Here is a 271,343-nt window from a genome sequence, read left to right as displayed (position 1 = left end):
ATTTATAAATTAAAAGAGAGAAGGGAAATATTCAAGTGCTCGCATTGCAGAGGGATGGCTTACCAATACTTTCATGGAAAACAAATGGAGCATTCTTTAAAGAGTAATGCCCGGACCTGCTTCAGATAAGAAAAAAATTCATCTTGAATGATTGTCAAAAAATTTGAAAGGAATTTAATAAATAGTTGGAATAAGAAAGGAAAACTACATCTACATATAAAGGAAAAGGGACAAAAGCAGAAATTGCTGGAACAGCTCAGCAGGTCTGGTCGCATCTGTCAAGAGTTAACATTTTGGATTCAATGACCCTTTCCCAAAACTGATCTGCTGAGCTGTTCCAGCAATTTCTGTTTTTGTTTCTGATTTCCAGCAGTCACAGTTCTTTCAGTTTCTGTCAAGGAGAAGGGGTTCCCTGAAACAAATACAATATCATACTAACACTAGATTTAATTGGTGATCAGAGGAACCAAGGAAACTGAAAAATGTACATCTACATCAACAAATGACAGCAATGAAATATCATTTCAATGTAATAGAGCAGTGGCCAGGAATGTACTTAGATGTTTAAAAGCTAACTGGGTTTGTAATTCATGGGTATGTAATAGTAAATTTCATTGCACCATCCCAAGAGAAAAATACAAGCAACGATGTAACAGCTGAAAAGTATCCAGTCAAGATATTGGACTTTGAGATGAATTAGATGGGAAAAATTTTAGAAATTTGATAGAGATTTCAAGAGACTAACAATCATTGGAAAATCAATGAATAGTGTACTTATTACTGCTTTGCAAAATGGCAGATGTATGAGTATTTGTTTCAAAAAGGGTGATAAACATGGCCATTTATAGCATCTCTTCAGATCTCTGTAACAATGCTATTGATTATCAGCACTTAACTTTAGCATTATCACATCAATAACAACCAAGGGCACAGAGTGATGCTTCTTTAGATGATATGCAAACTTGGGATGGAGTAAATCTTATAACCCCTAATTTGCCATTCAATAAATTCAAGACTGATCTGATTCTTACCTATCCCTGATAACCTAGATTGGATTAGATTCCCTACAGTGTGGAAACAGGCCCTTCGGCCCAACCAGTCCACACCCACCCTCAGAAGTGTAACCCACCCAGACCCATTTCCCTCTGACTAACACACCTAACACTATGGACAATTTAGCATGGCCAGTTCACCTGACCTGCACATCTTTGAGCTGTGGGAGGAAACTGGAACACCTAGAGGAAACCCACGCAGACATGTGGAGAATGTGCAAACTCCACACAGACAGTCACCCTAGGCTGGAATTGAACCTGGGATCCTGGTGCTGTGAGGCAGCAGTGCTAACCACTGTGCCACCCCTTTAACTCCCTTGGACTCCCTTGTTTGTCAAGAATATCTACCTCTGCCTTGAGAGCAAATTACATAATAATATTTTATTCCAAGGTATTTCACATGAAATCTATAAAATTAAGTAAGACATTTCAGCCAGACGGGGGAGATGGCCTTCTGAGGAAGGGTCGCTGGACCAAAATGTTAACTTTAATTTCTCTTCACATCTGCTACCAGACCTGCTGAGCTTTTCTGGCAACTTCTATTTTTGTTTCTGATTTACAGCATCCTCAGTACTTTTGTTTTCTTTTTGGGTAGTTATTAAATTGGGAAGGCTTGAGGGTCCAGAGTGGACAAGTGCAGATTTCTCCAATGATTGGAGGGGTTTACAGGGAGGGACAAAGCTGTAGACAAATCAAGATGTTCCCGTTTACTTTGTATGGTCAAATAAGTAATCATTTGTGATTTCAATGAGAAATATTTTGGTACTATGGCAGGACAGAAATCTCTCTGCAGATATTCAAATTTGGGAAGACAAGAATTTGTCCAGTTGAATTATGTTACAAGAGGAGATTGTTAGTGTGCTATGGTCAGCCAGTGACTCGAGCAATGTGGTGGTTTTGGATGCCAAAAAACAAGGATGATGTTCGAACATTGAAAGCTGATCCCTAGTTTGAGGGGTTTGAGTCTGACCTTTCAACCCAGAGAGATGATATCTTAGACTGTGTAAGATAGTAAATGATTTAGGAAACTTTAATCTGGAATAAAGTAAGAGTAGTACAAGGGCGCACAAATTCAAATTATAAAAGGTACCTAGTTGTATAAAGTTCATCCTATTGCAAGTAAATTGCTTTGACACCTGGTGAATGTTTATCTATTACACTTAACTCCCAGTCTAAATTTGGAAATTAGTTATATTAATTCAAAAAATTTCATCAGGAGATTAAATTAATCAAATCATGGACCCATTTTAATACATTCTTTAATACACTTTATTATCTTAAGTGCTGTGCCAAGTGATGGAAGTGACTATAGAATTCATAGCAACAACTGTTTAACCTGATTGGAATTCTGTTTAAGCCAGTCTCTAATGTTGTCCAGCTTCTTTCTTTGTTGCCAGCTATCTGTTCTTCTGTCAATCCTACTGGTAGTGATTAGGCACTCCAACTTTTCTGCTTAAGATCCATGGAACTTAATTTGTCTCCTTGTGGTTTTTTAAGTTTCCTCTTGTTCTTCTGGTCTCAATTAATACTATGTTAATTACTTACTCAACCCAATTCCCTCTTGGGTTCCTTCTTAATCACCAACGTTTTATACTATCGATTTTATTTTCTTTTTCCCAATCCCTGAACTCCATGTCTGTAATTCATTACTGACTAACGTCAAGATGATCTAAAGCACAAATTGTTGAATTTTGAATTCCATTGGATTATTTAATACTGGGGATTTTGATGGACTGAAACAGTTAAATGGACACAGGGCTTCACCTGACCCACACAAGATGGCACAAGTGAGGACTGCAGATGCTGGAAACCAGAGTTTAGATCAGCGTGGTGCTGGAAAAGCACAGCAGGTCAGGCAGCATCCGAGGAGCAGGAAAATCGATGTTTCAGGCAAAAGCCCTTCATCAGGAATAGAGGCAGGAAGCCTCCAGGGTAGAGAGATAAATGGGGTTGGGGGGGTGGCTGGGGAGAAGGTGGCAAAGAGTACAATGTGAATGGGGGTGGGGATGGAGGTGATAGGTCAGAGAGGGGGGTTGGGGTAAGGAAGCAAAGAGTACAATGCCACACAAGATGGCCAAGTTCATGAATCCAATTTGGATTAGTGAAAGATTAATCTGAGCTGCAATCGACATTTTACCTAAAAGAATTAGATGAATCAGCCCCATGAAAGGTACGGAAAAAGCTCTTCTCTCCAGTTTTGTTTTACACCACTGTTAGAAACTTCATATGTTGGAGATGAAACCTCATCTACAATTAAGCTTAAATTCATAACTGTTGTGGGGACAGAATATATAGCTCTCTTATATTTCTAGGAGCTTATTCAGCAAGGCAGGAGAGATGGATTATGGGCTGCAGAAATGATCAATGGATAGCAAAAGTGTTGTCTCTGCCGCTTGAGTCAAAATGTGCCTGATTACAGCACTGAGTGGAAGGGTACAACAAGAAATCAAAAGTTAAAAGATTACTGCAATATTTGCAACTGCTCATGGCTGCAAGAATCCAAATTGTGATCTTGGGTTAAAACCTTGCATCACATAAACACTCAAAGGAATGTACTTTGACACTTGACACTATCTTGCTTTATCTTGGCCGAAGTGACAGCACAAAAGGTGTATGCTGATGTTGCTTGGTGCTATCTTACTGTTCGGGTTAGTGGGTAATTGTTCTTTTTTAACTTGAGAAAGCTTTGTAATCGGCTCCTTATTGCTGTGGTAAAATTTAGGTAATGATGTTTTTAATTGGAGAAAGTTTAGTTTGACACTAGGAAGAACTTAAACCTTTGTTTTGACTGACCATAAAGGTTAGAAAGAGGAAAAACTGGTTCACCCCCTCTCACGTGGTTGTTTCAACATTGGGGGATTATTGTTCAGGATTCTATGTGCAGGCAAATGAAAGAATTAGAGTGGCAAAAAAAATTCCTTCAAAAGCCATGTTACTGCACACTGTAAAAAACCTTTTTTGGATCTGTAAAACTGTATTGCTAAGATGTCCACATTCACAGAACAGAATAACGTAGCTGACCAACAATTATTGGTACTGACCTTGGAAGACCTAAATGTTTCAAGGCACTTAGGGTTCAGTTGCACTGAATAGTCAGGAAAACAAATAATAAAATGAGTGTAAAACCATCTTAAATTGTAAGGTGAAGGTTCTGAGAAAAATTAAAATTGGAGCAGCAGAGTTAGAACTAGGTCATCAAACAAAAATTCCAGGAAAGAGGAAGGAAGCTTAAATTGAAACAGCTCAAGCTAGGAGGGGAAATCTTAATATGTTGATGGCAGCTCCAGTACGGGAGCCACTTAAGTCCAATTTAGACTTCATTAAGTTTGTTATTGTGACTTTACTAAGATAAATATTCTTTGCTTCTTTGTTCAAAGGAAAAGGAAGGCATGTGTAATTTGGACTCAATGATTCATATCTTGAATTTCTGTCTCAATCCTCACTTAAGTGATGAAATTCCCATTACCTCATATACTTATCACTACCAGTTTGTTTTTCCCTGGTTTAGTTCTACTTAGTTTAATGCTCGGAAACAGTTTATGCTACTTATATTGTTTTAATATGGAAGTTTATTGATAATTTCTACAAAATGAGTTAAATCTAGGATTATTCAATTACAAAATTGCTTTGTTATATGGCTAATGAATACAAAAGTTACATTTAGTTAATTGCTATATCTTTTAATATACTAATACAAGGACTTGACTGGGCCATGATAAGGGCTATCAAGCTTGGGTCTGCTATACCTCTCTCTTATTCAACCTTCAAAATCTGGATCTTAAACAAGAATGATGCTCGTCGACCTTACAACTGTAACTCTAAAACATTTAGGTTATGCTCTTCACCTTGTGCACAATCCCATGCTGTATTTCTGTCAAATAAACCTAAGTAAAGTCACATGATGCTAGAATGTCAATCTATATTGGCTATATTTAAGCACACTGTAATATCAGATTAATCAAATATATTAATTGTGATTATAACTGAACTAAATCAATCATAAAATGTTAGTTTCAAATATTAGTTTCCCTACTAGTCCTATATCTGCCAACAAAGTTGGTGATGTAGCATCATGAGGTTGAAACCTCAGTTTTAGTTATGAGTGTTGCGACTTCTGGCTTGCTTTTCTGCACTTTTTATTGATATGGCTTGATGGGTTAGAGATATGGATTGAGTTAATGTTTATGGGGATATGCTGGATCATGAGGTTGTAGATTGTGATTGAATATAATTCTGCTGCTACTGATGGTCTATGGTGCCTTATGGATGCATGGTTTTGACTTATTAGATCTGTTAATGTCTCTCCCATTTGGCAAGGTAATACTGCCAAACAACATGATTGAGAGAAGAAACAGAAATAACTATGAATGTTGTAAGTCCGAAACCAAAACAGAAGTTGCTGAAAAAGCTCAGCAGGTCTTTCAGCATCTGTGAAGAGAAATCAGAATTAATGTTTCAGGTCCAGTCACCCTTCCTCAGAACTGATGGTAGCTAGGAAAATGTTTTTTTTTAATGCAGAACATAATGTGGGCGGAGGGGGTAAGGAGTAAACCATAAGTGGGGATAGAGCCCAAGAGAGAGAAAAACAATTGGACAAAGGAGTGAGTAACGATCTGGTTAGGAGGATGAATAGCTGTTAATAGAGACTGTTCATGGCTAATGAAGTGTCCTGACAAAGGGTTTTGGCCCGAAATGCTCACTTTCCTGCTTAACAGATGCTGTCTGACCTCCTGTGCTTTTCCAGCTCCATATCTATTGACTGTATTAGAGGCTAACAATGAGTAGTGTGTAATAGCAGACTGTGAGATCACAAGGCCTGGTGTGTGGGGCAGGGTCGAGGACATAGGAGAGTTCAAGCCCTAAAGTTATTGAACTGTATATTAGTTCTAGAAACTGCAGGGTCCCCAAGCTTACGCTGAGCTTTGCTAGAGCACTGCAGCAAGCCTGAATCAGAGAGATTGGTCAGGGAACAGGGTGTGTTGAGGTAACAGGTAGCTGGAAGTTCAGGGTCATTTTTACAAGCGTAACATAGGTGTTCTGTGAAGCAGTCACCCAGTCTATATTTTGTTTCCCCAATGTAAAGGAGACCACATTGTGACAGCAAATGCAATAGATCAGATTATGTGAAGTGCAGGTAAAGTGCTGCTTCACTTAGAAGGTGTGTTTGTGCCTTTGAATACTGAGGAGGGAGGATGTAAATGGGCAAGTGTTACACATTCGGCAATTGAAGGGGAAGGTACCATGGGGATGTGGGGGATGTTGGGAGTGAAAGAAGAGTGGACTAAGGTGGCCTAGAGGGAACAGTCACTGCTGAAGGCGGACAAAGAAGGGAAGGGGAATATGTAGCTGGTAGTTGGCCAGTGACATCTCGCTGGAGATGGCAGAAGTGATGACTAATGAATTTCTGGATGTGGATGCTAGTGCAATAGTAGATCAGGGGAAACCCTATTGCTGTTGTGGGAGGGAAGAGAGTTGGTGAGGGTTGGTGCAGGGGATGGTTAAAATCCAGTTGAGGGCCCTGCTAACAACTGTGCTGGGGAATCCTCCGTTGAGGAAGAAGGTAGGCATTTTGGAGGCTCCCTTGTCAAAGTTGGCATCATCTGAACATATGCGATGGAGATGGAGGAAATTGGAGAATGGAATAGAGTCTCGAATTGGAAAGGTACGTTGATTTCCATCCCATCCTCGCTTTCATCTGATCCATCTCTGACTCTTCCCTTCCCTTCCTTGACATCTCTGTTTCATTTTCTGGGCATAGACCAGTCACTAATATCCACTATAAACCCACCGACTCCCATATTTACCTGGACGATACACTCTCGCACCCTATTTCCTGTAAAGACTCTATTTCTTTCGAAGTTTCTTTCCTTCTTAGTTCCTTCATCACCTGCCTAAGATCAAGTCTGTCAGACTGCTTAAGAGTTGTTAAGATTTGTCAAGCTCAGTCAGTAGTGGAGTAAGCCTCTCTCACTGATACCTATTGAAGTCCCCAATCAGAGTACATTTGGTGCTCTTAGTACTCTAAAGTGGTGTTCAGCATGGAGGAATGTTGATTCACCAGCTGTGGGGAAGGGGTGGAATTTTTAGTAGTTAGACTAGCAAGATGTTTCCTTGCCCACGACTTTTTAAAAAATTCATTCATGGGATAAGGGTGTTTAGACTAATATTTATTGCCCATCCCAGATAGCAGTTAAGAATCAACCACATTGCTGTTGGCCTGGAGTCACTTGTAGTCCAGACTAGATAAGGGTGGCAATTTCCTTCCAAAAAGGACACTATATTCTTATTCCAACCACAATTTCATTGTTGTCATTTTTATTGAATTTAAATTCCCCCATTTGCCATTGTGGGATTCAAACTTGGGTCCCCAGAACAATACACGGGCCTCTGGATTTACAGTCCAGTGATAACACCAAGGCCACTGCCTCGTCATGACCTCAGTTCATGAGATGCGGAGTCAATGTTGAGGACTTCACTGTAGATATATTTATATTCACATCCTCAATCCAACAATAGGGAAGCCCAGAACATCAGTGCAAATGACAAGGCTGAAGGATTTGCATCAACCTTTAGCTACACAAGCTGAGTGGATGATCTACCTCAACTTCCTCCTAAAGTTCCCACCCAGTCTTTAACCAACTCAATTCACTCCATGTGAGAGCAAGAAATGTTTTTTTTAGCAAGAAATGTTCAAGGCGGTAGATATTTAAAAGGCTATGATCTCGGATAATACTCTAGCAATAATACACTATTCCTTATACTGAAGACTGGAGCTCCATAACAAGCCACATCCTTAGCCAAGCTGTTCCAGTACATCTATCAATGTGGAAAATTGTATGTCCAGTACGTCCAGTACACAGAAGGTCAGACAAATCTCACAAAGCTGATTAACACCTGAATTAATCTACTCAATCATCAACAAAGTGATGGAAAGGATCATCAAGTGTTACTCGTAAAGTAATTACCTGCTCAATGACCTCACTACACCCCTTTTAGGGCAATGACCATTTTGGTTCCACAAGGGCCATGTGGCTTCTGACCTCATTACAGCCTCAGTCAAAATATGTACAAAAGAAATGATCAACAGACATGATGTGAGTGACTGCCCAAGGCAACATTTGACTAAGTACGACATCAAGAAATGAGAACAAAACTGGAGTCGATGGGATTCGGGGAGTACTCTCCACTGGTCATTGTCAAACCCACCATAATGGAAAGTGATTGTAATTGAGGCTTGTCCTACATCCAACCATTTTCATCAATGATTTTCTGTCCATCATAAGTCAGAAATTCGCTTCATTAATGATTATACAATATTCAGCACCAGTTGTGACAACTCCAATACTGAATCAGTCTGTACTATGTGCAATAAGACCTGGACAATACCGGGCTTGGGCTGATAACTGGCAAATAACGTTTGTGACACACGTCCCAGATAATGATGATTTCCAACAAGAGAGAATCCAACCACAGGCCCTTGACATTCAATGGCATTGCCATTGCTAAATTTCTCATTATAAATATACTGGCAGTTATCATTAATGAGAAACTGAACTGGACAAGCTATATAAATAATAGGTTATATAAATATTCACCATCATCTCAAGGGCAACTAGGCTAGCCAGGGACATCCATTTCCAAAGTGAACAAAAAGCTACGAGAGCAGGTCAGAGGCTAGTAATTTGGACACAAATAACTCATCTTTTGTCTGCACAATACTCTCCAACTGGCAGTTTGAGTTCAGGATCTAAAAAACTCAAGAAGTTTGACACCATTCAGCCCATTTGATTGGCATTGCATCCACAACCTTCAGCACTCTTGTCAACTTTTATAGGTGCGCCATCAAGAGCATTCTGTCTCGATGTATCACTACCTGGTATGGCAACTGTACCATTCAAGATTGGAGACGGTTACAGAGTGCGGTGAACTCGGCCCGGGTAATCACAAAAGTCAACCTCCCATCTATAGAATCCATCTACCAGGCCCGATGTCAAGCAAAGGCCGCCAGCATTCTTAAAGATCCATCCCACCCTGGCAATGTTTTTCTACAACTTCTACCTTTAGGGAGAAGGTACAGAAGCCTGAACACATGCACCAGCTGGTTTCACAACAGTCCCTGCCCTACTGTTGTTAGGATACTGAATGGACTCACAAATTCTTAACATTCGCTTGTACCTGTGTTTTTTGCCGCTGTTTACCTATTAATTACTTACTATCTATGCTACTTAACTATGTGATCTGCCTCGTAAGACAAAGCTTTTCACTGTGCCTCGGTACGTGACAATAAGTTCAGTTCAATTCAACTCACTTCACCCACCACCAAAACACCGTAGGAGCAGTACGTACACCTACAAGATGCACTGCAAAATTTCACCAAGGGTCCTTACCATCTAGAAGGATAAAGTCAACAGATGCATGGGATACCACCACCTGCAAGTTTTCCTCGAGCTACACATGAAATATATCACTGTTCTTTCACTGTCACTGAGTCGAAATCCTGGGGCTCCCTTCCTAACACCACTGTAGGTGACCCTATACCCTCAGAATTCAGTTGTTAAAGAAGATGGCTCACCACATCTCTGAGGGCAATTAAGGATGCTCATACCATTTCAGAAGGTCCAAAAAATTAAATCACATGGTATAGTGGGGTGATGGTAAGTTGGATACGAAATTGGCTCAGTCATAGAGGATAGAATAGAATATAAAACATGAAGTAAAAATATAAGCACTACCGCAGTTTGGCGGGGGAAGGGGAAAGAAAACAGGAGTGTCAGAGGTTCTGTTCACTCTGAGAGCTGGCTGTGAGGGAGCTGGATCAGTGTGAGTGAAGGACTCTGCTCTTCTTTTTCCCTGTATTAGATAGGAGAAAAATAATAAAAACAAGAAGTAGTTGTTTATAGTGTTTAAAGAATAAGTTAGAAATAAGACACAGCTAAAGATTTGACATTACAGTCAGACAAAACAGATTTCAAATAAGCGTTAAATTGCAGTTGCTGCTTACAGGGGTTACCACACATGGTCTGACCACCCACGCCAGGTCCAGTCCAACTGTCCCCACTCAGCTCCAAGCCTCCAGTCTGCTTTGCACTGGCTCTTAGCTGCTCCAAGGTAAGTTTTCTCCAAGACTACTTCCCTGGGCAGGCTGCTACTCCAGAACTACTTGCCCGGGTTGGCCACTGCTCTGAGACTACTTCTCTGTGCCGGCTGCTGTTGCTAAAGAACAAAGAAAGTTTACAGCTCCGGAACAGGCCCTTCGGCCCTCCAAGTCTGAGCCGATCCAAATCTACTGTCTAAACCTGTCGCCCAATTCCTAAGCATCTGTATCCCTCTGACCCCCACCTACCTCATCCATCTGTCCAGACACATCTTAAATGAATCTACCGTGCCTGCCTCTACTACCTCTGCTGGCAACACGTTCCAGGCACCTACCACCCTCTGTGTAAAGTACTTGCCACGTGTATCCCCTTTAAACTCTTCACCTCTCACCTTGAAATTGTAACTTCTTGTTATTGAATCCTTCACCCTGGGAAAAAGCTTATCTCTATCTACCCTGTCTTTATCCTTGATGATTTTGTAGACCTGAATCAGGTCGCCCCTCAATCTCCTTTTTTTCTAATGAAAACAAACCTAATGTACTCAACCCCTCTTCATAGCAGGCAACATCCTCGTAAACGTTCTCTGCACTCTCTCCAAAGCATCCACATCCTTTTGGTAATGTGGCCACTAAAACTGTATACAGCATTCTAAATGTGGCTGAACCAAGGTCTTGTACAATTTTAACATGACCTGCCAGCTCTTATACTCAATACCCCGTCGAATGAAGGCAAGCATACCATATGCCTTCTTGACCACTCTATCCACCTGTGCAGCAACCTTCAGGGTACAATGGACCTGAACGCCAGATCTCTGCTCATCAACCTTTCCCAAGGATCTTCCGTTTACTGTATAATTTGCTGCAGAATTAGACTTCCCAAAAATGCATCACCTCTCAATTACCTGGATTGAATTCCATCTGCCACATCTTCGCCCAACTCTCCAGTCTATCTATATTCTCCTGTATTCTTTGACAGTCCGCTGTACTTTCTGCTACTCCACCAATCACTACCTTTGAGGTTCTCCTTTTGAACTTCTCTCCGAGCTCCCTGAATTCTGCTTTCAGGACCTCATCTCATTTTTTACTTATATCGTTGGTGCCTATATGCACCAAGGCAACTGGCTTTTCACCCTCCCCTTTTAGAATACTCTCAGCTGATCGGTGACATCAATGACCCGAGCACCTGTGAGGCAACATACAACCCAGGAGACTCGTTTTCAGCCATAGAACCGCCAATCTACTCCCCTTACAATAGAATCCCCAATGACTATGGCCCTAAGAGTCTTTTTCCCGCCCTTCTGAACAGCAGTGCCCACCATGGTACCACAATCTTGGCAACTGCTGTCCTCCCCAGTGAGCCATCTCCCCCAACTGTATCCAAATCGGTATACCTGTTTTGGAGGGAGATGACCGCAGGGGACACCTGCACTGCCTTCCTACTCTTTTTCTGCCTTTGGGTCACCCATTCACTGTCTCCCTCAGCAATTCTAAACTGCAGTGTGACCAGTTCACTAAACGTGCTATGCACGACCTCCTCAGCATCGCGGATGCTCCACAGTGTGTCCATCCACAGCTCCAGAGCTCCATGCGGTCAAACAAGAGCTGCAGCTGGACACACTTCTTGCAAGTGTAAGAGTCAGGAATGTGGCTGAGCTCCCACATCAGGCAAGAAGCAGATGCCACAGGTCTGAGGTTCCATGCCATTGTAAACCTTAGCTTTATATCAACTAACTGAAACCAAATAATGCACTTAAATATATGAAAGAAAATAAAGAACATTACCATTACACAGTCTTCTTCTTTTGGTTAGAGAAGGCAGGGCGGGGGAGAAAATACACATGTAGTATCTCGGGATTAGCCGCTGCTCAAATATATACTAAGTCTTTACTTTCCCGGCAACCTTCTGGTCTCCACGTCACCTCCACTTTCTCTCCCACAGCTCCCAGACAGGAAAAAGGCTGCAGGCTTTGAAGGTAAGAGTTTAAACAGATTCCTTACCCTCCCGGCACCCTCCTGATCTGCTCATGACCTCCGTTCTGTCTCATAGAGTCATAGAGATGTACAGCATGGAAACAGACCCTTCGGTCCAACCCGTCCATGCTGACCAGATATCCCAACCCAATGTAGTCCCACCTGCCAGCACCCAGCCCATATCCCTCCAAACCCATCTATTCATATACCCATCCAAATGCCTCTTAAATGTTGCAATTGTACCAGCCTCCACCACTTCCTTGGACAGCTCATTCCATACATGTACTACCCTCTGCGTGATAAAGGTGCCCCGAAGGTCTCTTTTATATCTTTCCCCTCTCACCCTAAACCTACGCTCTCTAGTTCTGGACTCCACAACCCCAGGGAAAAGACTTTGTCTATTTATCCTATCCATGCCCCTCATAATTTTGTAAACCTCTATAAGGTCACCCCTCAGCCTCCGACGCTTCAGGGAAAACAGCCCCAGCCTGTTCAGCCTCTCCCCATAGCTCAAATCCTCCAATCCTGGCAACATCCTGGTAAATCTTTTCTGAACCCTATCAAGTTTCAAAACATCTTTCCGATAGGAAGGAGACCAGAATCACATGCAATATTCCAACAGCGGCCTAACCATTGTACAGCCGCATCATGACTTCCCAATTCCTGTACTCAATACTCTGACCAATAAAGGAAAGCATAACAAACGCCTTCTTCATTATCCTATCTACCTGCTGCTATCTCCCGCTGCTCCCGGACAGGAAAAAGCTCCAGAACTACTTCCCTGCACTGGCCGCTGCTGCTCCTGAACTACTTCCCTGTACCGGTCACTGCTCCGAGACTACTACCCCGTACCAGTCACTGCTCCGGAACTACTTCCCCGTACCGGTCACTGCTCCGAGACTACTTCCCCGTATCCTTTCCTATACCAGTTACTGCTCCAAGACTACTTCCCCGTATCCTTCGCCGTACCGGTCACTGCTCTGAGACTACTTCCCCGTATCCTTCCCCATAAAGGTCACTGCTCTGAGACTACTTACCCGTATCCTTCCCCGTACCGGTCACTGCTCCGGAACTACTTCACCGTACCGGTACTGATCCGAGACTACTTCCCCGTATCCTTTCCCATACCAGTTACTGCTCTGAGACTACTTCCCCGTATCCTTCCTCATACCGGTCACTTCTCCGAGACTACTTCCCCGTACCGGTCACTGCTCCCGAACTACTTGCCCGTACCGGTCACTGCTCCCGAACTACTTGCCCATACCGGTCACTGCTCCAGAACTACTTGCCCGTACCGGTCACTGCTCCGGAACTACTTCCCCTACCGGTCACTGCTCCGAGACTACTTCCCCGTATCCTTCCCCATACCGGTTACTGCTCTGAGACTACTTCCCCGTATCCTTCCCATACCGGTCACTGCTCTGAGACTATTTCCCCGTATCCTTCCCCATACCGGTCACGGCTCTGAGACTACTTCCCCGTATCCTTCCCCATACAGGTCACTGTTCCGGATCTACATCCCGTATCCTTCCCCATACCGGTCACTGCTCCGATACTACTTCCCCGTATCCTTCCCCATACCGGTCACTGCTCCGAGACTACTTCCCCGTATCCTTCCCTGTACCGGTCACTGCTTCGATACTACTTCCCGTATCAGTCACTGATTCGATATTACTTGCCCGTACCGGTCACTGCTCCGAGACTACTTGCCCGTACCAGCCACTGCTCCAGAACTACTTCCCCGTACCGGTCACTGCTCTGAGACTACTTCCCCGTACCGGTCACTGCTCCGAGACTACTTCCCCGTACCAGCCACTGCTCCAGAACTACTTCCCCGTACCGGTCACTGCTCTGAGACTACTTCCCCGTTCCGGTCACTGCTCCAGAACTACTTCCCCGTACCAGTCACTGCTCCAGAACTACTTCCCCATACCGGTCACTGCTCCTGAACTACTTCCCCGTACCGGTCACTGCTCCGAGACTACTTTCCCATACCGGTCACTGCTCCGGAACTACTTCCCCATACCGATCACTGCTCCGAGACTACTTCCCCATACCGGTCACTGCTCTGAGACGACTTCCCCGTATCCTTCCCCATACAGGTCACTGTTCCGGAACTACATCCCCGTATCCTTCCCCATACCAGTCACTGCTCCGAGACTACTTCCCCGTACCGGTCACTTCTCCAGAACTACTACCCCGTACCGGTCACTGCTCCAGAACTACTTGCTCATACCGGTCACTGCTCCGGAACTACTTCCCCGTACCAGTCACTGCTCCAGAACTACTTCCCCGTACCAGTCACTTCTCCGAGACTACTTCCTCATACCGGTCACTGCTCCGAGACTACTCCCCCTTATACTTTCCCGTACCGGTCACTGCTCCAGAACTACTTCCCCGTACCGGTCACTGCTCCGAGACTACTTCCCCGTACCGGTCACTGCTCCGAGACTACTTCCCCGTACCGGTCTCTGCTACAGAACTACTTCCCCGAATCCTGCCCCATACCGGTACCACTGCTCTGAGACTACTTCCCCGTATCCTTCCCCGTATCGGTCACTGCTCCGAGACTACCTCCCCGTACCGGTCACTGCTCCGAGACTACTTCCCCGTACCGGTCACTGCTACAGAACTACTTCCCCGAATCCTGCCCCATACCGGTACCACTGCTCTGAGACTACTTCCCCATATCCTTCCCCATACCGGTCACTGCTTCGATACTACTTCCCCGTACCAGTCACTGCTCTGAGACTACTTCCTCATACCGGTCACCGCTCCGAGACTACTTCCCCTTATACTTCCCCATACCGGTCACTGCTCCGAGACTACTTCCCCGTACCGGTCACTGCTCCGGAACTACTACCCCGTACCGGTCACTGCTGCAGAACTACTTGCCCGTACCGGTCACTGCTCCGGAACTACTTCCCCGTACCAGTCATTGCTCCGTGACTACGTCCCCGTATCCTTCCCCATACCAATCACTGCTCTGCGACTACTTCCCCGTATCCTTCCCCATACCGGTCACTGCTCTGAGACTACTTTCCCGTATCCTTCCCTATACCGGTCACTGCTCTGAGACTACTTCCCCGTATCCTTCCCCATACTGGTCAATGTTCCGGAACTACTTCCCCGTATCCTTCCCCATACCGGTCACTGCTCCGAGACTACTTCCCCGTATCGGTCACTGCTCAGAGACTACCTCCCCGTACCAGTCACTGCTCCGAGACTACTTCCCCGTACCGGTCACTGTTCCGGAACTACTTCCCCGTATGCTGCCCCATACCGGTACCACTGCTCTGAGACTACTTCCCTGTATCCTTCCCCGTACCGGCCACTGCTTCGATACTACTTCCCGTATCGGTCACTGCTTCGATATTACTTCCCCGTACCGGTCACTGCTTCGGTACTACTTCCCCGTACCAGTCACTGCTCCGAGACTACTTCCCCTTATACTACCCCGTACCGGTCACTGCTCCGAGACTACTTCCCCTTATACTACCCTGTACCGGTCACTGCTCCGAGACGACTTCCCCGTACCGGTCACTGCTCCGGAACTACTTCCCCATACCGGTCACTGCTGCAGAACTACTTCCCCATACCGGTCACTGCTGCAGAACTACTTCCCCGTACCGGTCACTGCTCCGAGACTACTTCCCCGTATCCTTCCCCGTACCGGTCACTGCTGCGACACTACTTCCCCGTACCGGTCATTGCTCTGGAACTACTTCCCTGTAACGGTCACTGCTCCGAGACTACTTCCCCGTACCGGTCACTGCTCCAGAACTACTTCCCCGTACCGGTCACTGCACCAGAACTACTTCCCCGTATCCTTTCCCGTACCGGTCACTGCTCCGACACTACTTCCCCATACCGGTCACTGCTCTGAGACTACTATCCCGTACCGGTCACTGCTCCAGAACTACTTCCCCGTAAGGGTCACTGCTCCAGAACTACTTCCCCGTACCAGTACTGCTCTGAGACTACATCCTCGGTCACTGCTTCGATACTACTACCCCGTACCGGTCACTGCTGCAGAACTATTTCCCCGTACCAGTCACTGCTCTGAGACTACTTCCCCATACCGGTCACTGCTCCGAGACTACATCCTCATACTGGCCACTGCTCCGAGACTACTTCCCCGTACCGGTCACTGCTCCGAGACTACTTCCCCGTACCGGTCACTGCTCCAGAACTACTTCCCCGTACCAGTCACTGCTCTGAGACTACTTCCCCGTACCGGTCACTGCTCCAGAACTACTTCCCCGTACCGGTCACTGCTCCGGAACTACTTCCCCGGACCAGTCACTGCTCCGGAACCACTTCCCCGTACCGGTCACTGCTCCAACACTACTACACCATACCGGTCACTGCTCCTGAATTACTTCCCCATACCGGTCACTGTTCCGAGACTACTTCCCCGTACCGGTCACTGCTCCGAGACTACTTCCCCGTACCGGTCACTGCTCCGAGACTACTTCCCCGTACCGGTCTCTGCTACAGAACTACTTCCCCGAATCCTGCCCCATACCGGTACCACTGCTCTGAGACTACTTCCCCGTATCCTTCCCCGTATCGGTCACTGCTCCGAGACTACCTCCCCGTACCGGTCACTGCTCCGAGACTACTTCCCCGTACCGGTCACTGCTACAGAACTACTTCCCCGAATCCTGCCCCATACCGGTACCACTGCTCTGAGACTACTTCCCCATATCCTTCCCCATACCGGTCACTGCTTCGATACTACTTCCCCGTACCAGTCACTGCTCTGAGACTACTTCCTCATACCGGTCACCGCTCCGAGACTACTTCCCCTTATACTTCCCCATACCGGTCACCGCTCCGAGACTACTTCCCCTTATACTTCCCCATACCGGTCACTGCTCCGGAACTACTTCCCCGTACCAGTCATTGCTCCGTGACTACGTCCCCGTATCCTTCCCCATACCAATCACTGCTCTGCGACTACTTCCCCGTATCCTTCCCCATACCGGTCACTGCTCTGAGACTACTTTCCCGTATCCTTCCCTATACCGGTCACTGCTCTGAGACTACTTCCCCGTATCCTTCCCCATACTGGTCAATGTTCCGGAACTACTTCCCCGTATCCTTCCCCATACCGGTCACTGCTCCGAGACTACTTCCCCGTATCGGTCACTGCTCAGAGACTACCTCCCCGTACCAGTCACTGCTCCGAGACTACTTCCCCGTACCGGTCACTGTTCCGGAACTACTTCCCCGTATGCTGCCCCATACCGGTACCACTGCTCTGAGACTACTTCCCTGTATCCTTCCCCGTACCGGCCACTGCTTCGATACTACTTCCCGTATCGGTCACTGCTTCGATATTACTTCCCCGTACCGGTCACTGCTTCGGTACTACTTCCCCGTACCAGTCACTGCTCCGAGACTACTTCCCCTTATACTACCCCGTACCGGTCACTGCTCCGAGACTACTTCCCCGTACCGGTCACTGCTCCGGAACTACTTCCCCATACCGGTCACTGCTGCAGAACTACTTCCCCATACCGGTCACTGCTGCAGAACTACTTCCCCGTACCGGTCACTGCTCCGAGACTACTTCCCCGTATCCTTCCCCGTACCGGTCACTGCTGCGACACTACTTCCCCGTACCGGTCATTGCTCCGGAACTACTTCCCTGTAACGGTCACTGCTCCGAGACTACTTCCCCGTACCGGTCACTGCTCCAGAACTACTTCCCCGTACCGGTCACTGCACCAGAACTACTTCCCCGTATCCTTTCCCGTACCGGTCACTGCTCCGACACTACTTCCCCATACCGGTCACTGCTCTGAGACTACTATCCCGTACCGGTCACTGCTCCAGAACTACTTCCCCGTAAGGGTCACTGCTCCAGAACTACTTCCCCGTACCAGTACTGCTCTGAGACTACATCCTCGGTCACTGCTTCGATACTACTACCCCGTACCGGTCACTGCTGCAGAACTATTTCCCCGTACCAGTCACTGCTCTGAGACTACTTCCCCATACCGGTCACTGCTCCGAGACTACATCCTCATACTGGCCACTGCTCCGAGACTACTTCCCCGTACCGGTCACTGCTCCGAGACTACTTCCCCGTACCGGTCACTGCTCCAGAACTACTTCCCCGTACCAGTCACTGCTCTGAGACTACTTCCCCGTACCGGTCACTGCTCCAGAACTACTTCCCCGTACCGGTCACTGCTCCGGAACTACTTCCCCGGACCAGTCACTGCTCCGGAACCACTTCCCCGTACCGGTCACTGCTCCAACACTACTACACCATACCGGTCACTGCTCCTGAATTACTTCCCCATACCGGTCACTGTTCCGAGACTACTTCCCCGTACCGGTCACTGCTCCTGAACTACTTCCCCGTACCGGTCACTGTTCCGGAACTACTTCCCCATATCCTTCTCCATACCGGTCACTGCTCTGAGACTACTTCCCCGTTTCCTTCCCCGTACCGGTCACTGTTCCGGAACTACTTCCCCATATCCTTCCCCATACCGGTCACTGCTCTGAGACTACTTCCCCGTATCCTTCCCCATACCGGTCACTGCTCCGAGACTACTTCCCCGTACCGGTTACTGCTCCGAGACTACTTCCCTGTGTCAGCCGCTGGACTGGTACTACATCCCTGGGCCGTCCGCTGCTCCAGAACCACTGCAACCAGTGACGTTTCTCAAGGATCAGTATTGGGACTGTTGTTTGTCATGTAAATTAGTTATTTAGATAAAAATGTAGGTGGTGTGATGTCTGGAGTTGTGGATAGTGTTGAATGTTGTGAAAGAATACAACAGGCTATAGATCAGTTGGAAAGTTGGGTGGAAAAATGGCAGATGGGGATTATTCCAGACAAGTGAGAGGTGATGCACTTTGGGCGATCAAATGCAAAAAGTAAATATACAGTAAATGGCAGGACACCTTAGGAGCATTGATATACAGACGGATCTTGGGGTGCAAGTCCACAATTCCCTGAAAGTGGCATACCAGTGTATAAGGTGGTAAAGAAGGCATAAGGTATGCTTGCCAGTCATGTTGCAATTGTATAAGAATTTTAATTTGGCCATATTTGGAGTATTGTGTTCTGATTGCCCTTCTGATTGCCACACTTTTGGAAGGACGTGGAGGCGTTAGAGAAGGTGCAGAAAGGATTTGCCAGTCTTGAAGAGTCACTGAACCTGAAATGTTAATTCTGATTCCTCTCCACAGATGCTGCCAGACCTGCTGAGCTTTTCCACCAACTTCTGTTTTTGTTACCAGGAGGTTGCCTGGACTAGAGTGTAGTAGCTATAAGGAGAGGTTGGACAAATGTGGATTTTTTTTTGCTAGATTGTCAAAGGCTGAGCGTTGAACTAATGTATAACTTTATGAGAAGCATGGATAGGGCAGATCGCCAGAGTCTTTCCTATGGTGGAAATATCAGATAGTAGGGGACATAAGTTTAAAGTGGGGAGAGGGGGAGTTTAAAGGAGGTGTGCAAGGCAACATTTTTACATGGAGGGTGGTAGATGCCTGGAACAGACTGTTAGGAGAGGTCATAGAAACAGATAGGATAGCAGTGTTTAAGAGGCATTTAGACAGACACATGAACTGGCGGAGAATAGAGGGATACAGACCATATGCAGACACATGGGATTCACTTAGAATGGCATCATGGTGGGTTGAAGGGCTTGTCCTGACCTGTTCTATGTTCACCATCTGTCATGGTAGGATTTAACCCAGTATCCTCAGATTATGAGCAATGAGTTCTGCATTATTAGTCCAGAAACTATGTAACTATTTTACAGCCTTCCTAGTTATTTCATTCTGACCCCTTCATTACAATATTGACTACATTCCATTTTCTCATATCAGGGAAGTCACACAATGTTATGAAACATGGGAACTACAGATCTTTAAATGCTGTTGTCCAAACGTTGTGGATTTTAAAAGGCAGTCAAAAATGTTTACTTAAATAACCACTGCCATCACTTGATTCCATCCCCAATGTTGGCCATAAACTGGTTATTCTTAGAGTAACCATAGCCGATCATAACACTAAGCACAACATTTTAGAACACAAATTCTCAATTCAAGACTCAAGCTGATGTTTTTTCTTCAATATTGTTTAGTTCTGTAAAAAAATCCTTCACAAAATCAACAAGTCACTCTGAGCTGATACTAACGTTTCTGCCAAAGGACAATGAAACCAGTGTACTCTCTCCACCCGCCCCATGAAATGCATGAAAAGGCTTTAATTTCTTATTTTAATCCCGCCACTGTAAGAAATGTCACATGTTGGACATGGAACCTTGTCTACAATTATGAAGCCTAAGAACATATCTTCCCCAGGCACAGAATATTACACAGATTATATTTTGAGGAGCTCCTTTTACAAAACAGGAGAGATTTAGAACTGGAAATGGCTCTCCCTTTCTCTCTCTCTCTGACTCTTGAGAAGAAAAAACACTTGTTACAGCACTGACTGTAAAGGACCATCAGAATGCCAAGGACTTAAAAGATAGCTGCAGGTATTTGCTTCTGGAGACAGTCCAAGAATCCAACAAATCAATTGTGAATTCAGGTTAAAACCAGACATTATGAGGTCACTCAAAGGACTTTAAACAATGTATTTTTTATCTTTGTAGTGGGCACCATCCTTTCGTACCTGTGTGTGGATGAAGGCTGAAGTGACTGCACAAAGGCTGTATCACATTTTTATTATTATTTTTAGGACTAGCAGCTACTAAACTTGTTTTTATTTTTATCTTAAGGCAATCTTGCAATTGGCTCCTTACTGCTGTGGTAAAAGTCAACCATTTTTTTTGTTGAGGAGAGGTGTGGCTCATGCTAAGAAGAACTTAAACCTTTGTTGTGACTCATTATGGAGACTGGAAAAATGGGAGCTGGTTCACCCTTACTCACTGTATCATCAAGGATTACATTTTTGTACATGTTTTCATGTTTCAAGACTCAAGCTGACATTTGTTTGACTATTGCTTAATTTAGTAAAAACATTTTTTGCCTTGTCTAATCCTTTTTTTTGTACCTCAATGCTGTGTTTAATATCAGAGGTTAGTGTTTCACAGACAGTTAAATTGACTTACACATTCTAACTTGCTTCTTTACTGTGCTATTTGCTTACTGGAATATCTTCTTTCTTTGTCATAACAACAGTTTTCTTGCATGAGTGTGAGCCTACATCTTCCGGTTTCTTTTACGACTGCATTGATTATTTTTTGAAGGTATGTATTGTAAAAATGGATGAAGACACCTGTGTAGGAATATACAAAATACAAACAGTAGTAGGCCAAAATCAATGAGGTAAAAACAATGACTGCAGATGCTGGAAAGCAAATACTGGATTAGTGGTGCTGGAAGAGCACAGCAGTTCAGGCAGCATCCAACGAGCAGCGAAATCGACGTTTCGGGCAAAAGCCCTTCATCAGGAATCCCGAAACGTCGATTTCGCTGCTCGTTGGATGCTGCCTGAACTGCTGTGCTCTTCCAGCACCACTAATCCAGTAGTAGGCCAGTCAGCCTATGGATTCCACTAAGCCTTCAATTGACCTTCTATCTCATTGCCATTTTACTGCACTACCGCATATTACTTAATAGTTTAACTTTAGGAAACAATCAATATCTACGTTAAATATACCCAATGACTTAGCCTGCAAAGCCCTCTGGCATACAGAGTTACAAAGAAGCACCACCTGAGAGATCTTTCCTCATCTCAGTTATAAATGGCTTATCTCTTATTCCTAAACTGTCCTTTCTAGTTCCAGACAGCACAGACAGGGGCACGTTCTTTACTGTGTTTACCCTGTCAAACGTTGTAGGACTTTTGTATAATTCAACCACCCCTCATTCTTCTGAACTCCTGAAAATACAGGCTCAATATCCTCAGCCAACCTTGGGAAAAGATACCAACCCTGCATGTAATTCTTAGTGTGTGGTCTTACAACAGCTATATTCAATATCAGCAAGAATCCTTCACTGCAGCTATCAAATCCTCTTATAATGAAGGCTGATGTGTCATTTCTTATGGACCAAGCCAGACCTCCTCAAAATATTTCAAGAAAGTAGCCTCGAGCCAAACTTTTTTCTTACTTTAAAAGGTAGATGTGAATTGTACTTTCCAGATGTGATGCTACTTGATGTTAAGCAAAACACAATTTCTTTTAAAATACAAATAGTTAAAATACAAATGAAAGAAAGAGGTATTTAAAATCATTTAATTATTGGAAAACTTAACTGAATAATAGATACAGTACCGATTACTAATTAACTGTTCTAATATAGAAACATCCCACAAACAGACCTCTTGGCAAAAAGGTAAATTCAGACACAGATTCTCATATGCTATTTTCCAATCCAGGAAGAAATAACAATAAGAGAGATTTCAGAGAAAGTAGCATCTACGAATCCTTTACTGAAGCTCCAACCCTTCTGAGACCCAAACAGCTTCTGACTGCTACAGCTAAAAAAAAGTAGAATACAATAGTTTTCTTGAACACTATGTAATGGAACCAACAAGAGAGCAACCTATCCTAGATCTGGTCCTGTGTAATGAGACAGGAATAATTAATGATCTCATCATTAGGAATCCTCTTTGTAAAGCGACCATAGTATGGCTGAATTTAGAATACAGATGGAGAATGTGAAGATAAAATCCAATACCACAGTCCTGTGCTTAAGCAATGGAGATTACAATAGGATGAGGGAGGACTTAGCTATAGTAGACTGGAAACAAAGATTTTATCGTGGGACAGTTGATGAGCAGTGAAGGACTTTCAAAGCAAGTTTTCAAAGTGCTCAGCAAAAGTATGTTTCAGTGAAAAGGAAGGACTGTAAGAGAAAGGGTGTCTAGGAAATAAGGGAGGACATCAAATTGAAAGAGAAGGCCAAGATCGGTGGTAATCTAGAAGATTGGGAAAACTTTAAGGTCAACAGAAAGCCATAAAAAGAACTATAAAGAAAAGTAAGATAGAACATGGTGTTATGGACTCGGCCAGACCATTCAAAACATTCTTAAGTAGGCAACCCAGACCGTAACTTTGCAATTTGCTTTGGTAAGTGTATGATGAAAATTACCTGGAGTAAGTTTTAAAACAGACAAGAATTTACTCACAACATTATTGAATGAAACACAAAGAACACCTACAGAACTCAGACTATCCGAACGAGACTTAATTATGCTGTTCCTGACATACACAACAGTCCCAATAAACAAACCCCTTAAACACAGAGCAAAAAATGAAACAACGGCTTACAGCTTGAAGTTAGAAGAGCAGAAGGAGAGAGAGTTTAGCAGCCTGTTTCCACACAGCCTACTGCTGAACTGACTCAACCAATACTCCAGTTTATTGGACTGACCACTCCCCTTTCATGATACAAGTTACTTCTAAATCGCAAGTTTGGCCTAAAGTCTCAACTGGTTACATATAAACAAAAATAAACATCTCTGTACCAAACCAGTCGATTCGGAGCCTGAGTGGTTTACGACCCCTCTGACAAAAAACAAGGACACAGGATCCTTGAGAAAAGGAACAGCTTTTAGAAAAAAAGACCAGCTTTGTGACACCCCCCCTTTAAAAATAAATGAACCATAATATCAAAAGATGGCTTCATTTTTAAAACACTTCAGAAAAACTGGTTAGTAGTCTAAAACACACATATACACTACACTAACTACACACATACAAACATGCACGACCACATTTGAGTTCAGGCCCATGGCACACCCACCGGTGAACACCTCTGTATTTCATTCGAGTCTTGACAACACATCAGCATTCACGTTTTTGCGACCTTCCACATGCACAACTGTCAAATTGAATGGCTGCAACAACAAGCTCCATCTAAACAGTCTGGCATGTTTGTCCTTGAATTTCTCCACAAATGTCAATGGGTTATTGAACATAGAACAATACAGCACAGAACAGGCCCTTCAGCCCTCAATGTTGCGCTGACCTGTGAACTATTCTCAGCTCATCTCCCTACACTACCCCAAAATCATTCATGCGTTTATCCAAGGATTGTTTAAATCTTCCTAATGTGGCTAAGATTGCTATGACCAGTGGATACAATTGTCTCAGATGTGTTGCTGGTAATGTGAACACTGAAATGTTGTAATGCCAACACCAAGTTCAAAGTCTCTTTCTGTCCCGTTGAATATTTCTGTTGGTGAACATTCAATTTCCTGAAAAAATACCCGATGGGTCTTTCTAGTCCCTGGTCACCCTCCTGTAGGAGCACCGCATCGACACCCACATCTCTGGCATTGATAGCCACCTTAAAAGGCTTCATGCACACAGGTGTGGCGAAAATTGGGGCAGCGGTTAACACAGTTTTTGGGCTATCAAATGCCTTTTGACAGTCTGCTGTCCACTTAAACTTCTTGCCCTTTTTTTAACAATTCGGTGAGTGGAGCAGTCACAATGCTAAAATTCGCCACAAACTTTCGGTAAAATCCACTCAATCCCAGGAACCAAAGTACTGCTTGTTTTGTCGACGGTGTGGGAAATTCCCCAATTACTTTCATTTTTGCATCCCATGGGGCCATTTGTCTGTGTCCAATAACATTGCCCAGGAAGATGACTAGGGCTTTGGCAAATTTACTTTTAGCTAGGTTTACCACTAAGCCTTCCGAAGTTGATCGAACAAGTCCAATAAATGCTGTAAGTGTTCCTTCCATGAGTGACTAGAAATCACCAGGTCATCAATGTAACCAACACAGTTGGGTAACCCGACAATGACCTTATTAGTCAGTCACTGAAATGTAGCCGGAGCATTTTTCATACTAAATGGCATAACTTTAAACTGATATAGCCCATTTGCTGTTACAAAGGTCGAAGTTGCCTTTGTGCTCTCTGACAGAGGGACCTGCCGGTAGCCTTTGTGCAAGTCCAACTTAGAAATGTAAGTTGTTTGCCCCGCTTTTCGACACAATCCTCCAACTGCAGAATTGGATATGCATCAGTCCTTGTAATGGCGTTGACTTTGTGATAGTCCACACGTGGCGGCAGGGTGGTACAGTGGTTAGCACTGTTGCCTCACAGCACCAGAGACCTGGGTTCAATTCCCGCCTCAGGCGACTATGTGGAGTTTGCACATTCTCCCCGTGTCTGCGTGGGTTTCTTCCGGGTGCTCTGGTTTCCTCCCACAATCCAAAAAATGTGCAGGTTAGGTGAGTTGGCCATGCTGAATTGCCCATAGTGTTAGGTATAGGGGAATAGGTCTGGGTGGGTTGCGGATCAGTGTGGACTTGTTGGGCCGAAGGGCCTATTTCCACACTGTAAGTAATCTAATCTAATCATAGCCGTTGGGTACCATCTGGCTTTGGCACCATGAATGTGGGTGAGCTCCAGTCACTAACTCACTTCGATTATGCCATCTTGGAGCATGCACTCTATCTCCTTCTGAACTTGTGTCAACTTTAGAGGGTTATACCTATAGGGATGTTGATTAGAAGCATTAGAAATAAGATGGACGAGCTCTTTTGGAAACTGGCAGATACGATATTGTGGGGATAACTGAGATGTGGCTTCAAGTGGACAGGGCCTGGGAAATGAATATTCAAGGCTACATGTGCTATCGTAAGGACAGACTGATGGGCAGAGGGGGTGGGGTGGCCATGTTGGTAAGGGATGATATTCAGTCCCTTGCGCAGGGGGACCTAGAATCAGGGGACGTAGAGTCAGTATGGATAGAGTTGAGAAATTCTAAGGGTAAAAAGACCCTCTTGGTAGTTATCTACAGGCCCCCTAAACGTTAATCTGGATGTTGGATGTAAGTTGAATCAGGAGCTTAAATTGGCCTGTCGCAAACATGTTACTACAGTTGTTATGGGGGATTTCAACATGCAGGTAGACTGGGAAAATCAGGATAGTATTGGACCTCAAGAAAGAGACTTTGTGGAGTGCCTCCGAGATGGATTCTTAGAACAGTTGGTGCTGGAGCCTACCAGGGAGAAGGCAATTCTGGATCTGGTATTGTGCAATGAACCAGAATTGATCAGGGACCTTGAAGTGAAGGAGCCATTGGGAAGTAGTGACCATAATACAATAAGCTTCAATCTGCAATTTGAGAGGGAGAGGGTACAATCAGAAGTGACAATATTTCTGTTGAATAAAGGGAACTACGGAGCTATGAGGGAGAAGCTGGCCAAAGTTCAATGGTGCAACACCTTAGCAGGGATGACAGTGGAGGAACATTGGCAGATATTTCTGTGTATAATGCAGAAGATGCAGGATCAGTTCATTCCAAAAAGGAAGAAAGATCCTAGGATGAGTCATGGGTGGCTGTGGCTGACGAGGGAAGTTAAGAAACATATAAAGTTAAAAGAGAAAAAGTATAACATAGCAAAGATAAGTGGCAAATGGAGGAATGGGAAGCTTTTAAAGAACAACAGAGGATTACTAAGAAGGAAATACGCAGAGAAAAAATGAGGTACGAAGGTAAACTGGCCAAAAATATAAAGGAGGATAGTAAAAGCTTGGTATTGAGGCAAAGTACTAACTTTGATTGAAAGTTGGTTGGCTGACAGGAAACAAAGAGTAGTGATAAACGGCTCCATTTCGGAATGGCAGGTAGTGACTCGTGGGGTACCGCAGGGATCAGTGCTGGGACCGCAGCTTTTTACAATATATATTAATGATATAGAAGATGGTATTAGTAATAACATTAGCAAATTTGCTGATGATACTAAGCTGGGTGGCAGGGTGAAATGTGAGGAGGATGTTCGGAGATTACAGGGTGACCTGAACAGGTTAGGTGAGTGGACAGATGCATGGCAGATGCAGTTTAATGTGGATAAATGTATGGTTATCCGGAGCAGCTTTTAGAAAAAGGACCAGCTTTGTGACAATGAGAGAAAACCAGCACAGACTATAAAGACAGATAGCAAAAGTTTCTTTAAATACAGAAAACAAAAAAAAAGAGTAGCTCAAGTAAATGTTGGTTGTTTAGAGAATGAGAAGGGGCATTTAGTTATGGGATATGATGAAATGGCCAAGGCATTAATAGGTGTTTTGTATCGGTCTTCACAGTGGCGGACACGAATAATATGCCAGTAATTGACAAAAAGACAAAGGTAGGTGCGGACCTGGAAAAAATTATTATTATTATGGAAGAGGTAGTCCTCCTCCTCCTCCTCCTCCCCCCCCCCCCCCCCCCCCGCCCCCGCCAACTATTAGCTTAAAGCTCTCTCTTCCACTCTAATTATCATGACTTGCAAGAACACTAGTCCTAGCATAGTTCAGATGAAGATTATGCCAATTGATCCCAGTGCTGGTGCGAGTGTTCCAGGATTCAAAACCCATTTCTCCCATACCATTCTTTAAGCCACACATTTAAGTCTCTAGTCTTTACCATTTGCCAATTTGTTTAGGGATCAGGAACTAATCCAGAGATTAAAGATTTTGAGGTTCTGATTTTTAATTTAGTTCCAAGTCCTCCTACTCTCCAAGCAGAATCTTGTTTTATTCCTGCCTATGTCATTTGGTACTATCTTTTAATAACAATGTTTGGATCCTTTTCCTTTGCAAATTCCTCTCTGGTGCAGAGCAGAAATCCTGACCCTAACACTGGACAGGCAACATAGCCATTGGGACTATTGCTCTCAGCTACAGGGAACTGTGTCCATCTGCCTGACTATTCAGCCCCCTACTACCGATACATTCCTATTAACTTGTCCTGTTTAAATGGTTTCCTGTACAATAGTTTGCTTGTCTGTTCTGCAGTTCCTGAAGAAGGGCTGATGCCCGAAACGTCGATTCTCCTGTTCCTTGGATGCTGCCTGACCTGCTGCGCTTTTCCAGCAACACATTTTCAGCTCTGTCCTGCAGTCCCTGCTTACATCTATACAGGTTGCAAAAACCTGGAACCTATTGGATATTTGAAAAAAGATGAGAATGTTCCACTTCCAACGTCTTGATACTCTTTATCTGCCTTGTTCCCAGTCACACTTTCGTGTGACTGACCATGGGCCAAATCAGACAAGCCTATCCTAGAAAGTGTGCTAACATCAGGGAACAAACCGTCCGATAACTCTCCCACTCACTGATGTGTCGTAGTGTCTACAACTCAGCCTCTAGCTCAATGACTCTGAGCTAATGCTCCTCTGACTGCAGAAATTTACTGCGGGTGTGCTTTGGAGAACACAAGTGTCCATAAGTACCCACATTCTGCAGCTACCAGACATCACATACCCAGCTGCTTTTGTAGCATTATATTAGAAAAAAATTTTTTTGATTAAATTTTAATCGATGCCTCTCATCCTGCTTGTTTGCACTTATGTTCTTATTTCAATAAGTATTCTACTTATACCAACTGAAATAATCTAATAAGCATTACCACTGTTAGTTCACTACTACCACTTAAACTGCAAACAGCTTACTCACTGATGCTCAGTTTCGGTCCTACCAAGGTCATTCAACATTAGAACTCATTGCTGCTTTGATTCATGTGGACAATGCAATTGAATTCCAAAATGAGGTAAGAGGGACCACCCTTGACATCAAAGCAACACTTCACCGAGCATTACATCAAGAAACCTTAGCAAATGTGAAGTCATTTGGAATCGGGGAGAATTCTCCACTGGTTGGAATCATAGCTGGCACAGTGGTTGTTGAAAGCCAGTCATCTCAGTTTTAAGATAATGCTGTAGGGGTTCCTCAGGGTAGTGTGCTGGGCCCAACCACCTTCAACAGCTTCATCAACGACTGTCCCTCCATCATGAGATCAGAAGTGGGGTGTTCACTGATTTCATCATATCTCGTGCAATTTGTCATTAAAACAGTGAATGTCCATGTGCAGTAAGACATACACAACATCCTGCTCGGGCTTAAAAGTGGCAAGTTAACATTCGTGCTATACAAGTTCACGCAATGACATCACCAACAAGTGAAAATCTAACTATTGCTCCTTGCATCTCCTCCTATCAACATCCTAGGGATCAATATTGGCCAAAAACTAAACTAGAAAGCCATACAAATACTCTGGTTACATCAGCAGGCCAGAGGTTAGGAATCCTGCAGCGAGTAACGCACCTCCTTCATCCCATTGCCTGTCCACCATCTCCAAGGTACAAATCAGAGGTGAATCTCAAGAAGACACCAACCAAGACAAAGCATTCCCCATGATCAAAAACCCTTCCCTCAACCTAAACATCTATTCTTGTAGTCTGTGTTTATGTGACAAGTCCAGTTGAGATTTTCGTCACAGTAATCCCAAGGATTTTGATTGTGCAGGAATTCAGTGATGGTAGCATCATTGAATGTCAAGGTCGGGAAGAAGATTGCAGGTCAAGAGGGCGGTGCTAAATCCGGGGGTTGGGACTGAGATAAGGTGGGGGAGGGGAAATGAGGAAGCTGGAGAAATCTACATTCATCCTGTGTGGTTGGAGGGTTCCTTGGCGGAAGATGAGGCGCTCTTCCTCCAGGTGTCGTGTGGCCAGGGTCTGGCGATGGAGGAGGCCAAGGACCTGCATGTCCTTGGCGGAGTGGGAGGGGGAAGTTAAAGTGTTCAGCCATGGGGCGGTTGCGTTGGTTGGTGCGGGTGTCCCAGAGGTGTTCCCTGAAATGTTCCGCAAGTAGGCAGCCTGTTTTCCCAATGTAGAGGAGACCACATCAGGTGCAGCGGATACAGTAAATGATGTGTGTGGAGGTGCAGGTGAACTTGCGACGGATATGGAATGGGGCCTTGGAGGGAGGTTAGGGGGGAGGTGTGGGCGCAAGTTTTGCACTTCTTGCGGTTGCCAGGGAAGGTGCCGGAAGTTGAGGTTGAGTTGGTGGGGAGTGTGGACCTGACGAGGGAGTCGTGGAGGGAGTGGTCTCTCAGGAACGCTGATAGGGGTGGGGAGGGAAATATATCCCTGGTGGTGGGGTCTGTCTGGAGGTGGCGGAAATGACGGAGGATGATCCGATGTATCCGGAGGTTGGTGGGGTGGAGGGTGAGGACCAGTGGGATTCTGTTCTGGTGGCAATTGGAGGGGCGGGGTTCAAGGGCAGAGGTGCGGAAACTGGAGGAGATGTGGTGGAGAGCGTCGTCGACCACGTCGGAGGGGAAATTGCAGTCCTTGAAGAAGGAGGCCATTTGAGCTGTTCGGTATTGGAATTGGTCCTCCTGGGAGCAGATGCGGCGGAGGCGAAGGAATTGGGAGTATGGGATGGCATCGATGATTGTATTGGCGCTACCTCGTGCTCCCACGAGGAGGTTGAACAGTTCATCCACTTTACTAACACCTACCACCCCGACCTCAAATTTACCTGGACCGTCTCAGACTCCTCCCTCCCCTTCCTAGACCTCTCCATTTATATCTCAGATGACTGACTCAACACAGACATTTACTACAAACCGACCGACTCCCACAGCTACCTAGATTACACCTCCTCCCACCCTGCCCCCTGTAAAAAAAGAGCGCCTCATCTTCTGCCTAGGAACCCTCCAATCACACCGGATGAATGTAGATTTTTCCAGCTTCCTCATTTCCCCTCCCCCCACCTTATCTCAGTCCCAACCCCCGGATTCAGCACCACCCTCTTGACCTGCAATCTTCTTCCCGACCTCTCCGCCCCCACCCCCTCCTCGGCCTATCACCCTCACCTCCTTCCACTTATGTATTCCCAGCGCGCCTCCCCAAATTCCTCCCCCCACCCCCCACTTTTTATCTCAGCCCACTTGGCACACCAGCCTCATTCCTGAAGAAGGGTTTATGCCTGAAACATCGATTCTCCTGCTCCTCGGATGCTGCCTGGCCTGCTGCACTTTTCCAGCACCACACTTTCCAACTCTGGTCTCCAGCATCTGCAGTCCTCACTTTCTCCGAGTTACTCACATCGACCAGATAGGATGAATGGCCTCCATGCTCTGCTGGTAAGGACCCTTCTTTTGCAATATCAAAAAAAAACAAAGAACAACAGATGCTGGAGATATGGACCAAAGGGTCCGTTTCCACGCTGTATAACAAGATAAGAAATATCTGGAGAAACACAACAGGACTGGCAGCATTGGCCATCTCTAACTCCATTGGTGAAGGTGATGATGGGCTAATTTCCTGAACTGCTGTAGACCATCATCTGTAGGTTGACCCACGATGTCATGAAGGAGGGAATTCCAGTGGGGAGAAAACAGAGTTAACATTTCGAGTGACTCTTGATCAGAGTTGAGAGTGTGTTTCTGGAAAAGCACAGCGGGTCAGGCAGCATCAGGAATGAGCTTCATCATGACTCTTCATCATGACCTACTCTTCCTCTGAAGGTCTGAACTCCTACGTGCTGTACTGTTATCGCCGACATAGAGGGCGCCTTGGTGCTCACCCATGTGCAGCACGGCACCTGCCATCTTGCCTGGTTGATGATCGTTGGTAGAAGGCGCGCGCAGCCCAACAGTTGTTTCCCGTCCCACGGCACGTGACAGCGCTGACGTCAGCGGCAGCAATATGGCGGCGGCGAAGGTAGAGTGTTTATGTTTCGCCGGTTTCTAGGTAGTTCCGAGGCCACTTGATTAAACCGCTTTATAACCGACAGCTCGCCTGGTTTTATTTTTGGGGGTGGGGGAAATTATCTCCGCAGTTTTTTTGGTTTGTGAAGGTTTATGTTTTTTTTAAAAGATTAACGTTTGGACTTTAACGATGACAGGAGGTTGGGCTGTGTTGACAACTTGTCAATTTGGGAAAATGCCACGAGTGCGGCACCTGCTGCTGACACTGACTCCAGCTTAAAGCTGGCTAGCTGGCACTCATCTCATTTATTACCATCGTCCTCAGTCATTCTCCTGCACCTAGACTGGGAACTCTTTGCAGGAGTGATGGTGGAATGAGGAACTTACAACTGTGATCATTAATTCCCTTGCCAGTGATCATTCACTTTCTAGAATATCTTATTGATATCTGTAGTCAAAAAATATTGAGGATTCAGTCTTCATATTAGCATGTTAACAAATTGCAAATTAATTGGGCGAGATCAAGTAGGGTGGGAACATAATTTTATGCATCATAAACATTGGCAGCAGCTTGCCTGGCTCAATAGATTGTGTCCTGTAATGTATATTTAATATTTTATTGTCAATTGCTTTGAAACTTAATATTCAAACATGACTGTGGGGAAAATGTGTTAACTAAAGAAGATCTGCATATTCAATTATGTATTAGTAGGCAATTAACAACAAGCTTTTTTTGTTTCAGATTGTTAATGGTCTCTATTTTAAATTGTCAATCCATATTTCATGGTCTCAACCCTACTCCAGTGTTATGAGACCTCTGTGCTCTTCCAGTTCTGATCTGTTGCATATCAGAATATCATTATACCACCAAAAGTGGCAGTGCCTACATCTCAACTTTCAAATTCCATCCCTGACCCCTCTGAGCTTCTTTAACTCTTTTTCCTTCTTTATATCATTTCTTAACATTTCCCATTTTTGACCAAGCTTTTAACTATCTGTTAAAATATTGTGTTTTGTGGTTTGTTTCCTAATGCTTCAGTGAAACCTCTTGTGACTTTCTGCATGTTGAAAAGACAAAAATACCAGAAGCCTTAAAGGAGATTAGATTAGGTTACTTACAGTGTGGAAACAGGCCCTTCGGCCCAACAAGTCCACACCGACCCGCCGAAGCGCAACCCACCCATTCCCCTACATTTACCCCTTTACCTAACACTACGGGCAATTTAGCATGGCCAATTCACCTGACCTGCACATCTTTGGACTGTGGGAGGAAACCGGAGCACCCGGAGGAAACCCACGCAGACACGGGGAGAACATGCAAACTCCACACAGTCAGTCGCCTGAGTCGGGAATTGAACCCGGGTCCCTGGCGCTGTGAGGCAGCAGTGCTAACCCCTGTGCCACCATGCTGCCCAAATGTGATATGAAAGCAAGTGGCTTCCATATATTATTATAAAATATTTCAAGCATTGATTGTGTATGTACTTTAAAAAATATAAGACTGTTGAGAGGATCTAAAGATCATGAGATGGTTCACTTCAAACCTTTTGAGCTGAAATAAATCCTTGTTTTATCACTACATACATTGCAGTTTGGCTGAAAGTCTTGTAACCTTTAGATGAATTGATAACTATTACTGCAAACAAATTGCATAATAAATGGTAGACAGTGTACAAAGTGAAAATTCTTACACCGGCAATTCTGAGATTGGATGAGGCAAATATTGTGACAATAGAATAGACTGATGCTAGCAAGTTAACACGGCACTGAAAAAATGAGTGGAAAGTTATTAAGTCAATTAAAACTTGGCCAAAATATTTATATGCTGATTTGCTTGCATAATTGACACAGAAATACGTAGTCTCAAAGGAAAGACAAAACCCACTGTCCTGTGAATGGGTTGAAACCATGGGAAGGCTAAGATATTCAGATGGGAGAAAGTGAGGACGGCAGATGCTGGAGATCAGAGCTGAAAATTGTGTTGCTGGAAAAGCGCAGCAGGTCAGGCAGCATCCAAGGAGCAGGAGAATCGATGTTTCGGGCATCAGCCCTTAACATCAATTCTCCTGCTCCTTGGATGCAGCCTGACCTGCTGCGCTTTTCCAGCAACACATTCTTCAGCTAAGATATTCCGATGGTAAGCTTCTCAGAAAGACAAGTTCTTAAAATCAGCTTTGAAAATTAGTAAGAACTTTTCATAAAAGCTGTAACCAGCAAAGCAGAATTGCTATAATTGTTTTACTATAGGATGACAGTTACAGGAAATTGTTTGGAAGAAAGTTGAGAAATGAGTTGATCTGTATATAAGTACGAGAGCAACTTGAAAGATGTGAAACAGGAAGCAATGTTGCTTTTTATGAAGTGATCTGCAGTCATGCAGCTATGGTATGATTCTATCAAACTGTTTTTAATAATATCTACATTACATAGATTTGGAGGATCCAAACTGTTATTTGTTGCGTGCAAGCAGCCCTGAAATCTGACAATCTTGGTGTATGAATATCACAATAATTTTCATTTACTAAGCTAGATTATCATGCTCACTTAACTGATGGATTGATGGAAAATTTTGCATATATTTCATGTTAGCAAATTTGTATTGTTTATACTTTGTGGACATGTCTGGTTTTAGACTGTTGCCTAATTGATTGACAAATCCTGAAAGAGAGCAGAAATATATGTTAACTTTAGAGATGTGCATATTATCGGATAGTTTATACATGCTGCCATACAGTTGATGGTATGCACCATGCAAACTAAACTACAACAAACTCGATCTCCCCTGAATTCTGCTGTCTGTGGCACTTTCCTCCCTTTCACTAATCAGTTTCACTAGATCTCCCCTAAGGTGCTCTTTCTCTACTGAGACGGCCCCTAGTCCGGACTTGCATCATTCTCTACTTTCTGTCCTTATGCCTTCTCAAAACACTGGTGTTCCTTTTAAATTTTGTTAGGTCACAGATTTTTTATTGTGCGTTTTCTTTAAAATTTTGGCAAAACAATGCACCATATTATTTATCACAGCTTATGGGTAGCTTAGGATTGGTCTCCTGTTGCCAGAATCGGTATTCTTGCTAACTTCTTAACCAGCATCCCGGTTCCTACCTTAGTTAATATTAACGGTTCTCTGTTTTCAGGTAATAATCTCCTTTCAGTCCTCTCCTCAAAACCCAACCCTTGACCTTTGTCCTTGTAAGCTACCATCTCATCCTCAACTTTTTTCTCTTTCCAAAACCCTTCAACATGTATGTAAAATTCTGGTCTATCATTCCCAGCGCTGTACTTTGAATCACTTCAGTTGGATTTTACCCTGTCATAGCCCTCAAGCAGCTCTTATCAAAGTCACAAATATTTCCTGATTAACTGAGACAAAGGTGAATTATCCCCCTGTAACCATCTTAACATGTGGGCAGCCTTTGACACAGTTGACCACACCCTGCTTCTCCAACATCTCTCCATTGCTATACAGTTGTGTGGAGCTGCAGTTACCTGCTCTCATTCATATATATAAGAGTAGCCAGAAGATAACTTGTTGTCACATTGGTTCCTCTGGTATTCTCCAAAGATCTCACCTTTGTTCCCTCCCCATTTCATATCTACATGCTGCATCTGGAAGACTGAATTATGTTCATTTCAGTTCGCAAATACACTGCTTCTTCACTAACTCTGGACCTGACAAGTGTCTGGTCCTGATGGAAATCATACTAGGGTCTTAAAAGAAGTGCAATATCTGATACATTGGATGTAATTTTATGAAACTCCTAGCTTTGTGGAAAGTACCACTAGACTGGAAGGTAGCGAACGTAACTTTAAAAAAAAGTCAGAAGTTGAAAACAGTGGGAGAGTTAACATTTGAGATTTGGAAATATTAAAAGCTATTATTAAAGAAGTTATAGCAGGGTACTTGAATAACTTCAGGCAGAGTCAGCTTTTGTGAAGCTAAGTCATATTTGAACTGTTGGAATTCTTGGAGGATGTACCACAGCTGTGAAGGAAGGGGAACTGATGGTTGTACTGTCCTTGGCTTTGCAGAAAGCATTTGATAAAGTGCCACATCAAAGGTTATTGTGGAAAATAAATGCTCGTGGTAGAGGAAGTAGCATATTGACATGAATAGAAGATTTGCTGGCTAACATGAAGCAGAGAGTAGGCATAAATGAGCCTTTTTGAGTTGGCAAAAAGTAATGAATGGTGTATCACAGGGATTGGTGCTAGGATCTTAACTGTTTGCAATTTATATAACAGAATGGATGAAGGGACAGAAAGTGTGATTGCAAAGTCTTGCTAATACTGCAAAGATAGGTGGAAAGTAAATAATGAAGAGACCATAAGGATGCTGCAAAAAGATATAGATAGGTTAAGTAAGTGGTAAAGATTTGGCAAATGGAATATAATGTGGTAAAATGTGAAATTGCCCATTTGACAAAAAGAAGTGTATTGTCTAAATGGTGAGAGATTGCAGAGCTCTGAGGTACGGACACATCTAGTGTCCTAGTGTATCAATCACAAAAGGTGAGTAGGCAGGTACAGCAAGTGATTAGGAAATAATCACTTAACATTCTAATAGAATATTATCATAAATTGCAAGGGGAATTGGATACAAAATTGGAGGTTATGCTTAAGTTGTAAAAGGCATTGGTGAGACCACATCTGGAGTACTGTGCACAGTATTGATTTCCTTATTTTGGGAAGGATGTAAATGTGTTGGAAGCAATTCAGATCAGGTTTATCAAATTGATACCTGGAATGAGTGGGTTATCCTGAGAGGGAACATTGGTCAGGCTGGGCTTTGCTGTAATTTGGAAGAGTAAGAGGTGATGACTGAAATGTGTGCAGTCCTGTGGGATCTTGACAGTAGATTTGGAGAGGTGTTTCCACTTATGGGACATGGTGGCAGGGGTGGCACAGTGGCTCAGTGGTTAGCCCTGCTGCCTCACAGCGCTAGGCACCTGGATTCAAATCCAGCCTTGGGTGGCGATCTGTGTGCAGTTTACACATTCCCCCGTTGTCTGCATGGGTTTCCTCCAGTTGTTCCGGTTCTCTACCACTGTCCAAAGATGTGCAGGATAGGTGGATTGGCAATGCTAAATTGCCCATAGTGTCTAGCAATGTGCAGGCTAGGTGGATTAGCTATGGGAAATTCAGGGAGGCTGGTGAGTCTGAGTAGGATGCTCTTCGATGAGTCACTGTGGACTCTATGTGCTGAATGGCCTGCATCCATACTGTAGGGATTCTAACAAGGGTTCTATGAAAAATTTAGAACTAGCGGTCACTAAAAATCAGGGGTCACCCATTTAATACTGAGATGAAGCAATTTTTTTTCCTGAGTGTCACAAGTCTTTGGTTCATTATTGGGAAAAGAGTTCCAATGTTATAACATTCCTGGTAGCATTCTGGGCTCAACTATTGTTTTCAAATTTGTCATATTTGACCTTAAGATGAATCATCTTTGCATGCCATCACTAAGATTGCTTAGTTCAACCAATATACCATTGTGACCGCAACACTGCCTCAGCTCATAGAGTTATACAGCCGGAAACAGAACCTTTGAACAAATGAATAATACTTTATTGTCACTTGTTCTCGACAACGAACAACACGATAAAACTGTGAAAAGCTTCAACTATTGCCACAATCTGGCACCATTCGAATATTTCAAGAATAAAAAGACAAAGCTGAAAGAAAGTCCATATTTGCTGCAGTAACTCTACCATGAGTCCTGAGCCGGCTGAGCAATGGCATCTGCGCTGCACCTACCAACGATGGAGTCAGCCCTCTTCAGGCACCATCTCTTCAATGCTGGGCCCACCCTGCCAACTCTGGGCCCTAAGATGGACCTACATTCACTCTGCAACCAGAAGAGGCCCCCCCTTCCCACCCCACAGCTCAGCTGTCGCCACTGTCTCGCCAACTCTGGGCCTACCACAACCAGGAGCTGCTGCCACTGCCATGCCACTAACCAGCAGCCCCACTATGGGCCTACTGCAACCAGGAATCCATGGCTCTGCTGCCTCTGCTGTCTCACCGATGCATGGAGTCCTCACTTTGGGCCCACCACAACCAGGAGTCCCTCACTCCACTGCCAGGCCAGGCTGCTGCTTCACCAAGAGTTCTGCTCTGGCCTCTCCCCTCCATGATGTCACCCCCTCTGCTGCTGCAACAGGAACAAGATGAAGAGAAAGAAGACAGAAATGGTAGGGAAAGAAAGGAGGAAGCAGCTGCCTGGAGTGGGTGGGCTCAGGAGCCCGAATACTGCCTACCTTGCTGGTGCTGCCAACTTGAGCATTCTCTCTGCACTGACATAATAGTCTAATCTGATCTAGTGCCATTTGGCGCGTCTCCCTCTAAACCCTTCCTATTCATATACCCATTCCCGATCCCTTTTAAATGTTGTAATTGCATCTGCCTCCTCCATCTCCTCTGGCACCACCCTTTGTGTGAAAAGGGTACCCCTTAGGTCCTTTTTAAATCTGTCTCCTTTCACTTTAAGCCGATGCTTTCTAGTTTTGGCCTCACCTGGCCTCACCTACCCTCATCTGCTACTGAAACCCATTGCTTACCCTATACTTGACTAACCTAATCACAGGCTTGTCTTTCCCATTGTACCCTTCATAAAGTTAAAGTTATCTAAAGCTGATTTACCAATATCTTGACTAATACAATTTCTGATAACTTGTCACCTCAGTGTTCGTTGGCTGACATTGTGTACTTGTTAAGGAATATTACAATCTTAAAATTCTCATACATGTTTTCAAAACTCTAGATTGCCTTGATCCCTTCTATCTCTGGAATCTCCCTTGCCTCCAAACTGTGAGAAACCTGTGCTTCTCTATTTCTGACTCATTTAGCATAATTGATTTTAATACCTTCACTATTGTTGAGTATTCTTTCAGCTGCCAAGAGCGAAAGCTTGAGAACTTCATTCCTAAAGCTCTTTGCTTCCCCACCTCTCAATATATTCCATAAAGCCTACCTTTTCATCCTCATCTACAGTAATATTTCCTTTGTGGCCAGTCAAATTTTGCTTTAGAGCCCCTGTGGGACACTTTACAATGTTAAAAGTGTAATGCAAATACAAGTTATTGTTAAATTGCACTATTTTTGTTATTTTAGTGGAGGAAGGTATCCTTTGCTGACTTTTGATAGTAGAAATTGTAAATCTCTGTTGTAGATAGTTCAAAATGTGATGAAGTTTGGGTTTTGAATTATTTGAAAAGTTAGTATTCTGCTGGATTTTTAGCAAAGAAGGACCGAACATTTAGATGCTAGAGAGCTATCTTTATACATGTAGCTATTGAGATAAATAAAACTGAATTCGCACATTTTAAAATCAGTTTTGGATGTGTAATGTAATTCAAAATAATATTTTAAGTTTCTTGTGAAATTGTTCGGTATACTTAGTGATTTGTAAGTGAATTCCTTAGTGTGCCAAATTTATATGGAGTCAATGTTTCTTATTTGAAAATTAGTTTGAGTGCTGTATTGTAAAGAGTTAGTAATTTGCTTTTAGTATTTAACCATTTTAATCTGTTTGTATAATAGTACTTAGTAAAATTATATATTGATTTATAATATGGTTGTAATTTGTAATGTCAACGTACCAACATATGAAATAAGTTTCACATGAACCAAATAAATTAGCATTTACAACGTGTGTGTGTGTGTGTGTGTGTGTGTGTGTGTGCGCGCGCGCTCAAGTAATTTCTGACATGCCTCTGGATGTCCTAAAATATTTCAAAGCAAATTAGTACAAGTTGTAGTGGCTGTTGTTATGTAGGCAAATTCAGTAGACAGTTTGCAACCAGCAAGGTTCCAGAAACAACAATAATCATTTAATTTGTTTTGTCTGATTTGATTGAGGGATACACTTTGGCCACAATGTTGGAAAATTATTGAATTCCTTTTTGAATATTGCTATGTCATCTTTTATGATTTTTCTGGACAGGCAGATAGTTTATTAATTTAATTTCCCACCAGTGATGCTGAAGATCTCATCAAACCCAGCTTGAGAAAACGATCGTTAAGCCAGCAGCCATGCAGAATGGTTTAGCCCAGTTTTACAATTGTTGAGCATTTGGCTTAATTCTGGATGAGCTTTTAAAGCAGCAAAGTTGAAGGACAGCCTTTCATTTGTATGCTATACATTCAACCAAATCCAAACTTTAAAATAAACTATGTTCCATCTTTGTTATTTCAGGTTGTATATGAACAAGATGGAGTATTTATTCATGCATGTTCTGAAAGAATTGGTGAACAAGATACACTTCCAGGAATACTGAGGTTGATTGATAAGGTACTTCAGCCAATGAATTTGGTTTTTTGGTTACTGCACATCCTTACAATAGAAGACAATTACAATAATTGGGTGAGATTGTGCAACTTTGCAAATGATGAATACATTTAGTTTCTTTCCACAATGTCAAATCTAGTGGTGCTGGTTGTAATAATTCCAAAATTTTCCATCTCTTTTTGCAATTTTTAGTCACAGAGTTTGTTGTTTTTACCAAGTAACCTGCATTCGGAAAAGAAAAATGTTGAAATCTGAGCCATGTAATGTGACATTACACCAGTGCATGTTTTGTTGCCACCTTGCAAGTCCTAGACTGTCACTGACTGACTGTTAATCTCCTGAAACATCAATATCCTTGGAAGTGGTTATGGCTCTCGACAGTCCAGATTTGTTTGTCATCGATTAATGATTGCTCATGAGTTCATCCATTTGAGATGTATTGCCGCTCCCAAGCTACAAATGATTCTTGACCAAATCAATCTTGGTATAGACATGATGTGGAAAAGTCACATGCTGTTTTTAATTAGAAGATCATGTCCATTTGAAACGTGCACTGGAGTTAAATTACATTCAGTTGTTTGCATTCTCTGGAAGAGTGTGGAGCTTTTATCTGAACATATTTTGTCTATTCTAAAAGATTACAATGAGAACTTGAAACTATATAAATGTTTAATCTAAGTGAGGCCCTGTGCATCTTAAGGTTTGATTCATCTTCAAGACTATTTCCAAACAATCCAAGGACAGTATTTAGTAAATACTGATTTCAACCTTAGTTTGTTCCCTTCCACCATTTTAGTCAAGTAGTAGCAGTAATTCTGCCAAATTCTGACGAGAAAACTGGCAAAGGATTTGGCTGTGGAAATAACATCCTGAGACTGAAGATAGAATTATTCATCTATTGAATAGGATCATAGCTACTCAATGGACCAACCCTGTACTTTCCTTTGGTCCAAAATCCTTGATGGCTTGACTAACCATAACTTAGCACAAGCTTTATCTTGCACCTTGTGATTACACTGAAATTTCAGATCTGCCAGCCTGTTTCTCAACTTCTGCCTTCACAGATGCTCTGCACTTATTGCTAATCTTTACTACTGTCTCCAATTCAATACAATCTGTCAGTGTTTTCTCGTCTAAATATTTAGATCCTTTTACTGTTGTATGTGATCTTTTGGATTGGTTATACACCTAGATAGCTTGAGGTAATCTGAAAGTCAGCAGGTGAATTTTCTTCACCATTGGATTATCCGTGATGTTGAAGACATGGAAGTACAGGATGCAGTTGAGTTTGAGGGTGTCGTGATGGTGGTGATAGCTGTAGGATCAATTTGGGGCTGTGGTCTATTCGAATACAACAGCTGTATCCAGAGAGATTAGGTAACTAGGACATTTCGTACAAGGATAACCTGAAGTGAGACTTTAGGAAACCTGTGTAGTTAATAATATAGCTTAATATTTAAATATGGTATAAATTTCCAAAGGTCATGTCTGGGGGGAACTGTAAGTAAATGCAGTTCAGATTTGCAATGAGTATGAGGTGGCACCAATAGGGAAGGGGCAGACGACAATAAGCCTGTGGCTTTCTTTTAGTATATTTGAAAAGTAGCAACCAGCATCTTGAAAACCCAGCTGGTTGATCTCTAAAGTTAGTTAATCTACCTTAGAGATTTCAGTCAGGAAGCAAATACAATTCATGGGTAAGTTCAACAGTTACAGAATTGAGGTGCAGTAAGAACTTGCAGAAGTTAAATGGTAAACAAGAGGAATCATTTGCAAACATTTCACATCTTCACTTCCTGTAATTTATATTTAACTTGGAAACTTCCTGTGTAGTCATTATATTAATTAGTGCAATTATATAAAGCTGTTTATGATGGAAAACCCTGTAAGATTTTGAATTGGCCAAAAGGTATTTTGTCTGCCTATTTCCACAGAATTGGAATTAAGTTTTTAAACAGATATGTTTGATTTTATTTATTGTCACTTATACCGATTTGAATGAAAAGCTTTGTTTAAGAGCAGTGCAGGTGGATCATAGTAAGCAAGAATGTATAGAACAAAAGATTTAGATAGAGGCATACAGGTATCATTGCACAGGTTGTGCAAGAGAGATCCACATTAGCAAGGTCAGCGTTATATGAGGCTAGAGAGTTGATTCAGAAGTCTCACAACGGCCTGAACAAGCTGTCCCTGAACCTACTGGTGCATGTGTTCAGGCTTCTGTATTTTCTGCCTGATGGAAGAAGTTGTAGGAGATCATTACTGGGGTGTGAAGAGTCTTTGATAATATTGGCAGCCTTTCTGCAGCAGCAAGCCATGCAAATTGAGTCCATGGATAGAAGGTTGGCTCCCATGATGGCCTAGACTGTGCACACCACCCTCTGTAGTTTGCTATGATCCTGGGCAGAGCAGTTGCATACCAGGCTGTTATGCACCCAGACAGTATGTTTTCAATTGTGCATCTGTAGAAGTTGATGAGTGTCCTTATGGACATGCCAAACTTCATGAGCCGCCTGAGGAAGGAGAGGTGTTGTGCCTTCTTGACCATAGTAACTACGTATTTTTAATTTGTCGCACCTTGCAAAATCTTTTTTTAAGAATTGAATTTGAAAGTCCTCAATCTAGGACTTGATATGTTTACCCAAAGGATGAAAAATGCCAAGATTTGGAGGACTGCAGAGATCTCAAAGTGTTGTGGGGCTGGCAGATATTGCAGAGTTGAGAAAGGTTAAGGCCTTGGAGGGATTTGAAAACCAGCATGTGAATTTTGAAATCAATTCATTGTTGGACTTAGAGCAAATCATAGAATCCTATAGTGTGGAAACAGGCCCTTCGGCCCAATAAGTCCATACTGACTCTCCGAAGAGTAACCCGTCCAGATCCCTATATTTACCCCTGACTATTGCACCTAATCTACACATCCCTGAACGCTATGGGCAATTTAGCATGGCCAAACCACCTAACCTGCACATCTTTTGATTGTCAGAGGAAACTGGAGCACCTGGAGGAAACCCACGCAGACACGGGGAGAATGTGCAAACTCCACACACGTTTGTCTGAAGGTGGAAACAAAACTGGGTCCCTGGTGTTGTGAGGCAGCAGTGCTAACCACTGAGCTACCGTGCCACCCCACGAAATGTAGGTCAACAAGCATGACTGATGGGTGGATTGATTTGCTAGACAGTTAAACTTGCTCCCCCTGCACAGTACTGATAGCTACCACCTAATAGATAATATTGATTACATTAGCTTGTTTTTTATCCTCTAAAACTGACAAGGTATAATTTTATGTGTCAAATGCCACTCTGTTGTTACACAATAATGGAGTGTTGTGGAAGTAATTTGCCAAAATGCTGACATTTTTAAAAACACATTACTCTTTAATAAAAATGTACTTGATGTATTCATCAGCAAATCCATGTCACTAAAGTTGTTTTCTATATAAACATTCCTATTGTTATAAAATAGTGTGCTCTCTGGTTCCCTGTGAACAATACTAATACAGGCTTGCTTGTGCAACTTTTGTGAACTAATTTGCTGGCTTTATTTAATAAGTGTCTAAATTGAGATGATTCCTTCATGATAGAACTGCTTTCCTAATACAATTTTGTATTAGACCGAATCTGCAATGTAATAAATTACTAAATGAATTGATAGTCATTTCTGCCATAAATGGGTTCATATATCTTTTTGCAAGGATGTTCTACATTTTTTCTTTATTCAAATTTAAAGTAGTTTGTTGTTGAAGTTTTCATACGGGTTAATTAGTTGATGGTGGCTGTAGTCTTTTATGTACTTTTTCTTTCAGGGTACTGGGGCTGTAGTGGATTGGTCACCAGTGGATGACTCTCTGGATTCTTCAAACATTTTTTGTGCAGGCAAGGTAACTTATCACATAATCAAATGGAATAATTAGATTTAAATACATTTTTGGTGATGTGAGCAGATTGACAGGAACTATGTAACTATACAGTGTTATTGTTTTATGTGTAATGACATGTTAGGTGGGGTACATTGTTACAATGTGATAGTGAGCCTAACCAACATTCACCCATTCACCTTCAGATGTTTGCAGTGGTTTAAAAAGTGATTTGCACCTTAATTATATGTTCTTTCTATGTTTGTGTTTCATGATATAGTTTGCTTGTACATCTTGTTTTGTCAAAACCTGGCATACCAAAATTCTAGTTTTAACAAAGGATCTCATTGCAATGAATTTAAACTTAAATGTATAATCAAAATGCTTAGAGCTCATCTTCTCGTCGACCAAATGGATTCTATTTAAATTTACTTTAGTCGAGAGATTTATATAAACGTTTTATGTAAACAATATAAACAAGAGGTGGTGGTGGAGGGATGCTTTTTGGACTGGAGATCTGTGACTAGTGGTGCTCCATTGGAATTGGTACTGTATCCATTCCTTTTTGTCACTTATTTAAATGATTTGAATAGGAGGTATGGTTAGTAAACTTGCAGATAACACCAAAATTGGTGGTGTAGTGAATAGTGAAGAAAGTTATCTCAGAGTACAATGGGATCTTGATCAGATTAACAAATGTGCCGAGGAGTGACAGATGGACTTCATTTGAGAGAAATGAGGTGCTGTGTTTTTGTAAGGCAAATCAGGGCAGGACTTATACACTTAGTTGTCAGGTCCTGGGGAGTGTTGCTGAATAAAGAGACCTTAGAATACAGATTCATAGTTCCTTAGATAGTGAAGAGGGCATTAGGTATGCTTGCCTTTATTAGTTAGTGCATTGAGTGTAGGAGTTGGGAGGTCTTGTTGCAGTTTACAGGACAGTGGTTTGGCCACTTTTGGAATACTGTGAGCAATTCTGAGAGATGTTGCAAACTTGAAATAGTTCAGAAAAGATTTACAAGGATGTTGCCAGGGTTGGAAGATTTGAGCTATAGGGAGCCACTAAATGGGCTGGGGCTGTTTTCCCTGGAGCATCGGAGGCTGAGGGGTTACCTTATAGAACCTAATAAAATGATGAGGATCATGGATAGGTTGAGTAGTCAAGGTCTTTTCCCCCGGGTATGGGAGTTCAAAATTAAAGGGCATAGGTTAAAGGTGCAAGAGGAAGGATTTAAAAGGGATCTAAAGGGCAAGATTTTCACATAGAGGGTGGTGCACGTATGGAATGAACTGCCAGAGGTGGTGGTGGAGGCTGTTACAATTACAACATTTAAAAGGCATCTACATGAGTACACAAATAGGAAGTGTTTAGAGAGATATGGGCCAAATGCTGGCAAATGGGTCTTGATTAATTTAGCTATCTGGTCAGCATGGATGAGTTAGATTAAACGGTTTGTTTCCATGATGTATATCTCTGTCTGTATGGCTCTAATTCTTCAAAGAAGCACTGGCTTAATTAGGTGATCATTTTGGGCATGATTTGGAGATGCCGGTGTTGGACTGGGGTGTACAAAGTTAAAAATCACACAACACCAGGTTATAGTCCAGCAGGTTTAATTGGAAGCACTAGCTTTCGGAGCGTCGCCCCTTCATCAGGTGGTAGAACCTAATAAAATGATGAGGGTCATGGATAGATTGAGTAGTCAAGGTCTTTTCCCCCGGGTATGGGAGTTAAAAACTAAAGGACATAGGTTAAAGGTGCGTGAGGAAGGATTTAAAAGGGATCTAAGGGGCAAGATTTTCACATAGAGGGTGGTGCATGTATGGAATGAACGGACGGAGGTGGTGGTGGCTACCACCTGATGAAGGAGCGACGCTCCGAAAGCTAGTGTGCTTCCAATTAAACCTGTTGGACTATAACCTGGTGTTGTGTGATTTTTAACCATTTTGGGGGTTCATTCATCTCTCACCTCTGAATGAATTGTTTGCTAGAGTAAATCTGCAAAATAAGCTCTTGTGGCATATTGGTAATGTGTCTGCCTCTGGATCAGAAGATCCAAGTTCAAGTCTCACCTACTATAGAGGTATGTCTTAACATGGCTGAATAGATTTTTAAAATATCGAGAACTGAATGAATTGACAATCACAGTGGCAAGAATATGCAGTTTGTGCTCAGACAGCAGCCACAGAAGATTACAACTATTTCAATACTATATGAAGTGTAGGAACGTATTTATTGACATTTAGATGTAGGAATATTGGCTGTGCGTGTGGTGGTCAACAGCCTATTGAAGGCATTTGGAGAGGAAATTCAAGGTGGAGTTTAATTTGCAAGTTTAGAGTGGTTGAGAATGCATATTTAGAGGGAGGGTGATTGGGGTGAGGGTACCTGAGGAGATAACACAATTTCCAATGTTAGCTAGAATGAGAACAAAATAAATATGCACTTTGAAAATATAGCTTAAATAGTAATGTATGTGTTTGAATAATCAAGAAAATGTATCATACAATTCACATTATTTCACTGTATAGTTTTTCACATTGAATATCCAATAAACATTACTTACAATGTTTTGAAATATTGTTTGACTGGCATATGTCTCATGGATTTATTAGGTGCTAGTTTCCTGTTGTTTAATGCTACAAGTGAATTTCAAATTAATATGCTTTTTATTGAAAACTTTTGTCTTAGGATTCTAGTTCAGTTGTCGAATGGAATCAATGTCCGAAAGAAAGATCTTCTAGGAGTACGATGCACCAAATCAGCTGTGAAGCTGAATGGGACATGGTTAATACCGTTACTTTCAAAAAGAAATCCTTTATAAATGGTGATGGTATGTAAAATACACTAAATGGAGTGTTTACAATGTAGTCATTACATTAAAGAGCACATGCTTTGAAACTAATAAATTATTTTACGCATTTAACAGCACCAAGTGCAATTTGAATTGGCAATATCTGGATTGGAATTTACAAAATTACTGCTTAAACTTAAGGCATGGCTGGTAGTACTTGATTAATGTTTTTCACTCTTTTTAAAATGAATATTCTTAGTAAATGTTTGATGCATTTGAACAAATTATTTATTTTAATGTTATATCATGAAGCACTACAAGAACCAAATCTTATAATTAGATCATTAATCACCCTAAATGAAATATAAAGTCGCATTCTGGTAATATAGCATTTTAGTATTTGTGTGTCATAAATATTTAAGATTTATTTATGCACATTCTTTGGACAATAAGGTGTGATCTTTGCTTTTAGTGTGGAATGGAATCCAGGCAGTTTTACAATAGTGAAGACAAAACTATTCTTTCTAATTTGGCACTAAGTTCAATAGTGAATTTAGTGGGTATGTGGGAAGAAACTAGGGAATGGTACTTGTTAGAGAGATTTGTCTTTCAAATCTGTCAGGCATGAAGAGAAAAAAGTAGGTGTTTGATGGTAGGTAATGACACCTTAAAAATGTTGGCTTTAAGAGATTTTTTAAATTATTTGACATTTGTTCTGTAGCGTCACTGGCCTTTAATGGATCCAATCATAATTTGTCTCAGTAATGTATTATAAGGCATTTAAACCTTGTATAGCGGTGAGCAATGGAAATACATTTGGTAAAGATAAAACTTCAAATGGGATGTTTAGAAATATTGGAATGAATAGGAAGGGAACTTAAGTGTCTGCTTGGGTATTTAAAGCCTTGCAATAAGATTGTAATATAACAGAAAGTTAGTTTCTCTGTGTCAGCAATACTTGGGTTAGATTTTCTTTTGAAGCCAGTTATGAAGTGTGTTGCTTGTTACCATGCAACTTTGCTAAGTAAGTGCTCCAAGTCCCAGAATTTTTTTTATCTAATTGTTAAAAGCAAGAAGGTACTCTGTCTCTATTTCGTAGTGTATGACCTGTGTTTGAGCCAACAACAAAGTTTTGATGGTAATTGCTGATCAAGACAAAAACTGCTTAAAGATCTGCAATCTCTAAGATCTGCAATCTCTGTGACATGGATTTCACCTTCACAAATATTAATTTGATTCTGGCACTAATGATAGGGATCTTTGGTCTCCAGCACTAGTAATGTCATCAAGCAGATCATACTAAAGAGTTCTCAGAACACAAAGTAAGATGAAATGGGGCTGAGAGATAAATAGGAGGGTGTGGGTAGGAAGGAGATAGGTAGGTGCAGGTGGGAGGTGATAGTGATAGGTCGGGGGGAGGGTGGAGCAGATAGCTGGGAAAGAAGATGGACAGGTAGGACAGTTCAAGAGGGCGGTGCCAAGTTGGAGGTTTGGATCTGGGATGGAGTGGGGGGAGGGGAGATGAGGAAACTGGTGAAGTCGATGTTGATGATGTGTGGTTGAAGGGCCCCAGGGCAGAAGATGAGGCACTCCTCTTCCAGTCTTTGGGTGGCTTGAATTTGGCAGTGGAGATGGCACGTGACTTGCATGTCCTTGGCAGAGTACCACTTCGACTCCCCCTTCCTACACACACAACACTCTATGAAAAAGTTGCCCCTTAGGTTCCGTTTAAATCTTTCCCCCCTCACCCTTAACTTATGCCCTCTAATTCTGGACTCCACCACCCCAGGGGAAATACCTTGTCTATTTACCCTATCCATGCCCCTAATGTTTTTATAAACCTCTATAAAGGTCACCTCTCAGCCTCATGACTCCAGAATTAGAGCGCATAGATTTAGGGTGAGCAGGGAAAGACTTAAAAGGAACTTAAGGGGCAACTTTTTGACAGTGTATTCTGCATCTATGGAATGAGCTGTCAGAGGAAGTGGTGGAGGCTGATACAATTACAGCATTTAAAAGGCATCTGGATGGGTATATGAATAGGAGGGGTTTAGAGGGAAATGGGTTGAGTGCTGGAAAATGGGACTAGACTAATTTGGGATGCCTGGTTGGCATGGACGAATTGGACTGAAGGATCTGTTTCTGTGCTGCATTTCTGTGACTCTATGACATGGATTCAGATCGATGGTGAAAGTTCAAGTCAGTATAAAATCTGGAATAAAAAGCTAGCCTAATAACAACCATGTAGCCATTGTCATTTGTGAGAAGAGCCTAACTGGTTCACTAATGTCATTTAGGGAGCAAATCTCGCATCCTTGACTGGTCTGCAAAACATGACTCCAGACCCACAGCAATATGATTAACTCAACTGCCTTCTAGGCAATTAGGGTGGGCAATTAATGCTGACCTAACCAGAATACTAACGTCCCATGATCAATAACAAAACAAAAATATAATGCTAACTGAACTGTGAACAAAATAGCTAGAAATAATTAGTTGACTGTTGCATTGATCTTTCTGTAATTGTTTTCAAGCAGTAATTACATTTTTTTCCAGGTTTAACATCACCTTGTGATGCTTGGATGATTGTTTTGTTGAGAACTAATTTTTTTTCTATTTAATTTTTACATTTTTAGATGATTCAACATATAATATGAATAAAAGAAGTAAATGGGCATTTTCCTTCAGTCTGACTGATCTGAAATCCATTAAAAAAAATTCAGAAGGGATGGGCTGGTCATACATGGTGTTTTGTCTTTGGGATGATACCTTTCTGCCAGCTCTTCATTTCCATCATGGAGGCAGCACAATTCTACTGCAGTGCCTTAAGCGATATGCTCTTCTTAGTGAGTGAGTAATTGAAGAATACTTGCATAAAATTCAGTTTTATTGCTATAACTTTTGTGATAGCACTTTAAATTCATCTTTCTGAACAATTTTAATTTCTTTCCCCATGTTTCACATTACTTCATATTCTTTCCTGCTAATATAACTCATAGTATCTTTTTCAAGAGAACATTTGGAATTTTGTAATTGTGTCATGCTAATTGTAGGTGCACGTAATGCCATTGGCCATTTCCATGGCAAGCTCTCCGTCCCCATCCTCACCCGCTATTCCAGTCCTTGCCCACAGACCAGATGTATTGTTTTGTGAGAGTGACAATCATACATTGCTTTCTCTTACTTCAGGTCAAGTCCCAACAATGACCATTCATGGTGACGCTGCCAAGACACTTAGAATAGGCAGCTGCCTGAGGATGGGATCATTTGAAGATGTGAATAAAATCAAGATTTAATTCACATTGTTAAAAATCACACAACACCAGGTTATAGTCCAACGGGTTTAATTGAAAGCATTAGACTTCGGAGTGCTGCTCCTTCATCAGGTGGAGTGGCGCTCCGAAAACTAGTGCTTCCAATTAAACCTGTTGTAATATAACCTGGTGTTATGATTTTTAACTTTGTACACCCCGGTCCAACACCGGCATCTCCAAATCATAATTCAGATTGAAATACTTAGTTGATATACAAAACAAATTTGATTTTTCTCCCAGTCTATACAGTTGGTGATTTTATAGTTTTTAGGCAATACATAATAATTCTGCATTTCTGCAGAAGGATCTTTTGTTAATGTTCCTATATCAAACTTATCATGACCAAAAGAGGTTTGAGAATTCTTAGTTTGTACAGTAAAGCTGTTATTAGTTCCAATACAGTCTTGCCAGGAGATCATTGTAATTGATTTTTAAAGTATTTATTATAATGCCAATACAAATAAAAACAAACTTAAAATTCTAGACTTCTAGCAAATTAGGAAATACTGGAACAGCAGTTAACTAGTAGTTGTGCATGTACTGCCACTAGATGGCATTTGCTTATAATTTAATCTCTTGACAGCTAACCAAAACCTGACCTCACTGGATGTTTAATACGACAATTTAGGTTGGAAGCTCAGTCGTCATCTTTCTCCAGTAATGAGCACAAAGCTAATAACATGTTGCAGTATAATATGTTGTTTTAAAAGGCTACCAATACCATTGTTATAGGCCGGATATCAAACAGTGATGAGACAGAATACAAGAAAGAGCTTGGTGGCATGATGTAAAGATAACAATCTCTTCCTCAACATCAGCAAAACTAAAGAGCTGATCATTGACTTCAGGAAACAAGGAGGAAGGCAAGATCCTATCTACATCAATGGAGCTGAGGTGGAGATGATAGTGTAAGTTCCTAGGAATGCTGATCACCAGCAATCTGTTCTGGACCACTCACGTTGATGTGACAGTCAAGAAGGCACAACTGTGCCTCCTCTTCCTCAGGAGAATAAGGAAATTCATTATGTCTAAAAGGACTGTTACCCACTTTTATAGAGGCACCATAGAAAGCATTCTATCTGGATGCATCACTGCTTGGTGTGGCAACTGCTCTGTCCAGGACCATAACAAACTACAGAAAGTTGTGAACACAGCCAAGTCCATCATGTAAGCCAGCATTCCATCTGTTGATTCTACACTTCTCGCTGCTTTGGAAAAGCAGCCAACGTCATCAAAGACCCCTCCCATCCTGGTTTTGATCTGAAATGATCTCATCTGTCAGGCAGAAGATAGAAACGTTTAAACACATACTAACAGGTTCAAGGCCAGCTGTTTTCAGACTTCTGAATGGGCCTGTCAAATTTCAAATCTCATGTTGAGCTTGCTTTTTATGCACCTTTGCAGCTGTAACTTGGTATTCCTCACTCAATTCAGTCACTGTGCATCTTTGTATTATTATCTGCATGTACTGCACGTAAAACTGTACCTAGATACATGTGACAATAATAAATCAAATCAAATCAAATGACTAGTCTTTGTTTGATGCACAACTTGGTCCCTTTTTTATCTTTCACATTTCTAAGTTGTTTGTTCATTATTCAGGTTTTCTTTATGAAATGCCTCAGTGTATCACAAAATGTTGATATGATTTAATGAACTGTGTGTACCTCACTCTCATGTCAGACTCTTTCTAACTTACTGTTAATATCATAAGTTGAATATACAATAATAATCAAGGCAATTTTTAAAATGATTGTTAATTATAAAGGTCAGTATGTTATATTGTAGATTACATTAAAATCAAAAATGAACTGTAAAAATATGGTGGACTCTTCAGATTATTTGTTTAGGCAGGAAAGCTAATACATTTCTTTTGCTAAATTATTGAAGCAGGATGGAATGTTCTGAAACAACAGGTTCAAATAAATAGAATCCCATATATGTACATATATTAATTATTTAAATATTATGACTGTGCTGTTTTTTGTGCTATTATTTCCTGCACAATTGTAGGGTATTTAAAAACAGGAGATAAGCACAAGTGTGGGCTATTTATATCATCAAGTATACTCCACATTTCAATTTGAACAAGACTGATCCCTGATCTAGTTTGTGAGGAAGCATCATCTGTTGTTGGAGAATTAGAGGATGGATTAAACTGTAAGACTGATATTAATTGTCATTTTGTTAAATTGCATTGTGGCTGCCATTAGTGAGTGACAAATATATCCTCTGAAGCTGATGCAAGACAAACCATTGCAATGTGTAAGGAAATCAACAATCAAACAATTGTATGTTAAGGAGATGGCTGAGAAATTACATTTTCCATTGAAGTATTTTTTAGATAGGCCAAATAGCATCTCTGTCTCTATTTTTATGAAATGTTTGCCATTTTCATATGAGAAATCACGGCTCATTATTTACTTCAGACCAATTGCGCAAACTAAAAACATTTGTAAAATAGCTAACAAATTGCCTTCCCATTCTCCATTTAGCTGGTGAGGAGGAGGGGGTGGTTTAGGAAATCCAATGCATTGTATAATTCAGTCCTGTGATTCTTTAGAGCCTGCTTACATTTTAGGAACTTTTCTTATTTTTCTGCACACTGTAATCAGTGGCCCCTGGAAGATCTCCAGGTTGGAGAGCGAGTTATTTCAGTTATCTGGACTGATGTTGGTTTGTACTGAAGATCTTCATTTTGGAAAGCCAGAAATATCATTGAATATGGTTAGATACTTCTCTTTACTACATTGCTCTAAAATGCTCTAATGTAAGACCATAAGACCATAAGACATAGCAGTGGAAGTAAGGCCATTCAGCCCATCGAGTCCACTCCGCCATTCAATCATGGCTGCTGGGCACTTCAACTCCACTTACCCACATTCTCCCCGTGGCCCTTAGTTCCCCGAGACAACAAGAATCTATCAATCTCTGCCTTGAAGACATTTAGCGTCCCGGCCTCCACTGCACTCTGCGGCAATGAATTCCACAGGCCCACCACTCTCTGGCTGAAGAAATGTCTCCGCATTTCTGTTCTGAATTTACCCCCTCTAATTCTAAGGCTGTGTCCACGGGTCCTAGTCTCCTCACCTAACGGAAACAATTTCCTAGCATCCACCCTTTCCAAGCCATGTATTATTTTGTACGTCTCTATTAAGTCTCACCTTAATCTTCTAAACTCCAATGAATACAATCCCAAGATCCTCAGCCGTTCCTCATATGTTAGGCCTACCATTCCAGGGATCATCCGTGTGAATCTCCGCTGGACACGTTCCAGTGCCAGTATGTCCTTCCTGAGGTGTGGGGACCAAAACTGGACACAGTACTCCAAATGGGGCCTAACCAGAGCTTTATAAAGTCTCAGTAGCACAATGGTGTTTTTATATTCCAACCCTCTTGAGATAAGTGACAACATCGCATTCGCTTTCTTAATCATAGACTCAACCTGCATGTTGACCTTTAGAGAATCCTCGACTAGCACTCCCAGATCCCTTTGTACTTTGGCTTTACGAATTTTCTCACCGTTTAGAAAGTAGTCTGTGCTTTTATTCTTTTTGCCAAAGTGCAAGACCTCGCATTTGTTCACGTTGAATTCCATCAGCCATTTCCTGGACCACTCTCCCAAACTGTCTAGATCCTTCTGCAGCCTCCCCACTTCCTCAGTACTACCTGTAAAGTTTGCACATAATGTTTGCTGAGAAATTTTTGTCTCAGTTGTTATACTCCCAGCTGATAGTAATAATGGTCAAGTCAGATTCCAAAGTGAGATTTGGCTTGATACACCATAAGTTTTATTTTTGCAGTTTGGTTATCATGGTAGTCAGTCACTGAACTATTCACAAGAGACTGTCAATGTACTTTTAACCAAATAGCATCAAAGGACCAAAACATGCATGCACAACACTGAAGAAACTGAGCAGGTCAGGCAGCATCTCTGGAAAGTGAAGCAGAGTTAACATTTCAAGTCCAGTATTATCACCCTTCAGAATTGGAGTTCTGTTGAAATTAAAATTGCTAGAGAAATTGTAATTACAGAATCTGAAGGATCTAACAGGTTGTTTCTTAAATTTAGCACAAATGACCTCTGACAGCAAATTGTGTTATGCCTCCAATGTTATATTGCTGTGTTTGTGCTAGTATAGTTCTGGAGTTGGTTTATGTTCAGATTCTGCCATGTGGAAAATAGTTTTCTGTCATAGGAACAGGACTGCAACTGGGGCTGCACAGTATAATTGTGTTGTCGTCACTCTTGAAAACTGGTTTTGTAGTATAACTATAATAAATCTAGAGTATATTTCTTGGATACTTTAAGTCTAACCATTGGTTTGAAAATTTACCTTGAGTATCTCCAAGGAGAGATTGCTGGTGTTAATTTTTTAATGTTCACAAATCCCTAGGCTACAATTTATAATTGCAATTGGATTTCTGGATTTAAAATTGGATTTTTAAAAAAATTCAATAACAAAATGTTAATTCAAATAAAATAAAACACGCCCATGTGCCAGAAGAATGATTCACTTTAACATCAATTAAAAGACAAAATGTGTGGCTACTAATATTTCATATGGAGTATTTTATTTTCTTTTATTGTTCTAATTTTAATAAATGCTTCCAGATGTGCTTATGCATGTATTTCATTGTCTATCTCCCCAGCATCAGCAATAGTTAATACATTTTGTTCTGAAAGGCACTTTTTCATAAAATGTAATCTCAAAATGAGATCAGCAATCTAACTATCTGTCAGAGAGACGTCTTCCAGCTTAAATTGATATTGCACATGTTTGTTTTGCTGTTGATAATGTCATGGTTGGCAGAAAGAGAGATGAGGGTCATGTCTGTCTCTCCCTCTCGCTCGCTTGTTCGCTCTCCCTCTCTCTCTCTTTCCCTCTCTCGCTGTCTCTCTCTCTCTTGTACGCTGTCTTGCTCTTGCTCTTGCTCTCTCTACTTTGTATGCTGGAAGGTCCACTTTCTTTTTACTGTTGATTCCCCCCCTTTGTGTGATTGCATGTCTACATAATACATAAATTTTTTGCCCATTTTTAAAACAAATCTTACGCTTATTACTATCCTCGCATAATTTAAAATTGTATATTATTATCGCTCACAAGCCGTCCATTCGCTTAGAATATTAGTTCTTTGCCTTCTGACTTGATGCTAAGATATTCACGGTTAACTGCTTCATTTCAGTTGTTTGATAATTTTCTTGTGACTGATGTTGGATAAAAGATGGGAAGTGATGATAATTTGGGTAAAATTTAAAGTGTCGATGCCACGTAAAATGTTCAATCACATTAAATGATCCATCACTTGTTAAAATCTTTGCCAGTAATAATTAACTTCAGCTTACAAATATACTAAATGATCCCCCATGTCTCAGAGTAAGGTTAAAAATATTTATGCGTCTTGTATGTTCTCCTTGTCATTTTTGCTTGCGCCTCGCTCATCCCTTGTGCTATGTTCTTTCTTGCACTTTCTGTAATTGAGATTATTTTTATTTACAGATCTCTCTGTGAGGCTTTCCGACTTTAAACTCTTTCTTTTCCTTTATACAGTATTTTCTTTGACTGCCACTCTGAGAGGCTTATGGTCTGATCATTGTTGATCTCTGTCATTTCCTCTATCTGTGTATCTAACTGTCAATCAGTTTATCTTACTTGTCGCACGATTTTAACGGTTTGAATTTTTTTATATTGTGTCCTTTATTTTCTTTCAATCTGCAGCGAGTTTGCATAGTCATTTCTTATGTTTCATTTCTTAGTTTTGAGTCAGATATAGTTCAGGAATTAACAAGCAACAAGTTGTATAGGTCCTGATTTCATGTTATAGTATCACTAAAGATGGGGAGAAAATTCATTAATGAAATGAACCATGCTGGATTTGTTCACTAGGTCAGAGAGAATCTATTAAGAGTAAAGTACTTCATATTTTAGGTGATGTTGGGAGCAGAAAGGAGCCTGACCGAGGAATTTAGTGTGTGGCAGTGCTTTGATGCCAGTGATCTAGGAATAAAAAGTAAAATAAATAACAAAAGAAATTGAGATTTTTAAAAAAAATTATTACTGAGTTTAACAAAATGAATTTTTGTAAAATTTATAATATAAATCAAGTTTTGTGCCCTTGAAGGTGATCTTAAAATGCATGCATAAATATTTTTAAAAATTCATTACTTTTTTTGTAGGAAATTGTATATTTGGCTCTTTGTGTCATTGTGTCTGGCAGTCTTTTGTTTGAATATTGTAATTATCTGAGGCTAGTGTTATACACAACTGTGACATGTTCGTGTAGATAATCTGGATCTGTATTAATTGTAATATATTAAAAATTTTACATCTCACTGTGATTTATTATTTCTTTGTTATCATGTTTTTCCATGCTTTCATATGTTCATATATATGATTGAAGCAGGCTGTGTAAACTATCATGCGGTTTTACAGCCTCTCATTTGTGATGACACAGTCGTGTCTGTTTCTCTGTCTCAGATTCAGTTTATAACGCATAGAAGCTCCAACTTTAATTGCTACTTTACAAGTAATGCACAGTTATTGTTCACATGCAAATAATATATCAAGATATACAAAGAAAAGTTGAAAAATATGACCTTAGATTGAGAATTGAAATGGTTATGGATGCTTTGCTCCAACTAATGCACATCCTCCAGTCAAGACTCTGATGTGACCAGGGGATTGACCCATTTCTTTACTTAAAACAAAAGACCCGTGCTTTTGTTTAAAGTATTGATTAATTCATCTTTATGGCTTTTCATTCACTCCTCACCTCCCCCCAAACCCCCCCCCCCACCCCCTCAAAACAGCAAAGTATCTGGAGGTTTATGTATACCTCCTTTTGAAAGAAGGAGAAGAGATGTTAATATCCTATGATTATAGAACTGGCCTAAGTTTTGATTACAGGTAGTCATTTACAAGTCTCATTTAATACCATTGTATTTAAATGTTTTATTTTTAGATCTTGTTTCTTCAAATTAGGTTGGCATTTCCAGTTTGATGTAATTTTGCTGAGCTACATGTCATTGCATATCAGAGTCATTTTGACATTGGGACCCATTGGCACTATGTTGTGGAACTCCAGACCTTTAGACAAGCATTTTCTTGTAGGAAAGGAAAAAGAGAAAGACAGGGCCGAGTTTCAGCAATGTTGTGTGGATGAGAGACGGAGGCCATTGATGCCTCTACCACTTGGAGCATACAATACTTTAAAAATCAGGCAGAAACATTCATTAAGTGATGTTAATGAGCCTGCTGCTATAAAGAGGGCAAGGAAGACTATCATCCTTGCAGTGAAGTTGGATGTATTAAAGTATTCTGACACTGTCAAATGACTGCTTGGATTACCCTCTAAGACACTGAAAAGAATTGGTGATGTTGTTGACAAAACCAAACAATTCTTGCACAAATTTTTCAAATAAATTCGGATATAGTATTACTGTTATATTCAGTGATATACTTAATTTTGGAAACTATTTCAAGTAGAATACAGAATGAGAATGTGTTTTAGCTTGTCATAGAGTTATACAGCACAGAAACAGATCCTTTGGTCCAACCAGTCCATGCTAAACATAATCCCAATCTAAACTAGTTGCACCTGCCTGCTCTGGCCCGTATCCCTCCAAACCTTTCCTATTCACGTGTCCATCCAAATGTCTTTTAGATGTTGTAATTGTACCTGCATCAAGCACTTCCTCAGGAAATTCATTCCATATGCAAACTACCCTCTGTGTAAAAAAAAACCCACCTCATGTCTTTTTTAAAAATGTTTCTCCTCCCACTTTAAAAATGTGCCCCCAGTATTGAAATTCTCCATTTTAGGGAAAAGACAACTACCATCAATCCTGTCTATACCTGTCATTATTTTATAAATTTCTATCAAGTCACCTCTCAACTTCCTGTGCTCTACTGAAAAATAGTCCTAGCTGTTTTTGAGAACTCAAACCTTTCATACCCAGCAACATTCTAGTAAATCTCTTCTGAACTTTCTCCAGCTTCATAATATCATTCCTTTTACTGGACAACCAGAACTGGACACAGTATTCCAGTTGAGGCCTCACCAATGTCCTGTACAACCTCAACATAATGTCCCAACTCCTTTACTCAAAGGAATGAGAAATGAAGGAAAGTGTGCCAAATGCCTTTTTGACCATCCTGTCTCTTTGTGATGCGAACTTTAAAGAAAAATGTCCCTGCGCCCTTGGGTCCCTCTGTTCTGCAACACTGTCTAAGAGCCTACTATTAATTGTAAAAGCCCCACCCTTGTTTGTTGTACCAAAATGAAATCCCTTGTATTTATCTAGACTGAACTCCATTTACCATTTTCTCAGCCCATTAACCTATTTGATCAAGATCCTTTTGTAATCTTAGGAAATTTCCATTGTCTACTATGCCGTCAATTTTGGTGTCCTCCATAAACTTACTAACCATGTCTCCTATTTTCTCATTCAAATCATTTATATAAATGACGAACAAAAAAGGACCCAAAACCAATCTCTATGGAATACCACTGGTCACAGGCCTCCAATTTGAAAAGCAGCCCTCTACCATTAGTCTGTCTCCTGCTGTTAAGCCTATTATGTATCCAATTGGCAAGCTCACCTTGAATCCATGTGACCTAACTTTACTAATTAGTCTACCGTGCGAAACCTTGTCAAAGGCTTCACTAAAATCTAATTAAACAATGTCTACTGCTCTGCCATCATCCTTTTTTGGTATTGTTTTTCTGAGCAAGAAAATGCCCTGAGGAACCAAACTCCATTTCTACTATTGATTCCAATGGAAATTCATGAATCACTTAAAGTTGTGGTTCTTTTCCTGAAAATCACAACTTTAATGAAGGGTGAACACAATTTGAGCTTGAATCGTCATTGGTAGTGTTGATTTTGTAAATATTCTTCAGTTTTTAGTGCATGACTAAAGCTGCTTAGTAGGCTTACTGCTAAATTTACTGACGTTTTAAAGCTTGCTTACAGATCATGAGCTTTTACTCAATAGCAGCACAGCAATTAAATGCGAATGTTTAGCAAAGTGTATTCATTTTTCCAACTTGTCTGGTCAGTTCTTCGACTCCAGCTGTCTGTTGTGAAATTAGTGTTTTGTTTGGAACTGCTACCCCTTCATAATATGCGCAGCAGTAGATTGGCTCTCACAAGTGAAATGCTTTGTCAGATTTTTCCTTTCAGGCTAGCACATCTTGTTAGCCAGCGGTTTTCAGTTATTAAAGTTGTTATCACTCTATTTTAATAATAGAAATGTGTGGATTAGGTATAACTGAGATGAGATAATCTAATTGATAACTGTTCAGCTACACTCAGTAAAACAAAAACAAATAAATTGAAACAGTGTGTAGATTAGCATAGTTAACACAAATAAGACATAAATTAATCAGTTTGGAATCTTCCTGTTAAACCTAATTATCAATAAACATTGATAGAGGATTTTTTTTTCCACTTGATTTCGAAGCATGGGTCTTTGAACCAAATGAACACTGACATCCTAACTAAGCTTAAAAAGAATTCAGAAAAATGTGATCATCCTTTTTGGTATTTTCCTATAGATCATCACATGATGACCAAGTATTCCATGTTGCATACAACAATAAGGCACTTTCTCAGTCTTTTGAGAACTTGTTCGAAGAGAATGCAGTTGGCTTAGTGCAAGTAAGTCCATGATATGCTTAAGATGTATACTTTAAAATAGTCTTTTTTTTTTGTCTTGAGTGTCTGAGACGTAAGAGTATGCTCATCTTTCCTAATACTTAATTGGACCAAAGAATACTCTTGACATGAGATGGTCGGTCACGTTTGACCAGAATTGATATCATGTCTGTCTTGTGCTTGATGTGTAGCTGTCCAATATTTACAAAATTGGTCGAAGTAGTACTTAGATGATATCACAAACTAATTGTTAGATTTGTATACGCAAATGACAAATGTACAGACTAACAGTTAAAGCTAGTTTTATTACTTCACTGATTTTCACTTTTCCCATTTTTAAGGAAAGAATGCATTACTTCTTGAACAACCTCCAACACTAAAAGCTGACATTCTGGAGTTTAAGTTCCAACTCTGGTCCTAAATCAAAAAAAAATCATTGACTCCTGAACACCCATGTTTTGTCCATTTGAATAGTATAACCTGAATGCAATGAATGAAATCATTTGCTGATTATCAGAGATGAGATCATGGATTAATCAGCAATGTGCAACTATACATACTTAAATAATTTCTGAATACTGATCAGGATAATAATGTGTGCTTTGTCTATGATTATCAAATTAAAACTCCAAAATATCACTAGGACTCCCAAAGTACACTATAGCAAGCAGTATATTGATTTTTTAATTCTTATCTTTGTTTTCTTATCTTTCCATGGTCTCTTCTGTGTTTCTCTATCTTTGTAAACTTGTGCAGCCATACAAGCTTCCACGATAGTAGCAGTCAGCTAATTCTGACTGTGAATACCCCTGATTTTAACTGCTCTACCATTGTTAGTTATGCCTTTTGGTCTTTAAACACTAAACTGTGCAATTCCCTCCCTACACCTCTCTGCCTGGCTTCGCTCACTTCAGGCACTGCTTAAACCTACTTGTTTGACTTTTCCTTCGGTCATCTGACCTAATAACCTCTTATGTGGCTTGACATCATATTTTGGTCTTATAATCCTTCTGAGATGCTTTATATTTTCAAAGACATGATACAAATATAAGTTGTCACTGTAACTAGCACAGACATGATCGTTAGAATCCCCTCTGTGTAACCTAAGTAACTGTGACTTATGGTTAAAAACAGTTTGTCTTATTTGGTGAGTGTGAATTAGAAATCTAGATATCACGTAAAAGCATAAAATTGTGAATCTTGGAGAGCTAAAGTAAAAACAAAGTGCTGGAGAAATCTAGCAGCTCTGGTAATATTTGCAGAGAAACTGAGTCAATGTTGAGTTCAGTATGACATTTATTTTCTTGGACTTATGAATGTTCTTCAATTTTCTTTAGTTCAAATTGTGCTGTAGTGTTGCCACTGTTAGTCAATATCTTGCTCAGATCACTACTTCAGCTAATACTGAAAAACATATTTGATATGACACTTTCGAACATGACCAAGTGAGACTTTTTGAGCCTAACAGGAGGATCCCACAATTTGAAAATTTTTCTCTGCATCGACTCTATCAAAGATTTCCATAATTTTAAAATGCCTCTAATTCTCTTTTCTAGAGTATGTTCAAAAATGAACATTCACTGATTGGATAATCCACCATCATGCATACACAAAATTTGTTTATTTAATATTCTGCAAAGGTAATTATTTTATGCAGTTGATCCCAATTTTTGAGTATCCTTGGACAGTTAAGCATCACTTTGTAACTATTGCCTAGGATACAATGAAAATTAAATTGATTTGATTTGTTGTGAATAGTAAGCAATGCATCTTTTCTGGAATGTTTATATAGCAGTATAGTATAGCTAATTATCTTGGGGTTTCTCTTTCAGAAATTCAAGAAGGATCCATATACAACAACATTAGGAGGTTTTTCAAAAGTTACAAACTACCTTATGTATGCATTTCGTGGTTATGATGTAACATCCCAACAAAGACCTGCATCTGAAATGGATCTTAATGAATCTATTTCAGGCTTGGAAATTAATCATCAGGAGGAGCCAGGTTTTGAAGTTATTACACGAGTGAGTTATCTTAATGCCATAAACTTGTGTTTGTTAAGGATACCTTAAAGAATTTTCAGCTTTTAATGTGTATTTTAGTAGTTCTGTTGTTTGTTTGTAAAGGTGGTGTGGAGTGGAATTAAATTAGCATCATTCATTTTAATTTCATCTATTTCAGATTGATCTTGGCATAAGACCTGAAATTCAAAGAGGAGAACCAGTTTCTATTGAGAGGTGGTCACAATGCATGGATGCAGAAGGAAAAGTCCTAGACCCAGAAAATGTGAAAAAATTGATATTCAGGGGGGTAAATGCATTCTTTTAAAATAGTTTTCACGTTGTGTTTTTGTTTCTGTCGTACTTTGCTTTCATTATAGTCAGCATGGACTTGCAAATAGAAAATTGTGTTTGATGAATTTATTGGAGTTTTTTTTATTGAAGATATTACTAGCAAAATTGATAATGGAAAGTGGTTGGGTGTAGTATACTTCAATTTTTAGAAGACCTTTGATAAAGTTCCCAACAGGGCGCTGGTCAGAAAAATTAAAACATGATGGATAGGACAGACAATAATTGATGAATGGCTAACTGCCAGTAAACAGAGTAAGAATAAATGGGTCATTCCTGTGTTGGCTCTGTGACTAATGGGCTATTGCACTGTTGAATATTTGGAGCCAAGCTATTCGCATATATATCAACGCTTTGGAGATGGGGACCAATTACCATCTAAATTTTCAGTTGATGTAAAGCTAAGTGGGAATGTATGTTGTGAAGAAGATGCAAAGCGGCTTTAGAAGAATTTGGATAAATGAATGGGCAAGAATGTGGGAGATGGAATATAATGTGGAAAAGTGTGAGGGGGTCCCCTTGGTAGAAACAGATGAGCAGAGTATTTCTTAGTTGGTAGGAGGTGGAAAATTGTAAATGTACAAAGAGACCTCTGTGTCCTGTCAGAAAGTCAGTGCAGGTTATTCTGTGGGGTAGCAAGCAATCAGGAAGGTCCATGGAATGTTAGCCTTTATTGCAGATGGATTTGAGTATGAGAGCCTTGCTTCATTAGATAGGAACTTGGTTTGACCACACCTGGAGTACTACGTGCCATTTTGGTCTCCTTATCTGAGGTTTTATTATTATAAATATTATTTCCATAGAGAGACGATGCAATAGAGATTCACCAGATGCATTCCTGGGATGGTGGGACTGTCCTGTGAAAAGAGATTGGGCAAACTGGGCTTGTATTCTCTAGAGTTTTGATGAACGAGAGGTGACCTCATTGAAAATTACTGAATACTTAAAGGGATAGACAGTGTAGATGCAGGTAAGATACTTTCTAGTTGTGGAGTGTGGAACTGGAGGCACAGTTCAAAATAAGGCTGATGTCTCTTTGGTCTGAGATGAAAGATTTGCTTACTGAGAGGACCCTTTAGAGCTGAGAAATCTCCAGTCTTTGGTTATGTTTAAAGTGGAGATTGATTTCTGCGAGGGTTATAGGAAAGTTTGGGTAAGAGACATTGAATTGTTTAATTAGCCATGATTGTATGAATAGTGGGGCAGGCTCAACAAGCTGAATGGCCTACTATTATTGTGTGAACAACACACCACTGGAAGGGGTTAGCAACTTCTACCATCTTAGGTCGATGGTGGCAGAAAATCTGTTTCTTGGCTTAGAGCACTCACACACAAAGAGCAGCTACTAAATATGGCTGCCTCAAAACAACAAAAGGACTTGAGACCCACTGGTTGCTTGATGGAGACCCATGTTCTTATCACCTTGTATGCTTGCTCAGCATGGGCAACTCACAGCTTTTAGGAAGGGAAGGGACAATTGTTATTCATGTCTGCAGTGATTTGTAGCTTTTCCAGGGAAAAGAAAATCACAAATGTACCAGTCCTGTCAGAGTCAAATCTTCCAAGTATGCTAGCACTCCTTGGCAGAGGCAACTTCGCTGGCATGAGCATGTTTACAGGATGAAGATTGATGGATTCTTAAGGATATGGGGAGAAAGGCAGAACTAAAAACTCAACAGGATGCAAAAAGCTCTGTAACAATTCTTGAAGTTATGAAATAAAACCCTAAACATTATTTTCCACACACAGGAAACATTAGTCAACAACAGAAGGAAAAGGCAACATTATCTATGGGCTATTGTGTGCCACCATGGCAATTCACTTCAATAACAGTCTGACAGCAGGCTCCTGTGCCAACAACCATGTCTCTCAATGACATCTTATAACCTTTTGTGCAGCACTTGTGATAGAACCTGTATCTCTCCGTTTAGTCACTTCAGCAACCATTGCAAAATGCACCTGGTAGAATTAGTCAATTGCCAGTGGATTTGCCGTGTGTCTATTATCACATGTAAATGGAAGGATGCTAGCAGAGGCTAATGCATAGAAGTACATGTTTAGAAAACAAATAATCAAATGGTGAAGAGTTTGACTTTTGGGGAAGGTTCTCAATAGAAATCTTCACTGCAAACCAATTTTAAAATGTTTTAGGAAACCTAAAAGATACATCGTGAATAGGAAAAGGGGCATGTATATGTGTAAAATTTAGCCTTGATTATTTTGTGCTGAATTATAAATCTAATAGAAAGGAATACTAAAGTTAGGTTGTCCCAAAGATTGATTTTTTTTTACAACTGCAGAATTTTATTAAAGTATTGAATATTTTCCTTTCTCAGGGTCTCTGTCATGCAGTAAGAAAATTGACTTGGAAATTTCTTTTAAATTACTTTCCGTGGGATAGTTCAAAAGAAGATAGAAGATTGTTAATCAAAAGAAAAACGTGAGTTCTTTTTGTTCTACAAGTATCATAGATTTGAGAAACCGGTTGCTAAGTGTATCTTTTCTAGACCTCTACTGGTCTTTTCTGAGAACTGTACAAAAAGATTTCTGTTTATATCCAGTACACTTCTTTGTTTTGATGTGATGAGCAGGGAAATGAATTCAATCCTAATACCCAGAGTTTGGCATATCTGTAGGAATTTGTGAAAATTTGTATGTTATCCCTGTTGTAGTTGATTTTATGCGATGTTTAAAATTACGTTTTTAATAAAGCATTTACCAGCTTAATGAGTTTAGTATTGATATTTTTGTGATGTTAAATAAACACAACATCTGGTTGCAGTAGCTAAGGCAGTAATCAATCAGTTTTAGACTTTGCTCATATTTCACTTATATAGAGATGAGTACTTCAGGATGAAGCTTCAGTGGAAGTCAGTCAGTGAAGAACAAGAAAAAAGAAATACAAGATTGAAAGATTACAAGAGTCTTATAGGTAAACAAGCTTAACTTTCTTAAATTTTGAGGGAAGTAAAAGCATATATTCAAACTGAAATGCTACTTGGTTTGTGAATACAAAATTTCATTTTGTCCAAAACAAGAATAATTGAATTTTTAAATTACTTCTGGTACTCTTTGCCTGTATAAGATCTGCATGGAGCGCATAGACTAAACTAGATGAGAAATTAACACTTCTGTGCTTTTCTCCAACACTACATTTTCATCTCAGCCCTAGAAAGATATTCTGTCTCTGTCACTCAAAGACACTATATATTCGTTTCCTGCCATCCAATTGGCCTCTGAGTAAGATTGTTAAATCTAGATGCAGAACTCTGAGTAGTTTTGTTCTGATCAACTTTGTCCAGAAGGGACTGAACTAAGACGTCCAAAACTGTTTCAGTTCAGAACTCGCCAACCATGAAAGAGGGAAAATATTCATCGGCTCTCAACCTTCTCATCATCTGAGATTGGATTCTAACCCAGGCCATTACCAGTTGATTAACAAATTATGTAAAGCTTGTATGACATTACCAATCTCTCATTGCTTACTTATAGTATTTATCATTACCTTATTGATTCTGTGCATATCAATTGTGTAGCACTCTCCAATCTTTACCCCTTATTTCTGAGCTGACTTGTAAACATCACATCAAGTCTACTAAACCTAAGGATTTGGCTCCCTTCATACTGTATCTTTAATCATTGTTGAATTGATCTTGTAGTCTTTTATCATAAGAATTGAATGCATGTTTTCTCACTGAATTCTATACTTGGTCAATGTCATCACAAAAACGTTCTTTTTTGCTGGTTGTTTATTCTTAAAGTGTTTAATTTTTTCAGTGATTATTGTGCTATCTAACTACATCTTTCGAATTTTAGTAAAAAAAAATCAGTTGTAAACATTCAGCTTCTTGGCTTGGTAATTGCTTATATTTTACATGGGCTCAAACAATTAAGGGTATTCAGAGAACTATTGTTTGGTCTAGGCTGTATAATGTCTTTGACTTGGCTGTTTTTTCCTTTGTGCAAGTTTTCCAAATCCTGCTGCTCCCAGCAGTACTAAATTCGAGAGACATGTTCTTATTTTCTTAGTTGCCCATGGAGAAATTATTATGCAGAAAAATATTGTAATTGTAACCATCTGGAAAACATTTCACTTTTAAAGAATTGTTTTATGCTTTTGGCCATTCTTGACATTTTTTCTACTTAAGGCTTTTTTTTGTGAAGCCTTTCAAGCTATTATTTGTGGGTTTGTCAGATCGAGACATGTTTTAAGGTATGCGTTAGTGGTAGAAAGCAGTAAAGCGGTTAACTATTAGGTCCAGAATTAATCATGTTCTTATTCATTTTGTAGTCCTAGATTTTCATTAAACCATTTTGGTTTTTTATGAAGAGCAGAAAAGGCTAAATTTGCTTTAACTTTTTGATGGCAACTGCTGACTCCTTTTTAAATGTAAATTATGGATTTTTCAAGGACTGCAATTATTATAATGGGTTCTAGTCTCACACCAGTAGCCATAACATGTATGCAACAGGCTCATCTTGTGTCACATTACCAATCTAACATTGCACTGACCACAGTGCTCTCATGTAATCTTAGTTGCCCATGTTTACATTCATATCTAACTTCTTGAGAGAGTGGATAGCTGTTCTGTCATAATATTAAACAATCACAAAGGAATTTTTCAAAATCTTAGGACAACTTAGCAATTTATAAGATGTAGTTTTGCAATATGCGGAGGTAATGCTCCTCATGAGTGAAAGATATGCTGTCCCAAATCTTGTGGTAAACTTAGAAGCTGGACTGTTAGCTTGAATCTTAAATTACACTGCTACTTTTATCATCATGTGCACCTCAAAGTTTTCATGTTAATACCTGAGCTACAGTGTCAAGCAGCTAAATTGCTCACAAATTACAAGGTATTAGTGAGATTACATCTGGAGTACTATATACAATTTTGGTACCCTCACTTGAGGAAGGATGTAATTAGATTGGAGGCAGTTCAAAGAAGTTTTTCTGGATTAATTCCAGCTAAGAAAGGTTTTTTTCTTATGAGGAATGATTCAGAAGTTTAGGCCTATACTTGCTAAAACTTAGAAGGATGTGAGGAGATCCAACTGAGATATACAAGATGCTAAAAGGGATTGAAAAAGTTGGTGTAGAATGGACATTTCACCTTGACAGGCAATTTATAACAAGATGTCATGTTTTTAGGCTAAGGGGTGGCAGACTTAAAAGGGAGTTGAAGAGGAACTACTTCTCTCAAAGTGTCGTGTACCTTTGGAATTCAATACTTCAGGGTTTAGTGGACCACTGAATAAATGTAAGGAGGAGATAGGCAGATTTTCAATTAGTAATGAGTTAAAGGATTGTAAGGAGCGAGCAGGAAAGTGGAATCGAGGCAGAGATGAGATCAGCTATGATCATATTGAATGCCAGAGAAGTCTCAAAGGGCTGAATTACCTACTCCTGCTCTTTGTTCTTGTGTTCTTAAATCAGTCTTTCTTTAAATGAGTCAGTCTTTTAACTGTTAAGACAATTGTTCATTTATTAAACTGCAGACATTTTGAAATTGTTTTGCTTACTATTTTTGTTCTTTGATGTTGCTTTATTTGATCGTCACTGAAATGTCAGTATATAAATTCTTCATTCTGATAAGGGCTTTTGGTGCAGTGCCTTGATAGTTTAAAGACCATGGTATTTCATTGTGGAATTAACGTGTTTCATCTTGGGAGGGGGAAGAATTAATCCATTAAAAACCAAGAGCAGTAAAAGAAAACCATGCATGAAGATACTGGTTAAAACTTAGTTCAAATACATAAATGTCATCTTTGAAAAGAACAAATGCTTTAATTCTTCTTTGATTTCAGAAAGTTGTTTGAACATTTTAATTTGTTTGGAAACAAATATTTCTTTTAGAGAAAGACGTCAACAGAACAGATAGAACAAATCCTTTTTATGAAGGGCATGAAAATCCTGGATTGATTTTATTGCATGATATATTAATGACCTACTGCATGTATGATTTTGATCTTGGTAAGTATTATGATCTGTGAAAACTATGTTCAGTTTTACTTATGCAAACATTTATTATTTTGTAAATCTCTAGCTTTAACTTTACTGATAAATTATGACAATATTTTCTATCAAATGTATTTTTGTAGCATTAATTTAAGCTTTAATAAAAACATTGCAAATATATGCCTATATAGATAGGGACAGCATGCAAATAAACATTTGCTATTAAGTTATTCATTTCATTTGAGTTTAATATGTATTGAAATTGCTTGCTATATATGTGGCTTTATTACTGATTAACGATAAAATGTTTAATTTTTAGGGTATGTTCAAGGAATGAGTGATTTGCTTTCTCCCATATTGTATGTAATGGAAAATGAAGTGGATGCCTTTTGGTGCTTTGTTGCTTTCATAGAACAAATGGTAAGAATTAAAATTAGCTAGAATTGAATTCCAAGTTTTGCCACCACCTTAAATGGATCTCCCAATCTTTTTAAAAAGTTACACATCCACAGAGTACTGAGTTCAGAACTTAGATCACATGGCAAAGGAACTGAGCTTGTCAAAGCACACTTACTTACAATGGGTACATTCCTTTTAGATTTAAATAGACACTGCATTTATACCATCTAATTGCCAGATGCTGTCTCATATTGCCAATATGATCTCGTAGTTTCATAATTTTAAGTGATGTAATGGTCATTTTTTAAGTACAGTTGTAACCCTAAGACAAGTTATTGGTGTGAGGGCATCCAAAATTCCAACGGTCATTTGAATTTAGGATAGTTTATTGTTAACAGTAATGTAGAAGTTACTGTTTTCTTTCTTCAACTAACCATAAAGCTAGGAATGTAAACTAGCCAACTTTGAAAACAAATGTGTCCTCATGCCATTATTCATAATTTATAGCAGCTGAGAGATTATCAATGGATAGCACTGTCTTAATACTTGGGTTGACTAGCCACATTCAAGTGTTAATGGTAACTCTCTTCATGTAACTGCAGGTATAACTGCATGCTGTTGAATAATCAAATGTCTAATTTTAAAAATGGTTATTAGTTGCATGTTTCATGAACGTATACATTTAAAGTCAGAATAAAAAAGTGAATTTATGCCTGATATAACCAAAAATATTTTTCCACTGCTTGAAATACTATCTTTTTATGAGGGAGTTCAATTTGGACTTTGATCTTTTAAATCCATCCACTTGCCTACGTACCTTCCTTGGCTTATTTGCAGCTGATATCTTATTTTTTCCCTATTTATTCATTGTATTCTTTTATTTGCCATAATTCTTCTATATCTACCTTCCTTTCCTGTTTTTTTTCATCTGTTGCCATTTTTTGGTATATTTCCTTCTACCTTCCCTTTCCTGGTCTATTTCTCATCTTGCATTTAATGTTTTTATTTTGCTGTATTTATCTCCCACAACTCAGAAGAGTTTGGAAGTGAATATGGGCATTCAGAACCTTCAATTGTCTAATGCTGATCAGTAGAAGGAAAATAGATCAATGATATTAATTGGTGGATTTTTGACATGGATTAGCTAGGTTGCAAGTTAGGTGCAACTTTTTTTCATAAATGAAAGGTGTCAAAATTATTAGTATTTTTACTGTTTGTAAAATTCTAATATGATACGTATGTTTAATATCTTTATTTTTATTGTAGCATTGCAACTTTGAGGAGCAAATGCAAGGCATGAAAACAGAATTATCCCAGCTGAGTACATTATTAAAATTGCTAGACTTGGGGTTCTGGAATTATCTTGGTAAGTTTATTTTTTTTAAGTGTCCATCTGAAAAGCTAGATTTTGCTCTATATTCATTTTCCTGTCGGTTGATTATTTTTATGATTGTGGCCACTATTAATAATTGTTGCCTGCTGATTGAATGCAGTAGCATTGAGACTCCTATAAACCAATGTGCAAATAGTTGGGTGTTGTATTTCCATACTGCTAAACACCAATTCCACAACTATCTCCATTCTGTTCAGCAAAGGACAATTGCAATGGGAAGTCAGCAGTCTTCTAAGGAGCTGATTTTTTTTGTTTTGCAGGATAAAAATAACATTTTGAATAGAGAACTACATTTAAATAAAATATAGAAGTAGTAATTGTATGATCTTAAAACAGATATTCAGTCAGGTTTTTCAATTAATAAATTTTATGTACCAATATTTTTATTTGTTATTAATTTCAATAGCTGTAAGAAGCGTGTATGGTATTCTGGTTGAGTCCCATTTAGAAATGAGTTTAAGATGTTCAGTTTCTAATTGTTCACAGTATGCTTTATTTTCACATCTGCTCTGTGAAAGCAATGCTAATTTGAAGCCCCAACTACCCGAAGTGAATGCAAAAGGTCTACAGCACTGTTTTAAAGAGGAGCAGTGAAGTTCTTCCAATGCCTTCATTAATGTCACTCAACCACCCAAAACAAACAAACTAATCATTTATTTTTTTCTGTTGATAGGTGGTGTTGGGCAAGTGTTAGTTGTTTCTTTACATTTCTTTACATAACCGTACAGCCTACATTTTTAAAGTACTTTAAAAACTGTAAAATGCCTTGTATCACCTCTGAATTTTATTACTGTTAAGTAAAAACAACTTTTTTCCTTCAAGTCAGTTCAGAAATCTAAGCTTTGATAATTGAATATAAACATGAACAAAATAACTATGCAGAGCACTTTAGATATCCCTGCTCAACTGGAAAAGAGAATTTTTAACAAGATGAGTTGTTTTCCTAGAATCTCAAGAATCTGGATATCTCTACTTCTGCTTCAGGTGGCTTTTGATACGGTTCAAAAGAGAGTTCAACTTTCAAGATACTCTTAGACTCTGGGAGGTTAGAATCATTTCATGCATATTGTACAGATGAATGTGATTTTGATTTTCAGTTCATCTTTAAAAAATGTCAGAATTACTTTGCAATAACTCTATTTATAAAGGAACGAAATATTGCTGAATAGGAAGACATGTTGCTGAAACTTTTCATCTTGTCCTCATCAGGGCAGATGCAAGAATGCCAAATTTTAACCATTAACGATTTATCCTATAGAAGAAAAATGGTGCTAACTCACTGGCAAGCTGACTGTTGAAGAGGGAATGCCAGGGAGAATACCGCAAAGGTATTCCTATAGGTTCATAGGTTCCCCATGTTTCTGGGATATTTGAAAATGACACAAGCCTTGATCGTGTTACTTTTGTTTGCAGAGAAGTGTCTGACGTAACTGCACAAAGGCTGGTATCCTGTCTTTTAAACATGTGCACTGTGGCTGTGACCAGCCAGCTCATGATGAAGGGCTTTTGCCCGAAACGTCGATTTTCCTGCTCCTCGGATGCTGCCTGATCGGCTGTGCTTTTCCAGCACCACTCTAATCTAGACTCTGATCTCCAGCATTTGCAGTCCTCACTTTTGCCTAGTTCAAAGCTAGTCCTAGTCTGAGGAGGCCTTCTGAATCTCCTGTTTATATCTGTCAGCCAGGGCTCCTTGATTGGCCCAGTTTAACTCCCCAAATCAAGAATCACATATTTAATGCCTGGGCAGCACAAAAGCTCAGTCGTTAGCATTGTTGCCTCACAGCATCAGAGATCTGGATTCAATTTCATTCTCGGGCAACTGCCAGTGTGGAGTTTGTACATTTTCCCCGTTTCTGCCGGATGCTCTGGTTTCCTCCCACAGTTCAACAATGTGCAAGTTAGGTGGATTGGGCCAGGCTAAATTACCCATTGTGTTTAGGAATGTGTAAGTTAAGTGTGTTAGCCATGGGAAATGCAGGGTTACAGAGATAGGGTAGGAGGATGGGGCTGGGGCTGGGGCTGGGGCTGGGGCTGGTTGATGTGCTCTGCGGAGGGTTGGTATGGACTGGTTGGGCCGAATGGCCTGTTTCCACACGAGGGATTCTATGGAGCATTCACTGGAATCTGTCTGGTCATGGTTCCAATTATTACAGTGACGAAATGTTATGAGCTCAACTGGTTATCTTAAATTGGTTGTTATTATTGCCAGCTGAAAATGTGTTGCTGGAAAAGCGCAGCAGGTCAGGCAGCATCCCAGGAGCAGGAGAATCGACGTTTCGGGATGAGCCCTTCTTCAGGAATGAGGAGAGTTGACTTTCCTCATTCCTGAAGAAGGGCTCGTGCCCGAAACGTCAATTCTCCTGCTCCTTGGATGCTGCCTGACCTGCGCTTTTCCAGCAACACATTTTCAGCTCTGATCTCCAGCATCTGCAGTCCTCACTTTCTCCTGTTATTATTGCCATTAGTATACTCTGGACTGATCAGCAAGTTCTGCTCAATTGCAGAATCACATTTACCCATGGACTTTTTGTTAGTTTCGCATTTTCGTTTAAATTTGATTTGTACTCTGCCTACTCCAAACAACTGGCAGAATATGTTAATTAACAAGGGATAAAAATACTGAATCTGAAGCTATAATTAAGGAATGTGGAATGCATAACCTGTTATAAAAAAGGGCAGAAGTCTTTTCCATTAGAACAATATGGAACAAATATTCCATTTTCCTATGGAAGGGTTGTCAATACCATCAGATCTAAATCTTAATCACAGTACTTGGAAAGTAGAAATTTCCTTTAAAATTATTCTTTGTTTCTGCATTCACCATCTTCATGGGGAAGGTACATTGGCTGGCTAAAAGTGTTCTTCACTTGCCGCTGCATGTCATGCCAAAATCTTGTGTCTGTGTTCCTTGACTACCTTATCTAAGCCTGTCACACTTGTTTATACCTCTATCAAATTTCTCTTCCATCTCCTTTCCTTAGAATTATTTTCACTTTCCATTATTTTCAGCACCCTTTCAAAGACCTTTACATTTTTCCTCAAGTGTGGTGATTTGCAGTCGACTCAGTATTCAGGTTAAGGTCTAACTAGAACCCCAAACAGGTTCAGAGCAACTCGCCTGCTTTTGTACTCAATACCTCTACTTATGCAGTCCAAGACCCCACACAATTTGCTAATCATTCCATATACACTAGTACCATTAAAGATTAATATGCATGTGTCCCCAGGACCCTCTGTTCCTGCACACATTTTAGAATTGGGCTGTCAGTCTAAACTGACTCTCTCTATCCCTTGTGACAAAATGCACTGCCTCACGTTTCACGATCTGTATTAAGTGCCTTCTGCTACATGTCTGCCTATTCCACTTGGGTACAGGTGTCCTGTGCAGGCAGTTTGTCACAATTTGTGTGCCACTCCTGTAAGTTTGGTATTGTCAGTTAATTTTGAAAGTTTACTTCTCATTCCAAGATCCAAACTTATAAATGCAAGCAAAAAAAATGATGAATAATCAATTAGTTCTATATATATTTGTTATATTTGTCTGCCATTGTGTGTGTGTGTGTTTGGGGTGGGGGTGGAGGATTTGGGGGTGAAAAAGCATGCTTGCATTAATGTACTCAAAACAAAGTCTTCGGGAACATACCGGTATCTAAACTTGATTTGTAGATCCCAAAAGGAACGGTAGAAATTTTCGCCTAGGTATGCATCATTTGGTTCTCTCTCATTTAGTATTTTTTGATTTTGTTTAACTGAGTAATTTAGAGAGAATGTAGTTCTAGTTTCCCTGACAATATTGAGAGAATATTGTTTTTTTTAAATGTGCCTTCAGCAAGATGTTCAGCTGAACATACTGCTAACAGAAATAAATGGAACAATTATTACATCAACCAGGTGGGAAGAAAACCACAAAAAATTAAATTGTGAAGATATTTGAAGATTATTTTTTTGAAAGTGCTGACACCCGAACTGTTATCAACAATATTCATATCTTCCTCCTGATTCTAGAAGGGATCACAGTAGTAATAATCAAATCATAAGAATGGAGGAAATTAAATTTTGACAAGCATTGGAGGAAAAAAAAATCTCTTTGTTTTCTAGGTTATGTGGACTGGATTGCCTTGCCAGAATTTTCATCTGTTGATATGCTGTGCTATACTGGACTCTGAAAAACAGAAGATAATGGAAAACCATTATGGCTTTAATGAAATTCTAAAGGTACTTAATTATTTATACATTAAAAGATCAGATGCAGAGTTGCATGCTTTACCAATATTTCAGATCAGAATCAAGCAGTTAGTTACAGCACAGGAGGGGCCATTCAGCCCATTACGTCAGTGCTGGGTCTCCAAAGGAGCAATTCACATTGTTGCTATTTCCTGTGTTAAGCCCATACTCCACCTTCTTCATTTTCACGTAATGATTGAATTTCCACTTGAATGCCTTGATAAAAGCTGTCAGGTTCTGTATTTCAGATCCTAACTATGCAGTCACTGAAAATATTTTTACTGATGTTGTTGTTGCTTCTTTTGCCAGTTACCTTAAATCTGTGCCATCTGGGGCTAGATTTTCTGGGAAGTGGCAATTTTCCATTGATTATTGCTCCACACTTTACAAAAGAAGAGGGCTCCTCAGTTTTGAATGGAGATTCTAATCAAGGCTTCTCCAGAAGTGCAGTCTCACTTCTATTCTGACAATTCTTTAATAATGTAGACCGGTTAGCAGAAGGCAAACGGTACCCCTATTTCACAGCAGTCAGCTGCTGTATACTGAAATTTAAAGGTTTAGAGAGCACATTAACAGCTGCTGTCAAAAGTTAAGTTCGTAGGGTAAGTGTGATTCTAGGCTGTTCGGAAGGTAAGGTGATCAGAAAGTAGGCTCCCAGCAGAATTAACTGTCAAGTGGGAGGGGACAGGGTGCTCAGTGGGTAGGGGCAAATTGGCAAGGAAACCAGGTAAGTAAAACTGTGTTTAGAATAGGTCAAGAAGGTGTTGGCTTGGGCAGTGGAGTGGGTGGGAGAGGAGTAGTTGAGGATGGGTCTTAGGTTACTATGGGGTCAGTTAAATAGTCTAACTTTTCTGCATTGGCTACTTATTTAATTTCATTAAAACCCCCTGAAGTATTGGATTTAAACTGAGCCGTTTGGAGATTTTTAAGTGTAGAGAAATTTGCCACTGAAGTCTATAATTTCCAGGCAGTTAATTTAGAATCTGCTATGATGGGGATTCCTCAGGGTCCCCATAAGCAATTCCCATCCACACTGGAATAATGAATGTCTGGTCAATGGAAAACCCAGGCTCTAATTCCTTCCACCAATGGTCACTTTTTTTCCTTATCTAGTATGTCCAGACTCTATGATTGTAATATCTCTATCAGATCTCTTCCCAACCTCCTTCAAGGAAAACATAATTCTTTCTTCATACCTAGTGATGAGAAATGTCATTCCCTTGCATCTTTTATGCACACAAGCAGGCTTAATCTTCCTTAAACTTTATATAATGCAGGATTTGGCTTTTTTCCTCCTTGAAATCCACATTGAGGACTTGTTACTTTTGTATTCTTAGCACATCAATGAACTTTCTTTGAAATTGGATGTAGAAGAAGTACTTTGTAAAGCAGAGGCAATTTACTGTCAAATGATGAAATGTAAGGTGAGTGACATGCAGTGAAGTGTTTAACCTCACAGTAATGAATTATGCATGACATTGTGTCAAGCCTTTTGGATCACACAAGTGCATTTTATACCAGCTATTAATTAAAATGTAAATGCTTTTATTGCATAGAGCAATACTGTTAATGCAGGTAATTAAATATTAAAATAAATTTGATAATCTTAAGTTATTCATTCATGTTCACAATTTTGTCCAATGAGGATTGTTAATTTCAAAGTAGCTGTAATATGTTGTAATAAATGATTCAAGCTATCAATACAGTTTAATTCGAGTGAAAATGTACATGAATAGCTTTGATTATAGACTGTGTGGTACATCTTGTTTAAACAAAACTTATTTAAAAACGTTTGTTTAATATTACTAGTGTTATGTTGTGTCTACACAGTCTATTTGAAATTGTATGTACAGATGCCTATTGTTCCGGTTTCAAATGCTCAAATCAGTTCTGAATACACACTTTAAAACTCCTTTGATCATCTCTGCTGTTGCATAGACTTATCAGTTAATATGGAGAAATTGCAAAGTAACAAAAGGTTTTCCATGGCAACCTTTGACAACCATATTTCAATTTCCTGTATCTTGTCATTGCCAAGGTTACAGTTTAAAATTACAATAGTATGGTGTATTTTAAGTAAAACAGAAAAAACTTGAAATTAAAATGTTTTTTTTATTTAAACTATTGTGTGTATTGTTTAGGATTTGCCACAGGCTGTTGGTGAAATTCTCGGCCTAAAGGATAGCACAACTATAACCCCTGATTTGGAAATCAATGCGTCTGAGTCAGGAGATACCAAAAATTCCTGGAGGGCAAGCCATTCTGTTTCGGCAGTGGCTTCCTTAACACAGACAAATGACGACTTAGCTGAACATACAAGCACTGTTCAGAATGGGCGCAAGGCAACGACTGTAGAATGAAGTTGAAATCTGAAATTTTGTGACCCTAGCCAAGTGAGATGCCACAATTTGTTTACTTTTTTTTGCAAAAGTCTTCATAGATAACATATCAGTATTTGGAATGATCTGTGGTTTTAGATATGTGCAGGATTGGTATGAGAAATGCCCTGTTGCAGTTCCAAATGTTTTTTTAAAAATGAATGCAAAGAAAATTTAATTTTTCTAATTACTTAAAACCATAAGGGCCTTCATATAGAAATGATTTTTCAGACTTCCTTGTGTCAAACATGAATATTGAATGGGAATGAGGTTTTGTTTCATAGAAAAAATAATTATTTTGTTAATTCATGAATGCTTATCTAATTAGTACCTATGATTTAATTGAAAGAGGGTTTTCTCTCAAAAATTCCTCCTGAAATCAAAGACATAATTTTTTTTGTAGTTCTTAAATAAGCTTTATAACTAGCTTGTCTGATCCACATTGGTGCTTAATGACTGTCTAAAATGAGCACTTGGGTGAGATATTTCATTCTTGATCAAGTTTTGTCTGAGTTGAAGATTTAGGAAAGCAAATATAGTGGATGGAGGATTTGCTCAGCTGTTGGTTAAGTCGTTAAAAAGTTCCACCGGACATATTTGTTCTTAAAAGAAACCTAGTACTTTAGAGCTACTCTACAGATTTTGAATTAGCTATCCTGATAGCTCTAACAAAATTGATTGCAAGTATTTGTAAAATAACCTGTGAACATTCAAATAAGACTTCAGCTTAATACTGCATTCTACAGTGCTTTGGAGGAAGAAATTGCTTACAAGTTTCTCTGCTGTGATACATTATATGCAGTATTAATTAAAGAATATTCACCACATTGTAACATTAAATCTGAGACTATAATACCTAAAATTAGTTGATAGCAGGAGAGTTCTCTTCAGGGATCCTGTAAGATATAGCACTGCTAGAGATTGTCAGAACTGCCAAGAAAGTTATTTTAAATTGCAATTAATGGAATGCTTAGCCTAATATTCCTTATCAAAATGCAAAACAAAATTTTATATATCTTCTAATCAACTGAGAATATATGTTGAAAAGCATATTTTTAAGCTACTGCATTTCCCATCCATACTCTAATGTATGGTTAACAATTAAAGCATGTTCAATAAATGTATAACTTGATTTACTTTGATTTTTACTATAATAAGAAATGTACAGTGGCACAATTTCTAACAGTTGTATAAAGCCTGAAATTTTGTATTCTGATTGTGTACAAAAGTAAATGTAATATATAACTCTCCTTTCTAACATATGTACTGTGTTCACAAGGGACTATTTTTTAGTACAAATATGTTTTGTTGAAAAGGAAATCCCTGTTTGCACTGCTTTTTATTATGGAAAACTTAAGATCATTTTACTTTACAAAGGCATTAAAGTCAAGTACATGGAAGAAAGGTGTAAAATTACATAAGTTTGTATGCTACCCATTAATATAAATGTAACAAAGAAACTTTTAAATTGAAATAAACATCCTTGAAGAGCTTCAGCTAATGTCTTTAGTGCAAAGAAAACTTCAGTTTTCAGTTTAATTCAAACTGAGTTTCTGGAGGATGTTAATATGATATCTCAAAAACTAAAACTCTGACTTAACATACAGTCAATAACAATGCCATTGACTGATCAGACAATACTTTGTGCTTCAGCTCTTACAGCTCTACTTATTTTGATTTAAACTTAAAGCATTGGTAACCATTTAAGGTCTACATATGAAAAAAACTTAATGTTTAAAGTATTTAAAATATTTTCTTTACTTAGAATATCATCAATGATATATATTTTTAGTGTGCAAAATGTCTTGTATAGTCATATAAAGTAAATTACCATGGAATCGGACAATACAAGAAGGCAGGCTGGAGAAGCCTGTACCACCTTTTCTTAGGGTATTTATCAGTTATGATCTTTACCTGCATTTGAGGAGCATAGGTGTTGGTGTTTTTTTATTTCCTACTGCTTCCACTGAAGAGGGATATCTTGGTATTGTGAAAGACGAGGTATTGTGCATCATCCAAAGTGATCAGACACAGTATATTTTCCAGGTGAAGGCCATACATAGAGTTGAACAGAATAGAATAGCAATTTATTGCCCGGTGTATTTTTACAAAAAATAGTGAAAAGTTTTATAAGTTGCCATGACGTGGTGTCTGTATCAATGACATAAGTCACAGATAAGAAGAAGAAAGTAAAAGTTATGGTCGAGTTCATCTCTGATCACTTTCAGTTCGGGGAAAGCCAATTAAAATGGTGAACGTTGGAATACCTATACGCTGTTGCTGAAGAAGACCTCCATGCTGGGACAAGACCACCAAACCAAGACTGCCTAACCGAGACCACCCCTCCAGCACGTGGTGACCACTATGCCAGAAAGACGCAGCCTGCCAGCCTATTGGAGTACCCATATAGTAGGCATTACCTGGTATATACTGGAAACATTATTTTCAGTTACTTCTCAATAGTTCCTTAAAGTATATCTTATCCCCTTCCAGCCTTTAAGCAATATTATCCCTGTACTTTACTTGTATGGAAAATTGCATGTTCTGTGGGATGAGTGATGACCTAATTGCTATAATCTGTTCGCTTGATCACATGTTATAAAATGCTAAAGGTAAAAACAATGACTGCAGATGCTGAAAACCAAATACTGGATTAGTGGTGCTGGAAGAGCACAGCAGTTCAGGCAGCATCCAACGAGCAGCGAAATCGAAGTTTCGGGCAAAAGCCCTTCATCAGGAATAAAGGCAGTGAGAAGGGCTTTTGCCCGAAACGTCGATTTCGCTGCTCGTTGGATGCTGCCTGAACTGCTGTGCTCTTCCAGCACCACTAATCCTGTTATAAAATGCTGTTAATTCTCTCTTTAGCTAAAATATTAAATATGGCTAAGGTTTGTACTGCCTCACTTAACTAATATGAATTTAATTGGAATGACATGGAAATGTGAAACAAAATATATATTTTAAAAAAGAAATAAAGTAGATATAGAAGAGGTTAAAGGAACTAAATGGATGACTGTCAGAGGTACAAGCACTAAAGACCAAATAGCTTCCTTCTACATGGAAAAAATAAGTGTCCGTTATTGATTTATAAGTTGTTAGTTTGTGAAACTAAACTTTTCCAAGATGGATTCCTCAACACTATTCTTAAAATTGCAATAAACAAAGTTATTACATTGAAAACTAGATCCATTTCTGTTTAGGTACATTGTTTAAAGCTTATTTTTGTGATGAAAATTTTTCTTGAGCTAAAGGGAAGTATTTACAAACTTCCAGGAACTTTTATTTAGGTTACACAATTCTAGGGAGTCCAAAAAGAGTACTAGCATCCACTAAGGCTTTAATTTCCTGTTGTCCAGGAAATTAGCACAGATCATCTTAATCTTTCATTCAGTTTATGCCTCACATTTGTTCTCCTGTTGGCAATATTTGCTTTCTCCAAATTTCTTATTGGTTTAAAAAGATTTATTGCGCAGTGTTTCAGTAGCTATGACATACATTCTCTGCCATTTATAAGGAAACTAGTTTTATTAAAAAAGTGCCATAAGATCTTGACGTGGAATATTTTGTTTCTGCAGGATGCTGTCTTTTTAGTTATGTGCATAAAATTACATTTATCTCATCACATTATTGTTTCATACATTGTAAAACGTGGATTGATAATATTGTAGATTAAAATAAATGCCAGTTACATTTATATCTGCCATTGCACAAAACATCAGAGTTTCACAATAACCTCATGCTGTTCAGTTGAAATCTGAAACTTTTACTTTGGAACTAATGAAGATACCGTTATTGTGGATTGGTTTTAGTTCCTGATTTATGAATACACATGGGAACTCCCACCTGGGAGGTGTTTCTTCATTTTATGACATAGTAAAAACTACATACAATGGAAACCTTTGCTGATATTTGTATGTACCTTGTTTTCTTTTGTAAGGGAGAGAAATAGATGCCTTCAAGAGAGTACATCTATTAATTTGTGGGATAAGGACACTTTAACTGTTTGAGCTTGATTCCATCCTTAGATTCTCATCCATTATCCATTATCAATTATGGATAATTCTGGGCAACATACCTGTACCACTTAATTTTATTTTGGTTATTAATACTGGAAGCTGACTGTGAATGTTGCCACTGTCAAATGTTAAGTGAGGGGGAAAAAGTTCAAAACATCTCTAATTATTTTTTCATTGTAGCAAATATTATGATTCCAGCTGATGCTGATTCTCAAGTCAGATTCCAAACTGCAATTTGCCTTGCTTGAATCAGTTTTCTTTGGTTTTGATGAGGTGGTCTCTTGCTGCAACACAAATATGCTTTGCTGCAGATTTGGTTTAACAATAAAACAAGTTTATTAGGCCAACAGACTTAAGAATAAAGTAGAATAAACCAAGCTATTTGCATATAACGTGTGTTTAAAGGTTTATAAACTGATCATAAAACATTTTGTTCCCAAAATTGTACCTTTATAGGACTTAGCAGAGAGAATCCTCTTCCCTTTTGTACCACAGGGCTTAATTTAACTATGGCTTCAACTCCTCACCTTGAGAACCAATAACCTCTTCTTGGAACCTTCATATAACTGAGCTTAGAATTTCTCAGATTCAAATTATTCCTTCAGATTGTAATGAAATAATTCTGGTCTGGAACTTTCAAATGGAACTGCTTACACTGAGGTAACATATTTATTAAGAAGTTAAAACCTCCATTAATCAGAAGCAACTGAATTGCAAATTCAGCTTCAACCCAGATTTCTGCAAAACAGCCAAATTGAAATCCAAAAGCTTATTCCTGATCTATGAGTGTTTCCCCTAATTAAAAGAAAAAAATCATAATCTTTGACCTTCTAAACTAAAATCCTGATGCACTTTTACTTCGTTCACACCTAGAATCTCCAAAGATTATCTCTGTCAGACAGTTTTAAATGAAAATGGCAAGAGAAATACCTGCAAGTTAATCATTGAATCTCTTCAAGACACACAAGCCAAAACCATATTGTAATAGCTCAAATATTAACTCTCAAATAAGTGATATTAAAATATAGATAAATCACATGCCTTATGTTGCATGAACTCCCTGGAAAGAATGAAAATGAATCTTTAAATAGCATTTTCATTACAAATCTAAAAATATCTTAACATTATTGCAACGTTCACATTAACAGGAATGACATTAAAATTAAATAATTGGTTACACAGTTACCATATTTTGCATTAGTCATAGCATTGTACAACATTGAAATGGACCATTTGGTCTAGCTCATCCGTGCCAATGAGATAGAAGCCACTCTAGTTGAATTGGCCCTTATCCCTCTAACCCCTTCCTATTCATGTACCCATCCAGATGCCTTTTAAATTTGGTAATTGTATATGCCACCACCACACCACCTTTGGCAGCTTGTTCCATATAAGCACTACACTCTGAAAAAGTTGCCCCTTTAGGTCCCTCTTATTATTTTGCCCCTCTCACCTTAAACCTATGCCCTCCAGTTCTGGACTCCTGTTTCTGGGGAAAAGACCATGGAAACCTCTTTAAAGGCCATCCCTCAGCCTCCAATGCTTCAGTGAAAAAAGTCCCAGCTTATTCAGTCTCTCACTATAGCTCAAACCTTCCAATCCTAACAACATCCTTCTAAATCTCTTCTGAACCACTTGGTGTTTAACAACATTCTTCCTATTGCAGGGAGACCAGAACTGAACACCGTATTCTAAAAATGGTCTCACCAATGTCCCACATTATGTCTTCATATGTGCTATTGATAAAGTGTCTGCTGTAATATTTTCTTTTCCAGGTAGATGAATGATTTTCAAACTATATTTAGATTAGATTCCCTACAGTGCGGAAACAGGCCCTACGGCCCAACCAGTCCACGTCGACCCTCCAAAGAGTAACCTACCCAGACCCATTTCCTTCTGACTAATGCGCCTAGCACTAAGGGCAATTTAGCATGGCCAATTCACCTAACCTGCACATCTGTGGGAGGAAATGGGAGCACCCGGAGGAACCCCACGCAGACACGGGGAGAACATGCAAATGCCACACAGACAGTCGCCTGTGGCTGGAATTGAACCTTGGACCCTGGTGCTGTGAGGCAGCAGTGCTAACCACTGAGCCACCGTGCCACCCTCATGGTTGAAGAATTAAGCTCCAATGAAATATTTAAGTTTTTGTACCAAGCTTCTTCAAAGAAAAGCAATAGATCGCGGTCTGCATAAATGACAATACCTTCTACGTTGTTCATGATGTAGCACCAACACACAACTGTTTCACTTTCAGTGATTGAATATTGCTGATATGTTTCTTTGGAAAATAATTGACAGACTTTACAATCCCATCAATTCATGTTGCAGTGAAATGGCCCCCACATGAGGCAAGACGATACTTGGGCCTTATTTCAGTGTGGTTGAAATAAATCACCTTTGCCTTGCCAAATGCACTCAGTCAAATTTATAAGCAAATTGGTTTTTTGTAACCAATCAAAAAATTTAGTCAAGTGGTACAGATATATCCAGTTTTGTCTAAAAAACAAAATAATTAATGTAAACAACAGATACATAGTCCTTCAATGACTTTGTAGGCTAATCTGTAGAATGTTGCCAATGCCTTTTTCATTCCATGGGGTATGACTTTGTATTGATGATGTTCATCTGGTATTCCTTCAATGCGCTTGTGAATTTGCATGGGCAGAGTCTTATAGGACTATGAGAAAGTGAGGATGTTTAGGGGTTTAGATAGGGTTGACCATGAGAACCTTTTTCCACGTATGAAGTCAGCTATTACGAGGGGGCATAGCTTTAAATTAAGGGTTGGTAGGTATAGGACAGATGTTAGGGGTAGATTCTTTACTCAGCGAGTTGTGAGTTCATGGAATGCCCTGCCACTGGCAGTGGTGGACTCTCCCTCTTTATGGGCATTTAAATGGGCATTGGATAGGCATATGGAGGATAGTGGGCTCGTGTAGGTTGGGTCTTGGATCGGTGCAACATCGATGGCCAAAGGGCCTGTACTGTGCTGTATTTTTCTATGTTCTATGTTCTATGGGGACTGCAGATGCTGGAGATCAGAGTCAAGAGTGTGGTGCTGGAAAAGCACAGCAAGTCAGGCAGCATCCAAGGAGCATGAGAATTGACGTTTCAGGCAAGAGCCCTTTATCAGGAATGAGGCTTGTGAACTGAAGGGGTGGAGAGATAAATGGGAGGGGGTGGGTCTGGGGGCAAAGTAGTTGAGAGTGTGATAGGTAGATAGAGGTGGGGGTACTGGTGATAGGTGAGAGAGGAGGGTGGAGCGGATAGGTGGGAAGGAAGATGGACAGGTCCTAAGGGCAGTGCCGAGCTGGAAAGTTGGAACTGGGATAAGATGGTGGGACGGTGGCTCAGTGGTTAGCACTGCTGCCTCACAAGCGCCAGGGACCCAGGTTCGATTCCAGCCTTGGCCGACTGTCTGTGTGGAGTTTGCACATTCTCCCCGTGTCTGTGTGGGTTTCCTCCCACAGTCCAAAGATGTGCAGGTCAGGTGAATTGGCCATGGTAAATTGTCCATAGTGTTAGGTGCATGAGTCAGAGGAAAATGGGTGGGTTACTCTTCGAAGGGTCAGTGTGGACTTGTTGGGCTGAAGGGCCTGTTTCCACACTGTATGGAATCTAATCTAAGGTGGGGGGAGGGGAAATGAGGAAACTGGTGAATTCCTTATGAAGGACTCTTGCCTGAAATGTCTATTCTCCTCCTCGGATGCTGCCTGACCTGCTGTGCTTTTCCAGCACCACATTCTCGATTCTTCAAAAGCAATGAAGTACTGTATAGTGGAATCAGGTGACATACATACAGCAGGCCTCATCTTGAAATTGGGATCAATTCACACTACCTATCTTTATTTTTGTGAGCGGCATGCAAGTTTCTTGTTTCGCAACTCACCTCATCAATATTTAGTCTCCCAGCTTACCAAACTTGAGAAAAAAAAGCTAGACTTTGGGAAAACTGAACAAGAAAAGCCAGTGTGAGTACTTGAATTCTGCTTGCTCCAAACAATGTCCATGTTGGAAATTGGACACCAACATTTTAAGGTGTGATCCGTGGGCGAATTTGGTTAGATAAGGTGAAAAAATGCACGAGGATTCATGGCAGAAAGCTTAACGTGCATCACGACTCAGACTTAACCAAAGAGCGACAGGTTTCAACTCCATTTGATGATCTCCGAATTGTAATTATGTGTGATGTATTATTGTCATCTGTCAGACTGTTGATTCTCTTATCCTTAATACTTGATGCTCATTTAAGTAAGGTTTTAAATTTACAGGAATGCTATTTTTGAATTCTTCCATGATAAAATTTTTCCTCATATTCTCAATTTTTCCCCTCTAGCTTTAGTGGTCTAAACCACTCATCCTCTAGCATTTCTTTTTCCTTGCAAATCCTACCAATGTCCGATGAGGTTTCTTTCTTGAGGTCCTAAATATTAATTGTTAAGCTTCAAGCACAAGCTGTTAAGCATTCAGTATTGCCTGATAGTTTTGCACACTGTAGATGATTCTTCAGCCAAACCAGTGTACTCAGCCGTAGCTGCACTTGTCAAAATGCTCTGTAACATTAAAATAATAATTGACCTCTTTATTTGTCCAGATTTCTTCTCAAATGAGATAAAATACCAAATGATTCAATTTTCAGTAAGTTTAGGCACTAAATGTAGATTTAGTACAGTTATAGTCCCACTTTAAAATCAGAAGTATCCTCCAAAGTATTATTTCTTCCTATGTCTTTAAGTTTTCCTTTGGCCAACTCATGTTCTCTCTTTGGTGTTTACGTTTTATTTCCAAATTCCTTTATTTGTCTTTTTCTTCCCTTTACACTTTAAATTGTTTTCACTCTAAATCTGTATTTCTGTCTCCAGTTCAAGTCTTTTTATCTCATTTTATGTTCAGTTTTTCAATTTCTAGTTATATTCCAGCTAATTCCATTCGTGATATCATATTTTCTGGTTCCTTCCTTCCAATTCTAAATGATGGTTAATCACTTGAAGCATAACATCCTTACAATTCATGCTTTTACTTCAACGTTCAATTAAGCCATTAACTCTCAGTTTAGCTTTAGTCAAAGATTTCAAATAATCCACTATTATAACTTGCACCATCCAAAAAAAAAGTTAAATTCAAAGCCATCTTCCAATAAAATTCACGACAACACATCTGCTTTATGTCCAGAACCACCACACAACTGTTGTTTTAAAAAGATAGAAAGACATGGACCCCTTTTAATTCCAGTGATTTCAACTCCTGCCAAGAGCTCCTAATTGTTATGATCCCAGTTGTGATCAGGAGCAACTGTTATACGCATTCAACTTCAGTCAAGACTTCTGCAAAATTGCCAAGCTAAAACCCAAAAGCTTCATCCAAAAAGGCCCTTCGTTGAAAAAAGTTGCTGGCTTTGAAGGGAATTTACAAGAGAAAGTCAGGAGCTCTTACAAGACCTTGTATTTTGTGAAACTGGATCTGATGCTGGTTTCATTTGCCTTGTTGCAATTGTTGCTGATCCCTACTGCTGCTGCTGCACTGGGGCCAATGTTAATACCAGGGCTGCCCAAAAAAATGCATTGCCTCAGACATAGCTTTTATGAAAACATATATGTTGGAAACCCTAAGGTTTCTATTTGGCCCATCAAATCCACACTAATCTTCTGAAGAGCATCCCACCCAGACCCACTCCCATACACTATCCTTGTAATCTTGCCTTTACCGTGGCTAATCCACCTAGCCTCTGAATTCTAGGCAATTTAGCATGGCTAGTCCACATAACCTGTGCATCTTTGCACTGTAGTAGGGAACCTTGCGCAGACCTGGGGAAAATGTGCAAACTCCATGTAAACAGTGCCTGGGCCTGGAATCGAACCTGGGTCCCTAGCACCTTGAGGTAGCAATACTAATCATGAGCCACCAAGCCACCCATGGCATATTTAGAAGGGCACAGTGTTTGATCCTGTTGAAGACATTGCATTATTCCAAAGTTTTCTTTGGAATTGGTAGCAAAGAACAAAATGTTTCATGTACAGTAAAACTATTATCCACCCTCTCTTGGATCTGAAATAGAAAAATCTGAGGTAGTAACTTGGATGAGAATGAAGATGATAAAAAAGAAATAATGAACAAAACAATCACTTGAAGTAAAGATAAATGATTTGGAGATGTGGGTGTTGGACTGGGGTGTACAAAGTTAAAAATCACACAACACCAGGTTATAGTCCAACAGGTATAATTGGAAGCACACTAGCTTTCGGAACGTCGCGCCACTACCACCTGATGAAGGAGTGACACTCCGAAAGCTAGTGTGCTTCCAAAGATAAATGATGGTTTTGATGTTGAACTTTTCTTTTACTTTCTGTCGAATTGCCAGAGAAGAATCATAGCAAGTTACAGCATGTAAGGAGATCATTCAGCTTATCTTGTCCATGCCAGTTCTCTATAAGCGCAACTCAGCCTGTGCCCTTTTTCCACAGCCTTGCAACTTATTTCTCCTCAGATAATTATCCAAGTATCTTTTGAGGGCCTCGATTCAGCCTGCCCCCTCCCAATATCAGACAACATGTTCAAAATCTTAATCGTTCACTTCCTAAAACGGTCTTTTTAATATGCTATTGCATTTCACATGTGTTGCAAAAGAAGTACCAGGTATTCAATGCAACTTTTTTCGAAGTTAGTTATCTAATTTTATTCAGAATCACATACAGCTATCACTTTGATACATAACTTCTGATAAGGGGGTTAGTATGGAATGTATGTAATTAAACATTTGCTCATCCAGAATTGGATTGAGAAGGTTATAATTTTTCCTTGTGCATTTTTGCAGCACTTACTCATTCTTTTTTTCTTGTACAAGGCAGACAGTATTTTGGTCTCAGGTATGACAGGAGTGAGTCATGCCTTCTCGTTTATTGCGCAATCAACGGGGTTGATATTGATGATCTGCATCTTGTAATTACCTCTGCAAAGTATTAAAATAAACCCTTATATTAAAATGTTATCAGTTGTTACATGGTATCAAATCCGTTCGTATGTCTAACAGAAATATTTATCTGCCACATTGGAATATGAGTCTTGCTAAAGTGTCCAGTATATGAGTTTGCATGTGAATATTCTACGGTCTAAAATAATCTATATAGTTGGCATTGGTGACCAGAAGTCAGTCAGTCTTTTATCAATTCAAGGGATTATAACTTCAGATCTGCCAAGCCCCAGAACATCACATGCTTCTCAATTCCAAGACACCCCTTCTTGTTGCTACAAACCACATAATTATTCACCACTTCCCTGCTGTTTCGCCACTTACTTTTCAATATGATCCCAATGTATCTCAAGCTACCTAGTTCAGTCACCAATTCCAGCCGAAGATCATTGGCCTAAAAAGATAACTCTCTTTCTTGCTGTGCACATTCTGCCTCTCACTCTCACCAACAACATTGAGACAACCACAGAGACTGGTAGGCTTGTCACTGCTATGGTCATGGGAGCCCTTTCCTGGAATGTGATCCAGTCATGACCAGTCATAAGCAGTCCAGTACTAATACCTTGTTTTGGACATCATTTTGTTGTCTGTCTTGTGAAAATTTGCTTGATGATGCTATGTTTTCCCTCATCATTCTTTCATGCCACCATAGAATCCCTACAGTGTGGAAACAGGTCCTTTGGCCCAACAAGTCTATAGCGACCCTCTGAAAAGCAACCCGCCCAGACTCATTCTCCTATCCCATATTTACCCCTGACTAATGCATCTAACCTACACATCCCTGAACACTATGGGCAATTTAGCATGGCCAGTTCACCTAACCTGCACATCTTTGGACTGTGGGTGGAAACCGGAACATCAGGAGGAAACCCACATAGACACAGGGAGAATGTGCACACTCCACACAGACTGTTGCCCGAGGCTGGAATCGAACCCAAGTTCCTGGAGTTATTAGATTAGATTACTTACAGTGGAAACAGGCCCTTCTGCCCAACAAGACCACACCGACCCGCTGAAGCGTAACCCACCCAGACTCATTCTCCTACATTTACCCCTTCACCTAACACTATGGGCAATTTAGCATGGTCAATTCACCTAACCTGCACATTTTTGGATTGTGGGAGAAAACTGGAGCACCCGGAGGAAACCCACACAGAAACAGGGAGAACGTGCAAACTCCCCACAGAGAGTCACCTGAGGCGGGAATTGAACCTGGGTCTCTGGTGCTGCGAGACAGCAGTGCTCACCACTGTGCCACCGTGCCACCCTGTGGGATTTAAGCAACCTTGGCAAGGCTAGCCATTGTTGCATATCTCTAACTGCTTTTGGTGATGAGTTAGCATCTTGAACTGTGTTCCATCTGGTTAAGTACACACTGCTGTTATCAAGAGACCTCTAGGTTTTAGTGAGTTTTGAGAAGATTTGTAGCTCAGGTTGAGGTTCTGGATGTAGGTTTGCTCGCTGAGCTGGAAGGTTCATTTCCAAACGTTTCGTTCCTCTACTAGGTAACATCTTCAGTGGGCCTCTGGCGAAGCAATGCTGAAAATTCTTGCTTTCTATTTATATGTTTGGGTTTCTTTGGGTTAGTGATGCCATTTCCTGTGGTGAAGTCACTTCCTGTTCCTTTTCTCAGGGGATGGTAGATGGAGTCTAACTCGATGTGTTTGTTGATAGAGTTTCAGTTGGAATGCCATGCTTCTAGGAATTCTTGTGCATGTCTTTGTTGGGCTTGTCCTAGGATGGATGTGTTGTACCATCAAAGTGGTGTCCTTCCTCATCCGTATGTAAGGATAATAGTGAGAGAGGGTGAGGAAGGACACCACTTTGACTGGGACAGTCTGCATTCTTGGAGAAAGTGAGGACTGCAGATGCTGGAGATCAGAGCTGAAAAATCAGAGCTGAAAACACATTTTTCAGTCTGCATTCTTGGTTTGGTGGAACTGTCTGCAGCTCCAGTAATGATCAACACTCCTGATTACTCGACAGGGAAAACACAACTGCCACTGATCCAATTGACCAGGAGTTGTCCAAGATGAGGTATCCTACTGAAAGTAGACCAAAAGTCCCACCTTAAAGCATTGAAGCTTCTCTCAGCTTCAAATTGTTGCAGGGCAACTGTCAAGATCTTGGATTGGTTGCCTCACACCCCAACATTTTAATCTGGGGTGGGAGGAATATGTGCTTGGAACATTACATCGCTAAACTATAGTCCATTGTACACTACTGTCAGAGACAGAAGTGATTTTTTTTCTAAGGGAAAAAGTGACGACTGCAGATGCTGGAGATCAAAGTGGAGAGTGTGTTGCTAGAAAAGCACAGGAGGTCAGACAGCATCCGAGGAGCAGGAGAATCAGGATTTCTGATGATGGGCTTACGCCCGAAACATCGATTCTCCTGCTCCTCGGATGCTGTCTGACCTGCTGTGCATTTCCAGCACTACACTCTTGACAGTGATTTTTCTAAGCTGACAGTGATGTGTCAAATGGGTAGCCTCTCTTAGGATGGCGCTGAGCTTCTCTATTGTTGTGCTGTTGTTAGATCTGCACTCATCCAACTGAGTGAAAAGTATTCCATTACACTCCTGTCTTGTAGATTGTGGACAGGATATGGGAAGTCAGGAGGTCTGTTATTTACCATGGACTTTCTAGATTCAGACCTGCTCTTGCAGCTACATTATTAAATGGCTATCTGGTTCCATTTCTCATCAAGGGAAATCCCTAAGGTATTGTTAATGGGAGATTCAGTGTTAGTAATGCCATTTAATTACAAGGTGAGATGATTAGAGTCTCTCTTGTTGGTAATTGCCTGGAACCTTTTATGGTGTGAATGTTACTTAACTTAGCCCACCACAGGATGTTGTCCAGATCTTGCTGCACATTAAATGGATTACTTTAAAGTAGAAAATGCCACTGATGAAACAACTGAAGATGTGGAGCCTAGGACAATGATGATACCCTAAGTTTTCTTACTTTGTTTTGTTGAGTAGAATTGTGCTATCATAATTGTTAGATCTTGAGAGTTGAAATGACATTTTGTGCATCATGTTTCTGCTACCTAGGGGATGGTGTCTTGAGGTAGGATCTGATTGTCTATGATGTAATGATTCATTCCCTTTGACAGAGTGGTCAACAAAGCAAATGGCACCTGATCTTCATCAGTAGCAGCATAGGCTACAAAGCAAGGAAGTTTGCTATCCTGACACAAAAGACTGATTTGATCTCAACTGCAGCATTTGCAGTATTTCTAGTCTTCACATTTTATATAGTATGTGAAAACATTAAAAACGGCACAGAAATTATTTTTAAGAATGGTTCCATGGATGAGGGTAAGGAAAAGCCAGGGAACTATAGACCGGTGAGCCTGATGTCAGTGGTGGGCAAGTTGTTGGAGGGAATCCTGAGGGACAGAATTTACATGTATTTGGAAAGACAAGGACTGATTAGGAATAGTCAACATGGCTTTGTGCATGGGAAGTCATGTCTCACAAACTTAATTGAGTTTTTTGAAGAAGTAACAAAGAGGATTGATGAGGGCAGAGCCATACACATGATCTATATGGACTTCAATAAGGTGTTCAACAAGGTTCCTCATGACAGACTGGTTAGCAAGGTAAGATTTCATGAAATACAGGGAGAACTACCAATTTGGATACAGAACTGGCTCAAAGGTAGAAGACAGAGGGTGGAGGTGAAGGGTTGCTTTTCAGACTGGAGGCCCAGAGGAGTGCCACAAGGATTGGTACTGGGTCCACTACTTTTCATCATTTATATAAATCTTTGGATGTGAGCATAGGAGGTATAGTTAGTAAGTTTGCAGATGACACCAAAATTGGTGTTGTAGTGGACAGTGAAGAAGGTTACCTCAGATTACAATGGGATCTAGATCAGATAAATGGGACCTCAGGGGCAACTTTTTCACACAGAGTGTGGTGCATGTATGGAATGAGCTGCCAGAGGAAGTGGTGGAATTACAGCATTAAAAAGACATCTGGATGGGTATATGAATAGGAAGGGTTGAGAGAGATATGGGCCAAGTGCTGGCAAATGAGACTACATTAGGTTGGGGTATCTGGTCAACATGGACGAGTTGGACCAAAGGTTTCAGTAAAGAAAGAGGTTATTCAGCCTATCATGTCTGTGCTCAACCCTTGAGGGAGAAATCTACCTCCTTCCACTCTCCTGCCTTTTCTCCAAATACTTGCAAGTTTTTATTCTTCAGATACTGATAAAATTCCCTTTTGAATGCTTCAGTTGATCCAGGTTTCATCATACTCTCAGACAATGCATTCCCAATCCTAACCACTCATTATACAACAAGAGTCAACTTCATATCTGTCATAGAAAAAAATGTTTAGAAACTATTATTAAAGATGTTATAGCAGGGTACTTAGAAAAAGTCAAGGTAACCAGGCAGAGTTTTGTGAAAAAGAGATTATGTTTAACCAATTATTAGAGTTCTTTGGATAAGTAAGTGCATACATTGAAGGGAACTGGACGGCATTTGATAAGATGCCACATCGAAGATTATTGCAGAAAATAAAAACTCATGGAATAGAAGGTGACACTAGTCTAGGCAGAAGATTGGCTAGCTGACAGGAAACTGTAGGCATACATTGCTCTTTCCGGTTAGCAAGATATAATGAGTGATGTGTGGGGGGATCAAATTTACAATTCATGCAAATGATTTGAACGAGGAGACAGAATGTATGGTTTCGGAACTTGCGGATGACTGAGTAGAAAATTAAGTTACCAAGAGGGTAGAGGTTCCAAAAGGGTTCTCTCTCGACCAGTGTTGCCAGATCGGCTGAGTTTCTTCAGCACTTTCTGGTTTTATTTCAGATCTCCAACATTTGCAGTATTTTATTTTTAATTAATGTATTTATATTCTCAGTATTAGCCGTCAGATGATATAAACTCATTACTTCCCCCCCCGGCTGATATTCTATGTTCAATCCTCTGATGGGAATTCCATCTTTGTCACAGAAGCTAGAAGATAATGGGCATGGAGAAAAAGTATTGGGGAAATCTTGGTATGAAGGGGAGCCAACCAGCAATGAAATCAATAAACCAGTTTATTTAAGACAAGTGCATATTGAATGAGAGGGAGAGAAAACAGGGGCCTCTCCCTGATAACACTTATTGTTGAGGACTTTCACAAGGAGATAGTGTTTTGTGCATTTAATTGACAGGTCTTAAATTTCACTCTGACTTTGGTGGCATTGAAAGTATTTTATTTCAAACATTCAAACTGCGATTCATCATCAAACCAGGGGATTTGGAAGCCACTTAAAAGCTGGGGAGAACCAGCGAAAGGAGAGAGATAACTGCCGAGCACATTACAAACATATAATGTTATTTGCTAAGGGTCAGAAACCCCCCTCTATATTGAAATCTTTGGCCACCAATAAGAAGAGCGATTTAGTATTTTAACTGTTTAAATGCAACTTGCATTTAACCACTCTCTGTACAAAGAAAATGATAAATGCATTTTTACTGTAACATTAATCCGATTTCATGAAATAATATCAGATCGGATGCATCAACGCGCGGATATTTCAATGCACCCTGCTCTAATCGGTTGTGTAAAAACCCTTTTGTTATCACCTGGCTCTCAACATTGCGATGTAAACCAGAGGCTGAAATGTAAATCAGTAATCTTACAGCTGGAGTTCCTTGCCATTGGTGAGGTGGAGAGGACTTTTCCGAAGTTCGCTCTGGACATTAAACAGTGCAGCCCAATGCCTGAAGGAGCCCAAGAGTGCGGTTTGGTAAATGAGCATGCTCCGCCCTACAGCTCGACAGGGTATTTAAAGATCCCTGAGCAGCCTCAAGCTATCACCCAGGCTGACTCGCAGCCCCAGTGAAGAACACGCTCCTACCTTTCCAGTCCTCCAAAACCTTGCCCTTAAAAACGTGCCAAGATGATGATGATGATTGGAAATAAATACCGGGCAAAACGAGGAATGTCGCTGGACTCAGGTTTGCCGAGGCAGCAACGTGTAAGCGACCAGGTGTGTTCACAGCTGCAGTGTGCTTTGGTCTTGAGAGAATTGATGGTGGGGGAGGAATAGATGCAGGATGTTTTTTTTTAAAACTTAGAACAGAAGACATGAGAGGCCATTTAACATGGATTTGACTTTCAGGGTGAAATCCACAATCAGGACTGGTGACTGAGGCACAAATGATATCAGTGATCAACATGAAATGGGATGGATGGATGAGGGAGAAAGGGTTTTGAAGGCAATTGAGCACAGAGTTGCTCAGTCTGATTTGCTGACAGAGGGTGAACAGCAACATGGACTTGTTGAGCCACTTTGGCCATTTGTAGATTAGATTAGATTACTTACAGTGTGGAAACAGGCCCTTCGGCCCAACAAGTCCACACCGCCCCGCCGAAGTGCAACCCACCCATACCCCTACATCGACATCTACCCTTTACCTAACACTATGGGCAATTTAGCATGGCCAATTCACCTGACCTGCACGTCTTTGGACTGTGGGAGGAAACCGGAGCACCTGGAGAAAACCCACGCAGACACTGGGAGAATGTGCAAACTCCACACAGAGAGTCGCCTGAGGCGGGAATTGAACCCAGGTCTCTGGCGCTGTGAGGCAGCAGTACTAACCACTGTGCCACTGTGCCGCCCCAACCTTATGTTGTAAGGTTCTTATAATGAGTTGAACACCAGGTATTTAATTTTAACTGCTTTTCATAACTGTTATTATATTTACACAGGAGTTCAGAAAGTCCCCTGATTTAGAGCAGATTGTTGCTATTAGTTGGTTTTGATTTCTTAGCCTTTTCTTACTTAACAATCCTTAAAAACTCTTCCAACAGCTATAGTTCAATAATCCACTTCAAGATAAATGTCAAAAAGCAGGGTTTTTTTAATTGTTCCAGAGATGCATGCATCTCTAGCATTTATTATACACCCCTTGCTATTCTTGATAATATTTGTATGAAGTTCCATAAAAAAGGCACCTAATTTACACTTGGCTACACTAGTAGTGGTAGATCTAGAGTTTTGTAGTATACTTGCTGGAACTAAGAAATATTCAGTCTTTTCTGGTTCCTAATGCTTCACTGGATCACAGAATTTGTGTGAATCAACCTGCTCTATGTACCAGGGTATACATATTTAGAATACAGTCTGTAAGTGTTTTTGCTGATGGAGAAATTCAGATAAACAACGGGGAAAGTGTATACTCAAGAAAGTTGATTTAATCTGGGATGCAATGAAGCTAATTGAGGAGTAATATTCAAGTGAATATAGGTAGCTCAAGTTCTAATATGGATTAAATACTTACTTGAAATTAACAAACACTTTAAGGTAGATTCCCTGGTATAGTTTGACAAAAGAGATGCTGAGGCTGAGGGAGGTCAGATTAGTCCATGGAAGATAATAGTGAGGAAGGGAGACCAGCAGTTTTTAACTAATCACAAGTTTCACATGGGTCAGTAATGCTCCATTATACATGTTACAGCTGATACAATTTTCATAGTTTTTTTGTCCCATTGAGAACTGTTGTATTGGGTAATAAATAAAGCACACATATTTACTTTGTAGATTTACTTTTGTTATATTGTTTCGAATACAAAATTCTTGAGCCAAACCTGTTTAAGGCTCTATTTGAAGATTGTGAGTTTATTGGGTTTGAATAATAGATATATCAAGTTGAAGTCATTATATCTGCCACACAGTAAAAGACTTACCTGTGAATTCCATAAATAAATGTATCTTAAGAGTTAGTGGCCACATGTTTTTATTGTGAAGTTTCATATACTTCCGATATTTCCTTTCCTTTTTTTATTATCCTCAGATTTGGCATCCCTCCAAAGCCAGCATGTGTTTCCCTGAGAAGGTGGTTGTTGGGCACCTGAGTAACTTACTAGGCTACTTAGCAGAGCAGTTGAGTCAACCATGTTTATGTGGGACTGGAGTCACATGTATACCAGACTGGGTAAGGAAAGCAGCCTTCTTTCCCTAAGGACATTAGTGAATCAACTGGGTTTTTAATTTCAATTTGATAGCTTCACACCTGATGATAACATTAGATATCCAAACTTTTAAAAAAAATCACATTCACAACACATTCTCTCTGAAATATTGACCAAACCTTTTCCAGTACAGCAGGTCTTTCAAGTATTATGCAGTTTACGAACTGATATAAGATTTTTAAAAACAAAAAGTTTTTATAAACAATAATCTAATATTGAGTAAAATTATTAATAATTAATCAGACTGTAGCAGGTAAAAATGTTCACCTCATGTTAAATTTTACTCTGACATCTCTGAGTTGCAGACAGAATGGATGATAATATTTGCTTATATTGAGGAATTTTAAAGATGGACAATACTTTGTGATCATATATGATACGGAGATGCTGGTGTTAGAACTGGGTGGACAAAAGCCAAAAGTCACACAACATCAGGTTATAGTCCTGATGAAGGAGCAGCACTCTGAAAGCTTTTGATTTTGAATACATCTGTTGGATGATAACCTGGTGCTGTGTGACTTCTGACTTTATGATTATATAGTTATTCCAATTGAAGACTCAGTTATGGCTTTTGTCACTGCAGTGAAATCACGTAGCAGGATAAATTTGTAAACTATACAAGAGAAACTTAATTAAAAACAATGTGTTCACCAGTTACAGTAGACTTCAATCGAATATTCTTTCAATTCTCATTGTCGTGTCCAGAATTAATTTGCTCTCTATATTGGTAATAAAATCATACAATACTGGTACTTTGAAATTTGAGTTGCTAGTGGAGTTTGAAGCCAATAATATGCACTTTCCTCAAATTCATGTTTATAAATATTTTACAAGAATTGTTATTCTGCTAATTTGGCAAAATATTTGTAGATTTGCTTTTATTTTAAACATTTTTTAAAAATTAAGAATATTTTCATTAGTCAGTGGTGTCTTCCTTATTTCAGTCTCTCATAACAATTTTGCTTGATATTTTCTCTACACTTACCTTGTGAAAATGTTGCAACGTAATTCCAATTTTATGTTAGATATGGATATAAAGCAACATACATTGATTTCACAATATAAATTAATCAACTGACTTCAGGTGGAGTGCCCAGTCATAAGCTGAATTTGCCTCAAGCTGTTTATATTTATCTGGCTATGAGTTTAGTTTCTCATTCCCGTATATGAGTAAAATTGCTGTACAGTGCTTAGGTCATTGTATATGCATAATATCATAATTACTACAGCTAAACTGACTGAAGGCACCTATTGAGGTCTCTCTGCTTTTCCCAGCACAATGCCAGTTGATCATCCTTTAATATTAAGTACTGTATTTCATTTGCGCTTTAGTTTTATCGCCAGGTGTCCATTCTACTGTTAACTCTTCCCATGTTTCTGGGTTGGGGATTGATACTGATGCACATTGGCTTTCCTGTACCAATTGCTGGAATTTTCTTTGGATGGCACGGTGTTTCAGTAGTTAGCACTGCTGTCTCATAGCACCAGGGGCCTAGGTGCAATTCCAGTCTCAGGCGACTGTCTGTGTGGAGTTTGCACATTCTCCCCATGTCTGCATGGGTTTCCTCCGGTGCTCTGGTTTCCTTCCACAATCCAATGATGTGCAGGTTAGGCAAATTGGTCATGCTAAACAGCTCATAGTGTTCAGAGATGTGTAAGTTAGGTGCACTGGTCAGTGGTAAATATAGGATAATGGGGTAGGGGAATAGGTCTCGGTGGGTTGGTTTTGGTCTTCGGAGGATTGGTTGGGCTGAAGGGCCTATTTCCACATAGAGATTCTATAATCTAGTAAGTCCTGAAATGGGAGTCGTACCTTGGGTCTTTTAGCTCAGTGGCACAGCACTACCAACTCCTACTCCTAAACTCCTAAAAAAAAGACTTGTCCTGTTGCACTGAATGCCCTGTCCAAAATAAAATAATTGCATCTAAAGCTCAAAGCCAGGATAACTCTGATCAAAACTGAAGGCAGACGTGTCAATCTTTGTTGGGATACTCAGTTTGCTGTAAACTGGAATACATTCAATGAACATCAGGATGAAAAAATTCAACTGTCAGCATTGTAAGGAATGTGCTTTGCATTACTCTTTATGCTACTTTAATAAGAGATTAAAAATTGCTCGACAGTGTCATATAGTATTCCTTAATTAAACACAAATTCATAATTTTATACAATGAAGATGAATTCAATTTGGTTAACTCTTTATTTTTCAGTGAAAGCTGTTATAGTATATAGGGCATGTAGACTTCTATAATGTAGTAATCATAGAATATGGAACAGCACAGCACAGTACAGACCCTTTGGCCCTCGATGTCATGCCAGCCTTTTATTCTACTGTAAGTTCAGACTAACTTACATATCCTTCATTGTGCTAACTTCCAAGAGTCGCTTAAATGTCCCTAATGTGTCTGACTCTACTGCCACTACTGGCAGTGCATTCCACGCACTCACCACTCTCTGTGTAAAGAACCTGCTTCTGACATATTGTCTAAACCTTTCTCCAATTACCTTAAAATTTTGCCCCTCGTGATAGACAATTCACCTTGGGAAAAACTTTTTGGCTATCCACTCTATCTAATTGTCTCAACATCTTGCACACCTCTATCAAGTCACCTCTCATCCTTCTTTGCTCCAATGAGAAAAGCCTAGCTCCCTCAACCTTTTTTTATAAGTCATGCCCTCCAGTCCAGGTAAATGTCCTTTGCACCCTCTCTAAAGCTTTGAAATCTTTCCTATAATGAGGCAACTAGAACTGAACACACAATATTCTAAGTGTGGTCTAACCAGGGCTCTATAGAGGTGCAGCATAACCTCACAGCTGTTGAACTCAATCCACCTGCTACTGATAGCCAACACACCATACGCCTTCTTAACAACCCTATCATCGTGGGTGGCAACTTTGAGGGATCTAACAATTTGGACCCCAGGATCCCTCGATTCCTCCACACTGCCAAGAATCCTGCCTTTAACCCTGGAAAATTATTAGCAATAAAAGCCTCACACAATTTAGAGAAAGAAGCCAATTAAAGTAATAATGATTAAATATTGCACAGTGTAATTCAGGTTGGGAAATGACTTAATAATCCAAAGTGATGGTAGATACATATGATTTTTCTTGTTTGGCCTTTTCAATTAGCAGAATAACTGAGTCTGGGAATTGATACTTTGTGATGTCAGTCGTGAATTGATCAACCATTTTATATTGTAAATTACAGTGATGGTAATTTTAATTAAAAAGAAGAATGTGCATTCACGTAAACCTTTTAGGAAGTCATTGTGTTACATGTTTTATGGGGTCAGTTTGGTCCATCAGTAAAAAAACATTGCTTTTGTCTGATCAACAAAGCAATTGTACTTCATCACACATGCTATTCAAACTGGCCCCATAAAACATATGTGACTTCCTAAAATATTAATTACCAAATAAATACTCTTTACGTTGGTAAATGTTATTTTACTAAGTGTCCTTAAGCATATATTACTGGATACTGTAAAGGGATATAAAGAAATGATGGTGGAAAAAAACTCGTAAGTGATTTTGTGACATGATAAAAATATTTTTTGAGAAATTTATAAAAGAATGCAAAAGGTAAGAATACAGTTTTACAGTATTTGCTACAGTACTGCAGGAACAATGCTTGCTTGAAGAAAAAAATCTCTGACCAGATTTGACAGTCAGCAAAGCTTCAGTATATTCTTGTCGTTACAATTGAGATGGTAGTCAAAAGCAGGAGAAATTGAAATCATTAAAAATGCAATAAGTTGTTTGAAACTAAACTGATGGGAAAGGAAATGTATATGGTGTAAAATACAGTAAAACACAGCTTACAGTTATACCCCACTCAAAAGCAAAGCCATAAGTAGGGACTTGACAGAAGTCTATAAAATTATGAAGTAAATAGATAGGGTTGATGGTCAGAATCTTTTTCCCAGAATTGAAATGTGCAGTAACAGGGGAATGCATTTAAAGCGAGAAGGGAAAAATTCAGAAGAGATGTGAGGGGATGGTTTTTTTTTACACAGAAAGTGGTAGGAGTCTGAAACAATGCTGCCAGGTGTGATGGTGAAGGCAAATACGATAGGGGCTTTTAGATAAGCACATAAATATGCAAGGAATGGAGGGATATGGACCAAGGGCAGGCAAAAGAGATTAGTTCAATTTAGCGTCATGTTCAGCAAAACATCGTGGGCCGTGCTGTTCTATGTTCTATGGAGGGCAGAAAGAACTGAAGTAAAAGATTACTAGAACTGTGAATGTTTGCCCCAAATCCTAGAGATATGCCCTTTGTTGAAAAAACAAAGTGCTTTACACATCAGTGGGAAAGAAATTTACGGTTGTTATGACAGATTATCAAGGCAGCGAGCAAAAATTACATTCCCGGTTAAACACAAAGGAATGTTTAAGGCCCAGGATTTTCAGTCTGGTCCTTATGAAACATGAAACTAATTTCCAGATCTACACAGGAGAGCTTTGGAGCATGCTTTGGAATCTTCGTAATTGAAAAAGTTAATGATTTCATTTCAGGACCTGTCATGATGAAAACAAATTACGTAAATTCCTATATCACGCAGGACATAATTGTATCTGACAAACTCTGGGGTCTCCTGTTGAAGGAGGTAAAAGTGGAGGAAAAGTAAATCTATAATATGCAAAGGTTTGTTGCATAATTCAAATCGATGATTACATGGCGTGTAATACCAGTACAGATAGTTTCAGGACCAGAATTTCACCTCTTGGTTTTGATATGCTGCTGGAACAATGTGGCTTATCTCATCGTATAATAAATCCCAGATAGGGGGTGGGAGGAGCAATACTAAAAAATGATCAGAAACTTAGAAAGTTACAAATTTAGATTTTTAGAATGCAACACCCTTCCTAATCATTTGTCTTTCCCTTGCGTTCCCCCAATATCAGCGTGTCAGTCTTCAGCCAATTCAATCTACTAAAAAACAAGAAATGTCTTAGGGCTGAATTGTAGCTATTAGCGACTGCCCTTGAGATCAACTCGGCATTTGACTGAATACAAACATAAGTTAGGAGCAAGAATAGGCTATTCGGCCCCTTCAGTATACCCTGCTATTCTCTAAGACCATGGCTGATCCATATTTCAACCCAACCTCAGTTCAACATTTACCTCATTGCTTATCATGAATCCTTCCATCTCTGCCTTAAAATTATTCAACGGCTCTGCTTCCACTACTTTTTGCTGAAGTGATTCATTTCCTCGAGTCATAGAAATATCTGTCTTAGGTGAGTGATCCCTTGCTCCAGGTTCTTCTGTCAAGACCCCTCAGCATCTTGTAAATCTTGATCAAGTCATCTCTTACCCTGTTAAACTCCAGCAGCTACAATCATATCTGTCCAACCCTTCTTTCCTCATGCAGCAAACTGCCCATTCCTGATATTAGCCAAATAAATCTTCTCTGAATTGCTTTCAACAATATCCTTTCTTGCACGAGGAGACCATTACTGCACACAATACTCCAGATGTTAGATCACCAGTGCCCTGCAAAACTGAAGCATAATGTCCTTACTTTTATATTTAATTCCCCTCACAAGAAAGCAATATAATTCCATTAGTTTTCTTCATTATTTACTGTTCCTGCATGCTAACATTTTGAAATACATGCACTGGAATACCCAGATCTCTCTGCATCTCAGAGCTCTGCACTCTTATTATTTAGATAATATAGTTTTTTTAAAAAACTTTTTGTGCTAAAATGGACAGTTTACATTTTCGCCTATTTTATTCCATTCGCCAGATCTTTGCCTCTTCATTTAAGCTATGTATGTATTTCTGTGTAATTCTTTGTTTCCTCTTCACAACTTTCTTTCCTACCTACCCTTATGGCATCAGCAAATTTAGAAACCATATCTTCCATCCTTTATCCAAGCTATTTATATACATCGTAAAGAATTGTGACCCAGCACTGATCTGCAGCATATGATTCATGACAACCTACCAATTCTGAGAAGGATCCATTTAAACCTGTTCTGTTTCATGTTTGCTAGCTATCTTTGGTCTATACTGACATGTTTCTCCTTACATGATGAGCTCTTATTTTCCACAATAATGTTTGATATGGCATCTTATTAAATGCCTTCTGAGAATCTATGTATTGTCATCTGCTGGTTCCCTTCTAGCCACACCACACGCTAGCTCTTCAAAGAACTGATAGATAGATCCATGATTTCCCTGAGCATGGCAGCAAGTAATGTTAGTAAAATATAAATCAACAGGAATCTGCATGGTGGTAGGGTGTGGAGGGGGGGATGGTGGGGGGGGGGGGGGGGGGGGGTGCAGGGAGGCAGTGGTGGGGGAGACATTCCAGTGGCTGGGGATAGATCCAGCTTAAAAGAAGATGGTTGTGATTGTTGCAGGTCAATCATCTCAAACTCCAGACATCATTGCAGGATGTCTTCAGGACAGTGTCCTTAGCCCATTGATCTGCAAATGTTTTATCAATGATTGTCCTTGCATCAGGTAAGATCAGAACTGGGATTGAAAGAATGCACAGACTTCAGTTCCATTGCAATTTCTCTGAAAATGACAGTCCAAAACTGCAATCAACCAGACTTGGAAAACATCCAATCTTGTCCTGATAAATGGCAAGTATCATTCACATCATACAAGTGCCGAGGAATAACCATTTCCAGCATGTGGGAGCCTGACCGCCTCCCCTTCAAATTCAATAAATTACCATCAGTTAATGGTGTAAAATTCAAGTACAGTCCTCTCATTTTCACGGTTATACACAGTTATTATGACTACTTAAACACATTCTTCTGATTTGATAACCACTTTGTAAAGGAAAACTGTTTGAAACATTTCTTGCAGGTAAATAAAGGGTGGTTCAATAAACATGATGAGAAGAAAGTTAGCAAAGGAAATGGCAAAAATGAGACTTCCAGGACAACAATTCTGTTTGCCATGAAAAATGAGGTTGGTGGACTTGTGAAAGCCCTTCAAATCTTTCAGGTAAGATTTATAATGTACAGAGAAACAACTGAAGATATCATGTTTACCTCCTGAAAACTAATTGCATTTATCTATACTATAATATAATGTTTGCATGGACTCCCGATCTACAAAATCATATTTCTTCTCATTTTTATTAACATTCTCATAACAACAAATTGCTATGTCCACGTTGGAAACTGTTTGTGAAAATGTCATGCTAACATTCCACCATCCTGTCTGTAACGGGCATATAGTGCTATAACTTTGCACTTTGGCTCCATTCCCTTTTTTATTATTCACTTGTGGGACTTGGGTGTCGCTGGCTGGTCATTGATAGCCCATTCCTATTTGCCGTGAAGAAGATGGTGGTGACCTGCCTTCTTGAATCACTTCAATCCATTTGCTGCGGGTTGACCCACAATGCCAGTAGGGAGGGAATTCCAGGACTTTGACCCAATGACTGTGAAGGAACGGCGGTATATTTCCAAGTCAGGATGGTGAGTGGCTTGGAGGGGAACTTGCAGGTGGTGGTGTTTCTAAGTACCTGCTGCCCTTGTCCTTCTAGGTGGAAGTAGTCATGGGTTTGGAAGGTGCTGTCTCTGGTCCTTTGATGAATTTCTGCAGTGCATCTTGTAGATTGTACACACTGCTGCTACTGAGCACCGGTGATGGAGGGATTGAATGTTTGTAGATCACTTTTGAGAAACCCAAACTTGAAAGCAAAATACTTCTGGAAATCTTAAATAAAATTAGAAATTTCTGGGAATAATCAACAGGTCTGGTGGCATCTGTAGAGTTAAAGCTTCAGGCCAATGATCTTTGTTCAGAGTACACTCCGTCTCTGTATGTCAGATTTCCTGTTACTTGCTAGTTAACTCTGATAAACATAGTGTTTGTTCAACATAAAGACAGTGTTCAAATTACAACATGAACTACGATTGAAGCTAATATAATTTTGCCTCAACTGTAACACCACTTTTGCCAAACCCACACTTCATTTTGACTCTCCCTGTGTATGTTCCAAATTTTGAATTACATTCTATTTTATCAGGACAAACACATCAACCTAGTTCATATAGAGTCCAGGAAATCAAAGAGGAGAGCTTCGGAGGTTGAGATATTTGTGGACTGCAGCAGCACAAAAGAAGATTTTAATGAACTGATTCAGCTATTAAGAGTCAACACAAACGTTATTTCTCTGAATCCACTGGCTAACAACTGGACAGAGGAAGAAGGTATGACTCGCAATTCACACCTTGTTCTGCAGTGGTCACATTAGTAAAAATGAGTGATTCCAGCTGGCTGGTCCTGTAAATTTTACTTTTTAACCTCTGGGGCCTAAAGCAATTCAGTGGCTGTGGTACATATGTCAGTAAGAGAGACAGAAATTGCTGGAGAAACTCAGCAGGGGTGGCAGGACCTCAGAAGAATGGTCACTGGGCTCAAAACATTAATTCTCTTTTCTCTCCACAGAAGCTGTCAGAGCAGCTGTGTTCCTCCAGTCATTTCTGTTTTAGTTCAGAACTTCAGCATCTGTGTTGAAGTATAGATTGATAACGAGAATTTGTTGCATATTAATCATTTCTATTGGATTTGAGGGCACTGAGTAAAATTGCTCTGAGATAATTTACACTTTTCATTGAACAAATAGGTGGAAAATAATTATTCTTCAGAATGTCCCCAATCTAAAATGGGTGAAATTGCACAAATTTCATGTTGGAAGTCATATAGTAGAAAGGTACTTTATTTTAAAATTTGTTATAGTCGGTGTCGTATGGAGAAATGCCATTGTACCTTTACTGGTTAGATTATTGTAGTCTTGCGATCTCTGCTGTTGCTATGTGTAAATTTGTGTGCAATCTGTGACAGTTATTAAACACACATTACTTGGAACATGCTATCATAGAGTCAGAGAGATGTACAGCACAGAAACAGACCATTCGGTCCAACTCATCCATGCCGACCAGATAATCCAACCTAATCTAGTCCCACTTGCCAGCACCCGGCCCATATTCCTCCAAACCCTCCCTATTCATATAATGTTGCAATTGTACTAGCCTTCACCACTTCCTCTGGCAGCTCACTCCATACATGTATCACCCTCTGCTTGAAAAGGTTGCCCCTTAGGTCTCTTTTATATCTTTCCCCTATGCCCCCTAGTTCTGGACTCCCCTACCCCAGGGAAAATACTTTGTTGATTTATCCTACCCATGTCCCTCATGATTTTATAGACCTCTATAAAGTCACCTCTCAGTGTCCAATGCACCAGGGAAAACAGCCCCAGCCTATTCAACCTCTGCCTATAGCTCAAATCCTCCAACCCTGGCAACATCCTTGTAAATCTTTTCTGAACTCTTTTAAGTTTCACAATATCCTTTGGTAGGAAGGAGACCAGAATTGTATGCAATATTCCAAAAGTGGCCTAACCAATGTCCTGTACAGCCAAAACATGACCCCCCAACTCCTGTACTCAATACTCTGACCAATAAAGGAAAGCATACCAAACGCCTTCCTCACTATCCTAACTACCTGCAACTCTACTTTCAAGGAGCTATGAACCTGCACTCCAAAGTCTCTACTCAGCAACACTCCCTAGGACCTTACCATTAAGTGTATAAGTCCTGCTAAGGTTTGCTTTCCCAAAATGCAGCTCCTCACATTTCACTATCCTGTCCACCTATGATTCCATTTTCAAGGAACTATGATCCTGCACTCTCTTTGTTCAGCAACACTCCATTAAGTGTATAAGTCCTGCCCTGATTCGCTATTTCAAAATGCAGCAGCTCACACTTATCTAAATTAAACTCCATCTCCCACTCCTCAGCCCATTGGCCCATCTGATCAAGATCCTGTTATAATCTGAGGTAACCTTCTTTGCTGTCCACTACACCCCCAATTTTGATGCCATTTGCAAACTTACTAACCATACCTCTTATGCTCACATCCAAATCATTTATATAAATGATGAAAAGTAGTGGACCCAGCACCGATCCTTGTGGCACTCCACTGGTCACAGGCCTCCAGTCTGAAATACAACCCTTCACCACCACCCTCTGTCTTCCACCTTTGAGCCAGTTCTGTATCCAAATGGCTAGTTTCTCCCTGTATTCCATGAGGTCTAAACTTGCTAACCAGTCTCCTAGGGGAACCTTGTTGAACACCTTACTGAAGTCCATATGGATCACGTCTACTGCTCTGCCCTCATCAATCCTCTTTGTTACTTCATCAAAAAACTCAATCAAGTTTGTGAGACATGATTTCCCACACACAAAGCCATGTTGACTATTCCTAATCAGTCCTCACCTTACCAAATATATATATATATCCTGTCCCTCAGGATTCCCTCCAACAACTTGCCCACCACCAACGTCAGGCTCACTGGTCTACAGTTCCCTGGCTTGCCCGTACCACCTTTCTTACCAACCTCCAGTCTTCCGGCACCTCACCTGTGACTATCAATGACACCAATATCTCAGCAGGGGGCCCAGCAATCACTTTCCTACGTTCCCACAGAGTCCTGGGGTACACCTGATCAGGTCCTGGTGATTTATTCACTTTTATGAGTTTCAAGACATCCAGCACTTCCTCCTCTGTAATATGGACATTTTTTAAGATGTCACTATCTATTTCCCTACATTCTATATTTTTCATGTCCTTTTCCACAGTAAATACTGATGCAAAATACTCGTTTAGAGATCTCCCCATTTCCTGTGGCTTCACACAAAGGGCGCCTTGCTGATCTATTCTTTTTGAAGTTACGCTGTTGTCCTTTGGTAAAAACCCTTTGGATTCTCCTTAACTCTATTTGCCAAAGGTATCTCATGTCCCCATTTTGCCCTCCTGATTTCCCTCTTGAGTATACTCCTACTGCCTTTATAGAATCTCGATTTTTCAGAGCTGCAAAGGAGCCAACTTCCATGGAAAAGACAGCAAGTAAGGTCCAGGTGAACATGTGTAGATTTTCAGAGCTGTAAAACAGCCAATGACTGAAAAAGAGAAATGAACAAACATCAGTCTGCAATATTGCACTATTCAATGAGTAAGAATGGCTGCACATTTTCCACTCCATGCTGCTGTGGAAATGAAAGAAGATGTGAAACAGAATTGGATTTTTTTCGATTGTCAATGGCAAAATTAACTTTTCAAAAACATGTATAAAAGTTGCAAATCTGCCATAAGTGCTGGGGAGATAGTATTACAAGCCAAATTGCAGCCTAGATCTTAAGGGGGAGTAGAAATGTCAGACAGCAGAAACTTTGAAAGCTTTCAAAATCTGTTTTGAACTCTACATTAATGTTATATAATAACAATGTTTGTTCAACATCAGAGCACAAGGGGAAAGAGACTATTGATCAATTTGTGACTTGTTACCATCACATTTCAGGAGAGGCACTGTAATTCATTACGATTCCAGATGGGATCCCTCAATCTGTTAAGGTCCAAGGTGAAGAGAGATAAACTGGCTGCCCTTCTTTCTTCATCCCCTCCTACGTTGGTTATAAAAAAAAATTTAAAATGATCTCTTCCTGTGGTTACCTTTCTCCCAAAACAAATTGCTATTGAAAGAGAGCCAAGAAAGTCAGGCTTTCTTGAGTTTACAAAGAGTGAGTTTATTCATTGTCAAATGCATGAAGAATTAATGATGTAACATACACCTTATTTATAATCTGTGTGAGGTATAGAGTCATAGTGTCATAGAGATGTACAGCATGGAAACAGACCCTTTGGTCCAACCCGTCCAATAAGAGTTCAATAAGATAAAATTGAAAAAAAAATGCAGATCAATTGCTGAATTGTTTGTGAAGTGCAGATTGCTGAATGTTTGGTTATTGCAGTGCAGGTGATAGGAACATTAACATTGGCAGTTGGAAAGCCAGTTTCATACCCCTTAGTTTTGGAGGTAGATTAATTTCTGTCATTCTGACTCCTTTGGACCATGATTGAATTCCAGCATTCAGGGTGACAATGAGATCATTTGTTGTCCTAATTTCCTTTTGTCTGACTACTACCTAGCTGGTGTCTTGCACTTCGAATGAGAGCAAGTCTTTATTTGCAACACAACTGTGACTAGAAGCAGTCTTTTGACTGTGACTTTCATTGTCTGCCCTCACCTGAACTCAGGCTGGTTCACACAAGAGAATTTTATCCACTGTCCTTGGGGTTCCTCAAAGGGAAAATTCAAAATAATTCTTGGAGAGGATTTCCAGCTGCTCCCTGGCCTGATAGAGGAGGTGGTATATATAGAAAATAAAGGAACAGTCAAGAAAATGACAACTCCGACAGTCCAGATTATGTTAGACCTCCTCATTTTATTTTTTTTAATCAATTTTGGTTGGAGCTATGACCTAAGAATTGTGAACCCTTTAATTTCATTTTGCCAAAGTTGCGATATTGTTAGGAAATTGCTAAGTCTTCTAAACTACAATCAGGTGTCAATAATTTATTAATTGTGGACTCCAAGATTGGTTATTCAAAAAAAGTCTGATTAGGAACAATTGGCGAAAATTGAGAGTCTTTGCAGGTTTTAATTTTTACTGTGTTGCAAATATAGAGGTGAAGTGGCGGATTTGGTTGCACTGTCTGTCTGTGTTGTAACAGTGATAGAGTCAGAGTAGCATGGAAACAGACCCTTTGGTGCAACCAATCCATGCTGAACATAACCCCAAACTAAATTAGTTCCATTTGCCCTGCTCCTGGCCCATATAGAGTCATAGAGCTGTACAGCATGGAAACAGACTATTCAGTCCAACTTGTCCATGCCGACCAGATATCTGAGATAAATCTAGGCCCATTTGCCAGCATTTGTCCCATATCCCTCTAAATCCTTTCTATTCATGTACCCACCCAGATGCCTTTTAAATGTTGTATTTATATCAGTCTCCACCACTTCCTCTGGGAGCTCATTCCATACATGCACCACCCTCTGTGTGAAACAGTTTCCGCTTAGGCCCATTTAAAATTTTTCCTTCTCACCCTAAACCTATGCCCTCTAGTTTTGGACTCTCACACCCAGGAAAAAAAACTTTGTCTATTCACCCTATCTATGATACTCATGATTTTATAAACCTCTATAAGGTCAACCCTCAGCTTCCGACTCTCCAGGGAAAACAGCCCGGGCCTATTCAGCCTCTCCCTATAGCTCAAATCCTCCAACCCTGGCAACATCCTCATAAATCTTTTCTGAACCCTTTCAAGTTTCACAACATCCTTCTTATTGGAGGGAGACCAGAATTGCAAACGTTATACCACAAGTGGCGAACCAATGTACTGCAACATGACCTTCCAACTCCTATACTCAGTGCAATGACCAATAAAGGCAAGCATACAAAATGCTTCATCACTATTCTGTCTACCTGTGATTCAATTTTCAAGGAACTATGAACCTGCACTCTCTTTGTTCAGCAACACTCTCCAGGTCCTTACCATTAACTATGTAAGTCCTGCCCTGATTTGCCATTCCAAAATGCGGCACCCACATTTATCTAAATTAAACTCCATCTCCCACTCCTCAGTCCATTGGCCTGTCTGATCAAGATCCTGTTGTACTCTGAGGAAACCTTTTTCTTTTTCTACTGCACCTCCAATTTTGGTGTCATCTGCAAAGTTACTAACCATATCTCATATGTTCACTCAATCATTTATATAAATGATGAAATCAGTGGACCCAGCATTGATCCCTGTGGCATACCACTGGCCACAGGCCTCCAGTTTGAAGAGTAATCCTCCACGACCACTCTCTGTCTTCTATCTTTGAACCAGTTCTGTATCCAAATGGCTAGTTCTCTCTGTATTCCATGAGATCTAACCTTGCTAACCTGACTACCATGAGGAACCCCTCATGCCTTGCTGAAGTCCATATAGATCACATCCACCACTCTGCCTGCTTCAATCCTCTTTCTTCCTTCTATAAAAAACTCAATCAAGTTAGTGAGACATGATTTTCCACGCACATTGCAGCATAATAGAACTCAGAAAATAATTGAGAAACTGAGAGCGTGTAAAGATCTCAATAAAGTTTTGAAGAGGTAACGATACCCCATGCTAATTATTGAAGTGCATTACTACAACTTGATAAAGCAATGTCTTTTCTTACCCCTGATATAAGGGTGGTTATTGACCAGTAAAGCTGGATGAAACGTACCTTTCTAAATACATTCTGAACACCATTCGGGAGGTACAATTGGTTGCACATGCTGTTTGACATTTCCACGGTTCCAAAAGAGTATCAATACAGAAAGCATGAGATAATCAGCAATCTTCCCAAATCAAAATCTATCGCCCTGGTCACTGGGTGTGGAGGCATTATGGAAGAGGCTATCACAGACCACAATCAGAATCTTGTATGACCAGCTGAACAAGAACATGCAACTTAAAATCCTGAAGTCAAGCATGTAAGTCTATCACTGGAAGGACTTTACCTGGATCCTGACAAGGTGAGGGCTGCAGCAAGCAATGATGTGAAACCATTGCAGTGATTTGTTGATTTTCTTCTTATCTTAGAGTCATGGAGATGCAAAGCATGGAAACAGACCGTTTGATCCAACTCGTCCTTGCCGACCAGATATTCTAAACTAATCTAATCCTGTTTACTAGCATTTGGCCCATATCCCTCAACCTTTCCTACACATATCCCATCCAGATGCCTTTTAATGTTGTAATTGTACTAGCCTCAAGGGAATCAATTTGGTTCAGTTGGATGGACTGTCGAACTGCTAACCAAACTTCTTGTTTAATTTGTCATCAGTGTGAACCTCCATTCAATTGCACTGCTGAGGAGTAGACTTCAGTCAAATCAAATAAGAAATGACAAGTTACTAATGCTGTATTACAGTGTCAATAGAAAAGTCACCTCCACAGTGCAACAAGTCATGGAGCAGTTCTTGTGCATTAGGGACTACCTATTGCATTTATTCCAAGGGTTTTTGTTACACAAACTACACATGGTAGACCCAGATATATAAAGAGTACTTTGTGGTGCCCTTGCTCGTGCACATTTTAATCTGCATCTGTTTGGGAGTCACAAAGTAACAGTGGACCATGATCATAAGCCACTTCACAGATCTTCCTCAAATTGCATCTTTCTGCTCCAAAACATCTGGAAAACATGTTACATGATTGTGCAGAAATATCAAGTGGACATGAATGAGAGTGGGATGTCATCAAACAACACTGACTCAGCAATAACTTCCTCAGTGATGGGTTCTTCCACGGTCACTCAGTTCCTGACCTCATTACAGCCTTGGTTCAAACAAGGACAAAATAGCTGAATTCCAGAGGTGAGGTGAGAGTGACAGCCCTTGACATGAAGGGCACATTAGTTGAATGAGGCAAGAAGGAACCCTAGTAAAGTTACAGTCAATGGCAATCAAGGGGAAAACTCTCTGACTGGAGTCATTCCTGACATAAGGATGATGATTAGGGCTGTTGCTGTCAGTCATTTCAGTTCCAGAATATCACTGCAGTTGTTCCTCAGGGTAATGTTTAGACCCAACCATCTTCAGCTACTTCATCAATGACTTTCCCTCAAATTGGAGGTTAGAAGTGGGGAGGTTTGTTGATTTTTGTTTTCACAATGCCCAGCCCATTCACGACTCCTCACATGCTGAAGCAGTCTATGTCCAAATGCAGCAACACCTGGACAGTCTCTACATTTGGGCAGACAAGTGGTAAGTGCCACACAAGTGCTAGGTAATGAGTATCACCAAGAGAGAATCTAACATCATTGATATGTTCATCACGTTTTTTGACAAATAGTTTGTCATGCATAAATGGTGTAACCATTCAGTAATATTGACTCAAGTGGCCTTTTGGGTAACTTATCAGCTGTGGTGACTATTTATTGTTATTGCTGACTCATTTCTAAATGAATTAATTTTATCTGTTGTGTAAATTCCAGTTCCCATCATGTATGGAAGTTTAAGATTGTCCCATTTAGTTGCAACTTGTTGATACTGTTATTGTGGTTCAAATTACAGTTCCTCTATTTTGCAAGGCATTCCTTACTTTGTACAGCTCACCAAAACTTTAAAGTGGCCATTATGACAAATTCCTCCATATTCTCACATAAACTAAATGTAATAATGAGCCCATCCAAAAAGAGGAAACTGACCAGTCCCTAGTTACTTATTAGCTCTTCTCAGGGGCAATAAAACAATTATGCAAATCCTAATAGTGTGCAAGTCCTGCGTAAGATACATATGAACATTACATTGTAACTATGGTCAAGACAATACCATAATCAATATTGTGAAAGAACATTCCATGCTAACAAACTTGTGCACTGTAAAAGATTGATTGTTCCTCTGTAAAGGAAGCCTCTTTACAAATTTATGTAGCTCCCAGGGAGGGATAACAACCTACCCAGAAATTCCACAATCACTAGACGATTTCAGACTTTATTTGGTACAAGTGTCAATCTGAGATGCATCTGATGCCTAGTATGCAAAGGGGAGAGCCTCCCGTGACCTCAAACCAGGGAGGGTAGAAAAATTGTAACCTCAACATTACTTTGGAATTACTAGTTCATGGATTTTCAGGACAACCCTCATTTTTGAAAAGTACTCTGTTCATTCTAATTTATGTAGCATATAGAATGTGCTGACGGCTCATCAGTGTTTGTATTTCTTTTTAATGTACAGAATTGGATGACATCCCTTGGTTTCCAAGAAAGATTTCTGAACTAGATAAAACTTCCCAAAGAGTCCTGATGTATGGATCAGATCTTGATGCAGATCACCCAGTGAGTACCAAAAATGAGTCCACATTTAAACAGCAACATGGGGAATGGAGTTGCCATTAGTCTCAGGCTGGCCTTCGTGAAAACACTGATTAAAATGCAATTCTCTATTGTGCAATTAAATGCAATTGTGTCCAAAATAGTAAAGATGAACAAGATGAGTCTAGTTAATCTGTTGTAGTTAGCTCAGCTCAGTTCGTTTAAAAAAAAACTACCCCACTTTGACTCCAATGAGCTGCATTGCGATTCTGTAATGGACTAATCTGGAAACCTAGACTAGTAACCTGGTCAAATGTGAGATTAAATACTGCCATGTCAGATGAAGAACTTAAATTCTACCGATTAAATAAATTTGGAACCAACACCATATTGGTGCCCATGAAATGATCAAATCCAACTGATGTGACTCCAGACCTATGACAAAGTAGCAGATACTTAACTGCCCTCTCAGATGGCCTAACAAATCTCTCAGTTGTCACCACAAACTAGTTAAGGCCAGTTAGGATTGGACAATAAGTACTGACTTTGACAGTCTCGGTCCAATTGCATTCAGATATAAAAGTGAGCTTTTTCAACAAAGAAAATTCTTTAGCTATGACCAGGACAAATTGCCCTGAAAATGTTTAGATTCAGAGGCCTTGCCTACCTTTCCAGGTGAATCCTGCTAGTTAATATAAGGAAGGCATTGAAATTATCAGAATATCACTGGAAAAGTAATCCAGGGGCCACGCTCTGGGACATGGATTATAATATAGATATTAATTAAATACATAATTAAATCTGGAACATGAAGCTACTCTCCAAAGTAGTGACCATGACATTACTCGTTAAAAAAATCCCTGACTCACTCGTGTTGCAGAGGGAAGGGAAGCTTCAAAATTTAAAGCTGCAATACTTCTGTTTTCTGTTTCTACATTGCTGAATTCCGTGTGATCTGGACTTCCTCGATGAAGCAGTTAATGCATGTGCAATTAAAAGTGCAGCTGTCACAGTTTTCAATGTGTATTATAAATTTGCACTTTGTTTTCTTTAGCATGGGCATATTGTCTGCTCTGATAACAATTCAATGTTGTGTAACAACCTTTTAAAATGCCTTTGTCTTAGATTGCATTTAGACTTTAATAGCAGTGTCAGTGCAAAGCAGTTCAGGTTTGCTACCTGGCAGCCTTAATCTCCCTCTGTTCTCAGGGCTTTAAAGATGATGTGTACAGAAGTCGAAGAAAGTACTTTGTGGATGTTGCTATGAATTACAAAATGTACGTGGTACCAGGTAACAATGAGAATTTCATTGATTCTGCCATAAACATTCTGTGATTTGGGTTGTTTCCAATAAGCTACAGATTTATGTAGACATTACTGCCTCAAAGTTCATTTTATGTAGTACAAGCTGTACCATCATAGGTCTACTACAAAAACATTGTCCTATTGGTCTACGATCAATGGGTTTCTTACAAGGAAAGCTCCACAAATCTGATTTCAGGAAATTCCATCATACAATTAGTTGTTATGCTGCAGTTGATAAGAGACACTGAGCAGAGATGGCGGTATGCTTGGTATTATTAAATGGGTAAACAGAGATTTGGGGTGGGGGAGAAAAAAGGAAAGTCATTTGATTCTCAAATTCCATGTACATCATTCTGCTTTCCATCTCAAGCTTGTGTTTTATTGTTGCGTGAAATGTGTAAGAACTTTGAACATTACAGAGGGATGATCTGTGTTCACAAGGCCTGCTAGCACACCCCTCCATTTCCTGCATTTTAACTCTGAATGTGATAGGACAAATTAATAAATGTCGGCGGCGGCACGGTGGCACAGTGGTTAGCACTGCTGCCTCACAGCGCCGGAGACCCGGGTTCAATTCCCGCCTCAGGCGACTGACTGTGTGGAGTTTGCACGTTCTCCCCGTGTCTGCGTGGGTTTCCTCCGGGTGCTCTGGTTTCCTCCCACAGTCCAAAGATGTGCAGGTCAGGTGAATTGGCCATCCTAAATTGCCCGTAGTGGAGGTAAGGGGTAGATGTAGGGGTATGGGTGGGTTGTGCTTCGGCGGGGCGGTGTGGACTTGTTGGGCCGAAGGGCCTGTTTCCACACTGTAAGTAATCTAATCTAAATAATTCTGCCCTTGCAGCTCTTTCAATCCCAACACAAGTACTCAGAAACCCTGTCTCCGCGAGGAGAGACAGTCCAACCTGATTTCCCCAATGATATCCTAGGTAAATCTCATCCCATTTGCCAGCATTTGGCCCATATCCCTCTAACCCCTTCCTATTTATATACCTAACCAGATACCTTTTAAATCCTGAGGTCCCTTTTAAATCTTTTCCCTCTCATCTTCAATCTGTTCCCTCTAGTAGTGGACTCCCCCACAACAGGAAGACCTTGTCTATTCACCTGATCCATGCCCCTCAGCTTCTGATGCTCTAGGGAAAATGGCCTCAGCCCATTCAGCCTCTCCCTATAGCTCAAACCCTCCAACCCTAGCACCATCCTTGTAAATCTTTCTGAACCCTTTTAAGTTTCACCAATATCATTCCTATAGCAGGGAGAACAGAACTGCCTAACCAATGTCCTGTACAGCTGCAACATGTTCTCCCAACTCCTATACTCAATGCACTGTCCAATAAAGGGAAGCAAACCAAACGCCTTCTTCAAGATCCTATTTACCTGCGATTCCACTTTCAAGGGACTATGAAGCTGCACTCCAAGGTCTCTGTTCAGCAACACTCCCCAGGACCTTACCATTAAATGTCTAAGTGTATATATTTAATTCCCAATCCAAAATACAGCACCTCATATTTATTGAAATTAAGCTCCATCCGGCACTCCTCATGTAAGGAAGAACATTACAAATTATGTGACAAGATGTGAAAAATCTACATTTAATTTTAAAAAAACATAACTATATATGCTATAATAATCTGATCATGTCACCCAGTCCTGGAACCTTCCTGTTGTGACATTTCTACATTTGTATTTTCTCTTTGTTAAAAACAAACACACTAAATTGTCACTTCCATCATTATCAATGCTTAACAGATAAAATGACAAGAACATGCAATTTTTGAAATTTGCAGTTTTCAATGTAAAAAATGTTGTAATGACTATTAAACATTTCCGCCATTGTGCATCCATGACAATGGACTTTTAACACTTCTCAAATTAATAATGAATCACTTTAATTAAGAAATAGCAGAGTCATTTGAATGTGGGAGAACAGCATTAAAATTTGGAGGCTGTTGATGCAACAACACAGGATATATATGGAATGAAGAGTATGGAATATATCAGAATGAAAGGTCTGTGCAAAAACACAGAAAGTATGCAGGGAAATCTTTGCTAGGAACATAACAACCAAAATACCAAAGGCAAATGGATTGCCTTATTCTTCCAGGAGGGAGCATAGCAACAGGAGTAGGCCATTCAGCCTCTTGAGCCTGTCCAACCTTTCAATAATATTGTGGCTGATTTATAGCCTGACTCCAAATAGCTGTCTTTGGCTGATATTCCTTAATCTCTTTGCTTAACAAAACATTATATATCTCCAATTTAAAATTCACAACTGATTTGAGCACCAATTGCCATATGTTGAATAGAGTTCCAAACCTCTACCACCTGTTGTATGTAGATATGCTTCCTCAGATCTCTCCTGAAAAGTGGGATTCATTTTAATTTCATAATGTAACCATTTTCCATACTACATCGATGTTAAAGTCTAAACCCATTTAGTTAATTGTCCAAAAGTAAATCATATATAAATATACAAAGAACTATGGGTTATGCAAACAACATTTCTGTCTTTATAAATAGTTCCTGTTGAAATTACAAACATCCAATAGAGAAAGTCTTGGCTGTTGAGGTCTCAACACACCTCCCCACTGACTCCAATGGCTCATCCAGAATGTTGTTCTGTGTACTGTTCCTCCTACTGTTCTTGCCCCATCTCTTCACAATTTTCAACTTCTCCCTATAGAATTCAAGTACGTGGCCTCTATGATAAGAACATTGCGAAGCATAGAATTTTAATTTTGTGCATCCTATCTGGGTAGATTTGAAGGCCATGTTGACTGATCCCAAAGGGTTGCTTCAACACCCTACATTTTACCCAATGAGGTCCTTGGATTTTCCTTGCTTCTCTCTGTTATTAGTAAGTTGAAAGTCATTAGTCATTGGCTATGATTGCTGTATGTGGCAGAATCAATACACTTTAGAAGCCAGCCAGTAAACCAAATAGGATGTGTACTATTTTAATTGCCAAATAATAAAACATCATGTGCACCCTGCTGGGAAATATGCATAAGGTGTAGCATTTCCATGTGGGGCTCATGTATCATTTGATCTTTTATGGAAAAAATAACTATTCTCCTATTTAGTCATGTCTTAGATTTGCTGATCATACTTGGTGATACCTTGTACCTTTCTCAGCAAAGCTGTCTGACCAATGACCACTGGGAATTTGAAAATGTCTTTGCAGTTTTGCAAGTATCTATTATCTTGTGCTTTAAGGCAATATTGCTACCTATATATTGAGATACTGATCTGGAGTCTCTCTGGACTGTGAGTGTCTGCACATACACTGTCCCCTGACACTACCTGTTCCTTCTTGTAAGTAAGGTTCTCTAACTCTGCTAACTCAGTGACACTCCTTTGGTTACATCTGTGCACAGTAGGTTATCAAATACAGGTCTCTAGTGTGGTGTCCAAGATCTCTCTCTGACATGTCTAAACCAAGTGAACAGTACATAAATCCCATTAGTATATACCACAGAATTGTAATGTTCACATTCTTTTTCAGATAAGATTTGTTATGCTTTTCTTTCATAATTTTCAATCATTTTCATACTTCAGTTTTGTTTTCTGTATCCTATTGTTGTTTGAAAGAACTGCAGTTTGTCAGTTAGTTTAATGGTTTCAGGATGGTGCAACCTTTTTGAGGACTGACTTTGTTCCTGTAGAGAACTGACTTCCCAGCCAATTAAGATGTGGGTCACCACAAAAACATTTAACAATCAGTTGACTGTGTTAAAAAAAAACTTAATATTCTCCATAACCAGATGGTGAAAGATTGCAGCAGCAATTAATCTGATTGTTCAATAACGTGACCTGCTGCTGCTCTCTAGTGGCCAACCGATTCCCAGAGTGGAGTACACAGAGGAAGAAATTAAGACTTGGGGAACGGTGTTCCGAGAGCTCACAAAACTTTACCCAACTCACGCATGCCGAGAATATCTTAAAAACTTTCCTCTTCTGACAAAGCACTGCGGCTACAGGGAGGACAATATCCCCCAACTGGAAGACGTCTCAGTATTTTTGAAAGGTATTTGAGATTACGACTATTGCACTCTGAAATTTGTCCTTTTTTCCCCCCTCCTACCCTCTCTTTATGGGGTGAATTCGAGTTGAAATGCGTTTGCTTCATGTTTCAGAACGATCAGGCTTTGTGGTCCGACCTGTAGCTGGTTATTTGTCCCCAAGGGATTTTTTAGCTGGCTTGGCTTTTCGAGTTTTCCATTGCACTCAGTATGTGCGTCACAGTTCGGATCCCTTTTACACACCAGAACCGTAAGTTTCTGTTTGTTAGGTTCGAGCCTTTTTCTTCGATCATTCTAAAACTTGCTTGCGATTTAATTAGTGGCCATTTTATGAATTAATACTTTTCCATCATTTCAGTAAATGTATGTGTTAGACTATAAATGTTACTGCAATGCATCATTAATGTTATAACTAATAAGTATTCGATAATCTGATTCTAATTTAACATGCGTATGGAATTTTAGAACCCACATTCGTCTGTAACTTTAACTTTGAGTTCTTATCTAATGTCCCGGGGCCGTTCCGGTCTGTGCTGAAGTGGCATTTTTTTAAGGTCGCTGTTCCACATTATGTACTGGATTAGTGGTGCTGGAAGAGCACAGCAGTTCAGGCAGCATCCAACGAGCAGCGAAATCGACGTTTCGGGCAAAAGCCCTTCATCAGGAATAAAGGCAGTGAGCCTGAAGTGTGGAGAGATAAGATAGAGGAGGGTGGGGGTGGGGAGAGAGAAGCAAAGAGTACAATGGGTGAGTGGGGGAGGGGATGAAGGTGATAGGTCAAGGAGGAGAGGGTGGAGTGGATAGGTGGAAAAGAAGATAGGCAGGTCGGACAAGTCAAGCAGACAGTAACTGAGCTGGAAGTTTGAAACTAGGATGAGGTGGGGGAAGGGGAAATGAGGAAGCTGTTGAAGTCCACATTGATGCCCTGGGGTTGAAGTGTTCCGAGGCGGAAGATGAGGCGTTCTTCCTCCAGGCGTCTGGTGGTGAGGGAGCGGTGGTGAAGGAGGCCCAGGACCTCCATGTCCTCGGCAGAGTGGGAGGGGGAGTTGAAATGTTGGGCCACGGGGCGGTTTGGTTGATTGGTGCGGGTGTGTCGGAGATGTTCCCTAAAGCGCTCTGCTAGGAGGCGCCCAGTCTCCCCAATGTAGAGGAGGCCACATCGGGAGCAACGGATACAATAAATGATATTGGTGGATGTGCAGGTGAAGCTCCGGCACCACTCCCCACCTCTTCCTCCGCTACATTGATGACTGCATTGGCGCCACCTCGTGCTCCCGCGAGGAGGTTGAACAATTCATCAACTTCACCAACACATTCCACCCTGACCTTAAATTTACCTGGTCTATCTCTGACACCTCGCTCCCCTTCCTGGACCTCTCCATCTCCATTAGTGACGACCGACTTGACACTGACATTTTTTACAAACCCACTGACTCCCATAGCTACCTGGATTACACCTCTTCCCACCCTATCTCTTGCAAAAATGCCATCCCGTATTCCCAATTTCTCCGCTTCCGCCGTATCTGCTCCCAGGAGGACCAGTTCCACCATAGGACACACCAGATGGCCTCCTTCTTTAGAGACCGCAATTTCCCTTCCCACGTGGTTAAAGATGCCCTCCAACGCATCTCGTCCACATCCCGCACCTCCGCCCTCAGACCCCACCCCTCCAACTGTAATAAGGACAGAACGCCCCTGGTGCTCACCTTCCACCCTACAAACCTTCGCATCAACCAAATCATCCACTGACATTTCCGCCACCTCCAAAAAGACCCCACCACCAGGGATATATTTCCCTCCCCACCCCTTTCCGCCTTCCGCAAAGAGCGTTCCCTCCGTGACTACCTGGTCAGGTCCACACCCCCCTACGACCCACCCTCCCATTGTGGCACTTTCCCCTGCCACCGCAGGAACTGTAAAACCTGTGCCCACACCTCCTCCCTCACCTCTATCCAAGGCCCTAAAGGAGCCTTCCACATCCATCAAAGTTTCACCTGTACATCCACCAATATCATTTATTGTATCCGTTGCTCCCGATGCGGTCTCCTCTACATTGGGGAGACTGGGCGCCTCCTAGCAGAGCGCTTTAGGGAACATCTCCGACACACCCGCACCAATCAACCAAACCGCCCCGTGGCCCAACATTTCAACTCCCCCTCCCACTCTGCCGAGGACATGGAGGTCCTGGGCCTCCTTCACTACCGCTCCCTCACCACCAGACGCCTGGAGGAAGAACGCCTCATCTTCCGCCTCGGAACACTTCAACCCCAGGGCATCAATGTGGACTTCAACAGCTTCCTCATTTCCCCTTCCCCCACCTCCTCCTAGTTTCAAACTTCCAGCTCAGCACTGTCTCCTTGACTTGTCCGACCTGCCTATCTTCTTTTCCACCTATCCACTCCACCCTCTCCTCCTTGACCTATCACCTTCATCCCCTCCCCCACTCACCCATTGTACTCTATGATACTCTCTCCACACCCCCACCCTCCTCTAGCTTATCTCTCCATGCTTCAGGCTCACTGCCTTTATTCCTGATGAAGGGCTTTTGCCCGAAACGTCGATTTCGCTGCTCGTTGGATGCTGCCTGAACTGCTGTGCTCTTCCAGCACCACTAATCCAGTATTTGGTTTTCAGCATCTGCAGTCATTGTTTTTACCTTGTTCCACATTACGTAGCGAGCTGAACAGATTCTGCTGCTTATTACATTGCCTTCAAAGACTATATTCGTGAAGGAAACGACTTCCCATTGGAGGGACAGAAATATCTGTTTGCCTTAGAGACCTAGATCATCTGATTTGCAGCTGCATTCCTGAATCATGGACCAATATTAAATAATCGGTTGCAATTGGAGGGTGGATTGAAAAAGTGTTTTAACTTCCCACAATGGGGAGATTTGCAGAACAGATCCCTCCTTCAAAGATTTTCACTCTGCTTCCTTCACTCTGGAGTTAGGTTATATCCTGAGGTTGGATTTATAACTGGTAGATGCAGCAGAGATCATTTTATACCAGGCACTGCAATAGTAATGTAAATGCACATTGGTGTAATGTAAAAGAACAACATAATTCTATATTTATGATAAAATAAATACATAGTCTGTTTGATAATTTTATCCCTACTTTAGATTCTTTTAATATTAAGACCCCCCTTGATCAAGGGGGTAAGCAGCTGCTGTGCACTTCTCATCTCTATCAATTTCTAAGGAATTCATTGTCGAACTAAGCCCTTGCGTGGTTTTAAAGAGTGAGCTGGAGTGATAGACTTATGTTTATTCCTTCGGTTTATTCCTCAGCAGCAAGCCCTAGTTGGATGCCTCTGCCTGTGAGCACAGACACACCAATTGGTCTCCGAAGGTACAAAGGTGTCTGCCTGTCCTGGCCATTCTTGATTACAGAGGACCCAAATCTAATAATCTAACCTGTTTTACAGAGAGTAAAACTGAGGGGCTGTTGTGATGCACTGATGGTGCCCAATCCTCTGGATGAGGTGGCCACTGACCAAGTCACACCTGCTCCAGATGTTCAACGTAAAATCTCTGAACAGGTTGAGCAGAAAATATCTATAGATAGTAGAAAGTGGATCCATGCGTTGAGCAGCATTTGCAGGGACTGTGTTCTCTGAAGTGCAAGTGTGCAGTCTGAGGGAGGTGCTATTTCAGGATTTCTGCATAAACTCTTTCAGTCTGTTAATGGTATGCAGCTCGCTTCCTGCATGCTGTCTTTGCATTGTGATTGTACCACTGCATAGAATTGATGACATGTTATATGGTGTGATATAGTCTTTTGTTGGTTATATCACGGACGGCCATTTGTTGGAGCAAATTTTTTTAGAATGCGTAGCAGCAAATTTGTTGGTGCTTGCATAGTTTCAGCTGCGCAGAGGGGACACAATATTGATGATCAAAAAAGCTCCTTGTCTTATAGCACTGACGTGATGTGTGAGTTGGCAATATGAAATGCTTGGTCATCTTCCAATAGTTGCTTTCTTTGGCTTTTTTTTTGCTGTTCACTGCACTGATTTGTTCATCTATGTTTGAAGGAGTTTCCTTATTGCTAGCGTTATGCCATTGTGCCACCGTGTTGGTCACTTGACATTCGCTCAGGGGTCTGATTTGACTTTTGAAATAAGATTTTCTCCATATGCATATCCAATATTGTTAGGTAGTACATGCTTTGCAGATGTGAAAAACACTAAACAATTTTCAGAACCATAGGGGCAATGTTTTAAGCTGCTGTGCCTTCTAGCTGTCTCCATCTTAGTTTTATTCCCTACACAATAATTTTAACATAAATTAATGGTGTTACGTTTATAAAACTGTAATCGAGCAATTTTTTCTTGATATGTATATGTATTTGTGTGTACATGTACCTGGTGAAGCCTAGATATAAAAATTTAGCTATTACACATTACTATATACCTTTTCAAAATATTCCTCTTTTCAACATGTATTTTTCAGTGATACATGTCATGAGCTGCTTGGACATGTGCCTCTTCTGGCAGAACCAAGTTTTGCAGAGTTTTCGCAGGAGCTTGGTCTCGTCTCTCTCGCTGCGACAGATGAAGATGTTCACAAGTTAGCCACTGTAAGTTCCCTATTGATTTGGAATGGGTATGATCGAGTAGTTCACCCAAACATTCCAGGGTGTGGAGCCCACACCACCCCAAGCCCATTGTTCTCACTTTCTGAAGACCAAGGTTTATTACCAGTTCAGCTGTATCCATTGAGGTAGCGTGGCTTTCATTTATCAGTGTTGAATTGTGTGGGTTTGAATTTCTCCTGTATTGCATCGTGGGCCTGCTTCCATTCCAGTGCCATCTCTCTTGTATTATTGCGGTCCTACGAAGGGTCACCACTATTCTGGAATATGGGATCAAATTCATTTCACTCATTTGGAACCCAGGCCAATGTAACCCAATGGAGCTACATGCAACTGGAGTATGAGGGAAGATAGATGAACAAAAATGTCTCCGGTTTAGATTACATCATTTAGATTAGATTCCCTACAGTGTGAAAACAGGCTCTTCAGCCCAACGTGTCCACACCAACCCTCCAAAGAGTAACCCACCCAAACCCCTTTTCCCTGTGACTAATCACGTAATTGACAATTTAGCATGGCCAATTCACCTGCCCTGCACATCTTTGGACTGTAGGAGGAAACTAGAGCACCCGGAGGAAACCCACACAGACACAGGGAGAATGTGCAAACTCCACACAGTCAGTCACCTGAGGCTGGAATCGAACCAGGGACCCTGGAGCTACTTTCCTGCAGCATTGTGTGCTTAAATTTCAGCAAGAGACCACTTTTTAAAGCCAAAACAAAACAAAAAATATGATACATCAAGCTATGGTCCTGTGTGGGATTTGACTTATCTGGTAATAACATTAACTGGGATCATAACACTTCCAAACCTGCAACCTCCACCACAGTGAAGAACAGAAGCAGCAGATACATAGGAACGAATCCTCCTGACTTGCAACAATATAATTGTCCATCCCTTCATTGCCACTAGGTCAAACCCTCAAAATTTCCTCCCCAGCAGTACGTACACTGGATAGACTGGAGTGGTTGAAGAAAGCTGCTCATCATTACCTTCACAAAGGCAGTTAGATCAAGGCAACAACTGTTTGTAACCAACGCTCACATTCCATGAATTATAAGAGATAAAAAGTAGATAAACCTCTCATATGAGCCACCACTCTCACTGGGCATAGGGATGGGGAAAAGTCAGCCTTGACTAAATGGAGGTCACCTCACGGTAACTCATTGGCAAAGGTCTTTTACTTGATTAGGAATATCAGGGAGTGATTAGTGGAGGTGGCGGTAGCTCAAAAACTCCGAGATGTAAAAGGAAGATTAGAAAAAAAGAAAAGCACAGCCTTTAATGGTAGAAAGATGATTATTTTGTTAAGCTCCAATCAAACCAAATCGAAAATAGTTTTAAACTTAGCTTGAAAGCCTTTAGATACTATGCATACTATATCTATTCTATTTCATGTATGCTGGCAGCACCAAGTTCGACCTTGTCACTGTTAAATTAACCCAAATATTGCTGTCAAATTGTTGAAATCCTGGTACCAGCACTTGGATGAGCTAAACGTTTCCTCCAATGGACTCATTGAAGCCATATTCATCTCCTCCCATCAATACTTCCAATCTCAGGCTGTCAGCCCTAGATAATCAATGGGACGGCAATGGTTAGCACTGTTACCTCATATCTCTAGGGTTGAAAAATATGTTGCTGGAAAATGCAGCAGGTCAGGCAGCATCCAAGGAGCAGGAGAATCGACGTTTTAGACATAAGCCCTTCTTCAGGAATGAGGAAGATGTGCCAAGCAGGCTAAGGTAAAAGGTAGGGAGGAGGGACTTGGGGGATGGGTGTTGGGAATGCGATAGGTGGAAGGAGGTTCAGGTGAGGGTGATAGGCCGGAGAGGGGGTGGGGGCGGAAAGGTCGGGAAGAAGGCGGTGCTGAGTCCAAGGGTTGGGACTGAGATAAGGTGGGGAGGAGGGGAAATGAGGAAGCTGGAGAAATCTGCATTCATCCCTTGTGGTTGGAGGGTTCCTAGGTGGAAGATGAGACGCTCTTCCTCCAGGCGTCGTGTTGCCATGGCCTGGCGATGGAGGAGTCCAAGGACCTGCATGTCCTTGGCGGAGTGGGAGGGGGAGTTAAAGTGTTCTGCCACGGGGCGGTTGGGTTGGTTGGTGTGGGTGTCCCAGAGGTGTTCTCTGAAACTTTCCGGGAGACAGGCTGCCTGCTTGTGGAACCCAGGTCTCTGGCGCTGTGAGGCAGCAGTGCTAACCACTGTGCCACTGTGCTGTCCACATTGGCCAGACAAAATTGTCCATTGGTTCAGAGATGTGTAGACTACGTGACTTAGTCAGGTTAAATATAAAATTAATAGGGTAGGGGAATAGGCCTGGGTGGGTTACTCTTCAGTGGGTTGGTGTGGAATTGTTGGGCCAAATGGCCTGTTTCCACACTGTGGGGATTCTGTTCTATTCTAACAGTTCTGATGGTTCTAACCCACCTTGTAATGGAGTAGATTGGTAGCTTTGAGAATATGATCTGAAAATTTTTATTCTTTTTTAACAGTGCCTTGATACTTCTGACCTCGTTTCACTGAGGATGTCTCAGATGTACAAATTCAACTTTCCACTAGTACATTGCAGTAGCGATTTATAAATTGTGAATTATTATTGGAGACAGCTGAAATTTCGTATGTTGCAAAGATCTTTTAAAGCTCAAATCACTGTCTTAGTGGTCATCACAAACAAATGTTAGGAAAAAATATCATTTAAATATGAATTGATCCAGATGATTGCAAAGAATGGTTGAATATTGGGTTCAAATAAAGGGTTCCTTCTGTTCTGGTCTGTCTACTTCACATATCATCTTAACAGCACCATAGGTAGCCCTATGTCACATGAGCTACAATGGTCCAAGATGTCAGCTTACCACTACCATCTCAATGGCAATAAATGTTGACCCTGTCAGTGATGTCTGCGTCCTGCGAATATATGCAAATCCAAGTTGTAAGCAAAGATGGGAGACGAACCGGTTTATTTTTTTTTTGGAAAGAGTCAATGCAGAGTTGATGGACCAAATGGCTTCTTTCTTTACTGTACAGTTCTGTGATTCTAAGACATATTATTAAGAATTCAACTTGTAAGATTGCTTTATGCTGCTGTTTTTAAGATCAATAATGAAGAATGAATTATAACTTTGAAAAGCCTTGTCTAAATTGTTTTACATGACAATCTCTTTATAAAAGAATTTTAAATAATTTTCTTGATAATCATTGCCTATTAACAAACTGATGTGGATTATTCAGGTCTGACTACTTTACATTTGCAAATTTGATTTTAAAAGAACCTTGGTAATTTTCCAGGTTAGTGATCAACTGCTTTAGTTCTGGTGATTCAGAGTTAAGCTGGTTAGTGATAGAGAGAATGTTGTTGCCACAGTTACTGTTACCTAGCAGTGGGATAGATGATGTACTTTACAATGTCCAGTTGCCTAAATTGCCACAAGAGCCTGCAGGTGAAACTATTTACTTTTCTTGTTATGCAGTATATTGAAAAACATCCAGTGTAGTATTCATTAGATGCTTGATGGACTGTTGAATTAAACAGGAATTATAAGCATTCACAGCAGTCTGTCTAATTGATGTGTTACCCATATTGCTCTGCAGTGCTACTTCTTCACAGTGGAGTTTGGGCTTTGTAAGCAAGATGGACAACTGCGCGCTTACGGTGCGGGACTTCTGTCTTCGATTGGAGAACTAAAGGCAAAGAACTGTTTTTAAATGTTTTCTTCAATTTCCAATGAGATATGCTTGTAGCTGATAATTGAGTGACTTCGGTTTTACTTGTAACCCTCTGTCACAGCATGCACTGTCAGACAAAGCAATTGTGAAACCCTTTGATCCAAAGACAACCTGCACACAGGAATGCCTCATCACCACCTTCCAGGAAGCTTATTTTTTGTCAGAAAGTTTTGAGGAGGCCAAAAACAAAATGAGGCAAGTCATTCTTTTTCCCTTCTAAAGTCTACAACTGACTTACCATGAATAGACAAATGCTCAACACCTGCGTTTGTAGGGTCTTTTCTTTGCTGTATTAATAGAGGTGTAAAATAAGCTCATTAGCATCCATTAGATTAACAACAATAACAGCAGTCATATCAATAGGACCTGTTGAACATTGAACATTGTTACCATAGACCTTGGTGCTCACTACTAGCAATTTACTGTTAACACACTTCAGCCACCATAAGGTTTGGTTGCTAATGATGGTACAAAGTGATCAGACTGAAAGCAATTGCATCAGAAGTCTAACAATATATTGGAATGATGAACACTGTTAGTCAGGAGATACATTTTATACACTAGTTGCAATATCACAATGGTTCACCACTGCTTGAAAAATCTGTAGTATTTCTTATGTAGTATCTGGTTACTTTGGAATTGAAATCTGTATTGGAAAATAGTTAATGCTAGTTGCATAATTTAGATGGCTGGTCCCAATAAATATGCATGATATGTGGTTGGTACTGCAGGTCTGTCAATAAGTTTCAGGGAGCATTGGCTGTCTTGAATCTAATTACGATTCTTCAGGAAGTAACTTCACACAAAACAAGAATTTCTAAAGAGTCATTCCAGTCTCGAAATGTTACCTCTTTTTTCTCTCTCTCTCTCTAGGGATGCTGCCAGACTTGCTGAGTTTCTCCAGCATTTTCTGTGTTAGTTTCAAAAACCATTAACCTTCGCTTGTTTGCAATATATTACACTATTGCAAACTTGGCTTGAAAATTACTTGGCACAATCACCAATGTGAATAAAATGACATTGAGGATTGCCAAACATTTACTGTGAAAGAAGTGAAATCACAGTTCTGTTCCTTTTCCTGAAAACACTGTTTGCAGTGATGCTAAGCAAACCATAATTAGGTACAACTACTGGACCCTTATGAGTATATGTTGTCAAAAATGAGATACTGTGACAACACCCATGGGTCACTTCCAAGGATGCCAATTATGATGTAAAAGGAAAAATGTTAGAAATTCAGAATAGAAACAGTAAACACAAGAAATACATCAATATTTGCTGTTATTACTTTGTGTGGCTTGGGCATAGTAAACAACTTTGGGAATTATGACTGGGAGAGATACAGGTGTCTCGGGTAAGAGTTGATTTGTAGAATTCTATTTCTGCTTAATAGAAAGAACGGGGAGCACAGTCTATATATCCAGTTTGCTTATGTTTAGATATTTTTTGATTATTTTTGACTTTTTGTGAAGGATTTGGATTAGAGCTATATTTATAAGTACAATGCTTGAAAGTAAAGTGAGATCAAGCAAGTGTTAGAAAAGCTCAGACTGGTCTTGCAGATAAAGCTAGAGAAATCTGTTTGTTATAGTCTATGGTCTATTTTAAAAAAAACAGGAATGACTATTGTCACATTTCAGGCTCCCTTACCTGAATAGTTCCATATTTTTGCAGAATAGTGAGCCATGTCCTTTTTAAAATATTTCTAAAGGGAAGGGCACTAGCTAGTTTGACAAAACTACTGGTGAATAATTGCACAGAGAAGAGGTTGCTGCCATTACTATCCTCCTGGTGATGCAGAGAACAGGACAATGTGAAACATGGACAGTCAGGTGTTGAACAAGAGACTGAGGTGTACATAAGGAACCCAGAGCTCAAAGTTAAAGTTAAGGAAGTCAGTTTTTTGTTTTGCAGTGAGAAATTGTCTGGAAATTAAGATACTGGTGACAGCAAGGAAGTCAGCTTACGTGAAGAACAGACATTGTTATTTTCCCCACATTTCAAAGAGTGAAATTGCATAAGAAAAGGGAAGGTTGTTTTGGATGCTCCCATTTTTATTCACTTGCTACCCTTTAAATTGCACCATTTAATTATTTATTCTGACCTCCAAAACATTTTAGTTTATCTTCAGACTTGATTGGAAAATTTCACATGAAAACATTGGTGAAAGACACGTGGCCAGGTTTGTAGAGTCAGGATAGCTCCAAAGCCAAGCATGGTGAGCAATTTCAGACTTTCTGGTTCTCACTACATTTCTGACACCAACAATTATCACTGTTGTGGGATAAGGCTCCACGTAACACTCCTTTGCTCATCTACTCCATTGTGTAGTTAGCCATTTCCTATACTCCCCCAGTTTTTATAGGGTCAGGCCAGCTTCTCCCTGACTCATGATTCATGGCTCCTTAGAAGTTCTGAATCATGGTCTGAATTCAGGAGCCTTTTGAAAGGTAAGTACAAAGTCTGACTATTGCCCTCCTCTAAGGCAGCATTTGACAGAGTGTGACATCAAAGAGCCATGAAATTACTCCAGTCAGTTGGAATCTGGGGAGAACCCTCTATTTCTTGGAGTCATACCCAGCACAAAGTAAGATGGTTGACAGTGTTGGAGGTCAATCTCAGTCTTGGAACATTTCTGCAAGGATTCCTTTCGGGTCGGGTACAAGGTCCAAGTAGTATCAGATGCTTCATTAATAACACTGCCTTTAGCATAAAGTCAGAAGTGAGGTATGCTTGCTGATTATTGCAGTGTTCAATACCATTTGCACCTCCCCAGATACTTACTACATTTAACAAGATCTGAGCAACATTTGGGCTTGGACTGAAAAATGGAAAGTAATATTCATACTACAGAAATGCTGTTGATCAGAAAGTTAATTAGACAAGCCATATAAACATTGCAGAATTCCCAGCTCTTGCAGTCAATGTATAACTGTCTTGTTCACCATATATAAGGCACCAGTCCAGAGCGTGATCCATTGCTTTCCACCTGCTGGGATTAGCGTGGTTCCAACCAGTGCCTGAGAGAGAGAAGAGTACACCATATCTAAACACTGGCTCAGTGTATTCTGTGTGGGCTGGTGATGGTGGGTGTATGAGAATGTGGGGCTCCCGCTCAGGCTGAGCAACTTTGCCAATACCAACCACAGCACCCTCTCTCTGCTATTGGCTGCCTCACCTTGCACCCATTCAGTACACTCTCACAAGTGTATACAATTCTGTATTTTAAGAGTTTATTGGATCAAGAGCCCATGTATGGTTATATTTTTTGATTGAGTTCATTTTAGCTGATGTAGTCTCTCACCATCCTATACAGGTACCAACCCACTGAAGGACTGCAGTTGTAACTCTTGCGTCAAGATGGTGGAGTGGGGAGGTCAGGAGGCTAGCTCCCATTGGTGACCACGACTTGCCTAAAATGAAAGAAAGACTTGGTTTCATCTGACCGTTTCTACAACCAATAAAGTACTTTAGGAGTGTAGCAGTTGTAGTAATGTGTCTAGGCAGAAGATGGTGAGGGAAACCCTCCATTGTTTTCCTACATCCAGCAACACCTACAGAGCTGACCCAGAGTTGCTTTCAAATGCCGATTTAAGTTTAGCCAGAATTTTATCCCTGTACGTTTTTGTTGGAACAGCCTATAAGATTTGTAAATTCAAGCTCTTTTATATATTCCAATGAATTTGCACCGTCAGCAGCTGCAGACTGCATTGGGAATTTACTATGGATGATTAATGATACAGTTTGGAGAATCAATGGATGTTGACACATAGCAAGTAGCAAAACTCGCAAAATATGCTTCACAGTTTTGCACTTTCAGCACTTTCCCCCGGGGAAGACTGATGAAAAACCAGTAATACTTGGAAATGGATACACTGGTCATACTGGAGTACCATTTTGAAGTATACAAGATGATTTAGAGCTGTACGTGTCATCCACACATTTTACTGCTTTTTTTTCCTTCTAAAAGAATAATCAAAAACCTATGAAACAGTTTAATCATGGTATACAGGAATAAGGAGAATTGAAATCAGATTCCTTTGTTACATGAAGCAATTTGAAGAAATTTTCCTCCACTAATTATGAAATGAGAGTACTATCTCTCACTCTTTTACATTGGTAAATGCACCTTGTAATGTGTTCTTGACATCGTTTAGGATGTTGGGAGTGCACATCAGGAATTTGGACACAATTCACATGTGGAAATGCTTTGTCTTTGAGGCTAGAATTATCAATGTGCACCTTCAGAACTTGCATTCGTGTGTGCCTGGTGTAAAAGTCTATGTCTAATTTGTAGTTTTCTGATGAAAAACTGAATTCATACAACTTGATTCTTTGGAAATGATCATGAATGCACCAAGTGTTTTCACTATCTCTGCCCAGTAGTAACTGGAGAATTTGCTGGGCTCTCTTTCAATTATTAAGCAATGATGAGCTACTATTCATAGAGTCCTAGAGTTGTACAGCATGGAAAGACACTTCAGTCCAACTCGTCCATGCCGACCAGATATTCTAAATTAATCTAATCCTTTTTGCCAATATTTGGCCCATTTTCCCCCTCAACCCATCCTATTCATAAACCATTCCAGATGCCTTTTAAATGTTGTAATTGTACCAGCCTCCACTGCTTCCTCTGGCAGCTCATTCCATACAGGTACTGCCCTCTGCATGAAAAAAGTTGCCACTTAGGGGAAAGATGTTTAAAAAGGGATCTCTCACCTTAAACATATGCCCTCTAGTTTTGGACCCCCCTACCCTAGGTAAAAGACTTTGGCTATTCGTTCTATTCATACCCCTCATGATTTTTATAAACCTCCAGAAGGTCACCTCTCAGCCTTTGTTGCTCGAGGGAAAATTACCCCAGCCTCTCTCTCTATCTCAAATTCTCCAACCACAGCAACATCCTTGTAAATCTTTTCTGCACTCCCCACCTTTTGATAATTACAATTATACTCTGCCCTTCTCTTTACCCTGTACCATGGTTGCTTCATGACAATGAATGGTCGAATTCAAGACTAGTTCATGCCAGACATACTTCATTGAATAGTTTGAAAAGTTGACTTTAATAGAGAATAGGGGAATGCCAATGGATTTTAGTTACATGGGCTACCAGCCAATATTTTAGCTCTTCAAAAGAATGGAAGTTTAAAAATTGAAGCCCTTGGAGTTGATAGAAAATCGTTGACCTGATGAGGATGTTGGTTGAGTCGGGGGAGACAGAGTATGTATAAATAGGTATGATGGGATTGTAAACTCATGAGAAAGATCTGACTAATTGTGGCTCTCGTCAATCTGTGTGGAGCCTCAAACAGCAACCATATTTATTAATGGCTGTGATGGGATAGAAAAAGGCATCTGTCCAAGTTTACCGAAAATGGCAAGATCGGTGTCACTGCAGATAGAATTACAAAAAAATCCCGCCTGATAAATTCAGTGTTTGATCAAGAATTAAGAAAATCATGTCTCAGCATAAAATTACAAAAAAGCTACTGATACTTTTAAGTAAATGAACAAACTGGGAAGAAATGGATTTCAATGTAAACCAATATAAGTTAGCCCTAAAAAGGGTAGAATGGTGCACCCTCAAAAAGGGCCGAAACTAGAAATAGTGCAAGTGCAAAGAGACTTGGGAGTTGAGGTGCATAGTACTAAAACAAGATTCTAAAGGCGAATGGATCGCTGTCCTTTATATCTAGAGAACCACAGAATAAGGGGACGCAGATTGCCTTATATACCCCACCCCGAATTGAGAGCAGCTCTGAGTACCTACCATTAGAAAAACTATATTGGCCTTTGAAGAGAATGCAGCAGTGATTAATGACAATGATACCTCTGCTTCAGGGGTTAACTATAAGGAGAATTACATATTTATTAGGCTTATGTTCTCCAGAATTTAAAAAGTCAAGGGGCAAATTTTCAAGAAACTAATGGAAATAAACAGAACAGGGAGAAAGCAGGTTGGGAAGTCTCAAACCAAGTTTATAATTCTCTTCTACAAATGGCAATTGAAGTCACACTAATTTTAAAAGTGACTGAGAATTTTATTACTGCTCCTCGGATGCTGCCTGAACTGCTGTGCTCTTCCAACACCCCGAATCCAGAAAATGAGAATTTTATTATCTAAAGTCATTAAGAGATGTAGGGCAAAGATAGGTCTTTGGAGTTACATCAGGCATGATCTAATTGAATAGTTTTGAGGAGCTGTTTCTGTGTTGTTTGTCACAGATTACACTAATTATCAGCTATTCAGCAAACATACCAGCCTGATCAACTCAGCGATTTAAGAAAATTACTTCTCAGCTAAAGAAAATGTGTAACCTGTTGTTTTTTTTGTGGAATTGTTCATTTAATCATTAAAGTTAAATTGATTTTGAGAGTTGCTACTTTATATTTTTCTCCTTCCTCCAGCAGAAGTTATTCCTAATCTCTGTATTTGTACAGTGAGGAAGGACTGGTCTGCTGTGTAATTATTCTCATGGATACTGATGCACTACTCTCCTTTTTAATCCACCAGATGGTGTGGTTACAGATCTGATTAATCAGTTGGAGTGAAATCCAGTTCGTTCTTAATTGAAATTTATCTCTCCTAACTAAAGTTAAACACTGCTGTGTGTTTGAATGAGTTTGTGATCTATCTTCTTGACCATCAGTCTGTTCCTCAAATTTCTGTGTTTGACAAATGCAGGAAATGATCATTTCAAAAATGTGCAGGTTGGGTGAATTGGCCATGCTAAATTGTCGGTAGTGTTAGGTGAAGGGGTAAATGTAGGAGAATGTGTCTGGGTGGGTTGCTCTTCGGAGGGTCGGTGTGGACTTGTTGGGCTGAAGGGCCTGTTTCCACACTAAGTAATCTAATCTAATCTTTACATGTTTTCTCTCTCATCCCTTTATATGTACAGACATAAGACAAACAGCAGTGATCTTCAGCTAGCAAAATGTTGCTAGTGCAGAAAGTCTCTCTCTATAAAAGAAAATCTATGGTCAAAGTAGGGTTTTTTTGTGGGGGGGGCGGGAAGAGGCTTTTGAACTCTAGTAGCCTTTTTTTCTTATTTACTCATGATATTAAGGTGTGATTGGTTAAGTCAGTATTTATTGCCCCTCAATTGCCCAGAGGACACTTGTGTCAATTACATTCCTATGAATCTGGAGTCATAAAATATAGGTGACACTTTCATGTCCTTTTAAAAGGCATTAAGTGGACCAGTTTTTTTTACAGCAATCAACAATGTTTACATGGTCACCATCCAGCAAGCTTTCTATTCCAGGTTTTACCTTGAATTCAAATTCTGCTGTGGTGGCATTCAAACCCATGTTCCTAAATTGTTAATCTGGGGTTCTAGATTACTAGTCTAGTGACTCTGCCACATCTCTCCTTAATTTTATTTTTGTGCATAGTTATCGATCAATCGGAAAGATAGGATCCTTGGGGAGATAATTTCAGTTTAGCAGTGAGAGGGTGTAGCTGCTAATCGTTTGTAGGACACAATTGTTCTCAACTGTGGCTAAGGATCTGGTATCCTTGAAGGGTAGCTGCCTGAATTGGAGAGCAATTGAATGTTCACCTTTTGCTGAGTAAAAATCCTGGAAAGCCCCTTCCAAACAGCATTGTATGTGGAGAGTGAAACTGTCAGTTGTGAATTCTCAAAACATTTTATACAGCATTTTGTCCATCGAGGGTCCAAGGTTCACTTATTTGCAGTTTTTAGAAGAAAAAGAACTGAGAAAGTATCAGACAAATGAAAAATGCCTAAATCAAGTATCTGATTGATATTCATGATGTGCTATGCTGTAAAACCTGGACTAGAATGTGCACAGTGAATGTGCATTGTCTGTGCTGAAGTATTTGCATGTGGGCATTCATTGTTATCATTTCATTGGTAATTTTATGTGACAAATTTTATATGCTTATTTTATTGAATAATTTTTCCATCAGGATATTTTTAAAATTTGTATTTTACATTGTTTTAATTTGTATTTTAACTTACATATGTATCAAATCTTATGATGGTTTGAACCCATCCAATTGACTCCCATTGTATAATAGGCTTGCAATTCAAATCTGCAAAGTTGTTCAAGAACATCACCTCCTTGAATGGCAAGACTACCTTGCCTATTTCAGAGTACAGCAGTTAAAGGAGGAAGCTCACTTTCTCCTTCTAATGGGAAACTAGGGATTGGGAATAAATGCTGGGCTTTCTTGTGACTGCCACCTCCTGTGAATAAATATATTTCATACAAATAAGTATTAGATTTTTGCCAAATTACCTTTACGAATTGGGGGACTTTTTTAAGGAGATTTAAGCAGGTGAGAAAGAGTCCACAGAGAAAACTGTGGATGGTCTGTGAAAGAACTGAGCTTTATGGGACCAGTTACATTTTCTCATTCTATGCTTCCTATTTTCCTGTATTCCTGCTACTTGATATTCCTTTGTGAAATCATTTTGGATGCAATTCTATCTCCACCTTATTACAAACTGTACATTTTTGTTTATTCTTCCAGGGAATTTTCCAAATCAGTCAAACGCCCGTATTCTATACTCTACAACCCTTACACCCAAAGCGTTGAAATCCTCAAGGATATCAAAAGCATTGAAAACGTTGTTCAAGACGTCCAGAATAAACTTGGCACAGTGTGTGATGCTTTATCCAAAATGGGCAAACAGTCAGGAATTTGATTATTTACATATAGATCTAATGCTGATATTGATGTACAAGCTGCTTGGAGAAATGACACTAATGGCACTATGGTATAATCTGCTCTCTAATTAGTAACTTACTTGGATGTTTCCGTAAAGCTTATGCTGCTCTTGGGTGTGCTCCACAGCCTTAAGCCACAAAGAATATGGTGGAAAACCCAGGCAATTCTGCATGAACTTGACAGTGAAATGCACAAAATAAGAGACAAATATCACTGTTCCTAGAATGACTTCAATATCAATGGCTGTCTCAAGTTGGACCTGATTTCATTTTGAAAGGGAAAGTTACAAATCCATTGACCTAATGATTTCCCTTTGAAAACTAGCAGAATTAACAACTGACCAATGGTAATTTTGGAATGATGTCAGGAATAACTGATGATCTCAAACTTGTGAGATAAGTAGACTTTGTATTTGTTTTTAAAACAGTGATATAAAGGATATCCCTCTCTGAACTTATTCTGGAAATTGAACTCATACAATTGTAAAAGAATACACTGTAGGGGGAGTTTATGATCAAATCTTTCTTAGGTTGTTGCTATTTCTTAAATATGAATTATTTTCAAATAAACATTGTCCTATTTTATTGTATCCACACACTGTGGAAGCAGGCTGTTCAGCCCATCGAGTCCACGCTGACTTTCCAAACAGCATCCAACTTTATCCCTGTAACTCTGCATTTCCCATAGCTCATCCACCTAGCCTGCACATCCCTGGCCACAACAGGCAATTTAGCATGACCAATCCACCTAACCTGCACATCGGTGGGCTGCGGGTAGAAACCAGAGCACCTGGAGGAAACCCACGCAGACATGGGGAGAATGTACAAACTCCACATGGGCTAGAACCAAGTCTGGATCCCTGACACTGTGAGGCAGCAGTCCTAAACATTGAGCCACCATGTCACCCCGAATTATGTCTTAACTGCTCCTCAGTACATACACAGATTGAGTGTGGCACTCTAGAATTGTATTTCCTAATGTCACTAATGTGAAACTTTCCTACACGATGGCAATAATTTTGATGTACAAAGGAAACTACTACAGCTTCTGGAAATCAGAAATGGAAAATGCTGGAAACACTCAGTTGATTTAGCACCATTTGGAGAGAGAGAGAAGCAGTTAATGTTTCAGGAATGACCTTTCTACCTTTTCTAACCACAGATGCTGTGTATTTCCAGTATTTTTTGGTTTAATTTGGATTTCTAGGATCCACATTGTTTTTCTTTTGCACTTTGATATTTTCCTGTGATAACTAATTTCCCCTTGTTCTATCTGGTTAGTTTACATTACTCCAAACATTAGTTTAAAGAGGCAACCAAATCTGAATGATGGTTGAGAATGAACATTCAAAATCAAGCTCACAGAACAGATATTTAGTGGAACATGAGCTATGATGCAGTTGACTTATCAAACAATAGGAAGCAATTGAACCGAGCATTCTTCATCATTGGCTGATCAATTCGTAGTCATCACAGTTCCATAGGGCCTGAGGGCTGCTTTCTCATCAAAGAAAGAGAGACAATGGTAGTAAGTTTAACCTGAGGGTTGCCTAACATCAGGTGAGGGGTGGGATTGAAAAGACTGGACCTTTGTGATGACCTCTGTGGGAATTGAACCTTAGCTGAGCATTTCAAAACAGCTATCCAAGCTAACCAACAAAATCTGACCAATCTTAAAACAACGGCACGCATCCATGGGTCATAAATAATGAGCCCTACACTACAAAACCAAAAGGATCTCATAAGACCTGGCCTCAAAATGTACAAAACATAGGATTGATTCAAAAGTGCAGAATTGTAATGACATGGGTTCTCTATTCCATATGCTTTTTTCTGGTCACAACCATGATGTGTCTCCTCATTGGTCACTTATCTGTGTTTCAGCAACTTTCATTCTGAACACTGTCTGCTTTAAACTGCTTAATTGTGACAGGAGCTCAAGTAATCACACCACTGACAGATTGTTCCTTTGTCCTTTGCCAATTTAAAAAAAAACAGCTGTTTCTCAATGTGTTAACATCAGAATTATAATCGCTGTTCAGAAAAAAAATTAAAAAAAATAGGATAACATTATCCAACCTACTTGTGAGTGCAGTCAATTCCTTTTTTTTGTTGCAAATGACAATCCTTGGTGACGGGTCGTTAATACCTCATGAGGATGCTTTATTGAGAAATAATAATGGTCATGGTCTTTACATTTATCTTGAGATGACTTCTCAATGATGAAATGCTTCATAATACAAACAACAGAAACTCTCATTGTTCTCAATGCTATTGTTTCATTTGATCTGAGACACTTACAGCAGTATTGTTCAATATTAGAACTCAAGGTACATACAAGAAGAACTCTATTCTAACCAAAATGATGACTTTCAGCAGTTTATTCATATCTTGCACATCCAACATACATGGCAAATGCTTTAGGACATTCTGCTTTTCTGTTACAAATTATTCTATAAGCATTGTTTGTAATTCTGTAGGAGAACTAGACAGCGTGTTGGCTGCATGAGAGCTAGGTGAAAGTGAGTACTGCAGATGCTGGAGGTTAGAGTCAAGTTTAGAATAGTGCTGGAAAAGCACAGTAGGTCAGGCAGCATCTGAGGAGCAGGAAAATTTGACGTTTCAGGCAAAAACCCTTCAAGAATCTTGATGAAGGGCTTTTGCTCAAAATGTCAATATTCCTGCTCGGATGCTGCCTGACCTGCTGTGCTTTTCCAGCATTACTCTAATCTTGGCTCCAAGAAAGCTATTCTTTTTGGAATGGAATGAGAAATAACTTCCCATTGTCTTTGACAAAACACAGTTGCCAACAAGATTTCTTCATAGCAGGATGTCAAAAGTTGAGAGAGTCGAAAGATGCTAGTGCCAGGTCCAGTGTAAATTGGTCTGCTGGATTCATTTGCTTATTAGCAGTAATCAGAATGTGCCAATTCTCACCCCAGAGCCAGCTTGCTAGCTCCTGACCAACATAGCAATGAATGTCTAAGGGCAGGAGCAGTTGTGCGGGAATGGGGAGGGGTTGAGGTAGGTGGATATGAGCTGCAGGGTCAAATGTAGCTGATGATGTACCACAGTCTTAAAGTATCATCAGGCAGATAGATCAGGGTATGTTCTTGATTGTATGAAGTTAAATACAGTGGCTGTCCAAAGAGACTTGGTGTTCAGGTGCTTAGATACTTGAAAGGTCATGAACAGTGCAGAAGATTGAGATGGTTGAGGTGATCTGATCAAAGTCTTCGGTATATTAACAGGAACATAGAACATTACAGTGCAGGAGCATAAACACATTTTGCAAAGAGTGTCAGGTAGTGCACTTTTTAAAAAAGTGTAGCAATAATTTCACGATCCTCAGTTTTTAAAAGCAGTCCTTTTCATATTTCAGTCCACATGATTAATAAGACAGAAAAATAAAAAAGATACAATCTTTACGAAGAGATAAGAAAAAGGCATAATAAAGGAAGTGTAATTGCAAAAAGGATGATCATCAACAGCTATCATCTGAAAAAAACAGAGTCAAAGGTTATGAACTCCTGATGAGCTTGGAAGGAAGAGAGGTGGTGGTATAATAGTCATGTCACCGGATTTGATTTCCAGGACTCTATGCTAATGATCTGGAAATATAGTTTCAAATCTCATCAGAGAGTCATGGAGATGTACAGCACAAAAACAGACCCTTCGGTCCAACTTGTCCATGCCAACCAGATATCCTAACCTAATCTAGTCCCATTTGCCAGCACTTGGCCCACATCCCTCCAAACCCTTCTGATTCATATATCCATCCAGGTGCTTTTTAAATGCTGCAATTGCATCAGCCTCCATCATTTCCTCTGACAGCTCATTCCATATAGGCACCATTCCTCCGTGTGAAAAAGTTGCCCCTTAGCCTCTCCAAACCTGCAAACTGTCCCATCTGGAAGAACAAAGAGAGCAGATAAACGGGAACATTACTACTCGCAAGTTCCATTCCAGGTCGCATGACATCTTGACTTGCAATTATTTTGCCATTCCTTCGTTGTTGCTGGGTGAAACTCCACAAACTCTCTTAATAGCACGGTGGATGCATTGTATAGTCACTGAACACGAGCTTGGCAAAAGTGAGGAATGCAGATGCTGGAAACCAAAGTTTAGAGCCGAGTGGTGCTGGAAAAACACAGTAGGTCAGGCAGCATCAGAGGAACAGGAAAATCGACGTTTTGGGCAAAAGCCCTTCAGCAGGAATAGAGGCTCTATTCCTGATGAAGGACTTTTGCCCGATATGTCGATTTTTTTTATTTTTTTTTTCCCTGCTTTTCAGATGCTGCCTGACCTATTGAGCCTGTCCTTGTTGAGAACATGTGTGGTAAACATGGACCTTTTCAGTGATGCTTACATCCCAGTAATGAATAAAAAAACTACTCTGCTATCTGCTTTTCAGGCCAAATCCTTCTTGTGTGTGTGTTATTTAAATAACACTGGAAGTACCCATATATTGTCTTGTTTCAGTCCTTTTATCTTCACTCGATTTCTTTGCATTGATTCTTTTGTTAGATGGATGCCTATCCACAATATATATATTTTTCAAAAATTCTAACACTGCATCAACTGCTACCTTTCATTATTTCTAAGGATTGATAATTTAGTCCTGGCACTATGTTCTCTTTGATCATTGCGTGAACTTGCAGTACATTAAGCTTCAGATCAAGTGTGTAATTTAACTTGTCTCCTGGTACATAGTCCAGGAACTATGCAGAGTGCACTATCCTTCCTGAGCTCTTAAAATGATGCTCAATTTCCCTGGCAGTAATCTGACATTAAGCCAGTCTGTTTGCAACCTCGATATTGCACTTAATCCTCTAATTGATGGCTTTTTTGCACTCCCAATTTTAAATGCGCATCATTGGTGGCCATACCTTAAGTAGCCTATGTCCCCAAGCTCTGAAATTCCTTCTCTGCCTCTTTACCTTCTATTCCTCCTTTAAGACATTACTTAAAAACTATTTCTTTAACTAAACTTTAGATCATCTGATGCCCGAAACGTCGATTCTCCTGTTCCTTGGACGCTGCCTGACCTGCTACGCTTTTCCAGCAACACATTTTCAGTTTAGATCATCTAACTCAATATCTGTTTAAATGGTTTGGTGGTTGTTTTCTGACGCCCTGAGATATTTTATTCTGTATCAATATACAATATTATTGCACTTGCTGTCTCAGCTGAAGATTCCAATTGCTAATCAATCAGAATCATGATTTTGGAGATGCTGGTGTTGGACTGGGGTGTACAAAGTTAAAAATCACACAACACCAGGTTATAGTCCAACAGGTTGAATTGGAAGCACTAGCTTTCGGAGTGCTGCTCCTTCATCAGGTAGCTCCTGATGAAGGAGCGACGCTCCGAAAGCTAGTGCTTCCAATTAAACCTGTTGGACTATAACCTGGTGTTGTGTGATTTTTAAATCTGAATCATTGCAGCGAAACCTGAACAAATGAAGCAATGTTGTGCTGCTGCTTCATGAGTTCCTGCAGAGAAGGCAAGGGTTTTATGGTTCTGAAAATAAATTGGCCGGTCAAAAGCACAACTTGGGCAGTATGGATGTGAGAGACATTTAATCACAGTTGCTGTGTGACCTGAGAGGCCTTTTGTGTATCAACTGGATTAGATCAGTCCAACTCCCATTTCAGGATTCTGTCATACATTACATATGTGTTTGGTGCTGAGCTGGTCTTTATACTTATTTATCCATATGTCGTGTCAGTTCAACCTCCTAATGCTCATTTAGTAATCAATCGCTGTCGTACTTGTTCAGTTCCGTCCACCAAATACTTTTGTATGTGGTGAACCTGGAATTCCTTTATGTATGGAATGCACGAATCTATTATGGAAGTCTCAAGGAGTTTCTGACATGCATATAAGCTCTTTAGTCCATTCACCTTTGCTTTTAATTCAATCTCAATTTACTTCTGTAATTCTGTGTACCTGCACTTACAAAAATATATAAGAACTTTAGTCTCCTCTGCATCAGCACTCTCTCCCCTGGCTGTATAAGATTGAATACACACATTACACGTTCCTTACGCTTGCCCAATTAACTCTTCTGCAAACTTCATATTTTAATAATCCTTCTTCCTCCTTTAACTAAATTTCCATTTTGGGTGGACTTATTTTTGGGTGGTTTAATTTAAATAAGAGGAGAAAGTGAGAACTGCAGATGCTGGAGATCAGAGCTGAAAATGTGTTGGTGGAAAAGCGCAGCAGGTCAGTCAGCATCCAAGAAGCAGGAGAATCAACATTTCGGGCATGAGCCCTTCTTCAGGAATCGAAGACCTCCTTCCTGAAGAAGGGCCCATGCCCGAAACGTCGATTCTCCTGCTCCTTGGATTCTGCCTGACCTGCTGTACTTTTCCAGCAACACATTTTCAGCAGCTAATTTAAATAAGAGCAAAGTACTGTGGATGCTGGAAATCTGAAACAAACACAAAGATTGCTGGAGAAACACAGCAGGTTTGGCAGCATCTGTAGAGAAAGAAACAGAATTAACATTTCAAGCCCAGAGTGAGTCTACGTCAGAACGCTAAATTAGTTTAATATATCTGGTCTACTTTCCCTAACATTACATGTTCAACTTCCATTGTTTACAGAATTTATATTTACTATGATTTACTATATTTATTGTAAATTCTATGTCCTATGATCCTGCTCCACTATCTACCTGATGAAGGAGCAGTGCTCTGAAAGTGTGTCCTTCCAAATAAACCTGTTGAACTATAACCTGATGTTGTGTGATTTTTAAACTGGTTTCAAGATAAAAATTGTACCATCCATATTTTGTCCTTTTCATGGCACTTGCCTACTATGACATTAATGTATTAAAATGTTATTTTTAAAAAATCTAGTGGCAACAGATTAACAAGTTAATAGATTCTTCCATTTTAACCAGACTAAAACTTCCTTTACAAAGTAGACAAAGCAAATACCTATGAACATTTTCAGAGCTCAGAGCTAATTATTTGTAAAATGCAAGTCTTAAAGTCTGTGAGCCATATTGATTACAAGTTTTGACTAGAGTTTCATACTTGCAGTTAATGTCATGATAGGGACCCTTTTGATGATTTTTCTATTGGCAAACGTAGGTGAAGGGACAAGATCTGTAATAAGTTTCGACAAATCTTAAGAGTAATTTTGGAAGACAAATCCCAGTCTGCATCATATGCTTTGTGTGGCATTGCAAAACCTTGCTGCAACAAGATAAAACAAGACAATCCCATGTAACAATAGTCCCACATTGGAAGCCAGCATCATGATAAATATTTAATATTTTGGATTACTTTTTTGATTCTGAATCATTCGTGTTATTTTTCATTGTCTTGTAGTACAGTAGAATCTTCTCAAGGGTAATTAAAGTTGGACAGCAGTACTACTCTCAATGATGTCTTTTTCCAAAAACATTAAGATAATGTAATGGAAAATCTTTCTCTTCTATAACTTCCAAACTTCAATGGGTAGGAGTGGAATACGCTGTATTGCTTTTCAACTTGTTAGTGAATGTTTTGCTAAAAGCAGGCCAAGTGGAATGAGTGGCCTGTACAGAGTTTTAAGATTTTATACATTTCACAGACAATTTTCTGCTTCTTTTCCCCTTTTATTAAACAGCTTTGATTTCCACCTCCCTGTACGGCCAAACATCCCACTCTTTTAAAACTGTGTTTGGCGACACTCGGCACCCACCGGGAAGTGTCACTGAAGCGTCATTGACCCTGAATGAGGGCTCGAATCATGCAGCCGCAGTATCCCTACTTCTGAGCCAGGAGACCTGGGTTCAAGGCCCACCTACTGTAGAGGTCTGTAGTACTAGCTCCGAACAGATTGATTGGGGAAAATATCAGAATAGAAGGGCACTTGTGTGAAACTGGCCCCTATGTAAGGTGCAGACAAGGAAATTCATAAATATTCGTATTATTAATGTATTAACAGAGGAAAGCTATAATTGGGTAGTTTACAAACCCCGGTGTAACTTTGCAGTTCCATCCTCCCTATGTATTTTGATAAATATTTTACAACATGGAGACCAATTGCAAACTATATAAATTGAGTGGCATTAGCAGTTTCTTTTGAGGTCTTTCTCTCGAGAGGCTTTAATTCCAGCTATTGCTGGGAGGTGGCAGTCCTCTGAAGATACACAAGCGGCAGCAGGTTTGCAGTTGCAGTAACAAATGGGGAGTGTGGGAGGCGGCGGGGAGAGAGCCCTGGATGCTGAAGGTGGGGAGAGGCGGATCGGTGACGCTGCTGGCTCGGTCCGCTCTCAAGTGTTCGGGCAGCAGGCGGCAGCAGCGAGCTCCAGTGAAAACTGAGCGAAGCAGCCGGCGCTGCCAGCAGCCAGTGGGAAACTTGCTGTAGCTGTACAGCCTGCTCCATCCAGTCCCCTTCACAACCTGCCACACATTCGCTTTCTTCCAATTGTGCGGAGGTCTCCACGCCGCAACGGCGAACGGGTTTGTTTGAGAGTTTTCTAAAAGTATGTTAACAATGTATATTTTCCATGTATTTTGATTTTTTCTTTGCCCTCAGGGTTGTTTATAAATCTGTGTTCTGGTGTTTGCAAAACAAGTGAGAAATTCAGAGACAGTGGGAGCAGACTTTGGAATCCCAAGAACACAATCCTGGGACGGTATCTCTTGTTTGTTTTGCTACATCTTGGCTGTTTGGTAGGGCCATCTTTCTCACCAGTGTGTTAATGTGCACAGGGCTTAATACTAGCAACCAGGATTTCAATGATTTCATTGCTATTATGGTTTATTTTAATGATTTGATGTGCATTTTAATAAGGTACAACAGTCGTATCCATTACAGATGTGTTCACAGAATTGTGGTCATGACTATTCATCAACTATTTACTATTTCTCTTCAGTTTTGTTTTAGGAGTCAAGGCTATTGGAGTGCTGATTGAAGTTAAAGTGAGGATCGCTGATTTGCTATTAAACATGGGCATGACCAACAAATAGGGTTAGCACTAACCTGTAGCAAGATGACCGTCACATTCTGTTTGATTATGCCAGAGTTTCACATTCGTGCTCTTAATTGAATCTCCTTTCTCTAACAGGTTGCAGAGACGTGAAAGTTGTTGCTTTGGTGGTCTGCACTTCTCTGCGAGGCTTGTCCAGGACTGTGACATTTTGAGTATTCACTCCCAACATGGTGATTTGCCAGTGCCAAGATCCGTCACCTATATCCACTGGAACAGCCAGATCTTTCCACTTGAAATACTGAGATGGAAATATCAGAAAACATGGACTTGCAGGAGACAGGTGGAATGTAATCTGTTGTCTGACAAACAGCATTTCTTTAAACCCCTTTTCCATTATTGATTTTCAGACCAATATTAGTTGCAATCAAACAAAACCTTCATTGACAGACGATTGGATTTTTCTCTTTGTCAGTGCAAAGAGCTCCTTGCCTTCAGTGCAACTGAATAAGACTGTGAACCAAGGAAGCACTGTTTGCTCCCTTTTCTTCCTTGTAATCTGCACATTTTAAAGACTAGAAGCAGTGAATGTGATGGCATTGGAGGATAAACGAGACAAAAGCATGTCTTTCACACAGATGGTAATTGAAGAAGACTCCATGAGGAATGGACGGGGGCTGTCCGATCAGTGGGCCGACTCTGTGATGGTTCGACCCAGGACCACTGAAAGACACATCACAGTGCACAGGAGGCTTGTACTGGGCTTTGCCATTTCCATCTTGGGTCTCATCATAGTCACAATTATAGCCGTGCTTCTGAGTGTCAAGTTTGAAGAGTGCTCTAATGATGGCAGCACCAAGGTAGGGAATGCCACTGTGTACAGTGGGGCCAAGTTCAACCAGACTCGAGAGAGCCTCAGCAATCCCAATCCTAGTAAAATTGCTGAAAAGCCATGGGCACAGCTGAGACTGCCCACTTCAATAAAACCTTATCATTATGATCTGAACTTAACTGCTTTCATGGATAACTTTACTTTCACTGGAGAAATCTGCATTTGGATGCACTGTGTGAACCCTACGAAATACATAGTGCTGCATGCAGACAAGCTGCCAGTTGAAGGGGTTGAGGTCACTGTTGCAAATACCTCTGAACACCTTGGGATTAGAAAATATTTCCTCTATCCACAGAATCAAGTTTTAGTGATTATGTTGACCAGGGAGCTGAAAGCACAGAAACACTACACTGCGACAATAAAATACAGTGCCAAAATAGCAGATGAATTACTTGGCTTCTTTCGGAGCTCCTATGTGACAAATGCAGAGAGAAGGTACGTTTGCCAAAAGTTAACTAGTTAATGAGCACTTGAGGTGATTAGAAAACAGTAACATCGATGTGAATTGAAGTGTTGAGCAATTTCATTGCTCTTTAGCCTTTGCGAAAAAATGATTATCATACCAGATGATTGTAAAATCACAAAAAAGCTTAAAAGTGCAGATGGAATATATAAACTAATTGAAATCAGCTTTTGAATATATTATGTAATCCTTTTTAAAAAAAAACTTTGGGATGACCCATTTTCTCAGTCATTGAGTTCAAGATTTGAAGGAAAACTGGTGGATTTTTCAATGATCCTAATTAGCACTACATTGGATGTTTAACTATTATTCTTCAAATATTTAAAAGCTATTGTAATTTTGGATTATTGTTGTTAATAGCAGGTGTGTTTTTTTAAACTCATTAGCATTTGCTAGATACAGACTCTCAACACATTCCGTTAGTTTATTTGCACCAAGGAGAAATATCGCACATTCAGACTTGTTGTGCACCAGTGGTGTTACAACAAGACCGTGTGTAGGTCTGTTGAAGATTAATCATTAGAGATTAATGGTTCGGGAACATTTCCATAACCACTGTACCATGCAAATACATTACTATAAAAAGACAAACTAGAAGACGAAAAAGACGAACTGGGATTTCTTGGCTAATAATTCCTGTGTTCCCTGTATATAATTTGTTAACATTGTGCCAGTAGGGGCTGCTGTAATCATGTTTGTATATACTGGCGAATGTTGGGAAACCACAGATCCACAGAACTCTGCGATGATGACTTATCCTCCTGGTAATATTTCTAATTGTTGAACAGAATCAATGGGATAATTGAACCACGACATATTTTTTAAAAAAACTTTTTTCATCATAATGGATTTATGTTGTGCACTGGCTATGGAGCTAATGAGGCAACAGTGCTCTCTCTGGATGGTCCTGTTGTCGATGCCAGATTCTCATTTTTACAAAGTAAACAGCAGAGTTCTACTGCATATTTGTCATTAATATTGGTGTGAAAGATCAGGTTACACAAATGCCAAGTGCGTATCATAAGGAGAAATGCATTGTTCTGTTTGAGGCTGATTTACAATTAGATTCAGGAGTAATCACAGAGCCATAAAAATGTTTTAAAAAATATTGATAGAAAACATAGTTAAATAAATTGGCAACTAATATATGGATGTAGAATCTTCTGTTTGCACTTCAGGTGCGGCAGTGCTGTACAGCAAACTGCAAGAGCACAAAGTGTGCAGACAGTCTGGTGTTTATATTAAAAAGTTGCCGAGTTATTAAGTTAGCTTCCATTCAAATGGTTTAAATATGAATTATTACCAAGTTCCAATTTATTCTGCAATTGGTACAGCTGCAAGAGAAGTACAAATTTGGTAAATAATCATCCTAGACAAAGCAGCCCACTTGATTGGCACAACACAAACATTCACTCTGTCCACCACCAACATACAGTAGCAACAGTGTGTACCATCTACAAGATGCATTGCGGAAATTCCGCAAGGCAGTACCCTCCTGATTCATGACCACTAACATCCAGAAGAACAAAAGTAGCAGATACTTGGGGACACCACCACTTGATATTTCCCTCCAGGTCACTCCCTCCTGACTTGGAAATGTATTACTGCTCCTGCAGTATTACTAGGTCAACATCCTGGAACTCCCTCCATAATGGCATCATGGATGTCCCTATGGCAAATGGATTGCAGTAGTTTAAGAAGGCAGGTCATCACCAGCTTCTCAAGAGTACTACGGATGGGTATTAAATGCTGGCCCAGCCAACAAAGATCACATCTCCAGAATGAATAAAAAAAAGTCCATCCTTTCCAAAAAAAGACCACAGATCATTTCATGACAATGAGGGAAGAGAACATTGTAGGTTGAGCTCAATTGTGCTGATTTCTTTTGCAAAGATTGTTCAGATTTTGATTCCTGTTCGGTTTGATAGAGTGAAAGTTCAGTTCTTCTGGTGGCAGTGAGATGTTGGTCTGGAATTGGGTTTGACAACATCCACTCCTTTCCTTTGTGGATCATTTCATAAAATTGACCAGAAAGAATTGCTAAGTAATAACAATATTACATTCTAACTCTGATGGGTTGGAGTGCAGACCTGAAGAATTCATACTGACACTTCAAAGTTTTACTTTAAATAAAACGGGCTCACCTTAATAACTCATTGTTTGCACTGTAATACTAACACATAGGAAACCCCATAACCCCACATGGAGTTCTGCTTTAATAAACAGTCTCACGGTAACTTTCCTAAACATGTTAGAACATAGCAATATTTTTCAACGACGAATAGAATTAAGGGCATTTTACTAAACATCAGATTACAGCACATTAGACCTGGGGGTAGGTATGATTAATATTAAGGAGATAGGAAGGACTGCCAATGCAGGAAGTCAGAATTGACAAAATGTGAAGCTGGAAAAACACAGCAGGTCAGTCAGCACTGGAGGAGCAGGAATGTTGACATTTCAGGTTTGTTATAATTAATAGGAATGCCGAAAATGAAAAATCAAGTTTGCTTCCTGATTATTTTATGCAAAAGTCATCTTACATTAATGCGGTATCTGAGGAGACTTTTTTTGACGAGGAATTGGCAGTTCGCTCCGCGTACTTTAATAAAAGCCAAAATACAGCAGGCGCTGGAAATCTGAAACAAACACCGAGAATGCTGCAGACATTCATTAGATCCGGCGGCTATTCCTGTCTCCACAGATGCTGCCAGGCCTGAGTTTCTCCAGCATTCTCTGCGTTTGGGTCAACATAAATCATTCTTGCGGCTACCGGGAGAGATTATCTGATCAACTCATTTACTAATTTGTGGGGTTTTGCTGTGTACAAATTTGCTACAGCGTATGATTAGAAAACACCAGTGACCATACTTGTAAAAAATCTGTTTGGTTTTGAAGCACTTTGGGAGGCCTTGAGGGAGTCAAATTCACTTTATGTATGGAAACTATTTCTTTTAGCCGTGCAGCATTAGCCCCAATTTTCTTCCTTTTCATGGAATGGGCTATTTATTGATCTTCTATATTAGTCATGGAAAAGTGCACTGATGCAATGAAAACAGTACTCTGATCTATGTGACTTTTCTAAATTTGCAAGCATCAGAGAAGTGAAATAAAATGTATGCAAAACTGTAATAAAGAGGTGCTTATATATATTAAACTGACTAAATGTAAGTTGGGTGAGTTAAAACACTTTGTGAATCTCCTGATGGAACATGCAGTTGTGCAGCAGTGCAGAATGTGCAAAGTCCAGCTAAATGGTTGTTTTATGGAGATTGAGCAGGAGTTACTTGTTGTGTAAGAGTGAATGTAAAACAAATGGCACAACCAGATGCATATATTTTAAAAGCAGAATAATGTGGATGCTGGTAATCTGAAATAGAGAGAAAATGCTAGAAATAATCAACTGGTCAGGTAGGCGAAAAGAAATCGAGTTAATGTTTAAGTAATGAAAGGTCATCAATCTGAAATGTTCCATGGATACTGCCTGTCTTGCTGAATATGTACAGCATTTTAAAAACTGAAGGAATTGCGGATGCTGTAAATCAGAAACAAAAAAAACAGAAATTGCTGGAAAAGTTCAGCAGATCTGGCAGTATCTGTGGAGAGAAATCAGAGTTAACGTTTCAGGTCAAATGATTCTTCCACATATACTGGCAGACCTGCTGAGTTTTTCCAGAAATTTGTTTTTGAGTATGCACAGCATTTTCCTATTTTTGTTTCAGAATACACTTCAATTCTACTCTTTAGATGTAACTTTATTCAGATCTGAGTTTGAGCTGCCTTTAGTGATGAGAATTAAGGTTGCTTTGATTGATTTGGTTAGAGTCAATAATGGCAGCAAAGACTGAGTGGCATCTTCAGTAACAGTGAGGCTGGGTTAGTTTTAACGCGTGCTTTTAACAGGAGGTGAGTTACCAGTAGAGACATGGCCACAATGCAACCCCTTTCATAGGTCTGCCGCTTTGCATCATTTGGTCAAGTTTTGTCATCTTTTGTATCCTCAGCATTGCTGTCGGATCTGCTGTGAGAAAATAGTAGAATTGTCTTTGACAATACATGATGAACTCTTTGTGCTTCTAAGCACGTTTCTACTAGACAAGACAATGATTTCTTTGCCTCCTTTTCTGTAATACCTAGCTTTGGGTTAAAATATCAGTATTAGCCAATAATGACAAAAAAAGTTCATTTTTCACTTGGACCAATGCTCATTTATTTAAACATGTTTATGTTGATGCAGGTATGAATTGTTATTGTTGTCTATGGGAAAATGTTAATAAGCAAAAATAACCCATATAGCATTGAGGGAAAAATTCTATTCTCACTTTGTTTAGAGTCAGACTCAGAGAGATATACAGGATGGAAACAGACCCTTCGATCCAACATGTCCATGCTGACCAGATATCCTAAATAAATCTAGTCCCATTTGCCCCGTATCCCTCTAAACCCTTGCTATTCATATACCCATCCAGATGCCTTTTAAAAATTTGTAATTGTACCAACCTCTACCACTTCCTCTGGCAGCTCATTCTATACATGCGCCATCCTCTGCATGAAAAAGTTGCCTGTTAGATCCCTTTTAAACCTTTTGCTGTCTCACCTTAAACCTGTGTCCTCTAGTTTTGGATGCCCCCACCCTGGGGAAAAGCCTTAGCCTATTTACTTTATCTATGCCCCTCATGATTTGATAAACCTCCATAAGGTCACCCATCAGCCTCTGAAGCTCTGGGGAAAATAGCCCCAGTCTGTTCAGCCTCTCTCTACAGCTCAAACCCTGGCAACATCCTTGTAAATCTTTTCTGAACCCTTTCAAGGACAAGTTACCAATGTATGCATTCTTACAGCATGTCTTGGTTTCAACCCGTCATTTTACCTTGGTGTATTAATGATACATTGTCCATGATTTTTTTTTGTCTCATGCATTTATCAGATTTTGTAGGGCTGATCACACAAAACAGCATTTACTAACCCTCTTTCATTGGAAACAAAGGCCTGATTCTTTTGCTCTGTCTAATTTGAAGTTATCCACTTTGTTAGGAAGAACAGATGTGGAGAATACTTTTTCAGTTGCTAGGAGGTTGAAGAGAGGAGATGTACAGAGGAATCTGTGTCCTTGTTGATAAGTGACTGAACGTTTAACATGCAGGTACACAAGCTATTAGGAAAGCTAATGTAACATTAGACTTAATCACGAGAGGATCTTACTACAGGAGTAGTGAAATCTTGCTTCGATTGTATAGAAGTTAGATTAGACCACACCTAGTGTAATGTGTGCAATTTTGGTCTCCATATCTCAGGAACATGTACCAGACTTGTTCCTGAGATAGCGATTGTCCCGGAAAGAGATTGGAAAATCTAAGCCTGTATTCTCTAGAGTTTTGAACAGGTGATCTCATTGGAACCAATAAATGTTTAAAGGGAGATCCAGGTAAGATCAGGGAGAGCAGTTTGAAAGTATGGCTGATGCCACCTTAGGACTGAGATGAGGAGAAATCATTTAGTTAGAAAGCTGTAAGTGTTTGGGATTGTTTACCCAAAGAGCTGCGGCAGCTCAGTCTTTGAGAATGTTTGAAGTGGAGATTAAGGAATTCTGATTTATCAGAAGCAGAACTGGTTATGTGGATAGTGTGGATGAAAGGCGTTTAAGTGCTCGATCAACCCTGAACATCTTAATTTGTGGAGCAGCAATGATGGGCTGAATGGCCCACTTTCCTTTGCCCTTATATGCTCAGCACACCTGAAAGCAGCCAGTCAGCTTACCATGCATTCAGAGTCTGCTTGAGGGCATGCTTATCAAAGCACTCTATATATTGTCTGCATTTCAGATCCGCAGTTCCTATTTGGAACATGGAAGCCCTATGAAAGGGTATTTTTTTTTCCGTAATGATCTTCCACAAGGGCCAGCTTTTTGTTTATGTTTTTGTGAATTTTAGCTTCAGCGGACAACCTTCTGAAGTTTGCCTCCAAACTTCCTCCCTTCACTCAACCCCAAAGTACTTGCATAAAATGCAAAAGCTGTTTGCACTGAAAGTCCCATCCTCCCATGAATCTGATTTTCTTTCAGCATGCACTTTGCAATGCACTGAGATCCAAACATAAAATGATACAGAGCTGATGTTTGATTATGGAACAATATTTAATAATTTTTAAGTAGCTTCAATTGAATGAGTATGGAGAAAGGATCATGTGATCATTGCAAGTGTGTAATTAATGATCAGCTTGACTTCATGTCGCCTGCAGATCATCCTTAAAAGGAGAAAAGAGAGGTAACCCAATGAGTGACAAGGATTGGTTGTTAACAATTGTCCTCAATTCTGTAGTGCTCTGGTAGTGTCTGTACCTCTGGACCAGGAGGCAAGAGAATACATTCACCCAGGCAGAGGAAGGTGATAGTAGATGGACTTTTGTTCAAGAAAGTAGCAGTGAACCTACACACTAACTTGGTAAGGAATGGCAGCGTAGAGAGATTAGATAATCATAACGAGGAGGAAGCAGTTTGATTATGGCAAGGAAACCGAAAATTAGTGAAAGAACACAGGTTGTCAGAAGAGTCACAAATATAGGTTGGAAGAGACCAGGAGAAAGAAATACATACAGTTGGCCTGAAATAGGCTGAAATGAAGGAACTCCTCGTATAGTGCTATTTATGAATTTTAGAAGGAGACAGATATAGGAGGTAAATGCTGATCTTGCTGAAACACCCACATCCCATGGCATAATGAAAACAAGTGTTGGACATTACTGAGGAAGGCATACTTTCTGGTTTTCATCTGCAGGAACTGAAGTTAATACGATTCCAACAGCTCAGTAATTCAATGTCCTGTTTATGCGGACATTGTTGGCAAATATTTAATTTGCTCATTGCATTTTTTGTAACAGGTACTTAAATGGACTATTAAGGACAACACTCAATTGATACGTTCTATTCACTGCAATGGAAAATATTATGGTTTAAAATCAATTTGCTAACAGTAATTAGTCCAACAGTTCTCTTATCATTTTGTTTCACAAATGACATGTGGAATGACAATCGAGGAATTGGTGTGGAATGGTGATGGGCAATTAAGGTATTAACTTTCATCAAAGATCGATATATAGATGTGTTCCTGATTGAAAATATAAACAGAAATTGCTGAAAATATTCAGGTCAGGTGCCACCAGTGGAGAGAGAAACAGTTGGTCTTTCAAGTGCAAGTGACTAGTCAGTTACTGAAATAGTCCATGTCCAAGTCTGTGGCCAAATAAGTACCAGGTAATGACTGTCTCCAATGTGACAGAATCCTACCTTCAACCCTTGACATTGAATGGCATTACCTTTGTTGAATCCTCATTCATCTATGTCATAGGGTGGTCACCATTGAAAGGAGACAGAAGTGGGTACTGCAGATGCTGGAGATTAGAGTCAAGATTTGAGTGGTACTGGAAAAGCACAGCAGGTCAGGCAGCATCCGAGGAGCAGGAAAATCACCTTCAGGGCCTTTGCCCGAAATGTCAATTTTCCTGCTCCTCGGATGCTGCCTGACCTGTGCTTTTCCAGTACCACTCTAATCTTGACCATTGATAAGACTGGTCCAGCTCAGTTCCTAAGTGTTGAAGTTAAGAGAGAAAGTCATAGACTGGAAATTTTGCAACGAGTGACTCACTGCCTGAGTCCTCAAAACCTGTTCATCACCTGCAAGGCGCAAGTCGGGCGTGAGATAGAATAGTTAAGCTTAAGCATTGGAAAGTCAGTCATAATTTAAATTCACTCCCACTTCCCTTTTATTTGTGGCATTATACAGCATTTTTCAAATTTGTGACCTTTATCAACGAGAAGGACGGAGCAGTAGATGCACAGGAATGCCATCACCTGCAGGTTACAAGCCAAACACCATCCTGTCTTAGAATTCTGTCACTCACTTCACAGTCTATGAGCCCAAATCCTCCCTAATGGCATTATGGGTCTACCTACACCATGTGCAGTGACTCAAGAAGGAAGCTCACCATCCCCTTCTCAATGGAAACTAGGGATGGACAATAAATCCTATCCTGGCCAGTGATAACTGATGATGTTTGTGCAAATTTGGCACAAAAGACTTAGAGGGTAAGTGTTTTACATGCTAATGAGTTAATCCTTGATGGTTGTTTCCACATAAAATATATTTTAATGAAAGGCAATGATGGTAGCAATCAATTTATGCCCTCTGTATTGGGATGCGATGATTCTGCTCTTTCAGAGTATGAAAAGCCAGAGAAGGAAGTACAGTCAAGCTTTCAACACAGAATTATTCAATATCATTCAGGCTTGGAAGGAGAATGCCAATAGTTACTTTGTTCAAGAAGACAATCATGATCCAATGCTCAGTCTGTGTTTGTACAAAGAGGAGCTCTATTGAATGAGTGTGGTCATATCTAAATATTCACTTGCGATAAAATTAGATTGTTTTCCTTATTCAGAATCGGCCTTGTCATACTACATTTATCAGGTAACCTCTTAAAAAGTCACCAGGAAGTCAATGGTTACATGTACACATCACCAGAGACTGAGGATTGCTCTCTCATTAAAGAGGAGAAAGTGAGGACTGCAGATGCTGGAGATCAGAGCTGAAAATGTGTTGCTGGAAAAGCGCAGCAGGTCAGGCAGCATCCAAGGAACAGGAGAATCGATGTTTCGGGCATCAGCCCTTCTTCAGTAAGGGCTGATGCCCGAAACATCGATTCTCCTATTCCTTGGATGCTGCCTGACCTGCTGTGCTTTTCCAGCAACACATTTTCATCTCTCATTAAAGAGACAGGTGGTGGCTTAACCTGAGGGTTATCATACCTCCGGGGCAGGGAAAAGTTTGAGGAGAAGAGCCCTTCTCATCCAGTGCGGAAATTGAGTTCACACTGCTGACATCCGTCCAGCCAATTATATCAACCAAACCCATAAGTTACATTATTATTTAATAGAAAGATGAATTGTGACATGAGATCTGTCTACAAGTGTGATTTATGTTAAAAATGTGCCTATGGAAAGCTTGCATTTGTAAATATGTGAAAATGCATATTACTTGCGCCTATTATTTAACACAAAGAGAATAGGGGTTCCAAATACTCTAAGTACAGATACTAACAAATAAATGTTTAAGAAAAAAGATCAATTGTTTGATTTTAAGGACAACAAATAAAACCTGTAGAGCATGAAGAACACATTCTAGATGTCTCTAATTAATTCCTCTATTCAGCAAACTGGATAGGCATTATAACCTGCCATGTCATTTACTAATTGACATTTCCCATTTTAAGAATTCATGAATCCAACTATTTATGTTCTTTTAGACCAGTCAAATAAGTGGCACAAAATAAATGAAACTGTTATCTCCTCCCCGCTTCATGGCATCTCTTTCTACAGCATGAAGTTTTAAAATTTGCCTTTGTTTTTGATTTTGGCCCCTCATAATCGAGGACAATATGCTGTGCAATAAGTGGTTGTGAGTTGCCTTTGATTTGGTCTGGCTCTGTGAGTGTAGCTTTACCACAAGTAATCTAGAGTTCTTGACTATATCTGCTGAAAATTAGGTGGTTGGAGACTGGATAGTCATTTGCAAGGTCCATTGAGTAGTTTTTTTGAGGACAGGGCTGATGGTGACAGATTTAAAGAAGGTCAGGACAATACCTGAAGAGAGAGATTACTATTTTGAATATCAACTAATGTTGGGACAAGCAGTGGGAATGGGATCGCAGGATCAGGAGGTGGGTCTTATGGACAAGTTGAGTCAGGGAGGACTTCAGAAGTGAAACAAGGGAAAGATACAAATTGAGGACTAGAGTGAAGGAAGCATTGAAGGAATTTTGGTGATGGATAGAATTCACTCCACCAACCTGCTAATGTGTAGTGCCAATTCTCTGGTTCATCCTTTGACGTCATCTTCAATTTTTGTCCCAATTCTTCATTTTGTTCTCCGTCTGAGTGGAGAAACTAACTAATTAATACTGCTGACTTCTTTTCAAAGCATGATTTAGAACTGTTCTTGAGCTCTGTATGATGTCTCAACATCTTTATCATTGCATATTATGCATTTAATTGAGTTTTATAGTATTCATTATTCATGTGTTACAGAATCTCAGCTAGAACCATTCTCCACTGATTTTTCCTGATAGTCACATTTATCAGGGTCTTGGTTCAGCACCTCACTGAAAGGGAGTGTTCTTTGTTTTAGTGCAGTGTGCCCTCAACACTGTAATAGATTACCAACTTTGATTTTTATGCTTGACCCCTGGAGTGAGACTTGAACCCAAAACCTGTGTGTCTCAAAGGTAAAAGTGCAACCAACTGAGGTACATTGAGACTAAAAATATCCCAAACATTTGAAGACCTACATTTCAGGTCGTATTAATGGAAGAAGATTTGGGTGCAGAGTATTCCCCGGACCTGCTTTTGCACTATCCCCATATCTTTGATTTGCGTGTAGCAGAAATCCATTGATACATTTGAGCTTGATTAGTGCTGCGCTTCTGACTGAATAACAGCAGCTCCAGCTAATTTCCTGGCCCTGATCAAATGCCTATCTCACGAACCCATTTTCAACTGAGGATTAAGGTAGTCTTCCTCATTTTAAATTCTGGTCTTGGAATAATGATGGGAATAAAACTTTTTAGTGGAGATAGTGGTAATGTTACTGGACTGGTAATCCAAATGCTTGAATTCATGTTCTGGGTACCTTACTTCAATCCTACCACAGCAGTTGGTGGAATTTAAATTCAATTAACTAATCTGGTTAGAGGGTTTGTTTATGTAACCCTACTTATTATCATCAACTGTTAAGAAAAAAACATTTGTTCAATAGTTCTCCTTCGGGAAGAAAATCTGCAGTCCTAACCCAACCTGATCTGCATATGGTTTCAAGGTGCAGACAGACTGGAGCAAGGGATTGTTTCCAAGTGAAGCAGGCTGGTTTGTGGACTAGGGAACAGTTATCAATGACAATAGCAACATGATTGGTTGTCAATTAACTGAACACCTTGGGCAGTAAACAGGACAGAGAAAACCAGTCAGATCAAAAGAGATACCAACAGGTCTGCAGCAGATAGAAATTCTGCCTCTCAGTTCTCAGCAGCAAGCCACTTTAAACTTGAAGAAAACCAGCTTACCTTATCAACAGAAGCTGCAACTTGTGTATAGAGATAAGGATAGATATTAGGATAAACCAGAGATCTTTCAGAAATGAAACAGCCAACCTGTGCCTCTTACAAGACACTGGAAGCTGTGTGTCTGTGTAAGGAGGAGTTTATAAAGAGCTTGCAGTTATAATCTGTAGAGGTTACATAATTTAGCTTAATATGATTACCTGTAATGAATAGTGATTGTTGCTAAGTATGGAATCCTGGTCCATGCATTCTATCAATCTGAATCTGAAAATCAGTTTGGGGGCAGGTTTGCATATTTCTTTTAAAAATGTTAACTTTTAACATGACTCTGACAACAGTGGGACTTGATAACCCTGTGATTTGTGACAAATAATAGTAAGGATTTTTATCAAGCATTTTTCTGTTTCCCCTGTGAAGGCTGATATTCTGGCTCCGCATTTCTGACACATTTTCTTTTTTTTTTGTGTCAAGTGCTAAAATTCTGAGTATTTCTTTTCATCCCTATTGTTAGGGATCATTACCGGCCAACTTCTCACACATTCCTGGACTGCCAACTTGTAATGAAAGCAATCCCCTCCAGAATAATGCAGCGCTTTAACATGGCTGCATTTTCATGACTAAAGTTACAACGTTTTCTTGTATCTTTTAACTTTGATTAGATTTTAATAATTTATCAATTTGTATGCCGTCTGTCATTGTTCAGACAAAAATGTGTTGGCTTCCGAATGATAAATGCTCGGGAGTGATTAGCTTATGTCCTAAACTAGCCAAATTAGATGTAAATAATGCAATACTCTTGCAAGAATTTTGTTACAGTCATCAATCTTTTCATACAAATGTCTTAATGCTTAGATAAAGTGGGGCTCAGAGTCCAACAGAGTGTAAGTGCCAGGGAGCATTATCAAAATTCTAATTCTACTCCAGAATTCAGATGAAAGTTTGTTCTTTTGGATATCAACTGGCAATGTATTCACTGCAGGACTGTGTTTATTCATGTTCATTGCTTTCATGCCTTGGGTGACCCAAGCTTTGAGTATTGTGCTCTTCCATCCTGAAATGTGTGCCCAGATTGGGAAACAACACTGTACTCCAGATGGGGTCTGAACAAGATTCTGTACTACTGAAGCTAAGCTTCCTCTCCATTGTATCTAAGCCCCCTTGATTAAAAGACCAACCTTTCATTAACCATTTTAATTATATTTTCTACAAGTGCACTAACTCGTAATGAGTTATACCCAAATGCTTTTCCTTCTCTACAGTTCCTAGTTTTTAGTCCCTAAAAATACTATATTTGTCATGTTTTTGTCACTTTTTAAATTGTTGTCAAAATTCCCAGTGCTGGTTTGATAATGAATCACAAATAATCAGATGAATTGCCGAATTAGCATCGTGAATCTTTTCTATTCCTGACCTGTAAATTAGAAACTTCCTTTTCCTTCTGCTCACTGCAGCCAATATTTCTTTCTTAGTTTGCTTTCCAATTTCTCTGTCTCTTCGCCCAGAACGTTCCCACGGGTTTTGGAACCCCCATCATCACTCTGATGTTGCTGGGGTGGATCCTGAACCAGCAGTTGTTGATAGTGAGGCAGGCTTTGCAACTTTCCGTGACTCGCTCTGCATGGCTGCCTCCAAACTCACCATCCTAACAAGGACAGCAAACGGATTGTTGACTCTGTGAGTACAGACAGGTCTAGAAACACAGCAGGCCCCATTGCAGCGGCAGGGGATAGGGGATGGGCAGTGGGGGACAATTGATACAGGCCTGTGACTGTGTGCACACATGGTGCCCTTTGCTGGTCTGCCCACTGTACTTAAAAAGCCGAGACATCATCTGGAAGTGATTTCTGGTGGAGTAGAAACCCAGGCAATATCCCATTGGTTTTGGCCATTACTGTAGCCTTTGGTTAGTTCAGGTCCTCTTTGTGGTGCCTGGCCTGTTATACAGTGGCCACCCCCACTCAGCTGGTGGTCTCTGATAGGCACTCTGCTCATGGCGGACAGGCTGAAAAATTGCCCCTACAGAGGTTCTAAGCAAGCTAGGTGCCTCCATAGATCAATAAGCTGACCTGCTTCATGCACTAGGAAAGGTTGCCTTTGTTGGGAGTATGTCAGTGCAGCTCCCTGTTATTTCCCAGTCACCCATCCATAACCTTGGCGCCGGGATAGATCATTCTTTTCCCCCTCTATCAGAATGTAGACAGTAAGAAAAACTTAAACTTGAACAGCCATTTATGTACTGTAATGTAAAGGGTGAATGAGAATACATGATGTTTACACCATTGGCCCAGCCAGCAATACCCATGATGTTTTGAACAATCATTGGGAGGTGATGTAAGATCACTTGACTACTAAGCGATGCTTCTGTCTTGCAGCCATGCTGCAAACCTTCAGTCTGTCTGTGACCAGTTATTTAACACAACGTTTCTTTTTATAAACAAAAAGAAACAATTTTTTGGTTATTATTAGTGACTTTTGTGGGATTTGTACGGACAAATTGGCTTTTAAGTTCCTTGAGCTGGAATTTTAACTGCAGTTCTAAAGATTTCTGGTGCACCTGAGGTCAGGGACAGTTGTTGTGTCTTCTTTCTTTTCTACTTTGTACATTAAAACGAAGGGACAGGATCGATTCTTTTTACCATTCTCAGCTAGATCGAGGTGAAACATACTCATTCATGGTTGGCATTGTTTACAATAATTGTACAGAGCCACTTCATTTATATTAACCTGTAGTTATTACTCTGAGAATTAATTCTGAGAATGTTCAATTGGGAAGGTATTATTACATTTCAGACATATCACTTTGACCAGCACCATTATTATTCCTTATTCCTCGTTGCACTGTGTTGAAAGTAGTGTTTGCTATTTTTAGAATATAGTAAGGGGAATATTTTAGCAAAAACTGTCAGGTTGTCGTTGAGGAAGGGTTTTGGTGGAGCTACAATCTTAAAAATCAGATTCTCAATCTAAACCCACCTCCAATCTATCCATCACTGGCTTTACCTGAGGCTGGTGACAAGCCAGCTCCAAGAAGGTCGTTCAGGATGTTGTGAAACTTGAAAGGGTTCAGAACAGAGTTACAAGGATGTTGCTGGGATTGGAGGGTTGGAGCTATAGGGAGAGGCAGAATAGGCTGTTTTCCCTGAGTGTCGGAGGCTGAGGGTTGACCTTATAGAGGTTTGTAAAATCATGAGGGACATGGATAGGATAAGTAGACAAGGTCTTATCCCTGGAATAGGGGAGTCCAAAACTAGAGGGCATTAGGTTTAAGGTGAGAGGAAAGACTTGAAAGGGGCCTAAGTGGCAATGTTTTCAAACAGAGGGTGATGCGTGTATGGAATGAGCTGCCAGAGGAAATGGTGGAAGCTGATACAATTGCAGTATTTAAAAGGCATCAAGATGGGTATGTGAATAGGAAGGGTTTAGAGAGATATGGGCCAAATATTGGCAAATGGGACTAGATTAATTTAGGATATCCAGTTGGCATGGACAAGTTGGATTAAAGGATCTGTTTCCGTGTTTTACAGCTCCATGACTCTATAACTCTGGTACTTTAAACACAGTGAGATGGCTGGGACTGATTTCTCATAAGGAATATTTTAGAAGTGATGAAGAGTGAAGCCAGGCTAGTGATTTGACATCATATCTGAGTTCTATATTTCAGGACAACCCTCTGTGATATTGCAGGAAATGATAAATTATATGCGTATGTCATTTTCATATGTTGTCATGCAGAAGGAGGTTCTTTGGCCCATTGTGTCTGCACCAGCTCTCTCAGCATCTTGTCTTAATGCCAAACCCCTACCATTTCCCTGTAGCTGTTTGGTTCTATTTAAGCAAAGCATCAATTTGCCCTCTGAATGCCTCCATTGATTCTGCCTCCAGCACTTTTCCAGGCAGTGTACCCTAATAATTTGCTGCGTGTAAAGGTTTTTTTGTCATCTTGTGTTTGCTTCTTTAGCAAAACCCTTTAAATCTGTGCCGTCTGGCTCTTGATCTATTTATAAGAAGTAAATAACTCCCTATTCACTGTCCAGACCCTCATGCTTTTGAAAACTTCTGTCGCATCTTCTCTTAGTTTTTTCTACTCTAAGGAAAACAGTCTCATCTTCTCCAATCATTCTGCATTATTGAAGCGTCTCATCTTTGGAAGCATATTTGCAGATCTCTTCTGCACTCTCCCCAGTATAATCACATCCTTTCCACAGTGTGGTGGCCAGAAATGTACACAATACTCCAGCTGGGGTCTGACCAGTATCATATAAGTTCATAATAATCTTCCTGCTTTTGAACAAAATTCTGCTACTTATGAAGCTTAGAATACTATCTACACTATTAACAGATCTCTCAACCTGTCCTACTAACTTTAATGACTTACAATACATACAGAGGGGAGAGTATGGTGCTGGAAAAGCACAGCAGGTCAGGCAGCATCCGAGGAGCAGGAGAGTCAATGTTTAGGGCATAAAGCCTTCATCAGGACCATTCCTGATGAAGGTCTTATGCCCTAAATGCCGATTCTCCTTTTCCTCGGATGCTGCCTGACCTGTTGTGCTTTTCCAGCACCACACACTCGACTCTGATCTCCAGCATCTGCAGTCCTGATGTTCTCCTTATAATACATGGATCTAGTCACTCACTCTTACACACCCTTTATGATAAAAACCCTTCCTTTTGTACTGTCCATGTTCTTCGTACTAAAGTACCTTACACTTCTCTGCTTTAAACTTTGCCTGCTATCTAACCACCCACTCCACCAATTTGTCCTTTTGAAGATTCGCACAGTTTACATCTCTTCTGTGTCTTCTGTTGACTACAATCTTTTAAACTGTCCTGTGAAAACCAAGGGTCCCAATGTGAATCCCTTGGAAAGTCCATTACAAAAAATTCTCCAACCTGAAAATATCCATTAACTATTAAATTCTGTTTCCTATTATTCAGCCAACCTTGTATCCACATTGCAGTTGTCCATTTTATTCCATGGCATGGTAAGTTTCCTCACAAATCTGTTGTGTGATATTGTCTCAAATATTTTGTATTGGAATTCACTAATACCTTGTCAGAGTCCATGCTTAGTAGCTGTCTTTGCTGTTTTCCATTTCAACCAACCAGAAAGTTTCTGCCAGGTGTCAAAAGAAAACATTTTAAAGTATATAACAACAGTTAACATTTGAAGGAAAGAAAATCATGTAAAAGTAAAGGTCACCATAGTGTGTTCTCTCTCTTGAGAGAGAGAGAGAGAGAGAGAGAGCTGGTGGGAAGTTTAACCTGAGGGTCACCTTAACTCAGATAAGGGATCTTCATGGTGACCTCAGCTAGCCTGGAAAATGAACCCCCATTGTAAGTATTGTCTGCATTGTAAACCAGTTATCCAACTAATTGGCCCTCTGTTAATTCAGGAACAGCTTCATGGAGTTTCTCTAAACCTAAATGAAAATAGAATCACCTGAAGAACACAGGGATGATGTAAAAGTGAATTTGATCTGAGTATTTCCCTCACTCAACTTCATCAGAAACTTAGAAGTGTCTGAAAGGATCTCGGAGATTTCAGATCTTTTTATTGGATTTGGAACAGATTTATGTATTAGGTCTAGGTCATCTATTTGAAGTATCTTGTTTTTTCTTTTCCTAATTCTGTGTATCTTTATAACAGGAAAGTAAATCTGTTCAAATACTTTTTGGCCTGTCTTACAGTATATTCATGTTTTTGCTTTTGAATGAGGCAGGAGAATGCGATGATATATTTTTTAAGAAGCAGTAGTAGATGCTAAACTAAATGTGGCATGTGCAAGGGCACTTGGCCTGTTTGTGGACGCTGTCTTTCTATTAGAGAACCCAGGTTCTTGTGAGATGGATGATAGAATCAGATGCGGTAATACAAGGTAGTTGAAGGCAGTGATTCTCTGAAGAAGAGTTAGATTTACTAGATTATAGAATAGTTACTGTGAACAGTGGAGAAGAGAAAAGTCAATATTCAGACAATTATCTGTAAGTTGAAGATACTATGCTAGGGTAATCTCAGTGAAGCAAAAGTATATTTATATTGAGATTTTTTGATTTACATAGCTAACCCTAGTTTAATTCCAAGGAGGTCGTAAAAGAATCTGGATAACGGACATGGCTTGTTAGCACCTGTTTCCAAGACTGGTTCCGCAGTGAGGTGGCACACTTAATGGGTGAATTGCATTGGATATCATGCAGTGCAGACTTGAGTGTGCACATCGTGCGTATGGACCAGTATACAGAGTAGGCAGATCCCAACATCAGTTTGTGTGCAAAGCTCATTTTACAACAGTGATGCCATTTTGAAGTGCAGCCCTTTAGCTAATCCTCCTCTCTTAACCTCACACAACTGACCAGACATTCAGCAGCAGGAATACCCCTGACAAGTGCTGCTTAAAGTGATCATCATTATTTATTGGTTACTTAGAGTCATAGAGATGTACAGGATGGAAACAGACCCTTCAGTCCAAGTCACTCAGATATCCTAACCTAATCTAGTCCCACTTGCCTCCACTTGGACCATGTCCCTCTAAATCCTTCCTGTTCATATACCCATCCAGATGCCCTTAAAATGCTGTGACTATACTAGCCTCCACCATTTCCTCTGGCAGCACATTCAATACACACACCAGCCTCTGCGTGAAAAAGTTGCCCCTTAGGACCCTTTTAAATTTTCCCCCTCTCCCTCTAGTTCTGGACTCACCCACCCCAGGGAAAAGACTTTAATTATTTATCCTATCCATGACCCTTATTATTTTATAAACCTCTATAACATCACCCCCTCAGCCTCTAATGCTCCAGGGAAAATGACCCCAGCCTATTCAGCCTTTCTCTGTATCTCAAACCCTCCAACCCTGTCAACCTCCTGGTAAATCGTTTCTGCACCCTTTGAAGTTTCATAACATACTTCCGACAGGAGGGAGACCAGAACTGCACGCAACATTCCAAAAGTGGCCTAACCAATGTCCTGTACAGCCGCAACATGACCTCCCAGCTCCGATACTCGATGTTCTGACCAATAAAGGAAAGCATACCAAATGCCTTCTTCACTATCCTATCTACCTGTGACTCTACTTTCAAGGAATTATGAACCTTCACTCCAAAGTCTCATTGTTCAGCAACACTCCTCAGGACCTTACCATGAAGTGTATAGGTCCTGCAGTGATTTGCCTTTCCAAAATGTAGCATCTCACATTTATCTAAATTAAACTTCATCTGTTGATTGATTTCTTCTGGCTGTTGATATAATTCAACAGAGGTCTAATGCTTTCTGTGATTGTTCCTATAGGAAGTAATAATTTTTACAAGGAATGATGTGGCAGGGGCTGGAAGGACCTTCTGCGAGTCACTCCTAGTACTGAACATTGTGCACAACGGTAGCCGTACAACATGAAGCAGTCCTGCAGTCTGCGTTGTGATCTCTGTGATCCCCTCACCAGATCTTGAGGCTATATGGTTTAGCTCCTTTGTGCTCTGCCAGCAGTAATGCGTACATCCAATTATATAGTCAGTAACCAGAACACCATGGAATCAATAAAATCTGTACAAGATCACTTATTGAGACAGGACTCTAAATAAACATCACAAGGCTTTTCTTCAGTTACAGTGAAATAACCTTTACAAATTGAGACACATGATACTTGTGCAACGTATTACAAATTTACATAATCCAGTTAGACTATTTGTCATCTTCTAAGCATCCTGTTTACAGTTATTAATCCTAATATTTTTAATTATTGATCGTAATTATCTTTGAATTTTGGTGCATTAGACTTTCCAATACTCTCTTCACAGGCTAAAGAGATAAATCAGCTTCATTCTAAGGGCATTTTTATGCCAGGTTAATCAATCTGTTTGTGATCTCTTGACTTTAGAATCTGAAACTTTGAAAATCAATTCCTTTTTAAATAAACCTTCAGTTTGGTTGTCCTGTTAAATCCCATGGGAGGTACCTAATAAACTTATTCTACTTTCTTCCAGCTACCTTGCAGTGACACAGTTTTCTCCAACGCATGCCCGTAAGACATTTCCATGTTTGGATGAACCAGTGTACAAAGCCACATTTAAAATCGCCATCAAACACCAAGAGTCTTACTTGGCACTATCTAATATGCCAGTCGATGCCATAATTCATGAGGAAGATGGATGGATCACAGAACAATTTTCACCAACACCTCGAATGTCCACGTACTATCTGGCTTGGGCAATTTGCAACTTCACCTATAAGGAGACAGTTACCAAAAGTGGCATTACTGTAAGTTTGTGTTAGCACTTTAATAATAGAGCTCATATCACTATTAAATAACATAATGGTATTATAGAAAGTGAAAATGTTGAAAATTTGTAATAAAAACAAATATAAAATGTCATAATAGGTGATGGTTTATAGAGATAAACAAGAATTTACTGAAAATCTGTATTAAAACAAATATAAATTATCATACTATGTGATGGTATATAGAGACAAAAAAAATGCTGAAAATAGAGTCATAAAGGCATAGAGAACAGAAAACTTCCCTTCAGCCCATCATGTCCGCACCATTCAAAAACAGCCTCCTAACCATTCCAATTCCGTTTTCCAGTGCTTGGCCATAGCCCTGTATGCTGTGGCATCACAACTGTACATCTTAACATTATTTAACTGTTATGAGGGTTTCTGCCTCTCCCACCCTTACAGGCAGTGTGTTCCAGATTCCCACCACCCTCTGGGTAAAAAAAAAGCTTTTCCTCTAATCTTCTCTCACTGCTTTGCCCCTTACTTTAAATCTGTACCCGCTGGTCATTGATTCCTCTATCAAGGGATATAATCTCTTCCTGTCTACACTATCTGTACCCCTCAAGACTCTACACACCACAATCATGTCCCCTTTGCAATAAAAACGAAAGGGAAATGCTAAAATTTTCAGTATTCCCAACACCATTGGAAAAGGGGAAACGTTTAAATATTGGCGAGTTGAGTTCTGCTGAAAGTCCTTCACTCAAACCAAAATTATTTGATTGCCAGCTACTGATGAATTGGTTATACATTTCTGTTCATGCCTGTCTTTTGATGGAAAAGAATCCCACTTTACGCCATGAACAATTTGATTGGTTTCATTCCAGTTTTAGTTATTCTCTTTCGCACCTTTTCTCATTATGTTTTGATTTTTTTGGGGTTATGAATATTGGCAGTGAAATTACTTGGACCCAGACTGTCGACATATCAGTGAGTGCTGTTGAGGTCTGTGAGTGTGCCATAATATTGAGGGTCACTGCAGAACCAACAGACAGTCATGCGATGGAGAGGTATATCTGCCAGTGCTGTTGCAGTGGATGGGAAACAGCTGACTTAGATGAGCAATGAGCTTGATTACTAAGTACCAATGGATTAGCAGTTAAATGTCTTTAGAGGAAGGTCAATGGGAGTAATTAGACAGAGAGAAATGGAATTTTCTGCTGAAGTTGATAAATAATGCAGACGGAACTGAAAGTACAGGCACTGTGTGGCATGTTGGTTTCCTGACACCAATCCAAAGCTGGCTGTTCTGGGCAAATTGGGTTTGAGGCCCAGCTGCCAATTTATGGAGATGTGCAGCAAATTAAGTTTATTAAACATCATTACAGCCACTTAAAGGAGGCGGAATTGGTTTCTCCATCTCCTGTAGATTTGCCTGGGTGAAGGTGCAGCCAAACATCACCCTGGAGAGGGATTTTGCATTCACCCACGATAGAGGTGGGCTAGCTTCTTTGCATATTTGATTGTTTAAAGAAGCGAGTGAGTGGGCACCTTAAATGTTGAAACACCCCCTCTGCGAGATACCTCCTACTGTAGGCTGTCGGCCAATTAAAGTTGATTGGGTTTTAATTCACCCTTAAATGAATGGGAACTCCTTTCACCATACTAATCAAGATGGGACCCAGACAAAATCAAAATAAGTTACTACTTCCACTAAGGGTGAGGTTTGGACCCAGATATGCTCCTGGCTCTTATTTCCCAGATCCAAAATGGAGATATTGGTGGCCCCTTGGCTGACCTACAACCCCAGTAGCAGAAATACCAGAGTCAAGTACAACTTTCATATGGACATTCGTTGCAGCCATTTCTGTCCTGTTGACATGAAGGACCCAACTTGAGTTGCTTGTTCCAAACTATTGTATGAATGTGGTGGCCTGGTGCCAGAATCCCAATGTTTCTATGAGGAGAAAGTGAGGACTGCAGATGCTGGAGATCAGAGCTGAAAATGTGTTGCTGGAAAAGCGCAGCAGGTCAGGAAGGGCTTATGCCCGAAACATCGATTCTCCTGTTCCTTGGATGCTGCCTGACCTCCAGGGCTTTTCCAGCAACACATTTTCAGCTCCCAATGTTTCTATGTCTCACAGAGTTTTGTCATTTGTTGGGCCCTTTGTGCCTGACATTTTCCAGGAATCTGCCATTGACCTTGAGGAGCTTTAGCTCCAGTTTGCATCTGTATAAGTGTCTTGTGTAAAGCATGTGTTTGTGGAGCTTTACATCTTAACAGTGTCATCATGACTCGAAAGCTTTCACATTCTCACATTTCACATCTACTTTAGACAAAACAGCAGAGAGAAACAAAGACGTTTAATTCATTAACGCTGGCTGGCTGAACTATCCCATTGACCTAATACAAGGTCGTTGTCAACCATTTCCAAGCACTAAATAATACGAAAAGCTATCCATCAGCAACTAAACAAGCACCACACAATCTCCCAATCAAATAACTTCCATTTTATTTCCATCATCAATATCTGGAATGAGCAGCCTCCACAAAACTATCTGGTTTTTCAAACTGCTTCCCACCGTTTTGTCAGTGTACAGAGTAATTGAATAAACAATCTAATTCTTTTTATTCATGAGTTGTGATGCCCCAGTGGAATTCTAAAGCTACTGTCACACTCTTCTCAACCAAGTAGAGGATTGCACCAGCTTGATTAAAACATGGAACAAAGTTGTAAAGAACAAGCATACTCAATTATATGTGTGAAGTTTCTAAATGAGAAGCAGACAATGAAAAATGTGCTCAGGGAGTTAAATGGGAATTTTTCTTGACATTTTTATTACTTTCATTCCCTGTGTCTTTCAGTAACTGGGAGTTGTACAAGAAACACCTGAGGTATTTCTCTGCACTGTCTGAGCAGGAGAAAGACCCAACATCGGTCCAATGACAGCTGGGCTTGGACAGACACCAAGGGAAAGTTCTGCTTTCAGGGAGCTAGGTTGGAAGCTCAGAGCTACAACGAAAAGAGTCGTTGTCTCTGGTTTGTTACCCGTGCCATGTGATAGAGAGTCGAGGAATAGGGAGAGAGAAGTTTTAAATGCGTGGCTACAGGGATGGTGCAGGAGGGAGGGATTCCGGTTTCTGGACAACTGGGGTTCTTTCTGGGGAAGGTGGGATCTCTATAAACAGGATGGTCTACACCTGAACCTGAGGGGCACCAGTATCCTTGGGGGGAGGTTTGCTAGTGCTCTTTGGGAGGGGCATGGGAACCTGGACTGTAGCTTTAGGGTACAGGACCTTGAGTGTAGGGAGGTTAGGAACATGGCATCGATCTCGAAGGAGGGTGCCTGTAAACAGGAAGGTGGCTTGAAGTGTGTATACTTCAATGCCAGAAGTATAAGAAATAAGGTAGGTGAGCTTGCAGCATGGGTTGGTACCTGGGACTTCGATGTTGTGGCCATTACAGAGACGTGGGTAGAACAGGGACAGGAATGGCTGTTGCAGGTTCCAGGGTTTAAATGTTTTATTAGGGTCAGAGATGGGGGTTAAAGAGGGGGAGGTGTGGCATTGCTTGTCAAGGATAGTATTACAGCAGTAGAAAGGGTGATGGAGGAAGACTTGCCATCTGAGGTAGTGTGGGCAGAGGTTAGAAATAGGAAAGGTGAGGTCACCCTGTTAGGAGTTTTCGACAGGCCTCCTAATAGTCCAAGAGAAGTAGAGGAAAGTATTGCGAGGATGATTCAGGAGAAGAGTGAAAGTAGCAGGGTAGTAGTTATGGGGGACTTTAACTTCCCAGGTATTGACTGGGAAAGCTATAGCTCGAGTTCGTTAGATGGGTCGGTGTTTGTCCAATGTGTGCAGGAGGGTTTCCTGACACAATATGTAGACAGGCCAACAAGAGGTGAGGCTATACTGGATTTGGTTCTAGGTAATGAACCAGGCCAGGTGTTAGACTTGGAGGTAGGTGAGCACTTCGGGGGCAGTGACCACAACTCGGTGACTTTTACTTTAGTGATGGAGAGGGATAAGTGTGCACTGCAGGGCAACAGTTATAGCTGGGGGCAGGGAAATTATGATGCGGTGAGGCATGACTTAGGATGCGTGGATTGGAAAAATAGGCTTCAAGGGAAGAACACAAATGATATGTGGAGATTGTTCAAGGATCAGCTAATAGGTGTCCTTGATAAGTATGTACCAGTCAGGCAGGGAGTAAAGGGTCTTGCGAGGGAGCCGTGGTTTAATAAGGAATTGGAATCCCTTGTGAAAGGGAAGAGGGCGGCCTATGTAAAGATGAGGCGTGAAGGTTCAGTTGGGGCAATTGAGAGTTATAAGGTAGCCAGGAAGGATCTAAAGAGAGAGCTAAGAGCAGCGAGAAGGGGACACGAAAAGTCCTTAGTTGGTAGGATTAGGGAAAACCCAAAGGCCTTCTATAGGTATGTCAGGAATAAAAGGATGACTAGGGTAGGTATCGGTCCAGTCAAGGATAGTAGTGGGAAGTTGTGCGTGGAGGTGGAGGAGATTGGTGAGACACTAAATCAATACTTTTCGTCAGTATTCACTCAGGAACAGGACACTGTTGCTGATGTGAATATTGAGTCACAAGTGATTAGAATGGATGGCCTTGAGGTACGTAGGGAAGAGGTCTGGGGAATACTGGAAAGGATGAAAATAGATAAGTCCCCTGGGCCTGATGGCATTTATCCTAGGATCCTCTGGGAAGCTAAGGAGGAGATAGCGGAGCCTTTGGCCTTGATTTTTATGTCGTCGTTGTCTTCGGCAACAGTGCCAGAAGACTGGAGGATAGCGAATGTGGTCCCCTTGTTCAAGAAGGGGAGCAGGGATAGCCCGAGTAACTATAGGCCAGTCAGTCTCACTTCTGTTGTGGGCAAAGTCTTAGAGAGAATTGTAAGGGATAGGATTTATGAACATCTGGATAGGAATAATGTGATCAAGGATAGTCAGCATGGTTTTGTGAAGGGCAGGTCGTGCCTCACAAACCTTATTGAGTTCTTTGAGAAGGTGACCAAGGAAGTGGACGAGGGTAAAGCAGTAGATGTGGTGTATATGGATTTTAGCAAGGCGTTCGATAAGGTACCCCACGGCAGGCTAATGCAAAAACTACGGAGGTATGGCATTGAGGGTGCACTAGAGGTTTGGATTAGGAATTGGCTGGCTGGAAGGAGACAGAGGGTAGTAGTTGATGGTATAGGTTCATCTTGGAGCGCAGTTACTAGCGGTGTTCCACAAGGATCTGTTTTGGGACCATTGCTGTTTGTCATTTTTATAAATGACCTGGAGGAGGGGCTTGAAGGCTGGGTGAGCAAGTTTGCGGATGACACGAAAGTCGGTGGAGTTGTGGACAGCGAAGAAGGATGTGGCAGGTTACAGCGCGATATAGATAAGTTGCAGAGCTGGGCAGTAAGGTGGCAAATGGAATTCAATGTAGCTAAGTGTGAAGTCATTCACTTTGGTAGGAGTAACAAGAAGATGGATTACTGGGCTAATGGTAGACTACTTGGTAGTGTGGATGAGCAGAGGGATCTTGGTGTCCATGCACACAGATCTTTGAAAGTTGCCACCCAGGTAAATAGTGCTGTGAAGAAGGCATATGGTGTACTGGGCTTTATTGGTAGAGGAATTGAGTTCCGGAGTCCTGAGGTCATGTTGCAGTTGTATAAGACTCTGGTGCGGCCTCATCTGGAGTACTGTGTGCAGTTTTGGTCACCATATTATAGGAAGGATGTGGAGGCATTGGATCGAGTGCAGAGGAGGTTTACCAGGATGTCGCCTGGCATGGTAGGAAGATCGTACGAGGAAAGGCTGAGGCACTTGGGACTTTTCTCATTGGAGGAAAGAAGGTTTAGGGGAGATTTGATAGAGGTGTACAAGATGATTAGGGGTTTAGATAGGGTTGACAGTGAGAACCTTTTTCCGCGTATGGAGTCAGCTGTTACTAGGGGACACAGCTTTAAATTAAGGGGTGGTAGCTATAGGACAGATGTTAGGGGTAGATTTTTTACTCAGCGGGTTGTGAGTTCATGGAATGCCCTGCCAGTAGCAGTGGTGGACTCTCCCTCTTTATGGTCATTTAAGCGGGCATTGGACAAGCATATGGAGGTTATTGGGCTAGTGTAGGTTAGGTAGGCTTTGGTCGGCGCAACATCGAGGGCTGAAGGGCCTGTACTGCGCTGTATTTTTCTATGTTCTATGTTCTATGCTTGGTGTGTGATAGTTTGAGTGAAATATCATAGCCACAACCAAGTTTTCAGAAAGGATATGTCGTTGCATAGACATCAACCTTACAGAAAACATAGGTGGTCCAGCATTTACTTCAATTTTCTATGATGGTAGTTTGAGTTTGCCATGGAGAAAAAACAAGTGGAAATATCACAATGTGGTAGTTTATTGGAAATCTAGAAAAAAACAAAAAATAAGACTTTTCGTCTCGGTTTCACTGAAAATTGGAGATTATTTAGATGGGCTGATTGGAGGAACAGATTGAGTTTGGAAGTATATGACTCACTTGGTATGAAGTGGCAGGAGCTGGAAATGTAACCCATATTGAAATAGTAATGATTGAAGGATTTGAAAGCATTACGCACTTGATCTGTCCTAGTGAAAATGTGAGGGTTTATCATTTCTCTTTATGCCAGTTCATTAGCCAACTTTTTATTTATATTGCTGTTTTCTCCCATGCGTCCTGTTCTGACACAACAAACAGTTGAGTGACGCAGTAAAGATAAAGTGAAATATTGCACGACATACCAATGCAGGTTCATAGTTCCTTGAAAGTGGAGTTGCTGGTAGATAGGATAGTGAAGAAGGTGTTTGGTATGCTTTCCTTTATTGGTCAGAGCATCGAGTAGAGAAGTTGGGAGGTCATGTTGCAGCTGTACAGGACGTTGGTTAGGCCACTTTTGGAATGTTGTGTGCAGTTCTGGTCTCCCTCCCTTCAGAAGGATGTCATGAAATTTGAAAGGATTCAGAAACGATTTACTGGGATGTTGCCAGCATTGGAGGGTTTGATATACAGGGAGAGGCTGAATAAGCTGGGGTTATTTTCCCTGGAGCATTGGAGGCTGAGGGATGACCTTATAGAGGTTTATAAAATCATGAGGGGCATGAATAGGGTAAATGGATAAGGTCTTTTCCCTGGGTCAGGAGAGTCCAGAACTAGAGGGCATAGATTGAGGGTGAGAGGGACCTAAGTGGCAACTTTTTCATGAGGGTGGTGCGTGTATGGAATGAGCTGCCAGAGGAAGTGGTGGAGGCTGGTACAATTACAACATTTAAAAGGCATCAGGATGGGTAGATGAATAGGAAGGTTTTCAAAGGATATGGACCAAATGCTGGCAAATGGGATTAGATTAGGTTGGGATATCTGGTCGGCATGGATGAGTTGGACAGAAGGGTCTGTTTCCCTGCTGTACATCTCTATGACTCTATGCCCATGTTATAGTCAACAGGTTTATTTGAAAACATAAGCTTTTGGAGTTCTGCTCCTTCCTCAGGTTTAGGATAGCTACCTTTCTGCTTAAATTTTGTGTCAGTGTTCCTTCCCTCTTCCATACAACTCCTGAGGAAGGAGCAGAGCTCCGAAAGCTTCCATTTTCAAATAAATCTGGTGGGCTATAGCTTGGTGTTGTGTGATGCTTGATCTTGTCCAACCCAGTCCAACACTGGCACCTCCACACACACTAAAGACAGAGTAACAGCATCAGTTTTATTCTCTTGTTTGATGTATAAATAATCAGCTATTTTTCACTTATCCATCAGTCTCATGGGATACACTTGTACTTTTCAAGCCAATAACGGTATAGTTGAATACTTCACAGTTTTAAAGGTTAAGCAACACAGAATACATTTAGAATCCTTAATGCTTTTGGGGAAAAAATGTGCCCTGACTTCAGCAAGGAGGAAAAAAACACATTCACCTGACTATTGTTTTGTCCCTACATTGTTGTACCTCCCGATCTCTGGAACCGGAGGTGACCCTCAGTTATCTGTGAAGGGTACAAGAATGTTTAGTTTTGTATCTGAAATAGCTTTCCATCGCCTGCTTGTTTTGATCCACATTTCTACAAAGTACTGGTTCCAACCGGAATTATAATGATTGCTGACAGAGCTGATTTTTAATTGCAGTATCACTCTTGTCTTATTTAAATTTTGTGTCAATGCCTCCTGTTTGTGTTCTGACCAGTGCAATGCTGGATGACAGGATTGCAGTCTTTTCTGATCTGCTAAGATCACCTCTTTTAAATTGAGCTTGAAACACTGAATGATAACCAGACCAGTTAACTGAACATTGGACAGACATACCAAGCATTGATTATGTCCTGTACTTGTTATCTCAAGTATTCACCTAAAACATTCTATCTCTGTCTGTTTCACTATGTATGCATGGATGGATAAGGAACGGTTTTATGTGGATTATCATTTTGTTCAATATTTTTTCAGTGTGATTGATTCGGACAACCTTGACTATTTATTGTTCTTTTGTGAAGGTGAGACTGTATGCCAGGCCAGATGCTATTCAAAGAGGATCTGGAGACTATGCTTTGAATATAACAAAGCGGCTTCTGGAATTTTATGAAGATTACTTTAATGTCAGCTACTCTCTGCCAAAATTAGGTATGTTACATAACTACATTTCTTCAATTATAACACTAGTCAGTTGAATATGCTCTGGATCTCTTTAAAGGCTGTCTTCGGTAAAAGCTTCCATGTCACTTGTAATCTGTTGTGATGTAATCTGACTGAAATGTATAATTGTGTCACACAAACATTGGCATAGCACTTATACATTGTGTCATTGTAATAATGTACAAGCCTGTGGTCTTTTCGAGTGCTCAGAATAGTGTTATTTTAATAGGAGAATGGAGCTGTGCCAGGGGTCTGGTTTTGACTGTCTGCGTGGAGTTTGCACGTTCACCCTTAACTCTGGGTACTCCAGTTTCCTTTTGTAGTCCAAAGGTGTGTAGGTTAGGTGGATTTGCCAATGCTAAATTGCTCTGGTGGTGTCCACCGGTTTGTAGGTTGGATGGATTAACCATGGGAAATGTGAGGTTATGAAGATGTGGAGGGGTCTGGGTCTGGGTCTGGGTGGGATGCTCTTTAGAGGGTCAGTGTGGACTTGATGGGCTGAACGGCCTAGGTAAAAACAATGACTGCAGATGCTGAAAACCAAATACTGGATTAGTGGTGCTGGAAGAGCACAGCAGTTCAGGCAGCATCCAATGAGCAGCGAAATCGACGTTTCGGGCAAAAGCCCTTCATCAGGAATAAAGCACGGCCTGTTTCAGCACTGTAGGGATTCTGTGATTAATTTATTCCCTGACAGAATTTAAGAATCCATAGAGCGTTAGCCTCACATCTGATGTTAGTTCTGCATGGGATATTCATTTAGTTCTGCAGTGGAGATTTTAAATAATTATATCTTTTGTACAATGTTAAGCCTTTTAAAATTTCAGTTTTTGCTGTAGGTGTACAGAAGGCCTCAGAGCAAGAGGGTGTGGGAAAAGATGCTGAGAGATGAAGGAATGAGAAAGGGGGAGAGAGAAGTAAAGGAAAATGGGGGTGGAGAGGTGCAGGAGAAAAGGAAGAATTGAAAAAGATTCCACAAAGTGAAGTGAGAGTCTGAGAAATGGAGGAGGATGTGAAGAAAAGTGAGGAGTGAAGGAAGAGAGTGAGAAATAGATCAAAACAAAAGAGAGCAGGAAATACAAAGTAGGAGATGGTGAGCAATGAAGTCAAGAAAAGACAGAAGTTGAAGAGACAAGGACTAAGTAACAGAGGGAAGTCACCTGGAATAAAAATTGTGATTATGTAGCACCTTTCATGATCGCAGAATGTTCCAATGTGCTTTGCAGCCAAAGAAGAAACTTGGAATTGAAAGTCCCTTGTTCTGTCATATAATTCCCAGAAGCCTAAAGTTTGACACAACGTGTGAGAGCTTCACTGAGTGGATTTCTTGCTGTTCTGTGTATGTACCTGTGGACTTTGTTTGCGGCAGCTGGCTGTGGTCTGACATTAAACAATGGCACCCTGAATGCACATTCTCAAAACGATCAGTTCCTACCTTTTACAAACAATGTAACAAAATAACACCTAGCCTTTTCGAAGGACGGGTGGAGAATTTGGTTGGGTTGGAGGCAGTAATTCTGTTTTCCAACCGTGGGTTAAAATTTCCTGTTACATTCTTTTTGACTTTCTCATCCTTCACGATGTTTTGCATGAATCAACAAGTAAAGTATACTCATGAGCACCCCAACCCACTGTAGTTACTACCATAGAGACCATTGCTTTTGGCAAAAACAAGAAACAAGTGTATTGACAAAGCTGACATTATAGGTAAGGCATGTAACTAGCAAGGTAGATGCCTTCCTGTAACATCTTCACTTACTTTGTACTTTCATAACTAAAGTTACTAACTGTTAGAGGTGAAGCTTCTCCATGTACTTCAGCTCATGAGAGATTTCAGTTGTGTGCAGTCAGGCTTGTTGTTAAACATTTAGTGTTATGAACGAAGCCTGACTGGGCCAATAAGCCCAGTGTCAGAACTAACATCAGAAGTGAGGCTAATGATCTATGGACTCTTAAATTCTGTCAGGGAATAAACTAATCACCTGATACATGCTCTGGGGGTGTCGACCACACACATCATTTGCAAATGATATTATAAGAAGAATATTAAACAGGGGAGGGTTCATAAGAGATTTACCAGGATGGTTACTGAGAATGGAGGATTTGAGTTATAAGGAGAGGTTGGATAGGCTAGACTTGTTTCACTGGAGCGTAGGAGGTTGAGGGTCACCTTATAGAGATTTATAAAACCATGTGGGATATAAATAAGGTGAATGGAAGGTGTCTTGTCTCTAGAGTGGTGGATTTCAAAGCTGGCGACATATTTTTAAGGTGAGAGGAGAAAGATTTAAAAGAGACATCAGGGGCAATCTTTTTTTTAACGCAGAGTGTGGTTTGTGTGTGGAATGAATTTCCAGAGGATGTAGTTGTTGTGGGTACAGTTTCAATATTAAAAGACATTACGCTATATACATGGATGAAAAATATTTGGAGGCATGTGAGCCAAGCGCAGACAGATGGGACTAATTTAGATTGGGATTCTGATTGGCATGAATTGGTCCAACTGAAAGGTCTGTTTTCCATGCTGTATGAGCCTGGCTCTGACTGTGCAGTGGTGTTAGGGTGATAAAAGCTGGATGAAGATTTGAATATTGATGCATATGATCATCTATTACAAATAGATACGCACTCTTGTTTTATTTACCATTCCTCGTAACGACCGTAACTCTGATCCATTTGTTTACAGCATTAAAAATGCTTGAGAAACTCAGCAGTCTGACAGCATCTGAGAAGAGAGAAAAACAGAGTTAACATTTTGAGTCTGATATCACTATTTTTCAGCACTCGATATCATAACTCGAAGCGTTAACTTTGTTTCTCTCTGCAAAGATATTGCCATCCCTGCCGAGTTTCTGTGTCTGTTTCAGATTTACAACGTCTGCAGTATTTTGCTTTTGGAACAAAGAATTCAGAAAATTTACAGCCCAGGAACAGGCCCTTCAACCTTCCAAATCCACTGTCTAATCCTATTGCCCAATTCCTAAGCATCTGTATCCTTGTGCTCCCCACCTTCTCGTGCAACTGTCCAGACCAACCTTAAATGAATCTACCGTGTCTGCCTCTACTACCTTTGCTGGCAATGCGTTCTAGACACCTATCACCCTTTGTTTAAAGTACTTTCATGTGTATCCCCCTTAAACTTTTCTCCTCTCACCTTGAATGCATGACCTCTCGTTATTAAATCCTGCATCCCGGGAAGAAGCTTTTTCTATTCACCCTGTCCATACCCTTCATGATTTGTAAACCTCAATCAGCAGCAGCACCCCACCTCCTTTTTTCTAATAAAAACAATCCTAAACTACTCAACCTCTCGTCATAGCTAGCACCTTCCATATGAGACAACATCCTCGTAAACCTTCTCTGCACCCTCTCCAAGGTGTTCACATCCTTTTGGTAATGTGGTGACCAGAACTGTACACCATATTCTAAACATGGCTGAACCAAAGTCTTGTATAATTTTAACATGACTTGCCAGCTCTTATACTCAATACCCTGTCCGATGAAGGCAAGCATGTCATATGCCTTCTTGACCGCTCTATGCAGCCACCTTCAGGGTACAATGGACCTGACCTCCCAGATCTCTCTGCTCATCAACTTTACCCAAGGCTCTTCTGTTTACAGTATAGTTCGCTCGTGAATTAGGCCTTCCAAAATGCATCACCTCACATTTGCTCAGATGGAACTCCATCTGCCAACTCTCCAGTCTATCTATATTCTCCTGTATTCTTTGACAGTCCCCTATGCTTTCTGCTACTCCACCAATCTTCGTGTCATCTGCAAACTTACTGAACATACCACCAATGCCCTCTTCCAGATCATTTATGTATATCACAAACAACAGTGGCTCTAGCACTGATCCCTGTGGAACACCACTGGTCACCTTTCTCCATTTCAAGAAACTCCCTTCAACTACTACCTTCTGTCTCCTGTTGCTCAAACAGTTCTTTATCCACCTAGCTAGAACACCTTGCACACCATGTGACTTCACTTTCTCTATTAGTTTACTGTGGGGACTCTTATCAAATGCCTTACTAAAGCCCATGTATATGACATCAATAGCCCTTCCTTCATCTATCAACTTGGTCATTTCCTCAAAGAACTCTATTAAGTTGGTAAGGCACGATCTCCCCTGCACAAAACCATGTTGCCTATCACTGATAACCCCATTTTCTTCCAAATATAAATTGATCCTATCCCTCAGTACCTTCTTCAGCAACTTTCCCACCACTGACGTCAGACTTACTGGTCTGTAGTTACCTGGAATATCCCTACTACCCTTCTTGAACAGGGGACAACATTAGCAACTCTCCAGTCCTCTGGCACCTCACCTGTGTTAACGGATGCTACAAAGATATCTGTCAGGGCCCCAGTTATTTCCTCTGTCTTTTATTCCTCTTGTTTAATTTGATTACTAGTTTGGGACGTGGCATCTTTGGAACATAATTGCGAGGTCATTGTGTAGGCCAGTTCACTACATTGTCATCAGTTTGGGTACTTCTGCTGTACCCAGTTCCTGGAGCAAGTCGGAACAATCTGTACCACAGATTCCATCATACTGGCTGGCAAAGTGTGAATAGGCCGAAATCAGAGCCAATTTTCAATGGTGTGATAAAACATGGAACAGTAAAGTCAGTCATTAATATTGACTGCTACAAATATGAAAAAAATGCTTGCTGAAACAAAACTCAACAGTTATGTACATCTGTACCAATGTTTTGCACTGAATGATGAAGAAATTTCAAGAACAGACTTCCAGGTTTCTGTATGTGTTACAAACTCCTAAATGTGAATAGATACTGGGGGAGCTTCTCAGGCACAGGAGCTGTTTTACATGCGCCAGGGGAGTTAAAACCCCTCCAAGTTAGGTCGGGGTCAGAATTCCGAAAGCATACCATCTTTTTCTGGCTCTAATTAGACAGGTTTGAAGGTGAATGGAGATCAGCTCCATAAGTCCGCTGGGTAAGCAATTAAATATTCAGAAGTACATTTTTTTTTAAAGAACCAGGGTAAGAGCAGTGCGTGCACGGCAGTGAATGCTTTCTGAGTGAATAGGACAAACGGGGGAGCCTTTAAATAGTGAAACCGAAAAGTGGTGACAACGGCTAAGTAGGTAAGAGGTTGCTGTTCATTCCACTCATTATTAGAGAATGTTTCTCGGAAGTCATTTTTCCAATTTTGATTTAAGTGTTGGACATTTATCTGTTGGTGAAAGAGTGTTGAAGTTTGTTGTTGAATCATAGGTATCAATACCATTCCACCATATGCCATGATACGAAATATTAACTGAAATCTTCTGGGCAAGTTAACAAATTGGAGCTAATTAAGATACTCACTCAAAACTAATATTTTTGTTACATGATATGCATTTTATTAGTTAACCAAGAGTAACTTATAGCTGTAACGTTAGCATATGTACATTTTCAATCCATTCAATCTGGCCTAGATTGGTGAGATGAATATTTTGTCTTCTTAACAAAGGGAAATTAATTTGAGTGAGATTTTGCTGCCAAGGTCATCTAGAACCAGAAGAACCTTAGGACAAAGACAATGTGATGGAAGAAGTTTTGATCAAGATTAAATTGACATGAGGTTCTAACTTAAAATTATGTCTTTTTACCCCATGATGTTCAGTTTTTGGGCACTTATAATGGCCAGTTTCCATCAATTCAATGTTTGCTGAAGTCTGCTCATAACCTCATCTGTGGCTGGTATCCATGATGTGCAAGAGCTGATTTTGGACTGGAGTGGACAAAGTCAGAAGTCAAATGACATCAGGTTATAGTTAAACAGGTTTAGTGACTTCACCTGACAGTGGAGTAGCGTTTCGAAAGCTTGTGATTTCAAATAAATTTGGACTATAACTTGGTGTTATGTGACTTCTGACTGTGGCTGGGATGGAACAGCAAGTGTGTCAGTAGAGATTTTCTTGCTCAGATTTCTCACTTTCCTATTTATTATGTAGCAATCTTAAAATAATAAAGTGCTTACGAAGCAAGGGGAAATGTTGAAAATGAAGACACAGTCAAACCAACTGAAGTAATATTTTCATGAGTATATTAGAGCAGGTAGTAAAGTTTGGGTCTGAGGATGTACTTTTTGCTACTTTTGTTTGATGAATTCAGGGATGCAGACACTTTTAATATTTTCAATTGACCTGTTTTAGCAGGCAAATTATGTGAATCAATTTGAGGTAACAGGTGCAGCAAAATGTCTGTCCCTTTAACTATGTTTAACTCTTTAAGCTTAAAAAGAAATTCAGATTAAACTTGTCGAAATTAAATGAAAAGTGAAGAGTTCTTAATTCTTCCTGATGAAGGGCTTTTGCATAAAACGTTGATTCTCCTGCTCATCAGATGCTGCCTGACCTGCTGTGCTTTTCCAGCACCACACTCTCTTCTCTAATCTCCAGCATCTGCAGTCCTCACTTTCGCCTAGTTCTTAATTCTTCTCTCAATTTGTAATGAGATTCAGATTTTTGTTCGATCTGCTTGTTTGGCTTCAACAAGCTTCTGAAAATGTTAATAGAATGTTGTTTTCAAGCTCATTGAAAGTGTGCTTAAAAAATGAAATTTCTAATATTCATAGTAAGTGTTTAAACAAAATCTTATAAGAAATTTAAAACTTAGACATTCAGCAACACATGATCAAATTCACTCATAATATTCACTCCTTAAACAGTCTTTTGTATCTTTGATGTCTTCAGATCTTTGCCTCTCCCAAAAGCTCGGGCTTATATTCCACTATGTCACTTGAGGCATGACTGTTGAGCCAGGCTTTAGTATAGTTGGTAAAGTGGGGCAATGTTAGGGGTGGGGGGGTTGGGGGAATGGGTGAGTAATGGTTGGTGAGGGGAATTTAGGACAGAGCTGTTGGGAAACTGAAAAGGACATGAAGGGAGAGAGGGGTGAGGTTAACAGCAACCGCATTAGAATTGAATTGAATTGAACTGAATTGAGTTTATTGTCACGTGTACCAAGACACAGTGAAAAGCTTTGTCTTGCGAGCAATACAGGCAGATCACAGAGTTAAGCAGCATAGATAAGTAAATAATAGGTAAACAGCGGCAAAAACAAAAACACAGATACAGACGAATGTTAAGAGTTTGTGAATCTATTCAGTATTTTAACAACAGTAAGGTAGAAACTATTTCGAAACCGGCTGGTGCATGTGTTCAGGCTTCTATACCTTCTCCCCAATGGTAGAGGTTGTAGAAAAACATTGCCAGGGTGGGATGGATCTTTAAGAATGCTGGCGGCCTTTCCTTGATAGCGGGCCTGGTAGATGGATTCTGTAGCTGGGAAGTTTGTGATTGTCCAGGCCGAGTTCACCACTCTCTGTAACCGTCTCCGACCTTGAATGGTACAGTTGCCATACCAGGGAGTGATACATCCAGACAGAATGCTCTCAATGACGCATTCTGTGACGGTGGTGGTGGACTCGTCCAAGGTACCTGCAGACTGTTTGAACATGGCCCAATCAGCTGATTCCAGACAGTACAGGAGTAGATCCTCTGCCTCCTCCGACCAGCACTGGACCTGTATCCAAGAAGGGGTCTCCTGCTTGAGCTTTTGCTTGTAAGCTGGGAGTAGAAACACAGCATTGTGGTCGGAGTTCCCGAATTTGGAGCACAGCATTACCCCAAAGGCAGCCTACTGTGCTGGTGGCTCTTTTCTCGGCTTTGCCATGTTATACCAAATCCCCAAAATGAGACAAGGGAAAATACATGTGGGGAGAGCAGCCCAAGAGAATGGAATGATAGATAGGAAAGTGGAAAGGTGAAACAAATGGCAACACAAAGCCATCAGAGACTTTTAAGAGAGTGATCATACTCTCAGATTTACCAGGTGCAACATCATAGGAGATCAATAAACAGATGATAATTTATTCTCCAATCCGCCTTCATTGTTCTATAAATAAAATAAACATTGCTTAGAAATAGCTCTGTTTCATTACTGATGACAGTGCGTTGCACTTTGATCATCTCTTTTAACTGTGAATCTGTATTGTTTCAGTAACTCGAGGGGCTCATACATTACTGCACTTGTTTTTATTTTATTCCCTGCATTACGATTTGGCAATCCCACAAAGCAGTGCTGATTATTATTCTCATGGTGCAGATTAATGATACTCTTGAGTGCTTCATGCTCTTGTGAGTTCAGGAGACCTGGTTCCAAGCTGCGGTGTAATCTGTGGGCTCCGTGGGATATTTTATGCTGGCTTGTTTACGTTTTAAATAGTATTCCTGCTGTAGGTTGAATTACCCTCTCGGGAAAACCGTACTTTCAAAGCAAATTGATGAACCCGAGAGCACATGGTGTTAACACAGTCTCTCTTGATTGCATTTTTATTAATTCATTAATAATTAAAAATATTCTACAGCTTCTGAGCTATGTGAAATATAAGCATGACTGTTCACTAAATTAAAGTGTCTCTTAAACTAAGCTATCCATTGTAGCCTCATCCAAAGTGTTTTTCCTCACACTATTGATTTGAATGAAATATATCAATTTGTGCATGGGCAGATAGCAAGTTGCATTATTATAGATTAATACAGTATGTATTAATTCACCAAAGAATGTATAACACTCAGAGTTGACTAAAGATTAGATTAGATTCCCTACAGTGTGTTAAATGATAGTTCCATAAGGAGTTAGTGGGTTTTAGTTTGACTTAAGTTTTTTGCTCAGTATGAAAGAGGTCACAAAGACATCACCTCAGTCCTTGATAAGGCAAATGTGGGAACAACCAAGAACAACTTGCTGTTAAAATACAAGACATCTTACAATAGGAACTACATTTGTTGCTGGGTCACCGACAGAATTAGCTCTAACATGTCATCATCTTTTCCTCCAGAAATGAAATAGGTAGCTGCAGATCAGCGTGATGATATAACAATGTGATCACACAATGTACTGTCAATGGACTGTCCTTTCCAACTCGTGTCTCAGTTGATACTTTAACTCCTTTAAGGGAACTGACAGAACTTGTCTGATGGTGGGGTGGGGGAGAGGTGCATCTAATATACAAAGAGACAAACACAGAGCAGGAGTAGGCCATTCAGCCCTTCAGATCTCCTGATCTGATAGTAACCTCAAATCCACATTCCTGATTATCCCAGTAACCTTGATCTCCTTGCTTACTAACATTCTGTCTACTTCTGCCAGAAAACTATTAGACTCTGCTTCCACTGCCTTTTTTAGGAAGAGAGTTCCAATGACTCATAACCCTCTGAGAGAAAGAAAATCGCCTCATCTCTGATTTACTTTTGAGTAGTGACCATTAGTTGTAGAGAAGAGGAAATATCCTTTCCACAGGAGAGCCCAGAGGACATTTATATGTTTCAGTCAAGTCATTTATTACACTTCTAAACTCTAATAGGTTGTAAGCCTAGTCTGTCTGACCTTTCCTCATAAGGCAACTTACCTATTTCCAGATATTAGTTTGATAAACCTTCTCTGAACTGCATCCAATGCATTTGCATTGTTCCTTAAATAAGGTGACCAGTATTGTTCACAGAGTACCAGATGTCCTAGGGACTGTTGCTGAACAAAGAGAGACCTTGGAGTGCCGATTCATAGCTTCTTGAAAATGGAGTCATAGCTAGATAGGACAGTGAAGAAGGTGTTTAGTATGCTTTCCTTTATTGGTCAGAGTATTGAGTACAGGAGTTGGGAAGTCATGTTGCAGCTGTACAGGACATTGGTTAGGCCAGCTTTAGAATATTACATGCAATTTTGGTCTCCTTCCTATTGGAAAGATTTTGTGAAACCTGAAAGAGTTCAGAAAAGATTTATAAGGATGTTGCCAGGGTTGGAGGATTTGAGCTATATGGAGAGGTTGAATAGGCAGGGGCTGTTTTCCCTGGAGCGTTGGAGGCTGAGGGGTGACCTTATAGAGGTTTATAACCTCATGAGGGGCATGGATAGGATAAATAGACAAAATATTTTCCCTGGGGTGGGGGAGTCCAGAAGTAGAGGGTATAAGTTTAGGGTGAGAGAGGAAACATATAAAAGAGACCTGAGGGGCAACTTTTTCACGCAGAGGGTGGTATATGTATGGAATGAGCTGCCAGAGGAAGTGGTGGAGGCTGGTACAATTGCAACATTTCAAAAGCATCTGGATGGGTATTTGAATAGGAAGGGTTTAGAGAGATATTGGGCGGGTGCTGGCAGGTGGGACTAGATTGGGTTGGGATACCTGGTCACCATGGATGAGTTGAACTGAAGCATCTGTTTTCATGCTGTACATCCCTATGACTCTATATGGTCTCAGTAGTAACCTGATGGGAAGGTGCATGGATGGACTTCACAGCTCCCTGCAAATTAAAGCATTAAATTGGATAGTACAAGCCTTCTCTAGGACCTCAGACTCCAGGTGGTAGCACCGCTCACTGAGAGCCTCCAGTCATTCAGAGGATAGGTTCTCCTTCCCGTTGTCAAGTCCACCTGTCAGACAACAAGTGCTGCTCCTGGCGTGCCATCCTGCACTTTTCATTGAACCAGCAATATCATCTGACAGAAATTGTCAAATAAGGTTACATTAGGTAATGAGGTTTCAGATTGTGATTGAATACATTTCTATGCTGCTGATGGCCCTGAATGACATGACTGTGTAGCTTTGATTTACTAGATCTGTTCCCATTTAATACTGTCACTCAAGATGAAGTTAGGACTTTGTCTCCACAGGACTGTGTAGTGGTTACTCCTTTTGATACAGTCATGGGCAGTTGCATCTGTGATAGATATATTAATGAAGATGCCATCAAGTAAGTTATTCTCTCTTGTTGCCTCCCCCCCTCCCACCTGTTGCAGGTCCATTCTAGCAGCAGTGCTCTTTAGGGCTTGGTCAGCTTAGTCAGTAGTGGTGCTCTTGAGCCAGTCTTAGTGATGTAGAGGAGACCACATCGGGAGCAACGGATACAATAAATGATATTGGTGGATGTGCAGGTGAAACTTTGATGGATGTGGAAGGCTCCTTTAGGGCCTTGGATAGAGGTGAGGGAGGAGGTGTGGGCACAGGTTTTACAGTTCCTGCGGTGGCAGGGGAAAGTGCCAGAATGGGAGGGTGGGTCGCAGGGGGGTGTGGACCTGACCAGGTAGTCACGGAGGGAACGGTCTTTGCGGAAGGCGGAAAGGGGTGGGGAGGGAAATATATTCCTGGTGGTGGGGTCTTTTTGGAGGTGGCGGAAATGTCGGTGGATGATTTGGTTGATGCGAAGGTTTGTAGGGTGGAAGGTGAGCACCAGGGGCGTTCTGTCCTTGTTACGGTTGGAGGGGTGGGGTCTGAGGGCGGAGGTGCGGGATGTGGACGAGATGCGTTGGAGGGCATCTTTAACCACGTGGGAAGGGAAATTGCGGTCTCTAAAGAAGGAGGCCATCTGGTGTGTCCTATGGTGGAACTGGTCCTCCTGGGAGCAGATACGGCGGAGGCGGAGAAATTGGGAATACGGGAAGGCATTTTTGCAAGAGATAGGGTGGGAAGAGGTGTAATCCAGGTAGCTGTGGGAGTCGGTGGGTTTGTAAAAAATGTCAGTGTCAAGTCGGTCGTCACTAATGGAGATGGAGAGGTCCAGGAAGGGGAGCGAGGTGTCAGAGATAGTCCAGGTAAATTTAAGGTCAGGGTGGAATGTGTTGGTGAAGTTGATGAATTGCTCAACCTCCTTGCGGGAGCATGAGGTGGCGCCAATGCAGTCATCAATGTAGCGGAGGGAGAGGTGGGGAGTGGTGCCGGTGTAATTACGGAAGATTAACTGCTCTACGTAGCCAACAAAGAGACAGGCATAGCTGGGGCCCATACGTGTGCCCATGGCTACGCCTTTGGTCTGGAGGAAGTGGGAGGATTCAAAGGAGAAATTGTTAAGGGTGAGGACCAGTTCGGCCAAACGAATGAGAGTTGTCAGTGGAAGGGTACTGTTGGGGACATCAACCATTTCATCCACCGACATTTCCGCCACCTCCAAAAAGACCCCACCACCAGGGATATATTTCCCTCCCCACCCCTTTCCGCCTTCCGCAAAGACCGTTCCCTCCGTGACTACCTGGTCAGGTCCACACCCCCCCTACGACCCACCCTCCCATTCTGGCACTTTCCCCTGCCACCGCAGGAACTGTAAAACCTGTGCCCACACCTCCTCCCTCACCTCTATCCAAGGCCCTAAAGGAGCCTTCCACATCCATCAAAGTTTCACCTGCACATCCACCAATATCATTTATTGTATCCGTTGCTCCCGATGTGGTCTCCTCTACATTGGAGAGACTGGGTGCCTCCGAGGAGAGCGCTTTAGGGAACATCTCCGAGACACCCGCACCAATCAACCAAACCGGCCTGTGGCCCAACATTTCAACTCCCCCTCCCACTCTGCCGAGGACATGGAGGTCCTGGGCCTCCTTCACCACCGCTCCCTCACCACCAAACGCCTGGAGGAAGAACGCCTCATCTTCCGCCTCGGAACACTTCAACCCCAGGGCATCAATGTGGACTTCAACAGCTTCCTCATTTCCCCTTCCCCCACCTCATCCTAGTTTCAAACTTCCAGCTCAGTAACTGTCTCCTTGACTTGTCCGGACTTGTCCGACCTGCCTATCTTCTTTTCCACCTATCCACTCCACCCTCTCCTCCTTGACCTATCACCTTCATCTCCTCCCCCACTCATCCATTGTACTCTATGCTACTCTCTCCCCATCCCCACCCTCCTCTAGCTTATATCTCCATGCTTCAGGCTCACTGCCTTTATTCCTGATGAAGGGCTTTTGCCCGAAACGTCGATTTCGCTGCTCGTTGGATGCTGCCTGAACTGCTGTGCTCTTCCAGCACCACTAATCCAGTATTTGGTTTTCAGCATCTGCAGTCATTGTTTTTACCTTTTTGACTTGACAGGGTTGGGTCTGCCATTGTTATTTCTGGTGCCTAGCTCAAAGGCAGGTGGTTTGTTTAGCTTCATTCCTTTCTTTAGACTATGCAGTAGTTTTCAAACAAGTTAGTGGCGTGCTACGCCATTTTAGGGGCCCATTGAGTGTAATCCACATTGCTGTGAGCCTGGAGGCACAGGTAGGTCAGACCAAGTAATGATCGACGTAGGGGGAAACTGGGTGGATTTTTATGACAATGAACAATGATTACATGGTTGTCATTAACTGGTTTGAATTCCAGATTTTATTAAATTCAAATTTCACCATCTGCTCTGATGGAATTCAAGACCATGCCTCCAGACATTAGCTTGGGGTTCTGGATGACTAGCCTAGTGATATTACCACAATTCCCCATTGGTTATTCTTTAAAATAAAACACCTAACACTGTATTTCTAAATACTGCTGTTGCTGCTATTCTGTTCATTTTAAACCCATGACCTTTGCTGCAAATCGTCCAGCTCAAGAATGTTTCAAGAATGAGGATGCTGAAGTTCAAGCAGACAATTTGCACCTCGCATCTGGAAAATTCCTTCATAGAAACCATTATCAGAGTCAAAGTATAAATCGCAAGGGAGTTAATTTTACTGATCAATGGCTGTAAAATGCTGCGGCTATGTTAGAAATGCCAGTCGTATAGTTTGACCTTCGATGGCACTTCTGAGCAGCTTAATAAAGAATAATTCTACAGTCCTTGCATTTGTGAACTTATGCTTTTGGCTTATGCTTCACAGACAACATATGTTTTACTCAAGGAACTTAATTCTGCTATAGAGTCATAGCATAGCAACAGGCCCACCATGTCAGTGCCAACCAACGAACACTAAACTACGCTGATCCCATTTATCTGCCCTTGGTCCATAGCCTGCAATGCCCGAGCATTTTAAATGCTCATCCAGATGCTTCTTAACTGTGATGAGAGTACTTGCCTCCAACACCCTCTCAGGCAGCACGTTCCATTTTTCTGCCACCCTCTGCAACTGGGAAGAGATTCTCATGATCTATTTACATTAAACCTGTACCACGTGATTTCATATGCCACAGAGTGCTTTCATCAGCAGAATCCCCAAGATCAAACTGATATTGAATAGTTCCTGCTTTAGACTGTATTCTAAGTATTTTTTTGGACAGTAATGGTGTGCAGAGATATCGGGAAAAGGCAGGATATTAGCACTTTACAATAAAGTTAGTACAGGCAAGATGGACCAAATGGCCTCCTCCTGCACCTTAATAATTTTTGCAAATACTGTGAATTTTTCTTATCAACCTGTCCCAACAATGTTGACTACTTGCTCCGATAGTCAGTCACCTGTAAGGTTGTGGTTCCATTCCCCCTCTGAGTTACTGCCTCTCATTAACCAAGGGGCAGCACAGTGGCTCAGTGGTTAGCACTGCTGCCTCACAGCACCAGGAACCCGAGTTTGATTCCTGCCATGGGCGATTGTCTGTGTGGAGTTTGCAAATTCTCCCTGTGTCTGTGGGTTTCCTCCAGGTGCTCTGGTTTCCTCCCACAGTCCAAAGATGTGCAGGTCAGGTGAATTGGTCATGTTAAATTGTCCATAGTGTTAGATGCATTAGTCAGGGGTAAATATAGGGTAGGTAAATGGGCCTGGGTGGGTTACGTTTCGGAGGGTTGGTGTGGACATGTTGGGCCGAAGGGCCTGATTCCATCTAATCTAATCTAACCATCCTTCTCCTGTGTCTGTGTGCCATTGCCCAGCTGTTACAAGTGCTTCCATACAACATTACTCCTTTACCTCTTCTTTTAAAGTGGCAACATCAAAGGAATCATATTCATCATGTCCATCACAGACTCTGCACTGAGGTGAAAAGGCTTTTATTAATTATGTTGGTGCACTTTTATCAAAACCTCTGATTCTTAATTTCAGAGACCTCAGAAATTCAACTCAAGTTGAATTAGAGAGGAAAATAATAAAGGCTGTTCAGTACATCTTTTGTACTTTTTATTGAAAGCCCTTACCCATCAGCCAAGGAAACTTCACCTTCTTTGCCAAATCTATAAATTCAAATGGCTAAAATCATTCGATCAATTACTTCTCATGTATGAGGTGCTCAGTTGTCATATCACTGTGCTGGTTCTTACAATAGGACCCGTACTCCAGGCTAATGGTAAGGTCCTGGGGAATGTTGTCGAGCAAAGAAACTTTGGGGTGCAGGTTCTTAGTTCCTTGAAAGTGAAGTTGCAGGTAAACAGGGTGGTGAAGAAGGCATTTGGTATGCTTGCCTTTATTGATCAGTGCATTGAGTATCGGAGTTGGGTGGTCATGTTGTAGCTAGACAGGACATTGTTTAGGCCACGTTTGGAATCCCTGCTATAGAAAAGATGATGTGAAACTTGAAAGGGTTCAGAAAAGATCTACAAATTTGTTGCCAGGGTTGGAGGGTTTGAGTTATAGGGAGAGGCTGGATAGGCTGAGTGGTGACCTTAAATAAATTTATAAAACCACGAGGGGGATGGATAGGATGAATATCCAAGGTCTTTTCCTCAGAGCAGCGGAATCCAAAACTAGAGGGCATAGGTCTAAGGTGAAAGGGGGAAGTTTTAAAAGGGACCTGGAGGGCAACTTTTTCACACAGAGGGTGGTTGCACACAATACATTGCCAGAGGAGGTGGTGAAGGGTGGTGCAATTACAACATTTAAAAGGCATCTGGATGGGTACATGAATAGGAAGGGTTTCGAGGGATATGAGCCAACTGCTAGCAAATGGGACTAGATTAATTTAGGATATCTGGTTAGTGTGGAGAAGTTGGACCAAAGGTCGGTTTTCGTGCTGTACATTTCTATAACTCTATAACTGGAAATCATACGATGTCTGAAATGGGTGCTGTGCACAAATCGCAAGATGTGTGAGTCTGACCAACAGTTGATCCTTGGGGCTGATACTAACATTATTTGGGTGAGCTTCAGTCATCTATTGTGGGCTCACCATTTTATAAGATGCTTGTTGGGTGGTTTGTCGTGTTGGTAGCAGGGTTAAAAATGAGTTCAGGAAGGGAGCCAGGGTAACAGTGATCCTTGGAAATGCTGTGGTTTGTGATGCAACTTTCCTGTTCCTGCTGGCTCCACACTCAACTTTTTTTAAAAAAGAGTCACAGATTTGGTGGCAGTCACATGGCATTTGTAGGAAAGCTGAGTGGAACAGCTTAAGGACAGCTAATTTCCTGTAAGATTCTAAAGCCAGAGTTAGGCCCTTCTTAGCATATGTTTGGGGCTTGAACTGTGTAGAAAACTTGACAAATAGGACAATCCAACACTGGGTTGATTGCTCTCATATGTTAGTATGTGAAATTAGTGTCCTTTACACCAATTTTCTACTTGTAAAACAGCTGAACTGCTGTCTATAATTTTCCTGACTTCCTTAATACAACAAAGAGTTGCTCTCACTCGCAAAAAAATGCAAAGGCTATAAATATGAAGTACAAATAGAAAATGCTGGAAGTATTTAATGTGTATTTGCCTGCAGTAGCATATCTTTACCTGATGTGGCACTGTTTATGTTATCCTTCGTAACGTAAGAAATTGGACATGGCTGCATGGAATTGAAAGATCCAAACAATGTTTAGTACGGCTCACTAATATAAATAAATATTGCACTCATAGGCATTTCCGTGTCTGAGCTAATATCAAGTTACTTGTTACAAAGAGTAGCATGTTTTCATCAGCATGTCATGTTTCAAATGAGCCACCGTAAGATGGTGTTTGAGACCCTTACACCTTAGATCGTCATGTTATGATACAGTGATGATATGAGCATATCCACTAAAGTTATACTGATACATTAACTGGGCTTTGACTCTATACTTAGCAAATCAAGTCCTCTAGTGAATAGAAAAGCATCATTGACATTTCAGCGCAATGACCTTCAATAATACTCCTGAAAAGATGCCAGTCTGAAACATCAATACTGTTTCTATCCACACATGCTGCCTGACTTGCAGAGTGTTTCCAGCATGTTCTCTCTCCAGTTTAATTTCTCTTGATTGTCCTCCGAGTTGTTACCACACTATATTCATAGAGAGTGGAGGGTAATCATTTGAAAACTCAGCTGGCAGTTGCTATGCCTTTATGCCCACATTAGACATTATTCTGGCTGGAGGTTGAGCTGTTCGATCTTTCTCTGGTGCAGTGAACCACTTTGCTTCATGCATCCTACTTTATAGTCCCACTTACAATTGGTTAAAAAATTTAACACATCTGACAAGAAACCCAAACTCTCAGCTTGTGCCAGAATGCATGTTGAGAACCAGGTCGATAGCAAGCAGTTGTAGAAGAGACCTGGAATATTGGCTGCTCCCTTGTCCAATCAGAACAATAGCATTCTCTTGTGAGGTACTGGCCTGTCTCATCCACTAGTTTCTGAATCCAAAAATGATGCTTCTTCCTATCACTGAAGGTTATTTTATTTTATATAGAGGCCATGTCTTTTTGGTGCCTCTCAACTGTGCACCCAGGGTGTAAAATTCACTGGCTTTTTGCACTAAGTGGCATTCATTTGTCAGCCTTGCTCTCAGATGTTGGACAATAAAAAGCATTATAAATGTACTGACATCCTGCTAATAGTACTGAGGTACCATTTGCTTGTTAATGTTGTGTGCTGACAAGTGGGGCTATATTTGGATTTCCAGATGTATTAGCCTTAATAAGTGCGCACACATTTTAATAAACTCCTAAAGTATAATGCCTTCCCTTGAAAATAGTCAGTTCCAATTTACAGTAAAATAAAAACTTTTTGACGTATCATCCACCACAGTGCTTGTAAATTATCTCTCCTTGTCTTTTCTTCTCCCTTACCTCACTTTTTGTCTCATTTTTAAAAAAAATTATTTGATGTGACATTAGGTGGTTTATTACTTATTTTTCTTCTGTACCTTGCACCAAAAGTGCTGAGAAAGCTTGAGAACACATTTGATAATTTCATGATATTTAACACAACAGTAATTGATTTTTGTTATTGAACTTGGTAGATCGATTCAAGGATATTATTTGCTGAATTTGCTATTCTTGCTGTTTAGACAATGTTCTTCTGGATAAACATGCTTAGGGCTCAGCATATTATATTCACCCGTTGAATAACTTGCAGACTCCATCATAATCAGAAACCAACAAGATCTACAAATTCCAAATGCATAATTTAATTCAATTTTAATCTGTTAATTCCTGTTTATTGGAATGTTCACTGGCTGCCTGAATTTTCTCAACAAAAACACTTTGAAAGATCATTGCACTGATTTTGACCAAGGTATCTTAGCGGGTGCTGGTCATATATTTATACTACATAGACTCCACTGGTGGGGAGACTAGAATGCCACATTAACAGGCCATTTGCTTCATTCTTTCATCAAATGGGGGTTTTGCTGGCTAGTCCAGCATTTGTTACCCATCGCTAATTGTTGTTGAGAAGGTGGTGGCGAATTACCTACTTGAGCTGCTGCAGTCTATGTGGTATAAGTGCATGCACAGTACTGTTCGGAAGGAGAGATACAGGATTTTGATCCAGTGACAGTGAAGGATTGGCAATAAATCCATGTCAGGATGGTTGGAGAGGAACTAGTCAAAGTTGGTGGCCTTGCATCTGCTGCTCTTGTCCTTCTAGGTAGTGGGTTTGGAAGGTGCTTTTGAAGGATATATTGTGAGTTGCTGCAGTGTATCTTTTAATTAAAAACATTGGTGTCACTATGTTGTGTTGGTGTTGGACGGAGTGAATGTAGGTTTGGAACTGATCAGGTGGACTGCTTGCCCTGGTTGGTGTTGAGCTTTCTGAGTGTTGTTAGAGTTGCACTCATTTAGACAAGCGGATTCTGACTGGTGCCTTGTAGATGGTGGATAAGTCTTGGGGAATCAGGAACCAAATTACTTGCCACAGAATTCCTAGCCTCTCACCTGCTCATGTTTAGTACTGGAGAAAGTGAGGACTGCAGATGCTGGAGATCAGAGCTGAAAATGTGTTGCTGGAAAAGCGCAGCAGGTCAGGCAGCATCCAAGGAGCAGGAGAATTGATGTTTTGGGCATAAGCCCTTCTTCAGGAATGGGCTGAAGAAGGGCTTATGCCTGAAACGTCGATTCTCCTGCTCCTTGGATGCTGCCTGACCTGCTGCGCTTTTCCAGCAACACATTTTCAGCTCTTGTTTAGTACTGGCCCAGTTCAGTTTCTGGTCAATGGTAATCCGCCGGATATTTATCAGGGAGGAAATCAACATTGCATGTCAATGTTTGTTTACTTAAGGTGGTTCACTGCTTGGCATTTGTCTGGTGAGCATGTGCCTTGCCAGTTATCAGCCCCAGCCTGAATATTGTACAGGTCTTGCTGTATGTGGACATTGGCATCATCAGTATCAGAAGAATCACAAGTGGTTCTGAATTCTGTGCAATCATCAGTGGATGGTAACACTTATGACCTTACATTGTTAGGAAGGTTATTGCTGAAATAGCTAAAGTTTTCTGAGGGACTATCATAAGGGATTCTGCAATAATGCCCTGAGTCTGAGGTGATTGGCCTCCAACAATGACAACCATCTTATTTTATGCTGGGTATGACCCTGAACAGTAGTTATTTTCCCCTTGATATCAATTGATTTCAATTTAGCTAGGGCTCTGTGATATCAAATTTGGTCAAATGTTGTCGTGATGTTAAGGGCTGTCACTCTCACCTCATGTCTGGAGTTCACTTTTGTTGTCCATGTTTGCATGAAGGCTATAATGACATCAGGAGCTGTGTGGCCCTGGCAGAACCTAAATTGAGCTTCAGTGAGCTGGTTATTGCCAAGCAAGTGCTGCTTGATAGCATTGTTGATGGCATTTTCCATCACTTTACTATTGATCAAGAGTAAACCAATGAGACGGTAATTGACTGGGTTATATCTGGGAGAAAGTGAGGATTGCAGACGCTGGAGATCAGAGTCGAAAATGTGGCACTGGAAAAGCACAGCAGGTCAGGCAGTATCCGAGGAGCAGGAGAATCAACATTTCAAGTGTAAGCCTGCATGTCTGTCCTGCTTTTTATGGACAAGATATACTTGGGCAATTTTCCGCATTGTCAGGTATACGCCAGTGTTGTAGCTGTACTGGAGCAGCTTGGCTCTATTAAATACTCTCCCTGAGAGCACTGCAGCACAATTCCCAATGGAATGAAACTTCCCTCGGGAAAGCTGAGGGGTTAAGTGGTAAGAGCAGAAGAGATACATGGCACAGGCTGAGGGGCAACTGCGGAAGTATGAATCTTGGTCCTGAGACAAGTGCTGAAAACGCTTAACTATTTGAGTTTGAAATGTTAGCATGCACGAGAAAAGGTTTGAATCTGAATTTGTTCTGATGGTGAACTCCTATTTGACCTGAAGCCGTGTGACAAAGCAGAATATGCAGGTGCTCAGGTATAATAATACTAACAATATGGCTGACTCTGGTGATCTATTGAGATAGGGTCCATCGAAGTAGGCCTTTGTCTGCAGTGTTGATTTGTGTGGGATACAAGGGGATATATTGACTTCTCTTTATTAATATTTAACCTTAAAGTTCTCATCATAGCCTCTACTGAACACTGATTGTGATTCCTGTCAGTTAGCTGTTTCAGCATCATAAAAGAGGAAGGGCTAATACAGAATTGGACAGCAGCCTTGCAGCTGTTCATATGAGTGGACAAACATTAGATTACTTTTAGATTAGATTAGATTACTTACAGTGTGGAAACAGGCCCTTCGGCCCAACAGGTCCACACCGCCCCGCCGAAGCGCAACCCACCCATACCCCTACCCCTACATCTACCCCTTACCTAACACTACGGGCAATTTAGCATGGCCAATTCACCTGACCTGCACATCTTTGGACTGTGGGAGGAAACCAGAGCACCCGGAGGAAACCCACGCAGACACGGGGAGAATGTGCAAACTCCACACAGTCAGTCGCCTGAGGCAGGAATTGAACCCAGATCTCTGGCGCTGTGAGGCAGCAGTGCTAACCATTGTGCCACCGTGCCGCCCACATTCAAAACTATTTATTGATGATTGAAAGAAATGTTCAGTGAAAATATTTGTGATGCGTTGCCAGCACAAACAGTCATTAATATACCTGGTGCCAACATTAAGCAGTCACCTTTTGGCTCATCTGTGGCACTTGAAGCCATTAATTCTGCTAGTACCTTGTGGAAAGGCAGTTTATTTATGAACATATTCTTGATGTGTTCCATGATGTCTCTGATCAGAATAACATTTCCATGCACACCTTATAAATTGTTTGTCAAACTCTAAACAGTGTTTGTATTAATATTTAGGGAGTTGCAAATCAATTAATCCCACTCATTGAAAAGTGCACAGCAGATATTTTAATTGAAGAATGCTAATGCAGGGACTCTGAGAACTAGCGCTGTCCTAATTAGGTATAAGAACCGTAATGGAGTGACATTTTCAGTGGAAGGAATGGATAGATTGTCATTTAATAAACATCAATACCAGCATCAGCCAAGGGTGGGTGTTATTGCTTCAGTTTTATCAGTAGAATTTATTATCCAAATGAGTGCTGAACATTTTTAAAAAACTGGGTTAAATTTGGAGTGGTGGAGTTGTTTGACATTTTATATAGGAGTCAAAACAACTGATTCATTTGTGAGTAGTGCTATGTTCATTATAATGTGGTGTTTAAAAAAATGTTTTCTGTTTAAAAGCTTTAAATGGGTACATCACTGGAGGGTAGAAGAGTTGAGGTGTAAATTATCAAAAGCTAAAGACTTGTCTTCAAAATGTTGATGAGAAAATTCTTGTGCAATTCTTTTCTGAGTTTTGGAAGGGAGTACTTGGTGCTGAGGGTTGCAAACCATGAACTTGGATTCATCCTTGTCCTGTGCTGAACAGGTTATGGGAAAAGGTGGGGAGCTGCTGTTGTTGGCCTCTGTCTCCTGTGGCCCAAGACTTGATCGCTGTTCAGTGAACCACTTGGAAAATAGAAAATGCATATGGCGGTGTCAAATTTGAGATGTTAGAAACAGAGGAGAATCATGCTATTCCTCCCCATTAATGAACAATGTATAGATTCACTATCCGTGGCTCACATTTTAAGAATAATCATCTAACTCTTGCTTCTTTGCCCTGATGTTTATCATGACACCAGTTGTGATGGTGCCTGCAACTGCTTACAATTTAAGGCTTTGAAATTCTCTCCCCAAAAATTTACACCTCTTTTCCTTTTTCTTCCTTTAAGACACTGCCGAAAGCCTATGTTTTTTTACCAGGCTTTTTATACTTGGCCCTGATATTGCCTTCTATGGGTATTGTGCCAAATTTTGTTTCATAATACTCCTGAGAATGTACCTTGAGATATCTTCTTATTGTAAAACTGCTATATAAATGCAAATTCATGTTGATGATATTGTGTTGTGAAACTACTTTTCCATGTGTAACTGTACTGCAACGTGCGTCACATAATTTTGCAAGTGTTAGAGATGAATGGAGCAGATACGGAGAACACTGAACGTTTTGAACCTGGCATTGGAATGTTTGATAATTGAAGAAAAGTTGGAGGACTAAGGGGAAAATGTTGGAGCAGTTGGATTAATTAGATAGTTCTTACAAAGAGTCGCAGAGACTGGGCAGTGAAGAAGGTATTTGGCACACTTGCCTTCATCAGTCAGAGCATTGAGTACAGAAGTTGGGATGTCATGTTATGTTTGTACAGGGCGCTGATGCGGCCACATCTGGACTACTGCATACAATTCAGGTCACCCTACTGCAGGAAGGATGTTATTAAACTGGAAAGGGTACAGAAAAGATTTACAAAGTTGTTACTGAGACTGGAGGGTTTGAGTTATAATGAGAGGCTGGATAGGCTTTTTCTACATGGACCATTGGAGGCTGAGGGGTGACCTTATAGCAATTTATAAAATCATGAGCGGCATGGATAAGGTGAATAGCATACGTCTTTCCCCCAGGTTAGGGGAGTCCAAAACTAGAGGGTATAGGCTTAAGGTAAGAGGAGAGAGATTTAAATGGGACCTGAGGGGCAGCTTTTTAACATAGAGTGTGGTGTGTATAGGAATGAACTTCCAGAGGAAGTGGGGGATGTGGGTACAGTTACAATGTTTAAAAGAGATTTAGGCAAGTAAATGGATAAGAAATATTTGGAGGAATATGGGCCAAGTACAGACAGGTGGGACTAGTTTAGTTTTGGACTATGGTTGGCATGGATTGTTTGGGCTGAAAAGTCTGTTTCTAACTTTATGATTCAGTGCCCTGGCATAAGGCACAAGGGAATGCATGACCCAAAAATCAGGGGTCATCCATTTAAGACAAAGGCAAGGAGAAATTCTTTTCTCACAGAGGATTGTGAGCCCTTGGACCTAAGTTTCCTCAAGACATGGTGGAAGATTTTTAATAATAAGGAGGTGCTGGTGTTGGACTGGGGTGGACAAAGTTAAAAATCACACAACACCAGGTTACAGTCCAACAGGTTTATTTGGAAGCACTAGCTTTCGGAGCGCTGCTCCTTCATTAGTTAGCTAGGTGGGGCAGGATCATAAGAGACAGAATTTATAAGCACAAGATCATAGCGTTATCCAACCGATACGATGTATCATATAAGTTGCATGAAACTATGATCTTTTGATGTAAGTTCTATGTCTTATGATCCTGCTCCACTAGCTACCTGATGTAAGAGCAGAGCTATGAAAGCTAGTGCTTCCAAATAAACCTGTTGGATTATAACCTGGTGTTGTGATTTTTAACCAGATTCTTGATAATAGATGGGTGAGGCTATCACTGAGAGAGCAGGAATGTGGAACAGTCAGATCAATTATGATCTTATTGAATGGCAGATTGGATTTATGAGGCCAAGTTGCCTACTTCTCCTTCTAATTCGTATGTTTGTATGTATTCGCACAAAAGGGTGAGTCCTGTAAAGGTGGAAATAACATCAGAATGGCTCACTTTTCATATTTCAAAATGTCAACATTTATGTGAAATCAGTGAAGAAATCCAACAAATGCCATTTGCCTTGTCTTTCAGCAAATAGAAATGCAGGCAACATGTTCATATATAATGGAGTACACCAGAGAGAAGTGTTTCCTCTGTAATTGTGATGCACTGATATCAATGACATTGGCATCAAAATGCTGTAACAGCAAATTGACTATACTACTCAGTGTTAATATTGCAGGATGTGTGGGATGGAAGCCCTGATAATAATATTAAGCACTATGCAAATTTCAGCACAACAGTAAATCCGCTGATTAATAATGCAACAACAGCAGTCAGTTGTCAGATGCTTCAGTGACCGTAAAACATTTTGCACACACTGGGCTGAATTTTACCAAAAATTGATGAAGTGTCAATTTCAGTGAGTTTCAAGGAGGGTTTCAGTCAGTAAGCTTCAGTGGGTTATCACAATTCATTTTGCATGCCTCATGCCCTAACTGCGTCATGTTCACGCCATTGAACACGCACCAGCGGCAAAGCTACTCTAGGCTTGTGCTGCTGGTGCTATATTTAAAGCCTGGCCATGTACCAGGTCCAATGAAGGCGGGTGGGGGTGGGGATGGGGATGGGGCGCAGTAGTACATTGGAAATGCCACTGGGCTAGGTTACCCAGCTTAATGTTCTTGGGACATGGGTTCAAATCCCTACGTGGCAGATTTTCAATAAAAATCGGGAATAAAAAGTTAGCCTCATGTCAACCATGCAAAAACACTGTCAATTGTTTGACTGCTTCACTAATGTTCTGTAGGAAAGGAAATCTGCTATCCTCACCTAGTCTGGACTACAATGTGACTCCAGATCCACAGCAATGTGATTGATTCTTAACTGTCCTCTGGGTGATAAGGAATGGGCAATAAATGCTGTCCTGGCCAGGGATGCCTACGTCTGGTGAATGAATGAAAAAAAGTATAACCAGGAATTACCATTCACAGTAAATGTGGAGAAGAAATGAAGAAGAACAGCTTCTTAAGGCACTTATGTTGCACAGATGGCACTACATTGGGAATTGAGCCTGGATTTCCAATGACGGGATTATCGTTTTTGCAGAGTAGATGTGAGGGTGACACACAGACCCAGTGGGAATTGCATTGTAGCAGACTCCGAAGATATTGCCAGCAAATTGAAGATTCTGTTTGCCAATTCTCCTTCGCCTGGCACCCTTCAAAAGCATCCATTTGTTAGATTATTACAAATCTCATGTAACTCCTGGGTAACTGTCAAACTAACCCCCAAATAACCACATACCCTCAACTGTACCTCATCCAGACCATAGCCCCTGACCTTACCTCATCCCTTCACAACCCCCGAAGTCCCAGTGCATCGACACCCATCACCAAATCCAACACCCTTCTCTTGTCAATCACTAAGGCCTGACACCCATTCCCATACCTGTGACCTAACATCCCTGCCCCCTCCACTGGACCCAACCCACCTGCCCCACTCTGGGTCCCGCTTTCCCTTCCCTGCCACTAGACCTGACCCCTTTTCCATGTCACCAGAGCCTCGTTACATTTGTGGATTGAGGATTGAGAGATTCCATACACGTCCCCAGTGGATCCTCAAGAAACAGCCAATTGCGTAACCCTAGTGACAGCCCCTGGGATAGGATGGTCACCCCACCCTTTCAATTTGCTCCACCCAATGACACAGTTCTGTGACGGTGTTTTGGAACATTGTCATTCAATGCTGGCAAACTGCCTCGCTCACCTGAATGACAGACTCTGGGCCTCCTGTATGTCTTTCACATCCCATCCTGAGGGAGCTTTTCACTGCAGCCTCTTCATGTATAGGCTGCTCAGTAGCCACTGGAGATTGCGGCTGGCTTTAATCGTCCTCCGTTTCTCTGTGCACAGCAGCCACATGGAAGATAAACTGCTGCTGCACTGATTCACGGTTTCATTTGGCAAATAATATGGCAATGTCAGAAACAGAACAACTCTTAATATAATGAGCATTCGGCATTCACATCAAATACATCATGATAGTTTAGTGTAGTTTTCCATACATTGGGCATGAAGGACTCCAATGAGTCTGTGTGGACCTTTGACACAGTAGGCCCTTATTTTGATGTATGCAGCACAAATCTTGTAGCGCAAACACAGTAGGAGATTGTAAGTAGGGTCTGATTGCTGAAACATTCGCAGCACCCCACCCCAACCTATGTGCTCTTGCACTTTACGAATATTACGAATTGCTCAAGGTGAGACGAAATCAGCCATATGCACTTGAATAGTCTCTGGATTTTGGATTGCCTTTATGAATTGGAGCCTACAGGCAAGACCTTTTGAGTCATCTTTGATTACCTCTGCTTCATAGAGATGACTGTCATCAATCTGTATTGACCAGTGACATAGTCAAGATTGCTTGTGACCAGGATTTTTATTTAATACAATAGGTCACAGCAAGTATTTCATATGAAGAATCCTCTGCTTACTTATGTCTTTGACCTGTACCATGTAAGTCCCAAATTAATGCAACTAATAGGCCTCCGATTGTTGACAAGTAGAGCCCCGTCCTTGGACAGAAAAGAAACACTCAATCTCAGTCTGGGCGAGGTGGCAGTCATTTTTCATCTCCATTATGTATGTGCATTATCCCCACGATATGGAGGTGCTGGTGTTGGACTGGGATGGACAAAGTCAAAAACCACACGGCACTGGACTGTAGTCCAACAAGTTAATATGAAGCCACAAACTCTCGCAGCCCCACTCCTCCTTTGGGCAGCTGAAGAAGAAGCGGGGCTCCAAAAGCTTGTGGCTTCAAATAAACCTGCCGGACCATAATCCGATGTAATGTGGTTTTTGACTTTGCAGTTTAGATGAGGGTGAAAGGCAACACAGGAAGCATTTTGCAGATTAAGTCACAGTCTAACATGATCATCTCTGTGACACCTCCACCCCACCCAAATGTTTATGTTGCTCTCTTCCTTGCACTCCTGTCAACCCCATCACTTCTGAGCTTCCCCATGTTCTCACCCTATTCTTTCATTTAAATCTTCATATCTCCCTACATTACTCCTGAGTCCTAGGCCTACAGCTTAGTTATGTGTCATCCTGAAGCCCTGTCCCATGTTGAAGCCAATGTGGTGGTGACTATTGCTAATTACCCTCCAAACCCCTTACACACATGATGTAATCCATGTCCTCCAATGCATTGTTATCTCCCACCTTGTATTTTGATGTTGCACCCCTTCATCGTTACTGTCCTCTTTGCATCCAGCATGTGGCTTCCAATTCCCACAATTTTAACTTCTTACACCACAGCAGTGGTGCCTGATAAGCCGCCTCATACCGAACACGAGGACTGACTGTGGTCCATCCCTGACTGACTTGGAACGACAGTCTCCACTGATGACTGACTGGTGCCCTGACTGGTCTCTGTGCAGCACGTGGGCTGACTTAACCTGATGCACTGGACCTGAGGATTGCCCCTGACCCACTCCAGCAACTGCAGTGATACAGATCCTTGAACCATAAATATCCCGAACAGCTGATTGAATATGTTCAAGCTTCTGTACTGGGTTCAGACAATGCTCTTGATTGGCTGCGGTGGGGCCCTCTGATTGACAACAATCAGCTTGACTTGGCTGTGGACTGCTCCCCTTAGACTTTGAAACATAGTTGTTTGTTTTCTGTGCGCTTGCCATGTAAGGTGCTGGTACATGCTGCAGACATGAGACTGACATAGCATGGTGATGTCAAACACCTTGACTGACCATTGCTGGAAACCATGACAAGCTGTCTGTATATGCTTAAAAGCAAGGAGTGATATGAATACTAAGATAAAGTGAAGTCTGCAGATGCTGGACATCAAAGTCGAGAGTGTGTTGCTGGAAAAACACAGCAGGTCAGGTAGCATGCGAGGAGCAGGAGAATCGACCAGGCCAGAGCCCTTCATCAGGAATGAGGCTGGGAGCCTCGGGGGGGGTGGAGAGATAAATGGGAGAGGGTGGGGGATGGAGAGAAGGTGGCTAAGTGTGCAATAGGGGGATGCAGGTGGGGGTGAAGGTGATAGGAAGGTGGAGCGGATAGGTGGGAAAGAAGATTGACAGGTGGAACAGGTCATGAGGACGGTGCTGAGCTGGAAGGTTGGAACTGGGGTAAGGTTCGGGGAGGGGAAATGAGGAAAGTGGTGAAGTCCACATTGATGCCCTGGTTTTGAAAGGTCCTGAGATGGAAGATGAGACTTTCTTCCTCCACGCATCGGGTGGTGAGGGAGTGGTGATAGAGGAGACCCAGAACCTGCATGTCCTCGGCAGAATGGGAGGGGTAGTTGAATTGTTTGGCCACGGGGCATTGGGGGTGATTGGTCAGGAGATGTTCCCTAAAGCGCTCTGTGAGAAGGTGTCCAGTCTCCCCAGTGTAGAGGAACTGGTCCTCCTGGGAGCAGATGGGATAGCATTTTTGCAGCAGGTGGGGTGTGTGGAGGTGTGGGAGTCGGTGGTTTTGTAAAAAATGTCAGTATTGAGTCAGTCCTTGTGGATGGAGCTGGAACCTACCTCTGCAAAAATGCTATCCCTTATTCCCAATTCCTCCGCCTCCACCGCATCTGCTCCCAGGAGGACCAATTCCACCACAGAACACACCAGATGGCCTCCTTCTTTAAAGACTGAAATTTCCCCTCCCACGTGGTTGAAGATGCCCTCCAATGCATCTCATACACGTCCCACATCTCTGCCCTCGAACCCTACCTCTCCAACCTCAACAAGGACAGAACACCCCTAGTCCTTACCTTCCACCCCACCAACCTCCGCATAAATCGCATCATCTGCCGACATTTCTGCCACCTACAAATGGACCCCACCACCAGGCATATGTTTCCCTCCCCAACTCTTTCTGCTTTCCGCAAAGACTGTTCCCTCCTTGACTACCTGGTCAGGTCCATGCCTCCTAACAAACCACCCTACCCTCCTGGCACCTTTTCCTGCCACCGCAGGAACAGCAAAACTTGCGTCCACACCTCCCCCCTCACCTCCATCCAAGGCCCAAAGGTGCCTTCCACATCCATCAAAGTTTCACCTGCGCTTCCACACACATCATTTATTGTATCCTCTATATTGAGGAGTGGACACCTTCTCGCAGAGCCCTTTAGGGAACTTCCCCAGGACACCTGCACCAATCAACCCCAATGCCCCATGGTTGAACATTTCAACTCCCCTTCCCACTCTGCTGAGAACATGCAGGTCCTGGATCTCCTCAATCATCACTCCCTCATCACCTGATGCCTCATTTTCCACCTCAGGACCCTTCAACCCCACGGCATCAATGTAGACTTCACCACTTTCCTCATTTTCCCTCCCCCCACCTTACCCCAGTTCCAACCTTCCAGTTCAGCACTGCCCTCATGACCTGTCCCACCTGTCAATCTTCCTTCCCACCTATCCGCTCCACTCTCCTCTCTGACCTATCACCTTTACCCCCACCTCCATCCACCTATTGCACTCTCAGCTACCTTCTCCCCAGCCCATCCACCTCTTCCATTTATTTCTCCACCCCTGATGCGCCCAGCCTCATTCCTGATGAAGGGCTCTGGCTCGAAACATCAATTCTCCTGCTCCTCGCCTGCTGCTGACCTGCTGTGCTTTTCCAGCAACATACACTCGATAAATACTAAGGTGGCAGTTCATTTTTAATGAGGTGTGAATGTGCAAAAAGGCAAAGGAAGGCAGGGATGCTTTGAGCATTCAAGTCGGTGAATGAACATGAAGACAACAAGCTAAGAGCTCTGAGATGCATTCTCTTTCAATGCATGGGGTTGATGCCTTGTCCCTGTGAGCAAAGTGGCTAACAGCAACAGCATGCTGAAAGACTTTGGTGCACTCTACAGTGGCATGAAAAGGTGAACTCTATTACAAGTGGATTGGAGTTGTGCCAAGATGGTGAGGCAGATGCTTGTTTGATATCCATGGCTGAAGAATACATACGGTCCCACGCATGGAGGATACCTGGAATATTGGGAAATACTGACCAAGATGGAGGCCTGAGCGAGCAAGCAACAAGCTGGGGCTGCCAGGTACCTTCTCGGCAATTGATGCTGTGTAGATTCCACTGCATGGTGACTAGCAAGCTCTTTATAAATGAGGTGAGATTAGGTAGTAATGAGATGTCAGTAGGTGTCTCGCCACTTATGAGTGTGATTCTCATCTCTTCATTAAAACCTTGAATGGAAAACCAAACCTTCTACCTTGATGTTCAGAATTTCATTTTTCCATTCTTGCCATTGCTCACATTGTTCAGGGACTGCACAGATCTGCCCACTGTCTTTCTAATTGCTAAATGAGAAAGTGAAATGTTCGTGGGATGGTGGAGGGGAAGTGGGTTTTGTGGGTGTAGAATAGACATTGAACCAGTCTTTAGTGTAAGCATCCATTCCTGGCCTTCTGGAAGGAGACATATGCTAAAATTTAAAAGAAAATTCAACATGCTTATTCAGCCAATATTTGAATACTTCACATTGTGAAAGTAAGCTTTATGTCATTGCAATATAATAACATCAATTTGAATAAGTCACAAACGCAATGAAGACTTGATACTCAGCCAACATAATGCTGTCGCCCTTCCAAAGAGCCCAATGGCTGTTATACTTGAATGCTCCTCCATTTGTTTATCATAAGATACCTTCAGGCTGTTTTCTGCAATGACAGTTTTTTGAGAGTTTGCCATGCTCAAGCTTTGCAGGCAAATATTAACACTTAAATACATTGCAGCTGCACAGTGTATACTTTAGCATCTTTTCTACCCGGTCGCATCTTACTGCTAAGTAATGACCTTTCAGTTTATTTCCCAGTTGATATGGCAACCACTGCCGCACTCATTGATTCATCTATACTTAGCTGCTTTTTTATTAAAGGGTGACGTACAGCATTATAAATTTATGACACCAACTATTGCTGCCAGAACACTAAATCTACACATCAAATTGCTATATATATGACTGTTGAAGTTTTTGTAAATCTATGCCCCATGGTGTAGACCCTGGTAAAGCAGACTGCAGAATCTACTCCCTAGTATTGTGGACTTCTCTCTTATTTGAGGATTCCATTCCTTTGAGTCCTTATGCTGTAAATGTGACCTGAGGTAAAATGTCCTCTTTTCTTCAGTGATGTTCGAAGATATCAGATCTTGCAACTTTGCCCAGTGTAAGGTGGACACTTTCTGACTGCCTGCCTGCCTTTTATGTGACTGACTAAACTGACATTAGAAGAAATATGAAGTGAGGCTAGTCTCGTATTGCCAATCTGATAGTTTCAAATTGGAAACTCAGGCGATCACAGTACTTTCTGGAAAGTAATGTGTCTGCTTGGTCATTTTTTTGATTCAGTGTAAATGCTTGAATAGACAACAATGAAAACATGCCAGGTAATACTGGCAAATAGTTAACACATTTGTCAAAAATCTCTCTCTGTGCTGTTTTAGCTAGGGTGAGGCATTAACCTGTTTTAATAGAGTGATTTAAATTTTCTACATTAAAAGAATACATTTCAGATGAATATGAAAGAAGTGCATTGACTATAATCAATCTGAGTTGTAGGGAGAGTTTGGACAAGCTTGGACGTTTTTCTTTAGAGCGTAGGAGACTGAGGGGGAACCTTATAGAGATATATGAGATTATGAGAGACATGGATAGGGTGAATGCACTCAGTCTTTTTCCCAGGATTGGGGATCAAGGATAGAGGACACCAGTTTAAGGTTAGAGGGGAAAGAATAAAAGGGAAGCAGAGGGGCAACCTTTTTACACAGAGCGTGGTATTCCTATGGAATGAGTTTCTGGCAGAAGTGGTTGAGGCAGGTACACTAACAACATTTAAAAAGCATTTGGACAAATACGTGGATAGGAAAGGATTAGAAGGACATGGGTAAAGTGCAGGGAAATGTGGTTAGCGTGAACAGATATTTTGGTCGGCATAGGCCACTTTGGGCCAAAGGGCCTGTCTCTGTGCTGTAGGACTCCATGACTCTTTCTGTAATTGTGTGATTTTCGGGACAATTTACTTCTTTAAACCTTGATTCTACTTCAGTTCCTCAGCCATGTCAGTGTTTTATACACCAAGATCCATTTGTCAAATGAGTCAGCAAAAGATTTTCAGAGATTTGTGGATGTTTTATTGTAAATTTATAGTAAAGTACTCTTATGATCCCAGCTGATGTTACTACTGAAATCTGGTTTGATAAATCCTTTTCAAAAATTTAATGCGAAGATCTTTCAATGAAACACAATTATGCAATGTTGCAGGTTGGTTTTAATAATAGAGCCTTTTTATGCAAAAAAAATGAAGACAAAATAGAATATACAAAGCCACTTAATACATAACATAGTCTGAAAGATTTCAAAGCATGTGATAACAATATAATCCCATCCATCTTTACAAGATCACTTTGCAATTCAAACACTGGGGAGAGTTGTCTTCTCTATTACATCTACCGGTTTGACTTATCTGTTTCTTCCAATTCCCAGTCTTGAGATTTAGAGGGCCTTTTTTTTTGATTGGTCACACAATTGACCTTAGACTTTCTCAATTTCAAGAACTCCTTCAAGGTTCTAACCAACCTCTTCTGGTCTGGAACTTCCATCTAAAATCTTTACACTGAGGTAATCTATTATTTTCTGACCTTTCTAAACTAAATCCTTACTCCAGGAGGAGGAATAGTTTTCCTATCAATTGTGTGGGTGAATGTAAGTGTAAAGCAGTCATATATTACTGCACCTGGGTCTGCTTCCAAGACTTGATAGCACTGTGCATTAAGAACTCAGCATTATTTCAAATCAGCCTGTTCAGAAATGCTGAAATACACTTCTAGAGCAGGTGGGACACAAATCCAGACCTAGTCCACAGTGGGGATATGACCACAGCACCACAAGAGCTGATATTTTGTACTTCAAATCACCCTGTTCAGACTTGTTCTTATGTGCTATGTCATTTGATGACATCAGTGTTTATGAAATTTCACAGAGGAGAAAATGGTAATGAATTATCATCCCTGAATCAAAGGTAAGTAACACTTTCATTTACATGGCTTTACTTTTGTCTGCTTTGACCAGGACACTGAAATGTCCAGTTCAGCCAATCGATGATATACATTGCTGTGACAGATCACTATCTGGCAGGGCATAATTGAATGTATCTAAAACGAAGATACTGGAGGACTGACTTAAGTCTCTGTAGCTTACACCATGTTTTCTTGCTGTCACCCTTGTCATATTTGCCCTCAAATCCATCTGTTTCATGAGGTTTTTCACATTGTTGACTCTTTAACATTGGTCATTTCCTAATATTTGGAGTCACACTGGAATCGTCCAGGAATTAATCCCTCTGAATTTCTGAAAGTAACTTGTCAGTTTTCACCCCAGTCCTGCATTCACGTTGGCTTGGAACTCAATTAAAACTGCCCCTCCCCACTCATATCATCTTGCAGCAATTTTACTCTTATATGTGTCCCTGAAACAAAACTCCTTTGACTTGAGAGTTAATAATCATAGAGTCTTCCATAGAGAAAGTGAGGACTGCAGAGCTGAAACACGTGTTGCTGGAAAAGCGCAGCAGGTCAGGCAGCATCAAAGGAGCAGGAGAATCGATGTTTCGGGCATAAGCCCTTCTTCAGGAATGAGGGTGTGCCAAGCAGGCATAAAAGGTCTTTTTTAAGAGCTTCAGGGCAGAGGAGATGACCTGGGGGGTACAGTGAGAGAGGGACTCACTGAGATACTTGTAAAGGGAGGAGGAGAGCTTCTTCAAGGTAGGCATCCTTGCAAGAGGATTCGCAGTAGGTTTTATCTTAGCCTTCTTGGCACACCCTCCTCATTCCTGAAGAAGGGCTTATGCCCGAAACGTCGATTCTCCTGCTCCTTTGATGCTGATAGAGTCTTCCATCCAAAGTCCCATTCATTTCTAGTTTCTCTAGTCCCTGCTGCAGAAGGATCTTAGGTGTCTGTAAGGTAGATGGAAAAATGAGAAGAGGTGTGGTTTTCCACCCACCATATTACTACAGAACTCCCAACATATCCTGTAAAGGTAGCTAGAAACAATGGTCTCCCGAAATGTTTTTTCAGTGCAATAGCCATTGGTTCAAAAAGAAAAATTAAACACCCAGCAAAACCAAAAGTCTGGCTATGTGCATGATCCAATAGTTTAAATGGCAATCCAAACTCTGGAGTTATTATTAACCTTTTATGTAACCTATCCAATTCCACATTTTTCTTAGTATTCTGAAGAAGGGTCTCTGCACCCAAAACATTAACTCTGTTTCTTTCTCTACAGATGCGGCCAGAACTGCTGAGTTTCTCAAACAATTTCTGTTTGTGTTTTAGATTTCCAGCATACACCATTATTTGGACTTTAAAAAATATTTTTACTATGTACTGATTGTCCATCTCATTAAACGCATCATACATTGGCCATGCCTTGTAGGCCTCCAGCAAGTTATTCTTTTTGTAAACTCTGCCCATAAATTAGATTAGAAACTGCCCTTTTCGGTATCCGTGCCTTTTACATTCAGTTTGAAAAATAGTTTATTCATCATTTTACTCCTTCCCAATAAGAATAAAACCAAACTCATACCTTCCTGCTCCTTGGATAGGGTCCATATCTCTGCCTCATTCCTCCACTGCTCGTATGGATCTAATTCTGAAAATGCAAAGTGGATAATCATAATTCATGATCCCGCAGTATGACTCATATTAAAAAGCCTTCCGGAGCTTTGCTTCTGCTGGAAACAGGAATAACCTTCTACTTTCTATTTCTTCCACACTGAACAGATTAATGTTAATCCTCTGCTACCATGGTTTACACTGCAATATTGATAATGTTGAATTAGGCAGCAGAAGGCATTTAGACATTTACAAAAGTTTCAGTGTAAATCTGCAGTGTATTACAAACATGAATTTTCAGCTTTATCTTCCAGACCCTTCCCCGGACTTAATATCAAGGCACTGTCCCTAACCCTAATGCTAACTCTAACCCCTCTTCACTTTACATTTATTGTTCGTATTTGAAGTCAGGTGCTGAGTAACCAAAGTGAGCATCAGTGAGTAGTTTATTGCTGAACAAATGCAGTAGCCATTAGTTCGCAAAGAGCAATTAAACACCTGTCAAAACCAAATGTATGTCTTTGTACATGATCTAATAGTTTAAATGGCAGCACAAACTCTGGAATGATCAAGTGCAGCTTGATAACACTGTCACTGACCGCTTCCATCACTTTGCTAATGATTGGGATTAGACTGATGGGGCAATGATTTGCCGGGTCGGATTTATTCTACTTGATGTGTACAGCACTCACCTGGGTAGATGCCTCTGGTGTGGTTGCACTGGGAAAGCCTGGCTAGGGGTGAGGCTAATTCTGGAGCTCAGGTCTTCAGTACTGTGGCTGCAACGTGCTCAGGGCATATAGGCTTTCCAGTTTGCAGTGTTTTCGGCTGTTTATTGATAGCACTTGGTCTGAATCGAATTGGCTGAAGACTGGAAACTGAGATGCTGGAGAGCTCAAGAGAGCTCAACTAAAACCTCCTGTTATGGTAACTGGGTTGTGCTCCTGTACTCAAAATATGCCCCCTGCACACATCACACAGCCTGACTTTCCAGGTCAACAGCAGGTCTTTGTGATCACGCTGGCTTTAGTTTAAGCATCTTCATTCACCACAAAGTGCATGTAAAATGCAATCTCCTTGTCTTTGTCACTTGTTATCACTGTTCCCTTTGTGCCAATACTCTGCTCTGAATCTGAGTCTGATACTCCCAGAAGGTGCTCCCTGAGTGAGGTGGAGATGTATAGTTGGTGGCTGGAGTGGCAGACTCAGAGTTTTGAAGCCTGAGACTTCTCTTGGTCCATGAAAGCACCTTCTATCAATCCATCTCTTGCAATATATATGGACTCAAACCCAATCTGAACCAAACACATGCAAAAACTTAAACATGACAAACTAAACACTACCCACTAGAGAAATAGTGACATCCATCACCCCACAAGGACCAAGATTATTCTCCCCACTCAAACCTTATCAATTCCATGTGGCTTACATCAACTGACAGGCCATTAACATTCTGTAGAAATCTAGGTTTCTCTCTTCCTGAAATAGCTGTCAGATTTGGTTTTGATCGATTTTTGTTTGGCAAGGGTTATGAGTAACATGGGTAGATGGAGTTAAGAATTGGATCTGTCATGATCTCCTTGCATAATAAGAGCTGACTCAAAGAGCTGAAGAACTTCCACCTGTTCCTGTTTTTCAATCAGCCCTGTATCCTGAAAGAGTGAACTGAGTGCAGATTGAAAAGAATTCTAAGAAAGTTTCTTGTATAATTTGTGAAAAGCAGTCGATAAGTATGTAGATAAGTAAGCATTTCTCTCTCTTCCTAACACTATTCATGCATCATTTTGTAATATTTTAAGTCATGTTTTGTAATATTTTGAGTCATGTAAACTCAATTGCATTTTTAATTTTATTGTTGACATCAGCTCTGAGGTGCGCTGAGACTATATTGGAGAATGTGGGTGGATTAGCAAATTATCTACCCTCTGCCTCAGCAATTAGAACATTTGCTGAAACAAAATTGCAGTTAGAAGTCACCCACATAGCATATGGGCTTAAAACTCCCTTATTAACTGAAAAGTAGGAGAATGTGACCTACTAATTTTAAGAGAAAAGTATATGGCTGTGATGTTTATAACTTATAGAATTTCATAAACTCAGTTATAGAGTCATACACGGTAGAAACAAACCCGTTGATCCAACCAGTTCATGCCAAACATTACCCCAAACTAAATTAGTCCCGCCTGCCTGCTCCTGACCCATATCCCATCAAATATTTCCTAATCATGTGGGCGGCACGGTGGCACAGTGGTTAGCACTGCTGCCTCACAGCGCCAGAGACCCTCAGGCGACTGACTGTGTGGAGTTTGCATGTTCTCCCCGTGTCTGCGTGGGTTTCCTCCGGGTGCTCTGGTTTCCTCCCACAGTCCAAAAATGTGCAGGTCAGGTGAATTGGCCATGCTAAATTGCCCATAGTGTTAGGTAAGGAGTAAATGTAGGGGTATGGGTGGGTTGCGCTTCGGCGGGGCGGTGTGGACTTGTTGGGCCGAAGGGCCTGTTTCCACACTGTAAGTAATCTAATCTAAAAATCTAATCTACTTATCCAAATGTTGTAATTTTACTCACGTACACCACTTCCTCAGGAAGTTCATTCTGCATCCAAACTACCCTCTATATAATCAATTTGCCCCTCATGTTTTTTTTAACTCTCTCTCCTCTCACCTTAAACATGTGCCCCCTAGTCTTAAAATCCCCCATCCTAGGGAAAATACAACTGCCATTAACTCTACCCAAACTTCTCGTTATTTAATAAACTTCTGTAAGATCACCTCTCAACCTCCTATGCTCCAGTGAAAAAAGTCCATGCCTATCCAGCCTTTCTTTATAACTCAAACATTCCATACCCAGCAACATCATTAAAGATTTCCAACAGCAATTGCCTAGTTTTAAGATCATACTTTCACAAATTGTGTAGAATGTATTCGCTGCTGAATTCTGCATATTGAGGGAATGGAGTTAGCTCTGCCTAAGTGACTAATAAATGCTTTCCTGGCAATTTTTCATCATGGCAACAGGATGTTGAAGTTTATCAATCAAATTTGTTTCTGTATTCACAAATGTTGCCACACCTGCTGAGTTTCTCCAGCACTTTCTGTTGTTTTACCAAGGTACCTGTAAGTGTGTGGAAATCTCTGTTTTCACTAAACACTTGTTATTTACATATAATGGGAGATTTCCTTCTATCAGCTGAGTCTGTAGTTAGAGTAAACTTGGTACAAGACCAGATGGTAGAATAGGGTGTTAGAGTACCAACTCTCTCAATTCTTTATAAGTCTTGTTCATGCTGCTATGAGATGGAACAAATAGGGAGTACTTTACCTTGGGGAGGAAACAAAGGTCACAAAGCTGAGTGAAGTCAGTCATATGACTCATAAATATCACCCCCCCCAACAGAAGACCATGCTAACCCTTCCTTATCATCACAACACGTTGCTGCTCCTTATTTATGCACTGTATTAATGCCCTCTACACCTGTAATCAGAGGTCTTCTCCAGTTCTTGATCATTCTTTGTTTAACAATCTTCTTCTTGACCCCTGCATTGAACTTACCTCTTGCTAATTTTTACCTGTGTTCTTTTCACAGGTAGAATTGCAATAATGCTTAGGATTAACATTTTCTGTTCTAATTGACATCTCATATATCTTCATAAAGTTCCTTCTTATTTGGCTACTTACGAGGCTGAAGAGTTGATTGAATTTTTAACTGAATGTGATGGGGAGGGATTGGCAGGATGGAAGTGAATGCTGTTTTATCGATCCTGTCCAATGTTACATTAAAGTTCATTGGCAACACTCCTGTACCTCCCTGTAGCTGGTTTTGCAACAAAGCTGGTGGAGAGACAGAACTGAGTTTTCCACCCTGTCAGGCAGAGTTGGTAGGTAAACTCAAGGAAGGCAAACAGAGGAAACTAACCTTAGAAGGAGAGGAACTTCAAAATAAGGAAATTTGTTGCAGTAACTGAGTAGTGACATTTGATAAGAAGAGTGAGAAAATAGATTGAGGTCCTTTAGTGCTTACAGTTATCCACTGGATAATGCATCATCACAGATGGTGCATTTCAACCTCCTGTCATGCTAATTCCTGAGAGAGGTACCAATCCTGCCTTAAATCCAATACATTTGACGTATGTTAATGTTGTTCCTACCAATGTACTGGAAACAACTTTTAAGAACATAGACATTAATAATTCCTGGCAAAATGTAGTTCGATTGAAAGAAAAACAAATTACTTGTTTTTTTTTGTGACAGATCTGTTAGCAGTACCGAAATATCCATATGCTGCTATGGAAAACTGGGGACTGAGTGTGTTTGTAGAACAAAGGATATTACTGGATCCTGGAGTTTCCTCCATTCCCTATTTACTGGATGTCACCATGGTTGTCGTACATGAAATCTGTCATCAGGTATATAAGCTGAGTCAAAACAAGAATGGCTTACAATTTTGTTATCACAGTATTAAGTCCTCTTTCCAACCTTGTGGAGAATTTTGAACACCCTGATGTTCTGATTTTGTGCCTAAATACCTTTTGTTTACTCCCAGTGGTTCGGTGACCTTGTGACTCCGATTTGGTGGGAAGATGTATGGTTAAAGGAAGGATTTGCTCACTATTTCGAATATGTTGGCACTGATTACCTTTACCCAGACTTCAACATGGTAAGTTCATAGCCAATATTTTTGCGAGCTATTGCACACCTCACTGACTAGCTGCAATTTTGTCAGAATCAAAGGGCAGTCTATTTATAACAATACTCCAATACTCTATTTATAACAATGCACCAATCTGCTGTGCATGTAAGTGTTACTACCTATTATACGATAATCACTTGAATCAAGTATGAAATTTGTTCAGAAAGACATTCCGTTAATATGTTTTTTTTTTGTTGGAGCAAGTATGATGTTCAAAAGATGCCTTCTAATTTTTTTAATCCCAAAGCAATTTTTAGCACCAGCATTTATCCTGAAATTTGTATTTCCAGCCAATAATTAAAAGTTTTAATAAATATGATAAATATGTTAAAATATAAATAAAACCTTTGGACTGTATATAAAAATTGGATGGGATAGGTTTGTAATGCTTGCACTAGATTCAGTTTTACATAAAATTGATGAAGAAGATCAGTCACCTGTTAAGATCTTGTGGTGCTGTGATAGTGTACACCACTTGGCCAGAAGGTATGAGTTCATGTCACCTGCTGTGGAAGTATGTCATAACATTCCCAAAAAGGTTGAGTTGGAAGACTACCTTTGGTCAGAAAAGGCACTTAAGTACTTGTAAGGAAAGGTAAGTTGTTGCATATTTTTAAAATCCCCTGTTTACAATCAGCTTTTTTCAGTACTCATGAGAGATGGCTAACCTGAAATGTTAACTCAGTTTCTTCGACCACAGATGCTGCCAGACCTGCTGGGTATGTACAGCATTTTTTTTTGGCTATGAACTATGGTAATAGTGTTTAATGTACATTGATACCATTTGGAAATTTGTATTCTTAAAATAAAAACCGATGGATTTTCACTTAAGTCTGTGAAGGTCAATTTTTTAACAGGTCAGAAAGTCACTTTGTACAGTGCTCTAAAACATTGTTTGCATGAAAGCATGCAATTCAGTCAAGTGCATAGCAGGATATCTGTAGTGTTAATTGATGAAAGATTTACACTCCTGACTTTTTGTGATGTACAGAGAAAACAGACCAGGAGCCCTAAGGTTTAGTTCTGATTTCAGTTCTGAAGAATCATATCCATGGTTCAGGGAAACAGTTTTTCCTCTAGCAAGAGGACTTTTTTTTTTACAGTGAAATTTCCAATTGGTGAGAGATTTTTGTATAGATGTTTTCAAGTTGTTGAACTGAAAAAGACGTTTAGGTCAGCAGAAAAGAGATTCTGCCCAGCAGAATTGGAAATAAGTCAAAGCTGTTTCAGTTACTGTACAAGGGGAACTAGAATGAGTCAGTTTGTTAAGGAATTGAGTGTTGCAATCAAAATGATAAATCTCTGGGATTGAGTATCTGGAAAGGATATTGCTGAGAAAAAGATTGAAATCTTGATTTGTTTATGATTATATCTTTCTGAACTGTCATATATATTTGATTTTTGTTTCTTTTTTTGTGCAATAAACTTGTATTCTTGTGTTAAAGAACATTGGCAGCCTCTTGTGAATATGTCCAAACACTAACCATCATGGTAACCAATCGTAGAAATTAAATTTATAATCCCTCAAACCAGGTTTCATTCTGGGATATGAATTATACAGTATTACAATCAGCTGGGGTCATAACAAGATGTTATGTTGTTGGTTTGTTGGAACTGTTAACATTGAAATAAATCTTTATTACATTTTTACAATAAGATTTGCAATCTTCTCCTCAGTGTTCATTTTTTAATTTTGCTTTTTTATATGATCAAGATAGAGAGTTTCTTATTGTGTAATTTATGGTTAACAAAGATATTCACTTGATAATGATCTTTTGAGCCAGTGTAACAAATTTGTGCACTTGTAATCAACTAAGGGTATTTATTGCCAGCTTTTAAATGTTGTTGTTTCTAGTTCAGCAATATAAATACATTTGACAAGGACCTTCACGTGTTTTTAAAAGCTGCTAAGTCTCGTTCAATTGACTGTGAATCCATAGAGAGTTAATCTTGTACTTGTGTGAAAATTTCAGGAGAAACAGCGATTTCTGACGGACGACCTTCATGAAGTGATGCTGCTCGATGGCCTAGCAAGCTCTCACCCAATATCCCAGGAGGTCCTGCAAGCAACAGACATTGACAGAGTCTTTGATCGGATTGCTTACAAGAAGGTGCTGTGGCTGACTCTGTTTGAGCAGAAGACTACTTTTTTTTTTTACAGATTAATATTTTTTGTCAATTTGAAATTGTCTTTTCTGGATGTTGAAACTTAACTTTGTATTATTTTGTACTCCAGTTTCTGTTGAATGGGTGGAGATATGGAGGACAGGGTCAGGAAGTTGTGCAAACCCTATTTAGCTGCTGTACTATGTCCATTTCTGGACACCCCATGACGTAGTGTCATTGGATAGGATATAGAAGAGATGTACTAGAAAGGATCTAGAGGTGACTGATTGCAATAGCTGATGTCTTGATATCCAAAAAGGTGCAAATTTAATATAATTGAAGGGAGAAAGTGTCATAACAATTTTTTTCGCTCTCTATTACTGTTTAGGATTTGCAAGAGGGGCATTCCTAATAAGCTGGTGGATAATTAGAAAATACTTGAGGGAGAGCAAAAAACATGCAGGGTTCTGGAAAGAGAGGGGGAGTGGGGCTAATGGAACAGTCCTTCAAAACAGCTAGTAGAGGATTAATGGGCCAAACAGCCTATCTGTAGTGTTTGATGTAATGGACTTTACATGGCAGCCCGGTTCCTATCAGCTGCTAGTTGAACACGTTGGGGGCAACCGACTCAATATCCTAACGGCTGTCCTGTAGCAACATAATGTGGGGGGAGAATATTAATTTAAGGTGACACTTCCGCCCATTTCTCAGGAGCAAGTCCCACTTTCGAGAGGCTGCTGGCCAGCTGGATGATTGGCAGCTCTGAAGCTTCAGCTGTTCACCTGGAGAATATTACTTAAAAGGATGATGGCGGATAGGCAAAGACAAACATTTAAGGAGCACTTGGAGGAACTGCAATCATTGTTCATTCCTCTCTGGTACAAAAATGAAACGGGAATGGTGGCCTGACCATGGATAACAAGGGAAACTAGAGATCGTATAAGATCCAAGGAAGTATGTACAATTAGTTTAAAAGAACCCTAGTAGACGAGGATTGGGAGCATTTTCGATTTCAGCAAAGGAGGACAAAGGGATGATTAAAAGGGTTGTACAAAGGTGAACTTGTGAAGAAATACCTACAGAAGCTTTTACAATCAGTTTTATATATTAAGAGGAAAAGATTATTGATGATAAATGTAGATCCCTTTTGGTCAGAATTAGGGCAAGTTATATTGGGAAACAAAGAGGCGGGCAGACCAACTAAATGCATAGTTTGGTTCTGGTTTCACACAGGATGATACAAATAAAACTTTGGGGTACTCAGGGTCTAATGAGAGGGAGGAACTGAAGGGAATCAGTAATGGATGGAAAATTGATGGGATTAAAGGCTGATAAATCCCTAGGGCCCAATAATTGATATTCCAGAGGAATTAATGCAGTGATCTTCGAAATGATGAGCGCATTGATAGTCACCTTTCAAATCCTCTAGACACTGGAACAGTTTTCATTGATTGGAGGGTAGCAAATTTAACTCCATGAATTAAAGAAAGGGGAGATAGAGAGAAAAGAAGGAAATACAGATGAGTTAGCCTGACATTGGCAGTTGGGAAAATGCTAAAATCTATTATAAAAGATTTTGTAGCCAAGCACTTGGAAAATAGTGGCAGGATCGGACAGGTTTGGCATGGATTTATAAAAGGGAAACCATGCCTGACCAATCTATTGGAATTTTCGGAAGATTTAAGTTCTGGCGTTGATAAGGGGGAGCGAGTGGATGTGGTTTACTCTGACTTTGAGAAGGATTTTGATAAGGTCTCAGATAAGAGGTTAACATGTAAAATTGAATTGCATAGTATGGATTGGGGGTAGTGTAGTGACTTAGATTGAAAACCCGTTGACAGACAGGAAACAAAGACAAATAGGGCAGTATGGTGGCTCAGAAATTAGCACTGCTGCCTCACAGCACCAGGGACCCAGGTTCGATTCCAGCCTCTGGCAACATTCTGTGTGGTGTTTACATATTCTCCCCATGTCTGCGTAGGTTTTCTCTGGGTATCCGGTTTCCTCCCACAGTCAAAAGATGTGCAGGTTAGGTAAATTGGCCGTGCAAAATTGTCCATAGTGTCTAGAGATGGGTAGGTGAGGTGCATCAGCCATGGGAAATGCAGGGTTATAGATTAAGAGGTGGGTCTGGGAGGGATATTTTTTGGACGGTTGGTGTGGACTTATTGGGTCAAATGGCCTGTTTCTACACTGTAGGGGTGTTCTATGTTCTAAATGCATCTTTTACCAAGTGGGAGAATGTGACTAGTGGGGTGTTGCATGGATCAGTATGTGGACCCCAGCTATTCACCCCTACCATGGGCAAGACACTGCTGGGTGGGACCCTTGAGCAACTGATAATTAGTGTGTATTGTCTAGGGGGCTTTGAAACCATGATTTCTCAAAAATGTGATTGCTGTGAAGTTGCTGAGCATGGGTGTCCTCCTGAGGCAACATCATCAGGTAGGTGTGCATCAGTGAGGAAGCCAGCAAAAGCATTGGCTGCAGGAAGAAGACTGTGCAACATGTGGGTCTTCAGAAATAGAGGGCGACAAACATTTACCTGTGCCTGGTGGAGTGAGAATTTGAATCCAAGCAGGGGTTGTTTGCTGGTGATTAAGCTTAACAACACTCTTACTTCCTTTGCCTCTGCCTTATTGACTGCTTCTGTTGACATCAGTAACCTCAGTCAGGTTTCTCCATGCACACTGATTTGGCAGGTCACTATTGCACTGATGCATTTTTCATGATGAGTTGTCAGGCCATTAGCTTCCTCATAGACGCCAATAAACAGGAAGACAGATCACCAGGTCTTGTTCTTGTTGCTGGATCCTCACAGATACAGGGTAGCACAGATTGATCACATATATTGTTGTTTCCTCTGAGCCGTAAAACTGGATCAGTCAGTGGTCTAAGAACAAATGGAAATTTACAGTGAAAGGGTAGAGCAAAATATTAAAGAGCTTTTATGTTCAAGTATCAGGCAGTTCTTTTTCACTTAAAGAACACATGTTTAAAAACATACTTGAAATAATCTCTGTTTGAACTCATACTGGCTAGTTATTTATTTCAAAGAAAACCATCTTTGTTTTAAATCCTAGGGTGCGGCATTGATTCGAATGGTAGCTAACTTTATGGGACAGCATGTATTTCAAGTAGGATTACAGGTGAGTAAAGTCTTGAAAAGGTATATTGTTATGTCTGGCTACCGATGAACCACCTTGCAATTTTATGGATGTATTGCTAATATAGGTGTCCACCGTTTAAGATTCTCATTGTTTAATGAACTCTCCGTCACACTCTCACTGTCTAATGAACTCCACATTACACTCTCACTGTTTAATTAACTCTCTACCACGCACACTGTTTATTTAACTCTCTATTACTCTAACACACTTTAAAGAAACACCCGTCACTCTCACACTGTTTAATGTGCTCTCTGTCACTCTCACACTGTTTAATGAACTCTATCACTCTTACACTATTTAGTGAACTCTCTGTCACTGTAACACTGTTTAAAGATCTCTGTCACTCTCACACTATTTAATGCGCTCTCTGTCACACTCGCACTGATTAACGGGCTCTCTGTCACTCTCGCTGTTCAATGAACTCCTTGTCACACTCATAATGTTTACAGAACTCTCTACCACACACTGTTTATTTAACTCTCTGTTATTCTAACACTGAACCACTCGTCACTCTCACATTGTTTAATGAACTCTCTGTCACTCTCACATTGTTTAATGAACTCAACCACACTCAGTGTTTAAAGAACTCTCTGCTACTCTCGTACTGTTTGATGAACTCCCTGTCACTCCCACGCTGTTTCATGAACTCCCTGTCACTCTCTCCCTGTTTAATGAACTCACTGTCACTCTCACGCTGTTTAATGAACTCCCTGTCACTCTCACGCTGTTTAATGAACTCTCTGTTACTCTCACATTGTTTAATGAACTCACTGTCACTCTCTCACTGTTTAATGAACTCACTGTCACTCTCTCACTGTTTAATGAACTCTCTGTCACTCTCTCACTGTTTAATGAACTCACTGTCACTCTCTCACTGTTTAATGAACTAACTGTAACTATCACACTGTTTAATGAACTCACTGTCACTCTCTCACTGTTTAATGAACTCACTGTCACTCTCTCACTGTTTAATGAACTAACTGTAACTCTCTCACTGTTTAATGAACACACTGTAACTCTCTCACTGTTTAATGAACTCACTGTAACTCTCTCACTGTTTAATGAACTCTGTCACTCATTTTGTTTAATGAACTCCCTGTCACTTTCTCACTTTAATGAACTCTCTGTCACTCTCACATTATGTAATGAACACTCTGTAACTCTCACACTGTTGAAAGAACTGTCTGTTACTCCCACACTGTTTAATGAACTCTCTGTCACTCTCTCACTGTCTGATGAACTCCCATGATCAATGGTTAGCATGTTTAATTAACTCTATCATTCTCTCACTGTTTAATTAACTCCCCATCATTCTCACATTGTTTAATTAACTCTCTGTCACTCTCACACTGTTTACTGAACTTTCTAACATGCACGCACACACTGTTTAATGAACTCTGCACTACTCTTGCACTGCTTATAAACTCTCTGGTGTTTCCAAACTGATCTTGAAGTACACATGTATTCATGTAGAGATGCTGGCTAAAACCTATCATATGATTGATTGTAGTCAGCTGCTTTTCAGAAATATCCTGAAGCACCCCATTATCTTTAAGAATCTCCAACCCAAATGACTGAGGAAACCAATAGTATTTCCTTTTTCACTCTGCTACTGATGGTGCATGGAGGTTATGTTTTCAGTTGTTAAACTGCTTTTCTGTCATAACCAATATATTTTAAAAGCTAATTGGTGGATTTCAACAATACGTGAAACATAAGTAGGTAATGGCCCAAAGAAGAACTGATTGTTTTTGGCAAAGTTGCAGAACCTCATTTGGATCCTTGAATTAGGAAGTCATAGAGATATACAGTGTGGAAACAGACTCTTTGGTCCAATTCATCTATGCTAATCTACTCCCATTTGCCAGCACTTGGCCCATATCTCCCTGAATCCTTTCCTATTCATATATCTCATCCAAATGCCTTTCAAGTGTTGTAATTGTACCAGGCTCCATCACTTCCTCTGGCAGCTCATTCCATACACGTACCACCCTCTGTGTGGAAAGGTTGTCCCTTCGGTCCCTTTTAAATCTTTCCCTTCTCACTTTAAACCTATGCCCTCTAGTTCTGGATTCCCCCACCCCAGAAAAAAGACCTTGTCTAGTTACGTAATTCACGCCCCTCTTGGTTTAATAAGCTTCTATAAGGTCACCCCTCAGTCTCTGACGCTGCAGCGAAAACAGCCCCAGTCTACTCAGTCTTTCCCTATAGCTCAAACACTCCAATCCTTGTAAATCTTTTCTGAACCCTTTTGAATTCTCCAAATTACCATTAACTTTGGGAGACAGGATGTTTTTAGAATTTTCTGAGTTTTATTTATGATGTTAATTATTTTAGTATATTTTGGATTGTTCTCTGTTTAGTGTTTTTGATAATGTTAGTATGTCAGTCGTCATGGCTGCTGTGGTTGCATTTGGCACAGCTGTCAAATTATGAGCAGAGTTTTTGAAGCAGATTGTTTGGACATGGATTGGATTGAGCCGTCTCAGTGGGATGGAAAGTCTTGCCGAAAAAGTTTTAGTTTTCAGTTTTGTAGTTAAACAGCAGATGGAAATGTCTCATGGCAGAGCTGCATGATTATAATAATTTTGAATTAACAAAATGTCGCACTCAACTGAGTGCCCTGTTTACTTGAAATATATACTTTGTTTGCCAGAGACATACATGGCATTTGCCTGAGTCAAGAAAATTGAATGAGAGATGATAAGAGGTTGTTGCAGGATCACTGGAGATTAAATTGCTAATACCTTGTTTAGAATATTTTATTGTTTGCCAATACTTTACACTGTTGAACATCTCTATCCTAGCAAGGTCATTTAGAGGTAAGTAAAGAGGATGTCGCTCCCCGGTGATAAGTCCATGATGCCATCAGTAAGCTGGTCACTGGATGAGCAAGTTTGCTTCAGATGGTTGAGTTACCTTGAATTTCCCACTGCAGGACATGCAGATCTTTATGTCAACTCAAGCATGACTACAGCTTAACTTTTAAAAAGAAGCCTGGTTATCTTCCCCTCAAAGCTGGGATATATGAACATATGTTCATAAACCATGACCTCAAGCCAGTGCCTTCTGCTAGATCCAAGAACTCATAGATATCACGTCAAATAAGAGGAAATTCAAACTAAGTCTGCAGCTGGGCGGCACGGTGGCACAGTGGTTAGCACTGCTGCCTCGCAGCGCCGGTGACCCGGGTTCAATTCCCGCCTCAGGCGACTGACTGTGTGGAGTTTGCACGTTCTCCCCGTGTCTGCATGGGTTTCCTCCGGGTGCTCCGGTTTCCTCCCACAGTCCAAAGATGTGCAGGTCAGGTGAATTGGCCATGCTAAATTGCCCGTAGTGTTAGGTAAGGGGTAGATGTAGATGTAGGGGTATGGGTGGGTTACGCTTCGGCGGGCCGGTGTGGACTTGTTGGGCCGGAGGGCCTGTTTCCACACTGTAAGTAATCTAATCTAATCTAATCAAACTTGATCATCCTGTATTTTAGCCAGGTGGGTGTGCAACATTCTGAGTTTGTAAGTGAGCCTCAGTATCAGCTTTCTGATGATTGTTGGCATCATGCACCTGTCGCCGGGGCTGTGGAATCATTTCTGAGCTAGCTCCAAACAACTTTGCAAAGATTGACATGTTCACCAGTGTACAGTTCTGGTAAATGGTGCTGTTAGGGTGTTTCAGGATTTTGACCCAGTAACAAATAAGGAACGGCAATATAATTTCAAGTCAAGATGATGTATGCATTGGATGGGAATCTGCAGGTTGTGTTATTCCCTTGCATTTGTTGGTGCCTTTGTCCTTCTAGTTGGGGGAGATTGTGGGTTTGGTAAGTGCCTTTGAAGGAAACTTGGTAAGTTGCTGCAGTGTAGTTGGTACACTTTGACAGCGATGGAGGGACTGAGTATCTAAGCTGGTGGATGGTGTACCAAGCTCTCTTGCAACTTTGTCCTTGGTGTTGTCAAGGGCTTTTCAAATATTGCCATCCAAGCAAATGAAGAGTACTCCATCACATTCAACTTGTGTCTTACAAATGGTGGGCCAGTTCTTATCTTGCTGATAGCTGCCTTTGGACCCATTGCTTGTTTATCAAAGGTAGCCTCCTCTAATCCCTGGTCTTCTCATCTATGAGGGAAACAAGGCAAATAATAATCATGTTCTTTAATCAAATTGAAGATTGTTTACTTCGACACAAAGATGTGAAGTTTAAACAGGCAACAAAAATAAAACTTAAATGATGTACAAAAAGCAAAATAAAGATTGGGAAAGACAAATGGGATTAAGGAAGAGAGATAAGAAATGAACAGAAAATATTTTAAAATTACGTATATTATTAAAAGTCTCCAATATTCTGAATAAAGAAGACTCCACAGTTATAAAGTTAAATTCTCAAGGCCAGAGAGGTTGTTCATCAATAATTATCACTCACTACTGTAGTTCAAAATTCATTCAAATCCTGAATGTATCAACCCTAACTTGTTCAGCCATGCTTAGCGTGGAATGAGTGGAAATGTAAAGCAAGTTCATGGTGGTGCAGCAATTTCAATGCGGAGTGTATAAGGACCAAACTATCCTTCACAGCAATGTCTTGATTTGTCCATTTAGCCACACTTACTGAAACATCAGAAGTTACTGCCAGATTTTATTCAGTAAAGTGGGGAGTGCTGTCAGCCTCATTGTTACTCATATTGCAAGTTTGGGCATGATTAATATTTCCGAGAGCATGTAATTGTTAACATGGGTCTGCCTAATCTATTCTGAATGTAATTTATAAATTGTTAATCTTTCCCAAATGTGTAATAATCAGTCAAAGTAAATTGTTGCTCACCTGTAGTGTGAGTGTAATAGTCGCAAGCAATTTGCTTCTTTTCTCCTAGCACTGTAGGGATTGTTTTAACAAAATAAAAACCGTGTGCCCAGCATAAAATCATACACGCATAGAACTACTGAGTCGTTAATTAAAATGCATTAATGAATATGTTGTGTGCATGATAAAGAGGAGTGTCAACTAAAATTAAGGAACAGAACTATGCATAGTTACAGATTTCCCCTATCAATTTTATTTCATGTTAGCCACACAGACATTTACTTGAAGCAGACTAAAGCTGCTTTGAACAGTAACCTATGCTCATAACATCATTGACTGTGAAATTCTGCTTTGTTGTGCTTATTTCTTTGCAGCTGCGGATGCAAAAATGGAGTCTGCTGAACATGAATGTGCTTTTGGTTTTATCTGTGCAAATTGGCATTTTAGTGAGACTTGTAGCATGCTTGCAAGGAATATCCACTGGGACTATAAAGAGTCGACAACAGCATATTTAACATTGAAGTTCACATTTTCTGCAACTGTTGAAGTTTGTTAAAAGTTAATATTTCACCATTGCCTGCTGTTCTGTAACCCTCTTTATTGTCAAAGTTTTTTTTACACAAAATTAGCTCATTTACTATTTAGATTAGATTAGATTACAGTGTGGAAACAGGCCCTTCGGCCCAACAAGTCCACACCGACCCGCCGAAGCGCAACCCACCCATACCCCTACATTTACTCCTTACCTAACACTACGGGCAATTTAGCATGGCCAATTCACCTGACCTGCACATCTTTGGACTGTGGGAGGAAACCGGAGCACCCGGAGGAAACCCACGCAGACACTGGGAGAACGTGCAAACTCCACACAGTCAGTCGCCTGAGGCGGGAAGTGAACCCGGGTCACTGGCGCTGTGAGGCAGTAGTGCTAACCACTATGCCACCGTGCCGCCCACCATTTACATTCATGACAAACTGATACCCGGATGCATGAATCTCCAAGTGGACAACTTAGTTTGAGAAGTAACTGTAACAACTTGCAAAATTCATTGTGAAGTTTGCTTCCACTTGGTATTTATTGCAATATCACTGACATGGCTACGAATAGGTTTTCAGTTTTTGACAGACACAGTGACCAGAGCAGTTGCTAGCTAAGCGTAGATTTAATGATTGCATTTTCTTGCAGGCAGTGACAACTGAGAGAAAGTGACAGCAATTATCCCCAGAGAAACTGTGCAGTTACCTGTTGTCAATGCTGGTGGAGGTTGGTGTTAAAAGTCAGATCAGATTTGAGGAATTAAAATGGAAGAAGCCTGATACTTGCGCAGATGTCTCAGTGCTTACGTTGTTGCACCAATTAAAATTTGGAGTATACACTACTGCAGAGTACTGCCTTTTCTTTGCTTTCCTGACCATCATGGATTTGGAAAGACCAACCTACTTTTCTATCACACCAAGTATTTTCAAATAGTCCTTTTCAGTAGCATTGGCTTATCTTTAGCTTTTCTGTGCCATATATTTTATAGAACCACATTCCTCAAAGTGCCCTTTCCCTTTGAGGTTTTGCATCAATTAGTTAATTAAGGTATAAGAGATATTTAATGGAGGAGGTAATGGTCTAATGGTTTTATTGCTAGACTATTAATCCGGAGATCCAGGTAATTTTCTAGAGACCTGAGTTCAAATCCTGCCAGGACAAGTTGAATTCAATAAAAATCATCTGGAATTAAGAGTTAAATGTAGACCATGAAATCATTGCTAATTGTCAGTAAAAACCTGTCAGTTTCCTTCCAAAAGGACATTGGTGAAACAGTCATTCTTGTCTGATGCAGTCTACATTTGGCTTTACCCCATAGAAATTAGGTTGACTCTTAACTACCCTCAAGGCAATTAGGGATAAACAATAGATGTTGGCACGCTAGATTTGTCTTCATTCTGTGAATGAATGAAAAAAAGGTTATGAGTTTTTAAGGATTAGCCAAATCCAGTCATAGAATCATACAGTACGCAAATAAAACCTTTGCTCCAACTCGTCCATGCTGACCACGTTTCCTAAACTAAACTAGTCCCACTTGCCTGCATTTGGCCCTTATCTCTCTAAACCTTTCCTATTCATGTACTTCTCCAAATATCTTGTAAATGTTGTAACTGTATTTGCATCTACCACTTCCTCTAGCAGTTCATTCAACATATGAAACATCCTCTTTGCGAAAAAGTTGCCCCTCAGGTCCCTTTTAAATCATTTTCCTCTCACCTTAAAAAGTATGCCCTCCTAGTTTTGAACTCTCCAACCCTTGGGAAAGATCTTGGCTATTCACCTTATTAGTGCCCCTCATAATTTTATAAACCTCTATATGGTCACTCCTCAACTTCCTACGCTTCAGTGAAATATGTCCCAGACTATCCAGCCTCTCCCCACAACTCAAACCTTCCAGACCCAGCAACATTCCGGTAAATCTTTTCTGAACCCCACTCCAATTTAATACTATCCTTTTATAGCAGGGTGACCAGAACTGTATACAACTTTTAATGGGTAAATGTAGTTAAATATTTCTAGTGTAAGATTTAATGTGTAAGAGTTTCAGTGTCAAACTACATGATGATTGGTTGAATGATTTTGAAGTATTTGTGACAATGAGTAAACTGAATTCCCAACTCCGCATGACTTAACTTGCTGTTTTTTAGTAGAGTAAATTATTTGTTCAGCCATGCCTCAAGAATTTTCATAATTCCGATTTTTCTTTGTCCAATCTAGGACTTTTTGATGGAACACATGTTTAGTAATGCAGGAAGAAATGACCTTTGGAACAAACTTACAGAGGTAACTTTTTAAAGGAAAAGTATTGTGGTTTGAGGGAATGATCTGAAGTATGTATTATAGTGACACCAAAATGTCCTACTTTTGAAAATATACTTTATTCATTTAAAAAATCTTTATATACATATATAGTCACCAGAACAGTTCAATTCTGTACAGTCTTTGCATAATGTTGAGAACAAACCGAAGTCCAAGACATTTCTTGTTTAAGATTATATTTACATGCATTTGAAGAACTGGGAGGGTCCGAAACCTGATTGGACCCCATTTAAATTCAGCTGAAAGACCTTAGATGGTTGTCTTCCTCCACTGTGCCTTGGTGACAGCTGTCCCAAGCTTTAGTCTGTCCCAGCACCTAGTCCTGGACCTTGGGATGTGCCAGTCTGCAACACTCCATCAAAGTCAACTCCTTACTCTGGAAGACCAACAAGTTTCAGGCAGACCAAAGAGCATCGTTCACCGATTGATGGTCTGCCGTGCACAGTCAATGTCTGTCTTGGCGTGTGTCTTAGGGACCAGACAATAGAGCACAGAGTCATTCGTCATGGAGCTGCTCGGATGAACCTTGACAAAATTCAGGAGGAGATGTGTGTCAGTCTCTAACCCCTTGCTGCCACTTCAAGGATGGCTTGCAGTGGTGCAGAGAGTCCAGGTATACATGAAGGATCTCCCAGGTAGTACCCACTCACCACCAGCCAAGTGATATCTTGGTGCTTGTTGGAAAGCTCTGGTGATGAGGCATCCTGCCAAATAATTTGCTCAGGGAACCAAACGACAGGATCCATTTAATCCTTTTCCCGCAGGATCTCGAGGATACAATATACTAACCACTTGCTGATGGACTTATGAAAGGTGTTTTTCTTTGTAAATTTCTCCATAAAGGACAGGTGATATGGAAGACCAGTCCCATCCTTCGCAACACCAGGGACAGGTAGAACCTCAGTAGACAGTGACAATTGGTGTTTGTGTACCAGGGATCCACGCACAGCTTGATGCAGCCGCACACAAAGGTGGCATCAGGATGAGATGGTGTTGGGTATGTTCTCCCTCCTGTGGTTAAGGTCCATTTTAGACCTGTAGAAGAAGAGGAAGATGAGTTGTGTGACTGCAATGGCACAGGTTCTGGGAATGGGCTAGACCAGCGCCACGTGCTATAACAGAGAGTGCTTCACATCTGATGACCAGGTTTTACCCACAATGGAGACAGAGAGACTGGTACTCCCAACAGCCCACTTTCTACCTAACCTTGACCATATGCTTCACCCAAGTTTTGGTACACACTCTGGTCTCTCAGAAACATATTCCCAGTACTTGAGGTAATCTGTCCCGACAGTGGTGGGAATAAAGGTTAGGTTGGCCCAGTTCCCAAAGAATATGACCTTGCTCTTGCCTCGACTTAACTTGGTTCCCAAGGCAAGTTCGAACTGGTTACAGAAGCTTCTGAGTCTGTGCACTGACAGCAGATCTGAGCAGGAAACAGCGATATCATCTATGTAAGGGAGGCTTTGACTTTCAGACCTCCATTGCCTGGAATAGTAACCACTCTCAGGGTCATATCCTTCCTGTTAGATTTGGCAATCCTCCACCACTACCCTCTTGTCTTCTACCTTGTCGCCTGTTCTGTATCCAAATAGCTAGTTCTCCCTCTATTCTGTGTGATCTAACGTTGCTAACTGGTCTACCATGAAGAACCTTGATGAACATCTTACTGAAGTCAATATAGGTCATGACCACCGTTCTGCCCTTATCAGTTCCTCTTTGTTACTTCTTCAAAAAACTCAACCTAGTTAGTGAGACACGACTTTTCACACGCAGAGCCATATTGACTATCTCTAATCAGTCCTTGCCTTTCCAAATACATGTAAATCCTGTCCCTCAGGATTCTGTCCAACAATTTGCCCACCACCGATGTCAGGCTTACCGGTCTGTAGTTTCCTGGCTTTTCCTTACCACTTTTCCTAAATAGTGGCATCACGTTAGCCAACCTCCAGTTTTCTGGCACCTCACTTGGACCTATAGATGATACAAATATCTCAGCAAGGGGCCCAAAAATCACTTCCCTAGCTTCCCACAGAATTCCTGGGTACACCTATCAGACCCTAGATAGTTACCCACTTTTATGTGTTTTAGGATGTCCAACATTACCACCTCTGTAATATGGACATTTTTCAAGGTGTCGCTGTTTATTTCCCCACATTCTATATCTTCCATATCCTTCTCCAGAGTAAACACTGATGGAAAATATTCATTTAGTATCTTCCCCCATCTCCTGCAGCTCCACACATAGGCAGTCTTGCTGATCTTTAAGGGACCCTCTCCCTCCTTACCCTTTTGTCCTTAATGTATTTATAAAATCTTTTGTGATTCTCCTTAACTCCATTTGCCAAATCTGTCTCATGCCCTCTTTTTGCCCTCCTGATTTCCTTTGAGTATATTCCTACTGCCTTTATACTGTCTGAGGAATTTACTCGATCTCTGCGGTCTACACCTGATATGTGCTTCCTTTCTTTTCTTGACCAAAACCTCAATTCCTCTAGTCATTCAGCATTCAGCCTTGCCCTTCACCCTAACAGGAACATACTGGCTGTGGACTCTCACTTTCTTAAGGTTTCCCATTTTCCAACCATCCCTTTACCTACCAACATCTGCCCTGATCAACTTTTCAAAGCTCTTGCCTAATACTGTCAAAATTAGCCTTCCTCCAATTTAGAACTTTTAGATCCAGTCCATCTTTTTCCACAACTTTTCATGAAAGAAAAGCAAAACTCTGGACTGAATCTTATGTGTTTTTCTCGAAGTCTGAATATCATTGATTATTCTTTTTGGAGGGTTTTTGTTGTGTGACGTATTGAGCTCTCTCACCGTATCTTACCAAACTCCTGCATTAAAGACCTATTCTGCCACTCTGTCCCTCATGTCCGATTCTAGTTTCTTCTTAACACACATCATTCTGTAATAGCTTACCAGCCAGCGGATATCCACTGAAAGATGGCATCCCATTTTAAAAGACCATTGTGCACCTGGGCAAGCACTGTCATTCCAAAGGTGTCGGCTCATTGAACCTGAACTTGGCAGAGAAAAGGACAATGGCACCACAATTTCCCATCAGGGACCAGGAGACCCTTGTGAATGGGAGGTGAAAAGGAGAGAAGATCTCTTCCTGAAAGACTAGCAGAGGAGGCCATGCCACCAGAGCCTGCCAGTTTGCTCCAAGGTCTCCACCCAGGTCAGTACAGTCTCCAGGATTCAGAGGAATGGCCAGCACATGTCAAAAGAAGCTAAAGAACTTCTCCAGTGCCACACTCTTCTATCATCTACCTCACATTCGCCATATTCCTGCTCCTGCACCCACCTCCCATCAAGCCTCGTGCTCTGCCCCTCTCACTATTGCTTCAAGGTCTTCCCTTACTCACTGTGACCACCCTCATCCCATTTCCCACACGACTAACCCTGCGTGACCTCCTGATGTGCGGCTCCTCACCCCCTACAAGAATCTTCACCCTTGCGGGAAAAGAGCAAGATTGCAGCTGTGGGGGTGAAGACGAACATATCGGACAATCAGGTATGAATTGCTCTCTGTTGCACTCCTGCACTGACATTAATCCTGCTGCCAGTCTTAATCCCTGCTCACCTCTTCTAACCACTGGCTGTGACATCTGTCTCTTGCGTCTTGCAGGAACACACTCACCTCCATGATGTTTTCAGGACCACCTCCTTGACCTTCAAGAATGGGAGGATTGAGGCCTCATGCACCCTCCCTATCGCCAGCAGCTCAGATACTGACACCTTGCTGAGAGAGTGTGGTAGCACAGTCGGGGAAGCTGATCCACGCTCCAGGTGGCCCAGCCTCACAAGGAGACACGGTGATGCCAAGGGCCACCTATCTAGAGGAGGATGCACACACACACACACACACACACACACACACACACACACACACACACACACACACACACACACACACACACAGGCCCCTCTGAAATGTCCTCCAGACGTGGCTAGGCCCTCCACCTCTACCCTACCTGCCTCCCTCTGACGCTTGGAAGTTAAAAACCAAGGAGAGGCAACTTGCCTCTGGCAAGGAGACCAATGGCAGGTCTGGCCTGTCCAGACACTGTGCCCTTGGAGGTAATCTGATCAAACCTCCAGGACCAGTGGGCTCCATTGTCAAGTGGTCTCTCTTCAGTCCAGCTGTGGGGCAGTGGGTTAGGTATTCAATAAAGAGCAGGGATGCTATATTGGCATGGTATAACACACTGGTCAGGCTACCAGCAGGAGATTTGTTACAGTTTTGATCATCACATTACAGGAAAGATATAATTGTGCTAAAGAGAGTTGCAGAGAAGTGTTCCCAGCGACTGGAAACTGTAGCTCTGACAAAAGATTGGACTGGCCAGGGATTGTTTCCTTAGAGGTAAAGGTAAAGTCACCATAGTCTTAACGGACTATCGGGCTGCTCTCTCAACAGCGAAGGCTAAGGAATGATTCAACTGAGTTGCTTGGACAGGGAATATCCAGAGAACAGGTCAGTTAGCAGAACTAAAGGCCATAATGAAAAGCCATTTCATCTAAAGGGTGGTTGGTGTGAATGTGTTGCCTAGTTTGATGGTTGAGACAACTTAATGCAAAGCTACAGTTGAAAACTGTGATTACAAGGAGTGGCTTGATGCGCACATGATGGGCTGAACGGCCTCTTTCTGTGCTGCAACATTTCTTTTATTGAAAACCTTCTCGTCTCTACCTCTCTCTCTCTTCCTGTAACGTGCATTGTAGAACCTTCCACGTTTTCGGCTGTCTCACCTAATATCCTTTGTGCTCCATAATACTCCTGTGAAACACTTTCAGTTGTTCAAGGTGCTATATGAATGCAATGAGTATTTGTTGCTGTAAAACCAGGTAAGGTTGATTCAAACACAATCTGGTTATTAAACCTGACTGTCAGTGTATCATACGTCAGTGTAGTGTGACAGATTTCTTATTCATTTTGCCTTCAACCAAGCAGAAAGTTTAATAATTATACAAGCCCAGCTGTAATGGTATTGACTGACCCATTGAAGTTGAGATTACTTTCAGCTGAAAATGTGTGGTGCTTCAGAAACCAGTTTCTTTTTATGTTTATATAGACATTGCAGAAAATTGGGAAAACCATAAATATCAGAGAAGTGATGGACCGTTGGACATTACAGATGGGCTATCCTGTTGTCACCATTGGTAGGAATGAGAGCAGTGGTGATACTTTAACAATCAGCCAAGAACATTTCATCTATGATCACACTGTGAAATCTGTCAATCCAGCTTTTTCAAATAACAGGTAACAGTTTTCAATTCCACTTTACATGCACAGAGAGCTATAAAGAAAACAGGACACAAGGTGTAAAAGTGAATGTTGACAACTGCACAATATAAACAGTACCCATTTGAGTCACTAGTCGAATATCAGGCTGATGTTTGGGTCGTGGACCTAAGCATGCATGTGGCAGGACATTAGGTCGAGTCTTCCCAGTGTTGGGCAGTTCATGAGCCATTTCCAGGAATACCAATCATTTAGGGGTGGCCATTGGCCTGAGGTTATGTGAGTTGTCAGTCAGAGTGCCTGAAGTGACTAATGTCTGGCAAAGCCATGGCAAATGATTGCGTGTTGCTGAGATGGATGAAGGAGTTCCACAAAGTGGAGGCGCCAGACCAGCTAATTCCTCATGCCCTTCAGGTGACAGACCAAACAATTGCCATAGAGACTGCTGTGAGGGAAAATTGTGGCACTCTAACCTATCTAACCTAACAGCATTGCTCCCATGTACCTCCAGCAAAATTCTGTACAAACAGAACAGGCTACATGTATAATTAATCATAATTATTTACGATCTTTTGACATGCTATTACATATCTCTGTTAAAAGGACAAATAAGTATTGACATTTCCATCACAAATGTGTCTTTCTCATGGATATTAGGTTTTCTAATATCGTGGAAGGCTAGCATGTATAATTCACACCAGAAATCAATGATCTGAAATAAAGACAAAACTAGTAAAATGTTATTAATTCACCTTCAATTCAGCATGTGCTCTGTTTAATGTTTGAAAGTGATTCAATTCTTTTTGCATTCTGCTACAGAAAATGATCAATAGCACTTGCAGCTCAGTTAGTATTTTCAGTTTTACCAGCAGATAATGTGTTGTATTGCTGTGTACATGTTTTGTAAATTCCGCAGCAAGATCGCAAATTATCTTGTGTTGTGATGGAATTGAAAATTGATTGGAATTTTACAGTAGGCATTTAGAGTTTGGAATAGTGTGGTTTTCCTGCATTCCCAGCAAATATCAAATGCAAGACAGCAAACTGTGAAGGAAAACACATGTCTCCCATTCCTAGTGACTACTATGAGGTATTCTATTTGCCTAGGCTCCTGAATGGCTATAGAAAGTAGCAATCAGATAGTGAACAAATTTGAAGTAAGTGAGGGGCGGCACGGTGGCACAGTGGTTAGCACTGCTGCCTCACAGCGCCAGAGACCTGGGTTCAATTCCCACCTCAGGCGACTGACTGTGTGGAGTTTACATGTTCTCCCCGTGTCTGCGTGGGTTTCCTCTGGGTGCTCCGGTTTCCTCCCACAGTCCAAAGATGTGCAGGTCAGGTGAATTGCCATTCTAAATTGCCCATAGTGTTAGGTAAGGGGTAAATGTAGGGGTATGGGTGGGTTGCGCTTCGGCGGGGCGGTGTGGACTTGTTGGGCCGAAGGGCCTGTTTCCACACTGTAAGTAATCTAATCTAATCTAATAAAACTGAAGCTAGGATTTAGAATATATGTTGATTTACTGCGTGAGATTATTATGAATCAAGCTGCAGAATCTTCAATTTGTTTTGTTTACACAGCCAGCAGTTGAGCATTGCTTGCCTCATTTGAAGGGTGTCATCAAATTAACCACAGCATATTTGATTTGAAGGTTGAAACTAGCCTTTGTCTTGTGCTCCAGTTTTATATATTTGATCTGAGGAGAGGAATATTGTCGGTGGTATTGCTGTGTGAACAGGACAATATCTCTATACACAACAGAGATACGAATTTGGCATGAGTTGTTCAAGTGTTTGTAGAATAACATTGTCAACATTTCTACCCTCTTCTGTTTTATTTTTCCAGCTATTTATGGGAAATCCCACTAACTGTTGCTGTCGGAAATTTAAGCCATATTTTATCAGAAACAATGATTTGGATTAATAACAAAACAGGTATTGCTACAATTTACTAATGTACTATTCCACTGCATAAATCTGTATTTTGAGCTTTCAGAATTTCAGGCTTGCATCTTGTCAACTGTTGCTAAGGAATTTTGATGATGAAATTGGTTTTTTATGTCTTTGTTATGCAAATAATCCACCATCCTTAGATTTGCATTTAATCCTTTTCTTCGGTGTGTTTCTGTCATGTTGTAAAGCTCTTAACTCTTAAGTAAATCCTGACATGGCTATCTACATGACTGTGATTTATTGTGTTACTCAACATGATAATGAATTACAGCTATTTAATACATGCATTGATTAACCTTGTGTTGGAAGCAAGTAAGGTTGAGCAATATTTACTTAAACCCTGGAGGCTATCTGATCTGATTCTTGCTGATGAGCTACTACATTCAATTGTGAGAGAGCAAATTCAATAATTCATTTGGACAGCAAATTAGGTTGATTGAGCATATTTTTGCCCTTCTCTCTCACCCGCAAGTGCTGTGAATGGAGCATGTTGTTACGATGGTGGGGCGATGTTTTGAAATCTTGATCCTTATGCGAACCACCATCATAGTTTGGCCAAGAGCAAGCAGTGAACAAGCTTGTTTTATAGTGAAAAAGTTTGATGGCTTGCAAATTGACCATGGCAGAGCTCGCAGAGTGGTGTCAGAAGAGGTTGTGGTGAGTTCCAAAAATATCAGCACTCTGCGGAATCTTTGGAAATGAAGAGGAAGAGGCATATCTGCCATAGGGCCTGCAAGTGATCTCCAAGCTTGTACAACCCTGGTCTTGACTCTTCTTCTCATTGCGAACTCAGTCAAGCCCCTAACTCTGAGTTGACATCTGACAAAAGTTGTTTCCTCTATGCCTGGCTACCTTCAGGCTCTCAATTTCTTTTATATTTTCAGTCCATCAGCCTTGATATTTGTGCTGATGCTCAAGGTATGTGAATGTGGTGAAGATTGGGTGTTAAAATGACCTGGGTGTCACTGTGAACACCCCATATTTCCACCCACTTTGAACATTTAAAAATAACATCATGTGAAGACATGTTATTTATATCTAGTAAGTTCTTACTTCCTGTCTCTTAGATACTTCTTCATCTTTTAACAGTTTATAAAATTACTACTTGTTTATTAGTTGATTATGCAATCTATGTTCAATCTCCTATTCCATTACAGTCCGCCATTATCGTAGGAAATCCTTTCATTTGGGTTCAGGTGAAAATGTTCTCGTTAGTAAAACCCATAGGGTAACATTGCAGTGGTAAACATTCTTTAACCATGTCCAAATCAGTCCGAAAATACAGCTGAAAAGTGGAGATGAATGTTCAAATCATTTTACTCAAGGTATCTGTGAGCTATAAAAATTGGAATTTTGACTATACTGCATGATGAATTATAAATCATATTCTTTCAGACCTTTAACTCGTTTAGTCCAGAGCCAATCTGCTAAGTAGCTCTAGGTCCTAAAGAACAACAATGTAAGACTATGTGGTTCTGTCTTTACACTATATATATCAAGTCATGGCTAGCTGGTTGCACTCTTACCTATGAGTTAAGACATTTGTTTGTTCCAGACCCAATTGAGCACACAAATTAGGGCCGATATTCTAATTTAGTGCTGCAGTGTCAAAGGTTCAATATTTCAGAGGAGATGTTAAATCAAGGCCCTGTTTGCTTTCTCAGGTGAATGCAAAAGAACCCCTGATACTAATGTGAATACTGGATTAGTGGTGCTGGAAGAGCACAGCAGTTCAGGCAGCATCCAACGAGCAGCGAAATCGACGTTTCGGGCAAAAGCCCTTCATCAGGAATAAAGGCAGTGAGCCTGAAGCGTGGAGAGATAAGCTAGAGGAGGGTGGGGGTGGGGAGAAAGTAGCATAGAGTACAATGGGTGAGTGGGGGAGGAGATGAAGGTGATAGGTCAAGGAGGAGAGGGTGGAGTGGATAGGTGGAAAAGAAGATAGGCAGGTCGGACAAGTCTGGACAAGTCAAGGAGACAGTGCTGAGCTGGAAGTTTGAAACTAGGATGAGGTGGGGGAAGGGGAAATGAGGAAGCTGTTGAAGTCCACATTGATGCCCTGAGGTTGAAGTGTTCTGAGGCGGAAGATGAGGTGTTCTTCCTCCAGGCATCTGGTGGTGAGGGAGCGGCGGTGAAGGAGGCCAAGGACCTCCATGTCCTCGGCAGAGTGGGAGGGGGAGTTGAAATATTGGGCCACGGGGTGGTTTGGTTGATTGGTGCGGGTGTCTCGGAGATATTCCCTAAAGCGCTCTGCTAGGAGGCGCCCAGTCTCCCCAATGTAGAGGAGACCGCATCGGGAGCAACGGATACAATAAATGATATTAGTGGATGTGCAGGTGAAACTTTGATGGATGTGGAAGGCTCCTTTAGGGCCTTGGATAGAGGTGAGGGAGGAGGTGTGGGCACAGGTTTTACAGTTCCTGCGGTGGCAGGGGAAAGTGCCAGAATGGGAGGATGGGTCGCAGGGGGGTGTGGACCTGACCAGGTAGTCACGGAGGGAACGGTCTTTATGGAAGGCGGAAAGGCGTGGGGAGGGAAATATATCCCTGGTGGTGGGGTCTTTTTGGAGGTGGCGGAAATGTCGGTGGATGATTTGGTTGATGCGAAGGTTTGTAGGGTGGAAGGTGAGCACCAGGGGCGTTCTGTCCTTGTTACGGTTGGAGGGGTGGGGTTTGAGGGCAGAGGTGCGGGATGTGGACGAGATGCGTTGGAGGGCATCTTTAACCACATGGGAAGGGAAATTGCGGTCTCTAAAGAAGGGGGCCATCTGGTGTGTCCTATGGTGGAACTGGTCCTCCTGGGAGCAGATACGGCGGAGGCGGAGAAATTGGGAATACGGGATGGCATTTTTGCAAGAGATAGGGTGGGAAGAGGTGTACTCCAGGTAGCTATGGGCGTCGGTAGGTTTGTAAAAAATGTCAGTGTCAAGTCGTTCGTCACTAATGGAGATGGAGAGGTCCAGGAAGGGGAGCGAGGTGTCAGAGATGGTCCAGGTAAAACTAATGTGAAGGAGAGCAATGGAGTTATCCCTAATGCCTTGGACAATATGTATGCACCAACTAACATCAGTAAAACAGATAGCTCTGCCATTATCATGGTTTCTTGAGGGACCTTGCTCTTTACAAATTGGTTGCTACATTTCCTATATTACAAGTGACCAGACTTTACAAGTTTGTTTTTTTTCTTGCTTCCTTTTTCATTGAAAGTAACAAGATTGCAGAAACTATTCAATATCAATTTGGGGATATCTGAATACTACTTTTGAATTAATTAATCTTGAGTCTCATTTTCTATTTGGCAGAGCATCACAGAATCCACTTCTTAGACAACAGCAGTTGGCTTTTAGGAAACCTTAATCAAACTGGCTACTTTCGGGTCAACTATGATTTGAGGAACTGGAAGTTGTTAATTGACCAGCTGATGACCAATCCTGAGGTAACTCAAAATGAATTCCGGTGCGACTTATATTGTTTCTGGTGTGGTTTTCAGTGCTAAATCGTTTCTTCATCTGGTTGACCCTGACAGGTGATCTCTGTTGGCAACCGAGCAGGTCTGATTGATGATGCTTTCAACTTAGCTAGGTATGTTTTGCGTTTAATGTAAAACTAAGAACTCTGTAAACTCCACAATTACAAATACTAATCTAACACTACACAAACATGGGATAAATTGAAATCTGTTAATGGGGGTTTGAAAAGCAACTTGCCAGTGTAGTATGAATTGCACTGGTGTTGTTTGTTGTGCTGTGCGATATGGATTATTAGTATTTTACTTTCCACTGATTTAAGACAAATAAAATGATGGTTTTGCTGCAGGAACTTTGTGCTATATTTGTCTGTGCATTAAGCACTGTGATTATTTAGATTGTGAGAAGCTTTTGCTCTTCCTAATATATAAAACTCAATTTTAGCTACACTGGTTCATTTCTCCTGTGGAACATATCTTTTATTTTGTTTTTAAATCAGCCTATTGTTACAACACAGCATGAACCCTTCTGTTAATTAAACCGAACACCCAGAAAAGCTCAACTTGCCTAGTAATCTCTTAAAATATGAGGGACAGACAACTCCCAAATTCTACCACTTAAAAAAAAAATCAATGTATTCCTTAATTTTAAAAGTGACTATTAAGCACCAACTATTCATGACTCTAAGACCCCCTTTGTCTTAACTGCTTATTATCTGCCTCCAACTCTATAATAAAATACTGTTTCAAGAAAAACACTTATTAAAATTACAGCAACTTAATTTCAAAACCATACAGCAGCTGTCGTCATCAGTGCCTCTCTTCTTCAAACTGAAGATCTCCCTTGGTCATCATCTTTCTTTCACTGCAAATATTTTTTATATTAAAAGGTACCTTTGATAGACAGTGTTTCATTGGCAGTTACTCTGTCTGACTTTCAAAATGCCTGCCTTTTTTTATCTCCCCAACATTGGATCATTGGTTCGATGTTGGAAAAACAATAAATTCAAACTTGATTGGGTCTTAGCATCTTGAGGCATAATTTAAACCAATTGGTTAAATCAAATTGTTGTCAAAATAGCAATCAACTCAGGTATCTATTTCACAGCTAAACATTACAAATTTTCAATTTTCCAGTACACTCTGAGACTGCTAGTTAGTTATATTACAGGTGCTTATGAGGTCTCAGTGCAAAACAACATTCACTCTCTCTAAAGGCACAATACACACCTTCAACTTCATAACATTATTCAGAGTTAGTATTACACATCTCTGGAGCAGGTGAGACCTGAACCCATGGTTGCTACCACTGCACCAGGAGTACAATTTTTACCCTGCAGCTACAGCTTTGAACCTTGAATATTGCATATAGTATCTCAATCAGCTTTTAAAAGCTTTTTTGTTTTGCTATTTATAATTCTGTCTGTGTAACTGATCAATTAGTTAGCCTAAGGTTTACTTTGTAGGTAACACTTTCAAGGAGTAACTTTAATTAAAGATAGGTTATATAGCAACTAAGTATAATTCAGTGTTATGTTGTCATTGGCAATGCTGTTGTCACATTAATTGTAAATTGGCCGAAAACTGCAGTTCAGCTGCAGAATCACTTTGCAATCCTGAATTTATGCCTTGTGATATAGGAATACTGAATGCATTTGTTTGACATTTCTCGACTGTTTGAGTCTTCACTTAAGTTCAAATGGTGGTGTTGAGTGTTTCTGCATTTGTTGTCAACTAATCTAATTGCAGGGCCTCTTTGAATTGGCACCCTCCATGAATAGAACATTAATCTTACCAAGGCTATGTTAAGAAAATGGCTTCAGGTCTCAATCTTTCTCACTTTGGAATTTGTTGTGCAGATCTTAGAATCATAGAATCATATGTTGAGTCTGCACCTAACACATGAGAAACACCTGACCTTCAACCTAATTCCATTTACCAGCACCTGGCCCATAGCCTTATGTTGTTATAATGTACTAAGTGCTCATTCGCGATCTTTTCAAAAGATGTGAAGCAATTTGCCTCCACCACCCTCCCCGGCAGTGTGTTTCAGACCATCACCACTCTCTAGGGAAAAAGGTTTTTCCTCACCTGTCTCCTAAACTTTCTGCCTCTCACTTTGAACTTGTGTCCCCTTGTGACCGACCCTTCAACTAGGGCAACGGCAGCTCCTTATCATCTTTGTCCATGCCCCTCGTAATCTTGTACACCTCAATCAGATCATCCTTTAGTCTTCTCTGCTCCAATGAAAACAACCTAAGCCTATTCAACGTTTCCTCATAACTTAAATTTTCCATCCCTGGCAGCATCCTGATGAATCTCCTTTGCAGCCCCTCCAGTGCAATCATGTGCTTCCTGTAATGTAGTACCTCAACTGCACACAGTACTCTAGCTGTGGTCTCAATAAAGTTCTGTACAACTTCAACACAACTTCACTGCTTTTGTAATCTAGGCCTCGACTGATAAAGTCAAGTGTCACATATACACTATTCACCATCCTACCTTCATAGATGTATGGACAAAGATTCCAAGGTCCCTTTTTCCACAGATTATCTTAGTGTAATGCCATTTACTAAATACTCCCTTGTCAAATTATTCCTAATGTGTATCGCCTCTCACTTTTCAGGGTTAAATCCTGTCTGCTACTTATCTGCCCATTTGACCATCCCGTTCATATCTTCTTGTAGCCCAAGACACTCAACCTCATTGTTAACCACTTGACCAATCTTTGCATCATCCACAAACTTACTAATCCAATTCCTCACAGTCATCTATGTCATTTATATGTATCTCAACTTTAAAAGTTGCAGAGTTTATAGTCAATATAGAAAAGGCTGGATGAACAGAGCTAACTACAGATTTAGTTAGCTGCATCCAATTACTGTCTCCTCCAAAAGAATTTTAACTGCTCAGGCTGCTAGCATCAGTACATGTGAACTTCTAGTCAGACACCTTCTAGTCAGACAAACAACAGCGTATCCAGCATTGATCCCTGTGGAAGACCACTGGTCACTGGCCTCCAGTCTGAAAAACCATCTTCTGCCACCACCGTCTAACTTCTACCATCAAGCCAACTTTATATCCAATTGGATAGCACTCATTTGATCTAACTTTACTGACCAGCCTACCATGTGGAACCTTGTTGAAGGTTATCCAATATAGAAACATAGAACATTACAGCACAGTACAGGCCCTTCTGACCTCGATGTTGCACCGACTTGTGAAACCTATCTAACCTACACTATTCCATTATCGACCATATGTTTATCCAATGACAATTTAAATGCCCTTAAAGTTGGCAAATCTACTACTGTTGCAGGTAGGGCATTCCACGGCCTTACTATACTTTGAGTAAAGAACTTACATCTGAAGTCTGTCCTATACCTATCACCCCTCAATTTGAAGCTATGTCCTCTCATGCTAGCCATCACCATCCGATGAAAAAGGCTCTCACTATCCACCCTGTCTAATCCTCTGATCATCTTGTATGTCTCTGCAAAGTCACCTCTTAATGTTCTTCTCTATAATGAAAACAGCCCCAAGTCCCTCAGCCTTTCCTCATCAGACCTTCCCTCCATACCAGGAAACACCAGAGTAAATCTCCTCTGCACCACTCTGCTTCCGCATCCTTCCTATAACGTGGTGACCAGTATTATATGCAAGACTCCAAGTGCGGCTGCACCAGACTTTTGGACAGCTGCAAAAGAATCTCAAGACTCCAAAACTCAATCCCTCTACCAATAAAAGATAACACATCATATGCCTTCTTAACAACCCCATCAACCTGGGTGGCAACTTTCAGGGATCTATGCACATGGACACAGAAATACCTCTGCTCATCCACTCTACCCAAAACCTTCCCATTAGCCCAGTGCTCTGTATTCCTATTATCTCTTCCAAAGTGAATCACCTCACACTATTCCACATTAAACTCCATTTGCCAGCTCTGCAGCTTATCCTATGTCCCTCTGAAACCTGCAACATCCTTCCACACTGTCCACAACTCCCTTAGTGACCTTAGTGTCATCCGTAAATTTACTATCCCATCCTTCTACACCCTCATCCAGGTCATTTATGAAAATGACAAGCAGCAGTAGCCCCAGAACAGTTCCTTGTGGTACACCACTAGTAAATGAACTCCAGGATGAACATTTCCCATCAACTACTACTCTCTGTCTTCTTTCAGCTAGCCAATTTCTGATCCAAACCACTAAATCACCCTCAATCCCATGCCCCTGTATTTTCTGCTAAAGAGGTTGATGTGGTGTATATGGATTTCAGTAAAGTGTTTGAGAAGGTTCCCCACCGTGGGGAACCTTCTCAAACACTTTACTGAAATCCATATACACCACATCAACCTCTTTAGCCTCATCCACCTGTTTGGTCACCTTCTCAAAGAATTTAATAAGGTTTGTGAGGCACGACCTACCCTTCACAAAACCGTCTTGACTATGCCTAATCAACTTATTCCTTTCTAGGTGATAATAAATCTTATCTCTTATAATCTTTTCCAACACTTTATCCACAACAGAAGTAAGGCTCACTGGTCTATAATTACCAGATTTGTCTCTGCTCCCCTTCTTGAGCAAGGGGACAACATTTGCTATCCTCCAGTCTTCTGGCACTATTCCTGTAGACAATGATGACATAAAGATCAAAGCCAAAGGCTCTGCATCTCCTCCCTAGCTTCCCAGATAATCCGATGATAAATCCCATTCAGCCCAGGGGATGTATCTATTTTCACACTTTTCAGAATTGCTAACACCTCCTCCTTATGAACCTCAATCCTGTCTAATCTAATCACCTGACTTTCAGTATTCTCCTCGACAACATTGTGTTTTTCAGGTGTGAATACTGATGAAAAATATTAATTTAGCGCCTCTCCTATCTCCTCAGACTCCATGCATAACTTCTCACTACTATTCTTGACTGGCCCTAATCTTACTCTAGTCATTCTTTTATTCATGACATACCTACTGAAAGCTTTAGGGTTTTCCTTGATCCTAGCTGCCAACGATGTCCCATGTTCCCTCCTAGCTCTTCTTAGCTCTCTCTTTAGATCTCTCCTGGCTAACTTGTAACTCTCAAGCTCCCTAACTGAGTCCTCATGTCTCAGCTTTACATAAGCCTCTTTCTTCCTCATTGATAAGAGCTTCAACTTCTTTAGTAAACCACGGTTCCCTCACTCGACCACTTCCTTCCTGCCTGACAGGTACACACTTATCAAGGACACGCAGTAGCTGTGCCTTGAATAAGCTCCACATTCCCTGCAGTTTCCTTCCTCATCCTATGCATCCTAAACCTTGCCTAATCACATGATAATTGCCTTTCCCCCAGCTGTCAGTCTTGTTCAATGGTATATACCTATCCCCTTCCACTGCTAACGTAAACATAACTGAATTGTGGTCACTATCACCAAAGTGCTCACCTACCTCCAAATCTAACACCTGGCCTGGTTCATTACCCAGTACCAAATCTCATTTGGCCTTGCCTCTTGTTGGCCGATCTACAATTTTATGAACCTTCACTGTACCATCTCCAGTGTAATGTATCCTTTCTTAAATATGGACACTTAAATGGCACACTGTATTCCACAAACATTGATGCATTGCGATCAGGTAACAGCAATGTAAGGCGATTGGGTCATGGTTGATAGAGAGGAGGAGGATGAGTTATGGTGAACCTGTGAAGGCTCAGGCACAGAGGAAGGAAGCTAATCTACACAGATAAGGGGTCAAAGTAAACTGAAGGTCTTTACGGTTAAGGGTACCATAAGTAATGTTAGTGGTTTGATAATGATGAATGGCAAGTCAAGGGGTGGGGTGGGAAACAAGTCCAGGGTGTAGCTCAATGCAGATGACTTGCAGCTTTAGAATGAATGGAAGTTGAGCAAAGAGGATAGAAACACAGTGGTTGGAACAAATGTAGGCTATTTGTCCCTTTGCGCCACCTCCACCAGGGCTGATCATTCATTTCAGTACCCGATTTCCTCTTTCTCCTCAGACTCTCTGTTCCCTTTAGCCCTAAGAACTATATCTAACTCCTTTTTGAAAATGGTCATGTGGTAAGAATGTTAACAGGTGATTGAAGGTTGTAAGAGTCTTACCCACTCAGATAGCTAGACTAACACTGCTGGCTTGCATTGAACAAACACCTATTGGGTGCCTATTTTAAATGTCAAGCCTTTGACGTTTGACTGTGTAAGGTAATGGCAAGGCTCTCATTCTATAATCACCCTCATTGCATAACTGGTGGCCACTGCATCCATGAATATTTGGATAGCCAGCCAACTAAAGTCTTCCTGCTCCATTGTCAAAACACTCAATACTTTGAGATTCCAACCTACATCCCGGTGTGAGAAATGAAAAGGTATAGTCTGTATACACGCAAGAGAGGCAGAAGATTCATTGGCTGATTGTGCAGTTTGAAGGGATTTGAGATTGATGCAGTTTCCTCATTTTACTAGATTAGTATTTTACCATGCTCTTTGCCTGAGAATGATTCGGAACACAAGATGGTTTTATACAATTAGCATACTTAGAAAAACATTGCTCAGGTTTTCATGAGCTCTTCCTAATTTGTCCCTTTCTGACCTTCTGTATTTGCCTTAGAGCTGGCTATTTACCACAGAATATTCCCCTCGAGCTTATACAATACCTTTCTAAGGAAAAAGAGTTTCTTCCATGGCATGCTGCAAGTAATGTGCTACTTCACCTGGACAAGTTGGTGGATCGGAACAAGGAATACAACATTTTTAGTGTAAGAGTTTAATCTTTGATTTTAAGATAGATTCATGTCTTTGTTGGAAAAATATCTGCAATGTAGTTTGGCAGTTAGTGCCATGACTAAGTGATAATTTCAAAATGGAATGTAAAATGACAATTATAAATTGAACAATTTAATTCTTTTGCCAAGTGATTAACAATCCTAACTTGAAAGGCTGTGTTTTATAGGAAGTGCCACCTCTAGATGGTGCAAGGAGCACGCAGGCTCAGGAACTCCACCTGGTAGTGCCACATCACTGCCTACTGATAGATGTAGTTGCCTCCTGCCCAGGACATTTCTATTGAGCCAGCCCTTGGCCATTCAGTGGCAGGTGGGAGTAAAATCCCATCAGTGGGCCTTGTAGCTTATGTTGAGGAATGGGCCTGAATATTCTTAACATCAAAATATGACAGTCTGACTTGGAAAGGTTTATCCATGTGATTATCTTATGACCTCAAGAGGATATTGTACCTTTCAGATAGCTCCTCATGTGCATTTCTCTAATCCTTTAAACATAGGCTGAGGAAGAGGTCAAAAGCTGACACACGAACTAGTTTGTCTAAATTGCAGTTGTTACGTGAACCGAATTATATTGTAGTAACTGCCACTCACTTTGCACATGTAATTTGTTTCTGTATCATGTCTCACAACAAATAATGTGATAAAATATGCCACTTTGCCAGTGTTTGGTCATTCCTTTCGCTGTTTCTGGTTGGATCTCGTACTGAATTCAACCATCTCTCCCTCACCCCAGTTAATCCATTCTTAGTAAGGAAGTTCATTCTATTTGCTTTCTCCTCTATCCAAAATACGTCAAGTCGGATTACACATGCTCTTGTTTCTTGTTTAGCTCTGACCACTGGGAAGAGATCATCCTCAGGTTTATTCCCCAATGCAGTGATGCACCAGTGAGACTGCAATGAAGTTCAATGGTAGTCATGTATACATTCTTGGCAAACATCCTTTACCGAGTTCGGCTGATTAGGAGCATCTCACAATTAATAGATATGGAGGCTTGAGATTTAAGTAGTTGTGGATTAAGTTGTGGATTATTAATACCTTTTTATTAACAATATAAACTCTACTTTGTCTTGACACCTGCAGTATATGATCGTAGTTACAACCTTTAAACTACAAACCCAATTTCATGTAAAAACACTAAATATAACTCCTTTTCAAATCCAACACTGATGACTGCATCTTGTGTAGAATTCCCAGGGTAGCTCAGGAATCCACTTATCTGCCATCAACTGACAGAAGATACATGACTTCCTCCCCTTCCAGACAATGGTATTACACTGAATAAAATGCTGGACCAAATCCTAGATTTAGCTCCAATTCCAACCCCACCAGGGATTTTGCTGAGTTTTTTTTTACCTTGGGCCCTGACCAGAATTGCTAAAAATAATCTCTGCATGCGACACATAAAAATGTGAGCGATTTCAGATTCAGGATTTGGATGCCAAACAAGTGGATTTGTCCAATGACTGTTTAAGATATTAAGCCCTAAGGGATATGCCACTTATAAAATGTGATACAATCTTGCACCTTCCTGATATTTGGCGTTATTTCTAGTATTAGATAAATTACAAAATTACTTTAACGAAATCTTACAAACCTTCTCATTCTGTTTTTCTTTCTTTAGCAATATGTTCTTCAGCAAGTTGCACCAGCATACAACCTATTGGGATGGCCTGAGGATGCAGTGAATAGTACTGTCGTTCAAGCATCATACCAGACTGAGTTAAATCATTTACTTGACTAGTTTATAGCTGGTTCTAGATATATTAGCTTTTCAGCATTTGGTGACCTCGTGGTAGTAAGTTCAACAGTGCATGCTGCTCAGTCATTTTCACTGCTGTTGATGGAACATTACTAACACGTCATTGTTCAACTGCAATACTCAATGTCTGAGAGCCATTAACACTTAGTGATTGAATTACAAAACTGAAATTGAAGGACATAATTTATATTGAACAGGTTAGTCGAACATTACTGATCAGTTCGCAGATTGGTTCCACGTTGGGTTGATCTTACTGGCAATGGTTTTAGCTTCCTTTGTCAGTAATGGAATAATTTCCTGGGATCACCAAGTATGAAATGAAGTGACTATTTGCTAATATGATAAATGTGAACATTTTCAAATGGATGGCATTTCTGTACCAGTATGTTACCAATAGGAAATGGTTCACTTTGTACTCAGAAATAAAACAAAGAACTGTGGATGCTGGAGATCTGAAACAAAGAGAGACAGGAATTGCTGGACAAACTTTTAAATTCAGTGACCGAATCCAGTTCTGAAGTGGGGTCACTGGACTCAAAACATTAACTCTGTTTCTCTTTTCATGGATTCTACAAAACTACTATAGTTCAAGTACTTTAGTTGAGTCAGTTTTTGTCCATTGTGTGCAGGAGGGTTTTCTGACACAGGCCAACAAGGGGCAAGAACACATTAGATTTGGTACTGGGTAATGAACCTGGCCAGATGTTAAATTTGGAGGTAAGTGAGCACTTTGGTGATAGGGATCACAACTCAGTTATGTTTACTTCAGTGATGGAAAGGGATAGGTATACACCGGAGGGCAAGAGTTATAGCTGGTGGAAAGGCAATTACAATGCGATTAGACAAGATTTAGGATGCATAGGATGGGGAAGGAAACTGCAGGGGATGGGCACAATTGAAATGTGGAGCTTATTCAAGGAACAGCTACTGTGTGTCCTTGATAAGTATGTACCTGTCAGACAGGGAGGAAGTTGTCGAGCGCAGGAGCAGTGGTTTAATAGGGAAGATGAATCTCTTGTCAAGACGAAGAAGAAAGCTTATGTTAAGATGAGATGTGAAGGTTCAGTTAGGGCGATTGAGAAGTAACCAGAAAAGACCTGAAGATAGAGCTAAGATAATTGAGGAGGGGACACGAGACGTTGTTGGTGGATAGGATCAGGGAAAACCATAAAGCTTTCTATAGATGTATAAGGGATAAAAGAATGACTAGAGTAAGATTAGGGCCAATCGAGGACAGTAGTGGGAAGTTGTGCATGGAGTCAGAGGAGATAGGGGAAGGAGTAAATGAATATTTTTCATCAGTATTCTCACTGGAAAAAGACAATGTTGTCGAAGAGAATACTGAGAATCAGACTACTAGACTAGATGGGTTGAGGTTCACAAGGAGGAGATGTTAGAAATTCTGGGAAGTGTGAAAATACATAAATCCCTTGGGTCGGATGGGATTTATCCTAGAATTCTCTGGGAAGCCAGAGAGGAGATTGCAGAGCCTTTGGCTTTGATCTTTATGATCATGGTGGGCTACTGCACAAAATACGGACGCATGGGATTGAGCGTGGTTTAGTGGTTTGGATCAGAAATTGGCTAGTTGAAAGAAGATAGAGGGTGGTGATTGATGGGAAATGTTCATCCTGGAGTTCAGTTACTAGTGATGTAACATAACGATCTGTTTTGGGTCACTGCTGTTTGTCATTTTTATAAATGACCTGGATGAGGGCGTAGAAAGATGGGTTAGTAAATTTGAAAATGACACTAAGGTCAGTAAAGATGTGGATAGTGATGAAGGATGTTGTAGGTTACAGAGGGACATGGATAAGCTGCAGAGCTGGGCTGAAAGGTGACAAATGGAGTTTAATGCAGAAAAGTGTGAGGTGATTCACTTTCGAAGGAGTAACAGGAATGCAGAGGACTGGGCGAATGGTAAGATTCTTGGTCGTGTTGACGAGCAGAGAGATTTCAGTGTCCATATACTTAGATCCCTGAAAGTTGCCACCCAGGTTGATAGGACCGACAAGAAGGCATACAGTTCGCTTTTATTAGTAGAGGGATCGAGTTTCGGAACCATGAGGTCATGCTGTAGCTGTAAAACTCTGGTGCAACCGCATTTTGAGTATTGCGTGCAGCTGTGGTCACCACATTATAGGAAGGATGTGTAAACTTTGGAAACGATTCAGAGGAGATTTACGAGGATATTGCCTGGCATGGAGGGAAGGTCATAAGAGGAAAGGGTGAGGTACTTGAGGCTGTTTTCATTCGAAGAAGGTTGAGAGGTGACTTAATTGAGATATACAAGGTAATCAGAAGGTTAGATCGGGTGGACAGTGAGAGCCTTTTTCCTAGGATGGTGATGGATAGCAAGAGGAGACATAGCTTCAAATTGAGGTGTGATAGATATAGGACAAATGTCAGAGGTAATTTCTTTACTCAGAGTATTAGGGGTGTTGAATGCACTGCCTGCAACAGTTGTAGACTCACCAACTTTAGGGGCATTTAAATGGTCATTGGCTAGGTATATGGACAAGGATGTAATAGTGTAGGTTAGATGGGCTTCAGATTGGTTTCACAGGGTGGCGCAATATCGAGGGCCGAAGGGCCTGTACTGTGCTGTAATGTTCTATATTCTAACTGTTAAGTTTATCTAGCAATGTCTGTTGTTGCTTGTTTTACTTTGTACTGAACCTGAAATGAAGTCTTTTGAGTTTGCTTGCAGTGACTTTAATGTATTCAATCAGAATCTGTTCAGGTTTGGATATCTTCGTATTGATTGCCATGTAATTTCCCATAAATTTCCAACATCTGTAACTGAAGGCAGGTAAGCTTGAGGTCAAATGTCAAGGCTTTTGCTTACGCCACTTAAAATAGACGATTTTGCTTTTAACTATTTGTAATGCTTTCCAAGAGACTGGGAGAAAAGTGTTAATCTTATCACTGACAGTTTAGTTTAGAACTGCAGGATTTGGAAAGCTCCTGATGTAGATTGCCCTTGTCTGGTTGCTGACCAATACATGCACATCAGCCCTGACCATCTGATGGCAGAGTGGACATCAAAATATTCACTGTCAGTTACATAGAGATATCAGAGTGACATTGCAAAATTCTTGTCAATAGAGGAGGCATTCACATTTTAAAGTACAGCCGGGATTTACACTATTTTTTCCCCAAAATTTCCTAACCAGCGTGTGGCAGAGATTGTACAAAGAGCCATGGGATGCATAGTCTGTTATGGGGGCGGGGGGGTGGGGAAGGCGGCGGTGGGGGGAAGAGGGGTGTGTGATGGTGTTGGGAGTGCAGGGGTGGTGTTGCTAAGACCTTGTTCACTTCCCTTTAAAAGGTCCCCTCCTCCAGGCTACGGTTCAGGTATTGAGAACCAGAGGCTCCACAAAAACGAACTCACTCCAACTGCTTTCCTGCTGTATCTTGCTCTAAGCAGGATTGTTCCATACTGAACGCAATGAACTCCCATCTTTCCCCACTCCAAAGAAAATTATCAACAGTCTGCTTTTGGGAATTCTCATGAGGTTCAGTGGTGCAAATTAGTCAAGTGTCAGACTGTCTCCTGACAAGACCAAATGAGTGAAAGCCTCCCTTAGTCTCTTTGAAAATTTCCCTGAACTCATTAGATTTGCCTGGGACCTTCCTTTGTTTTCCTCTTCTATTGATCCAAGGTCAGTAAAGATTATGTAATCAGCTATTGTAGAGAAGTTTTATTATGGGCTACTACTGATCAATGAATGAATCCTTGTCAATTCTAGGAAGACAAAACTTATATAAAAGGTACAACTAGTTTGCTTGAATCAAGCCTTTGCAATTTTAATCAAAATGAAAATAAATAAAATTGCTGACAGCACTCATATTTTATCTTTAAAACACGCAGACTTGTCATGTGCAGTGTGCAGATGACAGCACAAGCTCTCCAGTAAAGACATTGCCTGAGTATGTTTGGCAGCACAACTTGAAGTCTCCATGGCAAAAGCAATCTTACCATTGGTTAAAACCTCAGGATTTCTGTCTAACATGTCTCAGCTGTCAAATGGTCCACTGAAAGTTCATCAGCACTTTGCACCAGTGGAAAGCATTTTCATTGAGTTCTGCTTTTCTTTTCAAACAGGGAACTGCGTCGTAAAGTCATTATCTTGGCTTGTAAATTTGGTATTGCCCTCTGCCACGAGAAAGCTGTGTCACTTCTTTCAGAATGGATGGCAAGTGATCATAACAGGTGCACATCTCAAAACTGGGACTATCACCTTCATTTGAAATGAATCTACACATGTCTTTGCACAGAATATTTATTCTTGTAGAAGCATGAAATCAAAATGTTTGATTCTGTTTCAGGTGAAATATCATCTGAATTGTAATTGTGTAAAACCATAGGCAACAGGAGCAGAAGTAGGTCATATGTCCCTTTTGAACGTTTGATTTGATCTATCATTGTCACATGTACTGAGATACAGAGAAAAGTATTGTTTTGCATGCTATCCAGGCGAATCATAGCTTACATAAATACCTCAGGGTAATAGAACAGAATGCAAAATGTAGTGTCACAGCTACAGAGAAGGTGCAGAGAAAGATTAACTCTAATATATGAGAGGTCTGTTCAAAAGTCTGATAACAGTAGGGAAGAAGTTGTTCTTGAATCTGTTAATGTCTTTTCAAACTTTTACATTTTCTGCCTGATGGAAGAGGGTGGAAAAGAGTATGACCAGGGTGGGAGGGGTCTCAGATTATATTAGCTGCTTTCTTGAGGCACGGGGAAGTATAGAAGGAATCAATGGCAGGAAGGCTGGTTTGCATGATGGACCGGGCTGTGTTCACAACTCACTGTAATCTCTTGGGGTCCTGGGAAGAGCAGTTGCCAGACCACGCTGTAATGTATTCGGTTAGAATGCTTCCTCTGGTGGATCTATAAAATTGGGTAAGTGTTATTGTGGGCATGCCAAATTACCTTAGCTTTTTGAGGAAGTAGAGACATTGGTTGGTGTGTTTTCTTGACTGTAGCATTGATGTGGATGGATCAGGACAGATTGTTGGTGATACTTACTCCTAGGGATTTGAAGCTTTCGACCATCTCCTCCTCAACACCATTGATACTGACAGGGGTGTGTCCTCCACTCCATGTCCTGATGTCAATGACCAACTCCTTCATTTTGCTGACATTGAGCGAGAGACTGTTGTCTTTACACCATGCCAGTAAGCTCTCTATCTATTGTTTAAGATCCAACCCACTATGGTGGTGTTATCAACAAATTTTTTTATGGGGTTACAGCCGAATTTGGCCACATGGCCATGAGCTTATAAGAAGTACAGTAAGGGGTACAGTACAGTAACATTGTCTGTCAATCAATAAAATTATGGTAACTCCATATTTCTCCACTATCCCCATATTCCTTGATTCTAATCCAAGGTCAATCACAATGTTCCTAACGATGTGAAATGGCTACTAATTGCAGAAACTTGAACCAAGTGACAGTAGTGATTCAGACCGTAATACACTTATGGAATATTAGTATCAGACAAACCAAAATGAAATAAAGATGAAAGTGAGACGTTTCTCTGTTGCTTCAAAAAAAGTAATTCAATTAAAGACAGTTCCTAACTTTGCCTTTAAATGTTCTATAAAGAAGTCTATCTCTTAAAGGTTTTCTATTCAAAACAATGGAAGATATTGGGCAAAGAAGTGCTGGCAAAAACAGTACAGGGCAATTGAATGACAATAAATCAGAATGGAATTTTGTATGAACAGCTTTATCCAGTACAACTCTCTCAGATTTGTATAATTGTGGAGATCAGAATTATGAGCTTTTTTGAGTGTGTCTGTATATACTACAGGTGGACAAATAGCCATGCAAGTACTCGAAGGGTATGATGCAACGCTGATTGTGGATGGAGGAATTGGCTTGGAAGGAGTGAGGGCTTTTGGGTGTGAGGGGGTGTCAAGGATTTCTATGGGGACTTTGAGATACCTTTGGGAGTGGGTTGGGGGCATACGTCGGCTGGAGGGACGTGGGTAAAATCTTTTGAAGGTTTCGTTCACTAGGTTCCAGCATCATAGTATAGGTTTCTGAGAGGCCATGTACTATAATTTCTTGAGAATATTTCCTCATTTGGGGGGTGGGGGTGAAGGAGCTACTTACCTCCACAATGGACATGGCTAAATCGGGAATGCAAGTTGTGGGCTCACTTCCTCTGCCAGCAAAAACTGCTGGGAATGGAGGCACAATATCAGAATTGGATCCTATTCACCATTTTTCTTAAGGTCAATGGAAATCTGTTCCATGTCTATCTCTAATTTCAACAAGTTACCTCATATTGAGCACATGTAGTGACATCAGTACACCCTGAAGTAATAAAAGGGAAAGTGACTGAAACATAGAATGCATAAAGCTGCATCGAGCAAGGAGCAAGTTAAGTTGATAAAGTCATAGAGTCATACAGCACAGAAACAGATACTTTGGTCCAACCAGTCCATGCCAACTATAATCCCAAACTAAACTCATCCCACTTGCCTGCGCTTGACCCATATCCCTCTAAACATTTCTTATTCATGTACTTATCTAAGTGTCTTCTAAATGTTGTAACTGTACCTGCATCCACCAATTCCTCTGAAAGTTCATTCTGTACGTGAACTACTCTGTGTCAAAAACGTTGCCCCATATATGTTCTTAATGTCTTTCTCCTCTCACCTTAAACATATGCCCCCCGACTCGAAATCCCCAAACCTTAAGGAAAAAACAACAGCCATTAATTTTATCTATACCCCTCATGATCTTGTAAACCAAGCTTACCCCTCAACCTCCTACACACCAGGGAAAGAAGTCCGGCCTATCCTTGTAACTGAAACCCTCCATTCCCAGCAACATCCTGGCAAATCTCTTCTGAACCCTCTTCAGTGTAATAATATCCTTCCTATAGCAGAAAGACCAGAACTGGATACAACACTCTAGAAGAGAATGTCAACATAATGTCCCAACTCCTATACATAAAGGTCTGAGCAACTTAAGCATGTGTGCTGAATACTTCCTCGATCTCCCTATCTGTATATAATGCAAACTTGGATGAATTGTGTACCTGAATCCTGAGGCTTCTGTACTGAACAACACTATATTTCATTGGGCCTTGCCATCTCCTGACATTTCTTTCTAGGCTGCAACTTCTTCCCCCAGGGTGTTGTGAGAGATGGGTGAGGATCCCTATAGGTTCATGTTTGAATTTGAAATGGATGATGTGAATATTCCCTAACAGGAAACTCAAGGCCAGTCCCAGTTGAGCTGGTGTCTCAATGACATTATTCGGAGAAGCTGCTGGTATTATGCAAAGCTTCTTGTATGTTATGCATTTGTCAAAATAATCTTGAACTCTAGATAGTTTTATAAAACTTGACGCTCTTCCAGACCTCCAGATATTAATGTGCATTAGTATAAATTGTATTTCATTCTTAACCTTGCATGAATGAATTATTAGCTTGTAAGCCCAGCAGTCTCCTCATGACAGCTGGGTACCAGAAATTCAAGGTATTGAACAAGATACTGTACAAATACTAACACTTTGTAATGGTGCATTTCAGAATACCACCAAACGTCAGAGACATTGCCTATTGCACTGGGATTTCCCTCATGGATGACAATGTCTGGGATTTCATCTGGACCAAATACCAATCTTCAACTGCTGTTTCAGAGAAGAAAATTTTACTGGAGGCTTTAGCGTGCAGCAAAAATACCGTTCTGCTGAACAGGTTAATAAAAAAAGATTATTTTAAAAATCCTTTTATAAAATGCAAATATTTAAAGGATCAATCTAACTGATTTCTCTTTTCAGACTTCTGAATCTGTCATTAAACTCTCAAATGGTTCCAGACCAGACCACCATAGATGTTATAATTCATGTGGCAAAATATCCAAATGGACGTGACTTAGCCTGGAAATTTTTCCAGGATAAATGGAATGTTTTTAAATCAAGGTAAACAGAACAAAAATCAATTCAATAGAACAAGCAAAAATATAAGATGTGTTCTGAAGAATGGAGCCAAAATAAAAGTCTGATTTAGGCACCGAACATATGTTGTTGAGTAAGCTTTGTAATATTTTTTTAACAGATATGGAGAAGCTTTGTTTATGAACTCCAAACTCATCAAAGGTGTGACTGACTTTCTGAGTACTGAAGCTGAACTAAAGGAGGTACGTGGTTCCAACAACGCACAAGGAATGTCTCTGTTAGAACTTGATTCTAGTTATCATCCTTAAGAATGTGACTTTCAAAAAGGGAACAAACCCATAGAACAACAGCTCTTAACAAAACCTCATTTTAATTTGACCATGTATACTGAACACAAGGTTTACTAGTAAATTACATGCATGTTACTTATTTTAGTGTGGATATAACAGAAGAGGAAAATCTTTCAAACAAGTCAGTTGGGGTGGAAATTCGTTTAGACCAATTTTGGAGCCTTCTAAGTAGATGCCACATACTCCAAAGGAGAGGCTAAAGCATGTTCTCAAATTAGGCTCAAGCCTCATTGGTATTATTTGTATGAGCCATCTGCCATACCTCCATAGGCAGCTCAGCCATTTTAAGAAAACTTAGCATCAGTGCATCTCAATGAATTACCACATGACTTGTGCCATCGATAGTGATCTGAACTTAATAAGTGCCAGCAGAGCAAGTGGATTGGTAATCGGGAAGAATGGTGATAGTGGAAAGCAGCAGATTTGGATTCTGTGAAAGCAAAGATTGTCTTTACACCATTCCCAGTAGTTATTATCAGATAAAATAAATGGATCTGTCCCTAAGGAGGAGTTCACAGACTAGACCTAGCATCTACTCTGTACCATCCACTTTCCTTCACACCAATGTTAACATACACAAACAGTAAAACATAGTTGAAAATGTGGGTGGGAGAGAGAAATGGTAAGTAAGTTTGCAGATGACATGAAGATGGGCAGGGTGGTTGACAATGAGGAAGCAAGTCTTAGGTTTCCGGAGACTGCGGCTGGATTGGTCAGATGGGCAGATCCTTGAACGTGGCAGAACAGGCTGGTAGGGTGATTAAGAAGGCATCACAGGATGCCCGAAACGTTGATTCTCCTGCTCCTGATCAGTCATGGTATAGATTATAAATTATAGATATAAATCAAAGGTTATATTGGAGCTGTACAAACCTTTGCTTAGGCCACAGCTAGAGACTCTATGCAGTTCTGGTTGCCACATTATAGGAAGGATGTGATTGCACTGAGGAGATTCACCAAGATGTTGTTTGGTTTGGAGCTTTTTCACGATAAAGAGGCTGAATAGGCTCGGTTTGTTTTCTTTAGAATAGAGAAAGCTGATTGGTGTGTATAAGATTGAGGGGCATGCACAGGGTGAATAGAATGCAGCTGTGCCCTTAGCTGAAGGGTCAGTAATGAGAGGACAAAATTTTAAGAAGAAACGCAGGAGGTTTAGAAGTGAGTTGAGGACTTCCTTTTCACTCAGGTGGTGGTGGGAATCTGGAAAGCAATGCCCAGGAGGGTGGGAGAGGCAGGAAACCACACAAGCTTTTAGGTGGATGTGAACCTGAAATGTTATAACATTCAAGGCTATGGACCAACTGCTAGAAAGTGGGATTAGTATAGATAGGCCAGCGCCGACTTTGTTGTGCTTTATGACTCTTTGCTGGCCTCTGGTTTACGTATGAAAGATGGTTAACATATATCCCAGGAACTTATTAGAGACTCCGAAATTATGGCCTGACCTGATGTCAAGTTGGAATTCTTTCCTAGGAGAAAGTGAGGACTGTAGATGCTGGAGATCAGAGTCAAGAGTGTGGTGCTGGAAAAGCACAGCAGCTCAGGCAGCATCCAAGGAGCAGGAGAATCAATGTTTTGGGCATTAACCTTTCATCAGGAAGGACTTAACGCCTGAAACGTCAACTCTCCTGCTCTTCAGATGCTACCTGAGCTGCTGTGCTTTCTCAACAACACACACTCGACACTAGAATGCTTCCCTGCATTATTTAGGTACCTTCTGGACACATGGCTTGTTGCACCAAGATTCAATTTCTATATTATTGATTTTCTTCAAACAATGCTGCATTCTGAATTTTAAGTTTCAAAGTGCAAGATCAAGGCACATGTATAGTTAGAAAGATTTATCAAGATCATCTGACTATAACAACATAATTACCACCAACCATTTAAAGATTAAAATTATAATTTATTTTATCATTTTCAAATCGACAATTATATCAAGGCCTCCTCTCAAGTTTTGTTTTTCTCCAAGGGTTCACCTTGAGTACACAAGGAGTTGAGAGAGACAACTATTTGCATGAATCATTATTATAATTTTACCAATTATTGGCCAAAGCATGACAAAGTTAACTATTCCTTGGCATTGATTGTTATGACCTTTGGAGAGAACATATTAGAGGTTCTATACTCTGGGCAACTCTTAACCCATGGAGTCCCTTTGAAATGTAAATGAAGGTTTCCAGTTGATCCAAAATGCTATTATGATATTGTAATGCAGCACCTTTTTGATATGTCAGCATAGAATAGCAATAAACTTTTTCCAGTAGCAGTGTGTTCAGCAATAAACACCCATATTGTGATTAAATTCCTAAGAATACTCCCTCAGCATTTCATTAAACACAGGACAGTTACTGACTCATTGAAATATAAAAGTTATTGATGTATTTTAAAAAGAAATCTAATGAAATTATACAGTTCTGAAGTAGTGCAACCACCAAACATCCTGAGCAATTTTAAGGTTTGGACAGTTTTAGAAGGATTTTTAAAAATCCATCTTGATAAGATTTTGCACTCCTGAAGCTTGAACTTTATTATATTATGTCGGCTTAGCTAGACTGATGTACATGAAAATTCTTAAGCTGTGATATTATGCACCTGGTAAAAGGTCATATGGTTCACCATGCAAAAGGGATCTTACCATCAACAGAAAATGAAGTGCTTAACAGGACATTTGTAACTTAGAAATTCCATGCAGAACATAAAATACAAGTTATATTATAATTATATCTGCCTTTATCATAATCTGCCATTTGTTTTAATTGATCTGTTCTCTCACAATAAATGTGACTGTGCAATATGCTTACCAAGTAAATTTGATCAAGTAGGGCTGAGGTCCTTCTGACTGATTAACATGAATCAGATATTTCATCTGCTGGATCAATTAGTTGCTTCTTAGTCAGTGGAACATCTCCGTTTGACAACTTTCCAAACAGTCAAAACAAATTGAATTGCGATCCAGCCAAGCAAGTCGATTGAACTTGTCTCGTTGCAACAAATTATTTCTCAATTTGTTGTTAAATCAGGAAACTTTTTTTAATTGAGATGCTGCAGCCTCGATTCCAGACATCAAAGGGGTCATTTTCAACTACATTTGACAAGTGGAGCATTTTGCCTGGTCCTTTCTTAATTGCTTGTAAATTGATGGCCAGCACACCCACATGCACAGGAGGAGGAGGAACACTGTCTGCAAATTCAAATTGAGGTCTTACACTGGTTGCAAGGCACAGTTGACAGTTTTCAGTAACAGAGTTGGCCGTCAGTATGGTATTGGTGCCAAGTGGTTAATCCTTACCCATGGTCCTGAATTAGATTAAAGACTTTACAGCATCTACCCATTCAATGCTGGCAGCTCCCAGCTTCAAATATCTCCCTAAACTGGAAACAGCACCAGGCATCAGTATTAGCTTTGGTCAGGATTTGGAGAAACCGGTGTTGGACTGGGGTGTACAAAGTTAAAAATCACACCAGGTTATAGTCCAACAGGTTTATTTGGAAGCACTAGCTTTCAGAGCGCTGCTCCTTCATGTTGGACTATAACCTGGTGTTGTGTAATTTTTTGCTTTGTTCAAGTAATACAGTCAAAATGTGTGGCTGGAAAGCACAGCAGGTCATGCAGCATCCGAGGAGCAGGAGACTTGATGTTTCGGACATTAGCCCTTTATCAGGAATATGGGAGGTAGGGGGTGGAGCTGAGAGATAAAGGGGGAGGGGTCTGAAAGATAAATAGGAGGGCAGGGGTGGTGGGAAGGTAGCTGGGAAGGTGATAGGTAAATGCACTTGGGGGTTGATGATGATAGGTTGGAGAGGAGGGTGGAGCGGATAGGTGGGAAGGAAGATGGACAGGTAGGACAGTTCAAGAGGGTGGTGCCAATTTGGAGGGTTCAATCTGGGATGAGGTGGGAGGGAGGGGAGAAACTCAAGTAATACAGCCAATCTTGTCAGCTTTGTGCCCTTTACATGAGCAGCTCTAGATCTCTTGCCAACGCTCTTTTCTTCACGAGACATCACCAATTGAATTTTTAATCAGGGAGGGGCACGGAAAATGGTGTCTCAATCTGGTTCCTGTTCCTGCACAACCTGTTTTGGGCAGGGTCACTGGGATTTTCAATTTATAGTGAATTGAAGTTCCAGGGAGCAGGCTGCCCTTTGATTAGGACACTGGTGCTAAGGGAGGGGGGAGGGGGGGGGGCGGGGCGAGGCGAGGCGAGGGGTGAGGGGGCGAGTGGCAAAGGAATGCTCCTTCCAGTGCTTGGTGATCAGCAGGGTCACACAACCAAAGAGAGAAAAGGTCAGATAAATTAATTTTAAATGACCATGGATGCCTGGCCATATTTCTAGAGGGGCAACCTTTCTTGGGGATGGTGGTTGGCAGTGGCTGTGCCCCAACAGCTGTTTTGGATTTGGGGGGTTTGGGTGATCCATCAACACCCCAGGCCCTCAACCTCTTCACCTCTGACCCTGAATCCATCATGTCATCGTCATCGTCATCGTCATCGTCATCGTCATCATCATCATCATCTAGGCCAGCGTGGGTCATTGACACGACCAATTCAAAATCCTAATTTGTGCATAATTGGCCTGAATTAGCTACCTGCCAGAAAACTGACCTGATACTGAGCCATTCTCACCGATGTGGGAGTGTAGTTCCCCCATTCATCTCCCTCCAATCTGGACCCCACTCTCTGCTTCAAAAAAAACTTGTGCCGCAACTTAAGTAAAAATGGATCAAACAAACTTTGCAAGCTATAAACAAGACAAATGGTGCTTCTTATTTGATTTGTCTGGTCTGTAAAGGACATCACACCAGCTGCACTCTCCTACCACAGCAAGCATTTGGCAGTTCCAAGTTACTTATAAAAAAAAATGTTTTTTTTTTCATAATTTTACAGCTGAAGGAGTTTATAAAGAATGTCAGAGCAGGAGCAGATGCCTCATTCACACAAGCCATCGAAATTGTGGAAGCAAATGTTCGATGGCATGGTCTCTTTGAAGACGAGCTGTTCCAGTGGCTCAGAAAATCCCTGAGCAGTTAATTTGTGGCACGTCTCAATATTTATAGCATGAAGTACTTTTATGCATTTGTACTATTTTAAAAAATTCTCTACTTTTATGAGAAAGGGAAAGAAGAAGTGCACTGCAGATTTTTGCGTTGGTTTTGCATCTTTCTACAGATTATACCGTTCCTTCCTACCAGGAGGATTTTGAAAAGAAGATCTGCTATTAACATTGGAAATGGCTATGTGGGACAAAGAATGTTTTTACAACTAGTGCATGTTATTAATACTCTGTGAAGAAAGGAATGGTTTGAAATGTATTTTCTGCATGAATATTTTGTCCCTTCTGCATTCCAGCATGCTAGCTTTCAAAATTTCCAATTTTGTGTATTTGCAGTGTTCTTATTCTGAAACAAAATGGTAATCTTATGCAAATGTTTTAAAGCACGACAACTGTTATGGACAATCAATGTGGAAAACTGGACATGGGAATCAGTTCTTGAAACCTACTGATATAAATGTGTGCTTAAAACGATGATAATTGGAAGTTAAGCCCAATTTTAATTTTCTTCTCAATAAAAAGTACAACTTGAGAAGTATTCCACAGAATACTGACAGAAATAAAAAGAAAATGTTAATTTAGCCCTTTTCATGTTATTAATATTGTAGATTTTCTAAATGAAAACCTATAGCTTATGTATTTTAAACAAAAAATATGGCATTTTAAGTCTGATAAAATTTTGTACAGTAACCAAATACAGAAATGTCTGTTTATTTTTCAAAATGTATTTTTCCACACGTCACTCTTCAAACCTGTCTTCGGTTTCCACACAAATATGTCTGCTTTCACAACAGCTTCCAGTTCACCATGTCAGATGTGGAAACCTTGACCAGTGTATTTTTGACTCCATTCTAGCTCAGATCAACCATGTTCTTGCTCCATATCCAAATTGGTGAACTCCCACATGGAATTATTGAGTAATGATTGAAATCACCCTCTTGACTTTTTTTTTGTATATTCATTCATGGGGTGAAGATGTCACTGTCAGCATTTATTGCCCAATGGAGAGGACAGTTAAAAGTCAACCACATTGCTGTGGGTCACATGGAGGCCAGATCAGGTAAGAAAGCAAGTTTCCTTCCCTAAAGGACATTCGTGAACCAGATGTGTTTTCCCAACATTCATCAATGGATTCATGGTCATTATTAGATTCTTTAATTCCAGATTTTTTTTAACTTAAGTCAAATTCTACCATTTGCCATGGTGGGATTTGAACCTGGATCCCCAGAACATTATATAGGTCTCTGAATTAACAGTCTAGTAGTATAACTACTTGGCATTTGGAAATATATTCCTGTTCAAAGTTTGGGAGAAGATTTGTAGCTCGGGTGCTCGTTGTTGTGGTTCTGTTCACCGAGCTGGGAATTTGTGTTGCAGACGTTTCGTCCCCTGTCTAGGTGACATCCTCAGTGCTTGGGAGCCTCCTGTGAAGCGCTTCTGTGATCTTTCCTCTGGCATTTATAGTGATTTCTATCTGCTGCTTCCGGTTGTCATTTCCAGCTGTCCGCTGCAGTGACCGGTATATTGGGTCCAGGTCCCACCCAGGGACAACACTACTATCATCGGACAAGCCAAACTGAGAACAGCCAGGGAATTCCTAGAGGCATGGCACTCATCCACTGATTCAATCAACAAGCACATCGACCTGGACCCAATATATCGACCACTGCAGCAGACAGCTGGAACTGACAACCGGAAGTGGCAGATACAAATCACTATAAATGCCTGAGGAAACATCACAGAAGCGCTTCACAGGAGGCTCCCAAGCACTGAGGATGTCACCTAGACAGGGGACGAAACATCTGCAACACAAATTTCCAGCTCGGCGAACAGAACCACAACAATATATTCCTGTTCCTGCACTGTCGCTGGGTCAAAATCCTGGAACTCCCTCCCTAAGGGTACTGTGACTCAACCTACAGCAGTTGACTGCAGTGGTTCAAGAAGGCAGCTCATCCTCACTTTTTCAAGGACAACTAGGGATCGGTAATAAATGCTGGTCAGCCAGAAATGCTCATGCCTGGTGAGAGAAATTTTTAAAAATCAACAATAATCTGAGTGCTAGAATTCTGAAGGGGAAAAAAAGCAAAAGTGCTGAAAAAGTACAACAGGTCTGTTTGCATCTATAAAGAGAAAAGATAGCCTAACGTTTCAGATAGAAACATTTTATTAAAACACTGCCAGTGAAATTCATCACAAGCTGCCTTCTCAAACTGCAAACGCTAAAGTTATTTGTAGCACCCTTCACCATGCTTCAAATTAGCCAAATCAACAAATACTAACAGGTAGAAACTGTCCATTTCTCGGGTGTCAAATATGTGCAATACTTTCAGATTTAGCAGCAAGTCAGCTCTCCGTTTGCATGTTGCTATGTTTGTCAAGCAACTGTCTTGCTCAGAAAGATGTTTTGTTCTAATGTTACTGTGAACGGAGGGGAAACATGGTTCACAGTCATCTGGTTTACTTTATCCCTACCTAATCCCCATGCCTCACTGTTGCTTGCTCCAACTCCTCTCCTGGGGTTTAACTGCAGGTCACTGCTAACAAGTATTGACAATTGACACACTGAATACGTGAGCTACTTTTGACCCACTGGGGTAGCAATAGCTGACACACAGAGCGTGCTTATCAGGCCTAAAGCCTAACAACCAGCATGCTTCAGGCCTGTGTAGTGACAGAAATAGGCCCAAGCAAGTTTCTACCCTTAAAGTTTGGAAGTGGTGTAATCCTGATCTGTGAAATTCATTGACCAAATTTTTTCAAGTTTCTACTATACAACTGACAAAACTAAAATGGTGTTTTAATAAAATGGTGTGCAAGGTAAGAAGCCATCTAATGTTGTTAGATTCATCTTTGGGCAGCGGAGAGCAGTGGAAAATTGAACAAGTTGTGCATATTGATGTTATTCAGATCCATCCATTGTTGTAAATGTGAAGAGGAAAAGCATTAAAGAATCCCCTTAGATAATTTAATCTGGAGCGAAATGAGATTTTTTTCAATCAGTCTGTTACTCTGCTAAAAACATACTTTTCTTTTCAAGAAACAAAAATAATGAGCTGCAATTTGTTAGTCCTATGGGGACAGTTTGAAGATGGGCAAGGAGTACAGATTGCTGCAGCTGGGACCAGGATTAGTTGCCTGTCAATGAGTTGGCATGGTAGCTTAATGGGTAGCACTGCTGCCTCTCAGTGCCAGGGACCTGGAGTTGTTTCCAGGCTGTGTGATGTTTGCACATTCTCCCTGCATCTGAATGGGATTCCTCCGGGTGCTCCAGCTTCCTCCCACAGTCCAAAGATGTGCAAGTTCGGTGGATTGGCCATGCTGAATTATCCGTAGTGTCCAGGGATATGCAGGCTTGGTGGATTAGCCACAGGAAACCCAGGATTACAGGGATAAGATGATGCTGGGGGTGGGATGCTCTTTGGAGGGTCGGTGTGGATTCGATGGGTTGAAAGCCATGCTTTCATATTGTAGGCATTCCATGATTCTCGGAAGATGGGCAGCCAGTTAGGGGCTCCCAGTCATTTCGGGCCACTTTGCAATGGAGCCACTAATTTGTCACCATCTAAAGTTGGCAAAACCCTCCCGCTGACTCCTCAGACAATGACACACTAGATCTTCCTTGAATGAGACAGTTTGGAGAGCAACGATGGGCCTTTCTCTGAAATCAAGTCTCCAAGAGCATAAGTGCCACCATGCAGTCCAAGCTGGCATCTCTTACCCTCCAGTGCCAGCAAGAAAACGGGGGCTGCTGCCAGGAGGACCAAAATCACAGGGAACAAAGTGCTTTACTGGGGCTGAGAAATGCAGGAAGTGGTGGGAGATGGATTGTAATCAAGGGGCAGCAGCGGTGCTCTCTGTGGCCAAACCCTGCACAATGTCTGTAACTTCAATCACCCACAAATTAGAGCAGATTGAGGCACACCCTACACATCAGTGACACATGGCCTATGTTGCTTTACCAGTTGGGTACATTGCCTCCTCTTTGTCTCAAATGGAGCTGAGGAAATTGCTGCTCAGATCAGAGCAGGCCATTACTTGTTCCTTAATTGGTAGTTAATCGACCATGTTTGGCATCTTAAGTGGAGTGGGCGTTCCCATTCAGAACTTACTTGAATCGAGGCTGGAAAGAGTAAGGTGTCCGTCCTGCTAACAATTCATCTATTTTCCCAGCTGCCCGTCTCCTGCCTCCTTCCCAGCTTCAAATAGGTCTGAAAGGTTCTGCTCCATCAGAATCAAAACCTGCATATGGTCCTGTCACAATGTCAAGCTCCTGACTCCTGCGCCGAAAAATTCACCCCAAAACCTTTTCATTGTTTTCTCAGCACACAGTAAGAATTCCATGTGCTTTGTTCACTTATACTGACGAAAGCCGAGTTAAGATTGAATTTAACTATGGCATCTGTCATTGGGAAGTTTGGATATTATTTGGTATTTCATGAACATTAATAAAACTGTACTTACTGTCAAAGAGTTGAAATCTAGATCGATTTCCCATAATGTAATCAAACTGCTGATTAATAAACTAAAACATTTGTTCACCTGGGAGCTGTGAAACAAAGAGCAAATGAACATTTAATTGCAATGGTGCAGACAATTCCCAGCTTTGTAAAATCATCCATTCACTATGCCATGGTCAATATTATGAAGTTAAAGGTTTCTTAATCAATCACAAATTTACCATGACAATGGAATAACAAATATCTTGGCAGGAACACTAACCCCCAAGAGGTTTTCAGAACTGCCTCAAAAGATACAATAAGACAAGACACCTTAAAAAAAAGGTTGCATCTTGAATGAACTACCCGTTGAGAACAATGGTAAGGGTAGTGACGGAATGACAGTGAGCTGATATGGCAATTCCTGCTTTGAAACACCATAAAGTTGAATTTCAGTCTTGAAGATGAAGGTAATGAAACAGGTTCGAGGATATTTAATCCCAGTTTAATTGTTTCACATATCTGAATCTTGAAGAAAAAAAATATAGTTAGTCTTTTTGTGGCATTTTGTGGAGAAGGTGGGGATGTAAATTGAGACAGATTTAATTGTCCTGTGCAGCTGAATTGGGGCATAGAAGAGTGATCTGTCCAGGATAGGTGTAATCCTGTCCCCACTTTAAATCACGTATTTTGCTAGAATAGTTTTACCTTGAATTGGTTTGAAAATTTGCAGCCAGTTTTGAGTCACTTGAATCTTAAGGGTTTATCTGCAGTGGAAACTATGGAACTAGAGACACAGAATTGAGGCTTAATTACGTTGTGATGAGTGCCTACTGTGAATGTGGACATTGCAATTTATAATAGGTCAAGTTGTCACAGAAGTGCACTCAGTGCTTAATATATTACCAGGCAATATTCCACGTCAAGCTACACAGACAAGCAACAGATTTTAACTCTGAGTTCATTACTGAATGGAAATCGCTCTGACAAGTTGATTTTTTCACTTGACCACTGCTTCCCTGGTCTCATTTAGATTCCACTGCTACATCTCCTGCTCAGTACAGGGGGTGACAAGAGTCAAGTGCAGCTGCTGACAGATGAAGATCATACACCTGCTTCCATGTTAGTGGTCTTGAAAATATTTCGGGAGGATTTCACAGGGAAGAGAAAGAGTTTGGGAGGCTTTGACTTTCCATGTGTGGTGTCCTGGACACACACTCATGCTAACCTTAGCTGACTTACAAAAGAACAGTTCCGATTCAGAGGAAAAACACTTTTCTCTTCAGAATAGCTGGAGACAGTCCCATATGCAGTGCAACAGCAATGGCAACCTCTCCACTCAAGCTCTGGTTAAAACCACATCAATGTCCAACTGCAAAATTGGGACCTTAATTCTATTAAACACACAGGACTCCTCTCTGCTGAATTGTGCACCCCCTTCAAGGGAGGCAGTAGTGTAGTGGTGATGTCACTGGACTAGGAGCCCAGGCTAATGTTCTGGGGAAATGGGTTTGAATCCCATCATGGAAGATGGTGAGATTTGAATGAAAAGCTGGTGACCACTTATCATTAAAAACCCATATGGTTCACAGTAACCTTTTGACAACGTGAGATCATATAATATTCAAATTGATATGCTTCAGGATGATTTTGTTTTTTGAAGTTGTTTTTATTCCTAATTCTGTGTCTATATCCTGTCAGATTTTAAATCTGTTTATAACTGACAAATCCAGAATTCATCTGATATTTGAAGCCTTCCCTTATATTAAATGTGACCCACTTCTACATATCAAAAGCATGCTCAAATATGTATTAGAGAATGTGCAGCAATTTAGCTGACAATGATATTGATATCAAGCTTGCAAGATTTTCTGATTTCAAACTCCAAATTAAATGTCCCACTCCTTCCTTAGTTACTGTTTTGATAAAATGTTACTTCTGTGGAATATCCATAAAATGTGTAGTGTTCCTATAAAACTATTTTTGAAAGCTTTTTTGTGCAAATATTCCAATTGCTTTTATTGACAAAAAAAAAACATGCATATAGTCTGTTTCCCAAAGGATAAGACAAGAAATGAAATACTGCTGAAGCATAGTCACTTTTGTTAAATGTAGGAAATGCAGTAGCTAATTCAGGGAAACACGCACAGAAATGTCTTGTAAACAACAATGTGATATTGACCAGAATATCCACTGAATTAGAGAATTCCTACAGTGTGGAAATAACCCATTCAGCCCATCAAGTCCAACCACCCATACCTGCACCCCCCCGCCTCCCCCATTCCCATGGCTAAGCCACCCAGCCTGCACATCTTTGCATAATATGGGGCAATTTAACATAGATAATACATCTAACCTGCATATCTTTGGACAGTGGGATGAAACCAACATACCCAGAGGGAACTTATGCAGATACAGGGAGAATGTGCAACCTCCACCCAGATAATCACCCGAGGATAGAATCGAATCCTGATCCCTGGTGCTGAGAGGCAGCAGTACTACTCACTGAGCCAATGTGCCACCCTTAATCAATATTGGTTGAGCCATGTCTGTTGGCCATGACATAGGTGACACCTCTCCTCCTCTGTGAAGTAAAGTCAACAAGTTCTTTTACATCCACCCATATGCTTTTACCTTTCATCTGAAAGATGGCATCTTTGACAGTACAGCACTCTTTTCGTCCTGCACCAGCATGTCATACTAACTTTTGTGCTTGGGTCACTGGAGAGGACATTAAAACCACCTGTCGCCACACGAGTGTATCAACTGAGCCAAAGCTAACATTATTGCTTCATATCGATATAGCCTGTTCTACTCTATCTTTAAAGACAGAAAAATTGCAGATGCTGGAATCCAAAGTAGACAGGCAGGATGCTGGAAGAACACAGCAAGCCACACAGCATCAGGAGATGCAGAACTTGACGTTTCGGGTGTAATCTTTCTTCAGGACTCTTGAGGTCGACTTCTGCCACTACTGTATCTTTAGACAAGTAATACCCATATTAACTAAATGCCAAGCTAAAATCAATACAATAAAATGGATTAAATTTTGCTACTGTTCGCCAAACAGTAAGTTTACTGTTCAGAATGAAATCTCTCTTGCATTAGTGCAGCATTTCCCATTGTCACAAGGTCCATTTTGTAGCCTCTTTGGCTGACGCAGCCAGTTGGAATTGCTTTCAAGGCAGTTTACTGCTGTGGGCCTAGTGGGTGATGTTTTGAGATTCAATCAATTTTATTCCCAAAAGCCAAAAAAACACAGAAGGATTCTATATTGTCACTCTAGGTAGGATTTAAATACTGCTATCAGAGATGAACCTGTGCATCATACAATCCTTACAGGAACTGAAATGTAATCATTTAGAACTTTATGCAGTTACAAAATGTTTCGCTGTATATTGTCCACCTCATACAACAGTGACTGTTCCAAATTGAACATAAAATGCCAAAATACCACCCAAGAGGGAATGCTACACCAACTCAGTTCAATCTGTTTCATGTTGGAATGAGCTTACAGAGACAGACTTTGTTTTATATTTTTAACCAATATCTTGGCAAAGCAGATCTTTTTCTTGGCACTTCAGTAAGGATGAAATCAGTCAATGTGAAATAGAAGACAATAACATGAGGTATTGTAACAAGAGATCATCAACTGTAACTATAGATGTATGAGATAGTGTTGCTATGGTTGCAGGCTGTACTGGAGGTTTGCTTATGTGATGTTCTGACCAAATCTGATATTTGATCATCTAATGTCACTGCATTGGCTCATAACACTTAACAGTGTCTGTACAGAGATGTATCCTCAATGAGAGAACCCACATTTAAGTCTTACCAATCCTTGCTGTATGATTGCTACATTTACGTCAAACAAGAGGTCTGTCCCAATCATCAGTCAATTAGTGGAGAATAAAAAGGCAGGATCCTGAAACTTTGATAGTGTTACAACACGGGGTAAACCTTTCTACTAATTTAATCCTGACACATAGAGAAACTCACTTCACGCCGTAATCTGTTAAATTTTGAGAGGCAAAGAACTATCCCAGATTTCACTATTTAAAGTGAAAATTAACAATTTTATTCTTTAAGTCCACCAGAGAACATTAAAACCACAACTATCTACAACTCATTTCTCTTAAACTAGTCTTTTACCTCTCACTCTGCAATATTGGTCCGATAAAAAACCCCGATTAAGGTTTACAAAAAAAATCACATTTCAAAATCAGCTAACTTTGTGGATTCTTCTTTGTAGAATTCCCTCTGTACATTTTCCTCTGTATTTTCCTGGGTCACCATTTCTTCGGTCTTCTGTTGCACAACGTTTCTTACAGACAGGTACCTTTCACAGAGCTATTCGGCTAGCCGTCTGTACTTGTTGGTGCTGTTTGCTGTTGTCCTCCTAACTGTTCAAAATGTCTGGTTTTATATCCCAAAACATTGGATCATTTCATAGGTTTGATGTCATCAAAACACTAAATTCAACTTTGTTTGGATTTTGGTCTCTGGGGCATAATTTGAACTGATTGGCCGAATTTGTATGTGTTTTTGTACTGTGGCAACACAATACCAGCTATTTGTGTCAACCAAATGTTACATTTTATTCAGCACACTCTGTGCTTTCAGTCCTTGCTAGCTTCCTCTCTCTCTTTAAGGTACAGTGCACACCTACACCTTTATAACAATACTCAAGAGGAAAAGACCACATAGTCGCTAGAGTCAAGCACAATCCTCTGTAGGGATGGCAGTTTGCCAGTACCTCAACCATATGATGAAGCAGAAGGCACAAAATGAGGCCAGAAGTGCAATTGGTTTCAGTGCTGTTGAAGTGCATCAGAGTTGTATGCCAAGGAACAGTGCCATTAAGACAACATTTTTTTACATGCTGTAAGTCCAATATCTCATGATGTTTTGGGAAGACAAAGTGTGGAAGACAGTATTACCATGGATTATGCATTGGTTAACATAGTTGCTGTTTACTTTAGCTCAAAATAAATTTAGTACAGAATGGCAAGAATTATTCAGTCATCTGAGCATTTGTGAGAATCAGTAGAAGTTTTTTGACAGATTTTTATCATCTTGCAGGATGTTATAAGTATGGAGCTTTGAAGAATAAATTAATTAGAGTATGTAATCATGGGTGTGAGGGGTGAAACATTGTCAGGCCTTCTTCAATCCAAAAAGGATTTTGCACTGAATCCAATTCACCACAGGAGCAGAAATCGGTCAGTACCGTAAGGGATCATCCTGGATTCTTCTGACATGATTGGATGGTTAGGCCCCAATAAGGTGTCATCATCCTTCTACGAACCCACTAAAAGAGAGCAAACAAACATCATCAACCATATTAGGTTGGACAAGATGTATTTCCAGACAGAACCACAAGTGCAATAAATGTTCACCACAAGGAGTTGAGTGCTCTAAGGGTGACTAGTTGGACACTTGGGAAAATATTGTAAATGAGCAGCGGTTTCATCACTTGAAAAAGAAAACAAAAGATCCTGATAAAGGAAAATGTCCAGATGAACTGAAATCATGCAGTGCAGAAAAATGTGAAGAAGCTAAATACACAGAATAAAATAAGAAATCAACATTCCAAGAGTCAAAATAAATTCTGGAACATCATTGTGAAGGTGTAAACCTTTGAAATAGCGAATGAATTAAACAACTGAGCACCTGTTTCAATACAGACAGACAGATTGCCAACATTTTGTGAAAGTCAGACCAGCTAACATAAAGCTGAGGAATGTTCAATTGACCCAAAACATTAACTTTGATTTCTGTCAACAGATGCTGTTAGACCTGCTGAGCCTTTTCAGCAATTTCTGTTTTTGTAACATAAATTTCCACCATCCAGGAGGCACAGATTTGTGGACAAACCACCATAAGCTCAGTCACAGACAACGAAATATCAGTGAAACATGATATCTGCTGAAAATGCTGAATATCTCATTGTTGAGCAGAAATGCATTTATTCATCTAGGTCTCTGAAAGTAGATAAAGTACTTCAGAATGAAGATGGGAGAACATTTCAAAAAAAATTTCTAAAAGCTATTTAAAGGTTTAGAGAAATTGAAATATGAATATCACATTAGTCTTCAAGAAGATGCTAAACTTAACTGTCTATACACTCCCCAGAATATTTCTAATTCTTTGATGGAAAAATGTGAAATCTCAGTAAAACAGCATCATTGAAAATTGGGATATAACATCAGTGACAGAGCTGACACCATGATGACCAGGGTTAATAACTGTGCTCAAGACAAATAGCAGACATGCACTGTTCTTGTTTCAACAAAATAGGTGACAACCATTCATTTCTCAGTACAATGCCTTGACCAATCAGAGTCAACATCCCTGCTTTTAAATAAATGCAAAACTCGGCAGTTAACTGCCAATCATCATTAGCTGCTGTATAATCCATGGGGCTGGCTTTATCAATCATACCATTTGTCAGTCAAACAACACTCTCCTATTATGCAGTATAAATGTCAACTATCCCCTTAAATTATTTTTGCAAAATGTCCTTATGAGTCCAAAAGACAAAAACTTTTGACAAAAATGTGTCTTTTTTTCAGCAGTACAAAAATGGAGTGCTATCATTGTATGGATCTCACTCTGTTAAGCAAAAGAGTTAGGGTAAATAATTTATTCCATCTATTTTGTCTGTTGGTGATAGTTTACCAAAATTGGCAACAAGCAATCTTCTTTCCCAAAAACTGGGTTCTGACTTGAGATCTCGAGTGATGATTGCTGACTACGTTCATGACACAAGCTGGGGGGGGGCTTGCTAATTGGAAGCAACTATAAGACCAGAGGATGTGGAAGCCGAAGTAGATCAGTCGGCTCATCAAGTTCAATCCACTCTTCAATGAAACCATATCTGATCTGACAATCTGCAACCACAATTCCTGCCTTTTCCCTGTAACCCTTGATTCTCCAACTGATTAGAATTCTATCTCAGTCTTCAATTTATTTAACCACCCAGCCTTGATGGTCTTTTGCAGTAAAGGAATTCCACATATTCACCATTCTCTGAGAGAGAAAATCCTCTTCATTTCTGTCTTAAATGGGTGACTTCTTATTCTTAGATTATGCCCCTTGAACCTAAACTCTCCCACAATGCAAACAACCTAATTACATCTATCCTATCAATATCTTTAAGAATTCAATGGGTTTCAATAGGGCCATACTTCATTCTCCTTAACTCCAGTGAATAACCTACATATCCTGTCCTCATAAGAGGATTCCATGCCTGGAATCAATTTAGTGAACCTTTTACGGAATCTTTCCAATGCCAGTATACCTTTCCTTAGATAAGGGGACCAGAAACATTCATAGTATCCAAGACTGAAGGGGTGGCTTCAATGGTCAGCACTGCTACCTCATAGTGCTAGGGACCCAGGCTCGATTTCACATTCAGGTGACTGTGTGGAGTTTGCATGTTCTCCCCATGTCTGCTTAGGTTTTTGCTGGGTGCTCCAGTTTCCTCTCACTGTTCAAAGGTGTGCAGGTTAGGTGAATTGGCCATGGTAATTCAGGGTTATAGAGTGGGTCTGAGTGGGATGCTCTTTGGATGGTCAGTAAGGACTCAATGGGTGGAATGTGGCTCAAGAGTGCGTGCTGGAAAAGCACAGCAGGTCAAGCAGCATCCGAGGAGCAGGAGAATTGACATTTCAGGCATAAGCCCTTCATCAGGAATGAGGCTTCTGGGCCAGGGATGCTGAAAGATAAGTGGGAGGGGGAGGGGGAGGGGGATAGGGCTGGGAATGTAATAGGTAGATGAAGGTAGGGGTAATGGTGATATGTCAGAGAGGAGGGTGGAGTGCTAGATGGGAAAGATGTTGGACATGTCAAGAGGGCAGTGCCGAGTTGGAGGCTTGGGACTAGGATAAGGTAGGGGAGGGAAAATGAGGAAACTGGTGAAATCCTCATTAATCCTGAGTGGTTTCAGGACTCAAGGCAGAAGATGAGGCGTTCTTCCTGCAGGCGTCGGGTGGTTAGGGTGTGGCAATGGAGGATGCCCAGGACCTGCATGTCCTTGGTGAAGTAGGAGGGGGTGTTGAAGTGTTGGGCCATGGGGTGGTGGGGTTGGATGGTGTGGGTGTCCCAGAGATGTTCTCTGAAACGATCTGCAAGTTGGAGTTATGCCTGCTTCCACACTGTAGGGATTCTATGATTTTGTGTGACTAGCACCTTGTATAGGTTTAGTGAAAACTCCCTGTTTTTATACTCCATTCAATTTGAAATAAAGACTAACATGCGCTACAAGAAAATTCCAGGCTAGGGTTTATCTCCACTCAGTTACAGAGCAATACCAATAAATAAAGGCACTTTTCAGCTGAATAGTTAATGGGGAAGAGATTATGGCTGGATTTACCAGTTGTAGAACACTAACTGAAGGGGATGGTGCTGGGGGGGGGGGGGGGGGGGGGGGGGTGCTGCGGCGAAGCTGGGGAGGTTTAGTTAGCTAGCTTCATAAATACAATCTTGTCACTGCAGTTTTGAAATTGTCAGGATTAGGGAACTAAACAAGGGGAATGAAGTTGAAATATAGCTGAACTTGGCTTAATTCTAAAAGTGACATTGCCAAACTCGTGGGTCACTGATTTATTCTGTCTGAGAACATTGTAAACGTCTTGATAATTATTTTCACTTTGTGAGCCTGTACTCCTTTTGTTCGTAGAATAAAGCAACAGCTCCAGAGCTTTCAGCCTTTCTAGCCTGCTCTACCATTCAATTGGATCATTAATGTCTACCTCAAATCTGTCTGTCCATCAGGTTACAATTACCCTTACCAAGCAAATATCTAAGTCATAGTTCAGAAATTTTCAGATGATGTGACCTAAGGCCTCTTGATGGGCCACTTTTCTACTCCCCTTTGTGATATTATTCTTGAATAATCCAAGTGTCAGATGTACAGTATAGAAATAGACTCTTCAGTCCAACTTAGCTGTGGCAACCAGATATCCTAAATTAATCTAGTCCTATTTGCCAGCATTTAGCCCATATCCTTCTTAAGTTCTTCCACTTCACATACAACATTTACAAGACATCTGGATGGGTAATTGTACCAGGCTCCATCACCTTCTCTAGCAGCTCATTCCATATACTTACTACCCTCTGCATGAGAGCATTGTCCTTTAAATCTTTCCCTTCTCACCTTAAACTTATGCATTCTAGTTTTGGACTCCCCCATCCTGGGGAAAAGTACTTGGCTGTTCACCCTATCCATGCCCCTCATGACTTTATAAATCCCTACAAGGTCATCCCTCGGTCTCCAATGCTGCACAGAAAACAGCCCCAACCCATTCAGCTCAAACCCTGACAACATCCTGGTAAATCTTTTCTGAACCCTTACACATTTCACATCTTTCTTACAGCAGGAAGACCAGAATTGAATGCAGAATACCAAAAGTAACCTAACCAATGTCCTGTACAGACACAACATGACCTCCCAACTCTTGTACTCAATGTACTGACAATAAAGGCAAGCATACTAAACACCTCCTTTATCACATTGCCTACTTGTAACTGCATATTCAAAGAACTATGAACCTATCCCCCAAGGTCTCTTTGTTCAGCAACACTCCCCAGGAGCCTACCATTAAGTGTATAAGTCCTGCCCTGATTTGCCTTACCAAACTGCTGCACCTCACATTTATCTAATTGTTTGAATTTGAAGACTATTTCCACTTGTTAGCTCTGGACTCCACCCATTGCAGGAAATAGGGTATATATTTTCTATCTCATAGTTCATTTAATTGTCTTTAAATACCTCAATTAGATCTTTGCTCAAGTGCTCTAAAGTAATTAGACAGAGCTCACACTATCGTTAT

At 40.7% G+C, this 271,343-nt stretch overlaps 3 protein-coding genes across 9 annotated transcripts; all 3 read left to right on the top strand.

Annotated features, from left to right (window-relative positions):
* The first annotated feature begins 31,510 nt into the window (after window positions 1–31,510).
* Window positions 31,511–77,664, top strand: tbc1d15 (TBC1 domain family, member 15). 3 transcript variants are annotated; one of them, XM_072551664.1, is made up of 17 exons: window positions 31,511–31,558; window positions 39,743–39,838; window positions 43,644–43,718; window positions 46,387–46,528; window positions 49,126–49,339; window positions 59,365–59,467; window positions 61,297–61,488; window positions 61,646–61,774; window positions 64,152–64,255; window positions 64,653–64,747; window positions 67,673–67,789; window positions 68,094–68,194; window positions 69,440–69,539; window positions 70,514–70,611; window positions 73,665–73,781; window positions 75,128–75,214; window positions 75,932–77,664. In XM_072551664.1, exons 1-17 carry the CDS (start codon window positions 31,544–31,546, stop codon window positions 76,148–76,150), a joined length of 2,004 nt encoding a protein of 667 aa, XP_072407765.1. In that variant the 5' UTR covers window positions 31,511–31,543; the 3' UTR covers window positions 76,151–77,664. The 3 variants fall into 3 exon arrangements, with proteins under 3 accessions (XP_072407765.1, XP_072407767.1, XP_072407766.1); XM_072551666.1 differs by having other exon boundaries at window positions 75,128–75,209; window positions 75,932–76,078; XM_072551665.1 differs by having other exon boundaries at window positions 31,539–31,558; window positions 43,644–43,713.
* A 15,358-nt stretch (window positions 77,665–93,022) lies between these two features.
* LOC140457900 (tryptophan 5-hydroxylase 2-like) lies at window positions 93,023–143,520 on the top strand. Of its 5 annotated transcripts, XM_072551660.1 has the most exons (13): window positions 93,023–93,167; window positions 94,978–95,118; window positions 101,993–102,133; window positions 103,167–103,350; window positions 111,754–111,854; window positions 113,040–113,107; window positions 116,966–117,162; window positions 117,272–117,407; window positions 121,614–121,740; window positions 125,350–125,445; window positions 125,546–125,679; window positions 143,064–143,109; window positions 143,256–143,430. In XM_072551660.1, the coding sequence occupies exons 1-13, from the start codon at window positions 93,078–93,080 to the stop codon at window positions 143,268–143,270; spliced, it is 1,476 nt and encodes a 491-aa protein (XP_072407761.1). In that variant the 5' UTR covers window positions 93,023–93,077; the 3' UTR covers window positions 143,271–143,430. The 5 variants fall into 5 exon arrangements, with proteins under 5 accessions (XP_072407761.1, XP_072407760.1, XP_072407762.1 ...); XM_072551659.1 differs by lacking the exons at window positions 143,064–143,109; window positions 143,256–143,430 and adding an exon at window positions 133,985–136,254; XM_072551661.1 differs by lacking the exons at window positions 94,978–95,118; window positions 143,064–143,109; window positions 143,256–143,430 and adding an exon at window positions 133,985–136,254.
* A 22-nt stretch (window positions 143,521–143,542) lies between these two features.
* LOC140457899 (thyrotropin-releasing hormone-degrading ectoenzyme-like) lies at window positions 143,543–257,752 on the top strand. Its single transcript, XM_072551658.1, has 19 exons — window positions 143,543–144,444; window positions 163,559–163,832; window positions 172,299–172,425; window positions 211,151–211,305; window positions 211,443–211,556; window positions 213,563–213,700; window positions 216,779–216,844; window positions 224,416–224,481; window positions 229,602–229,789; window positions 231,615–231,703; window positions 235,023–235,156; window positions 235,247–235,302; window positions 241,798–241,945; window positions 243,597–243,694; window positions 247,843–247,950; window positions 251,296–251,463; window positions 251,547–251,687; window positions 251,824–251,905; window positions 256,903–257,752. Exons 1-19 carry the CDS (start codon window positions 143,711–143,713, stop codon window positions 257,044–257,046), a joined length of 3,030 nt encoding a protein of 1,009 aa, XP_072407759.1. The 5' UTR covers window positions 143,543–143,710; the 3' UTR covers window positions 257,047–257,752.
* The last annotated feature ends 13,591 nt before the right edge of the window (window positions 257,753–271,343 follow it).

This window comes from Chiloscyllium punctatum, chromosome 32 (genome assembly GCF_047496795.1).
Source record: "Chiloscyllium punctatum isolate Juve2018m chromosome 32, sChiPun1.3, whole genome shotgun sequence".
Classification (NCBI taxonomy): domain Eukaryota; kingdom Metazoa; phylum Chordata; class Chondrichthyes; order Orectolobiformes; family Hemiscylliidae; genus Chiloscyllium; species Chiloscyllium punctatum.
The sequence above is the reverse complement of the archived record's forward strand: the minus strand, read 5'-3'. Positions and strand labels throughout refer to the sequence as shown.

Excerpts from the sequence above, each read along its gene's own strand:
- tbc1d15 (XM_072551664.1), top strand. Across the intron at positions 61,489-61,645 it reads GTTTTGAAGTTATTACACGA|ATTGATCTTGGCATAAGACC; the intron begins GTGAGTTATCTT and ends CATCTATTTCAG. Across the intron at positions 64,256-64,652 it reads TTGTTAATCAAAAGAAAAAC|AGATGAGTACTTCAGGATGA; the intron begins GTGAGTTCTTTT and ends TCACTTATATAG.
- LOC140457899 (XM_072551658.1), top strand. The coding sequence starts at position 143,711 with ATGGCATTGGAGGATAAACGAGACAAAAGCATGTCTTTCACACAGATG. Across the intron at positions 224,482-229,601 it reads TTTGGAACAAACTTACAGAG|ACATTGCAGAAAATTGGGAA; the intron begins GTAACTTTTTAA and ends ATGTTTATATAG. Across the intron at positions 235,157-235,246 it reads AGCTGATGACCAATCCTGAG|GTGATCTCTGTTGGCAACCG; the intron begins GTAACTCAAAAT and ends TGACCCTGACAG.
- LOC140457900 (XM_072551659.1), top strand. The coding sequence starts at position 93,078 with ATGATGATGATGATTGGAAATAAATACCGGGCAAAACGAGGAATGTCG. Across the intron at positions 102,134-103,166 it reads AAGCCCTTCAAATCTTTCAG|GACAAACACATCAACCTAGT; the intron begins GTAAGATTTATA and ends CTATTTTATCAG. Across the intron at positions 111,855-113,039 it reads ATCTTGATGCAGATCACCCA|GGCTTTAAAGATGATGTGTA; the intron begins GTGAGTACCAAA and ends CTCTGTTCTCAG.